Source organism: Oryctolagus cuniculus, chromosome 2, assembly GCF_964237555.1.
Source record: "Oryctolagus cuniculus chromosome 2, mOryCun1.1, whole genome shotgun sequence".
NCBI classification, from domain to species: Eukaryota; Metazoa; Chordata; class Mammalia; order Lagomorpha; family Leporidae; genus Oryctolagus; species Oryctolagus cuniculus.
The window spans coordinates 174,305,391-174,587,587 of NC_091433.1; the positions used below are offsets into that span (position 1 = coordinate 174,305,391).

Here is a 282,197-nt window from a genome sequence, read left to right on the forward strand (position 1 = left end):
CAGGGCACCCCTGGTCCTTTGCCACCTTTGAAATCAAGGCTAGAACTAAACTTCAGGCCAGACTTTGGTTATATTACAAGGTACCCTGGTAGAGAGGGCAGTGGCCTCCCTGGCTGATTTAGGGCTGGGCGTGAGAGGCTGCACTCCCTTTATTCCTGGGCCTGGATGTGCTACCCAAGGTTAGGCCCATCCAAGATGCTAGTATGTTGAGGCTGCACTATCAGCATCTTCCATTGGCCTTGTGGGACAAAACAATTCAACAGTTAATTTTTTTTAAAAGATTTATTTATTTATTTCAAAGGCAGAGTTAGGGAGAGAGAGGTCTTTCATGCACTGGTTAACTCCCCAAATGGTCGCAATGGCTGGAGCTGGGCCAGGCCAAAGCCAGGAGCTTCTTCTAAGTCTGCCATATGGGTGCAGGGGCCCAAGGACTTGGACCATCTTCTGCTTTCCCAGGCCATAGCACAGAGCTGGATCGGAAGTGGAGCAGCTAGGACTAGAACCGGCGTCCATGTGGGATGCGGGCACTGCAGGTAGCAGCTTTACTTGCTACACCAAAATGCTGGCCCCCAGATTTTTTTGTTATTTTAATTATTGGGTATGGTGTGACAGGTCAATATGGGTCAATGTGTGAGGATCACAACAGATTAGTTAACATTTCCCTTTCTTTCTGAGAGGCAGAGAGAGAGCCCTCCCATCTCCTGGTTCACTCTCCAAATGCCCATAGCAGCCAGGACTGAGCCAGGAAGTGTGGAACTTCATCTGGGTCTCCTGTGTTAGGGCAAGGACCCAGGGGCCTGAGCCATCACCTGCTGCCTCCTAGGGTATGCATTAGCAGGAAGTTGGAGTGGAGAGAAGAGCTGGAACTTGAACCTAGGCACTCTGATACAGGATGTGGGTGTCCCAGGTAGCGTCTGAACTTCTAGGCCAAACACTAGTCCCAGCATTTCTCTCACTTCCCAGCATTTCTCTCTCTTAAGTGTTAAAGTTTTTGAATACTTAATAATTGCACAGTGTGATATTTCAATAAATGCCTATAATGTGCATGGATAAAATCAGGGTAGCTAATGTTTCCCTCTCCTTATCATTACTTGGAGGTTTCAAGTTTCCCTCTTCTGTGTATTCATAAAATATATAACAGCTTATCAGGTATTGTATTCCCCGTGGTGCTGGGGAAACCCAGAACATATTCCTTTTGTCTGTGTTTTGTTACCCATTTCCCAAACTTCCTTCATTCTCCTTCCCAGCTTCCAGTACTCAATCTTCTTAGTTCAGATTTATTTTTTTTTTTTAAAAAAACACTTCTACATATTAGACAGAAATGGGTGTCATTTGTCTTTCGGTGTCTGGCTTGTTTCGTGTAACACAGTGACCTCCAGTTACATTCATTTTTCTGCGGATGTCAGGATTTCATTCCTTTTTATTACTGAATAAAATAGCCCCTCGTGTGTATGTGCCAAATTCTCTTTTTCTGTTGATGGACATCGAGGTTGAGTCCACACCTTGGCGGTTGTGGTAGTGCTGCCATGAGTGTGGGAATACACGCATTTCTCTCAATTGCGGATTTCAGTTTCTTTGGATAGGTACCCAGAAGTGGGATCAGTGGGTCGTGTGGTAGATCTAGTTTCAGTTTTTTTGGGGGGAGCCTCCATGCTGTTCTCCATAAGGGCTGTACTAATTTGCATTACCATAGTGAAAAAATGTTCCGTTCCTCCATACCTGTGCCAGTATTTTTTTTTCCAGTCTTTTTTGTAATAGCCATTCTAACTGATGATACTTCATCATGGTTTTGAATTATATTTCCCTAAAGGCTGGTGATATTGAGCATTTTTGCATACTTTGTTGGCCATTTGCATTCCTTTTGAGAAATGTCTATTTAGATCTTTGCCCATTTAACTGTATTTTTTTAAAGATTTATTTATTTATTTGAAAGAGTTACACAGAGAAGGAGAAGCAGAGAGGCAGTGGCGGCAGCGGAGCGGGTGGTGGTGGTGGTCTTCCATCCGCTGGTTCACTCCCCAGTTGGCTGCAATGGCCGGAGCTGTGCTGATCTGAAGCCAGGAGCTTGCATTTCTATGATATTCTGCTTGTTAATCCTTTGTCATACAAATAGCATTCTGTCAGATGTCTTCTTTCTCTGTTGATGGCTTCTTTTGCTATGTGGAGGTTTCGTAGTTGGATGTAATCTCATTTGTCTGGTTGTTTTTGCTTTTGCTGCCTGTACTTTGGGGTCTTAGCCAAAAGATTGTTGCCTATACCAACATCTTGAGGAGTTTCTAGTAGGAAGCTCATAGTTCTCAGTATTCCATGTAGATCTCAAATGCATTTTGAGTTGGTTTTTGTGTAGGGTGAGAGGGAGCAAGTTTCAATCTTTCACTTGTGAATATGCAGTTTTCCTGCACTCCTTCTTGACCAGACTATCCTTTCTCAAGTGTGTGTGTTTTGGTGCCTTTGTCAAAGATCAGTTGGCCGTGGCTGCCTGGATTCCTTATTCTAAGGTCTCTGTTCCATTGATTTGTTGTCTTTTTCTTTTCCATTTCTGTTTCTCTTTCTGATTTTTTTTTAAACAAATTATTGGAAAGGCAGAGTTATACAGAGGGAGGAAGACAGAGATTGGTTTTTCCATCCACTGATTGACTATCCAGAAGGACACAATGGCCAGATCCGGGCCAGGCCAAAGCAGGGAACCTGGAACTCTATTCTTATCTCCCACATAGGTGGTAGGGGCCCAAGCCTGTGGGCTGTCTTCTGCCACTTTTGCCAAGCCCATTAGCAGGGAGTTGGCTTGGAAGTGGAGCAGCTGGGGCTTGAACTGGTGTCCGTATGGAAGGCTGACATTGCAGATGGCTGCCTAACTCTTTGTCACAATGCTGACCCCATGTGTGTCTGTCTTTATGCCAGTACCATGCTGCTTTGCTTAAATGGCTCTGTAATATGTCCTGAAATCTGGTACTGTGATGCCTCCAGCTATAGCCTTTTTGGTCAAGATTGCTTTGGCTATTCAGGGGCTTTTGTGCCTCCATATGAATTTTTGGGTTGTGCCTTCCAGTTCTCTAAAGAATGTCCTTGGTATTTTGGTGGGGATTGTATTGAGTCTGTAAATCACTTTGGGTAGTGTGCACATTTTAATATTTTTCGTATTTTATATTTATGAATGAGGGGGTGCTTCCTTATTTGGTACCTTCTTCCATTTCTTTCATTAATGTCTTTGTCTTTTGTTTTTTTGACAGGCAGAGTTAGACAGTGAGAGAGAGAAAGGTCTTCCTTCCATTGGTTCACCCACCCAAATGGCCGCTACGGCTGGCACGCTGCACCAATCTGAAGCCAGAAGCCAGGTGCTTCCTCCTGGTCTCCCATGCAGGTGCAGGGCCCAAGCACTTGGGCCATCCTCTACTGCCTTCCTGGGCCACAGCAGAGAACTGGACTGGAAGAGGAGCAACCAGGACAGAACTGGGACTAGAACCTGGAGTGCCGGCGCCACAGGCTGAGGATTAGCCTAGTGAGCCACGGCACCAGCCTCATTAATGTCTTGTAATTTACATTGTAGACATCTTCCATATCTTTGTTTAAATCTATTCTAGAGTACTTTTTGTAGCTATCGTGCACAAGGTTGGTCTTATAATTTCTTGTGAGTTCATTCTTGGTGTGTAAAATTGCCACTGATGCTTGTATGTTGATTTGTGTGTGTGTGCTGTTCTTTTTTTTTTTTTTTTAAAGAAGGCTTTTATTTAATGACTACAAATTTCATAGGTACAGCTTTCAGGAATATAGTGGTTCTTCTCCCCCATTCCCACCCTCCCACCCCCTCTCCTATCCCACCTCCTACTCCTCTCCCATCCCATTTTTCATTAAAGTTCATTTTTAATTATCTTTATATACAGAAGACCAACTCTATACTAAGATTGCATGTTTGCACCCACATAGACACACAAAGTATAAAGTACAGTTTGAGGACAAGTTTTACCATTAATTCTCATAGTACAATTCATTAAGGACAGAGGTTCAAATGGGGAGTAAGTGCCCAGTGACTCCAGTTGTTGATTTAACAATTAACGCTCTTATTTTTTATGTCAGTGACCACCCGAGGCTCTTGACAGGAGCTGCCTAGGCTATGGAAGCCTTTTGAGTCCACAGACTCTGTTGGTATTTAGACAAGGCCACAAGCCAAGTGGAAGTTCTCTCCTCCCTTCAGAGAAAGGTACCTCCTTCTTTGATGGCCCCTTCATTCCACTGGGGTCTCACTCAGAGACTGTTCATGCAGAACATTTTTTTTTGCAACAGTGTCATGGCTTTCCATGCCTGAAATGCTCTTATGGGCTTTTCAGCCAGATCCAAATGCCTTAGGGGCTGATTCTGAGGCCAGAGAGCTATTTAGGGTGTTTGTCGTTCTATGAGTCTGCTGTATGAACTGCTCTGACAGCTAGTGATTCTGAGCAATTTTCATGTGTCTGTTGGCCATTTGGATTTCCTCTTTTGAGAAAATTTCTGTTTAAGTCCTTTGTCCATTTCTTGACTGGGTTGTTTTGTTATTGAATTTCTTTTATTTATTATTTGACAGGTAGAGTTATAGACACAGAGAGAGAGAGGTCCTCCATCCGTTGGTTTACTCCCCAAATGGCCGCTATGGCCGGTGCTGTGCCGATCCGAAGCCAGGAGCCAGGTGCTTCCTCCTGGTCTCCCATGTGGGTGCAGGAGCCCAAACACATGGGCCATCCTCCACTGCCCTCCCGGGCCACAGCAGAGCAACCGGGACTAGAACCTGGTGCCCATATGGGATGCTTGCACTGCAGGCAGAGGATTAACCAAGTGAGCCACGGCGCCAGCCCCTATTGAATTTCTTGAGCTCTTCATATACTCTGGTTATTAATCCTTTATCAGTTATATAGTTTGCAAATAATTTCTCCCAATATTTCAGTTGCCTCTTCACTTTCCTGACTGTTTCTTTTGCAGTACAGAAGCTTCTCAATCTGATATAATCTCATTTGTTGATTTTGGCTTTAATGCCTGTGCCTCTGGGGTCTTTTCCAGGAACTCTTTGCCTAAGCCAATGTCTTGCAGGGTTTTCCAAATGCTCTCTAGTAATTTGATGGTATAGGATCACAGATTTAAGTCTTTAATCCATTTTGAATGGATTTTTGTGTAAGGTGTAAGGTAGGGGTCCTGCTTCATACTTCTGCATGTGGAAATCCAGTTTTTTCCGGCACTATTTGTTGAAGAGAGTGTCCTTGTTCCAGGGAATGGTTTTAGCTCCTTGGTCAAATATAAGTTGGTTGTAGATGCTTGGATTGATTTCTGGCATTTCTATTATGTTCCGTTGGTCTAGCCATCTGTTTTTGTATAAGTACCAGGCTGTTTTGATTATAATTGCCTTGTATTATGTCTTGAAATCTGGCATTATGATGCTTCCAGCTTTGTTTTTGTTGTATAAAATTGCTTTAGCTATTCATGGTCTCCTGCGTTTCCAAGTGAATTTAAGCATCATCTTTTTCTAGATCTGAGAAGAATGTCTTTGGTATTTTGATATTGCATTGAATCTGTAAATTACTTTCAGAAGAATGGACAGTTTGATGATAGTGATTCTTACAACCCATGAACATGGAAATTTTTTCTATTTTGTGTTTTCTATTTCTTTAATGTTTTGTAATTATCATAGTAGAGATCTTTGACATACTTGGTTAAATTTATTCCAAGTTGTTGTTGTTGTTGTTTTTTGCTATTGTGAATGGGATTGAGGTTAGAAATTCTTTCTCAGCTGTGGTATTTCCTGTGTATACAAAGGCTGTTGATTTTTGTGTATTGATTTTATATCCTGCTATTTTACCAGTAGTTTCCTAGTAGAGTCTTTTGGGTTCTCTCTATATAGAATTATCATCTGCAAATAGGGATAATTTGACTTCATCTTTACCAATTTGAATCCCTTTTATTTCTGTTTCTTGCTTGATGGCTCTGGCTAAAACTTCTAGGACTATATTGAATAGCAGTGGTGAGAGTGGGCATCCTTGTCTGGTTCTGGATCTCAATGGAAATGCTTCCAACTTTTCCCCATTATTAGACACTGGCCATAGGTTTGTCATATTGCCTTGATTGTGTTGAGGAGTGCTCCTTCTAAACCCAATTTGCTTAGAGTTTTCATCATGAAAGGGTGTTGTATTTTGTCAAATGGTTTCTCTGCATCTATTGAGATAACCATATGGCTTTTGTTCTTCAATTTGTTAATGTGACATTTCACATTGATTTGCAAATGCTGACCCATCTCTGCATACCAGGGATAAATCCCACTTGATCTGGATGGAGGATCTTTCTGATGTGTTGTTGGATGGGATTAGCCCGAATTTTGAGGATTTTTGTGTCTATGTTCATCAGGGAAATTGGTATGTAGTTTTTTCTCTGTTGCATCTTTTCTGGATTTAGGGATTAAGGTGATGCTGGCTATATAGAAAGAATTTGAGGGGATTCACTCCCTTTCAGATACTTTGAATAACTTGAGAAGAATTGGAGTTCTTATTTAAATGTCTGGTAGAACTCACCAGTGAGACTATCTGGTCCTGGGCTTTTCTTTGTTGGGAGGGCATATCCTGATTCAATTTCTGTCTTGGTTATGGGTCTGTTTAGGCTTTCTATTTCTTCATGGCCCAGTTTAGTTAGGTTGTATGTGTCTCGGAATCTATCCATTTCTTCTAGGTTTCCCAGTTTGTTGCCATACAGCTCTTTGTAGTAATTTCTGATGATTCTTTTTATTTCTGTGGTGTCTGTTGTTACATTTCCTTTTTCATCTCTAATTTTATTGATTGGGGTCTTCTCTCTCTCCTCCTTTTGGTTAGTTGAGCCGATTGTGTGTCAATTTTGTTTGTTTTTTTGAAAAAACAGCTATTCATTTTGCTGATCTTTTGTATTTTTTGTTTTAATTTTGTTCTCTAATTTTAATTCTTTGCACCTACTAGTTTTGGGTTTGGTTTGCTGCTGTTTTTCTAGGTCCTTGAGATGCTTTAATAGCTCATCTATTTGGTGCCTTTCCAATTTCTTGGTGAAGGCACCAATAGCTATTAACTTTCCTCCTAACACTGCTTTTGCTATATCCCACAAATTTTGGTATGTTATATTGTCTTCATTTGTTTCCAGAAATTTTTTGATTTTTTTTTCTTCTATGACCCACTGTTCTTTCAGGAACATGTTGTTCATTCTCCATGTGTTTGCATATGATGTAGAGATTCCTAAGTTGTTAATTTCCAGCTTCATTGGATTGTGGTCTGAGAAGATGCATGGTATGATTTCAATTATTTTGAATTTTCTGAGACTTGCTTTATGGCCTAGCATGTGGCCAATCCTAGAGAAAGTTCCATGCACTGGAGAGAAAAATGTGTACTCTGTGGCTGTAGGGATGAAGGTTCTGTAGATATCTGGTCTATTTGGTCTACGGTGTTGATAAATCAATAAGGAAACAGAGTTATTCTGTCTAGTTGATCTGTCCATTGCTAAAAGTGGGATATTAAAATCCCCCATCATTATTGTATTTGAGTCTATATCTCCTTTTAGATCCCTTAACATTTCTTCTAGATAGCCAAGTGCCCTGTAAATAGATACATATACATTTATAAAGTCACTTCTTATTCTTAAATTGATCCTTTAATTATTTTGTAAGTGTCCTTGTCTCTTTAACAGTTTTTGTGTTAAAGTCTATTTTGTCTGAGGTTAGGATGGCCACATCAGCTCATTTTTGGTTTCTGTTAGCATGAACTATCTTTTTCCATCCTTCACTGTAATTCTGCATGCATCTTTGTTGGTAAGATGTCTCTTGTAGGCAGCAAATAGATGTTTTCTTTATTAATCCATTCAGCCAGCTTGTCTCTTAACAGAGAGATGAGACCATTTACATTTACTGTAACTATTGTTAAGTACTGACTTTGCCCTGCCATGTTTCCATAAATAGTCCTGTTGATGTATTTTGGATTTCATTTTTACTTCTGCTCGGTTGTTTCCTGCATTTGTCTACTTTTGTGGTGATGTTCCTGTTTCTGTTTCTGTGTGTAGCACATCCTTGAGCATCTTTTGTAAGGCTGGGTGAGTAGTTAGAAATTTTTTTCAATTTCTGTTTGTTGTGAAAAATCCTTATTTCTCCTTCATTCATAAATGAGAGTTTTGCAGGGTACAGTATTCTGAGTTGACAGGTTTTTTCTCTTAGGACTTAGAATATGTCTCTCCATTCTCTCCTTGCCTGTAGGGTTTGTGATGAGAAGTCTGAATTGAGTCTAAGTGGGTTTCCTCTGAATGTGACTTGTCATTTCTCACCTGCACATTTTAAGATCTTTTCTTTATGTTTTACTGAGGAGAGTTTTGCTACAACATGTTGTGGTGAAGATCTTTTCTGGTCGTGCCTGGTGAGAATTCTGTGCACTTCTATGCTTGGATTTCTCTTTCTCCAGATTGGGGAAGTTCTCTGTTATTATTTCATTAAAAAGGCCTCTAATCCTTTCTCTCTTTCCATACCTTCTGAAATTCCTAGGATCCATATGTTTGTTGGTTGATAGAATCTTGTAGATCTCCAACTGTGTTTTTAATTTTCTAATTTCTTCTTTTATTTAGTCTGACTGTATTATTTCCAGAAATTTGTCTTCTGGTTCTGATATTCTTTCTTTTGTCTCACTCTATTCTATTTTTTTTTTTTTTTTTTTTTTTTTTTACCAGGCAGAGTGGACAGTGAGAGAGAGAGAGAGAGAAAGGTCTTCCTTTGCCGTTGGTTCACCCTCCAATGGCCGCCGCGGCCGGTGTGCTGCGGCCGGCGCACCGCGCTGATCCGATGGCAGGAGCCAGGAGCCAGGTGCTTTTCCTGGTCTCCCATGGGGTGCAGGGCCCAAGCACCTGGGCCATCCTCCACTGCACTCCCTGGCCACAGCAGAGAGCTGGCCTGGAAGAGGGGCAACCGGGACAGAATCCGGCGCCCCGACCAGGACTAGAACCCGGTGTGCCGGCGCCGCTAGCCGGAGGATTAGCCTAGTGAGCCGTGGCGCCGGCCATACTCTATTCTATTGTTAAGGCTTTCCACTGCATTTTTTATTTGATCTATTGAATTCTTCATTTCTAATATTTCATTCTTTTTTTAAAAAAGATTTATTTGAAAGAGTTACACAGAGAGAGGAGAGGCAGGGAGAGAGAGAGACAGAGAAGTCTTCCATCCAATGGTTCATTCCCCAATTGGCTGCAACAGCCAGAGCTGCACCAATCCGAAGCCAGGAGTTTCTTCCAGGTCTCCCACATGGGTACAGGGGCCCAAGCACTGAGGCCATCTTCTACTGCTTTCTCAGGCCATAGCAGAGAGCTGGATTGGAAGTGGAGCAGTCGAGCCTCGAACCGGTGCTCATCTGGGATGCCGGCACTTCAGGCCAGGGCATTAACCCACTGTGCCATAACGCTGGCCCCTAGCATTTCATTCTGACTTCTTTTCAGTATCTTAATTTATTGGGAACACTTTTCATTCATTTATTTTTTTTTTTTTCAAAAGAAGACATTGCAAGAATTTTTTTTTTTTTTGACAGGCAGAGTGGACAGTGAGAGAGAGAGAGAAAGGTCTTCCTTTGCCGTTGGTTAACCCCCCAATGGCCGCTGCCGCCGGCGCACCGCACTGATCCAAAAGCAGGAGCCAGGTACTTATTCTGGTCTCCCACGGGGTGCAGGGCCCAAGCACTTGGGCCATCCTCCACTGCACTCCCTGGCCACAGCAGAGAACTGGCCTGGAAGAGGAGCAACCGGGACAGAACCTGGTGCCCCAACTGGGACTAGAACCCGGGGTGCCGGTGCTGCAAGGCAGAGGATTAGCCTATTGAGCCACAGTGCCGGCTGAGCAAGAATTTTTTTTAAAACACTTATTTAATAAATATAAATTTTGAAAGTACAACTTTTTTCCCCTCCATAACCACACTCCCACCTGCAAACCATCCCATCTCCTACTCCCTCTCCTATCCCATTCTTCCTTAAAATTCATTTTTAATTATCTTTATATACAGAAGATCAACTCAGTATATACTAAGTAAAGATTTCAACAGATTACACCCACACAGACACTCAAAGTATAAAGAACTCTTTGAAGACTAGTTTTACTATTAATTCACACAGTACAACACATTAAGGACAGAGATCCTACATGTGGAATAAGTGCACAGTGACTCCTATTGATTTAACAATTGACACTCTTATTTATGACATAGGTAATCACCCGAGGCTCTTGTCATGAGATGCCAAGGCTATGGAAGCTTCTTGAGTTCACAAACTCCAACCTCATTTAGACAAGGCCATAGTCAAAGTGGAAGTTCTCTCCTCCCTTCAGAGAAAGGTACCTCCTCCTTTGATGGCCCGTTCTTTCCACTGGGATCTCACAGGATTTTTCATTTAGGTCATTTTTTGCCACAGTGTCTTGGCTTTCCATGCCTGAGAAACTCTCCTGGGATTTTTAGCCAGATCTGAATGCCTTACGGGCTGATTCTGAGGCCAGAGTGCTGTTTAGGATATTTTCCATTCTATGAGTATGCTGTGTATCCTGCTTTCCGTGTTGGATTATTCTTTTTAATTCTATCAGTTATTTTTAGCAGACACTGGTCTTATTTATGTGATCCCTTTGACACTTAATCCTATCTTTATGATCAATTATGAACTTAAACTGATCACTTTAACTAGTAAGATGGCATTGGTACCTGCCAATTTAATGGGATTTGGAGTCCCATGGCACGTTTCTAGCTCTACCGTTGGGGTACGTCCGAGTGAGCATGTGCCGAACTATACATCTCCTCCCCCTCTTATTTCCACTCTTATTTTTAATAGGGATCAATTTTCAGTTAAATTTACACACCTAAGACTAATTGTGTGTTAAAGAGTTCAACCAATGGTATTAAACAGAAAAATAAAATCTAAAAAGAATAAAGTAGTAAGCTGTTCCTCAATAGTCAGGACAGGGCTGATTAAGTCATTGTTTCTCATGGTGTCAGTTTCACTTCTACAGTTTTCCTTCTAGGTGCTCAGTTAGTTGTCACAGATCAGAGAGAACATATGGTATTTGTCCCTTTGGGACTGGCTTATTTCACTCAGCATGATGTTTTCCAGATTCCTCCATTTTGTTGCGAATGACCAGATTCCCCCCCCCCTTTTTTTTTAAACCACTGTGTAGTATTCTATAGAATACATATCCCATAATTTCTTTATCCAGTCTTCTTTTGATGGACATTTAGGTTGATTCCATGCCTTAGCTATTGTGAATTGAGCTGCAATAAACATGGAGGTGCAGATAGCTGTTTTATTTGCCAATTTAGTTTCTCTTGAGTAAATTCCAAGGAGTGGGATGGCTGGGTCGTGTGGTAGAGCTATATTCAGGTTTCTGAGGAATCTCCAAACTGACTTCCATAGTGGCTTTACCAGTTTGCATTCCCACCAACAGTGGATTAGTGTGCCTTTTTCCCTATATCCTCGCCAGCATCTGTTGTTAGTTGATTTATGTATGAGGGCCATTCTAATGGGTGAGGTGAAACCTCATTGTGGTTTTGATTTGCGTTTCCCTGATTGCTAGTGATCCTGAACATTTTTTCATGTGTCTGTTGGCCGTTTGATTTTCTTTTGAAAAGTGTCTATTGAGGTCCTTGGCCCATCTCTTAAGTGGGTTGTTTGTTTTGATGTTGTGGAGTTTCTTGATCTCTTTGTAGATTCTGGTTATTAATCCTTTATCAGTTGCATACTGATTTTGTCGGTTGCCTCTTCACTTTCCTGACTGTTTCTTTTGCAGTACAGACACTTATCAATTTGACGTCATCCCAATTGTTAATTTTGGCTTTGACTGCCTGTGCCTCTGGTGTCTTTTCCAAGAAGTCTTTGCCTGTGTCTATATCTTGCAGGGTTTTCCCGATGTTCTCTAATAATTTGATGGTGTCAGGTCATAGATTTAGATCTTTCATCCATGTTGAGTGGATTTCTGTTTAAGGTGTAAGGTAGAGTTCTTGCTTCATACTTCTGCATGTGGAAATCCAGTTTTCCCAGCACCATTTGTTGAATAGACTGTCCTTGCTCCAGGAATTGGTTTTAGCTGTTTGATCAAATATAAGTTGGTTGCACTTTTCGTTTAGATCATGAATCTGATTATTAATTTTCTGAAATCCTTTTCTGGCATATCCTCGATCTCTTCTTCAGCTTCTATTATTGAAGAGTTGATAGTGTTCCTTTGGTGGGTTCATAGTGTCTTCCTTATTCTTATTTAGGATTTTTCCTTTGATTTTTGGCATTTCTGGTTGCTTTTCCTCTTTAATTTGTGTCTTTATGCTTGTGGTGCGATTTCCCTCTGCTGTGTCTGTGCATTGCAAGTGGAAGCCACAGCCCCACCTCCTGGAGTCCTGCTCACTTCTTGATGGTGATGGGGGTGGGTATGAGAGCTCTGGTGCACTAAGCCCCACCTACCGGGGCCAGGCTCCATTCTTACTGGTGTGTGAAACGGACTCAAGTTTTCTATATTTAGGACTTTTCTTGTACAGTTGCATGGTGGGGAGGAAGTTGCTCTGAAATGTTGTGATCCTCATTCCCTGGTGGGTTGTGAAGTGGCCCCCACAATTGATGGGCATGTGCATGGCGGCACATGCGGTAGCCCCTTGCTTCTTTGTAAAAATGTGAACAATCAATTTGGCTTCCCCAGTCAGCTGCAGGTCCAGGTTGGGGAAGGAAGGAGATGTAGATGGACAGGAGCATGCCCAACCTCTCCGTTTGTTCCCTTAAACCTTCTCTCTTCCCAGTTGGAATTTCAAACGCAGTTCACCAGGCTCCTCTGGCTGCTGCTATCTGCAGCTCCATCTCACCTGGTCCTCTGGGGGAAGTGGTGCCAGTCTCCCTGTTTGGCATCTCCACCTTGCCTCCACCAATTTTCTTTTCTGCTCCCTTAGCGTGGACCTGCCCAGTCTCTGTTGGACTCCTTGGCTTCTCTGCATGAATTTCTCATGGCTCTTTCGCTGGCTTGTATCCCCTCTCCTTATTAACCATCTATTTTGCCCCATGTGACTTAGAATATCCTATTGCTATACCACCATCTTGGCCCCTCAAAAATTTTAAATTGCTGATTTAATATCACTGCTCACTATTGGTCTGTTCAGGTTGCCTGTCTTCATGGTTCAATTTTGGTTAGTTATATGGATCCAGAAATTTATCCAATTTGTTGACATGTAGTTGTTCATGATAGTCCCTACTTATCCTTTGTATTTCTTTTTTTTTTAAGATTTATTTATTTATTTGAAAGAGTTAAACAGAGAAGGAGAGGTAGGGAGAGAAGGAGAGAGGGAGGGAGGGAGAGGGAGAGGTAGGAAGGGAGAGGGAGAGGTAGAGAGGGAGAGGGAGGGAGAGGTAGAGAGGGAGAGGGAGGGAGAGGGAGGGAGAGGTGGAGAGGGAGGGAGAGGGAGGGAGAGGGAGGGAGAGGTGGAGAGGGAGAGGGAGGGAGAGGTAGAGAGGGAGAGGGAGAGGGAGGGAGAGAGGGAGAGGGAGAGGGAGGGAGAGGGAGAGAGAATATGAGAATGAGAGTTCCCTAAATGCTGGCAGTGGGACTGGGTGGGATTGGGCAGGACTGGGCTGGGCTGAAGCTGGGAACCAGGAACTCACTGCAGATCTCCTGTGTGAGTGGTGGAAACCCCCTTACTTGAGCTGTCACCATTGCCTCCCAAGGTCTGTATTAGCAGAGAGTTGGAGTCAGGAGTCAGACCTGGGCATTGAACCCAAGCACTCTGATAGGGAGCATGGGTGTCCCAATGGTATCTCAACCACCAGGCAGAGGCTGGTACCTGTGGTCCCTTGTATGTTTATTATATCAATTCTATTCACTTCTTTTTATAATTTTGAGTCCTCTCTGTTTTTCCCTAGAAATCTAGCTAAGGGTTTTTTGATTTTTATCTTTTCAGAAAACTAACTCTTCATAGATGTGTGTGTGTGTGTGTGTGTTTAAAGTTGCTACTTCACTTATTTGTGTTCTGATCTTTTTCTATTTCTATTCCCCTAATAACTTTGGGGCAGATTTGTTCTTGTTTTTCTAGACCCTTGATGTATCGTTTGATTACTTATTTGATATCTTTCTATTTTTGATACAGGTGCTTATTGTAGTAAACTTCTCTTCTAGAACTAAGTTTGCTGCATCCTATATTTTTGTATGTTTCCATTTTCATTAATTTCAAGGATTTAAAAAATTTTGATTTCTTCAATAACCCATTGTTCATTCAGGAGTGTGTTGGTCAATCTCTATTTGTATAATTTTTAGAGTTTTGTTTTTTGTTTTACTACATTATGGGTAGAAATGATCCAAGCTATGATTTCAATTTTTTGAGTTTAAGACTTGCTTCTTGGCCTAAAATATAACATCTCCTAGAGAACATTTCATATGCTGTTGAAAGAAGGTGTGTTTATCAGTCCCATTGAATTTCTAGACATGTCTATTAGGTCCAATTGGCCTTAGTTTAATATAACTTTAATGTTTGATATTTTTGGGGGGTTGGATGATCTGCCCATTGAGAGTAAAGTGTTGAAGTCCCCTGCTATTATTGTATTGGAATGTCTCTCTCTTTAGGTAAAAGAGTATTTTATGAAATTGGGTGCAGATATATTTCCAGTCACCACATCTTTTTGTAGAATTGATCCCTTGATCATTATACAGAGATCTTCATTGTCTCTTCTTAATTTTTGTCTTAAAACTCATTTTGTCTAAATATAGCTATTCTTGCTTCCCTTTGGTTTTAATTTGCATAGAATATCTTTTTCTATCCTTTCACTTTCAGTCTGTGCTGCCTTTACTGGTGAAGTGAGCTTCTGGTATGAGCATATAACAGGACTTTTTTTTTTTTTTAATTTGTTTTCACTTAACCTGTCTATATTTTTTTAAAAGATTTATTTATTTATTTGAAAGTCAGAATTATACAGAGAGAGGAGAGGCAGAGAGAGAGAGAGAGGTCTTCCATCCACTGGTTCACTCCCCAATTGGCCCCAACGAAGGGAGCTGCGCTGATCCAAAGCCAGGAGCCAGGAGCCGGTCTCTCACGTGGGTGCAGGGGTCCAAGGACTTGGGCCATCTTCTACTGCTTTCCCAGGCTATAGCAGAGAGCTGGATTGGAACTGGAGCATCCGGGCCTCAAAATGACACCCATATGGGATGCCAGCGTCCCAGGCCAGGGTGTTAACCTGCTGCACCACAGAGCTGGCCCCCAGTCTATATCTTTTAATTGGGGAAATTTATCCTATTTACATTCAAAGTTATCATTGATAAGTAATGTCTTAGTTTGATTTTTTTGGTAATTTCTTCTGTTTATTGACGATAGCCTTTGTTTTTCTAATATCTTTATGCATTTATGTTTTCATGATGGTAGTTATCCTTTTTGTTTTTGAATGTATAGCAATTTATTTTTTTCATAAATACAACTTTAGGAATATAGTGATTCTACCCATCCTCCCACCCACACTCCCACCAATCTTCCTCCTCCCTTGCCTATTCTCTTTCTTATGTTTTACTAAGATCTATTTTCAACCAACTCAATACACATATGATTAACTCTATACTAAGTAAAGAGTTCCACAAATTGTATGGGGGGGGGGAATATTGTTCCTCAATAGTCAAGTCAAGGGCTCTTCAAAGTCATTGCTTCTCAAAGTGTTAATTTAACTTCTATAGATTTCCTTTCAGGTGCTCTACAATCCACTTTTTCCAGCACCATTTGTTGAAGAGCGTGTCCTTGCTCCAGAGAATGGTTTTAACTCTTTAGTCAAAGATAAGTTGATTGTAGATGCTTGGGTTGACTTCTGGCATTTCTGTTCTGTTCCATGGGTCTACCCATCTATTTTTGTGCCTGCACTGACTGTTTTGATTATAATTGCCCTGTAGTATGTCTTGAAATCTGGTATTGTGATGCCTCTGGCTTTGTTTTTGTTGTATATTATTTGGGGTCTCTTGTGTTTCCATATGAATTTCAGCATCATTTTTTCTAGATCTGAGAAGAAAGTCCTTGGTATTTTGATTGGTATCACGTTGAATCTGTAAATTGCTTTCAGTAGTATGGACATTATGATATGGACTCTTCCAATCCATGAACATGGAATATTTTTCCATTTTTTGTTTCTCCTTCTTTCTCAGCAATGACATTGTCTGTGTAAACAACAGCTGTTGATTTTTGTGTGTTGATTTTATATCTTGCAACTCTACCAAATTCTTCTGAGTTCCAGTAGTCTTAGGGAAGTCTTTTGAATCCCTTATGGATGTAAAGAATCAAGTCATGTGCAAATAGGGATGGTTTGACTTCCTCCTACCCAATTTGTATCCCTTTAATGTCTTTTTCTTGCCTAGTGGCTCTGGCTAAAACTCTCAGGACTACATTGAATAGCAATTGTGAGAGTGAGCATCCTTGTCTGGTTCCAGATATTGGTGGGGATGTTTCCATTTTTTTCCCATTCAATAGGATGCTGGCCATGGGCTTGTCATAAATTGCTTTGTTTGTGTTGAGCAATGTTCCTTCTATACCCAATTTGCCTAAAGTTTTCATTATGGAAGGGTGAGGGTGTTGTATTTTATCAAATGCTTTCTCTGCATCTATTGAGAAAATCATATGGTTTTTGTTCTTCAGTTTGCTAATGTGATGTATCACATTGATTTGTGGATGATGAACCATCTCTGCATACCTGTGGTAATCCCACTTGGTCTGGGTGAATGATCTTTCTGATGTGTTGTTGGATGTGATTGGCTAGGATTTGGTTGAGGATTTTTGCATGTGTCTTCATCAGGGCAATTGGTCTGTAGTTGTCACTCTCCTTTGCTTTTTTTCAGGTTTATGAACTAAGGTGATGCTTGCTTCATAGGAAGAATTTGGGAAGATTCCCTCCCTGTCAATTGTTTTGAATAGCTTGAGCAGAATTAGAGTTCTTGTATAAATGTCTGGTAGAACTCACCAGTGAGGCCATCCTGTCTTGGGCATTTCTTTGCTGGGAGGGTCTTTATTATTGATTCAATTTCTGTCTTAGTTATGGGTTTGCTTAGGTGTTCTATATCTTTATGGCTCCATTTAGTAGGTTTTATGTGTCCAGGAATCTATCCATTTCTTCTAGGTTTCTCAACTGTTGGCTACAGGTCACTGTAGTAATTTCTGATGATTCTTTTTATTTCTGTGGTGTCTGTTACATTTCCTTTTTTAACTCAATTTTATTGATTTGGGTCTTCTCTCTCTCTCTCTCTCTCTCTCTTTTTTTTTTTTTTGTTAGTTGGGCCAATGCTGTGTCAGTTTTGTTTATACTTTCAAAGACAAGCTTTTCATTTTGTGATCTTTGGTATTTTTTGTTTCAATTTTGGTTTTTTTCTAATTTTAACTATTACTCATTTTGGGTTTGGTTTGGTGTTTTCTAGATCTCTGAGATACTTTGATAGCTCATTTACTTGGTGCCTTTCCAAATTCTAGATGTTGGCACCAATTGCTATAAACTTTCCTCTTAACACTGCTTTTGCTGCGTACGATTTGATATGTTGTATTCATTTGTTTCCACAAAATTTATTTCTTTTGATTTCTTCTATGACCTGTTCATTCAGAAGCATGTTGTTTAGTCTCCATATATGTTCTAGAGATTCCTGAGTTGTTGATTTCCAGCTTCATTGCATTGTGGTCTGAGAAGATGCATAGTATGATATTGGATGTTTTTGAATTTGCTGAGACTTGCATTATGGCCTAGCATGTAGTCAATCCTAGAAGAAGTTCTGAGCACTGGTGAGAAGAAGTGTATTCTGCACCTGTAGGATGAAAAGTTCTGTAGATATCTATTAGGTCCATTTGGTCTATAGTGTCTATTACATATGTTATTTCCTTGCTGGTTTTTCTGATTTGTTTGTCCATTGCTGAAAGTGGGTTATTGAAGTCTCCATTACTATTGTATAGGAATCTTTGTCTCCCTTTAGATCTCTTAACATTTCTTTTAAGTAGCCAGGTGCCCTGCATTTAGGTGCGTACACATTTATAATAGTCATGTCTTCCGGCCGGCTCCGCGGCTCACTAGGTTAATCCTCCACCTTGCGGCGCCGGCACACCGGGTTCTAGTCCCGGTCGGGGCGCCGGATTCTGTCCTGGTTGCCCCTCTTCCAGGCCAGCTCTCTGCTGTGGCCAGGGAGTGCAGTGGAGGATGGCCCAGGTGCTTGGGCCCTGCACCCCGTGGGAGACCAGGAGAAGCACCTGGCTCCTGCCATCGGATCAGTGTGGTGCGCCGGCCGCAGCGCGCCGGCCATGGCGGCCATTGGAGGGTGAACCAACGGCAAAGGAAGACCTTTCTCTCTCTCTCTCACTGTCCACTCTGCCTGTAAAAAAAATAAAAAAAAATAGTCATGTCTTCCTGTTGAATTGATCCCTTAGTCATTACATGTGCCCTTCTTTGTCTCTTCAACAGTTTTTGTGTTAAAATCTATTTTATCTGCTATTAGGATGGTTACACCAGCTCTTTTTTGGTTTCTTTTAGCATGGAATATCTTTTTCCATTCTTTCACTTTCAGTCTGCATGTATCTTTGTTGGTGAGATGTGTTTCTTGTAGGCAGCAAATAGATTTTTTTAGTCCACTCAGCCAGTTTGTATCTTTGAACTGGGACATTGAGGCCATTTACTTTTTTTTTTTTTTTTTTTTTTTTTTTTTTTTACAGGCAGAGTGGACAGTGAGAGAGAGAGACAGAGAAAAAGGTCTTCCTTTTGCTGTTGGTTCACCCTCCAATGGCCACCGTGGCCGGCGCACTGAGGCCGGCGCACCGCGCTGATCTGAAGCCAGGAGCCAGGTGCTTCCTCCTGGTCTCCCATGGGGTGCAGGGCCCAAGCACTTGGGCCATCCTCCACTGCACTCTCTAGCCACAGCAGAGAGCTGGCCTGGAAGAGGGGCAACTGGGACAGAATCCGGCGTCCCGACTGGGACTAGAACCCGGTATGCTGGCGCCGCAAGGCGGAGGATTAGTCTATTGAGCTGCGGCACTGGCCGCCATTTACATTTAAGGTGACTATTGATAATTAATGACTTGGCTCTGCCATTTTTCCATAAATATTCCTATTTTTTACTTTGGATTTCTTTGTACTTTTACTGGGAGATTTCTGCCTATACTTCCTTTCATAGTGATAATCATGTTTCTGTGTTTATGCGTATAACACTTCCTTAAGCATCTTCTGTAAGGTTGGATGAGTGTTGACAAATTCTTTCAATTTCCCTTTGTTATGCAAGGTCTTTATTTCACCTTCATCCACAAATGAGCTTTTCAGGTGTACAGATTTCTGGGTTGACAGTTTTTTTCTCTTAAGTCTGGAATATGTCTTGCCATTCTCTCCTAGCCTGTAGGATTTCTGATGAGAAGTCAGCTGTGAGTCTAATTGGAGATGTTTTGATAGTAATCTGGTATTTCTCTCATGCACATTTTAGAATCTGTTTTACTGTGGAGAGTTTTACTGCAATGTGTCATGGTGAAGATTCTCTGGTCATATCTATTAGGAGTTCTAAGTGCTTCATGTACTTGGCTGTCTCTTTCTTTCTCCAAATTAGGTAAGTTTTCTGTAATTATTTCACTGAATAGGCCTTCTAGTCCATTCTCTTTCCATGCCTTCAGGAATTCCTAAGACCCATATGTTGTGTAGTTTGAAAGTATCTCATAGATCTCGAACACTGTTTTTCAGTTTTCTAATTTCTTCTTCTTTGTGGTCTGACTGTAAAACTACCAGAGATTTGTCTTCTAATTCAGATATTCTTTCTTCTGCCTCACTGAGTCTGTTCTTAAAAGGCTTTCCATGGTATTTTTATTTGTTCTATTGAATTCTTCATTTCCAGTATTTCATTTTGATTTCTCTTTAAAATCTCAATTTCATGGGAAAAATTTTCATTCATTTCATGTATGAATTTCTTTAATGAGTTTGCTTCTGATTACTTAGAAGTAATCCTTTTTTTTTTTTAATTCTATTTCTGGCATTTCATTGATCTCTTCATCTTCCAATTCTAGTAATGAAGTATTCTCTCTCTCTTTTTTTTAAAGATTTGTTTATTTATTTGAAAGTCAATTATAAGAGAGAAGGGGAGGCAGGGGGAGGGATGGAGGGAGAGGGATCTTCCATCCACTGGTTCATTCCCCAATTGGCTACAATGGCTGGAGCTGCGCCAATTCGGAGCCAGGAGCCAGGAGCTTTTCTGGATCTTCCCAAGCAGGTGCAGGGGCCCAAGGACTTGGACCATCTCCTGCTACTTTTCCAGGCCATAGTAGAGAGCTGGATGGGAAGTGGAGCAGCTGGGTCTTGAAATGGTGCCCATATGGGATGTCAGCACTGAAGGTGGCAGCTTTACCCACTATGCCAAAGCACCGGCCCTGAAGTATTGTATTCTTTTGAGGGCATCATGTTGTCTTCCTTATTCTTGTTTCTTGAATTGTTGCATTTATTATTAAGCATTTATAGTGACACTTGTTCCCCGCCGCCCCCCCCCCCCCCCCCCCCCCGCCGCCATGATGGCTTTTATTTTTGGACTATACCTCTGTGGCTTAGTGGAGTGTCTGCTCTTTCAGTGAATACCCAGAAGCATGTGCTGGGAGTGTGGAAGGAGCTCTGCTCAGTGCTCCAGGGTGAAGGGAGTGTCCAAGGGGACACCCAAGTTGAGCATGCTAAATCTCCTCTTTTATTATTACTATTTCTTTTAAAGATTTATTTGAAAGTCAGAGTTACAAAGAGAGAAGAGAGGCAGAGAGAGAGGTTTTCCATCCAATGGTTCATTCCCCAGGTGGCCACAATGGCCGGAGCTGTGCCAATCCAAAGCCAAGAGCCAGGAGCTTCTTCTAGGTCTCCCACATGGGTGCAGGGGCCCAAGGACTCGGGCCATCTTCTGCTTTCTCAGGCCATAGCAGAGAACTGGATCATAAGTGGAGCAGCCAGGTCTTGAATTGGTGCTCATATAGGATGCTGGTGCTTCAGGCCAGGGCGTAAACTCTCTGGGCCACAGTGCCAGCCCCTTAATACTATATTTTAATCAGAGGGGAGGTTTGTTCTGCTCTGTTGGCATATTCTTACGCTCACTTCCTCTCCTCAAAGGAGACCAATGCCTGGACACTAGCCCCAGTGGGTATAATTCTCATCTGCACTGCCAGAACCACACAAAAGATCTATGCAGTCCTCAGTGTGAATTCAGATCCTGCAGCAATGACCCTCACCAGGGAATCAGGGAGTCCTGAGCACGTGCAGCTGCCTGCAGTGACTGCCCAAAGTCCCAGCCACATCCTGCGCCCTCCCACACAGCCACAGTGTTTTCATAGTCCCAGCACACAAGGCTCCCACAGTCATGAGCTCCCAGCCCTCTGTCAATTCTCTCAGCCAGACTCGGGTGTCTCCTTTCAGCTGGTTGCTGGGCCCGCAGACAATATCCAAAATGGCTCCCAGCCTCATCTAGTTATAGGATGCTGGTGCCACATGGTCGGGGAGAGAGAAATAGACCCCCTTTTTTCCCTCTAGGTTAGTAGGTACACTTTCCCCCACAGGGCTCCAATCTGGGCCCACGCCAGGCTCATCTCTCAGCTTTATTGCCAGTGGCATGGGCTGCTGCAGCCTGGTCTTGCCTCACTCCAAAACTGGTGCAGAGGCTCTCAGCTGCTGGGGTCCCCATCTGTATACATCCACCCCCTCCACGTAGTTCTGTAGAGGCCCCCAGTTTGTGTGGAGCTTCCTCTGCCATTCTCCCTAACCCTTCCCTGAGATTGCACTCCCCCACTCTTTAATCTTTCCTTCCCTAGACTAGAGCAGTAAGCTCCCTCCCTAAGCCACCATCTTGAACTTCGTTATCCTTTTTAATGAATTTATTTATGTGAACAAGTTACAGAGAAAGGGAGAGACAGAGAAATCTTCCTGCTGGTTCACTCCCCAGATGGCTGCAAGGGCCCAGCACAAGTCAGGAGCTTCATCCGGGACTCCTATATGGGTCAGGGGCCCAATCACGTGGGGCTTTTCTTCTGCTTTTCCTAGTCCACAGCTGGGAGCTGGATTGCAAATGGAGCATCCGGGACACAAACCAATGCCCATTAGGGATGGCAGCATCAAAGGTGGTGGCTTTATCTACTATGTCTCGTCACTGGCTCCTTTAATTTTTAATTTTTTCTTTTTTGCTATCCTTCCTTGTATCTGTATATAGGTCTCCCTTACCTATCTTTCTGGTAAGGCTGGTCTAGTGGTGGTGAATTCCCTGAACTTCTGCTTGTCTTGGAAAACAGTCCTCTGGGCCCTTGCAGGAGAGCAGGACAGACACACACCCAGGCTGCACTAGGGATGGGACTAAGTACCTAGCCCCTGCTCTGGGCCAGACCCCGCAGACATTTTATCATTTAATCCAGGAACAGCCTTTCTGGGTGTAGGGATCGCAGCATTCTGTTGCAAAGAGATGAGATCAGAGATAAGGACACTCCTGATAAGAAGCTGCTTTTTGCTCCCGTGGAATCCCCAACCCCCTACTCCCTGGGGAATGTGGACTCTCCCACCAGGGAGCCTGGTCGTGCTGAGGTTGTAAATGATCTTGAGGAATGGCATTCAGATGCCTAAAGCACTGTCCCTGTGGAATGTACTTAGGGGCCGCCTGCTCCTTCTCTGCTCTCCTCCCTTTTCCCTGCCTGCTCCCCCCGCACTGCTTGAAATTCCTCTGAAAGCAGCACACTTGTTGCTGGATGACACAGCCATGCCCAATAGCGGTGGACCCTGGGCCGGTCCAGCAGGGCGAAGAGGCCCGGGTTCCGGGTTGGCTGCCGTGCCAGCTGACAGAGCAATGGGGCAGGCTAGGGAGAGCCTTGGGAACATGGCACCAAGATGCAGCTGGCCCGCATTTGAGTGGTCTCCATTTGCTGAATTCTGGCAAGCTGAGCCGTTTTTGCTAATAGGTACAAAACTGGGAAATGTCTCATAGGCCATACAACTGTGACCTTGAGGTTATCTTTGTACAAATCAGAAATCCACAAGTCAATATAGTCACTTGGCAGAAATCAAATGATAAAAAGCAAATCAAACAGGTGCATCCTAGGTAGTTATTTCTTAGATGAGCTGGCCAACACCATTGATGGGACATGGAGGCACAATCTGTGCGACTCTGGGATACGTTTCCTGAACAGTACTGGGCGTTTATAAGCTTGTGATGTGGATCGAGTGAGAATGTGTTAAAGTGCTTTGTGAACTGTAAGCTGCCAAATATGTTTCAATTATTATTTTACAAAATCCCCAAACCACACACTGGAATCAATACTAACATGGGAAGGAGGGAGGGAGAGCTAAGTACTGATGATCTCTTTTTAAGCTACTGTTTTGATCTCATTTAATTCATACAAAAAGACCGAAAAGGCAAACTCCACTCCAGTTCTTCCATAAGCTCAGGATGATAATCCTGTCTGCTTCACTGAGCTATCGTTAAAATTCAGGAGTAATGCAGGCTCACTGCCTGGTACACAGCAAGACGTGTGGGTTCTCTAAGTGCCCAACCTGCTGTCGGAACACACTTGCGGAAGCTTATTTTCTTTAATAAGAATGTTTCTCTTTCGAAAAAATATTTATGTATTTGAAAGGTAGAAAGAGAATGAGCGAGAGTGAGCAAACGATATCTTCCATCTAATGGTCCACTCCCCCAAATGGCCAGGTTTAGGTCAGTCTGAAACTAGGCCTCCCCCTGGGTGCAGGGCCTGGGTACTGGGGCCATCTCCTGCTGCCTTCCCAGATGCATTAGCAGGAAGCTGGACCAGAAGTGGAGCGGCTGGGACTTGAACTGGCACCCATATGGGATGCCAGCGTCACAAGTGGCAGCTTAGCCACAGTGCCAGCCCCAGTAATTCAGAATAGGCTTCGTTTCTGGAAGTTCTACTTGGTTCACAGTTCTTTCAACCTCCTCCTTTTAAATAATGTCTTGTTCTTGTCTTGTGTTCTAAGTTCATCTTTAATCTTTCTAAACATATGCGGAGTCTTCAAAGAAAGTTCTTAGAAATGCATATTGTGAGAAATCCATGGATTTCAAAATGTTTTGGCACTGAAATCTTTTAATTCCAGTTCCCCACAAAACTTCTTGAAGTTCCCTTATTTTTACTTATGGTCTTTCTTCATTGCTGCTGTGCAGAATATTACGGGTCTAATTTTGTCAATGGAGATGTCTGATTCTCTCGGATTTTTTTAAATTAAAAGATTAACTGTTGTAACTTCACATTTTCCTATTAGCAAAATATCTTTGTCCCTCCAGTTAACTTTAAAATCACAGATCACTGACTAGCCATGACCAAGATCTTCGGGCCCACGGAAGCAGAGGGATGATGGGACATCTCGTCAGTGTGTGAAGACCGTGTCCCCTTCTCCAGATTTCAATTTCATGCCCCCTTTATGTGCAGTTTGGCCCACCTCATTGCTGGAATCAGTTGTTCTTTTATAATTTTTAGTTACTCCCTACCTTGATACTAGGGGTTATTTTGATCAACCTGCTGTTATGTAATCAAGGTGTCACTCTGAGTGTCACTCTGAGTCTTGGCTCCCCTCTTTGTGCAAAGGGGATGCCAGGGTGCCTGTCCTGGTGCAAGCCTTGTCAACTTGTATCAGTATTTTTCTTCATTCTATTCTTTTCCCAATAATATTTCCAAATCAAAGTAGCCTGAGATGACATCCCAACCATCATAAGCATGGAATCACTGTTAACTCCTTGCTGTTTCTGTAACGTGCCCCTAATGTCTGACCACCCGACTCCTCCATCCTCATTTTTTTCCCCTTTCTTATTGTCCATAGCCCCTACCATGGTCATTCCTCTGTGTGTCTAGGTCGACTTTGACCAAATCACCTCCCCATCTTTGAGAGCTCAGAGAAAGTTCAAGTCCTTTCTGAAGGTGTTGGATCAAGTGCAATGCAGCCTCCGCTGTTTCTGAATCTGAGCAAGTCCTTGTGGGGCGTGGGGCTTCCTCAGGACTTGGTGGCTTTGTTCATGGCATGGCTGCGGCGCCACCCTCATTATGCTGTTTCTCTAGAGGGAGGGAACGTGGCACATATCCAGGGCTGAGTATGCCGTATTGGAAATGCTTGCGATCAGAAGGGTTTTGGACTTCAGATTTTTGGAATGCTTGCATCTACATAACGAGATCTTGAGGGTGGAACTAAAGTCAAACAATTCATTCGTTTCACAAACACCTTACGAAGCTAACCTTATGTCATATGACACAAGAGATCTTCAAACATGGGAAATTCTGAAAAAAAAAATTGCCAGGGTTTCGAAGCTTTTTGCACTTAATTTATCTTTTGATGTCATCAATCTTCCATGAGCTTTTGGAAGCACTTTGGGTTTTTTGTGCACCTGCATCTTGACAGGTCAGGTGTAGATGTTTCCACCGCGTCTCCTGTTGGTGCTGAAAAAGCTTCTGATTGGAGTTTGCAGGTTCAGGATGCTCAACATATATGACACCACCTGTCTCAAGCACATCTCAGCGCTTTTAGCCCTTGGCTCTTTAGTGTTTGTTTGGGATTTTGGGGTCTGGTTCAGGGTCAAGTCCTTCTAGTTAGGATTTCTGTTTCTGCCAAGTGGTCTTTGGTTCATTTCAGCCTGGATCACTTTGGTAGTTGTAAATTCTAACCACCAGCCCAAGGGAGGGGAGGCTGTGGCTATGAACCCCAGGCAGGCGTATTTGAGATGGGAGCTATGGGAAGAATGGAAAGTTGCAGGAGTCGGGACAGGGGACAGGGTGGGGTTTGGAACTCTTGGATTTAGTGGGTTATCGTTGTTGTGCTGCTGTAAACCAGGAGGCCAAGCTGGAATGTGACTTAGTCGCCATGTTTCTCAGCCCCCAGGAGGAAGTGGGAGAAGACGTGCTGTGCTCATAGGACAGGAAACAAGTTTGAAGCCCCGAGGAACACTGGGTCCTCTGGGGAGTCTTCTTTGGCCAGAAAGATGTGATGACGAACCCCCATGAGAGGGGGCAGGCGGTCTTCATCCGAGAATTATGGTCGCATTTCTCCATACCCATCTTTGGGCCGCTCTTCCTCCCCAGCAGCCCGGGCTCTCTCCCAACTCTATTTTTAAAGGCTGATTTATTTGAAAGGCAGAGTTACAGAGGAAGGGACAGAGAAAGGGAGACCTGTCCGCTGGTTCACTCCCCAAATGGCTACAGTGGCCGGGGCTGGGCCAAGCCGAAGCCAGGAACTCCATCCGCCTGTCCCAAGTCTTCATGGAAGACACTCTCATTTGTGCAATATTTTAGAATCACAGAGCACTTATACGCACAGCTTTTTTTTTTTTTTTCCTTTTTAATAGCAGTGCTGTAAGAATGGGTGCTTTCATTGCAGTTTTTCCCAAATAGGGAATCTGAGAAAAGGACCCAGAGCAGGTGTGTGCTCCAGGACCAAGCATGCCGGGGGTGCATGTGGGATTCGAACTCAAGCTCTTAGTCTTCCACGGTTTTGTGGTGGGAGAGATGCTAAGGTGCAGAGGCCCATGTCTGCCTCCTTGATGCGTGTTTGTTACGGGCAGCCTGTGTCCTCAGACCCCTTCCAGTTTCCCTTTACAACCCAGCAATGCAGAAATGGCTGCTCATTCCCAGATCTGGCACCTTGACAAAAGTGCCTCCTGCATCCTCAACCTGCTTATGTCCCCACTGCTTTTTCCAAATGACAATGTCAAAATTCTCCTCTTCCAGGAAACTCTGCCTAAGGAACCCCTGTTTTCTAAGGCAGTCAGATGTATTTAGCTACTGACGCCCAGCACGTCATTCCACAGTGTCGTGTGGCCAGCCAGCTGCACGGCTCCAGCCACCACCTGGCAGCCTTCCCGATCTCCCAGAAAGTGTGGTTTGGGTGAGTGCGGTGCTGAGATGGACCCGCCAGGGCCAGGCTGGGCGCTGGCCCACCATCCCTGAACCTAATAGCCCCTCCCCCCACACATACACCTGCATGTGTAACCACAGACTATGAGTGTCGCAGGCAGGCTCACTCAGGAATAGAACATGTTCGGCTTTTTATTTAAGTTTGCCAATCCCAGGAGCATTGACCTGGGAGAAGCCCAGGCCCCAAGAAGTCCTGACTGTCCCTTTGGCTGCTGTGTCTCAGGTGTAGAAGCAGGTTCTGCCCGTGGTGGCCACAGGTGGCTGAGGTAGAAGGGCCAGGTTGGAGTGTGGCCGGGACCTTCCGGGTGAGGACCACACACATGGGCCTAGAGGCCTGTGCTCAGGCTCAGCGGGGGGTCCTCCCGCGGGCGACAGCGCATGCCTCTCCCTGCCACCATGGCGAGGATGCCGATGAGAAGGCCGGCTCCTGCTGCCACCGGCACTGCCCAGTAGAGCACCGTGGGGTCTGCCTCAGCCTGGTCGGGGAGTAGCCGGCTGTTCCGGAGGGTGTAGAGGTACGGGCTGTCCTGGAGGGCACGAGAGGAGGGTCAGGGGCTCAGGGCCTCCGTCACTGCTCCCCTGCTCGTGCAGCTCCCTCTGTGCCAACCTCTGTGCGAAGACGGTGGCCCCAGCTGGGACCGCCCTTTGGTTTTTTCACTAGCACCCCAACCTGAAGTTGACCTTGACAGTGGCAGCTGACAGTGATCGCTGGAAGAGGGTCCTTGGGAAGCTGGCGGAGCTCCCAGCTGTTTCCTCCAGGTCACTGCTGGTCAACGCTGCCCAGCCTCCCATCCCCCCACTTCCCAGGGCTTCAGGAAAGGCGGGTGTGGAAGGACAGCTAAAGAACTGACAATGACTCGGGGTCTGGCCCCCTCCTCTCTGCTGTCAGTGATCCCTACTGTGTGCCTGCTGCCCCAGGCCCCAGGCTAGGAGCTCTGATGAGGATCTTCTCTTTGCCCAGCAGGGAGATGAGACCATGTGCAGACACAATCGTGTTATAAGGGAGGAAGGGAGGATGGGCCATGACTCGGGAGAGGCTCAGACAGGAGAGCGCCACCCGGGTGTGTCTAAGAGCAGCCAGGACCCTAGGCCAGAGAGGGCGGAGTCTGGGGCTGCAGGGAGGCGACTGTTTTCACTGGCAGAGATGGGGAACGTGGCGTGAACAACAGAGCAGTCAGCCTCCCTCCCGGACTCTGGCTACTGGGCAGTGGGGCCCAGGCCTGGACAAGACTGAGTCACTCCCAGGAGGGCTGAGTGGTATCTGGCAGTGAGTGTAGGAGCGATGGAGGAGAGGAGGGGCCAGGAGGGTACTGGGTATACAAGGGGTCATGGGCTCTGGGAACAGACCCTGCGTCTCATTTCTCTCTGCCTCCCTGTCCCCAGTTCCTGGTATCCTACTCAGAGTCCCCAGAAGCGATGGGTGCCTCGGGTCCTCCAGCCAGCACTTGCTGGTCTTGCCTCCCTGAGCCATTCACACCTGCGGAGGAGCTGTGGGATTCTCCCTGCGCCCTCTGCTTGCCCACACCCCGAGCGGCTGGTGAGGAGCGGTGAGGGGTGATGAGGATGGGAGCGAGTGAAGGTGCCCGTGCTAGCCCCACGGGACTCCCCTGTGCCTCCAGGCAGCAGACAGGCAGGGCATTTACTCACGGGAGAGGGGCACTTGAGTTTGGTTCGGCTGTAGGTGAAGTTGTTGGAGGTTGTCTTGTGGCCCACTGGCTCCAGCTGGAGAGAGAAAGGACACCTTGGTTCTCACCGAAGCTGGGGGGGGGGGGGACTTGACTTTGAGAGGGGCAATTGAACCCAGAGCAGTGAGACCCACGGTCCCAGCCTGGAACTCGCTTCAGAGCAGGACAGGACCCTGAATCTGGCCCTGGATTCACCCAGAAGGATGCCAAGGCCCAGGAGAGCCTGGCCAGTCCCAAGTCCACAGGGTGCAGCAGGGCCGGGGCCGGAGCCTGGATGGGGACAGCTGTGGGTGCAGACGCTGTGTTTCCAACTTTATAAAATGGTGATGATCATACTTACTGGCTCCTCCAAGTGCGTGGGCACAGCCAACCTGACAAACCTTGCAAACACATCAGTCACTATGACGTCATCACTACGCTTGGCTTGGCAACCTTAAGAAATGGGAGTCTGCTTGTTTGGTGCTGCTTTGTGGGTTTTTCACATGGATAGAGCAATGTACTTGAACCCTGATTCATGTGCTGCCAGACACTTTCCATCTTGGGACCGGCAGAGAATGAACTGGAAGCTGCTGCATCTTTAGCCAGTAGCCTGCCCCTGGCCGTGGCCAGAGCCAAGAGGCAGGGGCCCCAGCACTTTCACTGGTAAACATCCCGGCCAGCAGGGACCACCAGGAAGGGCAGTAGCCACTCCCCCCCCCCCCCCGGCCATGGTCTCGCTTTGGTGTCGTGAGGCTTTTACACCCATTTCTTAGGAACACCATGAGAGGAGGAAGGGTGGCCTTGACCCTGTGAGGGACACCATGATGACTGCCACACACGGCACGGCGTGGGCAGGTCGCCGGGGTCCCGGCTCCACCTGTAATGACTGGGCGGTGCTGCGCGGGCCACTGAACTTCCCCAGGGCCAGCTGCTGGTGTAGTGGGTTGTGGCAGGCATCAAATGAGGGAACAGGAGGTGTGTAACACAGGGGTGCTTATATGTGCAAGGTGAGGCATTTCTTGCAGGTCAGAGAGGAGGAAACTTCAGCAGAGAGGAAGGGAGCTAGTTAGTGGCAGAACAGGCGTCACAGTTGGACTCCCAGCGATGGTCCAGGAGCTGAGAGGCACAGGAGGGTCACGGCCACACGTCTCTGTCTGAAGCTCCCTCCCCCGGGCACGCAGCCTGCTGCTCGCTCTCCCTCCAGCCCCACCTGCCCTCTGCTGCCCTGGCTCTGCCTCCCCACAGCTCCTGGGGTCGCCGGGGGTCACGGCTGCACTGCCCATCCCGGCCAGCCTGCAGTTCCATCGCTCGGTGGACGCTCTGGCCAAGACCACCCCTGGGCTCCGCCCAGCCAGACCCAGCGGTCACTCTGTGTCCTGCCTGGCTTCTCTGCAGTGTTGGTCAAAGTCGATGCCTCTCTTGTGACCTGGGCTTCCCTGGCTCCCTGGACACCACGCCCTTCTCCTTTGCTCGTCGTGTGGCCTCAGGAGCCGCGATGAGGGCCCGGAGCGTGGCAGCTGACCGTTCGCTCTTTCCTTCCTACCTGCTCTTGCAGGAGCACTCGGGCCGCGGCGGGGAGGACCATAGCTGCCCCACTCGCATTTCCCGGGTCTCCAGCCTGACCTCTGACCTCTGACCTCCCACTTCTATATTTAACCGCTGATCTGTGCCTCTGGATGCCTGGAAGGCGGCTCACTCACACTTAGCACGTCCGAGAGGGAACTTTTGATTTTCTCTGCCAGCCCCACCCCCCACCCAGTTTCTTAGACCCCATTCCACCCTGGCTTCCTTCCAGGCCACAGCAGGTCCCTCCCCTGCTTACAGCCCTCCATGGACCTGGCCTCGCCCGTCACTTGGACCTTGTCATGCTGACTTTTACTTTCCGATGCTTCAAGCTCCCTCTTGACTGGGGCCCGTGTGGGTCTCTTCCGTGCCTGGAACACTCTGGCCCTGGACCTGACACTCAGTTCTCGAGCCACTGCTTTAGGGAGGCTATTACTCCCATCACCCCTTAAACGAAGCCCTGAATGTGGACAGCCAGGACCTTGTTGACTTATTCGTCTACTTCTTATCTACCTTTTCCTCACTCCCCTGTACGCGCCACAAGAGCAGGGACAGCTTTCTCCCTACAACAGTCCCCAGCACATGGACAGCTGTTGATGAATGGGTGCACGGATCCGGATGGCCAAGACCTAAAGGGAGAAGGCCCGGGGCTGGCACTGTGGATATCAATGAGGTAGCAAATGACAGGACCAGGCAGGGTGCAGTGGAGTGTGGTGGCCCCTGCCTGCCTGGGCTAAGTGGTGAGGGGCAAAGAGGGCAGGGGGCCGTTGGAGATAAGAGGAAGAGCAAGTGCCAGAAACCACAGGACCCACTCGCCGGATTGCAAAGTACATGGAGAGGCGGCCAGAGGGCGACTGGAGGTCCAGTCCCTGCAGGTCTCACGTGCTGGGCATGGGAGTGACAGGGGCACGTGCTTGTTTACACACTGTACGTAGTGGCCCTGAGGCGAACAGACCAAAGCAGTGGTTCCTAAGCCCTGCATAATGAAGTCTTCTGGGAACTAAGAAAACAGCCTGAGTCCAAGTCCCACTCGAGGCCCCTTAAGTGAGAATCTCTGTGGATAAGCCAGCCAGGTACTAGCTTTTTTTTTTTTTTTTTTTTTTTTTGACAGGCAGAGTGGACAGTGAGACAGAGAGAAAGGTCTTCCTTTGCCGTTAGTTCACCCTCCAATGGCCGCCGCAGCAGGCGTGCTGCGCCAATCAATGGCAGGAGCCAGGTACTTCTCCTGGTCTCCCATGGGGTGCAGGGCCCAAACGCTTGGGCCATCCTCCACTGCACTCCCTGGCCACAGCAGAGAGCTGGCCTGGAAGAGGGGCAACCGGGACAGCATCTGGCGCCCCGACTGGGACTAGAACCTGGTGTGCCGGCGCTGCAAGGCAAAGGATTAGCCTAGTGAGCCGCGGCGCCGGCCTAAAGTAGACTTATTTTTAAAAGACATGTTTCTATTTTTTTTAAAAATGGACTTCCTATGACACTTCACTCCCCGAATGTCCACCATGGCCAGGGCTGGGCCAGGCTGCAGCTGGGAACTTCATCCAGGTCTCCCACACGGGTGGCAGGGACCTCACCATTTGAACTGGTGCTTGGGTATGAGTCTGAGCAGGAAGCTGGAATTGGGGGTGGAGCTAGGACTTGCATCCGGGCTCTCCAGTGTGGGACGTGGTGGCCCAGCACCTCTTAAGTAAGCTTAGTGAACTAACACCTGGGGACAAGTCACAGCAGCTGGTGGACCTTGATGACCACATACCCCATCCAGATAGAGAAACGGGGCACCATGCCCCTGAAGCCCCCTTCCCACTTTCCCCAGTACCATCATGCTCCTATTGCTTGCTGTAGAAGTTGCTTTATTCTCACTGAGTAAGGCATGCCCTGGAAAGAACATACCACAGCTTATTCTTGCCACTGTTGGTGGACAGTGGCAGTGCTGCTTTTGGGGCTATTAGGAATGCTGGTATGTGAGAGTGAGGGCGAGGTGTGTGTTGCCCCAGGGTGCCCTGGGAACACTCACCAGGGCCTACAGACGCTGCGTCACAGGACTCTGAATACGAGACAGGAAGTCACGGCTTACACATGTGCTTATCAGGTTGGCAGCAGCGGGGGAGGGTGAGGGTGTGGCCACGGCAGCCAGCGGGACGGGATATGGAGAACGCGGACTTTAGTTCCCATTGTGCTGCTAACCTCTAAGATGCTGGGTCTCGGGTCACAGAAGGTTCTGGCTGCCTACGGTTTACTTTATGTCACTGCAGGGCTAAGACTCCAGTAAGATAATCTGAAATGTTAGCACGAGGCCGGCTACAGCTTTAACTGAAGCAGTGCTGGATGAAACGTTACTGATGTCCCCCAAGTTCCACGGAGCAGGATAAACTCTGTGATTCCAGCTTTGTTACTGGAAATCTGGGGGCTGCTGGGGAGCCGTGGACCGGCCGGCTCCAGCAGCGCTCCCGCCCTTTGTTCCCCCATCTCTGCCCTTCCCTTGCCTTTATGAAGTAAAAGCCTCTCGCTTGGGTGAATGGGAAAAGCCACCGAGCTGTTTGGAAGAAAAGACCAGAACATTGTCAATTCACGCAGAAGGAGACCAACGGGGCGTGTCGGGTGTGAGTCACCCTCATCCCTGCAGGCGCCCGGGAGGTGCCCAGTGGGGAGAAAACACAGCCCGGGCTTGGCTTCCCGGGAGTCTGGGGTGGGAGGTTGGGAAGAGGAGTGGCTACGCAGTCCGGTAAAAGAAATGAAGGCAGGGCACAGTGACCTCTGCGGCGAAATCCACGACTTGCGGGAGTCGCATGGCTCAAACTGATTTAAAAACTTCTGCTGGCAGGGTTGGGGGGTGCGTGCATGTATGAGGGAGGGAGGAGCTCAAAGATGCCTTCAGCGCAGTCCAGAGTCCGGTGGGATGGAAGTGTTAGGAGTGGCCACGTATGTAGTGTCCCTGGGAGGGAATACCCAGGACCCCAAACGCACAGGAAGCTGAGTGAGTGCGAGTCAAGAGGCTGTGGGGGAAAGCCTGCCGTGCAGGAGGAAGGGGCTGGACACATGGGGTGACTGACAGGCATAGGGGTGTCTGTGCCACGGGCCTGGAACTGCAGCCACACAAGGGAGCAGCAGGCATGCGCAGGTTGGGTGGGGACTGGGTCACAGCAGCTGCGTGTAGGGAAGGCACGCGTGCGCTCTGTGCAAGGGGATATAGCCCATGGCAGGTCAGGCTCTGATGGTTGGCGCTGAGTGGCGGGGCACTTGGCCAGGGCTCCCTGGGGCCCCAGGGCTCTCTGCTCATCTCCCTAAGACCCCTTTCCCTTCCGCAGAAAGGGCTGCCATAGGTGGCAGCCTGGGCGAGCGGGCAGTGCTGAGGTTTACTTAGCTGTAAAGAAACAGCAGAGTGCTGGAAGGGGCGTTGAGGGCCAGTTACGTGCCTGGTGCTGTGCACACACTGACGCAAGTTCTGAAATCTGGGTCAGTTTCACTGGTTTGCAAACGATTTTTTTTTTAATGGCTAGTGAGATCATTTGCCCCAGGTCACACAGTAAGGGGTTGAAGCTGTCGTCTGATCCAGTCTGATCCCTTAGGAGCTGCTGGAGAACAAGGTGGGTGGATGGAGGAGGGTGCAGCAAGCAGCTTACAGAGAACAGCAATTAGAAGACAACCTCAGGGCTGGCGTTGGGCACGGCGGTTAAGATGCTGATTGGGAGGCCTGCATCCCTGGGTTCAAGTTCAGGCTCTGCTCAAGTTTCAGCGTCCTGCTAATGCTCACCTGGGGAGGCAGCAGCTGATGGCTCAAGTCGTTGAGTCCCTGACACTTATGTGGGAGACTGGAATTGAGTCTCTCCTGGCCCCAGGAATCTGAGTGAATTAGCAAGTAGTGCTCTTAAAAATTTTTTTTGATAGAGGGAGAGAATGATCTTCAATCTGCTGGCTACTCCCTCAAATGGCCCAGGCCAAAGCCAGGAGCCTGGAACTCCATCCTGGTCTCCCATAGGGGCGTCAGGGCCCTGAGCACTTGGGCCATGTGCTGCTGCTTTCTCAGGTGCATCAGCAGGGAGCGGCACTCTAACATGGGAGGCTAGCATCACAGACATTGGCCTTAACCTGCTACACCACCGTGCTAACCCCCAGGTGACTTTATTTGGTAAAAGCAGTTTTTTCACAATACATTTTCTGTGAACTTTTTGGAGAGCCCTTATCTACCCTCTGTGTGTATGCGCACAGGAAGATGGTATGCTGCCATTTTGAGCTTTGTCGCCATGGGACTCAGCAGCCCTATCCTCGGATCCCCCCATGCCCCAGCCCGCCGGGCTGTCGGCCACTCACCATGTTGTTCCAGAGGGCAATGGCCATCTCGGCATGACCGCGCTCTGAGAAGTGGAAGCAGTCGTCAGAGAAGAAGGTGAGGTCAGTGTCCCCTCTCTGCAAACGAAGGCACGGGGCTCAGCACCCTGGGCCAAGGATGCAGCTACCTGCACCCACCCCACCCCAGCAGGTGCACGGACTTTGCTCTTCTCATCCTCCAACTCCCCGGCACTGGCCTGTGGATTCCCTTCTATCGCCATGAGGCAGCTAGCGGGGCCAGGCCCCGGGGGGGGACTTGGTCACTGCTGAGTCCCTCCTTTTCTTTGCAAGTGCATCTAAGTTCCAATCATGCTTTTGGAAAAAAATAAAACAAAAACACCCTGGGGAGCCCTTTTGGAGAGAGATGCTAAAAAGGCATTTAGAGAAGGAAGCCTCAAAATGTTCATGGAAACACTGAATTAAAAGATAAGTTTATTTTAGTGTGAAATCCAGGCCCTCCCCACCAGTATGCATCTTTTAAACGCTCCATTCCCTGAGCCACCACCCACCCCCCCAGCTCACCCCGTTCAGTGGGACGAGAGTGTTCTGGAAGAAAGGCTGCACAACGACGGCGAAGTCCTCACGCTGCACGTACTGGTGTGAGTAGGAGAGCCTGGAGAGGCCGCTCTGGGGAGGGGAGGAGCTTGCTCAAGCATCTGGGCAGGGCGGGGCGGGGCCGCTCCTGCTGCCTTGTGGGTTGAGATGGAGTCGACCCACATGTGCCTTCGTCCCACACCTCACCGTGAGCAGCTGCGTCTGGAGGCCCTGTGCTGGTTCTCAGGGGCACGGCGGGGCTGGCCCCCGAGACCCTTGGTGGAAGCAACTCCCCACCTGCACGGCTCCTGGACCAAAGGCTGCCCTGTTTCCTCATGGCTTGAAGAGGTCAGGTCAAATCCAGGCTCCAGATCAGCTCCAATGAGGATGACCTCATACACCAGCACCCCAAAGCACCCATGGACTTGGGGGGTGACAGTGCATAGTCACTGGATTTATTAAATGCCAAAAACATGGGCTGTAAAGGGAACCCACTAGAAGTACTTGCACAGAAGAGGAGACAAGATGCAAACGCCCGAGAACCGTCTATGGCCCCCGAGTCCAGTGAGTGCAGACTGACTCTGAGCTGGGAGCTGTCTTGCTTTTTAAGTGAAGATGGGTTCATTCGCAGAGGGACTCGGGTGGACGTGGAGGGATGTGAGTAGCAGAGGGGGGTGGGGAGAGGAAGAAGAACTGGGCTAGAAGTGAGGACAGGGGGGCTGAGCCTTAAAGAGGGAGGCAGAGGAGATGAGGCCAGGGACTGCCACTCCTTTCCCGAGCTGGGGCCCGTAATACAGGGTGCTGGGTGGAGGATGGACTCCAGCCCGCAGTTTCCTCCAGGAGCCAAGTGCTGCTCAGGCTGGGGCTGGAGGGGTGGGGTTCTTCCGACTTCCTCTTTGGGATCTCTCCCTCCCCTCCCTGACCTTGGTTCTCAAGTTGCCTACTTAACCATCCTGGGGGTGGGACCTGTTCTCAGCCAACCCTTGCTAAACTCGTGACTTCTGGGTTCCCACCTGGGGCAGAGAAGGGAGGGCTACAGGGCGTACCTGGAGGTTCCAGTTCACTTTCTTCAGTTCTTGCATCTCCACTGAGCTCTGAGAGTATTTGAAGCAGGTGCAGTGGCTCCTGTGAGACAAGAACTCATGCGTGAGCTTCAGTTCCCTGGGCTTGGTCCTCCCAGGAGGCTGACTCTGCCATACACAGGAAGTGGCCTCCCACAGTGCCCCGCAGTGTGACCCAGAGCAACAGATGGTGGGCATGGTGTCCGCAAGGCACTTGTTCAGAGAGAAGGGAGGAGTCAGTGGTGGATGCCTCGCCCCTGTGGCCTTTCTCTAGAGAAGGAATGGGTAGGGAGGAGGCCAGAGTTGTGGGAAGATGGCAACAATGGCTCTGTCCCCACACTACTGGGACCTCTGAGCTCTGCCAGCGGTTCAGGGCCTTAACGAGGAGGAATGCAGCATCCAGAGTCCAGTCCTTGGCCGGGCCACCTGAGGGCCCAGCGCCTAGCCAAGAGGGGGAACCAGCTGGTCACCTGCACAGCAAACCCATTCACCCCAAACTGGACTCCTCCCCCGGCAGCATCACTCACTCACTCACACACACTCTGAAAGCCCCTCTGGCCTCAGCAGGTGCCAATTTCTAGCCAGGGTCCCACTGAGGTTAAATGAGCTGGGGGTGTCCCAACAGGGCTTCGGCCCCTCGGCACCTGGCCTCCAAGCCCGGATCTGATCAGTAAAGGACAGAATAAAACTAGAGCTTCCTGGGAGGCTGTCCCAGGTGGGCCAGGTGCCCCACGTGCGTTTCCTTTCAACCCCTCGTCTACCTTGCAAGAAAGGTGCGGGTGTTATCCTCACGTTCCAGGACAGGTGTCCCGCACAGCAGGATGGGAGGCTGGATGCAAGCCCACCCCCCTGGACTCCTCAACAGGGAGCAGCTCACTGAGGCTGGGTGTCAGCGGAGCCAGGTCAGGGAGGCCTAAGGGGCCATTTGGTCCTGGTCTCCCTTTATAGGAAAACAAACGGGTGCAGAGCACTGCAGGGACTCCTGTGTAGTAGGTCTGCAAGGATGGACGGGTGCTTCCCTCTGCTCCGGTCTCCTCCTCGGGTGTCTGAGTCCCGCCCTCCCCAGGGTCCACACCCTCGGGACCCTGACCCGTCCACTTACTGAGCTGCCAGCAGTGTGGCACATCTCCCGCCTTGGTCCTGGTGCAGGCCGGCCAGCTCCATGACCTCCACCACATTGACAAAAGTCCTCGGAAGCTGTGGAGAGCCGGGGCAGGGGGGGAGGTGCATGAGTCTCCTGGCACTCTGGTGGGAGACGTGGGCACTGCTGGAAGGGGGGAGCGGGGGGATGTCTGCCCCAGTTTTACCACTGAGGAAACTGAGGCCCAGGACCTCACGGCAGGGTGGTGACTTGTACGATTTCACTAAGCCGTCTTCGGTGCCCACCCCCACCCCACACCATTCAGGTGCCACCCACGGAGCGGGGAGGGCTCTGCTCAGAGTGCAGCCAGGGAGAGCGCCCCCAGTGCGTGGCAGGCAGGCAGGTTGCCTGCAGGCCCCAATCTTTCCTACCTCCTCGTACAGGACGTCCAGGGCCTGCTGGATGTGCTGGACGTACTCCCCCTCGGAGCTGCCCTCCTGAGAAGAGAAAAGCGGCTCTCGCCAGCCCCTGGAGTCCCCCGAGAGAGGAACCCACAGCACAGGAGGGCTCCTGGGGCCCAGGCGGGGAAGCCCAGTCCCGGTTGCTGGTTGGCAGATTCATCCACAGGAAGCCCTGTCGGGACACCTGCCAGACCCCAGGAGTGACCACACCCCTGCTCCAAGGCAGCCTCGGCCACATCCACCACATGGGTCACCATGGCCCTCTGTCCTGCAGGCGTGGGCACGACTTGGAGCTATTTGATTTCCACCATCCCTCATGACCCAGGCCAAGGGGCTCTGACCCAGCCCCCCAGCTGGAGGCAGGCGGGGTGGGGGGTTGAGGTACACAGCAGGTGCTCAGTGAATGCTTGCTGACCGAATCCCGTGCTTGGCTTTATACTGTGAGGAAGGGACTTTGGGATATGACTCCTTAGAAGGTATCAGAATAGGAGACAAACAGAGGGTGGCAATGACTCGAAGCACTCATACTAAACACAGGAACACGTGTGTGGGTGGGCTCACGCTGAACATGGAAGCGGCATTCTCCCTTGGACACGAGTGGAGCTCTAGCAGCCCATGACACCTGCATCCCATAGGGATGCCGGTTCAAGTCCCGGCTGCTCCAGCTCCCAACTAATGGCCTGGGAAAAGCAGTGGAAGACAGCCCAAGTGCTTGGGCCCCTGCACCCATGTGGGAGACCCAGATGGAGCTGTGGGCTCCTGGCTTCGGCCTGGACCAGCCCTGACTTGGCAACCATGTGGAATAATGAACCAGTGGATGGAAGATTTCTCTCCCTGCTTGTCAAATCTCTTCATAACTTAAAGTTACAGGAAAGTTTTTAAAAGTAGTCATGGAAAATATTTTAGATTTTCTGGAAACCCTGATAAGACTTTGACCCTTGCTTGGGAATACAGGAGCCAATGCAGCTGTTCTCCCAGGGACCTCTCTGAGCATGCGTGAACGAGGGGCCGCCTGGGAGACCAGGCAAGTGTGACCCTGGAGAGGGTGGGGAGGCAGGCTCGGGGCCTGCACAAGGATACGACAGAGCTCAGCATCTCTCTCCTCCGGTCCCCTGAGGGCCGGGTCAGGGGCCTACCGGATTCTCGCAGAAGTGACACAGGTCATTGCCCCCCACGAAGAGTGTGACCAGCTTCCAGTCCTTCTCCAGGTCGATCTCCTGAGGGCACAGACATCCCAGGTGAGGCCCACCCTCTGCCTTTCACCCTCTCTTTGGGCCACCCCGCAGGGGGACTGGCTGTATCCGGGCATTTGCTCAGATGTAGGGGAGGGCCCACTTCCCCACTTCCTCAGGCTTGTGGAAGGCTGAGTGGATTAACACTCCGGAAATGTGAGCCGAGGGCCAAAGCTGCAGCTAGAAGCCAAGGCCCAGGGCTGCCCTGGGAAGAACTCCTCGAGCCTCCCTATGGGCAGGGGGCACTGGAGGAAGAGCCCAGTGTGGCCCGAGCGGTCAGGCAGGGGCTGGGAGGCCCTCAGAGGAGCTGCCCCCTGAGCTCCCGCCGTAACAGGAATCCTGCCAGCAGCTGGATTCCAAGGCACAGGCACGCAGTGTTGCAAGCAAAGTGGCGGTTTGAAGTTCTGATGGGGCCGGGGGAGCGAGGAGGAAGGATTGGAATGAGAAGCCTATTTTTAGGACCTTGCGTTTGAATACTGGGGCTCTGGGAAGCCAGCGCTGGGGTAAGGTGGGAGCTGCCCGAGGCCAGGATCTCGGCCAACTCTGCCCCCGGCCCTCCCGCAGCTGCTCCAGGCCGTGCCCGTGGGAAAGCCCGCTTTCGTGGATCCTGCGGCCCCTCTTAAAGACAGGCTGGTAGCAGGAGCCACTGCGGTCCAGAGGGGGTCCTGGAGGGACTGCTGTAACCTCCCCAGCTTTTCTGGCGTAGGCCGGCAGCCTGTACTCACAGGGCTGTTTCTCATTCGCTCCACCAGGTCCCGGGCTTGGGCTGGCATGTCCCTAGGATGGAGAGGAGATAGGGGCATTAGAGTTGCTTAGGAGCAAGGTAGACCTAGGAAGACGAAGGCCAGCCCGGGTTACCATTTCACAACGTAGGAAAAGCCTCCCATTCTTAGCACATCTCAGCCTGGGTATAGTCCAGGAGTTGGCCATGGGCTTCCTCCTTGCCTGGCTGAAGGACACCTTGACCTTGACTTCTAGGCCCCAACCCTGCTCCTTCCACTCTTTACGCTTCCCTTCTCTGTGGTGACCTCCGGCGACTCCACCATCCCTCGTCTCCTTGCAACAACCCAGGATGGGGGAGTTGTACAGGCACGATTATTCTCCTTTAGCCCCGTCTGCCATAAATAAAATGACGAACGACAGGTATCTGGGTCTGTGGTACAGTAGCCAGCAACGAAACGGAGTAGATGCTTGGTAGACCCAACACTGTGGATGAACCTCAGAATTTTGCTGGATAAAAGTTGATCACGTGGGAGACGCAGACGCTGCTCCTGGCTTCGGCTCAGCCCAGCTCTGGCCCTTGTGGCCATTTGGGAGAGCGCACCAGCGCCTGGAAGACCTATTTCCCCTCTCTGTAACTCTGCCTTTCAAATAAATCAAACACACAAAAAGAGGATGTGCTCTGTGCTCTCACTTAAAGTTTTAGAATATTCAAACAAACCTACAGGACGGAAAGTAGGTTAGTGGTTACCTGGAGAGACAGGAAGGGGTGGGAGGGAGAGATGACAACGGGGCAGGAGGCAGCTGTGGGGATGAGCAGGGTTGTCATCTTGACAGTGATGATGGCTTCACAGGTGTATACAGATGACAGAATTTACCAAATCCTATACTTTTGTAAAGTTTATTGCATGTCAATTAGACCTCAGTAAAGTTGTTTCTATAGATGCATAGCGTGTGTGTGTGTGTGTGAGAGAGGGCAGCAAAGGGCACGTAACCAAACTATTGTGCAAGAAGTCACAAAAGCAGCAGCCAGCACCGGCTGGGCCCCTTCCAATCTTTGCCTGTCTGCAGGCAGCTGGGCCCGTGGTCAAGCACACACAGCCCCACCCCTGCCCTTGTACTCATCAAGGTGAATCTACACATCTCGGATCACACCCCTACCTTATAGCTGGTGATGAGCCCATGAGAACGCCAGGAGGAAAGCCTGCCTGGTTAAAGGTGACCACAGACGTGCCCGTCACTTTGACAGGCTCACGATGTGCCCCAGAGGATTCCTGGGTGGTAAGCCCTCACCAGTCGCCGGGGAAGGAAGGCAGGCAGGCCCGCAGCCACCTCCCGCCTCGCTCCAGGCCCGAATCGAGTCAAACCTTTCCTCTGAGCCCGTTCACATCCCCTCTACCTCCTTTTTAACTCCAGGGACCAGGGCTTCCACCTGCAGCTCTGCTGTTAACTTGCTGTGGGCGCTGCTTGCATGAGTGCCTGAATCCCGCTAGGGCCAACTGCATCTCTAAGGGAAGAGGTCGCACTGGAGGATGACGGGGTCTGTGTCTGTGTTTAGAGGGCCCAGCTGCTACTTGATACTGTTCTGTTCCCCTAGCTGCGCTCCACGACCAAGCACAGGAGGCTTCCGGTGGCGAGTCTTCCACACACACAACGCTGTCTTTTTTCCAGAAGCGATTTCCCCATGGCTCACTCTCCTCAACCAGACTGCGAGCTCTCCAGGCACAGGGGACTCGCCTTTTGGGGTCCGCCTCGGGCCCAGTCCTTTGCAGCAACTGAATAAATCCTTGCTCATCGCTGAAGGTTAGACCTGGAATAAAACTTTGATTTCCTAATAACACCAACACTTCTGTGTGCTTGCATATTCTGTGCTGTGCTAAATAGACTATTTAACCTCAGTTCCCCCTATGCCTACACTGAGGGGGTACTTTTGTTATCTCCATCTACAGATGACACAAAGAAGACTCAGGCCAGGAAACTTGCCCACGTTCCCCCAGCTGGCAAGCCTTAGAGCTGGGACGTAGACACAGCCGTTCTAAACCCCTAGACCTCATCATCTTAGGTGCCGGGCTGTGCAGTTTATCTCTGTCCGCAGGTGAACTCGGTCTCATCCACAGTGTTGTGAATGACAGAGTGGTGATAGAGTCCCCGAACAATTCCACAACCTTGCTTCAGTCAAGGGCTCGCTCTCCTTTCGCTAACGCTGGACGTCAGCTGCTGCAGTTCCCAGCTCCTCTGGCAGAGAGGCTCAGCAGCACGAGACAGACAAAACGGAAAGAAAGGGGGAAGGGCTTCAGCGCCCGCAGACCAAGACACAAACCCCTGCTTCTCGAAGCCTGCACTATGGAAATTACAATGACTACAGTGATCTGACGTTGGCACCATGGCTCTGCAAAGCCCAGTATTTTTGCAGAAAAATAACTTCTTCCTGCTTGTGACGTTGAGGAACTGACAATGCTTCCTGTGGCTCAGACTTACAAACCCAGCCAAGGGCCCAGGTGAGGGCTGCTGGGGGGAGCGGGGAGCGGTCCCTGTAAACAGTGAGTCACGCAGCCGCGTTTCCCTGGTGACCTCCACGCAGCAGTCCTCCTACAAAGCAAATACCCAGCACAGCACGCTCCCTGCAGAAAACCAATGAGCTGGGTCAGGCGCCTCGGCTTTTGGCTTTCACGATCTGGATTGTTGTCAACAACAAAAATCCCCTTGAAAACAAACAAGCCCCAGGCTGTCGGAGGGGCCCTGACACCTACTCACCCGCCCGCCCTCCCTCCAGAGTCCAGGCACAAAGGGAGGAGAGGTATGGGGGCCCCTACAGAGCCCAAGCTGAGCTCTGTTCTTGGGTGTAGAGATCCTCCCTGCAGGACTGACCCGAGTCCCTGCAGAGCCCTGGCCGGCAGCGGCAGCACCACGGGCAGTGCAAAGGCCCTAGATGTAGCCAGGATCTGATCCTGGTTCCTGGGTGGCTGTGGCTGTTCAAGAAGCTTTCTGAACCCCTGTCCTCCTCATGGTGCCCACGTCCAAGGCTGGGAGGCTCACAGGAGACAACCCTCACACAGGGTCACATGCAGAAAGTGCTCCATGCACAGCTGTCAAGTCCACCTGGGCCCGGGCTCCCAGACACCATCCATCTCCCACCTCCATCTCCAGGCCCTGCCCTCCCGTCTCCCTCCCCAGGTGGCGTCTACTCACTGAGCTCTGGCCCCTTGCACTGCTACGTTGAGTCCCATGGTTCCCTCCAAGGTTCCAGTAGAAAACCCCAGGATGGAAGGGTTGAACTTCTTCAGAATGTCTGAAGAGAGACAGGGCAGAGCGCCCCCGTGGCACCTGAGCACGGGGTTCAGGTCTTACCAGAATTGGCTGACTTCCTCCCTTGCAGACAACCTCCCCTGCCCCGGGGGAAGGCCATGGCCACAGGGTGGTTCTTCCCCTGCTCCTACTTACTGGGCAGTGTGGTGTGAGTCTCCAAGGCCCCGTCCCCACCAATGCTGGAGAGGAGGAAGGATGTCTGTTAGAATCACTCAGACCTGCTGTTGTATGTACTGTTGCATGGACAGGCCGGAACCGGGAACTCTGAGCCCGGGGCATGGGGTCAGCACTGGGCCGTGGGGTGCAGACCTCATCCTTGTGGCGTGGCGTGGAGAAGCACAGCACGCACGCCTCTTTCGGGAAGAGTTGGCAACAGAATAAGTCAAGCGCATCCTCACCTCCAGGAGAGGCCCCTCCAGAACATGGGTGGGTCACTGGAGTTGCTTGGTCGAGCGCCCATGGCCAGCTGTGAAAGGCAAAGGGGAGGTTCCGGGCCCTGCTCCTCTGAGCGCATCTCTCTCCTCGCCTCCCCTGGCTCTGACCCTTCAGCGAGTCCAAGCCGAGCCCCGCGCCAGGGTTCCAAGCGTAACGCACCCGGCTTCCACACCATCTGTACCTTCCAGCTATACCATCAGGTCTAAGCAAATGGATCCCTCTCGAGTGCCAAAGCACGAGGGTCTTGGGCCAGGCTGTCCCGTTACCCACACCCCATCCCTTCCTGGAACACTGAACTCCCTCCTTCCCAGTTGCTTAAACCCCCAATTCATTCTCCAAGGCCTCATCAGTTCCCATCTCCTGTATAAAATTTTCTCTAATTTCCTGTCTTAGCAAAACAGGGGGAGTGCTGCCTGCAGGGCCAGCATCCCATAGGAGCACCGGTTCAAGTCTTGGCTGCTCTGCTTCCACTCCGACTCCCTGTCAATGGCAGTAGAAGATGGCCCTGCCACCCATATGGGGGACCCAGCTGGAGCTCCTGGCTCCTGGCTTTGGCCTGGCCCAGCCCTGATCAGTGTGGTCATTGGGGAAGTGAACTTTTGGATGGAAGATCTTTAGTTCTCCTCTGTCTGCCACTCTTTCAAATAAATGAAAATAAAAACTTTTTCAAAAAGAATTGTCTCCTTGAAATTTACAAAAGTAACGCATAGCTGTCTCAACTGTTGAAATAACACAAGGACTTTAAACAATGAGTCACATACACACAGCACCAAGGCTAACTCCTGCCTCTCGCCTGGCGTGTGCCCTTCTACAGCTCTGCGTTCAGACCAAGATGAAGACTCATCGCACACCCGGGGTGGTGGTGGTTTCTACAGAAGTGAATACATTCTTCGGAAAGTCCTGGGAGTCACCTGTATCCGTATCCATCTCCTCCCGCGGAACTTGTTTTCCTAGCTGCAGGGCCTCTGGAGGGCCAGGATGGGGTCTCACGCTCTCTCTGGCTCGGCATTGCCCATGCCCATTGCACATGGCGACTGCTAAGCTGTTGGCTGATGCAGTTCATCTGGGGGGACTCTGCTACGTGCAGGGAGTTGGGTTCCCTCTGCCTCAAACAACGGGCCCTTCAGTGGGCAGTGGGTGGAGAAGTCTTTCCTCTCCGGATCTAGGGGGACGGAGAAGAGCTCCCTGACCGTGGAGGCAGACTTGGACAACTTGCCTGGGAACAGTGGGGAAGGGGGGCTACTTCACCCCGGCGCCGGAGGGGCAGCCGCAAGAAGAGGTGATGTCTGAGCTGGACTGGGCGAGACGGAAGGCAGGGCGTATACGGCGTCTGATGTGGGCAGGCGGTCAGTCTGGGGCCCATGTCAAGGAGGAGCCGATCCTGCACAGGCCCTGGCTGCGCACGAGGGGCCCCCCGGCCCCCGGCTCAGTACTCACCGTCAGCGAGTCACCCAGGGCAGCTACGACTTTGATATCTCCTGGTTGGAGCTCATGGACTAGGGGAGACAAGAGATGGCCGTGGTGGGGGTGGGGGACATCGCCTCTTCAAGCAGAAGCATACCAGGGTCTGTGAGTCTGCCCTGGTCCCCCGGTCCCCAAGGCACTCATTTCCAGCCTCAGGCTTTAGCAATTTTGCCTCTTCCATTCATTTGAAGCAACCGAGGCACTGAAGGTTCCAGGCTTAGGGCCGTCGTCCAGCTGAGAGGAGCCCAGTTCTCACGGGGTGGTCCAGAAAAGCCCCCATTACAGACATGCAGGACCCAGCCCTGGGCAGGGAGGCCGGAGGGGCTACCACTGGGACCACAAGGAGACTCGAAGTGTGATTCGGTGGAGGGGACTGTGCCCCTTCACCCCTGGGGGCCCCCCGGGTCCTGGTCTGCATCGCACGGAAACCAGCTAGAATGCAAGCTTCCTGCTCGAAGCTCCGGGGTGCATCTGCAGGGCCTCCCCCAACCCCACTCCACCCCGAGCGGACACTCCGCAAGACTCCTTGCTGCAGCAGGGGATGGTGTTTTCACTCACCTGAGTTCGGAACACCCCTGGAAGCATTCCACGCGGTGCACAGGAAGTCACTGCCCCAGTTCTAAATCAACCAGAGGAGAGACAATGCCAACACTCACTGTGCAGGAAGGTGAGCTTCAGCCCAGGAAGTTTTGGAGGGAGCTAGAGATCTAGGGGACCACGGGAGGGTAGGGCTGCCAGCAGTGGGTGGGCTGCGAGAGAACTCAGAGGGGAGGCCCAGTTGTCTGCCTGCACAATGCACGGTGCACATGCACACGGCATGTCCCATCCCAACTTAGCCACACCCTCGAGTGGAGCCGGCAGCTGCCCCCAAGCAGGGGAGGCTACAAGAACCCATACAACAGGTGGTCTTCCTAAGGAACACAGATTCAGATCCTCGCATAAGAGAGTATAGGTGTGTTTTGGTTGTGTTTAGCAGTGAGCCCAATTGACAGCAATGATAGTGCAAGAGCACAAACAATCATCAAAACACTTTCAGGAAAACATGGAACTTCCAGAGCTGCAAAGCTCCCGGGTTTCCCACGTCCTCCTCCTCCATGATGTTTAGCATGTGCTGTTTAACTGCTGAGCTACCGCGTCCTCGCAGGAGTACACACCAAAGCTTGCCACTCTGGGTTCTTTCAGTCACCTTTCCTTGTCTCTGGAGCACAGAGCACAGTTTCCAGGTGGGGCACAGAGGGCACAGAATGGACTGGTTCTAGAAAGCTGGGGAGGAGGACATCTCTTCCCACAGCCCCAGCTACCCGCCTGCCGGGGGCACAGCCAGGCTCCACCGACTGACTGCCCGGGCTCTGAAGGCCCACCTGCTCTGCCAGTCACATGAAAAGGAAGTCAGACCTCGTCAGAACCTCCTTATGGTGACGGAGCTTTGGCCACACTTCGTCTAAGTAGTGCTGCCTTAACCCAGGGGACTTTACTTGGCTCCAAGGGATGGCGTCACTCCTCACCCCGACAGAGTTATGTTTGGGAAGTTTTACTGAAATCAAGGACATGCTTGTGTGCAGAGGACACAAGTCCTTGGGGGAAAATACAATTTAAAAACCATATTAAAAAACGCGATTAAAAACCTATGCAGCCAGCGCCGCGGCTCAATAGGCTAATCCTCCTTTTGCGGCGCCAGCACACCGGGTTCTAGTCCTGGTCGGGACACCGGATTCTGTCCCGGTTGCCCCTCTTCCAGGCCAGCTCTCTGCTGTGGCCAGGGAGTGCAGTGGAGGATGGCCCAAGTGCTTGGGCCCTGCACCCCATGGGAGACCAGGAGAAGCACCTGGCTCCTGCCTTCGGATCAGCGTGGTGTGCTGACCATGGCGGCCATTGGAGGGTGAACCAACCAATGGCAAAAGGAAGACCTTTCTTTCTCTCTGTCTCTCTCTCACTGTCCACTCTGCCTGTAAAAAAAAAAAAAACAAAAACAAAACGAAACAAAACAAAAACAAACAAAAACAAACCTATGCAGCCCCCTACAGATGACACAGCTCAGGCAGACTGTGAGCTGGAGGCGGCACGTTCGGGGTGCACTGACAGACGCGGCCTGGGACTTGGGCATGCTCATCTCTCACAAGGGAAGACCCACGTGCTGCATTCTACACGGGGACACTGGAGCTCGTTAAACTGCAGTCTGGGGTGGGGCCCAGGACTCTGCATTCTGAGCAAGCTTCCGGGGAGCGTTGATGTAGGCGGAGAGCTGTGGAAACATGCACTCTCCTAGCCCTGGGCTTTCTCAACTCTTCCAACAGCAGAAGCAAAGACTTGTAATCCAAGAGGGCAGGCGCATACCTCTGTCCGCTGCCCCTGCTCCACCTGGGCATCCAATAAAAACGTGGGAAATCAATAAACAAATGCCTGATGGACAAGACGCAGCAGATATTTCTAATAGGATGCAACTTGGTCACCAGGTCAACAGGCACAAGCTTCCACTGGGCTGCCGTGAGCTGAGAGAACCCAGAGTGGAGGGAGACCTGCAGCCCGCAAGTTCTCACCGCTCCTCAGTAATCCCATGGAGGTCTCGACTCCCTGGTGCGCTTACAAAAGGTCTTTCCCCAACCACTCCTGCTGGTCTCCACTCCCCCCACCCCCCACCCCCCAATCTGGGAGATCTTTTCAAGATCTGAGCCCGACCATGTCACCATGCCCTAAAACCACCAAGGCCTTTCCACCTATCTCCACTTGAAATCCAGCCTTCTGACTCAGGGGTTCAGGCTTGGGTGGTCCGGCCCCCAGGAACCCCTCGGACCTCCTCTTCCTTGCTCTCCGTTCTGTTTATGCTCCCCAGCCACTCTGACGTCCTGTCTCTTCCTCCGATTCCATGGACTCAGCCCGAGCCAGAGCCTTTGCATTCCCTGGGACTCTGTTTCTGGCCTCCCATGGGGCTGGCATCTTTCTGTCATGCGTATCTCAGTTCAGGCCTCCCTCAGAGAGGCCTGGCTTGGCCCACACAGCTCTCTCATCCTGTGCTGCTGGCGTTCAGCTACTCACTGGATGCCTCCTGCACAACACTGCAAGCTTCGGAGGCCTGGGACCTCCCTGGTTTCCTCCCCCTCTCCCTGGGACAGTGCCTCGCACATAGTAGATGCGCAGTGAGCAGCCAGGAGTCTAGTAACTCCCCCAGGTGAGAAGCCTGTCTGATACTTCTCAGGACCCCTTCTAGCTCCTAGCATAAGGCTGGACCCAAAATCGGGTCTTTTCCGATTTCAGACCCACCATAGGTGTGAAGCTTAGCTGGGGGTTGAGCCCCTGTCTTGGTGGCCTCCTGCAGGGTTTAACAAGGTCCTGGATTCCACAGGCCATCTTTGGAGCAGCAGTCCCTACAGCCATGGGCTGTGAATCCTCCGAGCTAGAACGGCTAACTCAAGCCCAGCAATGCCCGGGGTGCACAGGGACAAGCCGCAGCTCCCTGTGGGGCCAGCTCCTGGGACTGAGGCTTCTTCACAGCTGGCTTCCACCTTCCAGGGAGCCCACGGCACCTCATACCCACTGCTCCCCTCCTCATCCCTTCCCGAAAGGCTGCGCGACCCCATCAGAAACGGAGGCGGTGAGCATAGGACGCAAAGCTCAGAGAAAACTGGCCCAGGGCACTGCCCCCAACCTGAGAAACTGTTAAGACAGCCCTGGGCTTCCTGCCTGCGTCTTATGTTCCCACCCCCTGTATGTCATAAGGGGTCATCCTGCTGGAGCCTGCACCGCGCCGCAGGCCCCTGGCAGCTGCAGGTGGTGAGCGTTACCTCGACGGCTGGCCTGCTGGGGTAGGTGTAGTCACTGTTCCGGAAGGTTCTCAGGAAAGGCTCGTTCTGAGAGAGAAAAGAAACCATGCGAGGAGGTGAGCTGGCAGCTTGCGCTCCTGCATTTAAACAGGAGGATGATCCAAACCACTTTTCCTTCATTCCTGAGGATTTTTACATAACAGGATTGGCACCGGCTTAAAAGGGATTCCATACATTCTCCAGTCCCGCTAGCTCCCTGCTTGTTTTCACCTTAGCAACGGGAACTCCGCCTCCCCAGTCCAGACCTACACATTCGCTTTGCTTGGCAATGTCTCTAGCAAGGGTTTCACAGTTCAGCATTTTTTTTTTTTTCTCTTCCAAGAAGTGTTCTGGTTCTGAACATATTTGAATATCTGCTATTTATTCTCTTCTCTCTCTTGAACACTATGTCACATCCCCTTTAGTCTGCCTTCCTATATTTTGGTCATTTATGAGTTCTTGGGGCAAGACCTACCTCTACCTCACAACCAGGTTTGCTACAAGCCCAGCCAGGAATCCAAGTCCACCGATTGTCGGTGATGAGTTCATTAAAGAAGGAAGTAGACAAGGGAGAAACAGAGAATAGCAAGTGAACAAGAAACTGTGAAAATGAAAGCAAAACAAGACGCAGTAAGTGAGATGCCAATCAGGAAGCAAGTGGGCCCAGGGCTGGGAAGCCGCTCACAAAACGCGCTCATGGAGGACTTGGGAAAAGGGAATAAGGAAGGAAAACCACCATGCCGAAGAAGGGGAATTAAAGATTCGGGGGCCAGCACTGTGGCATAGCGGGTGAAGACGCCGCCTATGATGCCAGCATCTCATATGGGCACCAATTCGAGTCCCAGCTGCTCCACTTCTGATCCAGCTCCCTGCTAATGTGCCTGAGAAAGCAGGGGAAAACAGCCGCACGGGAGACCTGGAAGCAGCTCCTGGTTCCCAGCTCCTGCCTGGCCCAGCCACAGCCCCGCCATGGCAGCCATCTGGGGAATGAACCGACAGACGGGCGCTCTCTGCCACTCTGACTTTTAAATACTGTTATTAAGTCTTTAAAGACCAGCTCCAGGGTTGGAGATTGACTGCTCACAGCCTGAATCCAGCCAGGAGACGCTTTGTTTTGTTGTTCTTTATTTTGGCCCATCTGGTGGCCCAGCAAGGGAGGAAGAGGCCCTCCAGGCTCTCAGGAGGGCCGTACACGGCTCAGTTCTGGCCGTAACCACTTCCTCTTGTCTCATACTAACCCTGTGCACACATTCAGGCTCCTGTCTGGCGTTGCAGACATCCGACTCTGCAACCCCTAGACCCTCCCGTTTTACAGAGAGCAGGGAAAGGATGGGTTTCAGGTTAGAGAGCAAGCAAGAAGCTCAGAGCTGGGGCCAGACCCAACCTGGCAGGCTCACACCAGGGTCCGGCCCACAAAAGACCCCGCTGGGAGGGCGAGGGGGAAGGGGCTCCCCCGAGGTCTAGGGGGCACAGCCTCACACGTAAACCTCTCAGCCCAGACCCTTTCTCCTGCAAGCCAGTGTTCCTTGCACAGGAAGCAGGCCCTGCACTAACAGCACAAGACAGCGAGAGCTTGGGACGCCTGCCACCGTCGCCAACTGTGCTGGCTCCAACCACAACGGTTTAGCAGGGCCAGAAGGGGCACCCCCACCGAGGGCACGCTGGGAGCAGCCTGACAGTGACCGACCTATGTCTGCTGAGCAGCCCTTGCCTGCAGAGCACTGTTCCAGGAGCCGGCATGAGGGGAGGGCTCCCAGGCTCACCCACAGCCTCGTAGGGGGCAGTTAATTTCTCCCCCCACCTTCAAAGGAGCCCTAACTGGACCTAGGGGTCTAGGGCTGGAGCAAGTCCCAGAGTGATGGGCACAGGAGGAAGCAGAGGACAAGGACTAACCCTACCCTTTCAGGAGCGCTGCCAGGAACACTAGAGTCTATTGGGTCATAGCTCATCATGGAACCCATGGGGGAAGACAGTGCTACAGGGGTCGGGGTCGGGGTCAAGGTCAAGGCCACCTGGAATGTGGTAGAGAGGGCAGGAGCAAGGAGAACAGGCCCCGGGCAGTGAGCCGGGGTGCTCAGGCCTTGCTTTTGTTGACTGTGGCTCTTGCGTGAGTGGCAGTCGTTTGAAGGCCTGGACTCAAACAGGTTTCACGAGAAGAGGAATTTGATCCAGTCCGATTGGCTCTGGGGGCTGGGTTTGGAGCACCCAGAAAGTCAGTCAAAAGTGAAGGCGGCTTGATGGCAGGTGGAGGAGGGTTCCCACCCGGGGCCTGCTGGGGAGGCAGAGCCTGGCCAAGCCCTGATGGGAGCCAGCATCGGGCGAGTCTGCGGGGACTGGGGGCTGGGCCTTCCGGCTGCGTGGCAAGAGTCAGACCTCCCTGGGAAGCAGCAGGGCTTCCTCGGTGCTGGCTGTACCAAGTCGGAGGGTGCGGTCGCCGGCTGGAAGGTGACCACGTTCCAAGGAGAGGGAGCTCCAGGAGCCAGGCTTTGGGCAGCACGATGAAGAAGAGGGGGAGTAAGGAGGGGTCGTAGAAGCAGTCCTTGGAGAGCCCCGTCCTGTCCAGTCTTCTATCCCACCCCATTCCAGCATGCTGGTCCACGCTGATGTCACAGCCTGTTAAAAGGGGGCCACCTGGAGAGCACGCCTGGGGAGGACGTAGGCATTTCAGCACAGGCTAAAGTGACGCCTAGGGGGAGACACGGTGTCATAATCCAGGCAGAGCCTGCATGGGGAGGACTCCAAGGCCCTCCAGTGAGACCCAGGGCCATGGCACCAGTCTCTGTTGTTTGACAGGGCAGCAGGGCAAGCTGACCTCTCGCACATACACCGACCACATCCAAGCTGGTGGCTGTGGACATGGTTGGGGAGGGGGCAGGTGGCGGCACTGGAAGGATCCTATCCCCTAGGGTGCCCAACGTGTCCTGCCCACAGAGCTTGAAAACCCCCGTAACAATGACAGAAACAGGGGCGTCTGGAGGAGCAGAGACTTCCGGAAAACAAATATCTCGCTACTGTCTAGTCGCTCTTGGAGGGGGTGGTGGGCTGGGGGCAGGATGGGGTTTAGAAGCTCTGAGCATTCAGAAGATAACCGTGTCGCTCCTTTGCAAGGCAGGATCGAGGCTCTGCTAAACAGGGAAGAGTGAGGGAATCCCATACACTTTTGCTTTTTCTCTTGATAAAAGGTGAAATAGATGACATTATTCAGCCCCTCTCCCCTGCCTACCCTCCCTCTTCCCTGGCTTCTCTGGTCATATTGAGACAGGAGGCAGAGCTAGCAGTCAGCCACTTGGGTATAGTTCTTATCACCGCAACACCTATGGGATATGGATTTGTTTCCTCTTGTTCTGGAGATACGCACCCCCCTGCCTGGACCACGCTCCTACCAGCTCAGGGGACCAAAGTAACCTACAGCTCATTATATTGGCATGCAAAACGACACACCTACCAGCCACCGTGATAGGAGACATCAGACCATATAAGGAGCCAAAAGGGATGGCAGCTAGATTCCAGGAAGTCTCCACCTACTTCCAGAAAAACTGACTATTCCTACGTTTTATTAGAATGCACCACCCCCGTCATTAAACAACCCGTATACCGTTACACACGGTCCAGAAAACAGCAGGCCCACTTGGACTGTGAAGCATGCATCTTTGCTGCTTGCTATTTGCTATTCTCCTGAATTCCTTCTGGAAGCAAAGACAAGGAACTGGATACAGGGCAGCCCTTGCTGTCCAGTGCCAATATATTTAGCCTGCCTTTTGGGTAACCTTACACCTTATAGGGCATCCAAGGGGAAAGCTATTTTAAGGGTTGGAAACATAGGATTGGAGTTTGAGAAAGAAGAAATGAAGACACCAAATGAAGAATCCAGTGCAAAGACATCTACCAGGAAATCCTGGAGACAGAAAAGCCTCCAAGGGAGGGGATGTGCAGAGAAAGAGACTGGTACATCAGAGTTGGAGAATGGTTGAAGTTGAGAAGGCAAAGGGTCATTAGAAGAGATAAAAGTGGAAGAAAACTGAAAAGTGGACAACTCAAGGCACTTTAGCGTCCACACCCCCAAGGGGCAGGTGGTTAACTTGGACATGTACTTCAGAGAGGTCCCAAAGGAACAAAAGCTGAGGACGCGCACAGCTGCTCTTCCAGGAGGTTCAGCCAGCTGCCCCTGGGTTGGGGAAGGGGTGGGCACTGGCGCCCCCCAAGGAAGGGAGGGAAGAAGAGTCGCGGCCAATCAAAGGTTGGCTGTCAGTAACTTGCCCAAGCTGAGGGCACAACAGATAACCTGTGAACTTGCGCCCCCTGGCTGTGCCAAATATCCCAGCAGCCCGACCGGGGCTGGGGGAGGGGCGGGAAGTGGTGGAGGCCCAGAAACCACCCCCCGACCCCAAACCCCGGGAGGCTTCCACCCAGCTGGGCCTCCTCTCCCAGTGACCTGCCTGTCACCTGTGCTTGCCAGTGGTACAGCTGAGCTGGCTGACAGATGGACCCTTGGGGAACAGGCTCCAGGGGTGCTTAGCAGCAGCCTCTGGGCGCCCGCGGGTTCCAGGAGGCTGGGCTTGCCCTCTGCTCAGCACTGGCTCCGTCGGCTCTGTCCAGCAGGGAGGAGCTGCAGCTGAGCCCGCTGAGCCTGACGTGCTGGGAGGGAAGCACACCAGACTTCGGGGCAGAGATGGGCAGAAGGTGCCTTGAACACTAGCAGCTGGGGGGACTGACAGTCATACCTTATGGCCAGGTGGGTTGTTTGAAACATTGAAATACTCACAGTATTGGTTGATACCCATTGCTCCAAGTCCCCAAATACCCTTTACCACCCAAGTTGCCTGATTGCCCTTCTATTACCCCTGCAGTGCGCTCGGGACCTAGCACTCAGACGGTTACGGCCGGCACAGCAGAGGCCTGGCCCTGGCCCTCTGGCTGGCACTTGGCCCTTTTGCCCTGGAGGCATCCGTGCCACTACCTTCACTTCCCATGCCTCTTCCTGCTGGTCTCATTCTCCTGGTGCGGCTGATGGTACACAAGGCTGAGCCAGGGCCTGGGCAGGGGTGCCCACTCTCGGGAGCCCCAGCAGACACACGGGGGAGCTGCAGGTCCATCCCCGCTGCTGCTTGGCTGGAAGAGGGGGAGAGGGTGGTGCGGCCCCACCCAGGAGCAAGACCCAGCCTCCCAGACTGGGTCAGGCTGTCTGCTTTTATTGCCACTGCGGGCTCTCTGGCCTTGGCCTTATTTGGTTAAAAAGGCAAAAGACAGGCCCTGGAAAGTGGAACTGAAGGCAATGGCAACACGAACCTGCCCCCACCCATAGCCTGAAATCAAGTTTAACAACCACTTACATATTCCTCCTTACAAGGAACCCAGGCTGCTCTCGCCGGCCCTCCCAGCCCCCTGCACACGGCCTCCGGCTCCCCTCTGATCCTCTCCTCGCTGGAAACTCCCAGTCCTGGCTCCGCTCTCCAGCTATCACTCCTGAGCCCGCCTGGACCTCGCTTGGCCCCGCAGCCTGCAGTCAGACCACAAGAGCGCCTGGCCGCACACCAACGACCCTTTCCCCTCTCTCTGCTTGGGCCCAGCCATGTCTCCCACTCCCAGAGAAAAAAACTGCTCTGTGCTCTTGTCCACCCTGTCCATCCTCAGCCTCCAGCTCAGACCCACCCCAGGCCAGGGGAAAGCGGGGCTGGTGGCAGCCAAGCGCCAGGCCCAGGCTAAGCTCTGGTTGCCAAGAGGAGCAAGGCCGGCCCTCTCTGGTTACCTGAGTGGGGCAGGTGAGGGTGATGGCCGCCGTCAGGTCCAGTGCATCCGTTTTCCCTCCCAGGGGCTCCAGCTGATATGGGAAGGAGAGAGAGACACACAGGTGCACTAACCGAATTCTGCAGAAACAAGCCCACCCTGGCGCCTCCTGCAGTGGGGAGAGCTCAGAAGTCAGTTTCAGAGGGCTTGGCTTCCTCTCCTGCCTGGCCAGCTGCCAGCCGTGGGGTCCTGGGCGAGCGGCTTTGCTTTGCTGGGGTTCACTTCCTTAGAAACTCATCAAGTGGTCTCGTGGGGCACCCAGGGCTGCAAAGGGCTCAAACGGGCTGATGCGGCTTAAACTGCCCGGCATGGCTGCGGGCATGTGGAAAACGCCTCATCACAGTCGCCAGAGTGGAGGAGGCGGTGCGGCCAGAGCTGGGCCACGCAGCCCTTTTAGGACCCTGATCTGCAATTTGATGGGTTTCCACCGAGGCGCCCACCCTGCTCTTCTGTCTCTGGCCTGGAGGGAGCCCACGGGCGAGGCGCCACGGTTTCAGGAGGCTGGTGCTTTGCCGTCTCCTGGAACCCAGGGCACCAGGGACGCCTCGCTCTTCTTACCATATTGCGCCAGAGGGCTCTGGAGAGCTGGGAGTGGAACTTCTGATTTGGGTGGACGCAGTCTGGGGCGAAGAAAGACGTGTCCAGGCGCCCGTCCTGGGGGAGATGAGAGACTTCCTCAGGCTCCTGCTGGCCGGCCCTACCCCTGGGACTGACCTGTCACCCCACCCCCACCCCCCGCCCGAGTCACCTTGAGAGGGAGAGCAGAGCACTCTCACAGGTGAACAGCTTTGGGTGAGCGCAGACCCGCCCACTTCCTGCCCCACAATTCCTTATTATTTAGTTTAAAAAATAAAAAGTGCTTTGTCTGTCTGTGGGCTCATTAGTCTATAACCTTAGCATCAGTGGGACCAAGCGCCCAGACTCAGAGGGAGTCGGGCTGCTCAGCCAGCAAATACCACCGCTGACCAGCCCCCCAGATGGGTTTTCACAGTCCTGGGGGGGTGCGCAGAGCCCATGGGGCGGAGTGACTTGATGACAGCTCCTCTGTCTCGGGGCAGCTGGGGTCACAAAGCTGCCCTCCAGTCAGGCCAGGGCCTCAGCACGGACATCCAGGTCCACCCGTCGGCCTCTGAGTGGCAGTGCCCAGCAGATGCACAGGCAGAGTGGAAAGAGGTGACACCCAGAGCCACGTGCAGGAGAGATCACACATGGGGGCTTCGTGCTCTGCAGCAGGTGCCTTCAGATTCTGCCGTGACAAGGACGACTGGGACCTCTCGCGGCGTCTGCAGAGCCGGCGTGCGGGTCCTGCCTGGTGTACGTGCCGTAGAAGCACTTGCTGCTTCTCTCCCAAGTGGCCCCCCGGCTGGCGCAGGGCAGCAGGGACCGTACCTGCAGGACGGGGAGCTGGATGCTGTGGAAGAAGGGCTGCAGCACCACAGAGAAGTCCTCCCGCGTGTCGTAGCGGCCGGACTCCACCAGCTCCCGCAGGCTGCTCTGGGGACACACACACACACACACACACACGGGGCCTCAGCACAGGCCCAGGACTGCCAAGCGCTCAGTGGCGGGAGGGCCGAGGGCCGGCTGTGGGGCCGCGTCCCTGTGCCCATCTCCCTGAGCGTGGGATGGTAAATTTGCAGACAGGTTGGAACGCCCTTTGTTGGGGTTCTAAGTGGACTGAAACCTCTGTGTGCTGGGGAGTCACAGAAGCCTCCTGCCTGCCCCCTCCCTTGTGGCCCGCCTGTGAGGGCAGGTGGGAGGGTGGGGCTTGAGGTTGTCGGGCAGGGGATGGGATGGGGGGCAGCTCTGTGGGAGGGGGGTCTGGCAAGGAAGGAAAAAGTGATCTCGCAGGGCACCCAGGGCTAGTGGCCCAGAGATGGGGGTAAGTCCCCTGGGGGCAGCTCAGCCAGCAATACTGAGTCCTCTCCAACCACCTAAGACCCCAGCCAGGCAGAAGAAGGGCCCCAGGGGAGGCGATGGCTCCACTCAGGCCCCTAGCATTTCTTCCCTGTCCTAGGCACCTGCCCTGGTGGGTCTGAGAGTGGGTGGGGAGAGGACACGAGATGGTGGCCTTCTTGGTCTCACCTGGTAGGCTTGTGCGAGGGCCTCCAACCGGGCCAGCTCATAGGAGTTCTCCCGGGGGCTCAAGACGCAGTTACACAGGGCGCTGCACGGGGAAAGATGACCCAGCGTGAACCCCAGCTCAGGCGTGGGTCCTTGGGGCCTGAGGTGCGCTCGGGGGCAGTTTGAGGCCAGACACAGGTGACAGAAGAAATCCCCTTTGAGACCCTCTCATAAAACAGAGGACACAGAGTGGGCGGCAGGTGCCGGGCCTGCCACAAATCATGCTGAGCAGAGGATACCGTAAAGCAAACACCACATGGGATTAGCAAAACAAAAGGGCTTCCTCGATACCTCCGAGCTGGTACTTGGGGGCCTGATGCCACGGCCTCGGTCACCGCCTGTGATCCCATCAGGGCCGCACATGGATCGCTCGCCCACAGCGTGCACCGAGCACTAAAGGGTTCTCTGCCCAGGGTCCAGAGCCGGGGCTGGTGCACAGTAAGTTCCGAGAGACGCGTGCAATAAATCGGCCCTCGTGGCAGGTTTGCTGAACACGAAACTGCACGCCCACGGGCCTGTCGTCCGCTTTCAGCAACAAAACGCTCCCGCTGTGAACTTGCCCTGCGTCCCCTCCCGGTTTCCTTTGTCCCCAAGAAGGTCATGGAATTCTGAGTCCTTCCCTTGCTTCCTGGTAACGATCTGACCACGTGCACATTGAGGGGCACTTCAAAAAGTTCGTGGAAAAATGGAGTCAAGAGATAAGTTTATTCTAGTGCAAACATTTTAAAAAAATCTATATAATTTTTTCTTGATAATAAGCATTTTTCACAAACTTTCTGAAGGCCTGTTGTTCAAAGACCCTCCCCCCTTTCACACACGCTACCCCCTTCCTCGGTCAAGGTTACGTTGTCATCAGGATTCTAGCTCCTGTGTTTCTCCAGGGTCACCAGCTTAGCACCTTTTTAAAAAGAATTTTGTTTTCATTTCATTCAAAAGCCAGAGACAGAGACAGAGGAGACCTTGGTTCACCTTCCAATGCCCACCATGGCCAGGGCTGAGCCAGGTCAAAACCCAGGAACTTGAAACTCCACCCAGGACTCTCACATGGGTGGCAGGGACCCAAGCACTTGAGCCATCCTCTGCCGCCTCTTAGGGCGCACATCAGCAGGAGGCGGAGGCAAGACTCAAACCCAGGCTTTCCACCGTGTCCTTGGCCAGCCCAGGGTGAAGGTGTCTCCAGCCTGGGGGGAGTCAGCACCTGCCTACCTGGCCTGCTGCACTGGGCACTTGTCGGGGTTCCCCAGGAACACCTGTCGTGTGACACTTGGGTTCATGAAGTCCACGAGGTTGACCAGAGCTCTGGGCACCTAAGGGCAAGGCTGTAGGTGAGTGGGGCTCCAGAGGCTCCTTCCTGGGGGCCCCGAGAAGTGAGAATTGGCCAGACAGTCTCCTTAGAATTGCTGGGATGGCAATTGACCAGATGGGATTGCCAGAGTCCCTTTAGAATTGCGTGGACAGCCCCTGGAGTGGCATCTGGAGAGATCTCTCTAAGGGCAGGTGCACAGGGCCCCAGAGGCCAGGCAGCTCACAACTCCTCCTGGGGTGGGGATGCTGCCCACACAGGCTGTGGCACGGCACCTCTCGGAGGCGGGGTCAGCTCCACTCAGTCATGATTTCATGAGCCCGAATAACTGGCCTCACATTTGGTGAGACTGGACACCTCCTTACCAGGTCCTGAGCCCCGTCCAGTTCCCTCCAGCCTCATCTGCTAATTGCTGGGTGGGTAGGTAGGGGCCGCAGCCGCCCAGCAGGTTACCTGGGGCTCAGAGCACTCTCTCGGGAGCAATCCGCCTGTGCTGCCGACTCGGGCATGCGCCCTGCTGCGTGTGGGCCCTGACTTGCTCTAGGCACACCCTGTAGCTCAGCACACAGTCCTCAGCCTGGGGGCCACCTGGCTGCGGCCAACAGGAATGTCCCAGGTAGTGGTAAGAGGACAAACGGACAGCACATTGCCTTCCCTGCTTCAAACCCAAGACCCTCCAAGGCAGATTCCAAATGGAAAGACTTCCATGGGGACAGACCCCAACCTCTGGGGAGGGAAGGAGACCCTGCCCTTGACCCTGACCTTGAGAGGAGGGGCTCTTCCAGCATTCTTTCCCCCAGCCCACCTGCACCCCAACCAGCTTGTGGCAGCCCCACCTACCTCTCTGTGGAGGGCGTCCAAGGCGTCTCGGAGATGGTCGTAAAAGTTGGCTGCAGAATACAGGTTCTGGGAGAGGAGGAGCTGTGTAAGGTGGGGAGGCAGGGGGGCACAGCAGCATGGTCTCCTGCCGCTGCAGCCCCGAGGGCTTGTGCTCCCTCTGGCCTCGGCTGTGACCAGCTCCTGGTGTCACAGTCTGAGATGAACAGCTGTCACAGGTAGGCCAGCGGGAACCCTGGAGCCTTCGGGCAGGGCTTGAGTCAGGCATAGGCAATAGAAAGGGGTCTGCTTGGCCTCTGGGGCCCTGTGCACCAGCCCTGTCGAGAGACCCCCCACCCCAGATGCCACTGCTTGGGGTCTACGGTCTCTGTTCTTTCTGAATTCTTGGGAGTTACAAGTGAGAGGACTAGAACCACCATGTATCTGCCACCTGCTGTCTCACCATTGTGCATGTGCAGATGGTGCCAGGAACCTGAGGGGCGCAGGGTCGTCAGTGAGGGAGGGAGAGAGGGCAGGGGACACGCCTGTGTGCACACGTAGGTGGTATAGTCAGATAGTCAGGGCTGGCTCTAAGCACTGCTTTTAGGGAGGGTCTCCAAGGTCTACTGGTCAAGGTCAGGGGCCTGGACCCCGCCCCCATTACCGAATCCGTGCAGTAGTCACACAAGTCACTGGCTCCGATCTGCACCGTGATGACCTTCCAATCTTCTTGGAAATTCACTCTCTACACGAAGGGAGGAAAATGTTTGATGATTTCTGAGAAACAAAAAGGCTACAGCTATGTAAACCCACATGACCCCCACAGCCTCCTTGCCCGCGGGTAAGGATCTCCGAGCAGAAGGAATCTTGGAGGTTTATTTATAGCCCACAGAGGTCAGGGTGACCAGCAACACACTTCTCCCCGTTCCCATAATCTCCTCGCCGGGCTGGGCCTCTGGCAGGGGGCTGTCCCAGCACTGCCTGCACGCCTCTAGGGATAGGGCGCTCGCTGCTTCCCTTGGAGACAGTTCCATCTGGGGACAGCTACGCGAGGTTAGACAACGCATGTTTATACAGAACCATCAATCTGACTCACATGGTCGTCCTTCATCCTCTGAACCAGAGTCTGCACTTGGCTCATAAGATCCCTGAGAAAGAGAAAATCAATCGTGGTGAGCAACAGTGCCATACTTTTCCTCCTACAGGACCTGAACTAGAAGTTTCCATGGCCTCCCCTCCCCCCCAATGCATGAGCTGCTGGAGACCCCGAGACTCGGAGGCAAGCAGCGGCTCACCTCTCCTGGAAAGAGAGAGAGAGCAGTCTTTGGAAAGCTCACTACATGCTCATTCCAAAGCTGCCGTCCAAGGTCCCGCCCATCCCACTGGCTGCCCGCTCTCCCCTCTCCAGGACTCATTCAGGATTCCATGCTAGGAAACCACTTGTCTCTCTATTTATTTATTTATTTATGACAGGCAGAGTGGACAATGAGAGAGAGAGACAGAGAGAAAGGTCTTCCTTTGCCGTTGGTTCACCCTCCAATGGCTGCTGCGCTATGGCCGGCGCACAGTGCTGATCCAATGGCAGGAGCCAGGTACTTCTCCTGGTCTCCCATGGGGTGCAGGGCCCAAGCACTTGGGCCATCCTCCACTGCACTCCCTGGCCACAGCAGAGAGCTGGCCTGGAAGAGGGGCAACCGGGACAGAATCCGGCGCCCCGACCAGGACTAGAACCTGGTGTGCCGGCACCACAAGGCAGAGGATTAGCCTAGTGAGCCGCAGCGCCGGCCTCACTTGTCTCTTTTCAAGATGGGCACAGGTCCTGAAATTCGACCTGGCTGCCAGGAAGCTGAAAGTGTGATATTCAAACACAAGTGCCCTACAAACGCTCACATACGCACATCGACTCCTCATCTCCCTCGGCGACCAAGTCTTTTCTTCCCGGTGCACGTGTTACTCTTCCTAAGCTTGTCTACACGCTTATTTCAGAAGGCGGTGAGGAAGAAATTCACCTTCTCTACCTGCCTGGAATAACTCATGGAGGATCGGAGCCTCCAGCACCCAAGCTCTCTGCTTATTCAGCCTGGGGGAGACGGATCCACAGCATGGTGGCCCCCTGCCATGGGAGGGGGAGCAGCTGTCAGAAGCGATGTCTGTTACCAGGAAGTGTCTTCCCTTTGCAGGCTGAGAGGCCTGGTTTGGGGGCCCCACCCAGGAAGGATGGGCATGAGGGTGTGGCCTGAACCTGGAGAGGCAACATGGCAGAAGCTCAGGATGTTGGGCCAGGTGCTGCGTGGAGCATGGTGAGCGCCCCCTTGCGCGACCACCCTGGGAGGCTGGGCAGTTCTGCTTCGGCTGCTTCTGGGATTCTCCATTTCATTTCTCGTGGGCTCCATCTCAGAGCTGGGTGGCAGCAGGACTGGCCGCCCGCACAGCTCCAAGACTGGACGTTGTATCTCGCGCACCCACTTGGCTGGCGCCCCTCATCTTTTTGGGCATTGCCACATGTGACACTCTGGGGAAAGTGGATCCTTCCAGCACCCTTGTGCTAGGGTCAGTTTTAAGAATTGGAGGAGGGGCCGGTGCTGTGGCATAGCGGGTAAAGTTGGTTCAAGTCCCGGCTGCTCCACTTCTAATCCAGCTCTCTGTTATGGCCTCGGAAAGCAGTACAAGGTGGCCCAAGTCCTTGGGCCCCTGCACCCACGTGGGAGTCCCAAAAGAAGCTCCTGGCTTTGGATCAGCCCAGCTCTGGCCATTGCAGCCATTTGGGGAATGAACCAGTAGATGAAAGACCTCTCTCTCTCTGCCTCTGCTTCTAACTATGCCTTTCAAATAAAAAATAAGTAAATCTTTTAAAACAATGTTGGATGAAGGGGGTCAGTAGGTGCAGTTATGAGAACAGGCTGCACACAAGAGCAAGGTCCTGGGGCACTGGCTGTGGGGATGTCGCTGCTCAATGAGGCCCTCCTCTCCCACCCTTCCTGGACCCCCGCTACAGCCTCAGACATGGGGGCAGCCTGAGCCTGCCCAGTCGCTGCCACAGATGGAGAGTGCTAGCTCACACAGGGTCAGTACTGGGGTCTCCAGGGGGACTTTGTGCTCCCGTCCCCTACCCCACAGGCCCACCCACCCCCAGGTGTCGTACCTCGCCTTTGCTCCGGGAACAGCCTGGTTGAAGAAAGCATTGGTGCCACTGGCATCACCAGTGCCCACGGCGAAGCCCATGAGGTTGCTGTTGAACTGCCGGAGGATATCTGGAAGAGGAGGGGAGTGTGGTGGTGCACTCGGGGCGAGGCCAGGCAGGGCGTCTGCTCTGGCACTGCGGGGCCTGGGTCCCCACACTTCCTGCACAGAGCCACGGGGTGTGCCCGGCATCACTGAATTCAGTGACCCCAGGACAGGCCGGGCCAGAACAGCAAGAGCCTCTCACCTAACAAAAATATTTCGATGGGGCTGGTGTTGTGGTGCAGTGAGCTAAGCTTCTGCCTACAACACCAGCAGCCTGTATCGGAACACGGGTTCGAGTCCCAGTTGCTGCTACTGATCCAGCTCCCTGCTAATGTGCCTGAGAGGCAGTGGGAAGATGGCCCAAGTGCTTGGGCCCCTGCTGCCCACGTGGAAGTCCCAGATGGCGTTCCAGGTTCCTAGCCTCCTTCTAGCCCAGCCCTGGCCACTGTGTCCACTTTGGGAGTGAACCAGTGAATAAAGATGTCTCTTTCTATCTCTTAGCTTTCCCCTGTCCCTCTGCCTTTCAAATAAATATAGGAACAACGTATACAATTTGCAGTGAAGAGTCACCATCCAATCTGTCTCTGCACGCCCCAGGCCAGTTGAAAACACCAGAGGTTCAGACTGTTCCCTAACTTGCCCTAGGTCAGCCCACAGGCACAGAGAGGGGCAGGGCTCGAACTCAGGTCTCCAGGCTCCAAATCCAGCATTTAGGGCACAGTCTTCGGCTGCCTGTCCACGGCCTCCCCTCCTATCTCGGTGGTGATCGGGGAGGTTCCTCCATCACCTGGGAGGCACTCTCAAGGGGCCTTGGGCTCAGACAGAATGAGGGATACAGCCAAGTCCCCGAGGGTTACTCACTAGGCAAGGTGGTCACGTTGTCCAGGGAGCCGTCCCCTCCTGAACTGCATGGAGGGAGCGAGAGAGAGACTAAATCAGTACGTACACCTGACACAGGGAGCCCCCCGCCCTTCTTCATGCACATCGGCTCCTGCCAGGTACGCCAGACCCATCTCTGTGTTTGAGGAATCTGAGACGTGTTCAGTTCCCTGGTGGATCTGTTCCCTGAAAATCCAGGATTTGAAGACAGGAGGGAGCCATTTTCTTCACCAGCTCCGGAGGGAGAACACTGAGCTGGGTGCACACGGGGTGCCAGCCGCGCTCCAGGTCTGTCACCTCACGTCTCCCACCACTCTCAGGAGGGCGCTGTGACAATCTCCCCCTTACCAAGTAGGACACAGAGGTACACAGAGGGAACTAAAACCCGGACTGAGCTGGAAACCTGTAGGAAATGTGTGGCTTCTCTCTGCCCAGCAGGCAGGCGAGCTGCACTGGTGGGTTAGGGGCTGCCTCTCACTGCCTTCCAAAGCCCCCATCGGATGTCATCCACTCTGACCTCAGGACACACAGGGGATGCCATGTGCTGAAACCGAGCATGGCTTCGGGAGGCGAGGAGAGAAGCGTCCCCACTTTCACAAAGGCTGTGCCTTGAACAGCACTGACCGTGACCGTCCCTCCGTGCCCCTTCCCTCAATCCCAGCACGTTGGTCCCGGCTGAGAAATTTTAGTAACACGTCCTCGGGAGCAGCCTCTGGCCCAGCGGGCAAGACTCTCGCTAAGATGCCCACGTTCCACAATGGAGCGCCTGGGTTTGATCTCCGGCTCTGGCTCTGGCTCCAGCTTCCTGCTAATGCCGACCCTGGGAGGCAGCAATGATGGCTCAAGTGATTGGATTCCCTGGATTCCGTGGTCTCCCTGGATTGAGCACTTGGATCTGGCACAGCGCAGGGCTGTTCTGAGTACCTGCGGAGTGACACAGCCTATGGGAGCTTTCTCTCACTGCCTCTCAGACTTAAAATCAGAAACACAGACACCATGTAAACACACACACATGTTGCACTGTACTTTCTATGTTAAACATATCTTTGTTCTAAAACCACCATGGCAATTGACCAACAACCTATGGAAATATCTCCCTGACATTTTGGAGCACAAATTTCTGAAAGAGGATTACAGAGATACATATGGAGGAATGAAACTATGCGAGCCTTCATTCTGATCAGGCCAACGTGAAGCACAAAGGACTTAGACCCCGGCCGGACAGCTGGTCTACCTTAGAGCCCTCAATGAATGAGGTTTAGATTTTATCAAGAGCTCAGTGCTTGGGCTTTGTTCATCTGTTGTCATCCAGGGTATACAGATGAATACCCTTGGTGGAAGGAGTTTCTGTAATAAGACATCAAACTCCTCCTAATTAATAAAGAAATGCATTTCTTGGTAAGCCAATTTTATCTGGGTCCCAAACAAGTGATCCCAAACAAGCTCACTTCAATGGAAGCAAAGGCTCTGGAGAGCTGGTTGAGCTGCCGAGGCTGGAACCTGCATCCCACCTGTGACCTCACCGTCAGGGCCCTGGCAGTGCTCACAGCCAAAGCGGCTCAGCAGCTCCTGCCCGCGGTCACTGCCCCCAAGAATTTGGGGGCCCCTGTCCCCCCAACTCCATGATGTTGTCTCCTGCAGGGGGCAGAACCTCAGGCTACATCCTGAATTGACCTAGCCTCAGGAACTGCCCGGGGCTTCTAACCTGAAGGCTCCCACACCTCCAGAAAACTGCTCTGCTCGGATGGCGGTGGTACTACGTGTCACCTCCCGGGGGGTGACAACTGGCATTACAAAGAGCTGTGGGAGGAAGGGAAGCACTGGATTGAACACGATTTAAAGATTTCTGCACTGCACGGCTTCTCAGAGCCTTGCATACGTTCACACGCGTGTCAAGTCCCCAGAGGAAGGACACAGGTGTTCACGTGGCCCCAGAAAGCACAAAGCACGCTCCCTTCTGCTGGAGCTCCTGCTCCAGGGCGCACCCGGAGCAGCTCAGGTGGGGACAACCTGCCCGGTGTCCTGTGGGCTCCCTCACCCTGATCTGGAGAGTCCCGTCTTGGACCCCTGAGCATTTAAGACTTGGGACAGACCAAGGGCATAAAGGGAGAGACGCCATGGGACGTGAAGCCCTGGAGCCTAGCAGACTCCGCCTGGAGAAGACGCAGAGAACGGCTGTGTCTCCATCCACAGAGCCACGCTCTGGCCAGAGGTCGGCCCAGCCGTCAGTCCCAGGGGGGTTGGCCAGCTGAGGCACCTGGAAGTGGACAGACCGCCCTGTGGACCCACGTGGCTCCACCAGGACCACGTTGCGTGGCTTGTCACCTGCACATCCTCTGTCCCTGCACCCTGCAGTGTGGGATCACTGTCTCCCTTGGTGAAGGCCAAGGGCAGCCATCTCCCCTTCCTGCATTTTCTCGCTCAGAGTAAGCTCTGCTGTTTCTCTCCCTCGGGACATTCTCGCAGCCTCAGGGACAGAGTGGTGAGTTAGTGAGGCTCTGCTTCGTCCCACGCAGTCTGTTACAGACTGAGCACACATGGAAACTCGGGGACCGCAGAACCAGGGGGCATTAACCTCTGCTGGGGGAGGGGCTGTGTCCTCCCTGGAGGTGGAGACGCCTCTCTTGCATCCTTAGAAGGGACCCTGCAGGACCCTCCTGGGCCTGCCACAGTCCTGAGCACCAGACCCTGTGCCCTCTCACTTTCTCAGTGCCGTCCAAGGAATTCTGAGTGACGGGCGGGCGGGCGGGCAGGCAGGGAGCGAGCCGGTGGCTCTCGCACTGCGGCTGCCCAGCAGCACTCTGCCCCCTCATGGCTGCCTTCCTTCTGCTTGCTCTCCCAGGCAACGCAGCCCCAGCTCCTTGCCAATCACTTGGAAGCAGAGCCAACCATGAACTTTATTAGGAAAGAAACTTGAGAACACGCCCACCCAGCTGCTCACGGACACAGGAGCTGTTCAAGGCTCAGCTGGGCACCCCCTGTCCGGGAAGCCCTCCCACCCCTGCCGATCGGGCCCTCTTCTCTACCCCGTAGCGCTCAGATGCCTGGTGTTTAAACAGCATCGCCGGTTGAGCACGTGCTTCCCCTCTGCTGCCCTCATCTCCTAACACACAGGGAGAGCCGGGGGACGCCCGCCGGCACGTGGTTTTGTGTCCATCACCTCCTCCCAGGGTATGTGTTGGGTTTCCGAGCTGTCTGCAAACAGGTGTGTGCACACACAGACGTGCAGGCAGAAGACACGAAGACACACAGATGGTAAACAGAGGCACAGGAGCACGGCCAGGGCCCCGGGCCATGCAAGCGGGCAGGTGAAGTCTTAGGGATTTGGTGCTTTTTGAGTGCATTTCGTGCTGGATTTGCTGCCCCGGGAGTCTGAGGAGAACCTTGGTTTACCTTCTCTGCACAATTGAAAAAAAGGGAGGTCAGCAGGAAGATATCCTGTCCACATGCTGCAGAAATGGAGAGGGTTTCCTCCTGCCCCTTCCAGACCTCATCCTTGCTTCTCGGGATGGAAGCACTTGCAGGAGATGGCCCCCAGCCTGCCTCTGGAGGTGAGCCTGTGGGTGACATTACCTATATGACAGTCCCCGATACTGAGTGGTGCCATCTGAGAGGTCATTTGGTTTGGAGCCAATTCCAATGCCAGCCTGTGAAAACATCCGGTCCACAGGAAAATCAGCAAGTTGGAAGAAAGGGAGGCTGTGTTCACAGGGCTTCCCCAGTGCCCTTGATTATGGAGACAGCACAGGGGGCAGAGGGCAGAGCATGGGCCCAGGGCCAGGAGCCGCCTTCCCGGCTGGGTGTGTCTTCTCCACCTCGATTGCCGTCTCCTTGTTGTACCAAGTGCAAGCCCTGCTCTTCTCTTAGGGGGTTGTGGGGGACCAGCTTGGTCCCAGTGGCAAAAACTGTTTCTGAAAACTCTCGAAGGGCTGGCATGGCGGTGCAGAGGGCTAAGCCACCTGCTGCGATACTGGCATCCATGTGGGTACCAGTTTGAATCCCAGCTGCTCTACTTCTACTTCAACTCCCTGCTAATGGCCCGGGAAAGCAGCGGAGGATGGCCCAAGAGCTTGAGCCCCTGCACCCATGTCAGAGATCCGGAAGAAGCTCCTGGCTCCAGCCTGGCCTAAGCCATGGCCGTTGTGGCTGTTTGGAGGGTGAACCAGCAGATGGAAGACCTCTCTATCACTCTGTCTTCCAAGTAAATAAACCTCAAATAAAAAAGGGGACACTATGAAGTTTAAAAAAACCCAAATTCTCGAGTGCTCACGGATGCGAGACTGCTGATAATATCGTGACCAGCATCAGGTCCTCCATTTCTTATGCACACAAAGCAGCTCAGAGATCTGAGCGACTGTGGTGGACAGAGTCCTCACCAAGTTCCCGCCTCTCTTCTCTCCCTGCACGAGGCGTTCGGAAGGTCTGGAAGGTGTGGCCCGAGATTGGTGATGGGGATAGAGAGATAGCCCCCTTTCTTAGGGGTTAGGAGCAGAGCTTTATCTGCAACTAAGGAGCTTATGCCATGCAGGTGCAAAGAGGGAGCAGGTGCGAGGCTCTGAGCTGACTCTAAAGCTTCATCTAAAAGGAAGACAGCACGCACACTGACAGGCTTAGATTTTGAGTCAGATGACGCAGCTTCACACGCGCTCGCTAAGTGCCACTGGGCGGTCACGATCTCCATGATCTGAGACGGTTCAGTTTGCTCTGGGAAAAGAGCTCCTTGGCACACACCTGCTTGGGAATGTGCCGCAAAACCAAATCATTGCCGTGCTCTTGGGTCGGGGAGCTAGGACAGAGGGGCGAGAGAACACGAGGACAGGGGTGCAGGCCCGCGGTCAGGATAGGAATTAGCCCGGCTGTGCCCAACCCACCCGGAGCCCAGGGGTCCTTACAGTTAGAGAATCTCCCAGAGCAGCCACAACTTGGATATCTGCGGGTCTCAGGGCGTGCACTAGAAGACAAGCGGACGTGCTCGAGTCAGGGACAGGGAGCGACCGGCAGAATCTAGCGTTTCTTGCTTCCAGTGAGACCAGAATTAACATGCATGTGTGTTTGGGCCATGCAGGACTGGGAGTGCACAGTGCCACAGGGACACAGGTTATACGAGGAGACTTTAACAAACACACAAACAGAAGAGATGTGTTTATTTCGATGATAAACAAATTGTGAGATCCCTTCCTAGTGTTTGCATTGTCCATGAACTTGGCGAAATTGCTTGCATGAAGACACTTTCCCCATCAGAGGCACGGACGGCAGTCCCGGACTTACAGGGAGAGGAGGAGGAGCAGGAGGAAATGGAGAGAGGGTAGGGGGATCCTGTCAGTCTAGCACAGCGGTCACCCAAGGTGCCATGGCCGGGGCCATCTGGGATGAGGTGCAGGGCCTGACGCTCAGCCCGCTGAGAGCTGGGGTCTGGATTTCTTCCAAGGTCTGAGAAGTAATCCTGTGTTTTTCCCTGCTCCCCAGGTCTCGTCTGAAGATCCCAGGAAAACTTCTAGGCCCTTCTACAGAGATTGTAGAGCCCGGGGCCACCAGAACCCCCCCTCCCCCACATACACACCCAGGAATAGCCTCCTGGGGATCCCCTGGCCTACTGCCCACCTCTGGGCTCCCTGCACCAAGGGCTGTGCCACCCACGCAGGAGCCCACAGGTGCCTTCCCTTGGGCCCCCTCTAGACACTGAAGCAGGAGGTCCTGAAGCAAACAGCTCCTGGGCCCAGATGCCATGGGACCTGCTGGGCCTGACATCACCAGGAGCCAGGGTGGGTCAGAGCAAAGACTGGTCCCAGGTAGCCGCCCAAGAGAGGAAGAAGAGTGGTCAAAACCGTGGTGTGCTGTTGGCCTGAAAAGTCCTGGCAGGGTACTCCCTAGCACAGAAGTCCTTGTTGTGGGGTCTTGGGCTGGGGGCTTACCTGAGGTGGGGGGCGAGGCAGACGGGGATCTGTCTCTGCACGGCAGCCAGGTCCCAAAACCCTAAGGACATAGAATGAATCCCAAGGTCTCAGGGCTGAAAGGGGCCCGAGAGGCTGGCTGGGCACCAGACTCACCGGGGAGCTTTGAGAAACACGGGTTCCTGGGTTCTCCCTGGGGCAGGGCCCCTAGAGGGCATTTGAGGGTGGCTTCCCGGATGGTTGTATCATCCAGGGGTGAGGTCTGTTCATTTCACACAGATCCCTCCTCCATCCAATACTGGACTAGGGGGTCAATAAAGTGGCCCCAACCTGTGCCCATCCCGCCCCAACTCTGCTCCAGCCTCATGAGGATATTAAGTCTACACAGAGCTGTGTGATGCCACGGGATGGAGGGGTGCACGGCCAGCTGCTAGCCATGTGGTTTCCTCTGCCAGCTGCCTCGCCTGAAGGTGTGGACAGGCCAATGATCTTAATAAGAGCGTGAACCCCCTAGGCTGTCCATCCAGAACGCTTGCCCACCAGGCCAATCCCAGCCCAGAAGTCACCCCCCCGACACACACACCACCTGGTGAGCCAAAAGGAAGCAATTGGCAGATACCTGCACGCTGTTCTTGTAGGTACTCAGAAACGGCCAGACCTGGGAGAAGATGGCATGAGCAATGGCAGCAACGTTAGCTCGCTTCTGTGTGGGCCAACCCCCAACAGGTACCCACCTGGGCACCTGCACCTCTGGCCTCTCCTGCTCCTCCCTCCCTAGCCCAGCCCCTCCCTCCCAGGAGTACCTGGGCCTTGGCTGCAACCCAAACCCAGCACCAGAACGCAGGATCAACCCTGAAGGGGCTCCCAGGAGTGCACACGTCCTCCCTCACCGCCCATTCTGCTGGCCACGGAAGGCCATGTGGCCTCTCTCGCCACTCCAGCCCCTCTCGACGGTGTACCTCTTCTCACTAGGAAGAGCCATGTCTGCACCCCTAGGCTCCTCTGCCACCCACGCCCACCCCCTGCAGCTCCCCGAGCGCCTTCCCTGCCCGGGCGAGAAGTCAGACTGTTTTGGTCCTGCCCCTTGTAAGCCTGCACAGTGGCTCCCTTCAGTTCAGGGACAATGGCAGCAGCTGTGAGTTAAAACAAGGTCTTGCCCAGCTTTGCCTTCCTGGTAAATGCCTACTTCCCTCACTCCAGCTTCCGGTTTGCCACAGCATCCTCCACCCAACTCGACACCATCCTTGGTCTCAGTCCCTCACTCGGGAGGCTGCAGCTATGTGAAGACAGTCTCCGCCCGCCCCATCTGCCCTCGGGTTCCCTCCACCCCGAGAGCTGGAGGCGGGCACCATGCTTCTCTTGTTGGCTTGAAAGACCTGTCATGGCTTCCTGCCACAGTGACGGGCAAGTGTGCCAGGGCCTTGGGTCACTGGGGGTCACTGTTCTGTAAGCCTGCCCGATGGTTATGTGGTTAACCTGGCGTATGGAATGGGGCGGGCAGGTGGTCTAGGGTGAAATGAATCAAGATGCCTACTGAAGGGCAGAACCTGAGTCACAGGGCTTTAGACAGAGGCATTGCAAGGCGGCCTTTACACCCTACCTGGTTTGGACACGTAATGTTGACTGCTCCTTCAAAATCATTGTGTGTTGTCTTCTGGCCAACAGGTTCCAGCTAAGCCAAGAAGGAGGACAGGGAGTAAAGTGGCAGTGGGCAGGATGGAAAGGTTGGGGGGAAAGGGAGGGCAGGACTAGGACTCCAGGGGCATCCCACAGCCCTGGGGTGGCCTCGAAGTCCTTGCACATCTCTCACCACCAGGAGGAGGATGGTTCTCCCATCCCAGCCTCTCACCATGTTGTTCCAGAGGGCGCTAGCTGCGTGCGCGTGGGCCTTGCTGCTGAAGTGGAAGCAGTCGGGCGCGAAGAAAGAGTTGTCGGGTAGCCCGTCCTAGCCAGAGACCGGCATGCCCAGTTAGAGGGACGGCGCTCACACGCACACCCCGAAACAGTGGCACGCTGCCGGCACCAGCCCTCCACCCGCCGCCAGCCGCTTGCTCTCCTCACCTGGGTCTTTGGCATGTTCACTTTTTCAAAAAACGGCTGCAAAACCACCGTGAAGTCGTCCCTCGTGTCGTATCGCCCGCTGTCAATCAGCTGCTGGGTCCTCTCCTGCGAGAGGACAAGGGCACAGGCGTCGGGTGGACCTGGTCCTCTCTGCACCTGCGCAGTCCAAGTTCCTTCCCATGCTCGGGCACGGGAGCAAGCGGGGTCTGACTGCTGAGTGAACTCGGCCTTCAGCAAAATTGCAACTGGCCAGGAGCCAGCTGTCACTTCTCAGGTCAGCCGCAGTCTCAACAGCTGGCCCCAACCTCTGCTGCAACCACTCATGCTTGACCCAGGCTGCCACAGAGTGAAGGAAACACCTGACCCTGTCAGCTTGACCCCAGGGTAATGGAGCCATGGCCATCACAGCTTCTGCCACGGTCATTTCCAGAAAAACCAGTTCCCCCGGATCTGGTGCCCACTCTGACCAGGCTGGACCACTTCGCCACTCAGCAGGGTCTCGAGCACTTGGGGCCAGCTCTCTGGCTACAAAGGGAAGTCAGGCATACCCATCGGGGAGCATTAATGGGGCCAGTGCAGAGACACAGACCCTGGCTCTTCCCAGGGTCAGCCAGAAAGAGAGCCCTTCCACCTGGGATGCCTTGTGTGCGGCTGTCCTCGCCGGTCTCCTCCAGGCACAGACAGAGGCCTGAGCAAGGCATGGGGGCAGGGAGGCCAGGGCCTCTCCAAAGAGGAGGGCACAACACTATTAGCTCGCTGTGTGACCGCCAGCAAGCAGTGGCTCTCTCTGGGCAGGGCCTGCATCATGTTGCCAGCCCCTTCCAATGCTCTCAGTTACCTTGGGGTGCAGGGGGGAGCAGCCAGGAGGGCTCGCGGTGGAACCACACACAGTTGAGAGGAGTGGCGAGTGAAGCTGCTGGCTCGTGGTAAGTTCTACATTAACGACTACAGTTATGAACGGGCGGAGCCACCTCTGGGAGAGCGAGGGGAGCCATGGCTTTTGCAGGAAGCAGATGATTCACTGGGGGACATGATGGCCTCACATGGCCACAAGCGAGGGAGTGCCTCCAGGACACCGGATTGGGGCCTCTGTGGTGAGCGAGATTGGGTCTGGGAATGGCTGGTGTGTCTACAGCAGTCCACAAAGGCACTTGGGGGTTGGTGCCAGGATCCCCTGTGCACACCAGGGTCTGTGGGTGCTCGAGTCCCTGACACAAGATGGCATGGCGCCTGCACAGAACCTGTACGCACCTCCTGGACACTTGCAGCCACCTCGCCACCGCCTACAATGCCCAGCAGAGTGCAAACGCCACCGAGGCAGATGTGGCACTGCAGCGTGCGGGAAAAGTCTGCACACGCTCACTACAGGTGCACCCTTTCTTCCTGCGTGTTCCTGACCTACAGATGCTTCCATCCGTGAACATGGAGGTGGACTGTGGCTTCCTTCTCTTTGGCTCCTCAGCCCCTGGATCCACTTCCTGTTTGAAGTCGCCCTATGTATGGGGAGCAGCCTGCGTTCCACGGGAGAAGCTGAGGAGGATGGAGGCTCCGCCCCCGGCTCGTTTGCTGCTAAGGGAGGGTCCCTGACTGAGGGACAGTCTCAGTGCACAACACCGGCTTCCAGCCGCAGTGTGACGGCAGTGTCTGTGATGGCTTGCCTGGACTTGGTCTGCAGCCTGGTATTAACTGATCCTTAGGGCATGGCCCACAGAACGCCATGAACCCTGGTGGCTTGGCCTCTGACCTCAGCTCTACCAGAAATCCCACTTCAAGATATCTTAAGTCTGCTTAGATTAGCCCAAGAGTGCCAGAGCTTTCGTTGTTGTACCCAAGAACCCTCTGGGAAATAGGGCTGCTCTCTTGGCCATACCCTCCGTGCCTTCCCTGTCCTGGGGCGGGGCGTGCACAGACGCACTGCAGCCACTGGTGCCTGCTCAGGACAGAGGTGCAGAGGGGGAGCCCTCTGGGGGACAGGCGGTGGCGATAGGGTCTGCCAAATGCAGCGGCCTCACTCTGAGCCCCTGACATGCCGGCAGGCATGGCTGCCCCCACGGAGTCTACAGGAAGTGGTTCTGCAGCCCTTCAAAGGCGCGTTCACGCTGCTGGCATCCACAGCCCACGCTGGAAGGAAGGCTACCATTGTCCTCGGGATGGGGGACACTAGAGAGGGCTGAGGGAGGCAGCTGAGGCTTGACGGAGAAAGGACTAAAATGAGCAGCCTGTGAAAGAGAGGCCCACTGCTCATGTTCTTTCTCCTCCTGCGCCCTGTGATACCTGTTGCCACGGGCAGGGAGGGTGGAGGAACACAAGTAAGGGAGGGAGCCTCAGCCTCTGTTTCTCACCCAGGAGTCGGGAGCTCTGACAAGTCTCATGGCCCAAGGTCACACGGGAGGTGTGCACTCGTTCTAGACACAGCCACCATGAAGCTTCTTGCCATGATAGACATGGCCAAAGGCCAGGGCTGGGCCAGGCTGGAGCCAGGATCTTCTTTTGGGTCTCCCATGTGGGTGCAGGGGCCCAAGGACTTGGTCTATCCTCTGCTGCTTTCCCAGGTGCATTACCAGGGAGCTGGATTGGAAGTAGAGCAGCCAGGACTCAAACTGATGCCCGTATGGATCCCAGCACTGTAGGTGGCATTTGCTTCTGTGTAAAGGCCAGGAACTGAGAGTAGGCGAGGGGTTCAGGGACTTTGTAGCTTAATTCAGCTACATGAAGCCACACCCCTTGCTGCTTCCTTGGGGTGTCTTTAAATTGGCAACCTAGGGGTGGGCCTTTGGCACAGTGGCTGAGCCACTTGGGATGCCTGCTTTCCACGTCAGGGTGCCTGGCTAGAATATGAGCTACTCTGCTTCTGATCCAGCTTCCTGTTGGGAGGCAGTGGGTGATGGTCCAAGTACTTGGGTCCCTGGCACCCATGTGGCAGAGCTGCATTGAGTTCAGGGATCTTGGCTTCAGCCTGGTCCATGCCTGGGATGTGGACCAGAGATGAAAGCTCTCTCTTTCTCTGTGATGTTTAAATAAAATGAGAATAAATTAAAAGCCAACTTTTTTTTTTTAAACTGGCAAACTATTCAGTGCTGATTGCCTGCCCAGTGGGGGTCAGAACTGCCTCAGTCTGCACACAGGGCAATCACTCCAGACAGCAGCCCCGTGTGGTCGCAGAGCACAGGCCGGCTCACCTGATACTCCTTGATCGTTTCGATGAGGGAGGCAATTTCTGTGGAGTTGTCATCGAACTTCAGGACACAGGGACACAGAGACCTGTGGACGACACCGGGCAGCCCCCGCCCCAAGTCCCCTCCTGAGCGAGCAGGGCAGAGGCCTTGGCTTTGGCCTCGGGATCTGGCCCTTCTAACTCGGAGGGACCCTGAATCTGCGCTGGGGCCAGTGTGGCAGTGCAACGGGTTAGGCTGCCACCTGCCCGTCAGCATCCCACATCAGAGTGTGGCTTTGAGTCCTGGCAGCTCCACTTCCCATCCTGCTCCCTGCTACTGCTCCTGGGAAGGCAGTGGAAGATGGTCCAAGTGTTTGGGCCCCTGTGCCTGGATGGGAGACCCTTGATGAGGTTCCAGGCTCCTGGCTTCAGCCTCATCCAGCCCCTGCTGTTGGGGTCATTTGGGAAGTGAACCAGCAGATGGACGGTCTCTCCTCCTTCTCTCTTACTCTATCACTCTGCCTTTCAAATAAATAAATCTTTAATTTTTTAAAGATTTTAAGATTTTTTTTAAAGATTTATTTATTTGAGAGGCAGAGGCAGAAAGAGAGGTCTTCCATTTGCTGGTTCACTCCCCAGATGGCCACAATGGCTGGAGCTGGGGCAGTCCAAAGCCAGGAGCTTCTTCTGGGTCTCCCACATGGGTGCAGAGGACCAAGCACTTGGCCTATTTTCCACTGCTTTCCCAGGAATAGTAACAGGGAGCAGGATTGGAAGTGGAGCAGCCAGGACTTGAACTGGTACCCACATGGGATGCTGGTACTGTAGGCAGTGGCTTTACCTGCTATGCCACAGTGCTGGCCCTAATAAATAAATCTTAATAAACTAAGATCTGTGCTAATGGAGGACCTGGCTGGCTAACCAGTTCACTGCACCAAATGAAACTGAGACAAGGTTGTAGGCCCGGATTTGCACTTGGGAATGAAATGGGCATTTCTGACATCTGCAGGAGGGGCTTACTGGGCAGTAGCCTGAGGCTGTTGGAAGGCAGAGCGGTGCAGGTGGAGTACAGCTCCTTCTAAATCATAACCACAACCACCACACCGCAAATGGCATTAATGTTACCTGTGCTGAGTGCCGGGATGAGGGCTTTCCAGGTGTTAACCTGTGGGGCCCTCCCGGCCAGTCCAGAAGCTGTGCCATCACGACCTCCATTTTATAGATGAGAACACTGAGGCACCTTCTCAAGGCCACATGGAGGCTGAGTGTGGAGCCAGCGCCCGAACCTGCTCCTGCACAGCCTGTGGCTCTGAGCAGGCTGGACATCTGGCAAATCCGGGCTTCGGGCACGGGGGTGAGGGGATAACAGTGGACGGCTCAGCGGGGACTCAGCACTGCCGTGGAGAGGGAGGGAAGGAGAGGCGGGGAGCGCAGAGCAGCGCAGTGGGGCAGGGCAGGGTGACCCTGACGTTCGGGCACTTGGCCACTTCAGATCCGTGAACGGACCTGGCATAGACCTCCTCTGCCGCTTCCACTTTAAAGGTCTAAGAACCCCCGCTGTGGTCAGCAGCAAAGCCTTTTTGGAGAGGGGCTCTGAGCTGCTGCAGCCTGTACAGCCCAGGACCTGGAGAAGGTGGGGGCTGGGGGCAAGTCAGCGGTTGAAAAATAGCACAGCCGACAGCGGCTGTGTTGACAGACACCTGTCACCCGCAGGCATCCTGTCTGCTCACAGCACCCCAAGGCCTTCTCCAGGGCACCTGGCCAGTCTGGACCCCTCCCTCAGGAAACCTTGGGCATGGATCTTCACGGGGAGCAGCCAGTGTACCCCTTAATTTCATTCTGCAGACAGCTGCTGAGTCCCTGCGTTGTGCCGGCCGTGGCTCAGCACTCACCGGAGGGTGAGGTGGGCAGCAGCACGTAATGACCCCGGGATGTGCTCAGGGCTATGGAGGGGCCGTTCAGAGCCACAGCCTGGGGTGGGGGCGGGGGGGCAGCTGTGAGATGGGTCACAGCAGAGGGGCTCTGAGGGATGAAGCCGCCTCTTGGGGCCTTCTCGGGACCAGGGTCCTCTGTCCTCTGGACTCTGCCGATCCTGATTTGGCCCTCTTTCCCTCTAGCAGGTGACAGTGGCCCTAGATTTGTGAATGTGCAGCCTGGAGCCCCCATGCCAAGCGGGGCCTTCAGGCAGGGGTGGGGACACTCTGGTAGCTGTCCAAGATGTCTCTGTGGTGGCCTGAGCAACCTTTTTTTTTTTTAGACAGGCAGAGTTAGACAGTGAGAGACAGAGAGACAGGTCTTCCTTTTTCTGTTGGTTCACCCCCCAGATGGCCGCTACGGCCGGCACATTGCGCCGATCCGAAGTCAGGAGCCAGGTGCCTCCTCCTGGTCTCCCATGGGGGTGCAGGGTTCAAGCACTTGGGCCATCCTTCACTGCCTTTCCAGGCCACAGCAGAGAGCTGAACTGGAAGAGGAGCAACCGGAACAGAACTGGTGCCCCAGCTGGGACTAGAACCAGGGGTGCCTGTGCCGCAGGCGGAGGATTAGCCAAGTGAGCCGTGGTGCCAGCCCTGAGCAACCCGTGAGCCATCCTCTTCCCTCCTGGAGGACTGAAGGCATCCCATGGCTGCCATGGCAACAGCGGCATGCCAGGGGGGAGCAGCGGAGGTCCACACTGGGGTGGAAACCCTGGGATGTCCCCCTTTAGACCTTTTCAGGCTATAAAATGGGGTGGGGGGACTCCCAGTGCTCCTCACGGCCCTACTCTCTGGTTTCCTTCTTCTAGGAACGGGGGGCAGTGGGGGGCAGTTTCCATCTCACCTGAGGATCATCCTGGGGCAGCTCACTTTAGTCTCCTGGTACAGCTCTCTCAGCTTGGAGATCTCAAGCACCTTCACCAGGTTCACAAAGGCCCGGGGAATCTGCAGAAAGGCCGGGTCTGGGGCTTCTACTCAGGGTCCCCCAGCTGGCCCCAGGCACCTGCTTCACTGCTCTCTCCTCCCCTCCCCTCCCCACCCCACCCCCCGACACCTGTGTGTTCGAGTTGCTCAGGAGCCAGTGAAGGTGCCCCACCAGGGTGAGAGCTGGAGGAGCCGGCGTACCTCGGCGTGGAGGATGTCCAGGGCCGTCCCGATGTTGTCCGTGAAGTTCTGGGGGGAGTACCGCACCTGCAGGGAGAAGGCCATCTCTAGAGCACCACTCACTGCCGCCATCGCTGCATACCCAGCTGTGTTCCCTCCAGGTCAGAGCGGGTGATACGAGATAGGCTTGACCTGGGGTCCCAGACGCGTCCCCTGGGCTTGTCACAGCTGTGACTCTCAGGAAAATATGCTTCCTCTACCCTGGGTCTACTGGGGAGCAGCCAGATGCATGCCTCCCACTGCCACACCCTCTAACGCTGGGGGCTGGAGCAGATGTGGCTAAGCTCTCCTGCGACTTTATCGTCTCTGCTCCCAGGGCCTCGTAGATCCTGCTTGTGGCCTGAACTGTCTGGGGCACCACACCTCCCCCAACCCCCTCAAGGAGGTAATGCAGTGGGGGGAGGAGCATCTTGTGAAGCCCAGCTGCACCCCAAGAGTAAACACATCCTCAGTTATTCCTCCAGATAATATTTTTGGTTTTTAAAGTTTTTTTGTGTGTGAAGCCAGGAGACTCTTTCTCTGAAATGGAACCCAGATCCCTGCTCTACAACAATGAGCAGTGTGGCGTCACTGGGGGGAGCAGGGGGAGGGCCACGGCCCCAGCCCCTCGCCTGCTCCCAGCGGTCCCGAGGCCTCCTGTGGGTCCTTCCCATCCTAGCGCCAGGAGCCCTGACCTTGGGCAGGCCATGAAGGAGCCTGGGGACAGGTCACAACTCCAGCAAGGCCACTTCCTGCCCCTCACTCTGCGGGCCCCCTCCTCCTGAAGAAGGCACTGGTGTTCTAGCCACAGGTAGGAAGTCTCCAGCTCCGCCCCCGCCCCCAGCCCGCTGCACCTGGCTGCACAGTGACTCTGACTTCAGGCTGGCTTCCTGGGGCAGCCCTGGAGCCCGGCCCACACTGCAGCATCTGTGTCTGGGTGGGGGGAGTGGGGGGGTGGGGGCGTTCCTTGAGGACAGAGCCTGCATCTGGGTTGGATACGAGGCAGCATGGCCTGTGGGGTCTTCTTTCAGCTCAGAGACTCGGGGGTTCTGGAGAAGCACAGCCCCCACAGAGCAGCAGCCTTGAACTTATGCTTCCCCTCAGCCCACGGACGCGGTTCTGAACCTGGCCTAAATGCCGTCACAGGAAATCCACTTTCCCCACGAGTCACCCCACAAAGGTGGGCCTGCAAAGGCCAGTGAATACTGGAGAAAGGAGAGACTCTTCCAGGTCCCTGGGATGCTAGCTTGGCTTCCAGAACGATACGATCAGGCTCCCTTCGTAGGAAATGCGGGATCAGTCCTGCTTGTCCTGTTCATGTCCCCCAGCACTGAACGTGCTCTTGGTCTCAGGTTACTCCCAGGCTGGGTCCCAGCAGCCATGGAAAAATCCTTCCCCTGGGGAGGGTCTGGGGCGATGGCCCCAGGGGACGTACCGGGTCATTGCAGAAATCACAGAGGTCGTTGCCTCCAATGAACACGGTTATTATCTTCCAATCCTCCTGAAAATTTATCCTCTGGAACAAACAGGAAACAAACAAGTAAGTGGCTGTCTCAGCTCAAGTCCACGAAAACAGTGTCGAGCGAAGGGCTGGGTCCCCGCACATCCTAGCAGGTGTCTGCGTTTTCTGCTTTGGTTCTGGGGTCCTGAGTCCTAGGTGCTATATGGCGCTCTTCTCTGGGGTGGGGTCACTGGATTCCCACGCAGCTGTGTCCACACACAGTCAACCACAGCTCACACTTTTCATGTGTCCTGGGGTAGCAGGCACAGAATTCTGAGCTTTGGTCCTACATCTGTGTCTAGCATTGCAAGACAGTAGGCGGGGACTAGGGAATCTGGTCCTGGTTGTGGGAAAGGAACGTTTGTTCTAGGATCTTCTAGAAATCTGGAATTCAAATTTCAAGTTAAGGGAGAAAAGATTGTCTCTCATCAAGCAGGAGTTCTCCAAACCCACCTCGCTGCACAAGTCAAAGCTGCACACAGAGCTGCTGAGGCTGGTTAGAGCCAGTGGCAGCCGTCAGCTCAGGCTCTGGCAGGACTGCCTTCTCCAAGAGGGACTGGGAGATGCCTCGGCATTTGGGGTTGTGTGGCTGGGGGGAGGGGGCGGCCACACACATAAACTGTGGCCCCAGGACACCTGGAGTCCTCACAGCCTTTTAAATTGTCCCAGGCCTACGGAGCTTTGCTTTTCTGACCTGTGCTTTCAAAAGGGAGTGGAAGGAGAAATGTGGGGGAAAAATCCAGAAAAGTTCACTGTTCAGTGCAAAAACACCTTAAACACCCGCCCGATAACCGACTTTGGAGTCTGTTAAATTATACATAAAACAACAACTCCAAATCACCCTCTTGGCTATTATCCACCCGGAAACAGCTCCACAAACACCCGCACCTCCGTCTTTCAGAAGGAGGCTCAGCCATCTGCACACACTTGTCCCCAGCAGGTGGCCCGCTCCTTCCCCCAGACCCTACTGTCCCAGACTGACTGCGTTCCCAGCCCCAGGCCGGACTTGGGATAAAAGTGGAATTTGACAGCTGACTGACAGGACGACAGGAATGAGCAGATGGATGGGAAGCCCCTGTTCAGAGGGGCGGAGCTTCAGGCCAGGCTCCCACCCACCACTCACCCTCCCCCCACCGGCCTCCTCTGTGTCTGGATCTCTCTTGCCTACTTCCTGTGCCTGAGCCCCCGCCCCCACCCTGGCACTCACCGTGTCATTCTTCATCAGGGCCACCAGCCGCTGGGCCTGGGGAATTAACCCACTGTGGGAACACACAGGAGGGAGTTGTGTGAGGAGCCAGGATGGGCGAACTTGGAATGGGAATCAGAATCACAACAGGGCAAGGCCCAGGGTGGGCCTCCTGCAGGAAAGCGGGGCTCACGGCGCTGGCCCAGACCCCCTGCCCTGTTCAGGCTCCGCTGGGTGCAAGGGTGGGGAGAGGGGTGGCGCGTGGGAAGGGCAGAGCCTGTTCACCCAAGGGGGTGCCCCACAGGCTAACTGTCCTCCAAGGTGCGTGTCTGGTGATGGACTTTTCATTCTGTCCTGGGGTGGGCTGTGCGGGGCAGACAGAGGGTTGCCTGCTTGTGAGTGTCCGTGTCCTGGGGGGTTAAGCATACGCCCATCTCAGCCCCCTCACTGTCAAGGTGATCTGGTTGAGTCAGAGGCACCTGGGCTGACATTTATGGCCTCTGCTTAATTGTGGGAACATGAAGTAACTTCTTAGTTTAAAAGCCCTGCAAAATAGATACACCCCCATCTCAGAGGGCCACTGGGAGCAGAGACCAAGGTGGGCAGAGCACCCCAGGGGCTACACTGCACCCCTGCTCCTCCCACTCGGCTCTGGGACCTCAGCCAAGCACTTCACCCTGCAAACCTCGTCTTTCCCTCTGTGTAGTGGGGACAGGGAGCAGCGCCTTCTTCACACGGCTGTGGGAGGACTTAACCGAGGAGCCACACTGAGAACTTAGAACAGGGCATGGCCCACGACAAGTTACAGCCACTGAGTGTACCGTCACCTCCTCCATCACCATCAGTGAAGCCCCTGCCCCAGTGTCCAGCAGGAAATCGTAGCTGTCACCCTCTTCCCCTCTGCACTGTCACTCCCGCTGGCCTGGTGTAGTCATCATGCACCCAGCCAGGACAAGCTCTCCTGGGTGGGGGCTGTGGGGAAGGCTCTTCCCGCCCTGAGCCGGTTTTCTCATCTGCAAACCTGCAGCTGTCAGGGCAGGAGCGTCCCCGGCCCTCGGCTGTATCCATCTCAGGGTGATGCATGAACACCGCACCCTGCTGCCCTGTGAGAGGAGCGGAGACCTGGCTTGGAAGAAAGCGCTCAGGGCACAGTGGGCGCAGGCTGTGTGGTCAAGCCGCTGCTCTTGCCCAGGCCCTGCAGCTCTGTCATCCGTGACATGGGAATCGTTATCCATGGCACCCCCCTACCCCATCCCCTGGATTGTGCTGGGATCCCTCGTGTCACAGGGCATCCAGGCCTTGGGCAAAGCAGAGACAGAAATCTGGGGCCAGATCACACACTTCAGGTCACTTTTATGCTTTCAATTCTCCACCTTCATTCTAGCTGTCCCCTGACCTGGTCATGCCTACGACGCCTCTCCAAGCACACAGTCAGCCAGTGCACACGTGGAAAAGGCAAAACCACGGTGCTACTGAACCACACTGACCAGCCCACTCCCGGGGAGCAGCCAATCGGGGCGTATGGACGGAGACATGGTGGTCTCCATGCTCACTGCAGTGGACCACAGAGACCCCCATCTGGACCCCACATGTGTGTTTTCTTTAAAGCTCCCCTGAGCTTACACCTACCACGGTGTCTGTACCTCCCAGCCACCCAATGGGAGAGAGCTAAGGGGGAAGCTGGGACACATAACTGGGACTCGAGGCTCTGGAAGACTACAGAGCCCAAGGGCTGGGAAGGCCACTCGAGGGAGGCGGCACCGTGGGACAACAGCAGGCATCCGGGGGCCCCTCGCCCAGCCCCTGTCTCCCGTGGGTGTGAGATCCACACAGGACTCCCAGGACTCTCTCAAAGCGCCCGTCCAGCATCAGCGTCGCTGTGACTAGTTTCTGCCTGAGCGGGAACAGGTCGACAAAGGACACCCTCGACAGAGCCCAGGCCAAGCTTCAGCCACGAACCCCGGCCTGGGCCAGACCCTCCTCTACTCACTCGGCTCGGGCGCCCGCCACTGCCTGGTTGAAGAAGGCTTGGGAAGTGGTCTCTCTCCCGGTGCCGACGGAGAAGCCCTGCAGGGAAGGGTTGAATTCCCGGAGGATGTCTAGCGAGACAAAAAGGGAGATACTTCGTGACCACCCCGAGTGACTAGTGACGTTTAGGGGACCAAAGGGGGCCGGGGGAAGCAAAGTCGCCCCTCCCCCACTCCCTCACCCCCAGCCCAGATGCAGGAGGTTGAAGCAGGCTGAAGCTTGGCCACAGGTGCAGCATGCACCAGCTACTTAATGAGTGAAGTGTTTCTCCTGCATTTTCCTTTTTTCCAAATATACAAGCAGTCTTCAAAATGTTCATGGAAATGCACATTACGAGAAAAACTACAAGTTTTTTTTGCACTAAAAAAAACTTAGCTTTGAATTCCACTTTCCATGAACTTTTTGAAGTGCCTTTGTACTTATTTTTCCATTCTGCTCTCTTGACAGATAATTCACATACCACACAAGTCGCCAAGGTACAGGTGTGTTCATGGCTTGAGGCGACTCTCACCACAATCGACTCTGAAACATTCGCCCGGCCCCACAGACAGTGCCTGTGCCCCTCAGCCATTCCCACCCCACAAGCACAGCTCCGTCTCTGTAGGCTTCCGTGTTCCAGACACCTCACGTAAGTGAAATCATGCAACACTTTTGTGCCTGGCTTCTTTCACTTAGCCTCCCACATTCACCCACGTGGTGACGTGCGTTAGAACTTCCCCCTTTTCCTCGCTGAATAGTATTCCAGCGTGTGGCTTTACCATACTTCATGTATCCACTCTTCAGCTGTTGCATTGGGGCTGTTTCCACTTTTTGTCTATGGTAAGTAATACTGCAGTGAACATTTGCGTACAAATATTTATGTGGATTTTTCTTGTATATAGCCTTTTTTTTTTTTTGATAGGCAGAGTGGACAGTGAGAGAGAGAGACAGAGAGAAAGGTCTTCCTTTGCCGTTGGTTCACCCTCCAATGGCCGCCGCGGCCAGCGTGCTGCGGCCGGCACACCGCGCTGATCCGATGGCAGGAGCCAGGTGCTTCTCCTGGTCTCCCATGGGGTGCAGGGCCCAAGGACTTGGGCCATCCTCCACTGCACTCCCTGGCCACAGCAGAGAGCTGGCCTGGAAGAGGGGCAACCGGGACAGAATCCGGCGCCCCGACCGGGACTAGAACCCGGGGTGCCGGCGCTGCAAGGTGGAGGATTAGCCTAGTAAGCCGCGGCGCCGGCCTTGTATATAGTCTTAAGAATGGAATTGCTGGGGCTGGCACTGTGGTGTAGCAGGTTAAGCTGCCACTTGCGATGGCTGGCATCCCATAGGGACCGCGGTTTGAGTCCCAGATGTTCCATTTCCCATCCAGCTCCCTGCTAATGCACCTGGGAAATCAGGGTGCTTGGGCCCCTGCACCCACATGGGAGGCATGGAGGAAGTTCCTGGCTTCAGCTTTGCCCAGCCCCTGCCAGCCATAGTGACCATTTGGGGGAGTGAACCAGGTGATGGAAGACACCTCCCTTCCTCCCTCCTTCTCCCTCTGGAACTCTGCCTTTCAAATAAAAAAAAATTAAAATTTTTTAAAAGGTGGAATTTCTGTATCTGTATCGTATGGCAACTCTATTTAACTTTTTGAGGACATGACAGGCCTCTTGCTCAAAAGAAGTGCAGCATTCACATTCCACCCCCAGCGGACTCAGAGCAGGGCTCAGTTCCCCACAGCCTCACCAACGCTACGACCTCATCATCCTGAGGGTGACGGCGGTATCTCACTGTGGTTCTGATCGGCACCGAGAGCTACTGAGGTTGAGCATTTTTTCTTATGGGCCATTTGTTTATCTTCGTTGGAGAAATGACTATTCACATCCTTTGTCCAGTTTTGGTTTTAATTATTGAGTTGTAGAAGTTCTTTCTAATTTCTAGATTCAAGTTTTTATTATGTAAACACTGGCAAGTGTCTTCTCCCACCCTTTGGGTTGTCTTCACTTCCTTGCGAGCATTCTTTGAAACACAAATTTTTCTTTTTTTCCTTTTGCCACTTCTGTTTTCGGTAGCAAATCTAAGGAGACATTAATAACCCCAGGTCATGGAGATCTGCTCCGGTAGTTTCTCCTCAGCGTTAGGCTCAGCTCTTCCGTTTGGGTCGATGATCAGTGTCGAGCGACTCTTGGGAAAGGGTGCGAGGAACGAGTCCAGCTTCCTTCTTGGCATGTGACCACGTGATGGCCCCGGCACCATGTGTCACAAAGATGGTTCATTCTCTGCTGGATGACTTTGGAACCCTTGTTGAAAACGGGTTCAGCACAAATCGGAAGGTCTGTTTCTGACTCTAGGCGCCACAGTTCTCTGTGTCTGTCCTCATGCCAGGACCACGCTGTCCTGATTGCTGGAACTTTCGCCGGAGTTTTGCAAATAAGGAGTAAGAGTCCTCTAAATGTGTTCGTCCTTGACGAGGCTGCCTTGGCTATTTTGGGCCCTTAGGTTTCCACATGCGTTTCAGGATCTGCCTGCCACCTTCTGCCAAGAAGCCAGCTGGAATTTTGATAGGATCACACTGAATCTTTAGATTCATTTAGGCAAGTGTTGCTATCCTAACAAAAGTAAATCGGAGCCACAAATATGGGATGTCTTCATTTTTTTTAAGCATTGCGGGATGATCTTAAAAGTATGAGATACACTTACTTCAGTAAGTTCATTCCCAAGCATTTCATTCTTTTTGGTTCTGCTGTAATTATTTAATTTCATTTTCAGAGTAATTGCTAGTGTACAACACAAATATAATTGCTTTTTGTATATCAACTTTTAGTCTGCAACTTGGCCACATCCATTTATTAATTCTAATAATTGTAATAGATTACTTAGGACTTTTTTTTTAAAGGTTTATTTCAAAGGCAGAGTGATGGGGAGTAGAAGAGGGAGAGGAAGATGTTCTACCTACTGGTTCATGTCTCACATGGCTGCAATAGCCAAGGTCAAAGCCAGGGTCCAGGAACTTCATCCGGATCTTCCATGTGGGTGGCAAGGCCCCAAGCACTCTGGCCATCATTTGCTGCCTTCCCAGGTGCGCTAGCAGATCAGCTAGAACCGGATCAGAAGCAGAGCAGCTAGAACTCAGACTGGTGCTCTGATATGCGACGCTGGCATGGCAAGCGGTAGCTTCAAGCACTGCGACCCAGTGCCGGCTCCCTTAGGGCTTTCTGTGTACCAGGTCGTGTCATCTTCAGAGACACACAGTTTAATTTCATTTCCAATCTTGATGTGTTTTTTCTTTCATTTTCTCGCCCAGCTGCTAGGGCTGGAATCTCTGGTATGCTGCTGAACACAAGCGGCAGAGCAGACAACCTTGTCTCAGCCCCGGGCCTGGGGGCAAGGCGGCAGCCATCTCTGCAGGCCACCAGCTTGTAGGACACACCATCAGGCCAGGCATCCTTCTGCCAGCTTGGTCTGTGTGTTTGTGAGGAAGAGCTGTTGGATTTTGTACAAACGCCTTTTCTCATCCATTCAGATGGCTGTGTGGTTCTTGTACTTTATTGTATTGATATAGTATATTACATTAATTGATTTTAGAAGGTTTTAAATGTTGTTGGATTGGATTTGCTAGTGCTCTGTTGGGAAGTCGTGTCTACATCCATGAGAGATATTGGGCAGCAGTTTTCTTGCCTGTGATGCCTTTACCTTATTTTGGTATCAGAATAAAACGCACAGAGTTTGTTGGGAAGTGTCCCCTCCGCTATTTTTGGGAGGCGTTTGTAAAGAATTGCTGGACTCCGTTACTAATGTTTTATAGAATTCACCAGTGATAGTAGAAAAGCCCCGGCTTTTTATTGGTGGAGTTTTTAAATTTTAAGCTAATTTATCTGCTTGTTATTAAATCTGTTCTGATTTTCTATTCTTCAGTTTGAGTAGCTTGTGACTTTCTAGGAATTTGTCCATTTCTTTTGTAAGTTACCTAATTTACCCACAGGGCTGTTTCTCACAATCATATTTTCACAAGGCCAGTGGTGTCTCCTCCCTTACTCCTGGTTCTGAGCCACCTCCCCTCACCCAGTCCGTCTGAGTTAAGGCTTCGCTAGTTTGCTTGATTTTTTTCCCATCTCATGTGCTTTCATGTCTTTCCTACACTGGATATACATTTGACTTTTCACTTTCCACTTCCCCAAGTTAGCTATGAACTCCAGAAAGCAAAGTCTGTAGGTGCATCAGGGCCTTATAAAACGCTCAATAAATGTTTATGGACTGAATAAAACAAAGTTCAGACAGGTTAGGAAAACCGTTCACAGCCACATAGCCGCCGAGAACGGAAGCCCAGGCTAGAGCACCCGGCGTCTGGCTCCAGCCCCGGGCCTCCCCCGTGCCTGTCTGCTGGGACCCCCGGGAGGAACGAGCCGGGCGGTGGGCAGGACTGCAGGGGTCTCTGTCGTCCATGAGCGCGTTCCCAGACCCCAGCACCGCGGCAGGTCTTCTCCATAGAGCCGCCCTGGACACGCCCTGAGGCTCTGGGGGCACTGGGCCAGCAGAATCACATCACCCCAACAGCAGGAGGGGCTTTGAAATCGGCAGCGCTGTCTGCAAATGGGGCCTCTGGTCCTAGGAGGTGGTGGGCTCCAGCATCGGCCCGCACCGGGCTGGCCGAGAACTTGCCGAGCACGCGGCCGTCTCTGCTGTAGACACTCCATCCTGTTTCCTTGCCTGGTGTCGTCCATTCTTTTCAGAGTAGAATTAGCGGCCTTCTCGTTTCCCCCTAAACTTTGTAAACGGCTGTAACGATCGGTTCACATGTCTGTCTTTAAGGAGACAAATTCCCAAAGAGACGGAGACGTGGTGGTCATCCGCACCTCATTCTATTTCCGCCGTGGAGGCTCTGTTCCGACCTTGTGTTCTAAGCTTTCTAACACATTTTCCTGTGGTTCCCCCACTGCATTATCCAGCCCTACAAACTGTTCTCACATCTTGCTAGGGAAAACCTGATCAACCAACATCCCATTTCCAGGAGTGACCCCCAGGACTCGGCCCCACGGGGCCTCCCAGACCCAGCTCTGCTTCGGGCAAGCAAAGCAGGCAGGCGCTTCCTCCTCCTCCCTTTGGACTTGCACTAGAATTTGGCGCGAGCTCGCTCTTCCTCTCTTCTGTTCTTGGACAAAAGGTAATGTCTTGCCGGCGCCCCTGGACCCTGGCTGAGGCTTCCCGGAGTGCACGGCAGCCTCAGGGCAGCAGCGCCCCCTGCCGCCCAGGGCTGAGCCTCACTGCTCGCGCCTCCCTCCGCCCGCGTCCCCGACGCCTCCAGGGGGCGCGGCGGCAGTGCCCGAGGCGAGGCGTACTCACTGGCCAGGGTGGTGACGGTGCTGATGTTCTGATCGCCCCCGACGCTGCGTGGGAGAGACAGACAAGGTTTCAGAGGCCAGGCCGGCAACCCTCCCGCGTCCACGAAGCAGCAGCCCCGGGGCTCGCAGCGAGCCCTTCCCCCTTGCAGACCCCTCCCCTCGCCCGCGCTCGGGATCGCCCCGACGGAACCCAGACTGGAACCAGCACCGATGCCGATTTTGTTGCGTTCCAGTTAAACCTCGAGCCCCACGTAGGGGTGGACACTTAAATGGACCCTTGCGCGGCCCAGGGAAAGCGGCCGCCCTGGGCGACCCCTGCAGCTGTGCATTGAACGTTATTACTTAAAACACAGAAAAAGAAAAAACCCTGCCCCATCTTTCCCTTCCTGTTGGCCGCAGGAGGGGCATCCTCGGGAGGGTGAGCCGTCTCCCGAGCCAGATCTAAAATTCCGAGCAGATTAAGCGAGACGACATTCCAGAGTGGTCTGGATTCCCCGCTTTGCCAAGCACGCCTGGCAATACCTAACAGGCTCTTGAAACCCTGGGGCCAGGCTGCAGAACCCCCAGATCTGCCCCACCCAGCCTCTCGGGGCCCAGAAGTTGGGTTGGAGCCTTGCTCCTGGAAGCCGGGTCCGGGCAGAGCAGAATGCACCTGTGCCAGGCAGCCCGTGAGGGGACAATGCTGGCTTAGGGGTCACAAAGCACCTGCTGCGATTCTGGCACTGTTCCGGCCCTGGACTGGCTGTTATCTCCCCCACCCCCCAACGCTATGAGGTGAAGAGCCCTTCTAGGAGGCCAGTGAAATTCCCTCTCAGCCTCAAGGTGTTAGTGTCCCTGCATCCTGGCCCAGAGGGGACGCACAGAGCTGGCAGCTGGGCTCCAGGTCCAACTGCAGTGCCTCACAAGGCCACCTTCTCGGATGACATCACAGGGGACACGTGGAAGATGGAGAAGCATTTCCCACCCAGACCCTCATGTGAGCTACTCCCCTGAGCCCTCCGCACCTCGGATCCCGGCTGCTGTTTGGGAGAGCTGACAGATGCCTTCCTCAAACCGAACGCAGAAATCTGTCTTGGAAAAGCACTAGCTGGCCCATCCCCTGCTGGAACAACGGTTTTCTAGAATGTTCCAGGTCACGCCCCCTGCTTACCTCCAGGAGAGGCCTCGGTACTGAGTAAAGACATCCAGGATGTTCCCGGGCTGGGACCCGGCCCCGTTGCCTGCCTGGAAGGGACAAGAAGGGTGAGTTTTCCTGCTTTCCCCTCCCTGGCCCCCTGGCTGCCCACTGCGACAGGGTCTTTGTGTTTATCCTGGCCAGGGCCACCGGGGGGCGAGGTCCCTAGAACCTGGAGTGCAGACAGCGGCAGCTCAGCACGCACCCCTCCTTTCCATGGGGGCACCCACAGTGCTGCCTCCTTCTAAGAAACCTGCCCTGGGGTCCAGTGAGGCCAGCACCAGTGCTCTGGGGCTAGCGTGCCGAGGGACGTGTTTCAGGGTCCTGTCTTCCTGGTTTTGCTTTTTAAGTTGTGAAATGTATCCTAAAACAAAGCAACATAACCCTCTTGTAGCCATACATCTCACACACGTGCCATTTAAACATGAGTAATGACTGAAATCCCACAGGCAAGGGCTACAGCTGGGTAGGAGCAATAATTTCTGTTCTGCGGCACAGAATGGTAATTGTGGTCAACAATAATTAATTGACTGTTTCACATGAGCTAGTAGAGAAGATTCTGAATGTTCCCAACACGAGGAAGTAGTAAATCTCTTAGGCGATAAACATGCCAAATACCCGATTGTTGCAGTATTCACATATTGACATGGATGCCCTGTAATATGTACTAATACCATGTGTCCATTCAAATAAAAAGCAAAACAAAACAGCGCGTGGACTCCCACTTACTACCAGCCAGCTGAAGAGGGAGCAAGGGCTTTAAAACCACCACGTGCACGCACTCCGCAGGTGCACGTTCGCGCCTTGTCTGAAGTGTGTCGTCTCTGGGCAGAGTTGCATGCCGAGGGCAGGCTGGAGGCAGGCCCCCTGGCAGCCGGGCCAAGGCTGACCTCCAAGGACTGCGGTCTCCATGCCCTGGGACCCAATTCCTCTGCCAGCTTTGTCAAATTGCTGCCTCCCCCACGAAGTCCCGAGCTGCTGGGCTGATTCTTGATAGCTCCTTACCCTTAGGACATCTTCAGGCAGAACAGGGGGCTGGGAGGTGGGGTCTGAGACCCCACCGGGCAGGAAAGGATTGGGACGCATGGTGTGTGAAGGTGCTAAGGAGCGTCAGTCCCTGGACGGTTACGAGCAGCAGGGCTCTGGCGTAAGGAGCCACTGAAGCACCGTGGAGAGGGCCACCAGAGGACAGGGTCCCTGCATGGCGGTCCTGGCCCCGGCGCTTACAGCCTGTGTGGCCTGGGCACTCCCTTCTCCTCGCCTGGCCTAACCTTCCTCACGGGTTGCATTTAAGGAAAGCCACAGTGGCCAGGGTTTCGTCATGGGGCGACTGAACAAGATACATTGTGAGAGGCCACAGACGTGCCAGGTGCCAGCTGGTCCCTGGGGGATGTTCAGCTGGAGACTAGGGACCAGCAGCTGAACTCCATTTGGGTCTGGGGACCTCCAGGCTCCCCAAGGCCTGACCCTACTTCTCATGGGTATCTTTGTGGGGTCCGGGGCTTCACTGTGGGGCAGCTGCCATGGTGTCACCTTTGGTACCCCTGCCTCCTCCACTGGCTCCCCTTCTCTCACCCCTCCACCCCTAGCACTTGCTCCCGTCTTGTCCTCTCCACGCCTCGCTCCTTGGTACTTGCCCTTGGCTTTCCTACTGGACCTCTGAAGGTGTTCTAGACCATGCCCAGGAGACCCGGCCCCACCCTGCCCAGTGCTGACAGGCTGTGCGACCTTGGGACAGGTCACTTCTGTCATCCCTGCTCCCTCTGGGCCCCTCCACTTCCTGCTGTCTCCTTCACTCCAGCACTGGGAGAGAGCGGTGGGGAAGGAACGCTGGGGGAGGTGGGGGGGAACAGGAGTTCAGGGCCAGCGCTGGGAGACCTTCTGCACCCACTTCCCCCTCCAGGTCTCAGGTTGGTCATCTCTCTTCTCCCACCCCTTCCTCCCACATCCAGGCAACTCACCGTGAGGGAGTCACCCATGGCGCCTATGACCTTGATGTCGGCGGGCTTCAGCCTGTGAACTGAGCAGACAAGCGAGAGTGAACAGACCAGGAGATTTTCCCAGAAGGCATGGGACCCATCTCCCCTGCAGACAAATGAACACTTTCTGGGAGCCAGGCGAGGAAGCTAGCTTCTGATCGTCACACCCACCCCTTGGACAAAGCATCAGACAAGCCTGGCCTTGAACATGGGGTTGGCAAGACCAGGCACGGAGCCCAGCAGGGGCAGGAGCAGAAAGGGGCACCTGGATTTACAGGGGGACACATCTGCAAGCATTTGGTGAGACCCTGATGCAACGGGGTAAGCAGGCAAGGGCGCAAGGAAGGAGGGGTGGTGGGGACATAATTCACAGGCTACTCAAGGACCCCGGGGATTTGGGACACAAAGAGGGAAATACTGTTATACCACTGAATACTTTTTAAATTGGGGCAAAATTTGCATAATATAAACTTAACTGCCTGGAAATGAGCACTTTGGTGGCATTTAGTGCATTTGCAAAGTCTTGCCATCATCTTCTCCATCTGGTTCCAAAAGATTTTCAGTTCCTCAAAAGGAAGCTCTGTCCCCATTAAGTACCTGCCACTCCCCCACCCCCTCAGTCCCTGGTAACCAGCGATCGGCTTTCTGCTTCTGGATTTACTTAGTCTGTGTTATATACACAGAGCCCTATGCTACGTTGACCACACATTTCTAGTTTCTTCTGCTTTGCTTCCTGTTATCAAGGCTCAACCATGTTGTGGCACATATCACTAATTCACTCCCTTTATATGGTTGAATAATATTCTACCATGCAGAAATATCATAGTTTGTTTATCCACTCATCTGTTGATAGGCATTTGCTGCCATGAACATTTGTATGCATTTGATTGAAGGCTACCTCTTAATTGGGTATATGCCTAGGAATGGAACTGGGGGAGTCATCTGACAGCCCTACGACAACCCCACGTTTAACTTCCTGAGACTCTGTTTTAAAGTTCTTGAGTACAGGTGCAGGCTGTGGTGTGGGGAAGGAGCTACAAGCTCTTGTGACCAGCACACCGAACAGGCAGTGGCTGTTCAGAAACGGAGAACGCCTTCCTGAAGCCGCAGGGCCAAGGAGAAGATGGGAAGCAGCCTAAAAATAATCACTCAAAAGAGAAAGACACGGTAGGAAGTCTCAGATGATACAAAGGTGCATGGGTGCACGGCTGCACGAGGCTCCCCCCGTGGAGCTGTGGCGAGTGTGGGAGCAGGCTCCCTGGGGCGGGGGGCATTTGGATTAAGCCCAGGAAGTGGAAAGATGAGAGAGGTGGGGCGGGGCGGAGAAAAACAAAGGCTGACCCGTGCAGTGGGGAAGCCCTGATGCCTGTCCAGCAGAGCAAGTCCCACATTTGGCTTTCGGGTACGTGAAGGCGACTCTGGAGGTCCCACTGTAAAGGCAGGTTAGGGTGCAAGCCTTCCACGCCCGGCTAGCCAGCGAGGAGGCTAACACGGACGGCTGCTGTCTGAGCATAGGTCATTCCTTGCATACACACCCTGGCACTGCACCCATCTCTTCACACCTGGGAATCTGTATGCCCTAGGCAGGAACTTCAAAAAATTGGAGGAAAAAGTAATGAAAAGGTGAAATTATTTTGATGCAAAAATTTTCAACTCCATGCAGAGTTTTCCATATTATACACTTTTCCTGAACTTTTGGAAGCTCTCTCATATTCATGGATTTCATTTTTTTGTATCAAAGTAAATTTTGTATTTTAATTCCATTTTACACCAACTGTGTGAAGGATCCTTCCATGCGGCTCAGTCCTTCAGGTCACAAGCTGCACCGCCCCCAGTGGTCTCACTCCCAAAGGCGCCCGGACTCAGCCAGGGCTCCAGCTGTGCTCCCAGGTGTGCCTGCTGTCGCCACAGGCAGGGCGATGCTGCCGCTGCACCGCAGTGTGCAAACAGCACTCACGGACCACGGAGAAGCCCCGCTCCTGCAGGCGGCCTTGACAGCCTACAAACCCCGCAGTGAGAGAGGACGAGCTGCTTTCCACACAGCGACTACCTCTGATTTCCAGCGCCCACCAGCGCCCAAAGCCCGACCGTGTAAGGAGCCCCGTGCCGGAAGCCGCGGCAGCGCTCAGCGGGAGGATGCTCAGAGGGGTCGCCGGCTCTCCCTTCCATGGGGTCACCTCTTCCACCTTCTCTGGCCCACCGACGGAGAACTGCCACTCGCTCCGAGGACGCGTTCCCAACAGGGAAGTGCCTGAACCTTTCTATGACAGGGTGCAAACCAACGCATGATCAGTTGTGAACATGTGTACAAACCATAAAAGCGACCAGTCATCAAGCTAGGGCTGGCCTCAGAACCAGCTGGGGCACTTGCTAGCCCACGATGGCTGGGCACCACCCTCCGTCTCCCATTCAGTAGACCTGGACGGGCATTCAGGGCATTCAGTAGACTAAGGATGGGCATTTTCAACACATTCCCATGTAAAGCCGATACTGCCGTGTGCCAGGGTTCCACTCTCTGAGAACTACTAACACACTTCTCTTTTACGATCTTGGCAGCCATCCTCTTCTGCATTTGCAGCTCAAAGGGCAGAACCACTTTTCCTGCACGTACGCAGAAACTTCCTCTTGGCTGTCACTGCTGTTGCAAAGCCGGAAGGCAGTTCTGCAGCTCTGCCGCTTAGTCTCCAGCTCCGCTTCGGAGGCCCCCCCCCCTTCTTGCTCACCATGACGGGAATGCCCCCTTCCCCATGACCACAGCCCGCTCGGCCCTGCCCGTCTTTCCACAGCTATGCCATGCGGTTACAAGAACAATATCAAATCACAAAGCCAGCTGCACACATTAGCACATGTCCACAGGGCTGAGCGTGAGAACTTGAAAATGGCCTCTTCTTTAAGAAATCAGGCTATGGGTAAAAAAGGCTACAGAACAGAAAATAAAACCCCGCCCCTCAACTCTAGAGTGGTTTATTTTTTGCTGCTGCTAATGATCGCCAATCACTACATTCTTGCTGCCATAATGCATAATCGAGTTGAATTCTATGAGCACTAGTTAGCGTGCAAAGGTTAGGAGAAATCTTTGAAGCTGGTAAAATGTGGAAGGGATGGACAGATTTGCTTCAAAAGCTTTATTACTACCTATTGCTAGAGACGCAACTGAAGTGGACTCCATCTTTGAAATGTGTCGTGGGCAGAAAGGAAATACACAAGTGTGTGTGTGTGTGTGTGTGTGTGTGTGTGTGTACGGATGGAGAGAGAGGTGGATCGACTGACTGTTGGAGGAGGGATTCCTCCAATTAATCACTCACAAGGATTCTTAGCAAGAGACAATAAACCAAATGAGTGCAGCAAGCCTCCATGGGGAGAATTGACCTATCTGAGATTTTCTTGTTAAGATAGAGCCCAACTCACTTCACTGGTTTAATATTTTGCAGACCTTGATTTGAGGTTTGTTAATGTCATCATCTACAACAAAAACACAGCCTGGAAATACAGCAAAGCACTTGAGCAATGGTTCTCCTTCGCAAAAAAAAAAAAAAAAAAAAAAAAAAAAATAGAGATAAGATTAAACTTGCGTGGGCCAATTGGCTAAGCATTATCTGGTACAGACTGTCCACCACCTTGAAAGAAATTGATAAACACATCATTAACTCATCACGATTTCTACAGAGCAGCCTCTTATCAAAGGCCATCCAAGCTCTGATTAAGTATCACGATTAGCAAGGAAACTGTCCACTATCCCCAGCACACTGCACTCAGGAGAACGGCTGGGCACACTGGTGCTTGCTCTCACGTAACCCAACAAACTAAACTCCCTGGGACCACGATCTGATAAAACCGGATTTCAGCTGTCAGCTAGGACTTCGCTGCCCATTTGCTCTCTGATCTTAGGGACTGATGCAAACACTTCCGCGATTGGGGCATCCTGCTGGCACGAGACAGGAGCCATGCCTCTGCCCTTGGAGTCTTCGGTATGAACTTTCACGTGTACCGTGCACACAGTAGGAGCTCAAGAAACGTGTTAACTTGAATGAAAGCTCAATGGCTCCAGGACAGCGACTTTACAGCTCTTAAAGCTTTAAAACATGAAGCCCCGTGGTCAGGGAAACATTTACCCGCCGTGGGTCGCAGCTGAATGTGAACATATTCCGTTCACTTGGTCATACCTGTGGCCAAGCAGGCCATCACTCCCTGGAGGACCTCACTGCTTCCTGATTCCAGGCTAGGTCAAGGCACATGCCTCATGAGCAGGTGGTAACCATAGAAACAGCCTCAGGTCACCCAGTGCATGTTGGCTCATAATGAGGTAAAACCTCTGAGGAATATGGCATCTAGTGCTACAATCTGGGAATTTTTAAATACCAGCTTTTGAAGAACTCTTCTCAGCTAAATGGGCCAAACAGATGACCTCACAGGCTTTAAAGGAATCAATGGCTCAGAATCAGTGAATGAACCGTTGTGGCTCACTCCCTCGGTGACAGCAGCATGCAATTAGCTTTGTGGGTTCTCATTTTCAGAGGCTGTGCATGGATCTCAAGCTTGACCTCAAGATGGCCAACTTCAACAGCCAAGTCACCCCCGCCGACTCCTGTTGCCCCTCCATCTGCATAAACTCACTCCCTTTCTCACCGGGAAAACCTGAAGTCCGCTCCTAGGCCTGATACGTGTTTCCTAGGGAGCGGGCCATGGCGTGGCAGACAATGATGCGAGCTGTCCAGCGTGGAGGCGGCAGCACGCAGACTGCACGTGTACACTGATGACCACCAGCTTTTTATAGGGGCTACAAATGCCAATTCCTTATCTCAGGCCAATTCCTTACCTCTTTTTTTGTAGAAAAAAAAAAGATTTGAAAGGCAGAGATACAGAGAGACGGGGCGAGGGGGCTGGGGGAGCTTCTGTCTACTGGTTCACTCCACAATTGGCCGCAATGGCTGGGGCTGGGCCAGGCCAAAGGCAGGGGCCTGAAATACTCTCCAGGTCTCCCACGTGGGTTGGCAGAAGCCCAAGCACTTGGGTCATCTTCAGCTGTGTTCCCAGGCGCATTAGCAGGGAGCTGGATCAGAAATGGAGCAGTCAGGACTCAAACCAGTGCTCATATTGGGATGCCATGTCACAGCTCACCATTCTGGCGCTGACTTCTTGTATCTTTTCCCAAAGTCCCATAGATCAGTGGGTGAGATTCACCAGCCAGGAGCTCCGAGTGCTGTGAGGACCACGGCCTGGTCACATCAGGCGGTACTCGATTGTGAAACCTCACTCTTGTTGATGTCCACATGCATGCATCTTTGTGGACTGAGAGAAACACCGGGAAAGAAGACTACAACAAACTTTTTTTTAAAAATAACTCTGAAAGCAGAATAGTTAAGATAATTTTAGTGAAAACTGATTTTAGTGGAAGATGCTTTGGTCTGGTTAATTTAAAAAATCCTTACCAACCCTGAGAACTGTTGATTTGCTGAGTTAGAAATACTCAGTCATCTAGACTGGTTCAACACTGGGCTCCTGCCGTGGGCAGAGGCATACAGATCAGATGATCCATTCTTACAAGATCGTGCCAGAACGCTGGGCACTGGGACTTGGTGACTTAGACACTTGGAATGCCTGCGTCCCTCCCTGGGCTGTCAGTGCTGCTCCACTTCCTAGCCAGCTTCCTGCTAACGCACCCTGGGAGGCAGCAAACACCAGGTAGCTCAAGTGCACGGGCCCTGGCCTCAGCCTGGTCTAGAGCCAGCTGTTGCAGGTGGGGGAGGAGCGAGCCAGCAGATGGAAGATCTCTCTTCCTCTCTCTCACTCTCTCTCTCTCTCTCTGCCTTTCACATAGATGGAAAATAAATATTTAAAAAACATAGTGTATCAAGGGGCCTTCATTTCCATTAGAAATTGCAAACATGACATCCAGCATGAATGATCCTCCCCCAAGACACAATAATTACCAAGGGCAGGTCCAGTGTGGCTCTGAGCTGTGACATTGCCACACGCGTGGCGAGGATGTGCAATCACCACACAATGGCACAATCACACATGCATTTTCATGACCGTGCAGTCACTTGTGGCCATTTTTCTCAATGAAACGTTCCGGCAGGACCCAGAAGTGCAGGCCAGCACTCACCTAGGCGGCCCCGGGTGGAGAGAGTGAGAGGCTTGGTACAGGTCCCAGGCCTCTATCTATCTGTCTGTGCATGCAAACGACGCCTATCACCACATTATCTCAGGTCGACAGGGCTCCAGATTTCTTGCTTCTACATCTTCAAGCGCTGATAAACACAGGGACAGGAACAAGCAGAGATCCACATTTTATCTGGCTTTTAGCTGTGTTCTAATGGAGGAGTCATCGTTGCCATGATAGCAATGTAATCTAGACAGATTACAAAATGCTTTCTAGGTCATTTTTTTTTTTCCTGAGTGATAAGATTAAAAAGGGATGATTTTTTTTCTCTGTGAAGAGTATGGCTATCAAAACATTCAGATTGATAGCCTCTCTATCTAGACGTACACATATCTGTACTTAAATCTTTGAGTGGGGGTTTTTGTTGTTTGGTTTTTTACTGTAGGAGGGCCTATATATGAAGCTGATCGTCTGGCTAGGAGCAGGTTACCACTCGCAGGGGAAGAAGGGAGAGGCTACCGGTGAGAGTTGTCAGAGCCGCATCGCTGCTCTGGTTTGACAAGGTTTATCCTGCAAAGGCTCCAGTGCTGGAGGCCCGGGCCCCCATGCAATCGTGTTGAGGTGAGAGAACCCTTAAGAGATGTGGCCCAGCCCGAGGTCGCTGGAGGTGCTGCCCCAGGAGGGGCTGATGGTGGTCTCGAGGAGCGAATGAGAACGGGTTGGTATAAGCAAGGCCGCCCCACACACTTGCCCCTGTGCACACACAGTCAGTTCCCTTCCTGCTTTTCCACCACCCTGGGACCCAGCCAAGGAGGACCTCACCACAGCCTGAACAGAAATTGGACTTTCAGCTCCAAAACTGGGAGCCTCATAAACCTCTTTCCTGTGTAAGCCCCGAGCCGCAGGTACTTTGCCGTCACAACAGAAAAGGGACAGTTACAACCACTGATTCCCATTGTTTTGCAACTTGGAACAGGAATCTGTTCTATTTCCAGGTCGTGGCAAGAAGATTTTTAAATTGACGTTGACTTCATTTGAGTGTGCAAAGCTCTGACACATGTGGAAGGCAGGCTAAGTCACAGTATTTATCTGCTCAACTAACAGAAAGAGAGAAAGAGAAAAATCTGACCACAAAGATTTGCATCTCTGGAAGATTCCTTCTAGACACTGTAACGGTTTCACTTAAGGATAACCTTGAAGCCATGAGCAGATCAACTAGAATGTAAACTTCTGGAAGGCTCATCGGAGGCCTCGACAAGGCTCTAATCGATGGATGGACACATCCAGGCACCCTGCTGGACCAATCATGGGACCAACACAAGCACAGGTGGCCCTGGGTCACCACAGGACCCTCCCAGAACTTCCCAAGTTCACGTACACAAAGCTGTCACTCCCAGGCTGCCTCGCCCAGCAGCAGAAGCATAGTCTTTAGATTGTCCCTTTTTTGAGGCTGACTGCTGACAACTGCCTAGAACATTCCATTCTCATTTTCAGGGCCCAGCAACAGATGTTTTAGAAGTGCAAAGAGGCAGGGGAAATGGCACGTGTGTGAGACGGCACGCTTCCCCGTCCCGTGGTGCTCAAACGTAGTCTGCGTTATCCTACAGGGACCGGGGACTGGCCACATTTGCTTTCAGACTGAGGGCAGTTTTGCTTTTCTTTTTTTGCAGAACAAATTCACCCATCGAGGCTTCAAGGGCAGGGACAGTGGCAGGACATCAACGCGTCCGCTAACGCTGGGCCGTTTGCAGAACATGGGCCAGCAGCGGGCCGACGCTCACAAAAGGCTCGCCGACACTGATGCTGTCCTGTTCTCGAAGACACCCAACCACACACAAACACAGTCGCCTGTCGCCCCTGCAACTCGCTTGGGGAAGCCCCTGCGTTCGGAAGGCCTCGAGGCCGTGTGAGCACCACTGGCCCCACACCACATACCTGAGGTGGGAACCGAGTCAGAGGGGTCCTTGTCGGGACAGCGGATTTCCGTCCCTTCTCTCACCTGCAACGAGACACACAGGGCAATGAGAAGAGTGGGTATTGCTACGTGGGGAGGGAGGCTTCACCTTGGGAACATCTCTCTTAAGGTAAAATAAAATCTTGTTGTCTTAGGATTTCTGTTTCCTTCAGCCTGGACACCCACCTGTCCACGCACGATGTTCCCTGGTGCTCGCCAGGCTCCCTCCCTCAGCCTGAGGCCCGACCTTTGTTTCTTGCAGGTGCATTGTGGCCCTGGCTCTCCCCAGCCCCAATCCGTTTCCCCAATCCCTTCCAGGTGCTTTCTCAACACCACCCAGCCCCGGGGCTCCCTGCGCCCCCATCTCAGGGAGGGCCTGGAGTTTGGTCCGCGTCATCCATTTACTGGGTCCCTGGACCCTAGAACTCCGTGTGGCACCACAGATACTCAGCAAACACCTACTGCTTAGATACACAAAGTACCCCGCTGCCTTCAGTTCGGCTTGAGGGCCCTTCTCCCCAGCAGGACGCCCTAAAGTTCCAGTCTTAGGCAAAGTCTCTATACTCTCCCAGGCTCCGAGGTGGGTGGGAGAGATGGATCTCCTGCCCACTGGTACACTTTCTAAACGCCTGAACAGAATCCAAGCCAGGCCTCCCAGTGAGTGGCAGGAACCCGAGCACCGGGGCTGCATCAGCAGGAGCTGGGTCAGACGCAGAGGCAGGGCTCGATCCCAGGGACTCCCATATGCCACACAGGCATCGTGCACCTGCCCTGACTCCATGCCTCGCCTGAGCAGGTGCCTCTCCCCTCCCTAGCCCTGGCCTCCTTGGAAATTTGTCCTCTTTGGAAAGCCTTCTGGAACTTTCTCTCATCTAAGTGTCTCTTCCTCCACTTCAAAAAGTTCGTGGAAACATGGAATGAAAAGATACATCTTGACACAAAAACCTTTGAAATTCATGTTTTTAAATACATATTTGTCATGAAAGTTTAAATGATTCTCTTACATAGAAGGATTTCAAAATTATTGTATCAATAAACTCATATTTAATTCCATTTTCCATAAACTCTTTGAAGAACATTCATAGGTTCCTAGAACACCCCATGAAAGCTTGACTTACAACACTTGCTGCACTGTGCTATAATTTCTGTTTAACTTACCTGTGTCTATACCAGCCTGAGTCCCTTAGCATGATTTATTTATATTTGTAGATCCCATGCCTGGTCTCCCATCTAGCCATCCATTTATTCATTCAACATGTAATTGTTGGGTACCCACCCTCAGTTCCTGCTTTCATTGAACTTGCATGTAGGGGTACACAGCAGGCATTCAATAAGTGCATCCTGAAGGAATGTATCGCTGCCAGACAACAACAATAGCAACAATACAAAATCTGGCATGCTACATCGTGTAGTACTTTATACTTTTTTTTTTTTTTTTTGACAGGCAGAGTGGACAGTGAGAGACAGAGAGAAAGGTCTTCCTTTTGCCGTTGGTTCACTCTCTAATGGCCGCCGCGGCTGGCGCGCTGCGGCCCGCGCAGCGCGCTGATCCGATGGCAGGAGCCAGGAGCCAGGTGCTTTTCCTGGTCTCCCATGGGGTGCAGGGCCCAAGCACCTGGGCCATCCTCCACTGCACTCCCTGGCCACAGCAGAGAGCTGGCCTGGAAGAGGGGCAACCGGGACAGAATCCGGCGCCCCGACCGGGACTAGAACCCGGTGTGCCGGCGCCGCTAGGCGGAGAATTAGCCTAGTGAGCCGCGGCGCCGGCTGTGCTTTATACTTTTTAAGCGACTGTAGTTGAGTAAGTCTATGAGGTCAGCCGACACCGTGGCTCAATAGGCTAATCCTCCGCCTGCAGCGCCGGCACACCGGGTTCTAGTCCCGGTTGGGGCGCCGGGTTCTAGTCCCGGTTGGGGCGCCGGGTTCTGTCCCGGTTGCCCCTCTTCCAGGCCAGCTCTCTGCTGTGCCCAGGGAGTGCAGTGGGCCTTGGGCCCTGCACCTGCATGGGAGACCAGGAGGAAGCACCTGGCTCCTGGCTTCAGATCAGCGCAATGTGTCAGCCACAGCGCGCCAGCCGCAGCAGCCATTGGAGGGTGAACCAACGGCAAAGGAAGACCTTTCTCTCTCTCTCTCTCTCTCACTGTCCACTCTGCCTGTAAAAAAAAAGTCTATGAGGTCAGACTATTACTGTCACTATTTCCCAGAATGAAAGCCAAGGCCCAAGGGGATAGTGTGATGGCTTGTGACACTGACATCGACATCCCACATCCAGCGCCAACTGAAGTCCCAGACGCTCCATTTCTGATCCAGCTTCCTGCTTGTGTGCCTGGGAAAGCAGCAGAATGTGGCCCGAGTATCCGGGTCCCTGCCACCCACATGGGCCACCTGGCTGGAGTTCCTGCCTCCAGGTTTTGGCCTGGCACAGACCTGGTCATTTGGGGAGGGAACCGGTGGATGGAAGAGGGTTTTCTTTCTCTCTGTCACTCTGCCTTTCAAATGAATCAAGCTTAAGTAAACAGACAAAATAAGGTCTAGAGAGGTTAAGCACCTGCTCAATGACTTAGGCAGGGGTGGGGAATGCCCAGGCCACTGGCCCTATAAGGTCAACAAAAATCCTTTGATCCGACCCTGCCAGGGCAACCACAGGTGGGGCTTGAAATTCACTAAATCTGTAGCAGGCTTACTTCGACGCTGATAACTGTGAATGGGCCAAGTGCTAGAGATCCAAATGGTCCTTGGCGGGAAAAAGGTCCCAACCCCCGCCTTGGAGTCAGTCTGAGCCCAGGACCAGTGTCTTCCCGCTGTGCAGTGGAGGAAGGCAGCGTTTTGCATGCCGGGCCGCTCAGCGAGGCATGGCTCGAGAACAAAGGCGTCACCCTCGGTGTTTCTCAGCTCCCCAGAGAAGCCCGGTGTCCCGGTGTCCCGTCTCACCTCCCCGGGAGCGTGGCAAAGGGACTGCAGAGGAGAGCCCCGGGCAGGGAGGTGGAACCTGTGGCGGCCACGCGGCCGGGCTTCAGACTTCGCCACTTTTCTCTGCATTTCCTCTTCGAAGAGGAGCTCAAGTTCAGAGAACTTGTCGAGTTTGGGAAATTACAACAGACTGAGAGCAGGCAGGGCCAGCGCCCCCACGAGGCTGGGGGAGACCGGCTTCGGGCACCACAGGAGCGGACACACACACGATCCTTCCACCTGCCCTGCCGGCCTTGCAGATGTTTGTGGCAGCCTCTGGCACCGGGCAGCCCTCGGGGTACCCAGAGGCAGATGGAGTTCCAGGCCCTAAAGAACCACGCGGAAAGTTCCAAAGGCTCAGCAAGGGGGCCAGGGGCCGCCCTGTTGGCTTGTGGGCTGTCAGTCCCAGAAAACCTCCGCTTACCTCGAGCTTCCCCTGGGGCTGTGACACCCTGGTCAGCTGGCCGCTGTTCTTGTAGGTGAATAGGTAGGGGCTCTCCTGCAGAGAAAGCACATTGTGACAGTGACCCAGGGCTCATTGCCCAGCGATACCTTCGGCCAGTTTGGAATGCTACGGTCACCTTTCGGTGACGGCCAGAGCGTTCACTGGCTCTTTTCTGGACTGCCCATTCATGCTCTGATAGGTCCAATTTGCAAGACCAAGCTCTCTATCCCAGAGGTCTGTGATACTGGGCTGAGTGCACGCATCTCAAGGACAAGAGAATGTAAGCTTCCTGACAGCCAATGCAAAGAGGGAAATGGGATGAATGAAACACTTCTCATTGCCTAGTAACAAAAACCCAACCCACTGAGAAAGTCAAACATTGCCACAGCACAGCGGGGAGGCTGTGGTTCTTAACAAGGGGATTACAAACTGTCTAAGGACGGGGAGAGAAGTGCTGGCAGGTGCCAGACACAAAGGTGAGATAGGAAGTGGAAGGGCCAGTTGTCTGATGTGAGCAGCGTCTGGGCTCAGGCGAGCACCGCGGGTGTGGAGGAGCTCACTTCTGCCCAAAGCGCTCTCGTGGCCCCAGGAGCTGGCCTCTGCACATCCACCCGCACACGCTGTGCTCACGTCCAGGAGGACAGAGCCAAGACTCAGGACAGGGGCCACCGACGGCTCAGTCAGGTAAGACCCCACGGCCCAGCAAAGCCCACCGGCCGTCCCTGCCTTCCTCGTGGTTCCGCAGGAGCCCCTCCCCTCGCGTCGCCCTACCTGTGAGGGGCATCTCAGCGGCTTCCTCTCCTTCTCACTGAACGGCTCTTCTTTGCGCCCTACGGGCTCCATCTGGAGAGGGAGGGGCGCTTTAGAACAGAACAGTCTAGCACAGGGACCAGCCTCTGGGGCTCCTCCGAGGAACTCGGTGGACCAGCACCTCTCAGTGTCGGATGCCCCGGGCCTCACCACCCTTCCCCCGCCCCTCCAACCTCCTTGCAAAACACACAAACTTCCAGGACCTGCTGACTCGGGAACTCTGGGTTGAGACAGCCGCCTGTGTGTCAGCGAGCCCTCCATCCACACCCAGGTTTGGTTTGGGAGCTGCTGCCTGCGAGGACTCCCTGTGCTCCCAGCCCACCTGCTCCCTGACGTTTCACGAGAGAAACCAAATGCCAGAGAGGCCAAGGCGAGTCCAGCTAGCCAGGGCAGCCCCGGGCTCCAGCAGGTGCCAGGCGCCACGGGCACCTTTGTCCCTCACCTCTCCTGCCATGGACTCTGGTAAGGGATGCAGAAGACTGGTGGATGGGGCACCGGCCTGGCTCGGTCCCAGGTTCTCAGTGCTATCTTATCCCAGGATCTGTGCCCCAAGAGGCAAGCAGCCAGGGGAGAACTTTACCCTTCTTGGGCTCTTAACCAAATGGCAGGAGAGCCTGATAAGCAGGTACAATTCGTGTTTGGCAAAGGAATGGCAGGTCTTTAGCATAAGGGCTGGGGAGGAGTGGGCCCTCATGTCTCTCTCAGTTTTGTTCTGGCAGTGGCTGCTCCTAGGGATAGGAGGTTCCACCCCGGACATTCAGGGCTGCTCTCAAAGGCAGGTTCCATGAGCCTGGGTGAGTGGCCAGGTGTGGATCCACTTTGCCTTCTTTCTCTTCCCCCATCTTTAAAGAAATTAATCCGTAATAGAATCAGGAAAGAAACCTTGAGGGAGTAAGGGATTCTGGGGGGATGGACAGCAGAGTCTGTATTTTAAGGATCTCAGAGAATGACAATTCAGAGGTCTTCTCGGTAATCCCACTGTCATGGAGACCTCTGTCCTGGGGGTGGGTGTCTGCACATAGGGTGCTGGGGGGTTCAAGTCCCAGCTCCACCCTGAACTCTGGCTTCCTGCTAACGTGCACCCCGGAGGTAGTTGTAATTGGCTCAAGTACCTGCGTCCCTGCCACCAAGTAGGAGACCTGGATTGAGTTTCTGGCTCTCGGTTTCAGCCTGGCCCAGCCCTGGCCATTGCGGGCACTTGGGCATTGAACAGGTAGATGGGAGATCTCGGTCTCTTAACTAAGTCTTTTTTTAAATTTTGGAAAAGAACTTTTGCCCGTCTCTTGTTGCCACCTGTCTCCTTCTGGCTGCTTCAAACCACACTGCCCAGGGCCCTGTGGTCCCCTGCCCCTGTGCCGGGCACAGAGGCACACACACTGCTGCTTTCTCCAGGGATAAGCAGTGCAGGGCCATGGGTTTACTCCGCTCTCTGATCCGTTCGTTGCTTGCACGTCCTCGGCATTGCTTTCCCACCACCAGGAAATGAACTGAGTGTGGGAGCAATGGGGAATGGCTTTAAAAGCCCCATGAGCAAGTCCTTGGTTCCTCGCAGGGCTTGGCATAAGGAAGGGTTGGTGGGTGGGATCAGTGATGGCTGAAGGGGTCTGGGACCCAAGTTCCCTAGAAATGGTGCCTTCAGCACTCACTCAGAGCATCCCCAGCAGACCGGGCCTTTCCCTTCGCTGGCTCTGGGGATCTGCACCCCGCCTGGGGCTTGGTCAGCAAGGGCAGGGATGGACGTGGCCCAGCACAGCACTTGCAGCTCTGTGGGCTGCAAAGCAGAGTCCCCCGCCCCCTGCTGTGCCCTGGCCCTGATCACAGTGGCGACTCTGCCAGGCCCTCTCTGCTCCCCCATGGGAGAGCAGCCCTCATGTGGGCTGCATATGGCTGAGTGTGGGCATGGGGCAGGCACAGCCAGCTTTTCCATTGGTGACACCCAGCACAGCAGAGAGCCAGGGGACGAGAGGCAGAGACTTGGCCCTCTGTGGACCCCGGGGAGTGAAGGCGCTTGATTGCTTGCGAGCCCTCTGAGCTGGCTGAGGGTCACCATGCCCCTTAGCAAGGTGGAGAAAATGTAGGCCCAGAGACCACAGGACCTGCCTTAGGTAACAACCGAGACAGACTGGAGCCAGAGCCCGGGTGCTCCGACTCCTTATCCAGCACCCTTTGCCCTGCGCTGTTGCGTTGCTAACGTCTCTGGATTGAGCCTGGTCTGTGGGCCCAGCCGCGCACGTGGCCTCTTTGCATGCCTGGGGATATCAGCGTCCCAGGGAAGGTTAGCACCCTGCTGCAGCTGACACCAAGGACAATCAACAGCAAGATGCAAGGAGCAAGGAAAGACCGCAGCCCTGCCCTCTCCACCACTGTTCCAGGGCTCCCCCTGTCCTCGGGCCACCCCATCCCCAGGCTCCTTCCTGTCTCCAGGCCCTCTGCTCACAAAGGCCCTCACCTGCTTGGGAGCACCTTCTCCAGCCTCCTCCAACAGTGCTTCCAAGCCACTCCCAATCCCGGCCATGTGGCCTGTCTGGCCTTGTCGTGCTATTGTGTTTGGGGGCGCAGCCGGGCACACCCCCACCACTCAGGTGCCTGTGTTCTCCTGTCCCTTTGCTCACTTGACCCTCCCCAGCCACACCTCAATTCCCACAAAGAGGCCATACTGGGCACAGACGGGGCATGTGGTAGGGGTGCCCTCTTGTTGGTTGGGAGAGAGAAGGTGGCAGGAGGGGTCAGGCTCCATTCTCTGCCCCACATGGGAGATCAGCAGCAAAGGGGCATGGGGGGAAGAGTCCCAACCAAGATCAGCCCTGTAAAGAAGTCAAAGTCCTTCTCCAAAGGAGAGCGAGACTCCACGGAGAGGGGCTGTCCCCTCCCGCCCCGCTCTGCCTTACACGGGCGGGCTAATTAACGTGGGCCCATGTGCAGCAGCTCGAGGCACTTGGCACAGCACATCAGCCGGGGAGACGGAGAGAGGGTTTGCTAATCCAAAGCAGAGGAAAAGCTCATTTCTGGCACCGGGATTCTAAAAATAGGACTACAGACCACCTGGGAGGGAGAAGCAAACGACCAACAAAGTCCCTGTCTATTGCCCTGAAAAGGCTCCAAAGGCTGGACGTTGCATTCCAGCCACTGACCAACCCCTGCCCCCGACCCCCAGGGGAGTCCTGGGAGCTGGGGAGGGCCTGTCATTACCATGGTGGAACGGGCAGGTGCAGTCGGCACTGTGGCCTGGGGTCAGCAGTTACCATCTGGGTTTGCAGAAAGGGAGTTGAGGCCCTGAATCCACAGAGGAGTGAGAAGTGGGACTAGGACTGGACCCCGACCTGAAGTTCATGTCAGTCCCAGGCACCACCCAGGACTGCAAACCTGCAGACGTCGCCTACATGTGAGTGGAGGCTAGGCAGGGCCGGCCAGGAGCCGGGTGCTGCCCGGGTCAGGAGGCGAGACTCCCAGTGGGAGGGGTGAGAAGCATCTGTTCTCACCCCGGAGCCCCTCCTCAGCGGGCGCAGACCCCCGCACGCCACTCACCATTCTGTTCCAGAGACTCAGGGCCAGTGTGGTGGGGTCCTGGAGTGGGGGCTCCGCCTGGAAGAGAAGCCAGTAAGAAAAGAGCTGCTCTGTGCCCCTACGGATGCAATGGCCCCACCACCGCCGCCGTCCTGGCATGGAGACAGCAGCCCTGATCCGTCCGGACTCTCTCCATCAGTCCCTGCCCCCTACAGCAAGGGCGGGCATTTGCAGGCCTGCTGTCTGGGGTCAGGGCTCTGAGGTCAGGACCAGCCTGGTCCTTCAGGTTGCCAGGGTTCCCTGTAACTGATGTGAGCAGCAGAGGGACCGGCAACAGAGAAGCGATTTGGGTGCAGTCTGAGTAGGCGGAGCTAATATTCCTGCTCCTCTTAAATCATTGCTTTGAACATGGTGTCAGTCCTGGCTGTGCCACAGGGATGCCCACAGGCAGGAGCCGGAGCCCTAAGGGAATAACAGTGCCCAGGCCCTGCCCTGAATGTGGGCTACCCAACATCCCCCACCCCAAACAGTGCTGTCCATCTAGCTAGTCCTTCACCCAGTGACCTGGGGGAGGGGCAGCTCCGACTCTGCCCCCACGCACTCCAGGGATGGATATAGAGGAGCATGGGGCCGGGGAGGGAGTGCAGGGTGACAGCTGGGGGCCCTGGGAATTCTCTCCTGGATAAGCACAGTGGCCAGGAGACACCGCGAGCTTCCTAAGCCCTGCTCTGATCTTACCGGGCACTCGGGCCACACGCCTTGCCCAGGTGGCACAGCCGGGGATCCTGGCTCTGCCCAGCGAGGGGGGACCAGGCTCCCGTGGGAGGAGCGTGGAGCATCTGTGCGGCCCTCACTCACCAACAGCGCCGACAGCGAGCTCTCGTAGAAGAAAGGCTGGAAGACCACCGCGAAGGACTCCTGTGTGTTGTACTTGCTGGACGCCAGGAGGCTGTCCCAGGCTTCCTGCAGGAGGGGGCAGAGGCGAGCACATCAGGCAGCAGCCCCCACCAGGGAGTCCCCAGAGCCCCCTGTCACCGTCACCCATCGCCCTGAGCAAGCGCTCCTCACAAGCTCCTCCGTCTCCCACCCCAGGGCTCTCGGATGAACCCAGCCGAGTTTTCACCTCCAAGGCCCCAGCGTCAGGGAACACCAGAGTAGGCCTCAAGCATACTCTCTGGAAGTCAAAGAGGTGCCAGCCAGCGAGCACGCCACTGGGCCCCAGGTTCCCTCCCGGGCCACGTGCTGCAGAGGCACGTACATGCCATAAACCATGCAAGAAACGTCCTGGGGGCAGGCGTTGGCCTAGGGGTTAGGACACCTGTGTCCCATTGGAGATGCAGCTCCGGCTCCTGCCTCCAGCTTCCCGCAAATGCCCTGGGAGGCAGCTCAAGCGATTGGGGTCCTGCTGCCCTCGTGGGAGACCCGGACTGACTTCCCAGCTTCTAGCCTCTCCTGGCCCAGCCCCGGCCGTTGTAGGCACGTGGGAACTCTCTGCGTCTGTTGATCTCTCTGTACTGCTTTTACTTGTTTACTCGCTGTCACTTCTGGAGTAAGAGGTGTGCCCTTCAACTTGAAATACAGCTTTCTTCTTAGACACGTGTTGGTGGAACTGTGCGCTGAGCTGTTGCCTGAGGAGCACCGGGCCCCTCACGCTTGCCTGGGGCCTCCTCTGGTCAGAACGCACGTCTGCGGGAGCCCTGGCTGACCGTGGGCGGCAGTCTGAGGCACAGGCACAGCTCTGTAGCCACAGAGCCAGCCGCTGATCACAGACCTTCCAGAAGGAATTTGCAAAGTTCTTCACTATCTCCCCACCCACCCTGGCGTCACCCCCACGCTCCCTGACTCCAACTCCCGCGGCCACCCTGCTGGTGTGGCCGACCCCAGGTCACACCCAGGATGGGGCAGTGACCTAGGGTGTTGACTTTAGTCCTCCAGTGCTGAATGCAGCCAGAGAAGCCCCAAGCCAGCAAATGTGACTTGTTGCTCCCATCCCAGCTCCTCCGAGACCACCCGCCCCCAGGGCCCAAAGCCCAGGCTCCCTAGTGGGCTCACCAGGTAGGACCACTGCGTCAGGACCTTGGTCAGCTGGGAGGTTTCCCTTAAGCACCTGCAGGGCTCGGCTGCTGGGCTGCAGGTAGCAACAAAGGGGAAATGAGAGCTGGAGTAGTGGGGGCGGGGCTGCTGCTGGGGCCTGGGGTCACACAAGGAGAGGGGAAGGAGAAGCTGGAGTTTTAGAGGGTGAAGGAGAAGGGGGGGAGGCGGATATCAGGGGGAACAAAGGACAGGGTGCCCTACGGAGCCCCCAGTCCCCAGCTGCCCCTTCTGGTGAGCAGTGAGAGGACACAGGGCTCTTCCCCCCGCTCCATCTCCACCCTCTTTGGTTCCTCTCACTTCCCACTCCTCCTCCCCCTGGCCTTCCCTCCTCTCCCCTTCCTCCCTCTCTCCCTCTCCCCCACCATCTCCTTTCTCTGATTCTCCTTGCCCCAACTCTTCCATGTGAACAACTTCTCTGGCTTCAAAGCCAGAATTTGTAGGATTTGGGTCCAAAAGGTTTAAATTCTCTGAAAATTTTCAGGAACACTTGGATACTAAGTTCCATGAAGTTAAACTTATTTCAACCCCATCCTCTTCTGGCCCCTCTGCAGAAATAACACGTCTTGGCTCAGCGATGCTTTGCCAAGCCTTTCTCATGACTCTCATGTCACCCTGGTGGGGTTAGCGCCTCTGGAGTGACATCGTCCACACTGACTGTTGCTGCACCCTATACGTCAGTCCCCAGAGCAATAGCTGGTGGGGGACCCGCTCCACCGGCGTGTGGGCTCAGACACAGGACCTGGCCCCTCAGCCTCCATCTCTGGGCTCTCTCGTCGGGTGGATGCACCTGCAGTGCCCACCCAGCAGGTGTGGCTCCCTGCCCACCTCCCCTTTACCTGAGCTGAGCCCCCTGACGCCAGCGAGAGAATGCTGCCAACTCCGAGAGATCCACCAGGTTGACGAACGCTTTGGGGACCTAGGGGGACACACAGGGGAAGAAGGTGAGTGTCGGCCGAGTCACTGTGGCTGCCCGGGGAGTCTCTCCGGGGGCCCAGGTTTGGGTCCACTGCAGGTCTAGAGTAGCGGGCTGGGCTTGGTGAATGCAAGCACCAAGCTCTTGGGGGAGATGCTTGGGTGGGGTGGGCCCAAAGCTGCCATCCCAGAAACGTACCCTTAGCCATCTGCTGGTGGCCAGGGCACCTCGCCCCACCAGGCCAGCCGGGGAGCTGCTGCAGGGGAGGCAAGCATCACCAGAGCCCCTCAGGTCTTAGCGCTGGCTCAAGCTAGGGTGCCCCACCCCTCTGGCCCACCACTGTCCAGACTCAGAAAGGGCAGGGCCTCCAAGTGGCCAGGGAGGGGCCGAGCGACTCTGAAGAGGGAGTGTTCTACCAGCTCCTGTGCTGCCGGCTGGCTCTCGGGCAAGAACCCCAGCTCCTCATCCTTGCAGGAGGCCACGCCCCCACCCTGGAGGTAAACCAGGACCCACCCCACAGGTCCTCAGCAGGGCAGCTTCCTGGAGCTGTGGGAGGCCCAGCCGAGGTCTCCCCAGGCCAGCGAGCCCATCTTACCTCCTGCTGCAGGTAGTCCAGGGTCCTTGTCAGCTTGTCCATGCCCCCCAGCACGAGCCCCTTCTGTGAGAAGACAGCTGCGCTGAGCAGGAGTGGTGGGGGGAGGCACCTAGACTCATGTGGGCCAGCCCTGCTCCCCCTACCCCACCCCACTGGGCCTGATCACAGGCACAGGACCCATCCAGACACCATCGCGGAAGTGAGCGTGAATACCCAGAGTACCCCCAACCCAACATCCCCCTGGGGATTCCCCCCACCACCAGGAGTTCTCTATGGAGGGGCAGACTCAGAACTGCAGCAGAGTGAGTGAGACCCCTGCATGTGCTGAGGCTCAGACTGGGAGGCCGCTCCCTCCCCACAGCTGATGGACTCCACCCAGGTCTGCGGGACACGACTGATCCTGGGCTTAAGGCCCCAGATGGCCTGGGGACTTCCACGTGGGGCCACACTAGCTCCAAGGAAGGGAGAGGCCCCTGTCCCCCAAGGGTCCACACATCTCCTACCTGGCACACACCCCACCCCTTCCTGCGGGGAGCGAAAACAAATCCAACATCGACTCTGTCCTACCCTTCCTGTGTGACGAATAAGATGTACAAGACAAGACCCTGCACTGCCTGCAACTGGCTGTCCCCCGAGGGGACGTGGCTTAGACAGGAGGACAAGGCAGGCGGGGGGGGGGGGGCGGTTCTGTTCCCTACAGGGACACAGGCAGCGACTCTGGAGACAGCTGCCAATCACGGGTGCCTGCTGTGGGAGGAATGGCGTGGCTCCGGCTCTCCACTGCCTGTCCCTGCTTTGGCTCAGCCCGGCCCCTGGGAAGCTGGTTCAGCCCGGTCTGTGGCTAGGGCAGCAAGGGCTGCTCTCCGGTTTCCTTCCACTCTCTTTGAGGTGGACGTTAGGTATCACGCATGCCCCTGGTAGGCTCTGTCTGGAACTAGCCCGGCCGCCACCTGCACCACACTCAGGACATGTAATCCTGCAGGAGGCCGGGAGTTCTCCCTGGAGTGTGAACCCCACTTTAGAGACTCGAGGTGCTTGCTTGCAGCTGCCGACGAAACTGGAGCCAGGCCGTCATTCCAGGCTCTGAATGGATGCCACTTGGGCCACCAGCTGGTCCTACTCCTTAGTGGACGCCATCATGTTCCTGTAACAAGTTCCCCTTCTACACAACCTCCATGACAAACTCCTCCCTGAGCCCAAGCCATGAACAACCTTGTTTGTCAAAGGGATAGGTGCTTTTCCACTGATATCTTGCCCCAAGATTCAGAAGAATGTCTGTGGTCAAACACGTGCCGAGAGCAAACTTGACTTTTTCTACTACGTTATTTAAGGGTATTCAATCAGAAGACAGGAACAATTTTGGGTCCCCTGAACCTTGGTCACACTGCAGGTGCACCCTCCAAAATGCTGACACGGCTCTCTAATGGCATTGGCAATGAATAAATATGGATGAGGGACCCCAAAATGTCCAGGGAAAACTAGAACTAAGAGACAAGTTTATTTTGGTGCAAAAATGTTAAAATCCATACAAACTTTTTAAAAATTCCATGTATGTTTTCTCCCTCCTTCTGGTTCCTTTTTAAAGTCTTACTTGCTAATACAATCAGGCTTTAACTCGAGAGCAGCGAACAGCACGCAATTACTAAAAGTACTGTGTTCCTGGAAGAGCTGGGTACCATCGACCTCTGGAGCACTGGTCTTAGAACAGCTAACATCTTAGCATAGCTACAAGGCCACATAACTGCCTAACGCACAGTTCCTGATTTTACTCTTATGGCTTTGGTCTTAAGAAACTGCCGAAGAACAAATGTGGACACAAGCCCTCGTCAGTTTCTCATTAAAGGAATCCAGGTAGTTTAACATCTCCTGTTAACACGGAACATCTTTTGTAGGAATCTTCTGACATGACCGATAAAGGAAGAGCTCTTCTTTGAATCTGGGTGGGGCTTGGAGCCACCTTCTTAGTCTCTGTCCTCAGAGGCACCCCAGTGCCCCCAGAGTGTACTGTGACAACCACTGAGGGGAGCCCATACTGGGACGTGCTTGGAGCAATGGAAAAATGCCATAGAGGGCATTTGTGATGAATGAACACATAGGGATTTCTCAATGGGGAGGTAACGTAAAGAGGGAGGCATGGCTGGAGGTACCACCAGGAAGACTAGGGACAGAGTCCAGGTCTGGTTATAGAAGCGTAGATCAAGGAGCCAACAGGATGGGCCAAGGGGGTCAAGAGAGTCAGACATAGGGCTCATAAAGACCTTGGGGGGTAAATGGGATGGAGTAGGTTTGTTCTAGGATCCAAAAGGAAACTCAAGGGCGAGTGTTTGGCCTAGTGGTTAAGACACGGGTTAGGACATCCACTTCCTTGTTGAAATGGCCCCATCTGATATTCTGCTGCAGCTCCTGACTCTGGCTTCCTGCCAATGCACACCCTGGGAGGCAGAGGGTGATGATCAAGTAGCTGGGTCCCTGCCACCCACATGGGAGACCCGGATTGAGGTCTAGCCCGGTCCCAGCCATTGTGGGCACTCGGAGAGTGAACTAGAGCATGGGAGTGCATGTGTGTTCTAACAAAAAGAAAAAAAAAAAAAAGAGAGAAGCTTAAAAGAAAAGGAAAAGCAAAAAGAAAAATGCAACCAGAGGGTGTCTGGGTGTCTGCTAGCAAGCGTTGCTACACTGAGCTAAATTTATGGAGATTAAGTCAGTGGCTTGCAGCCATTTAAACTAAGAGTGAGGCATGGTTACTTTCGTCACATGTTTGCAACCAATTACAAGTGTGAGGTTCTAAGTGTGAAGAAACTTAATCCTTGGATATCAACATGACGAGATCTTGAGGGAGTTTCACATCTTAACGAAAAGCATTGATTTTTTTTTTTTTTTTTTTTTTTTTTTTTTTTTTTTACAGGCAGAGTGGACAGTGAGAGAGAGAGACAGAGAGAAAGGTCTTCCTTTTTGCCGTTGGTTCACCCTCCAATGGCCGCCGCGGCCGGCACGCTGCAGCCGGCGCACCACACCGATCCGATGGCAGGAGCCAGGTACTTCTCCTGGTCCCATGGGGTGCAGGGCCCAAGCACCTGGGCCATCCTCCACTGCACTCCCTGGCCACAGCAGAGAGCTGGCCTGGAAGAGGGGCAACCAGGACAGAATCCGGCGCCCCGACCGGGACTAGAACCTGGTGTGCCGGCGCCGCTAGGCGGAGGATTAGCCTACTGAGCTGCGGCGCCAGCCGAAAATCATTGATCTTGATGACAACCAATGTCTGAAGCACTATGGGGATAGGGGCTCTCGCCCACTGGTGGGATATAAATGAGTCTAGCTACTGCAGAGGGCACCTGGGCAAACTATTAAGTACACATATCTGAGGCCCAGCAATTCTGTGCTTAAGAACCTGGTGTAGGCATTTTTCTTCACTATCCACAGAACAGAACCAGACATTTTCAAGGGGGCCAGGGTTGTGGTGCAGTGGGTTAAGCTGCAGCCCGAGATGCCAGCATCCCATACTGGAACTCTGGTTCAAGTTCTGGCTGCTCTGCTAATGCACCAAGAAGGCACCAGAAGATGGCGAGAGCGCTAGGGCCCCGGTTGCCTACGTGGAGGACCAGGATGGCTTTCCTGGCTCCTAGCTTCGGTCTAGCCCAGCCTCAGCTCTTGCAGCCATCTGCGGAGTGAACCAGTGATGATAGCCCTTTCCTCTCCTCTCCCTTAGTCACTCTGTCTTTAAAATAAGCAAAGAAAATTCTTAAAACAATTTTTTTCATGAACCACATTTACTTTACTACATACAATGAACTCAAAACCATTGTAGTTTCTTATATTCTAACTTTTGGTTAAGTGCTTCAAGGTGAATCTGTGCACACAGGAATGCATCGTGCATTGACAGAAGAATGCTTGGAGTGAGCATTGATGTAGGCTTGGGACGCCTGTATCCCATACTGAAGTTCAAACCTAGCTCTGCTTTTGATTCCGCCTTCCTGCTAATGCAGATCCTGGGAGGCAGCAGGTGATGGCTCAAGTACTTGGATCTCTACTACCCACATGGGAGACCTAGACTGAGCTCCCAGCTCCTGGTTTCAGCCTGACCCAGCCCTGGCTATGTAGCCATTTGTGGAGTGAACCAGCAGATGGAAGCCCTCTGTCTCAGTCTCTGTATTTCAAATAAAATAGATAAAAATTTTTAAAAATGCTTGAAGAAGTACATGAAATAATCCAAGAATTCATGTGGGAATTCTTGCATACAAGATAGGGTATATGTTGGCTGGCGCCGCAGCTCACTATGCTAATCCTCCGCCTGCGGCGCCGGCACACCGGGTTCTAGTCCCGGTCGGGGCACCGGATTCTGTCCTGGTTGCCCCTCTTCCAGGCCAGCTCTCTGCTGTGGCCCGGGTGTGCAGTGGAGGATGGCCCAAGTGCTTGGGCCCTGCACCCCATGGGAGACCAGGAGGAAATACCTGGCTCCTGGCTTCCGATCGTTGCAGTGTGTCGACTGTAGCAGCCACTTGGTGGGTGAACCAACGAAAAAAGGAAGACCTTTCTCTCTCTCTCTTTCACTGTCTAACTCTGCCTGTCAAAAAAAAAAAAAATATATATATATATATATATATATATATGGTATATGAAAGAAATCATGAATGAGTGTAAGGACCCATGAATGTATAACCATTATTTTAAAATCACAGGGTTGGCTTTGTCATATAGCAGGTGAAGCCGCCACCTGCGATGCCAGCATCCCACATGGGTGCCAATTTGTGTCCTGGCTGCTCCACTTCCAATCCAGCTTCTTGCTGATGGCCTGGGAAAAGCAGTGGAAGATGGCCCAAGTACTTGGCCCTTGCCATCCATATAGGAAACCCAGATGAAACTTCTGGCTTTGGCTTGGCCTAGCCCTGGTCGTTGGGGCCATCTGGGGAGTGAACCAGTGGATGGAGGAGACTCTCCCTCTCTGTAACTCTTTCAAATAAATAAATAAATCTTTAAAAATATATATCAAATGCTAGCATGAACAAACTCAGATACAACAGCATGTCTCTGTAGGTAAGAAGAGAGAATTTATACAGACTATGCTAATTTACAGATGGATGACTCGGTGAGTGGTTATTTAGAGAAACGCAGCAGTGCCTAAGTGCTGGTGTGCATGCATTCCTGAATCAATGTTTGTTTGCATGATGCCTAAAAAGAGGTATGTGGCCAAGAACAAACAGGCCACGTAAATATCACTTGACCTTGAAGAAAAGAGAGCAAACTGGAATAGTAAATCATTTTCTATACACTGTGGCCCAGCAGATCTGCAGGAATAGGGGTCCGTGGAGCTGGGCAGGGAGGGGGTATTTCAACCAGCATCCTCGCAGGACCCAGCACCACTATAGGATGGGGGGTTTTGGTGGTGGGCCAGGAGTCAGGGGGAGCGTAGGGCATTTGAAGGCAGGCAGGAGCCAGGTTTTTGCAGAAGGACATAAAGGGGGACATCAAGAAACAGCCATGCTTCTGCTGCAGCCTGGGGCGGTCCAGGGAGCAGACCACAGGGCTGCCCAAAGCGTCAAGGCCAGCTTGGCAGCAAGCAGGCTTCCCGCTGCTGAAGAAGACCCAGGCGCCACTTCTGTCACTGGGGCTGTGGTTGGCTGGACACTCCCTACAACTTTCAACTGACCCTAACCTGGATGATCTTCAATAAAGCCTCACATCACCACGTCCACGGTCACCTACCTGCCTAAATGATAAAGGGCAGCCCCATGCTTCGTGCTCCGTTCCCAGGAAAGCTGAGGAGCCTGGGACATGCTGTCCACAGTCCCTCAGCTCAGCAGCAACCTCTCCACGACCAGCAGGATGCAGGGGCAAAGGGGTGACCACAGGGCTTGCTTTATTTCCCAAGTTAGAAACTTGCGTGAAATCGAAATTAGAAGAGGCCAAATAATTTTTAACTAGGAAGCCGATTATCCCGGGTTGCATGTCAACCATTGGACTCCGCTTATCTACGCCTCTATTTCTGTTTCCTGAGGTGAGGGATGGGCAGTGATAATCAGCCACTGCCTGTGCCAGCTGACGCACGGCTCCGCGCACGCCATCGTGAGCATGTGTGTCACCACTGGGCTTACACGTACAATGCCGAGAAGACCAGCCTTGCGCCATGTGTACTTAACAACAATAACGGAAGCAGACTATACTAACACCTATCTGCGTTTAAGGGTACTTCAAAAAGCTCATGGAAAGTGGAGTTAAGATTTTTTAAAATTTAAATTCACACATAGCTTTTAAAATAATTTCCGTGAACTTTTTGAAAACCCCTCAGATTTCAATCTTTTTGCACCAATATAAACTATCTTTTATTTCCATTTTCTATGAACTTTTTGAAATAGGCTGTTTCCTTGAGCATCCAGCCACCCATCCATCCACTCATCCCCCCACCCATCCATTTACCCATCCATTCACCCACCCATGCACTCACCCCCACCCACCCACCCAGGCACTCACCCATCTACTCACCCACTATCCATCTACCCACTGGAATTCTGATGGGTGGCATCAGCCCCAATCTGACAAGTGTGGATCTGGCAGGATTTGTTCACACCCCCACCCAAGCATTTGTAAACCTTCCCAGCCTCCCAACGTCCAATTTACCTGTTGAGCAGAGGGACACGGGAAACACTGGCTTGTGTTACTGAAGAACACGTTGATGAGCTTCCAGTCATGTTCAAAGTCAAGTTGCTAAAGAAAAGGACAACAGCATGAAAGAGACAGCAGTAAGATCTGAAGCCAAAAGGACTTCCTCCTTGTCGCGTCTTTTAATCTCACACACCCACCCGCTTAAAATCACATTTATGGGTCTTTTTAATTTTTTTGTCAAAAGGAGTATGTGGTGAGAGTTTAAAGTAGCAGAATTGCTCTAGAAAGCAATTTGGCAAACTATCTAAAAACCAATTTTTATAAAAGGGTTTACTTTTTAATCCAATAATTCTATTTCCCAAAAATGTAGTTTAAGGAAATCATGAAAGATTTAGCTACAGTGATGAAGCCTTGTGCATAAGAATGAAAAACTGGAAACATAAATGCTTAAAACATTAATGTGCAAATCGTGGAACGCTCATGAGATGAGATACTATGCAGTTATTAAAATGAAGCTGAAGTTATTAAATTGTCACAGGAAGTAATATATCCTAAAAAGTAGGTTATCAAATTATCTGTATCCAGGAACATGCCTGCTTTATAAAATACACGCAGATACGCGTGCTTAGAGAAAACACGGCAGAACCACACACCACGTTATTAGCAGTCATCACTGCACAGTGGGTTTAAGGATGCTTTAATATTTGTTCATGTTGCCCGATTTTTCTATAAAAAACATGTGTTACTTGTGTTTCAGAAAACCAAGTTTTTTTTTAAGGAGGCAGCCCGGTGTAGCTGAGGAACTTTGCACTGCTAATGAGGCATTTCAGATTTTAGCTGTAACCAGCCGTGTCGCCCTGGACGGGCCATTTGACTTCTTGAACTTCAGTTGCCTCATCTGTAAGTCTGCTGGGCTGGCTTCAGGACCTCCCAGCTATTTTGCAGAATCACATTATTGCTGTTGTTTCAGAAATTCTGGAAGTCCCCCGTTAGGGGAAACCAACTGTTCCTGGGGCAGCTCCTGTGTGCGTCGGCCCCGGATGATGAGGAAGGACCGTGCTTGCTTCGATCAGCTATTTAATGCCTGTAAGGCTGAGACAGCAGCGTCCCCAGGCCCAGCATGGCGGCCAGCTCGCCTTGGTGGGATGCTCGCCCGGAAGGACGGCACGAAAGGCCAGGGGACGCGTCCGTGACTCCTGAACTGCTAGGAGAGGGAGAGCAGGGCCCCCAGCAGGTGCACTACAGCGGCCCCGCTGAGAGAGGGAAACCGCAGGTGGTCATCGCCAACAGCAGTCATCACCACTCCAACCATCACGATGGCTTTGGTCTGTGAGCCTTGACTCTGCCAGGCAAATTCAACACCTCATTTTAATCCTCCCCCAACCCTACAGTTTGACTCTTGTCACCCCCAGTTCATGACCTGAAGCTTGGGGAGGTTCAGTATCCAACCCAGCATCACACAGCTAACAGGTGGAGGCTCAGGGTTCAAACTCAAACTGCTCCTACTCGGGGACCCAAGCCCTCGGCCTCCCGTCTACATGAGATGTCACGCAGTGCATCTGCCAATGCTCGGTAGGACCACATAGAAATCCATCCTGAATGAAAGGATCAGTCCTTTTTAAACATGACCTCCAGAGGAGCACCACAGGGCACAGATGCAGGGCCCTGGCATTGCTAGTCGCCACATTCACGGCAAGATGGAGCCACGGCCACCCGACCCGGTACGTTTGGCCCTAGCCAATGCCGGCAGCCCAATCGCACCAGCATTACTTGACTTCTTACCGGGTTCTCTCTCATGCTTCTCACCAGCTCTGTAGCCTGCATCCACAAGTCTCTGCAAAAAGGAAAGGAAACAGAAAAATCGGCTCAATATTATTGTGTTGAGGCCGGAAGCGTGGCCCTCAGCCCAGACCAGGAGTCTGGCTCTGGCTCTGAGCCTGAGGCTACACGCGACCAGCCCTGGTTCTAGGGGCAGACAGTGACCTGGATTTTTAAAATTAGACCCATCAGGCCAGCTGACATTAGCATGGGTAGGCATCCTAATGTACACCTCTATTTTTAAGCCTCTGACTTTGCCAGCTCCGGCGAATCCTCCCACGTGCGTGCCCCAGGCCTGCAGGAAAACACACCCGGAGGGAGACAGCAGAGGAACTTACTCAGCACCTCCACGAGGTACAAGTCTTGTCTCAGGACACAGCGGCATCAGAGCAGAAGGACTGAAACGGCCGATGATGTCTGAAAGGACTGGGGAGGGGGCCGGGTTGAGGCCCTGGGCTCAGCATCTGGGCATCCCCTGGGGGGCGGGGGCGGAGACCCCCATTCCACGGCACAACCATCACACCCCGCCCTTGGCCGTGGGCTTAACCTTGAGCATCCATCAAGGGCTCGGCCAGACCACACATGGAGCGCTTTCCTTGCATTTCGCTTACCTCGCCCCCAGGAACGAGCCCCTGGCAGAATGACTTCCTATAACATTAGGGGAAACTGAGGCCGAGAGATGCCCTGCAGGCTGCCCCCGTCACCCAAATGGCACAACTTCTAACTGCCTGGGCTGCTTTCCTGTCCTCCTCTCTCCTCCTGAGAGCGACAGCAGGGCGGGACAGCTCCGGGGAACACACAGAGAACATGTCCCAGAGCTGACAGCCTGGGGACTGCTAAAAATAGTGCTGTCAGCAGCAGTTAAGTGGCATCCTGTTCCTGAGAGAGGAGAGGGCAGAGTGGGGAGGGGGTCACAGGAGGGAGACGCTGCCTCCCTCTCCCCAGCCCCTCTTCCCTCCTACCGCCACCCAGCAGGGCCTCGGGGCCCCCGGGGGCGGGATCTAGAAGGTGGCCTCACACAGGCTCCCGGGGAAGGTTGCCGATACCGTGCAGAGGAAGCAGGCAGGAGAGCTGGGCGCAAGCCAGGAGCTCATTACCTGCCTTTGTGATTTCCAACAGCCACCCAACACGTGTGTGACTCAGTTTCCCCCATCCTTAATCCAAAAGGGCGAGCTTCACTCTCTAACCCCTGACCAGCTGCAGAAGGAATCTGTTTCCCATATGTGATGGGCAAACAGGAAGCTCTGAGCCAAGTCAGAGGTGACAGGGACAGCATGTGTGCGTGCACTGCTGGAGGGGACGGGCCACTGTCCCTGTCACAGGAGCACAAAGCACAGCTCTCCAGCGCTAGGTAGCAGGAAGATATTTGCCTGCCAGGTTAAAGGTATCTGTATTCTAATGTTCCTTTACAATCAAAGACCACCTCAGATCTTTGCACATAAACTTGCCTAACCCTGCGGTGTGCCTGGCTCTGTCCTCACACTGCCCATCTGGGCTCCCTGGAGGCAGCGGGATCAGAACAAAGGGAGCAGGCTGTGGGCTGGACCACACAGGTTCTCACTGCCTCCGTCATTTACTGCCTATGTGACCTTAGAGGTCTGTTTACCCCTCTAACACTCAGTTTTCCTATCTGCAAGCTGGCCACGAGCAAGGCGTGGCTGGTGCTGGAGCTCACCACGTTCGGGTCCTGAAGGCCAGGAGGGCCAGGTCCACCCAGTCCCTGAGACCCCAAAGGGGCCCGCGTATCCCAAGAACACTTTCCTGGGCACCTGCCAGGCACCCAGGTGTGGCACACACTCCCTGCCCCCCTCCCTCTCCAGGCATGCTCTCAGTCATCAGCATCTGCTTCAAGTCCTGCCTCTGATCAGCCCTCCCACTGCCTTCCGCAGCCAGCTGGGGGCCCTGGCCTTGCTGCGCTCGAAGCTGGGTGGCCCGACTCGCTACAGGGCCAGGGAGGGAAGAACGAGGTGCACAGAGGAGTTGGGTGAAGGGGCCGCTGCCACGTGGCTTCAGGACCCAGGCTGCACGGCTCTCCCCAGGTGCCCCCAATATGCTGCTTCATTTTTCTTTTCCTACCTCTTAGAGGTAACCAGGCTCAGGCCCAGCGACCAGGCAGCAGTGGGCTTCCTTGTGGCAAATGCTTTGCCCACCCGTCCCCTCTCGCCTGTCAGTCAGATCCTGGAGGGCGGATCTTGAGTTCTGAAGGCGGCACCAGCGTCCTCTTCATCCCCATCCTCCCTGGGAGCTCAGTGCTCGCAGGCTCTTGGTGTCAACTCGCTGGCTGGATTGACAGGGCCCCAGCTGCGCCCCGGGTGTCAGCCCTGCCGAGCGTTTGCCTCGCAGTCTAAGTCTGCTCGCCTTAATTGTGGAGCCCTAGGCGCTCCCCCGCCCTCCATCCGTGAGCACAGGCATAGGAGACTGCAGCTGGCTGCAGAAGGCGGTGGGAGGGCCGATCAGAGGCAGGACTTGAAGTAGATGCTGATGATGCGAGCGTGCCTGCCTGGGACTAACGGGACTAACTCGGCTGGGGTCATAGGATAACCTAATGGAGGCACGGAGCACCTCCCACGGTAGACGTATTAGCTGCCCGGGTGACAGACGCACAGGCGCATGCGTGGACAGAAAGGCCAGAGCGTTAGCAACAATGACCTCCTAAGAGTGGGGTTACGCTTGACTTTTATTTTCTTCATTTCATTTCCCTGAACCCAAGTGACAGATTTATTTTACAAGCGGGAGAGAGGTGGCCAAGTGAAGTGGGCTGGTCCAGCCCTGGGGTCCTGGCGGTCCAGCTGGCTCCGGACCCCTCTCCTATGTCCCTTAATTTTCACCCACAGCCTCCTGGCTTCTCTCTGCCCAGAAACCGTGGGAGGCGCTCCTCACAGCCTCCAGTCACCCTGGCTCCTTTATGGGTCCCCTCAGAACACCTCCCCTTTTCCCAGGTGCTGGTGACGAGGTAGCTGATCGGCAACAATGTTGCTGTGTCGGGAGGGATGCAAACGCGAAGCATCTGGCCGTGAAAACCGGAAGGCCCTACTCACCGGTCACCACGCCCATGCACGCCTGCTCTGGCCTCTTCTCCGTCCTGCAAGAAGCAGCAAGCACGTGGGTGCCTCCCTGAGCCCGTCCTTGCCAACAGCCCTTTCCCTCGGCCGCTCTGGTCCATTTCACAGAAGCTTTGCCCCAGCCTCACTCTGGGCCTGGGAGGCATCCCTCAGACGGCAACAGCGTGGCTGGAATGGGGCTGACAGCTCCTTCTGGATCTCTTCCCTTTCTTCCCAGCTCTCTGGTCTGGCCCAAAGCCAGAAAGGGCAGCTGGGCCCAGTGCAGAGCGACCCTGGCCTTGCCTCTTTGTGAGCCCCTCAGAGCAGAGGCAGGAGAGCCCGGGGGCAGCAAGCAGGAGCGCCAGCACTCCCCGTCTGCCTTCCCTCCCTGCTCGCTCTGGAGAGCCGCAGGGACTCACGGGCCCTGGGAGTGTCAGGCTGGGAGGCAGGAGGCTGGGTACCGGGTCTTCAGCTCAGCTCCGAGGGTGCCTTGAGCCTACCCCTGTGCCCTTAGCCCTCGGTTTGCCCTGTCAATGAAGCCCAGCGCGTCCCTGCTCCGGGATCCCGGGACGCTTACCCGTCTTGCTCCTCTAGGTCGTCCGCCCCTGAGTCTGGAGCCTGGAAAAGACACAAGGGGTTGACACCAGCATCTCCTGGAGCCCCACACGCCTGTCACAGCTGCCCGTCTTCCCCAGGAGGAGGGAGCCTCTGGGTCCCGGGGAAGGGCAGACCCTCCCACGAGTGCTTTCCCGGGAGGGAAGACATCAGTCACACTGGAGCACGGGAGTGGGAGTGCTCTGCTCGGGGCTTAAACGTTGCCTGGACTCCCAGCAGCTTCTGTGCAGACACGAGAGGCTGCCAACTGTGACCTTCTGGAAGCCAGAACATAGCTTCACCGATCGCTTCCCTGGCTGTCGTGTAGAGGCCACGAGGGAGGGGCTCCGACTGTTCCACCCTCGACTGTGTTCCCTGGGCCTGCGACAGCGCCTGCCGCATTGTCAGTGCAGTCGTCCCTCGAGGTCCACAGGGAGGTGGCCCCAGCACCCTTCAGATACCCGGATGTGGGGGTGCTCTGGCTCCTTATATCAAACAGTGTAGTATTTGCACAGAACCTCCCCCCATCCCCTCGTATTTCAGGTTGCTTACAATACCTGATACAACATACATGTTCTGTAAGCCATGCTTGAAATGCATGTGTCATTTATAATACATCAGCTTGGGAATAAGGAGAAAAAAGTCCATCCAGTTATAGTGCACACACAATGATTTGGTGAATTTTTTCAACAAATCCTGGCACAGAACTGACAGATGCAGGGGACTGACTAATCAACGAATATCTAGTTTTATCTAATATTTAATAATTACATTTATCTTGAAGGAACAAAATAAGCTTCCGAGTTTCCCCTTGGGACAATGCCAGATGACCCCAGGCGCTTCCTGTGGGAGAAGTCCCCTAAGCTCGCTGCTGGTCAGACTTGGGACCTCCCCTCGCCCAGCCCCGGCCTGGGAGTCACATCCTTGGCAACTCCTAGGATGCCTGGATTCACGCCCAGGGCAGGAACCTGCTCAGCAAGCCCAGCTGTGGCTGGCTGCATCGTCTCCAGTTTGACACCAGTGCTTCCCCTTAGAATTCCTAGACGACAGTACGCCCAGGTCTGTGGTGATGGTGGATGGCCCCACGTCGCCTGCCCCCAGCCCACTGCCGCCTAGTGTTAAACAGCCAGGCCGGGGCAGGCTGGCCATGAGAGCCCTCTGACCAGGGACACGCTCCCTTGCACTATGACACTAAACACAAAAGTCCCACCAAGACCCAAGTCAGGGACCACGAACAGTCTAGACGATGAGGGGGAACTGTTTAAAGGGACAGAAACTCAAAGAAAAAGCAGGAGTGTCCGGGGCTTTTTTTCTTCTTGCATTCTGTCTCCCACTGTTTTTCTCTGCTCTGTTTCTGTGATGTGGAAGCCAAGCTGAGTGGACAGTGGCCCTGTCTCTCCAGGCAGGGGCTGGATAGCTACAGGGAGCTGTGCTTTCAGGGCTGACCCTGAAGGCCACGGTGCCCAGCAGTAGGCTGGTAATGACCGTGGGGCTGGAGAGCAGCCTGGGCTGAGCTGTACCCAGTCTCAGGAGGCCATGGGCTCACCCAGGGAGACGGGCAGCTTGGAGGGCAGCAGAACTGTCAGACCCGAGAGCCCTCAGATGAAACCAAAGGCAGAAGTCACAAGCAGGCTTAGCTTTGTTTTTTCCAAAGGTGGCTGGTCTGTCTCTCTTTCTGTCAGCTAGAGAGACAGACATCTTCCATCTGATGGTTCATTCCCCAAATGCCTGCACCAGCTGAGGCTGGGCTGGGCCAAGAACTCAGTCCAGTCCTCCCACATGAGTGGCAGGGACTTGAGCCAACACCTGCTGCCTCCCAAGGAGCACATTAGCAGGAATCAGGGACTCACACCCAGCTACTCCAAGATGGGATGCAGGTGTCCCAAGCAGCGTCTTAAACGCTGCATTAAACCCTAATAGGTTTACCTTTAGAATCCTGACTTTGGGGGTAATTTTCCTGCTTGCAGTGGGCGAATCTGAGCCGGCCGTACCTCCCAGGCCCTGGAGCGTCAGGATCGCTCTGTGTGGGTGCACAGACCCTCAGCAGCGTCAGCCGCTATCGGGGATGCTAGACCTCATCTCTCATTTATTTCCATCTCCCCGGGGCAAACTTCTCCCTGACTCCCATCAACACGGGTATGGTCACACAGGCCTGGATGGAATCGGGCCAGGAGGGGAGTCCCTGCCTGCCAGGTTCCACTGGGTCCCGATCCGCCTCCCAAGGCTACAGCTCTGTGCGGAGGTACAGTAGGGCCCAGGGCATGGCAGAGACCTGGGAAGAAGTGCTCTATTCCTCTGGGACAGCTGGGCCGTGAGCGCTGCCAGGTTCGGTCGAGAGCAGGCAGGCGACGAGGAGAGAGGACGGAGTGGGAGGCTTGCTGCTCTCCGCCTCTTCTCGCCAGGAGCCTCGTTCTCTGCTCACCCCTTTCTTTTCATGTTTTCCTTTTTATGGCTTTCTTTCTCCATTACCTAAGCCCATAAAATATACCCCTTGGGGTAGGGGCTTGGTGTAGCGATTAAGGTGGCTGAGGGGGACCACAGCCCATAGTGGAGTGCCCAGGCTCTGCTGCTGACCCAGCTGCCTGCTGTGGAGTGCCCTGGGAGGCAGCGGGTGAGGGCTCACACAGTGGGGTCCTTGCCGCCCACATGGAGTCCTGCACGGAGTTCCTGGCTCCTGTCTTGGGCCCAGCCTGGCCTAGCCTTGGTCACTGCAGGCATTTGGGGAATAAGACAACAGATGGGACTTGTCTTTGTGTGTGTCTCTCTCTGCCTTTCAAGTAAAACAGATACTTTTAAAAAATGATTAAGATGATACATTTTATACTACAATTAAAAATAATTTTTATATTTGCAAAGCAGATAATTTCTCTTATGTAGAAAGTTTGAAAGATCCCTTTTAAGAATTTTATTGATTTGTCAAGGGATTTATTTATTTATTAATTAGAAACTAGAAAAGTTTTTTCACCCTGATGTAAAGTTAGGCATGCATTTGGTTGGGGAAAAACAGGAAAGGGATGGAGTTGTTGCTGTGGATTCGTTCTGAGAGGAGAAGTGCGGTGGGGGCAAGAGGCACGGAGTCACCACACAGACCCCGGGAGCCAGGTGAAAGCAGGCCAGAGGTGAGCAGCCCACAGACTCATTTATTTCAGTTGGTACAGCAGCTTATATAGCTGAGGCAGCCAATCCACTCAAGGGGCGGTTTATGCCCTAACCAATCACAGCCTGTTGCCAGGCAGTTTCCAAAGCCATCCAATCACAGCCTTCTGTCAGGCAGGCTGCTTTGCCAGAGGCCATCTTGGCATGGCCTTCTCATTCCACCACATGGAGTGATCAGACCCTCAGAGATTTTAGAATTTCTTCAACTCCTATGATGTTGTCTCCTAAAATGAAGCATTGGCCTAGTGACCAGGAGCTCAGCTGGGTGCTCACCAGGGCCAAGCCCTGTCTCCTACCACAGGTTACTTTAAATACTCACAGTTTCCACATTGCCAATGGCTGCAACAAATTTAATGTCAGAAGGCCTCAGAGAGTGAACTGTGAAGACAGGAAACCAGGTAGGAGGTCACATTTACATCCCCACAGTGCAGGCCAAGGTTGTCACATGGGGGACAGACCCCCTCCACCCCCCGAGCAGCGGCTGAGGTCAAGACCATTGGCTATGGGAGCAGGAAGCAGCTTAAGACCACGCACAACAGGAACCCTAGGAATCCTGCTCAAAAGAGGCTCGTTCTCCTGGAGGCCCCCATGCTAGCTGGACTTGGGTGCTCCAAACGCACGTCCCATGGACGATCACTCGGGGCCTGTGTTTTTCTGTCACGCCTGGCCCTCTCTCTGCCTCTTACACCTCCCCCCCCATCCCATGGCTCCACATTACTGGGCCAACGTTAATAAGTAAGAGGGCAACACATTAAGTAAAAATCACTTGGGTACCCAAAGGATATCTTTAGCTTGGAGTTTGCCAGAGAACAGTGAAATCTATGAATGCACACAAACATCAGATGCAAATTACATGCAAATGACACACACGGAAATCTCCCTAGAAACCACCGGCCCTGCTCCACTGGTTATGGTGAAGGGGCCATTTCCTAACAAGTGCATCCATTTCTTTTTCTATCTAAATCCTTATCTAACAGAATTGGAAGCAAAGCATGCTGACCTGGAAACCCTGACCAAATTAGGACCATGCAAATACTAAACTATGAAGCCCAGTTTATAGCACAGCCACTTGATATGCAAAAGCCAGGGAAGATGACCAGCCCAAGAGCAGCTTCATCACATTGAACAAACCTGGCTCATTCATCAGAGGGGAAATGGGGTGCAGTGGCCCCTGTGGCTACATTACAGGAAGAAGGAAGGCACGTGAGCAGCCAGCCCCCAACCCACACCTCCCACAACACTGTCCACCCACAGGGAGGTGAGATGCTGGAGGTCACCCTTGTCCAGGGAAGCCACCTGGGCCAGATGGGTTTTGTTACCAGATGGTGTTGGGCTACATCCCCTCCGTAGAAACCACTGAGGGGCAGAAACAGAGAGGGTGTGAGGGCTGGAGGATGAGGAAGAGGGAGACCCAAATGGCCAAGAGGCCCGGGGGAGCAAGGCTGGAGGCTCTGCTCCAGAGAGAGGGTGCTGGACCTTTCCTGTCCATGGCCTTGAACCACGTACCTGACTCAGAGGGCACGCTCTCTGCTAATGTCTTTGGGTCGCATGGGAATGGAAAAGTCTTCAGGCTCTGGAATCAAAAGCAAACATCAGAAACATCCACTCCTCCTAGGAAAATATCACACACTCTGAAAACTCAGCATGGAAATGGCCGTGTGCTTGTTCTTTCTGGGCTCTAAACCCTGGGGGCAGGGATTGTCCACAGTCACGGGCTCCCAACTTGGCTCCTGACGAAGGGGCACGTGCCTGGGTGTCCATAGCAGGTGGCGAAGCAAGAAGTCTCAGAACAGTGGGATGGAGCAGGGAAATGGTGGAGGAGAATAAAAATCAATTATCTGGGGGCCGGGACTGTTGTGTAGCAGGCTAAGCCTCTGCCTGCGGCATCCCACATGGCCGCTGGTTTGTAATCTGGCTGCTCCACTTCCGATCCAGCTCTCTGCTATGGCCTGGGAAAGCAGTGGAAGATGGTCCAAGTGCTTGAGCCCTGCACACACATGGGAGATCTGGAAGAAGCTCCTGGCTTCAGATCTGCCCAGCTCCAGCAGTTGTGGCCATTTGGGGAGTGAACCAGCAGATGGAAGACCTTTCTCTCTGCCTCTCAAATAGATAAATAAATCATTAAAAAAATCAATTATCTGGATGATGAAAAAGTTCTGGAGATGGACAGTAGTGCAACTTCCACATGTGAACGTAATTCATTCCACTGAGTACACATCGAGCAGTTAAAATGGTAACTCCTATGTTCTGTGTGTTTTACCACAATAAGAAAAGCAATCAAAGAGACCCAGTAGCCTTAGCCTAAAAGAAGCTTAACTCCGTGTTATTTTTATTTGTACTGGCTCTGTTCCTTTTCACCCCAAAAGCAGGCACACTTGGGTACTACATCTATTTGCTGCTGAAAACCAGGTTAACTTAAAACTAGGAGACTCACATCTTCACCTGAGCCCAGATGGTCCGAGAGCAGACGAGGGACACACGGACCCCTGCTCAGGTGCCCAAGACCACTTGGGGTCCCGCGGAGCAACTTTCTCTGTGAATAGCATGGAAGACTGGGAAGAGAGAGCCCGCATCTTCTCTCCAAAATTCAAAGTGGACGGGAAAATGCTACGTGCAGTCAGTGGGGCGCTTGACCACATCCTTGCTCGCAAGACGCAGGTTAATTTCTCTGGAATGTCCGATTACAGTAAGAGATCTGCGTTTACTCTCAACTCTTATCTCGTGGGTGTTCTGGGAAGACTTCACCCGGATGCCTTCAGATAACTCCGAAGGGCAGCTTCAAGGGTCACGCAGATAAATGCATTTGGAACCTGCTCCGGACACTTCTGGGAAACACCCACACAGTCTGCAGGGACCACGCGCCCCAAAGCCCTGGAGACCCAGCTACGCTCTGCCAGCCCGTTTCCCAGGGGGCCTCGGGGAGGGGCGTGCCGACCTCCATCCAAGCTTGGCTTCACCCATTAGAAGACTCCCCCGCTGCTCCCCCTGCCACTCCCACTCGGCAAAGCCCTCACCTCTGGCCAGAGCTGCCCTTCCAATGTGTTCTTTCCAGAAGAGGTTTGGATCTGATCTGCACCTAAAAAAAATAATAATAAATAAATAAAAAGTTCTGATTATTTTGCTGGGATTAACTCCACCCCAAATTTGTGGCCTCACGGCCTCTCCACGTGCCCCGCTCAGTCCTATGCCTCGTGTTAGGAAAGGCCGCATTCCGTTCCTCCGCCCTTCAGGACTCTGCGCTTCCATTAGTGCAGCCCAGTAGGGCAGAATCCCCAGGCTGAACGCAGAAATGTTACCCGAGAGCTATCAGCAATCACGCTTTGCCGTGCACGCGTCTGTTATAGGGTTCACAAAGGGCAGAATCCGCCAGGAAGGTGGGGGGGGGGGTTGGTCAGTTGATGCTGTTTGGGGACCATGACTAAGCAGGGAAGAAGGCAAAGGACATTCCAGAATAGTCTGAAGGGAGCATGACCTTAAGAAAGTTGGGCACGGGGCTCCTAGCAGCCATCACGGTACAAAGTACAGAGTGTGTCCAGGGGCCTCGCCCAGTGGTGGAAAAGGCAGGGACAGAGAAGGCAAAGACACTCCCCTTGTTCCAATTTACTCTGGACCGGTCTTTTACATTTACTTTTTTTCCTTCATGTTTTAGCAGTCAAGTGTTCCCATAAAACATCAAGTTAAAAAATAGTAATAGCAGCAGCACCCTAATAGAGGAAGCAAGCCAACAGTTACCCCCAAGGCTGCTACTTCTACCGTCACATGCGATTTCATTGGCTCACATCCCGGCGCCCACAGTCAGGCTGACTGCCCGTTCTGCTGTAACCGTGTCCCCATATGCGTGTGACTGGGCATCCACCCTGCAGTGTCTCGCCATGAGCTCTCTTCCTGTGTTGTACAATCTGGATCCTTAATTCAGAGGCTCCATGGAGACGTTCACGGACAATGGGATTAAACGGTGTTTATCTTGGTGCAAAATGTTTTAATCCACACCTTGTTTGTTTTCCCCCCTAACAGGCAGTTTTCATGAACTTTCTTGTTTATGATAGTGGTATTTAATCAGAGACATAGGCTCCTTGCTTTCTCTGACTTCTCCCTACCTGGTTCTCTGCCCAGGGTATGCACTCCTGCTGAGAGCAGACAATGCGAGAAGCCCCGGAGTGCATGAGGCCACGCAAGGGGAAGCCTCACTCGAGGGCAAGGCCTCAGTCTCTCTGCCACCCCGGCCTTCCTCTGCAGCTTTCCTTTTAGATCCTGAAAATTGCTGCGCTCAAGATCCACAAGGAGCACCCGTGTCTCTCCACTTCCTGCCCATGGTGAAATCAGGCCCCGAATTCCGTGGTGAGGAACGACGGCTGTAACTTGCCTCCTGATCTGTGACCCTTTCGAAGTTCCCAGAAGCAAGCTTTCTGGGCAGTCACATGATGGGCAGGCGGAGAGGTGTAGACCAGCTCGGAGCGCCGGCGAAGGCTGGGACACGGCATTTGGAACTGGTGGGCAGGGCAGAAGAGGCCACGCGGACTGACAGGAGCCAGGCTCTGCAGCTGCACAGGCCAGGCAGTGGAGGGGTGGACGATGAGCAGGACAGATTTAAGATTGCCTTGGGGGCTGGCGCCGCGGCTCACTAGGCTAATCCTCCGCCTTGCGGTACCGGCACACCGGGTTCAAGTCCTGGTCGGGGCGCCGGATTCTGTCCCGGTTGCCCCTCTTCCAGGCCAGCTCTCTGCTGTGGCCCGGGAGTGCAGTGGAGGATGGCCCAAGTCCTTGGGCCCTGCACCCCATGGGAGACCAGGATAAGTACCTGGCTCCTGCCTTCGGATCAGCGCGGTGTACTGGCCGCAGCGCGCCAGCTGCGGCGGCCATTGGAGAGTGAACCAACAGCAAAGGAAGACCCTTCTCTCTCTCTCACTGTCCACTCTGTCAAAAAAAAAAAAAAGACTGCTTCGGCGGTGTTCACTAAGCAGGGATTGAGGTGGAAAGGGCAGTCAACAGCACTCACAGCTGTTCTCGGCACCTCCACAGATGACTCATTCAGTCCTCGCAGCTCTGACATAAATCACATCATCCCCACTTTACAGACAGGAGAACGAGACAGACACACGGATGCTCCTTGTGAATCTCAAGGGCTGAGTGGCATTTTCAAGGGGACCCAGCTAGCCAAGGGCGACGGCTGGACTCAGAGATAGGTGGTCTGGCTCCTTGGTCTGTGCTTGTGCCAAACAAGCTGAGTGTGCGGTGAGCCACGTGCCAAGATCCAGACCAGGGCCAGCGGACTTCGCTTGCGAAAGGCCCAACGACCCTGTATTTTAGGGTTTGCAGGCTAACGAAGCTCAGTTGTACTGCTCAGTTCTGTGGCCGAGGTGTGAAAGTAGTTGCAGAGGAGTAAACAAGCTATCTTTATTGACACAGGCCAAAATTCAAATTCATGCATTTTCCATGACAAAATATTCCTCTTCTTTTGGTTCTCCCAACTGTCTAGCAATGTGGAAACCCTTGTGTTTATCAACAAGCAGATTCTAAAGTTTGCATGGAGATAAAGGAGCCAGCATAGTCAATACAGTCTCGGAAGAGCAAAGTCAGAGGACTGGCCCTACCTGACTCTAACTCACGACTCAGCTACAGTCCCCACGACAGCGTGCTGTTGGCAACGTGTAGACAAACAGATCAGTGGAACAGAAGAGAGAACCAGGAAATGGGTCCACATACAGGAAGTCAACTAACCTTTGACAAAGAAGCAAATGCAGGCAGCGGGGCAGGGCGTTTGGTCTAGGGGTCAAGACGCCTGCATCCCATATCCAAGTGCCTGGGTTCAAGCCTCAGCTCCTCTCTCAGTTCCACTTTCCCACTAATGCACAGCCCAGGAGGCAGCAGTACCTGGGTCCCTGCCACCTGTCACAGACCCAGATTGAGCTCCTGGCTCCGGCTTGGCCCGGCCTCGCTGCTGTGGGCACTTCGGGGAGTGAACCCGTGGATGGGTTCTCTGTTGCTCTCGCACACTTGACTCTGTCCTCTGTCTCCCTGCCTTTCAAAACAACAAACAAAACAGGCAGCAGGCTGACTTTGGCCCACAGGCTCCAGTTTGCCAACTGACCCCCAGTCCAGACTGGTACCAAGAGACTGTCAAGGTGAATGGGAGAGGGCAGGCAGGGTGGGACAGAGCTGAGGGAGTAAGGAAAGTTAACCCAAAGAAGGCAAGCAAGGCGGGTGAGAGAGCACAGAACGGGTGTGTAAGAGTCAGCTGTCACAATTTTTTTGTTTGACAGACAGTGAGAGAGAGAGACAGAAAGGTCTTCCTTCCGTTGGTTCACCCCCAAAATGGCTGCTACGGCTGGAGCTGTGCCAATCCAAAGCCAGGAGCCAGGAGCCAGGAGCTTCCTCCTGGTCTCCCATGCAGGTGCAGGGGCCCAAGCACTTGGGCCATCCTGCACTCTCCTCCCGGGCCACAGAGAGCTGGACTGGAAGAGGAGCAACCGGGACTGGAACCTGGTGTCCATATGGGATGCTGGTGCCGCAGGCGGAGGATTAACCAAGTGAGCCACAGCGCCAGCCCCAGCTGTCGCATTTAAACACAGAGGGAAGACCAGTACAGAGGGTTTACAAGGACGTCCTTCACTGTCAGAAGTGCTCGAGCCCAGGGCCGCTGGCCCTGTTCCATGTGACCTATACCCAAGACTAGAATGGGGAAGTCGGTGGCCCTTGGGAAAAGAGCTGGCACTACCTAACCAAGAGTGACTGCCCAGGGCACTGGTCCACACAGAGGCTAAGGGTCACGGTGGACTCATACACACACGCCAAGCAGAGATTGAGCGCTGGGTCCCTTGGTCTGCCAGCCTCTCCGAGGCTCCGTGTCCTTGCAAGGTGAAGTTGCTAACACCTGCCTCACACGGTTGCTCTGAGGATTAACTGCATATAAACCTGCAGCAAAGGCTGGTGCTCTGGCACAGCAGGTTAAGGTGCCGCCCGTGCTGCTGGTACCTGATACTGGAGCGCTAGTTCGTGTCTTAGCTGCTCCACTTCTGACCCAGCTCCCTACTAATGCACCTGGGAAAGCAGCAGATATAACCCAAGTACTCGAGCCCCTGTCACCCAAATAGGAGACCTGGATGGATAAAGATCCTGGCTCTGGCCTGGCCCAGCGCTGGCCAATGTGGCTATCTGGGGAGCAAATCAGTAAATGGATGGTCTCTATCTCAATTCTCTGTCACTCTGTTTTTCATATAAATAAATAGATCTTTAAAAATGACAACCAGGGGGTGGTGCTGTGGTATGGTAGGTTAAACCTCTGCCTCCAGCACTGACATCTCATATGGGTGCTGGTTCAAGTCCTGGCTGCTCCACTTCCGATCCAGCTCTCTGCTGGTGGCCTGGGAAAGTAGTAGAAGATGGTTCAAGTGCTTGGGCCCCTGTACCTGCATGGGAGACCCAGAAGGAGCTCCTGGCTTCAGATCGGCCCAGCTCTGTTCATTGCAGCCATTTGAGGAGTGAACTATTGGATGAAAGACCTTTATCTCTACTTCTCAAATCTTTAAAAACAAATAAAAAACAACCAGAAATGCAGCACAATGTCTGATGCGTGGTCAGGGTGTGGGAACCACCGGTCACAATGATGACAGTTTTATTACCAGAGTGATAGATGGCACCGGCTCTCTTTCGGATACTTTCAGTTTCAGTACTCTGGGCTTTCCATATCTACCTAAATGCTTGAGAGTTCATGGTTTTAACTTGATGTGAGTCATTCATGTGCACTGGGGCGTCACACCAAGGGCCGCACCTGGAACCTAAACACTAAGTGTCCACACCCAAGAACCTGACGGACGCACGAGGCCCTGCCATCCTTTGCCCCCTGAGTCTTGGGGGTACCTGGGTCCCACTTCCTGTCTCTGCCTCCTACCAGGTACAGAAAAGAGAAATCTTGGCCCGTTGTTCCTCCCCAAGGCAATGGGCTAAATTGCCAAAGCCCCTGTGGCACCCTTGAACCCCAGTCACAGAATCCCCAGGGAACTTTCCCAGTGGGAAAGCTGGTTGGACAATATCAAGCTCCTGGATCTGTGAAAGGCTTTGAGCTCCCCGAAAAAACTCCCACCTCAGTAAGGTCAGCAAAGGGACAAAAACACGTATTTTCCCACCTTGATGAGACTGAAAGGGAAACAACTTTGCACGCTCACAGCAACAGGTTTGGCCGAGATCAGTCAGCCAAGCTGGACACAGCCACGACCTCGGAGCTCCAGCAGTGACATGCTGTCGGCATACCAGGCCTCGCTGGTTCAGTCCCAGGCTCCCGCCTTCTGGAATCACCTTCTGAGATGCAATCCACCCTCTGCCCCTGGCCCCCACGCGCAGAGTCAGGTTGGAGCTGTGTGGGTGGGGCTGGGGGACACTGGGCGTCAGCAGGTTTTAGAAGCCCCTTGGGTGGTACTCATGTCCTTCCAAGGTTAAGAGGTCAACTCTGCAAGGAAACCCCCAGCGTGTCAGCCCATCAGCTGGCCAGAGGCAGGTGGAGTGATCCCCAAAGCAAAGATGAAACCACGCATGCTCTGGATGTACGGGCCTCTGTGACGCTTGTCCACTTACACTGCATCTGGAGCAGACCCTGCCCCCATCCCCGTCCCTTCCTCGAGGGAAAAACAGCCACTTGGTGGCCTTGATCAAACGTTTAATCTCTGAAACCCGACTTCCTCAACCATAAAATAGGAGTAAGACTCGCTTCCCTACCTTCTTCTTGGGGCTGTCATGTGGATCAAAGAACAGGAGGGGAGGGCGGGGCACTGGCAGACGCCTGCCCGATCTCCCTTACAAAAGGAAGGGGCCTCCTGGTCACGCCTGGGCTTGTGTTACTTCCTCAGGCCCTTTGAAGAGCTGTGTCCTCACAGGAACCCTGGAGGCATTTTTATGGGCTCGGAGAGGCCACAGCTCCTACAGAGCACACGGGCCAGGGGAGGACAGGCCTTGGGTCAGCACTGCCATCCAGCCAGCCAAAGCTATGCTGGAAGGCTGGGGCGGAGCAGGGGTTGGAGCTGGCCGGCGCTGTCCCACGCACCATCTGGGGCTGTGGGCAGGTCTCCGAGCGGCTGTCAGCTGTCCTCTCAGGCAGCACGGAGTCCTACTTGTACCCAGGGCTTGGCAGACACCGCTGTGCACCTGCACGCAGGCATGGTCTGTGGCTGCCTGCGGGAAGCGTCAGAACCGCGAGTCATGCCTGGCTGCTGCTCCAGGCTTGGAGCGCCAGGTCCTCAGAAGGGCACGGGTGTTAGCAGTGTCCTCTGGCCAGCGTGATGCTCGCCACGGCCAGTGGAAGGTGACACCGAGCACCAGAGAGCCTTCTGGCAGCAGCCGTGTTGGCCTCGGGATGTTTGTTGCAGAATTCTAGCGCGGTTGAAATGAGACCACCTCACAAACACAGGAAACGGAGACCCAGGGAGGTTAGAAACCCACCAAAGCAAGCTCGGCGAGTCCTAAGAGGGACGTGGAACTCTGGGCTCTATCGTCAGGGCTGGCACGCTTTCCTGGGAGAAAGTCTGTTTCGGAAGCCCATAATAAATCTGGTCCTGTGTACTGTCTTCTGCCCTGAGCTCCCAGCTATGGAACGTTCTTTTGCTATAGCTACAAGACCAGTTGTTAGCGGACTTGACCCACAGGCCATTTAGGTACACCATGAGGACGGCCACAGGATGCTGTAGGAAGGGCAGATGAACCCCTATCTGACCAGGCTACAGAAGGCACTACAGATGGCTTGAAAAGTCTCAACCACCGCTCCCTGATGGTCACGGGGACACACCAGCAGGGGCGACAGACTGGTGCACCCTCCTGTCTCCAGGCCCTGATGCCTACCCAACACTCATACCCAACACTCATGTCACATACCCTGTGCTGGAAGACAGAAGAGTTTCAGGCTTCAGCCTGGCCCAGCCCTGGCCACGTGGCCATTTGGGGAGAGAATCAGAGAGAACCAGATCTCACTCTCCCAGTCCCTGCCCCTCAATCTGTCTTTCATACAAAATAAATAAGTCTTTAACAAAGAGAGAGAGAGAGGGAGGGAGGGAGGGAGGGAAGGAGGGAAGGAGGGAAGGAGGGAGGGGAAATGATGCCCAAGTCAAGAGCAGGGCTCCCACCGTACCCAGAGCCCTGCCCACCCCTTGGAGGGCCTGTCCCGCCCTGCCCCAGCCAGGAGCCTCGGCCACCTCAGGACCTTTCACATCTGAAGCTGCAGGCTCATCGCACCTCCCGCCCTCCCCACTCCCCACAGCAAATCCAGATGCTGGGCTTGCTGCGTGACTTTGAGCAAGGCATTCAACTTGAGGGGCTCCAGTTTTGTAAACGTAAAAGTCAGAGATTTGGATTCCACCACTTTAGAAGTCTCTTTAAGCCAAATGGCACCGAGATCATCAAAAAAAAAAAAAAAAAAAAAAAAAAAAAAGTCTTCTCCTGGGATTCCCAGGTCCTCTTGTATCCAGTTCTTCCTTCCCCTAACTCCCAGCCCACACCCCTGCTCAGCCCACCCTGCTCCCCATGCCTGGTCCCACGGAGGAAGCCCCCTGCCCCCCAGGGCCCTGCCATGCAGCCCTCTCTGCTTATCTTGGTCCCTCCCTCCTCACAGCAGTCTAGAGCCTCATCTCCCACGGGAGGCGTCTGCAGCCCACGCCCCTCCGAGCTCTCGGAATCCTGGCATTACAGCTACTTGCACCTATGCTGGTGCTTAATTCTTCCCCCCGATTTTATGCAGTCTCTCTCCCTGGAGGGTTCCTTACACTTGGTTTGGTGCAGCCAGCCAGACTCAGCCCACCCTGGCTTCTTGGAAGGCTGCTCAGACAGTTAATTGACAGCAGCAAAAACCTGGGGAAAACGATGATTGACAATGAAGTCCTAAAAACCTGCAAGGCACAGACGACACTCCAAAAGAGTCAAACTCCTGAGCTCCCCCCCTGGAGAAAAATCCCATAGCCGAGCTTGCTGTTCCAAGCAGGCAGGCGGGGGATGGGGCAGGAAACTGAGGGAGCTCGGTGCAGAGGCGACAGTGCGACAGCAGAGTCCCGGATGGCTCCGATCTGCCCTGGCCCCTCCCCCTCCCATCAGCAGTTTGAAGGACTGGGGCCCCCAGATGAGGGTTCCAATGTCTCTTTCCGCTCTTCCTTGGAAAGACAGCTTTTCCAGCAGGCTGGGAGGCACCTCCTCCAGGAAGGACCTGGGGCTCCTGGGAGCTTTGCTGACCGGCTCTCCCCACTCCCACACCTTGTTCCTTTGCTCTCGCAGAGTTCACTCAGCTCTCACCTTTGGCTTTGCACTGACAGGTCTGTCCTGGGTGCGTCACCAAGACGACAGAGGTTTAAGTTCACGGGCATGACAGCCTCCTGGGGAATGTCTGACCCACTGAGAGAAACTGGAATTCCAGCAGATATTGCATCTTATCAGCTACAGGGGTGTCTCGCCGGGTGGCTTTTGCTCGTTGCGATTTTGAGATTGGGATATTTCAGGAGCCTGAATCCACGTGCATCAAGCCCATTTCAAAGACCGAACCAAAACCGGGTTTCGCTCCAGGCTCAGACTCGGCTCTGAATTCAGGCTCCTGACCTTATCGGCAGGGTGGCCTCAGCACATCATTTAACATCTCAGTTTTCTCATCACTAAAATGCAAATGATGACACATGCACAGGCCATCTTAAAGGCCAGCTGTTGTGTATGGTCAGCCCTTGTGCCTGGACTTGGCTGGTGAGTTCAACCAAAACTATGGAGACAAAATTTCTGAAAAAATTTTTACATCTGTAAAAAAGAAGTCCAAACATGCACAGGTGTTTTGAGTCCCAGCTCCACTCCTGATCTAGCTTCCTTCAAATGGGCACCCTTGGGGGCAGCAGGTAATGGGTCAAGTACTTGGGTTCCTGCCACCCGCACGGGAGATTAGTTGGGGTGCTGGGTTCCTGGCTTCGGCCTGGTCCAGCCCCAGCTGATGTGGGTATTCGGGGAGTGAGTCAGCAGATGGAAGATCTGTCTCTCTGACTTAACAAAAAATTCAAGTGTAGGGGAGGTTTTACACAAATACCGTGCCATTTTACGTAAGGGACACGAGCACCTGCAGAGGTTGTATTCGCAGAGGGTGCTGTAACCCATGCACGGCTGCACAGACAGGGTTTAGCAGGGGGCTTGGCTCTTGTAGGGAGACTCTCAATGAATTCAGTTGGAAGGGATCTTGGGGGGTGATGTCGCCAGTGCCTGCAAAAACAAACACTTGTATCTTCTCTAAAAATGTCACCTTCATCCTAGGCTTTAATCAAGATGCTCCAGGATGCAACCTCAAGCGTTTCCGCACACAATAAAAAGATGACCAACTCCACGAGCGAGCAAGGTGCGCGTGGGCAAGAGTCAGCAGAGCAAGCAGAGCAGAAACGGGCCAGAGAAGCTGGATACTGAAACATCCGACGGGAATTACAGAACTGCTACGTTTGGAAAATAAGGCTTGGCCAGCGCCGCTGCTCACTAGGCTAATCCTCCGCCTGCGGCACCAGCACGCCGGGTTCTAGTCCTGGTTGGGGCGTCGGATTCTGTCCCGGTTGTTCCTCTTGCAGTCCAGCTCTCTGCTGTGGCCAGGGAAGGCAGTGGAGGATGGCCCAAGTGCTTGGGCCCTGCACCCCATGGGAGACCAGGAAAAGCACCTGGCTCCTGGCTTCGGATCAGTGTAGCGCGCTGGCCGCAACAACCATTTGGGGGGGGGGGGGGTGGTGAACCAACGGAAGGAAGACCTTTCTCTCTGTCTCTCGCTCAAAAAAAAAAAAAAAAAAAAAAAGGAAGAAAGATAAGAAAAATAAGACAAGGTTTTTATAGGATCCCAAAACTATTTTTTAAAGTTGCAAATTTGGTAAAGAACATAAATTTGAAAAACAAAAGCATTAATTTTTTAAAGTCCTCAGTGACTGGCTATAACAGCAAGGTGGATACTACTGAACAAGGATGAATAAAGGAGATGTGTCATGATTTAGAACGCAGTACAGGAAGAAGACAAAAAGGTGGCAAAGCTGGGAGAGAGACAGAGATGAAGAGATGAGAGATGAAGTGAGAACAGCAAACGAACATCTCTTAGCCGTCCAGAAGACAAATAATGGAGCAGAGGCAACATTGCAACCGACATTGGCTGAGCTTTGATCAATTTAAAAAAATTATCTCAAGCACAGACTCAGGATACACTACAAACACCGTATCAGGTAAGTTCAGGGAAATTAATCAATGAGAAACCAAACACACAGCATAGACTGCGGTGTACTTTTCCCAAAGACAGCCACGGCACGGCCTCCCATCCTGCGTGTCCTTCTCGTAATGACATTCATCACTCCTTCCCCCTTGAATCTAGGCTGGTCCTGACGCCCGCAGGGACCAGCAGAAGCAGCAGAAACAGCTTCCAGCCCTGGGCACCAGAAGGCCTGCAGCTTCCGTTTGTGTTTTGGTGACTTGAGTCATGATGTCAAGTCTCAACTGTTCTACTTCCAATCCAGCTCTCTGCTATGGCCTGGGTAAGAGAAGACTGCCCAAGTCCTTGGGCCCCTGCACCCACCTGGGAGACCCGGAAGAAGCTTCTGGCTCCGGATCGGCTCAGCTCTAGCCGTTGCGGCCATTTGAGGAGTGAAACAGTGGATGGAAGACCTCCCCCCACCTCAAAAACATGAATTCTGAGCTGATATAGTGATATACAACTAAGTAAAAAAAAAAATCAAGATGCAAAAGAAGTATGTAGAAGGTTATCTTTTGTGTATGAAAAAAGAATATAGTTTCCAAAAGACACAGAAAGGATAGGAAGCTAAGGACATCGGTTACCTTCAGGGGTGACAGAAGTGGGTAGGAGGACTAGGAAAATGGAATAGGACTGCCCAGCACATCTTTTTATACAGACATGACTTTTGAACCACGTTAATAATTTCATGTGATCAAAAATAAACAGGAAGAGGAGAAACACCAAACTGAATATAAATGGACAAGCTATTTGTCAAATTGTATAATCACACACACACACACACACACACACACACAAAGATCAATCCAAGTGATTTGGGCATGGTATTTTGATCATACACCCTGAATGTATAAATTCCGCACTTCAGGAGTTAGTGGTGGTGGAGGTGTTGTCACGGCAGTTCCAATACTGTCTCCATTACAGGATCCAGCAGGTAAACTCGTGGATGTACTTGTAACCTGAATTTGGACTGTGGGGGAAGGGCCATGCAAATGTGGAGATGAGAAAGCCCAATTCTAATTAAAGACTGTGTACACATGCGTCTATATGCATACACACATGCAGATGTGATTTGTTTTCTGTAAAGAGCTGTATTTCTGTCACTGACACAGTCGGGCAGCGGCACAGCCGCCAGCACACAGACCCTGGTTTGTAAGTAACGTCCACCAACCATCGGAACCGCAGAGAAACACCAGAGTGGGACCGGGGAAACAGGAGGCCTTCCTAGATATCTGTAGCATGAAGTTTAAAACTGCTTTAAAGTTGATAGGGCTGCAAGAGCCACCACCTTGCAGGGCTGTCACTGGCCAAGTCTGGTCACTGAGGCATCAGGATGAGCAGCGACAGGCCTGGACCACACACACTAAGAGGTTTGATACGTCCATTTTACATGAAGATAAAACATGAATATGGGAGTTCAATTAAAATTGTTTAAAGTGGGGGAGAGGGCCGGCGCTGTGGCATAGCGGGTAAGGCTGCTACCTGCAGTGCTGGCATCCATATGGGCGCCGGTTCAAGTCCTGGCTGCTCCACTTCAATGCAGCTCTCTACTATGGCCTAGGAAAGCCCAAGTCCTTGGGCTCCTGCACCCTCATGGGAGACCTAGAAGAAACTGCTGGCTTCAGATTGGCACAGCTCCGGCAGCTGCAGCCAACTGGGGAGTGAACCAGTGGACAGAAGACCCCTCTCTCTCCCCCTGCCTCTAACTCTGCCTTTCAAATAAATAAATGAATCTTAAAAAAAAAATAAAGTAGGGGAGAGAATATAATCTCTTATGGAGGAAAGTCAAATGACAATAGAAGGTACATGGAATATTAGGGGAAAAAAAATCACTGTTTTATGCCCACCATGGTAGTAATTCAGGTAGAAGCTCAATGGACACTAAACCTGAGAAAAAGGAGTCACATGGTCCCCCTTACTGCTCGAGGCGGTCACCATGACAAGGGAGAAATCTGACAAACGCCACCTTAACCAAGTTATCAAATCTAACATCACCAATTCAGGGATTTGCCAGTATCACTTGTGTTCCCCAATGTGAGGCACCAAGGACACATTTGTGTTGTATTTCTGCCAAAAGGGATTAATCCAGGGCTGGTGCTGTGGCACAGCGGGTTAACGCCCTGGCCTGCAGTGCCTTCATCCCATATGGGCACCGGTTCACGACCCAGCTGCTTCTCTCCTCATCCAGCTCTCTATGGCCTGGGAAAGCAGTAGAAGATGGCCCAAGTCCTTGGTTCCCTGTACCCATGTGGGAGACCCAGAAGAAGCTCCTGGCTCCTGGCTTTGGATCAGTGAAGCTCTGGCCGTTGCAGCCAATTGAGGAGTGAACCAGTGGATGGAAGACCACTGCCTCTCCTTCCCTCTCTGTGTAACTCTAACTTTCAAATAAATAAATAAATCTTAAAAAAATTAAAAGGGGATTAATCCAACTCTAGCTATAAAGAAACCATTTTCCTGAGTCCGAATTGATGTGTGCCTGCACGTGCAGTCACATGCGTGCCTGAATATTTCAAGGACTCGAAATAAAAAGGCTAAAACTGCTCTAGATTAAAGTGACTGGAGAGACAGGACAAATAAACACATCATGCCGTCTTCCATGAAGCCATGAAGTAATGACTGATCAAAGAACACATCAGCAGCTAATTTGCTTCATCAGCAGATTAAAGGAATAAGTCACACAATCTCATCCCAATAAGGGCAGAAAAAGCATTCAGTAAAATTCAACATTCACTCATGATTTTAGAAAAGCTTTTGGCAAATTGGGAATAAGTTAGAATTTTCTTAGTCTCACTATTAAAAAAAAAAAACACCTCTGTAGTAAACACCATCCTTGGCAATCAAAACTTGAAACACTTTCCTTTCGATCTTGGGACTAAGGTAAAGATTCGTCCAGCCAGGTCTGTGAAAATTGCAGTACAAACACCAGGTAGCCATCAGATGAGCAAATGTAGATTGGAAAGGAAGCAATAATGCTGCCACTATTGTTAGAACTGTGCATACACAGAAAATCCAAAGACTTCGGGTAAGTTACTAGCATTTGTAAGAGTTCAGCTGGATTTAAAGTCAACACATAGAGATCAATTTTATTCCTATAAACCAATGAACATTTTCTAATTTTAGAATCCACTCGCTATACAACAAAAATGTCATAACTAGAAATAGATTCAATAAAAATGTGTATGAGACCTCAAAGAAAACTCAGAGATCTCAAAAAAGACCCAAGTTCATGGTCATGGTTTGGAAGACTCATCATTGCAAAGATGTCCCATCCCCCCACTTGAGTGATAGAATTTAAAGCAACCTCTATTGAAATAATGACATATTTTCTTCAGTGTAAATTAACAAGCTAATAGTAAAATTTGTGAGGAATTTCCAAGTCCAGGTGCCTTTTTTTTTTTTTTTTTTTTTTTTTTTGACAGGCAGAGTGGACAGTGAGAGAGAGAGACAGAGAGAAAGGTCTTCCTTTTCCATTGGTTCACCCCACAATGGCCACTGCAGCCGGCAAACCACGCATATCCAAAGACAGGAGCCAGGTGTTTCTCCTGGTCTCCCATGGGGTGCAGGGCCCAAGCACTTGGGCCATCCTCCACTGCACTCCCTGGCCACAGCAGAGAGCTGGACTGGAAGAGGAGCAACCGGGACAGAATCCGGCGCCCCGACCAGGACTAGAACCCAGTGTGCCAGCGCCACAGGCAGAAGATTAGCCTATTGAACCGCGGCATCAGCCTCAGATGCTTCTTAAGAAAGCCGCCTGTACAGCTATAGGATGAAGACAACGTGTTATTCGCACAGTTAGTCTTATGGAGAGTAGAACCAAAGTGGGTTCTCTGGGGAAGACCATCCATGGATCCTCAGCACATGGGCAGAAGTGGGTCTTCAGAGCCATGGGGAAACAGTTGACTTTTCAAAAAAAATGGTGCTGAGCTCACTGGATATCTGCATACTACATGTAATTGGGTCCTGTCCTACACTAGTCACTCAACTCAATCAGAGACGACTGGGATTGACCAAAATGACAAAGCTTGGAGAAGGAAGTGCAGGTCTCTTCATGACCCCAGGGTTGGAGGGGGGTTCTTAAACAAGGCACAAAGGACACAAGTCCTAAAGGAAAAGTGGAGGAACAGAGAACCCAGGTGCCCCCAGATCCATGGGGATATATCTCAAGACCCTCAGTGCATGCCCGACACCATGGCTAGTGCCAAACATTTCATATATGGTGTCCTGTTTCCTCCTCTACCTAAATACCTCTGGTAAAGTTTAGTTCACAAATTCGGAACAGTAAGAGATCAATACTAACTGATAAAATGCAAGTCACAAAGATATACTGCAATAAAAGTTATTAAAACTTATAAATTATTTGTTTCTAGACTTTTCCATGTAGTAATTTTGGACCTTGATCGATTGTGGATAACTGAAACCTCGGAAAAGGGAGCGGTAGATAAGGGGACTCCTGTACAGAGATGGACAGTGGCCAGCCTGCATATGCTGAACTGTGATGCACCGTCTGCAGCGCCCAGCACAGGAAGCCCTACAAGTGCTGTGGCACTCAGCCCAGCCTGGTCAGGAACAGGTTAATCGCATCTTCTCTATTTTATGCCCCTGAGTTGAAAAACTCAGCAGCAACCTGAGAAAGCCAACTATGCTCCCCAAATGAATCACTGAAGATGCCCCAGCCACCCCATGCCAAAAACCTCCAATCTGAGCAGACCCCAAACCTTCCTTTTGTCCTTACAAAGCCTCCCTCTCCCCTGGCTGCCTTTGAGGCTCTGCTCACAGGTTACAGCTCGCCGTCGCCAGCTCTGAACACACAGTCTCCGTTCGTCCTCATCTGGGGGGCTTTCACTTAGGGGGAGTCTTCAAAAAGCTCACGGAATACGAATATTCCAGAAAAAGCATGCCTGATTTCAAATTGTTTTGCCCCAAAATAAACTCACCTTTTAATTCTCTTTTCCATTCCTTTTTGAAATATCCCATATTTCCATGAAATTAAGAATTTTGTTCATCAAAAGTCTCCATAAAGACGAGCTTTGGAGTGAGGAAAGTTATTTGCCATGCATACAAGGAGACGCCAGAAAGCTCATGAAAGAGCAACATAAAAGACAGGCTTATTTTAGCACTAAAAAACCAACCAACCAACCAACCAGATGTGGAAAGTCATGAAGAGAGATCGTCCACACGTTCCTGAAAAATGTGCATTATGAAAAAGCTATGCAGAGCATATACGGGCAACTCCTAAAAGCCAACGGGGAAAAACAAGCGCTTCACAAAACAGAATCTGAGCGATCAGAGTCACGAAAACAACTCGGCCTTATTAGTAATCAGGAAAATGCAGCTGCCCTGTGTGGCAGGCGTAGCAGGTGTTGTCCAGTGCCCGCCATGGCTCAGCGGGTGATTGGCCCCAGGTGAGCACAGGCAGGGCTCAGCCCACCCCTCATTTCCCTGGGGAGACTCCAGGGTCAGTACCTGTGGGCCCCAGGCCCAAGCCCCCAAGCATCTGGAGTCTGCCTTCAGCTCTCGGTCTAAAAGGTCCTGCTTTCCTAAACAAGGGCAGAACGGGGGTGAGGGGACCTGGGGCAGGGAGGGGCTGAGGCAGAGGCCCATCATGGCCACGGTCATCAGCACCAGGGGACTGCAAAGCTGGCGCTGGAAGCCCACTCAGCCCATGCGGCTCAGCAAACAATATGCGGTCCGTGCAGATCCATCAATCTGCCTCCCTCTGTCCTCGCAGCAAAAATCCCAAAACCCATAAATAGTCATAGCGACGGCCAGATGTGCTTAGCCGGAGTAGTATTTCCATCTGAAGGATGAGAAAACTCAGGGTCCAGAGAGGCAGACAGACTTGCCCAAGGCCACAGAGCACAAAGACCGGAATCCAGCTTTGGTGACTCTACACCATGGCTTTCCTCCCCACCGAGGTGCTGCTGCCTGAGGCCACCTTTCCCCTCTCCCAAGAGCGGCCTCAGCCCTCAGCCAGGCTGTGGGCATTTTCTGCTGTCCAGCAGGAGGCAGACCAGCCCTCCCGTGTCTGAGCTGCACCTTCTGGGCTCCATCTCACCAAAAGGACACCTTCTTCTCCCGAGCACCTGGCCCCCGCAACACAGGCAGAGCCAGCGGTCGTCCTCCAAGCAGAGGCCACACTTACCTCGCCCCAGGAGCGGCAGCAGCCCCAGGAGGAAGACGCTCGGCCACAGAGCCATGCCTGGACGCTGCAGGTGCCTCGGGACAACCTCCTGCGCAGACGACGGGCGAGCACGCTTTCTCCTGCTTTTATGCGCCTCTGGGCTGATAGCGTACTTGTCATAAATCTTGCTGTGTTCACCTTTGAAAGGGGGCAGTGGCTGGCTGTAAATGATAAATATTAACATTTAGGCAGAAGAGTTCTTAAGGCAGATGGGTCAACGATGGACAGCATGGCCCGGTCACAGACTCTGGAACGCCAGGACCACACACGGCTGCCTTCTCACAGTCTTCCATGGCGGTGGCGCCTGGAGACTCCAGCTTTCTGGGCAGAGCGCAGGCCTGGGAATCCCAGGTGTGGGGCTCAAATTGCAAACCCACGACAGCTGTGGGAACTTGGGCGCATCCCATCACTCAGCCTCAGCTTTCTCTGCTGGGGGCCAGGAGATTTAAAAACAAAAAAATAGGAAGAAAAGATATTTTGTAATAACTTTAAGCTATGAAGCCACCTCCCCAATGGGGTTCTCTTCTTAGCCTGAAAGACGTCCCCCACCATGTCTCAGGAGCACCAAAGGGGTCCCTGGTGGGCCTGATGCAGACAGGGTTGCTTCTGTCCCCCACCCCCCCTCCAAGCCCATGGTGGCCACAGGTGGGGCTGACGTGCCCACTGCACGTTTTTGATCTTCGTGTCAAATTGAGAGGTGGAAGGCAGAGAGGTGAGCTGGGGAACCAAATGTCTTGGGCAGGATCAGCAATTTCTTTTGAGCAAATGAAGTTGGCAATGCTGGACAAGGCCTCAGCAGGGCAGACAGAGCTGGGATTTAAAATCCAAGTGACAAAATACCCTTGAGGGTAACATTTACATTTTTCTTTCCAATATCAAAAAGCAATTGCTTTGGTTAATACATGCGTACTTCAAAAAGTTCGTGGAAAATGAAATTAAGTTTATTTTGGTGCCACAAAAATTTGAAATCTGCATACATGAGGGGTCTTTAAAAAGTCCATGTAATGGGGGCCAGCACTGTAGCACAACGGGTTAAGCCACCACCTCCAGTGCCGGCATCCCATATGGACAAAATCCTGGCTATTCCTCTTGCAATCCAGCTCCCTGCTAATGTGCTTGGGACAGCAGCAGAGAATGGCCCAAGTGCTTGGGCTCCTGCACCCACGTGGGAGATGGGAAGAAGCTCCTGGCTCCTGGCTTTGGGTTGTTGCAGCCCTAGCCATTGCTGCCATTTGGGGAATGACCCAGCAGAAGGAAGATCTCTTTCTCTTTCACTCTGCTTTTCTAATAAATAAATAAATCTATTTTTTAAAAAAAAGTTCATGTAAGTATATATTATTTTAAAAAAACTGTTTGAATTTCAAATTTTTTGTACCAAAACAAACTCATCTTTCAGTTCCACTTCCATGAGCTTTTAGAAATAGCCTCATTTGGACAAATAAATATATTTAAATGGTCCTAGAATTTGGCCACCCTTTGGACAGCAGAGCCAAGAGTCTGGAGCTCATTTTCACTATCCAGCCTCAGCTCTTGCTCTCCTGGCTGATATGAACATTTTTCTCATATTTTTAACATCACATGGAACCAATATTGTGGCATAGCAGGTCAAGCTATTGCTTGTGATGTGGACATCCCATATTGAGTCCCAACAGCTTCCTGCTAATGAGCCTAGGGGGGCAGAAAAGATGGCCCCAAGTGCTTGGGCCCCGGCCACCCTTGTGGGAGACAAGGATGGAGCTCCTGGCTCCTGGCCTTGGCCTGACCCAGCCCTGGCTGTTGCGGCCATGTGGGGACTGAACCGGTGAATGGCTCATGCTCTTGTTCTTTCTCTCTCTCTTTCTCCATCTCACTCTGCTTTCAAATAAATGAATAAGTCCTTTTTAAAAAAATAAAATAAAATCATAGCTATAGCTTTGCAATCTTGAGTCTAATCTTGAAGACTAAATAGGCTTCCCTTTGTTCCTGGCTCCCTGATTTTGGGGTGTGCCTTCTTTCTCAAAGGCTCAGAAAAATGTGACATGTGGATGACCCCGAGTTAGCAATGCCAAAGGCTTAGCTCAGCACCAGGACTGCACAGGGGCCTTAGGGCACACCTGAAGTGTACAGGCACTGACACACTCACCTCGCCACTGGCCAGAAGAGAGAGGACACACAGCCAAGGAAGGAGACGATATGCCCAAGGCCACGGTCTACAGAGCTGTTTGAGCACAGATGCCCCTGAACATTCATCATCCTCACTGAGCTTCCCCCAAGTTCAATGAGGACCCCAAGGTGCGGGTCCACCGCTGAGGACAGCAGGAGGCCACTGCCCTGCTCTGTGCTCTCGGCATTGTGAAACCTGGTCTCTGCCATGCTCAGCCCAGCTGGAGGTGAGGCATGAGGGTGGCCTGGGTCTACTCTCCAGGTATTCACTCCCACCCTTGTGTCTCTGTACAACCACCATGGCCCAGCTGGGCTGGCCCACACATCCTCCTCGGATGGCTTTTACAGTTAGAAACATTGATAAATGACTTTAGAAATCTCCAATCTCAGGGAGGAATTTGGGTACAGGACAGAATTTCCTCGTAGACTGGAGACGAGTGAGCCCCATCCATGCATCGCGGACTCCTTACAGCTACGAGGCGGAGGGGTCGCAACATTTCCTGGGCACTCGTTCCAAGCACTGTGGTGCCCTCTTCACATGTGTTGGCTTGGCTGGCACCTGCTCTCTGGGCACTGTCTGAACAGCTGTGAAAACAAGGTGGGGGGGGGGTGCTCAGCATCTAAAGACCGAGCAAGCTCCACCGCCCGCTTGTAAACTTTGCTGTCCACTCGTGCGGACGGGACGTGTCTTGGAGGAGGAGGATGCTCCACTTCAGATTTTAGCGACAGTCGGCAGCTGTTCCTTTTGGGACAGGCACAGGCCCATATGTCATATCTGTTAGAGATGATAGCGACACCTTGCTCAAAAAGCTCGGCGACTGAAAAAGCTGAGCATTTGCAACTGTTCAAGAATCCACAAGGGGGTGCTAGACCAAGCCTCGGGCCCAGGGTCCATGCGCACTAAAGCATTCTGGCCTAGCCCTCTGTAAGACCAGGGCATTTACGTACAAGGTGTCCTTCAATGCTTGCTAGTATGGCCAAAATAGGGATTTATTTTGGTCACTCTCACTGGCATGGAATAACCACTCCTTTTCTAGGGTTAGCTACTTCCTTTACTTCTCAAATTCTTTGAACACCTTATAAAAAATGACTAACATGGAGGACCATTGCAATGAAAAAGAGAAAAGGAACTGCTTCTCAATCCCTTTCCCAGTACTTACAACCTTCATTTCTTAATTTCTGGCCTTAATTTCTGGGCTGTAGTGTCGCCCCTGTGGATCTTAAAACTCTTTGCTACCTCCCCGTCGCAGTAATCCAACTGTGACTGACAGCAGCTGCCTTCTTTGGGCCACTGATCAAACTCATACGTAACTAATCCCGCCCAACCTGGGGAGACCAGGCCAGGTCTGCATGGAGCTGGTGAGCTGAGTTTAGCTTTTGTGTGTACACATCAATGATGTGTAACTTCTGCGATATTTATTCTAAATGCATGAAGAAATCCAAGTAAAACTTCCTGAAACAAACAAACAAAATGTATTCAGAAAGTGAGATCATAATTCATTATTATTACATGAACTTATTTGGTAAATAATCAGCCCATTTAAAATGAAATCGAATATAAAATAATTAAAAGCATTGCATATAGTAATGGTAAGTATTGTACTGGGGAAACATGTTTCCATATGTGTAGTGATGTAACTAACATGTGTTTCCTAATGTGAGTCAGAGTTAGTGAAAATTGAGGGACAGATATTTGGTGCCAGGGATAAGATGCAACGTGGGACATCTGCATCCCATATCAGAGTACCTGAGTTTGAGTCCTGGCTCTACTTCCGATTCCAGCTTCCTGCTAATGCACACCCTGGGAGGCATTCCTGTGGGGGAGCCTGGGCCTTTCTCTTCCTGCCATCTCACTGCCCTCAAACCGCTCCCCCTGGAGCAACGGTCCCCGGGCAGCACCCGCTCAGGGAATCTCCTCGCATGGGCTGAGTGTCCCCCAGGGGCACAGAGGCAAGCTAAACTCATCAGGCCTGTGCATTCCATGGCCCGTCCCAGCCACAGCAAAGAGGCTGGCATTGGGCCCTGCTGACCTGGTATGTCATGCAGGTCAGCCAGGCCAGCCAGCTGCCAGCTGCAGCGCACCCCTAGGTTTCCAACACCAGACCTAGATGCACCGGGAGGCAAATGATGCTCAGTGCAGGTAACTGGGCTGACTTAGCTCCCAGGGGCAGAGGCTTTGTTTAAAATCAGGACACCGAAGACACAAAGAACTTAATTAAAGAGTGAAGAAGGAAAAGAGAAAGTGGAGACGAAATCCATTTCTTGGCGGGGGGGTGGTGGTGGTGGTGGTGGTGGTGGCATAAAAACACTTTTCAAACGTCACCATCTTCTTAATGAAAGAGAAAGGCGGACAGGTGCACCCTGGCAGAACATGCACCCCATGCAGAGGGTCTGGCCTGCTGTGTCCTGGGCGAGGGCCCCAACAGTGGGCCCGCACAGGCAGAGCTGGCAGCTCTTACGCGTCAGCCAAAGGAAGAAGTGGACGAGAGTCAGAATGAGAGAGACCAAGACTACTGCAAAGAGATCAGCTCGACGGAAGAGGGTAGTAAAGACCAGAGGGACACAAGCCGTGCCTGAGGACAGAGGACCGAGGCAAGCCCCCGGGCCCTGAAGCATGATGGGAGAAGTGACTTTGAAGTTCAGGGCTCACGGCTCTTGCCCACTGTCGCACTGTTGTTCTCTGCTGAACTGCTTCTCAACCCGGACTGCAAGGGCTTTATTCTGATACCTGGAGACGCCCAAGCGCCAGGCGCCAGGCTGTACAGGCTGAAGTCCCAGGTGTGCCCTGACACCACCACTCCCCACCTGCAGTCGGCTCCTCTTGCCCATGTCTGCTCTCCTCCAGTTCTCCAACATGCAGAGAGCACCACGAGCAGGGGGGAGGGGTGAGAGGAGCCCCCCCACACACTAGTGCCAGCCACTGGCTCAGAGCAGGGCACCTCGCTGGCTGATCACCCTTTACAGAGGCAGGGGCGGAAGGCCCCCACAGCACGAGCCCTGCCTTCTCGCACGGCCCCTCTGCCTGGGGGCGCTTCCTCTCTCCTGTCCCCACTTCTCCAGATTCTGAGGGCCCTTCAGACACCCCGGGAGCCCTGCTGGGGCTGGCTGTGAGTTTTACTAGAGCTGTGCTTTCCAACCTGTCTTCCTGGCAGAACGCGAAGGTGGGGAGAACTGCACAACCCGGGGCGGGGCCACGCAGGGAAGGCTTACCTGAGATGCTCAGCTGGAGGCTTTGCAGAACCCCAAGTGCCCCCTGGTGGCCCTGAAAGTACCCCAGGGGTGCACCTTCATCCAGGTTCAGATTCAAATTGCATCAATTGGGCACCTGCTAGGTGGCAGGAATCTTGTGTATTCGTATTTATTTACTACATTCCGCATGCAGTTAAAAGTCTCCATAAGGTCACCCAACTGGTAAGCTTAAACGAGGCTCTAGCTTCACATCCACTCGCTTCTCCCCAACATGACTTGGAGCTGTGCCTGGTGAGATGGCTTTAACCTGCCCTTCAGGAGGGAAACCCAGGGGTGCACTTGACTCTGAGCTGGTGGGGGGCAGCCCTCGGCTGTGGGGGGGGGGATCCTGGCAGGGGGACCTCCCCCTGGATGCTGAGTCTGAGTGGGCCATTTAGCCCCGACAACACACAGCCCTGGCACTGGGGCACTCACACAGCTGGGAAGGAGGCACCACTTCTCCTGCTGGAATCCCGAGAAACCACTTCCTCATTACTGTCTCACGAGGACCAGAGAACCAAACACGATCCTCTGATGCACGACAGCTGGAGAGGTGCTCAACTCCGTCCCCCTTCCCTCTTCTTGGGGAGAGTCCCAGAAACCCAGCACCAGGAGAGCAGCAGAGGGGCTGGCGCTGTGGTGCAGTGGGTTCAGCCACCGTCTACAATGCTGGCATCCCCTGTGGGCGCCGGTTCACATCCCAGCTGCTCCACTTCCAATCCAGCTCCCTGCTAATGCACCTGGGAAAGCAGCGGAAGATGGCCCAAGTGCTTGGGCCCCTGCCACCCACGGGAGACCTGGCCTTTCCTCATGGGAGACCAGGAAGCTCCTGGCCTCTGGCTTCAGCCTGGCCCAGTCCTGGCTGTTGTGGCAATTTGAGGAGTGGACCCATGGATGGAAGACCTCTTTCTCCTTCTCTCTCTGTAACTCTGACTTTCAAATTCATAAAATAAAATTTTTTAAAGCAACAGAGACTAGATCAGAACTGCTCAGAGAGCACCTGGACCTGAGCAGTCACCTGATCCATCCCCCTGCCCCCTGCCCCCGCCCCCACTGTACGGGGTGGGGGAGGGGAATGGAGGCCAAGAACAAGGCAGGGCTGGTCTGTGACTCAGGGCCTGACCTGCTTTTGAACTCCCTTCCTCAAGTCCAGTGTCTTTTCCAGCTGACCACGCAGGGCCAAGTCACCATGGCCACTTGTGGCGATGGAATGTTTCAGTCATTTTATAGAGAAGAAACTTAAAACTCAGAGAGGATTAGTGACTTACCCAAGGTTGCCTAGCTGCTCAGGGCAGAACTCTTGCATCACCACAACCTGAGAACTGGAGATGAGCGCGGGCTCTGGGCTAGCAGAGAGCACCCACCCCATCTCCATCCCTGGGAGCCGGGCTGGTGCGGCTCGGGGAAGCTCCTCCCTGGAACTGCCCAGGCTGGGGAGGGCCCTGGGGCAGCAGGGATGAGACTCGAGTGCTCAGCCACCAGGCAGCCCTGCAGGAGCTGTGCTTGGCAGCCCATCGTCCCACACTCATCTCTAGTCTGGGGGCTAGGGCCCATCTTTCTGATCCAGCAGGCATAACCAAAGACCCCAGAATGCACTGGGAGGCTCTTGGCTCCCATAGCCCCAAGCACCCTGCCCTGATGCCGGCCTCCCTGGCCTCCTTGCACAGCCGAGCACCTGTCCAAGAAAGCACCTGCCCGGGATAGGCAGAGAAGCTCGCTGGCCCTGGCTGGGGCAGCTTACCCACCGGGACGTCCCTCCGCCTGCAGTGCACGGCTGCTTCCGAGCGTGGCCTCTGGGCCTTTGGCTGTAGGGTAAGTGATTTGTGTTGTATGATGTCATCAGTGTGGTACCAGGGCTGAGCTGCCAACGCCACGGGCGCCGTGGGTGTTAATAACCTTAGCGATGAGATGCGAGCTTGTTTGTGCAGCCAGCTCCCTTGCAGGCCCACTGTTTACCTTTGATGGCACAGAGAGTGGGCGGGGAGAGGGTGAGGTGAGACTGGCCTCCTGTCCCCAGGGCCTTGATGTACAGCAGCCCTGGGACCTGGCCAGGCAGACACAGAGCTGCAGCCACTGGGACATCCCTGCTGGAATGGACACAGCACTGAGCACCTGGCGGCCCCCGGTCCCATTTCTCAGCGAGCGACAGCCACGCCCTCTGCCTCCAGGCCCTGCCGCTGACACCACCCCTTTCTTGTTCACAGACTCGGGAAGGGCCCATTCGCAAGGGGAAGCTTAGCCCCAGAGGAAGTCTGCAGTTTCCTGCTAGAATGTTTCTGAAAAGCCAAGAAATGCTGCAGCCAGATTGCCAATCCTGGCTTCTCTGCCCCAAGGGCCAGGTCTCTTAGCATTACCCCCAGTGCTTCCTCCCTGTGATCACTTGGGTTGACTCCTTAATCAACGCTCGGGGCCTAGGAACACACAGACGGTACTGCATCTGCAGCAACCCTGGGAGCCTCCTAACCCCGCTCGCTGCCTTCTGGGCTTCTGGGACGCAGCCGCCCTCGGCCATCTCCAGTAGGTTCCCCGTGGACACTGAGATCCGGGCTTGCTCGGGATGCTCCAGCCCGGGTGTGTTAATGCCCCATGCCTGGCTTTACTGCCCCATGCCTGGCTTTACTGCCCCACGCCTGGCTTTCCATAACTGCTCTCCCTTGGGCTCTCTCCCCCAACCCCCTACCTTTCACTCGCTTGTCCCTGTCCTCAGTGTGCCTCCCCCTTCCACCACGCCACCAGAATGGCTCTAAGATCCACAGCGTGTCCAACCCTCAGCCCTCGTCTTAGCCGACGTCTCAGCAGCAATCCAGCACTGGCCTCTCCCCCGCCCCTGGCCCCCATGCCTCCGGCTTCCCGGTTTTTTCTCGCTGGCTGCTCCATCTCAGCCTCCTGCACCAGCTCCTCCTGGGCTGCTAGAATTTCTCACGGACTCTGGCCTGGCTCCTCCCCTCTATGCCCATCTCTCAAGGCGCTGGCACACAGCCCACGGCTTCATTAACAATCTGTGCGTCCACCCCAACCCCCAACCCCAAACCCCCACTTCTGCTTCCAGCCCAACCTCTGCTCGGAGTTGCACCCCCCATAAACTCATTCACTGACTCAGCATCTCCACTTTGATGCTTCACGGGCACCGCAGACTCAAGCAGTAGAGACGCCTTCCTTCACGCCTTTGGGTCCCTTTAAGGAAACTGCACGGCAGGTGCAGCCAAGGGCAGGAATGATCTTTGCCAGTTCCCTGTGAGGGTTTCCCAGTGCCATTTGGACAGAGCCCACTGGCTCAGGAGGGCTCACACAGCCTGGTGCCCGCCTCTGCCGCCCCAGGCCTCGCTCTCCCCATCTCCTCCTGCCCCAGGCTTGCTGGAGCTCCCTCTCGCCCCTGCATATAGCGTCCGCTCTGGCCTCTCAGAGCCTTAGCACATGCTGATCCCTCTGCCTGGAACCCTCAGCACACACCGGTTCCCTCCCCACCCCTGGGTCTCCCGAATTCCCCCGGAGGCCCCAGTTCAAGTACTTCTTCCTATAATCGGCCTCTGGGTCCGGTCAAGGAAAGGCTCCCTGTCTCATCGCACCCTCCAAGACCCCCCTCTGACCCTCGGCACACTCGTTCTTGCCTCTTCAAGCTCTGTCCCATTGGCCTCTGAGCTCCGGGAAAGGAAGGACCGTGTTGTTCCCTGCTGGGTCCCCAGCACCTAGCGCAGAGCACGGCCCCAGCAAGGGCTCCCTAACTGCTGCGTCCGTGAGTAAAATCCACACATGCTCCAGGCACTCCAGGGTGTGGGAAACAGGATGTCTGCCTCCCTCCTGCTCTCGCTGCCAGTTTGCTTAGCTCCATTGCATTTTGTTTGCCTCATCAGGGAGCCAAAGATGGCTAACGAGGGCCAAACACTTCTCTGGAAAGGCTGGAGCCCACATTTCATTCATCTTTGCAGCTCCCTGTGCTGTCCCTGACACAGCGGCTCTGCACACAGTAGGGAGCCATGCCCCAGGGACTAAGAGCAGCACCTTGCTATGCAAGGGAAGAGACCCCTCTTGGCTCCTGCCTGGCCCAAACAGCACCCTACCACCCCCAGCGTTAGGGAGTCTCCTGGAGGCTGGTGCCGTGGCACCGCAGGTTAAGCCACCGGAGACGTCAGCATCCTATATGAGCACCGGTTCCGGTTCCGGTCCCAGCTGCTCCACTTCCTACCTAGCTCCTTGCTGATACACATGGGGAAGTAGCAGAAGATGGCCCAAGTGCGTGTGCCCCGGCACCCATACGGAGTACCAGACGGAGTCCAGTTCCAGTCTGTACCAGCCCAGCCATTGAGCCATGTAGGGAGTGAACTAACAGAAGGAAGATCTCTCTCTCTCTCTCTCTCTCTCTCTCTCTCTCTCTCTCTCTCTTCCCTTTTCCCTCCCTTTCTCTAACTCTGACTTTCAAACAAATAAATTTTTAAAAGCAATAAATGCACCTTTTCTTTAGGAAAATAAAACATTCTTCAGGAAAACCGGAAGACTTCCCCAGTCGTGTAAAATACAGATGCCGAGCCAATCAGGAAAGCTAACTGTTCTCGAAGGTCAGCAAGCACCCCCCACCGCCCCAGCTCCCGCCCTCGTCCTGGGTGTGCCAGCCAGAGCCGGTTCAGGTTTTCTCCTTTTCTTCCTCTGTCCTCAGACAGCTCTGAATCCCTGCAGGTGGTTCCCTGGGAGCCACGGTGTATAAATAAACAGCTCTTGCTAATTTTGTCCTGGGCTTGGTTCTTTTTTTGACTATAACCTTGGTGCTCTGACTCAAATCTGGCCTGGCCTGCTTGTCACTTACGGACCCTGGCTCTTGACCAGGTGTAGAGGTCCCAGAGCCCTTGAGCCTCTCTGCTCGTGGAACACCTGCCCATGTCAACAAGCAATTCTGTGTGGGGCCCCAACCCCCACTCTCTTGGCACTGAGTCCTTGGCTATTTTATTTACCTGTTAAATCTGGGTATTTCTATTCGGTTCTTCTAAATCTTGGTATCTCTGTGTCCTGGGTGATTTGCTTCCACCTGTCCTTCCTTCTGCCCTGTGTCCTTAAGTGTTATTTTGCCACGAGGAGAAGGATCATGGAGCAGCACACAGGCATGACCCTGGAAGTCGACTGCCTGCGTGGGCCAGGGGACTGGAGAGCTGTCAGCTCTCTCTCGGCCAGCACCCCCTGAGGACAAGCTTTGCTGGGGGTCGCCCACCAAACCAGACAGGCTCGGCCCCTCCTCCTGGCACTTCGTCCTGACAGCAAGGTTTTGATCTGGAGGCACTGTTCTGTCTGACATAGTCCACCTGCTGGGGACTCTGCTGGCTGGGTCTGTGCTGGGAGGCAGCTGACCACCATTAGCTCAGGAGCCCAGGACACAAAGCTGCACGAGCACCTTCAACTGGCAGTAGCGGGCGCTTTCCCAGCGTAGCCTTCTCCCTGCGTCCTGCAGGCAGTCACATTCCCACTGGAACTCACCTCTCCCTAAAAGGCAGGGTTTCCCTGGAACTACCCTTGGAACACAAACAGAAGAAAATTCTTTGGGCCCAGCGAGCAACATTTTTTTTGGGTGGGTACACTAACAATTCTAAATGCAAACCTAATTCTAAAATTGCTTCTTTAAAGAATTGCTCAGTCAAGGCGGACAAAGAATTTGAAGAGTTGAAGTGTAAAGCTGTCTCTGATAAAAACTTTTCCCCCTGTTAAGTCTGCACCCACCAGGGCCCTTCCTCTTAGTACATCCTGCTCCTCCACGAGAATCTGATCCCAACCCCTCTGTCTCCCACCTGTTCTCTGCCTGTCTGGATCCCTCACCTTTCCATAAGATACTCCAAAATATCAACTTCCTTTACAACGACTCCGTGTTCAACAGCCCTGAACAGACACAACACTCGTATAAAGAAGAACAAAGCCAGAGAACTCGAACTTCCTTATTTCAAAACTTCCTACAAAGCTAAAGTAGTCAAAACAGTGTGGCACTGGTATAAAGTCAGACCTATAGGCCAGTGGACTAGAATAGAGAGCCCAGAAACAAACCCTCACATATATGGTCAAATGGTTTTCAACAAGGGTATCAGGACCGTTCCATTAAATGGGGGGAAAGATAGGCTTTTTGGCAACAGTGCTGAGAATCTGGAAATCCACATGTAAAAGAATGGTGGGGGACCTTACCTAACACCACTGACAAACATGAACTGAAATCAGTCCAAAGCCCGAATGTAAGACCAAAAACTTACAGTTTTAGAAGAAAGAACGTGGTAAAAGCTTTATGACATTAGATCTGGCTGTGAATTCTTGGCTATGACACCCAAGGCATAGCCAACAAGGGAAAATAGACAAATTGGATTGTTGTCATTTAAACATGATGAACTCCAAAGTCTGGGTTGATGGATTAAGGATGGAAGCTGGGTCCAACTATGGTATCTGCAGTTGCGGACCTGGGAAGCCATTGGGTTGGATTAGGTTGTCGGGTACAGCCCCATGACCATGGCTTTATAAGAGACCACACAGATGCAGAAGAACAAGTGTGCTCCCTGCCTCTTCTTTCCTGGCCCAACATCTGATCCTCCCTCCCCAAATGTTTCACCATCCACTTCCGTCTTTAGACACCCAACTAATGGGGCTGTCTAATCTTAGACTGTGAACTGCCAAAACTGTAAGCCCAAATCAACCTTCCTTCATAAGTATCTTCTTTCAGGTGTTAGTTACAACAATGCAAAACTAACCAATACATGGACTTCATTAGAATTAAAAAAAATTTTTGTGCCTCAAGAGATACTATCAACAGAATAAAAAAGCAACCCACAAAATGGGAGAAAATATTTGCAAATCAGCCAGTGCCGCGGCTCACTAGGCTAATCCTCCACCTTGTGGCGCCGGCTCACCGGATTCTAGTCCCGATTGCCCCTCTTCCAGGCCAGCTCTCTGCTGTGGCCAGGGAGTGCAGTGGAGGATGGCCCAAGTACTTGGGCCCTGCACCCATGGGAGACCAGGATAAGTACCTGGCTCCTGCCATCGGATCAGCGCGGTGCGCCAGCCACAGCGTGCCGGCCGCAGCGGCCATTGGAGGGTGAACCAATGGCAAAGGAAGACCTTTCTCTCTGTCTCTCTCTCTCACTGTCCACTCTGCCTGTCAAAAAAATAAAAAAGAAAGAAAGAAAGAAAGAAAGAAAGAAAGAAAGAAAATATTTGCAAATAATATATCTGATAAGAGGTTGATTTCCAGATTATATAGAGATCTCCTAAATCTCACAACAACAAAAAATAAATAATCCAACTAAAAAACGGGCAAAGACTTGAATGGACACTTTTCCAAAGAAAATATACAAATACCAATAAGCATGTGCAAAGAAACTCAGCATCACTAATAATTAGAGAAATACAAGTCAAATTGTAATAAGATACAATCTCATGTCTATTAGGACAGCCACTATCAAAAACATAAAAAATAACAAATGTTGGTGAAAATATGGAGAGATTGGGACCCTTGTGCACTATTGGTAGGAAAGTAAATGGCACAGATCCCATAAGACAGTACAGTAATTCCACAGAAAGTTAAAAATAGAATTATCATGTGATCTAGCAATTCCACTTGTCCCAAAGTATTAGAATCAGGGTCTTAAAGAGATATTTGTACCCCTATGTTCATAGCAGCCTTATTCACAATAGCTAAGAGGTAGAAACCCAAGTGGCCATGGATGGATGAATGGATAAGAAAATGTGGTCCATACATACAATGGAAAATTATTCAGTCTTGAAAGGGAAGGAAATTCTCACATAGGCCACAATATGGATGAAACTTGATGACATTATGTTAAGTGAGACAAGGCAGTCATAAAAGGACAGATACTGCATGATTCCACTTACATGAGGTGCTTAGAGTAGTCAAAATCAGACAGACAGGAAGTAGGACTATGGTTGCCAGGGGCTGGAGGGTGGAAGGAATTGGGGGGGGGGGGTTGTTGTTTGGTGGATGCAGAGTCAGTTTTACAGGATGAAAACCCTTATGGAGGCGGGTGATGGCGACACAACTGATGCACGTATTTAATACCCCTGAACTGCACACTTAAAATTGGCTAAGATGATAGAGTGCATATCGCTTGGATTTTTAACACAACAACAATTTTTAAAATTCCATCTTCTTAGAGAATCAGACAAGCCTCTGCCATAGAGTTTAAGCCCTGGTCCAAGAGTTACAGTTTGTTAAAGACGTCCCCAAACCCTGACAAGCACCTCTTAAATTCAGGTAACTCTTAAATTCAGAATCTCCCAAGGGCCTATCATCCAAGCTAGCCAGATTTCTCCCAACGAGATCACATGTTCACAAGAACACCAAGATGCTAAATTATCAAATTACCAACGGAAAAAGCAGAATAGAGCAATCCAGGGTCAGATTTAAGGGATCCTGGCTTGACTAGAGCCCAGGAAATAGGTCAAAATTTATCAAAACAATTTTCTGAGGCCTTCTCTGTAAAACTGAATTGGACTTTGATTCACTTTTGTAAGCAGAGAAAAAAATGAACCAATAGGAGATTTTAGGAACAGACATTACCTTCCAATTAGACACAGGAGTCTGACTCAGCAACCAAACAGAAGCCCTCCCATGTCACGCGGTAAATGGGGTTCAACCTGAAATTGAGCTCGAGTTGGCAAGCAGAATGTGGAATGGGAGACAGTCCCACAGTCTGAGCCACACCTACAGGAATCTGCACAGGTTGTTGCCAAGTTGATTTGGATGCAAAACTCAAGATAAATGTCTGACTCGGCGGATAAAACAGCATGGTGATCCTAACTCTACTAATCTGCCTATGGGCACAGCTGCCCATAGATATTGTAAAAAGAAGAGACCTTGGGACAAAGACTGGGTTTATGCCACCTTGTCTTGTTTGGGGACATCTCCTTCCTGGTAGCTAATGTGGCTGCCTAGGGGGCAACCTGTCCCCAAGTGACAGCTGCCTACCTTGGATTCTCTGCAGCTCAGCTCAGACGACTTGACCAGAATCTGCCACCCTCTCTTAACGTGTCTGGGGCCAACCATTGCCTAAATTATGAGGAGACCCATCACCCCCCAGAGGCTGGGCCTCACCAGCCCTGCCAATCTCCTGCCACTCTCTTCTGGGCTTGCTACATCCATGACCTGGGCCAAACCACTGTGCCTCCCCAGCTACCCTGCACTGCCCCAGGGAATCATCCTGGCTTGCACCTGAGCCCTTAGGCACACTCCACCTATAAAACCCCCTGCTCAGCATTGGTTGGCCAGTGGTCAGTATGGAAACAGGATGGGCACGGGAAATTAGAGTTACACAGAGCTTAGAGGATCTAGTCTTCTACCCAAAATACGTTTCAGGAGCAGCAACACTGGTATCATCTGGCAGCTTGTTAGAAATGTAGGGTCTCAGGGCTGGCACTGTGGCATCCCATAGGAGCACCAGTTTGATTCCCTGCTGCTCCACTTCTGGTCCAGCCTCCTGCTTATGCACCTGTAAAAGCAACAGAGGATGGCCCAAGAGCTTGGACCCCTGCATCCATGTGGGAGACCTGGAAGAAGCTCCTGGCTCCTGGCTATTGCAATCAGTTGTTTTGAGTGCACACCCAAGTTTGAGAAGTCCTAGCCTGCAACAGCTCACACTAAAATTGCCTGGGGTGCTTTCAAACACTCCTGATCAAAGAGTCCCTATCCCAGCCCCACTGAGTCAGAAACTCTAGGAGAGGGCCCAGGCCCTGGCTTGGTGGTGGCGATTTTTTTGTTTATTCAGAGCGCCCCGGGGAAGTCAGATGAGCACCAGGATGAGAAGAACCATTGACCTCACAACCCCTTTTGCTTCAAAGAAAGAGAAACTGAGGCAAGTGGCTCAGTTTCTGCACCAGCCCACCCAGGGCACCCCCCCAACTTCTCGTGTGGAACCTGCCCCCTCCACCTGATCTTCTCCTCACTCACAGGTACGTCTCCCCAGAGACCCGCTTCTTCACCAGCCCCCCCGCCCAGTGTAGAATCCCGCCACCCCTTTAACAATGCATGTGTTGTCTGAAATACTGGAAATGACTTAGTTGTTCACCCATAAGGATGACCCCGAGTGGATGCCTGAAACCAGAGATAGTACTAAATCCTACAGCTGCTCTGCCTGTTCCCAAGTGTACATGCCTATACTAAAGCATAATTCATAAACTAGGCAAGTAAGAGATGAACAATAGCTGATAATAAAATACAGCAATTATACTATCCACAGGTTAAGGTGTGACAGCAAAACAAGTATAAATATAGTTTTCCTTTCTCACAATTTCACAGACAGACAGTTGTCCTTACCACGGGTCTCAGGAACCTCAGCCTGTGATTTTTTCCTTTCTTTGGAGAACCAAGAACTTTCTCCTTTTCACTTAAAGGGAGCACTTCACGGCCTCTCATGGGGATCTCCAAATTGAAGGATTCCTACTCTTCTGCTTTGGGGGTATTGCTGAGTACAATAAGGGTGCACAAGTGCTGGGATACCGTGACAGCCCATCTGATAAACAAGACGGCTACTGGGGGCTGGCAACCCAGATGGCTACGAAGTAACAAGCAGGCGGGTAGCATTTATGCCATGGATACGCTGGACAGAGGGATAGCTCACATCCTGGACAGGGTGGAGATTCCATCACGCTACTCAGATCGCCAAGCTACTCACAACTTACGAGTTGTTTCTACCTGAAAATTTTCCTTTAATGTTGTCAGACCACTGTTGAGCGTGGGTGACAAGCAAAACCACAGATAATGGTGACTACTGTACACATATATGTAAGTGTGGGCGTGTGTAATAAATACAGAGGAAAAGTCTTAAAAAATCATGTGATGGTTACCAGATTACCCTGCCTGGGGATTGGGGAGTCCCAGGAGTGTTCAGCCTTATCATTAAGGTTTCTTATTTTTAATTGGGAGAACATATTCCAGTATTACTCGTGTAACTAGAGTTTTTTTTTTAAAGGAGGAAAGAGAACAAGAAGGATCTGCTAGGCAGTGTGGTGATATGCTGATTGCCTTGGCTGATACCCAGTTCTGCCACTTACACTGTGAGTCATTTGCCTTGGGGAGCTTCAGTTTTCTCCTAACATGGGACTGACACCCTCCCCCCAGCATCACTGGAACACTCAGGTGATGGTGTGAGACCACCCTCTGCAGGACCAAGGGGCCTGTAAATATCAGGTCGGTGTCCTCCCACGAGCTTCCATCCATTCCTCTTCCCGATTCTGCCTGCTCCCCCGTGCTCTGAATGCTGACCCTGGACTTGCCTTTCTGTCCTGCCCCTTCTCTTCTACACATCCCTGTCTCCTGTGGCATCCCCAAAACAGCAGGATGATGGTACCTCTGGCTGTGTCTTGGCATCTGCGCAGAGCCCCCAGTGGCCTGAAGCAATCCCATAGTTGCCTCCTGCATTGGGGTGCTGGGCCCTGTGCTGTGAGAAGAAGTCCAGCAGCTAATTCTGCAAACTCAGCCAGGTCCTATGGGTCCACCCCCCACCTCCCATTCTTGGGGAGATGACAGTGGCACCTGTGAGGGTTTCTCTGAAGGGAAGTGATTGGTGGACTGTAGGGGATCTCGGAGAATTTGATGGGTAGTCCCAGGAACCGGAGGAGCACGGGAATTGGTGTCCTTCCATCCCTTGCAAAGGAGCTGTGTGCAAGGGACCAGCTGGGTGAGGAGGCCTGTCTTGGGAGAGCTGTCCTGCCAGGGCTGCTGGACCAAGGCTGGGTGTGAGGGCAGTTATGGAGCTGGCAGAAGATGCTGGGGGTGAGCTGAGGACCGGTGGGAGCCTGACATCCTGCAAGGCCAGGCCCAGGAGGCACACATGTGTAAGGCGGGGATCAAAGGACCTGAGATGGGAGAGGAGCCAGAGAAACCGCAGGAGCCCCCCACGAGGCGGGGGGGTGGGGGGCAGAACCTCACTCTGTAATCTGCCGCCCCGAGGGCACTAATGCCAGGGGCAGCAGCACTAAGTCCACCCAGGGGGAAGGGGAGGTGAAGAGAGAGGTGAGAGAAGTCCACCTTTCTCCTCCCTGCCTGCAGCTGTCCCAGTCTGAACCGGGCAGGCGGGTGGAACTTGCAGTTCTCACCTCCTATGGGGCAAGATGTTTTACTACATGGCTCCGACCAGAAAAGCCACGGGGCTGCCTGGGGCCTCACTGCAGGCGAGAACGGACGCAGACGAGGTTTGCTGGTGCGGGAGAACGTGCTGCTGTCTGCTTGCGTCATGTGTGGTTCCTTCGGGCGGGTGGTTACCTGTGTCTTCACCTGCATAGGTGGGTTAGCATCCTACGCTTGGGCAGACATGAGACGAGCCTCTGCCAGGTGCCAAGCCTGGGGCCTCTCTTTATCTCTCTCGGTTTCGTGCTGCAGCCCAGCCTGTCTGATCTGGCACTTTCCCTTGCCCCACTAGAAGATTTGAGAACATAGGGATCACAAAAGCTCTTCCCCAGAGCCCCAAATCAGCCTGGTGCCAGCTCCTATGTGCCAGCCCCACCTAGGAGCCCGGCTAACCTGGAATACCACAGGTGGCTAGAGACCTCCCTTGGGGTCTCCGAGATCCCCCACCCCAGCTGTGCTGTGCCACGTTGGTCCCTCTCAGCTCCTGCCAGCAAGACAGAAAGGCTGTCAGAGAAGCTATGCGTCTCCCTGTCGTCGTCCCGGGAAGTGGGCATCTTGAAAAAGGTGGGGTCCCAAATGCATGGTAGTCACTTAAAGAGAATAGAAGAGCACTGGGGACAGAGCCCCAAGGGCCTCTCCTGCCCCGCATGCCCATCCTTCCTCGTAGAACAGGAAATGAAACAGTTCTCCCCCCAGTGCAAGGCTGGGTCCCCAACACATTGCCTCTCCCCTGCGACCTTCTCCTAGAGCCTTGTGCTCCAGCCCCCCCCCCCCCGCCCCCCGCCCCGGGCCTCTGATGCTGCGCTCCAGGCTCTCTGACCTCACCCAGTGCGCAGGGACAGCCTGTGCCTGCTCTGCACGGCTTTGGTGGCTGAACCCAGAGATGTCCTCCCCGAGAGGGAGGAGCCAGGTGTGGCCCCTGATCTCACGGAACTTCTATCTAAGCAGGGTAGAGAGGCGTTCATTAAACAGTTTCGTGAATGTGAAATGACAGTATACATAGCCTCTCCTGGGCTCAGTTCCCAGCTCTGCGAGGAGCAGGGAAGTCTTGGGGAAAGGCCAGAGGAGACGCAGGCAGGGTGCAGAGAGGCTGAGGCAGGGAGGGCTGGCAGGGGCTCCCCCGGCTTTGGTAGCAGCTGGGCCTAAGAGAAACAAGGAGAAGGGGCCGGCGCTGTGGCACAGCAGGTAAAGCCACCGCCTGCAATGCAGGCATCCCATCAGGGCACTGGTTCGAGTGCCAGCTGCTCTGCTTCCAATCTAGCTCCCTGCTAACGCACCTGGGAAAAGCAGCAGAGGATGGCCCAAGTGCTTGGGTCCCTGCACCCACATGGGAGACCCGGATGAAGCTCCTGGCTCCAGGCTGGCCAGCCCTGGTCATTGCCGCCATTTGGAGAGTGAACTAGAAGATGGAAGATTCTCTCTCTCTACTTCTGCCTTTCAAATAAATGAGAGAGAGAGAGAGAGAGAGAGAGAGATAAAGGCAGTGGGCAAGGGGCAGGACCTGCTTCTTGTCTTTGAAAGCTGCCTGCTGGCTGGGTAGCATGGATGGTGGGGAGGAACGGACAGAAGCCAGGAGCTGTTACCCACAAGCAAGCGGAGGGAAGGAGGGCAGGAGATGTTCGGGAAGAAGACGGATGGATCGATTCTGCGTGGAGGGAGAGGAAGGACTCTGGCCTGGGCGCCAGCACGGCTGGTGGCTCACGCCCTGAGGAGGGGTCACTGAAATGGCGGGGGGTGGGGGGCAGAGTAGAAATTCAGGTTCGGGCTGGCGCCGCGGCTCACTAGGCTAATCCTTCACCTTGCGGCGCCAGTACACGGGGTTCTAGTCCAGGTCGGGGCGCCGGATTCTGTCCCGGTTGCCCCTCTTCCAGGCCAGCTCTCTGCTGTGGCCCAGGAGTGCAGTGGAGGATGGCCCAAGTGCTTGGGCCCTGCACCCCATGGGAGACCAGGAGAAGCACCTGGCTCCTGCCATCGGATCAGCGCGGTGCGCCGGCCGCAGCGCGCCAGCCGCGGCGGCCATTGGAGGGTGAACCAACGGCAAAAAGGAAGACCTTCCTCTCTGTCTCTCTCTCTCACTGTCCACTCTGCCTGTCAAAAAAAAAAAAAAAGAAGAAGAAGAAGAAGAAGAAGAAATTCAGGTTCGGACCCATTGAGTGGGCAGCACCTTTAGAGACGCACTCAAGAGATGTCCCACGGGCATGTGGACATATGGGTCAGGAACTCCGGAAGGTTCTGGGCCAGAGCTCCTTGGTGCTGGGTGCAGTCATGGAAGCTGTGGTGTGGATGCACCTGCCTAAGAAGAGGGAGAGGAGGAGGAGAAGGAAAAAACTTCAACAATTGCAAAGAAACCCCCCACCAAGCAGGCAGCAGGGGAGGGGTGAGCGAAGTCGGAGGTTTGTGCCGGGAGAAAGATGGCTTCCAAAAGGGGGCCACAGCTGAGAAGCCAAGATCTGAAGACTGGGTTTTGCTGACCCGGGTGGGGCTCCCCCACTCACTTGTTCCCCATCTGGGACTTCTGCTTGTCCTCCAGGCTGTCACCACAGTGCTGAGATCAAGGCAGAGATGTGTCCCAGCCCCTGAGCCCTGAGTCGCCCCACACTGGGTGTGTCCCAGAGCACGGAGCCCATGGCGGGGGGGGGGGGGGGGGGGTAGGAGGGAATCCCCTCATCCAACACTCTCGGAGTGCTGGGCCTTCTGCGGGTGGAACCACTTTCAGATGGAAGACAAAGCAACATACAAGACATGGTCCTGACCCCCAAAGACCTTGCCATCTGCCCGCGGAGACAAGATAAACACACAGAAAATCAGAAAGTCAGAACGTGGACGTGCGTCCAGTTCCAAGCGCAGAGCACCCGAGGGAAAGCTGCTGGGAGGAGCGAACTCCGAGCCAAGTTTCCAGGCAGCGAGGTATTCTGCTGGGAGGAGCGTGAGCAGACGTGGATTTCAGCCACGGCAGAGAGATACGGGTTGACCTGGCAGGTCTGACCGGATAGAGATGGAGACTCCCAGAGCTGGGGCCATGTAGGTGAGGCTGCCTCCTTCCGTGCCCAAAGACGAGGGCCAAGAAGACAGCAAGCACCCAAGTCCATCGCCGTATGGGACGGAGATTACTCCGTAGAACTCGTGCCCCCAAGAGGGTCACCTGGGCCCTGGCGAAGACGCACATGCGCACAGCCCGGCTGCGCCTCACAGCCGGGCGCGGACGCCGGTTCTCGGCAGACCTGCGCTCTGCATCTCCTGGTCCACGTGGACAGAGGGCTGCTCCTCACCTTGACCGGCCGTGAGTCCCTCGCTTCCTCTTCCCCGAGACCTCCGAGCTGACCTCGCGCTCTCTTCCTGGGGACCTGCCTGTTGCACCTGCAGCCCAGGACTGGCTTCTCTGGGCGGTTCTCCCTCAAGAATGCACCCACATGAGAGAGGCCCCGCCCTCGCCCTCCACCCATCCCCCCACCCCCACCTCACTTCCCGCATCCTCTCCCTTGGCTTCTTCCCTTCTCTGGCATCCCTGCCACCTCGCTTCAGCTTGGGGTTTCTCCCCAGGGCTGCGAAGTGGGGCCTCTTCCCTCCTTCCATGATACCTGCAGCCTTGGAAGGGGCACAAGGCCCTCCCCCTGACCCCCCGAAGGCCTCCCACAGTGAGCCCCAACTTCCCCTTAGAAGACCCTCACTGAGGCCGGCGCCACGGCTCACTAGGCTAATCCTCTGCCTAGCGGCGCCGGCACACCGGGTTCTAGTCCCGGTCGGGGCGCCAGATTCTGTCCCGGTTGCCCCTCTTCCAGGCCAGCCCTCTGCTGTGGCCAGGGAGTGCAGTGGAGGATGGCCCAGGTGCTTGGGCCCTGCACCCCATGGGAGACCAGGAAAAGCACCTGGCTCCTGGCTCCTGCCATCGGATCAGCACGGTTTGCCGGCCGCAGTGCGCCGGCCGTGGCGGCCATTGGAGGGTGAACCAATGGCAAAAGGAAGACCTTTCTCTCTGTCTCTCTCTCTCACTGTCCACTCTGCCTGTCAAAAGAAAAAAAAAAAAAAAAGAAAAAAAAAAAAAGAAGACCCTCACTGAGCTAACCGCCCAGGTCTGGGACCATCCTGTCTCTGTGTCTCCAGCTGCCACTTCCTCCCGCCCTTCAGGTCACCCCCACCCCTCACCTGTCTCAGGTGGCCACAAAGCAAGGTGAGGTCAAGGACTACTGCAGGCAGTCCCTGCCTGGCCACTTTCCAGTATGCACACCTGGACACATCACTTGCTGTCCGCTGAGCCTGTTTGCCAAATAGAAAGGAGAGAACAAGCCCTACCTCGGGGAGGTGAGGGTAAACTGAGGTCAGGCGTCTGGAGTACTCAGCCTGGCTCTGGCTCCTGGTGGCCTCTGGAACTTCCTGGGGGCCGGGGGGGGGGGCACCGTGGGCCTTGTCTCCAGCCGCCTCTCACCAACAGGAGTATGCGCTCCTTGGAAGCTTGGGGAAGGCTTGGACCTGGGGCGGCCCCAACATGGGCCATCTGTCAGAAGCAGCGGAGCCCTCCCAAGCAGGGACTGACTGTGCTCAAACGCTGGCCCTGCACGGAAGGTACCTGTTGAATGGAAAGGAGGAGTGCCCTGTATCAGGAAGAACAGACACCTGCCCTGTGCCTGGAGACGCTCCCAAGCCAGCACCTGACGTCCGGCCAAGACCTTGCCCTGTCCTCGTGCCTCTGCGTTCCACCACTGCGACCTCTTCCTGGCTCCTCCTGCCCCTCCAGCACAACGCCCTTGGTGTGGATGCGCCTGGCTGGGCAGAGAGGACCCCTAACAATGGCCAAAGCAGCAGCCATGTGCCACATAACCAGTAAGTCAGGCCTCACCGGCTCAGCCCCGCCACCTGCCCAAGCCCGTGTGCCGTGAACTTTAAATAGTGCCCGAAGCCCATGGGGCAGACGGACACACACGGCGACAGGCCAGGGAGCCTAAGTGTCCACGGCCGAGATCGTGAGCCTGTCTGTAAGTGATGAACAGCAAAACGAAACCCACCCTACCCAAGTGCTGTCTGTATTTCTTCACACACAGAGCAAACCTCTGCAAGGTTCTCCTCCCACTGCTAACGCGGCTATCCCCGAAAGCAGGAACGAGGAGAGCCAAGGGGGTACTTTTTCTTGCTTTCTAGAATCCTGCGTTATTTACATTTTTTCAAAGGGATGTAATGTGTTTTGAAAAAAATGTAAAGAAAAAAAAACACAAAGAGTCAATAAAGAAACCAGTGGCTTTAGCTTAGACTCTGTATGAATTTGCTCCTCCATGAACCCAGCCTCCCCCTTGGGACACAATATAAAGGGTCCACAGTCATCATCCCACATGGGCACCGGTTCGAGTCTCAGCTGCTCCACTTCCGATCCAGCTCTTTGCTATGGCCTGGGAAAGCAGTGAAGGATGGCCCAAATCCTTGGGCCATGTGGGCTCCCACATGGGAGACCCGGAGAAAACTCCTGGCTCCTGGCTCCTGGCTTTGGATCGGCGCAGCTCCAGCCATTGTGGCCATCTGGGGAGTGAACCAGCAGATGGAAGACCTCTCTCTCTCTCCTCCCAGCCCCACCTCTGCCTCTGTGTAACTTTGCCTTTCAAATAAATGAAAATAAGTATAAAAAAAGAACAAAGAACACTGGATGGTGGGTCCCTGGGAGGAGCTGTGAAGTCAGACTCGGGGCCATCCCTGCTGCCTCCTGTCCTCATGACCACACCTGCTGTCTGCCCGGCTGCCACCCCCTCCCCCACAAAGACCAAGAAGGAAGAGGAGCCCTGGCCTCCAGCACACTTGGTCACCCTGAGCCTGGGCCGTGCCAAGGGCCCTGCGTCAGCCCCTCCCACGCTCAGCTGCCTTGCGAGGGCCCCTGCCGTCCCCTCCCACCCACTGAGCTCAGATGCGGCTGCCTCCACCCATTCCACACGCTAGCATACGTGGTTTCTGAGGAGCAGACGAGGGGCTCGAAGGCAGCTCAGGGCCACCGTGCGGCTGTCAGCTCTGCCTACGAAGGCTCATATGAGGAGGACGGTCCCCAGGGGGCTCGCCACACCTGTCCTTCCCCTATGAAAGCTGGGGTCTATCACAGGTGTCCACACAACTCACAGCAAAAAGAACCTGCTCAACGTGGTGAGCGGTCTCCCCGACCCAGGCCCTCCCTGTAGGCTGAGAGACTCCAATGCGGGGAGTGACCAGGTGTCATCCACACACCATGGTCAGGGTGAGCCCCCCCCCCAGGGGACAGGGCCCTCGTGGAAGCTCAGCGGCTGGGGGCAGGGGTGGGGTTACATTTGTCCAGCAGCCTCCGCAAGCTAGAGGAGTCCCCAAAGCCCCGAGACAGATGCAAAGGACGTCCCAAGCCTCACCTGCCAGCCCCCCTTGTGCCCATCACCCCTATGGCACCCCAGTGCTACCAAATACTCCAAGCGTTCTCATTTGTGAGCCCCATCAGACACCGCCCCCTTCCTCCCTCCCTCCCTCCCCACCTGGAAAATACCTCGTGGGATGTTTTCCCAGCAGACACCTGCCCCTCCTCCCTCCCTCCCCACCTGGGTAACACTGAGTGGGGTGTTCCCCAGCAGATGCCTGTCCCTCCTCCCTCCCTCCCCACCTGGGTAACACTGAGTGGGGTGTTCCTCCAGCAGATGCCTTTCCCTCCTCCCTCCCTCCCCACCTGGGTAACACTGAGTGGGGTATTCCCCCAGCAGATGCCTGTCCCTCCTCCCTCCCTCCCCACATGGGTAACACTGAGTGGGGTGTTCCCCAGCAGACACCTGCCCCTCCCCCCTCCCTCCCAACCTGGGTAACACTGAGTGGGGTATTCCCCCAGCAGATGCCTGCCCCTCCTCCCTCCCTCCCCACATGGGTAACACTGAGTGGGGTGTTCCCCAGCAGACATCTCCCCCATCCCTCCCTCCCTCCCCACCTGGGTAACACTGAGTGGGGTGTTCCCCAGCAGACACCTGCCCCTCCTCCCTCCCTCCCCACCTGGGTAACACTGAGTGGGGTATTCCCCCAGCAGATGCCTGTCCCTCCTCCCTCCCTCCCCACCTGGGTAACACTGAGTGGGGTGTTCCTCCAGCAGACACCTGCCCCTCCTCCCTCCCTCCCCATCTGGGTAACACTGAGTGGGGTGTTCCCCCAGCAGACATCTCCCCCATCCCTCCCTTCCTCCCCACCTGGGTAACACTGAGTGGGGTAGTCCCCCAGCAGATGCCTCTCCCCACCTTCCTCACCCGGATAATGCCTGCTTCATCTTCAAGTGGCAGGCCGCACCCCTGAGAAAGCACCTGCCACTTCCCCACCCTCCTGCACCCCTCACCCTCAGAACAGCCAGCACTCCTCTCTGGTCTTTGATCACAGGCCTGACTCAGCACAGACAGAGCTCACCAAGGTCTTTGCCCCGTGGTGGCCCATTGCCAGCACATCCTGGCACATAGTAGGTGCTCGGTAAGACTATGCTGCAGGAAACAAAGTCATGGGCCGTGATTTGAATACGGTTTGGTCCCTACCACTCGGCCCCAAACTCATGGAACAGCTGGATCTTCAAAACCCTCTGGAGAGGCGTGAAGAGGGTGGAAAGTTGATCCACCATGGCATTTCGAGGTGGGGCCGTGGGGAGTGATAAGGATCAGATGAGGTTGTCTGATGACTCCCGGTGGCTTTATAAGGTGGGAGAGAGAAACTACAGATACAGTCACGTGTGCTCCCCTGTCCCTTGCCATGTGATGCTTGGGGCCACCACCTTAGGACTTTGCCCAGCAAAAGGCCACAACCAGATGAGATCCTTTGCAGCTGCAGAACTGTGCACCCAAACAAACCCCTTTGCTTTAAAGCAGCCCGCCTCAGGCACTTCATTATGGCACCAGCACAGACAAGTAGAATGCAGTTTGAGACCCAGAGCTGAGACTGCCCCTCGGGGAGAGGAAGAAGGCAGCAGCTTCCTCTCCCAAATCCGTCTGAGAGTCTCGGTTCTCATTTTCCGGGCCCCACGTCTCCATCGCCTGGCTCCTCCCCTTCCTGCCCTTCTCCTCCAGAGAGCTGTTCTGAGCTGCAGACCCTTATTGCCTGTGCCCTCCCCCTGCACTTGATCGGTCCTGCTTTAGTTCCCAGCTATGAGTCCTCTCTCCATCCGGGACCGTGCACTCCAAAAAGCAGCCCGCCCGGGCCTGGCTCCCTTGCATCTGGCAAGGAAGAGGTGCAGGGTGTGTGCCGAAGTAAATGAAGAGGAGGAAGGAGATGACTGACTGTGGCTTCATTTCCCAGCAGGGCTCCGTGGGCTCCAGCGGGCCCCTCGTACCTCCTCCAGGCAGGTGGCACATGTGAGAGCCTCCCCACTCCCTCAGCGTGCACTGGGCCCTGGGTGCCCCACTTCCTCACGCCTTCCGAGCGCCCACGGCTCCCGCTCCAGGTACCCTTGTTTTTGTCACGTCCCCAGCGTAGGAGACAGAACTTAGGAGCCGAGCGTGGGAGCCCAATGTGACAACAGCTCTGGCGTCCACTTGCTGGGAGGCCTGGCTAAATATGCCCCGCCTTTCTGTGCTGACGTGGTTTCTCCTTCTTTGTCCCTTTATCGTTACCATAAAACACAGGTGTCCGCCCAGCATATAAAAGGTATTCTCTATGGTCTCTGCTTTCCCTCGTAGTTACAAAATGGCTGCCAAGCATCCGCTGTGATCTAACAGTGACAACAGTGTCCAAAATCAGGGAGAAAATACAGGCCCCCCCCCCCATATCTTTCTCTTTTTGGCAGAAAAGAAATCTTTCCTGGAAGTGGACTTCCCCTCAGATCTCATTGGGCAGAACTGAATCACATGACTACTCCTTAACCAATCACTGGCAAAGGAGGTGGGATTTCCTTCAGTCCCTTAGATGCCTGGGTGGGCCCCTCCTGCCCTGAGCACACCGCTGAGTGACAGCTGAACACCCTTGGGATCTACTTACCAGGCAGAAAGACGCAATGGCTGATGGCAAGGCAGCCAGCCGGGTCTCCCCCACGTTTCACCTCTCGTGCCAGACAGACTTCATCCGACTCAGAGGAGAATAAACCCTGCTCAGTGGGGACCAGGCAGCGTGAGAGATGCATTCTGTAAACCTTGTCCATTTTAAAGTGCCCATAACTGAAGATGACCCTGACAGTGTCTGATGGTGCTTTCTGATATACATCTGAAGTTGTTTCGCCAAGCTCCAATAACGTGGACTGCTTGTAGTTCATCCGGCATGCCAGATTTTAAATTATGCAATTTGTAAAGAATTTCTACCACTTATGGGGACTTATGTCAGTTCACCTGGTGCCCATAATTGAGGCTTCATTCATATTTTGAAACAAAACCATATTTTAAAAATTATTAGTAGTTTATGGGAATCTTCTAATGTGCTCACGGGAGAGTAGGTGGGAGGCGGTGAGGGGCGGTTGTGACTGATTTTGCCAACGCACTGGGCAAATCACCTGAATTAGTAGAGAAGCCAGTAAAGCAGTGGAGAAAAATGCAAATTACCCTCTGCCTCAGTTTACCTCCTTTGTCCAGCTTGCTGGACGGGAGTCTGCAGTCACTTAGGGAGCTGGAGGCTGGGGAGAGACACAGCTCCCTCCTCATCCTCCCAGCAGGTGGACTCCCTCCAGAGCCGACTCCCATGCAGTAGTCCGGCTCCAGTGGCTCTGTGCACCTGCCAGGAGAGCACAGTGTGAGACGCAGGCAGCATCCCCCTGGCTCTTCAGACAACGTAGCTGGTCCCCAGATTTGGCTCTGGCTGCCACAGTGATCAGACACCTGAGTAAAAGCAGGGTGCGCTGTCACAGGTGCCACCCAGACGGGCCTCCCAGCTCTGCAGGGACAGAGCAGAGCCCTCAAAGGAGATCTTAGCGTCGCTGCATTTTCCTTTAGCCTGGACGCTGGACCCACATGATGTTTCGAGAAAGCTGTGAATTAGTTGGCATTTTTTATTTATTTGAAAGGCAGAGTCACAGAGGAGAGAGAGAGGCAGAGAGAAACAGAGATCCTGCATCTGATGGTTCACTCCCCAGGTGGCCACAGCAGCCAGGTCTGGGCCAGGCCAAAAGCAGGAGTCAGGAACTCCATCCAAGTCTCCCACGTGGGTGGCAGGGGCCCCAGCACTTGGGCCATCCTCTGCTGCTTTGCCAGGTGCATTAGCAGGGAGCTGGATCAGAAGTGGAGCAGCCGGGACTAGAACCGCGCTCATGTGGGACAGCGGCATTGCAAGCAGCTTTGTAAACCTGTTGCGCCACACACCAGCTCCTACGGCATTTCTAAATGGGATTATTCTGTATTTTAAAATGTAGGCTTCTGGCTTCTTTCAAAAATGTGGACAAACTAGAAATAGCGCTTGGCTATGATGGGCTGGAGCAGAGTAAATGGTCCTCCCCTTAGGTGGAGGAGGCTCTGCCCGAGCCCGCCACAGGCCCCACCTCTCCCTCTTGTCTCCCGGATAGCGATGCTGAGGGTTTCCCAGCCCCTGCAGCTTTCACAACTGAGACTCCCCGGTACAGCCAGGGGGTGTTCGGCTGCCTGCACTCTCCCTCCTTCTGCAGGCCCGACTTCTTCCTGAAAGCGTGTGGCGTTCCCCGGGGAGTGCGTTCCGCAGTGGCAACGCTGCCACTGCCCCTTGCCTCCCTCTGCCTGCTCTGACGGGGCCCATTCATAACCCCGGGCAGGGGTCTGAGCTGCCCGGCACCCGGCACCCGGCACCCGGCACCCGGCACCCGGCTCCCGGCGGGTGACAGTCTCCCCGACTCTGCTCTCGCGGGCAGAGACTGGACACCACAGAGGCACAGCTAAGGGGGCGGTCCTGTCAAGTGATCCTTAGGCCTCACTCACTCGCCCGCCCATGACACACCGTGGCCCAAAGAGCTTAACTTCAGGGGCCTCCCGCCGGGACGGAGTGTGGGTAGAGTCAGGCAGGGCGCCCTACAGCTCCTGCCTGCGCCTCCCTGGGGACAGACGCCCTGGGGTCCTCAGCTGTGGGAGAGGCTCCTGCGGCCCCCTGCTGCTCACTGCCCCAGGAGAGTGAGACCAACCGACTGGGGCTAATCGGCTTACCTGGAGAGAGTGGGGTTTTTCAAACAGGTTAGAACCCATTAGGGGGTGATGTCATCAGTTTACCTGGTTGTAACTAGCATTAAAAAAAAAAAAAAAAGAAACTATCAGAACACATCACAGGTAATTAAAGCACAAATTGCTTCATTATGCTTTATATTAATGCGGCGTGGCTGTAAAAAAGGTCATCAAAAGGTTCACGAAAATGTGAATTATGAATGAACTGCGCATGCCTTTTGAAATTATTTTGCACCAAAATCAGCTTATCTTTTCATTTTGTTTTTCCACAAACTTTTGCCAGGGCCGTCATACCCATCGTATTTGTGCGTGCACTGAGCCGTGACAACACACTGGGGAAAAGAACGTTTGAAAGCGGCCGGATCAGAGACGTGGGGGGAGGAGCCTGCTGTGTGGGTCAAGTCCTGGCCTGGGGCAGCCTCTGGTGGGCTCTGTTCCCAGGTGGAGGAGGCACAGGAAGACCCCATCGATCCTGGCTGTGATGTGCAAGGCGTGTCCCCCGGGGCCACAGCTCCGGGATGATGGCTGCCACCCTGACCCCTCGGTACTGAGCACGTTCACCAAGGGGAATCAGAGGTTGCTGTGCGCCCAGGTCTGTCCCCTGGATCCTCTGTCTCAGCCCGAGGACCTCTCCCCGGGCCTCGCCTGGGGGCCGGGGGACGGCAGGAGAGGAGGGCAGAGCCCCTCCAGACTCCCCTGGCACAGGATCCTTGAGCAGGATCTGCCGACCACAGGGACTGACGGAATCGGCGCAGCAGCTGGGGTGAGGGAGGAGCTGAGGCTCCCTCTGTCCTGGGCCAGGCTCCTGGCCTGCCCCCGTCTGGACCCCTCACTCATTCTCCCTCAGGTGCCCCCTCCTCTGAAATATGGTGTGACTTCTCCCAGTGTCAAACCCCGAGGTTTCTCTTGCCTTCCCATCCCTATCCAGCTCCAACCCCACTTTTCAACAAGAGTAGTGCAGGCCACCTGCTGTGGTGCAGCAGGTAAAGCCGCCACCTGCAGTGCCAGCATCCCATATGGGCGCTGGTTTGAGCCCCAGCTGCTCCTCTTCCCATCCAGCTCTCTGCTATGGCCTGGGAAAGCAGTGGAAGGTGGCCCAAGTCCTGGGGCCCCTGCACCTGCGTGGAAGACCCAGAAGAAGTTCCTGGCTCCTGGCTTTGGATCGGCACAGCTTGGGCCATTGCAGCCATCTGGGGAGTGAACCAGCAGATGGAAGACCGACTGATCGATTAATCGATCTATCTAAAATCTATCTATCTATCTATCTGCCTCTGTCTCTCTGTAACTCTGCCTTTCAAATAAATAAATAAATCTTTAAAATTCTTTGAAAGATTTCTCCATACTCCTGGACTCGATTCTACTCAGTTCTACGTCCAGGGCACCACATAAGCTCCTCCTTGTAGGACCCCTGCAGATGACAGCTATAGAGAGCAGGAGGAGACAGTCTCCTGGGGGAACTCACCACTGGGACAGATGGAATGCACGGAATGAGCTCCTTGTTTTTTTAATGGCTGCTAGCCTGCAGGCAGGCCACGCTGGGGTCACCCGGGGCAGATGCCATGAGGAGGGACACCTGCAGTCCCAGGCTGAAGGATCAAAGGACAAGCTCTGAGACAGACACAGCCAGCCATTGCCACGTAGGGGGCGGGGTTGGGAGTCCCTGAAAATCAAGACCCAGAAAAGAGGAACCACAGGTTCTGTGCATAGACGCAAGCCCACGCTTGGGGCCGGTTCCCGGGCCATGCCGATAAGAACAAACAAACTGAGCTGTGATGGGAGCTGTTGCCTAAGAGACGGTTTACAGTTTGATCCTACCAAGTTAATTGCCTGCTACCGCAAAACACAACAAGAAATTTTGGCAGCATTTTGAGGGAGCTGCCTCACGGCACCCAGAGTGACCGCAATGCAGCTGCAGCCATGATGTTTGAAGTGTGAACCATTCCCAAGAGAAAAGACAAGCAGGAGAGAGTCCAGAGACGGTCCAGGAGTGGGACCGGGTGGGTCAGCATCTGAAAGAGGAGGTAGTCGCATGCTCTAGCAAATGGAGAGATAGGCAAACTCAGCGGGGAAACCAACTCCAGCTGATAGAAATAGAAGTTCTAGAAAAAAAATGTACGACTTGAAATAAAAAAAATTCACCATATTGGCTTCAGAATAGAGGGAGGAAATGGCAGGAAGAGCCAGTGACCCTGGATTAGACCCACACAGAGGATTCTATCTGGAGAAGAGAGGGAGAAAAGACAGAGAGAAATGGATTGGAGCCTCAGACGCCTGAAAAACCGCGTCAAAATGTCGAGCACCTGTGATTGTAATCCCAGAAGAAAGGGGAGAAAGCTCAGGACAGGCAAAACAATATTTGGAGAAATAATGTTGAGAATTTTCCCTAATTTAATGAAAGACATACATTTACAGATTCAAGAAAGGTAGTGGGACTGGCACTGTGGCGTAGCAGGTTAAGCCGCTGCCGGCATCCCATACAGGTGCCAGTTCAAGTCCCGGTTGCTCTGCTTCTGATCCAGCTCTCTGCTATGGCCTGGGAAAGCAGAAGAAGATGGCCCAAGTCCTTGGGCCCCTGCACCTGCATGGGAGACCTGGAAGAAGCTCCTGGCTCAGATCCAGCCGTTGTGGTCATTTGGGGAGTGAACCAGTGGATGGAGGTCTCTCTCTCTCTCTCTCTCTCTCTCTCTCTCTCTCCATAGCTCTGCCTTCCAAATAAAGAAATAAATCTTAAAAAAAAAAAAAAAAGAAATGTAGTATGCCCCAAGCAGGGTGAATTCAAAGAAAACTTTCCTTAGCCACATCAAAATCAGATTGGTGAGAAGCGAGGATGAAGATGAAGAGAGAAAACACATAGAATACAGGGGCGAAGCAGGTGAATCACAGGCCACTTCTCATCCAAAACAGTGCAGGCCACAGCCAGGATCCAGGACTTCAAAGAACGCAAGGTCCAGGATCCTACAGCCGGCAAAAATCCCCCCAGAAACGAAGGCGGAATGAAGACATCCAGAGAAAAACAGGGAACTGAAAGCAGAGCTGCACTAAAGGAAAGCTAAAGACGATCCTCGGGCTGAGAGACACTTGTGCGGGAGAATAGGATTGTAAAACTGAATAAAGTGCAGGGAAATGGGAAATGGTGAAGTAAAAACAAAACCAAACACTGATGGCCACCGACACCTGCTTTCCTCCTAGGCGCCTTATCTCCCTGATGGAAACGCCGTCCTCACGTCGCCCACGCAGGGAGCCACGCATTCATTCGCCCCCTCTCACACCCAGCCAGGATCTTTGGCTCTGCCTTCAAATCAAAACACTTCTCTCTACCTCCATCTGCCTTCCTGGTGCACGCCCAGCTTCCTGCAGTTGCCTATTAACCCATCGGCTTACCTCCACCGTGGATTTTTCCACGCAGCTCGAAGGGAACTTCCACTAACCTGCGTTGAGTCCTGTCACTCTCCTGCCCAATGTTACACATCCCCAGTCTGGCTTCAGTTTCCTTCCTGACATTCACTGCTTTTCTATTGAACTACATCTTTGTTGAATGAATGAATGACACCCGTATCTACAATGCAGTGCTCCAAGTTCAGGTAGCTGGAGAGAAGGAGTCTATTCCCTGATGGGCAGTCCCCATCCCCCTGTGCGGTTGCCCATGTCGTATTATTCCATCTGCATTGCCATCCTGTTGAGTAATTCATTGCCATTCATTATAAGGAGATGCTTACGTAGTTTGCCAAGCTCACGTAACTAGTAAATGACGGCGGCGGAATTCAGACATTGACTTAGCAGTTCCATTTCCATATTCATTGCATCACACTGCATCCACGACTCCACCTGGCTCAGGTGAGGGATGAAAGGGGGGTATCTGGGAAGACTTTCTGGAGAAGGTGGTGTTTGTAGTTCCCAACAAATAAGATGTAAAGCTGGAGTCATTGTAATCTCTGACTTCAAAACATACTACAAAGCTATAGAAATCAAAACAGCATGAGGGAGTGGGGGCAAGGGGATGATGCTGTGGCACAGTGGGTTAAAGCCTTGGCCTTCAGCACCAGAGTCCCATATGGGCTCTGGTTAGAGTTCTGGCTGCTCCACTTCCAATCCAGCTCCCTGCTAATGTGCCTGGGAAAGCAGCGGAGGGTGGCCCAACTCCTTGGGCCCCTGTGCCCATGTGGGAGACACAGAAGAAGCTCCTGGCTCTGGATCAGCTCAGCTTTGGTTGTTACAGCCATTTGGGGACTAAACCAGCGGATGGAAGACCTCTCTCTTTGTCTCTACCTCTCTCTGTAACTCTGTCTTCCAAATAAATAAAATAAATATTTAAAAAAAAAGAACAGCATTGGACTGGCATAAAAACAGACATATGGGCCAATGGGACAAAATAGAAAATCTAGAAATTGATTCATATATTTAAAATCAGCAGCTTTTTGATGAAGGTACCAAGAACCTGCATTCTCTTCAACGAATGCTGCTGGAGAAACGGGGTACACACACGCAGAATGAGCCTAGAACCCTCCCACCACCACCTCCTCTCACCATATATAAAAGTCAACTCAAAATGGATCAAGGGCCTAAATATAAGACCTGAGAATACGGAACCACTAGAGGAAACCATAGGAGAAATACTTTCAGATATTAGGACAGGGGCTGGCACTATGGCATAGCAAGTAAAGTCCCTGCCTGAGATGCTGGTATCCCACATGGGCGCTGGTTTTAGTACTGGCTGCTCCGGTTCTGACCCAGCTCCCTGCTAATGGCCTGGAAAAAGCAGAGGAAAATAGTCCAAGTGTTTGGGTCCCTGCCACCCACGAGGAGGACCTGGAAGAAGCTCTTGGCTCCGGGCTTCAGCCTGGCCCAGCCCCAGCCGTTGTTGCTATCTGTGGAGTGAACCAGCAGATGGAAGATTTCTCTCTCTCTCTCTCTCTCTCTCTCTCTCTCCCCTAAATTTCATTTTCAAATAAATAAATAAATCTTTTTTAAAAACTATATTAAAGGGCTGGTGCTGTGTCACAGCAGGTTAACGCCCTGGCCTAAAGGGCCAGCATCCCATATGGGTGCCAGTTCAAGACCCAGTTGCTCTGCTTCCAATCCAGCTCTCTGCTATGGCCTGGGAAAGCAGTAGAAGGTGACCCAAGTCCTTGGGCCCCTGCACCCACATGGGAGACCCAGAAGAAGCTCCTGGCTCCTGGCTTTGGATCGGCATAGCTCCGGCCATTGCAGCCATTTGGGGAGTGAACCGTCAGATGGAAGACCTCTCTCTCTCTCTCTCTGCCTCTCCTTCTCTCTGTGTGTAACTCTGCCTTTCAAATAAATCTTTAAAAAATTATATTAAGACAACAAAAGCTAAACTAGACAAGTAGGATTACATCAAGCTAAGAAAATTCTGCTCAGCAAAGGAAACAATAAATACAAGAGACATCCTACAGGGCAGAAGAAAATTTTTGTAAACTATGCATCAGACAAGGGGTTAATATCAGGAACATAAAGGAACTCGAACAACTTAACACCAAAAACCACAAATAATCCCATTTTGAAATGAACAAATGACCTGAATGGGCATTTCTCAAAAGAAGATATATAAATGGCCAACAGGTATATGAGATAATGTTGGCTGTCACTCATTGCCAGATAAGTGCCAATCAAAACTACAATGAGGTACCATCTCATTCCAGTGAGAATGGCTGTTATCTCGACAGGAAATGGCAAAGATACAGAGCTAGGGGGTCCTTTCTCATGGCTGGAGTGACGTCAGTTAGTACAGAGATTATGGAAAACAGTGTGAAGATTCCTTAAAAGGCTGGAAATAGAACTATCACGTGATTGAGCAAGATGTACAAGATGTACAAGATGTACAAGACATCTTCAAAAAACTCATGGGAATGTGCTCCACTTCTGATCCAGCTCTCGGCTAATGTCCTGGGAAGGCAGTGGAGGATGGCCCAAGTCCTTGGGCCCCTGCACCCACGTGGGAGACCCGGAAGAAGCTCCTGGCTCCTGGCTTCGGATCAGTGCAGCTACAGCCGTTGCAGCCAATTGGGGAGTGAACCAGCAGATGGAAGACCCCTCTCTCTCTCTCCCTCTCTCTCTTTCTCTCTCTGCCTCTCCTCTCTGTGTAACTCTTTCAAATAAATAAATCTTTAAAAACAATTTTAAAAAGATCATTCTCTCTTTTATAAAAAAAAAAAAAAAAAAACAAGCCAGACACAGACGGACAAATGCAGCACGTGGCCACTCATGTGCTGCTAAAAACGTTGATCACAGGGAAGTCAAGGGTGGAACAGAGGCTGGGACAGAAGGAACAGAACAAGAGATAGAGGGAGGCTGGCTGATGGTTATCAACACGCAGCTGAAGGGGGCAAGCAGTTTTCACGCTCTATAGCTCCACAGCGCGACTCTGGTCTACAGCAATGGATCACACGTTTGTGAAGTAGAAGGGAGAGTTGGGAGGTTCCAGACTGATTAGAAGCGGTAACATTTAAGATGGAAATGCTGATTTTGTACATTTCATTGTTGCAGAGTATGCTTGTATCAAATGACAATACGGTGCCCCATAAATAAGTCCAAATGTCGTACGTCGTGTTGTAAACAGATATGGGCAGGAGGTTAACACTGGCCAAGACAACAAGGGGTTGGGATGAAGTATGGAGTTGCTAAAAAGAGGGGGACACACCAAGATATACAAAGGGACTTCAAAAAATCTGTGGAAAATGGCATTAAGATATTTAATTGGCACAAAAAATTTGGAAACTCATCCACAGCATTTTCATAATAGGCATTTTTCATGACCTTTTAAGTTTATTTATTTATTTGAGAGACAGAAAAAGAGAGAAACAAAGAGCGGTATCCGACCCACCGGTTCACTCCCCAGATGCCCCCAGCAGCAGCCAAACTGAGATGCCAGGAACTGGGTTCAGATCTCCCACGTGGGTGGTAGGAACCCAACCACCTGAGCCACTGCTGCTGGCTCTCAGGGTCAGGGTGCACATTGGCAGGAGCCTGGAATGTGGAGTAGGCCTGGACTTGAACCCAGGCACCCAGACCGGGGGGCATGGGCGTGAGCGCCGTGAACTTGTAAGAGGAGAGATGACACCAAGAACAACCTTTGGCACTTCACAGTTCTGCCCGAACTTGTCAACAATGTGAACTGGCCCCAAGTGCAGTGAGTGACCTGGGGAGGCAACAAGAATGATAAATAGTGATGGCCTCTTATCTGTGCTGTGTGCACAGGCTTACAAAGCGCTCTCACATGCTTATCTCATGGATAAGGTAATTGTTCTTCCCCCATTTTCCGTATCAGTCATCAGGTGCCAAGACAGGTCCTCCCACTTGAAGGTCAGTGTCATTTCAAGGCATGAGCTCTCCAGCCACGAAGGGCTTGGTGACAGCTCCAAGGCAGGCTGGCGGCAAGAGACAGCATGGGGTCTGTGGACTTCATCATTCTGGCTTGACCTCTTTAAAAATATTTTTACTGTAGTCAAATATACACACCATAAAACTTACTGTTTTAGCCATTAAATTGTTAAAATTTATGTATTTGTAGGAGAGAGAGAGAGGTGAGGGGAGGGAGAGGGAGAGGGAGAGGGAGAGGGAGAGGGAGAGGGAGAGGGAGAGGGAGAGAGGGCTCCCACCCACTGGTTCCACCCCCAAATGCCTGCAGTGGATGGGACTGGGCCAAGGCTAACGCCAGGAGCGAGGTACTTAATCTAGGTCTCTCGTGTGGGTAGCAGGGACCGAGTTACCTGAGCCATCACCACGGCTTCCTGTCATCTGCATTGGCAGGATGATGGTCAGCACCTGGAACTGGGAGTCGAACCCAGGCACTTGACGTGGGACAGGGGCGTATTAGCCACCAGGCTAAATACCATTTCTAAGAGGCGTGAAATGCACGCACAGAGTTGTACAACCATCACCACCCCCACCCCCTCGGAACTTCCCAAACCAAACCAAAACCCTGCAGCAGCTGAGCACTGACTCCCATTCCCGTCTCTTCCCAGTCCCGGCGACACTTATCCCACAGACAGCCCTGACTCATCCCTGATGACGGCTCCACTTCCAAGGTTTCGATTCAGCGATGGTGCACCAGCAGTGCGGGTTCAGTGGAAACTGCACTAGGAGTTTGGAGTGTTGGTCTTTTCCAGGGCTAGTGATGTGGAGTGCAATGCCCTCTGTGATGCTGGGTGGCAGTAGTGAGCCACAGCTCCGGGTTCTCAGGTCAGCCCCAGGAAAGAAGCCTGGGCCGGGCAGGTGGATGGGGTGCACTTTTGACCTAGGCTGTTCTCAAGTTAGGATGAGTTTGTCAGGGGTTGCCCCCAGGTAAGGTGAAGGCTATCTACAGTTTTGGTTTATATACACAAACTTGATATCCTAGCATTTCATATAATGGAGCCATATCATATTTGTCTTTTTGTGACTTGTTTATTTTCCACAGTAGAAGGTCCTCCAGGTGGATACATTGTAGCATGTGTCAGAATATTATTTCTTTTTTAGGATGTATAATATTCCATTGTATGGATAGACCACATTGGTTTATCCATCTGTCACTATGGTTCAGTCCTTTTTTTTTTTTTTAAAGATTTATTTATTCATTTGAGAGGTAGAATTACAGACAGAGAGAGGGAGAGACAGAGAGAGAGGGAGGTCTTCCATCTGCTGGTTCACTCCCCAAATGGCCACAAACCGGGCTAATCTGAAGCCATGAGCCGGGAGCTTCTTCTGGGTCTCCCGCACGGGTGCAGTGGCCCAAGCACTCGGGCCATCCTTCACTGTTTTCCCAGAATGCAGCAGAGAGCTGGACTGGAAGAGGAGCAGCCAGGATGGGGACCGGTGCCCATATGGGATGCAGGTGCCGCGGGTGGAGGCTTAGCCTGCTGTACCACAGTGCCCTGCGGTTCAGTCTCGCTGATAAAAGGCAACAGCCTCCTTTACCAGAGCCACGTCTCCCTTTAGGCCGCCTGCCCCAGGGCCGGGACACCCAGCACCTTTCTCCTGTTTTCCTACTTGACAGCAGCTTCCTTCTAGTCTTCTAGGGGACAACACCGTGGGAGAGGGGCCAGCGCTGCGGCACAGCAAGTAAAGCCACTGCTTGTGATGCCGGCAAGCCTTTGTGAATGTGAGTCAAGTTCCGCACGCTCCACTTCTGATCCAGCTCCCTGCTAGTGCACCTGGGAAAGCAGCGGGGGATGGGCCAAGTGTTTGAGCCCCTGCACCCACGTGCGAGATCTGCATGCAGTTCTGGCTCCTGACTTTGGCCTGGCCCAGCCCTAGCCATTGCAATCAATTGCAAAATGAACCAGTGGATGAAAGATCAATCTCTCTGTCTCTCATCCTGTCTCTTAACTCTGCCTTTCAAATAAACAAATCTTTTAAAAACTTATCATACCATCCATGAAAAATATGTACGATTATTAAAAAACAAACCCTGTATGAGAGCCAGGCCCTGGAGCTCCTCTTTGCTTGAAGAGAGGAATCATAAAGGTCCCTCGTGGCTCAGCTGCCCCCAGGCCTGGGGGAAGGCGAGAGAGAAGAGTCCTGCGGGGAGCAGCTCCACTTCCGGCTTCCTGTTCTTAGTGCCCCAAGGGCCCCATGGGTCACCCAGCCAGGGCCTGTAAAAGCAGAACAAGGTGTTGTGGCCACCTGTTGGGAACCTGGGGTAGTGCAGCCTGAGGCCTCCCACCAGCCAGCCACACCTGCCCCTCCCCACCTTGGGGAACAAAGAGGCAGACAAGCGAGAGAAAAGCCAATCGCTCACTCAGTCACTCAATCAATGAAAAGCAAAAGAAAACACAAGGATCCTCTCTGCACGGGCACTTGGTGCTACTCGGGACACCCACAACCCACGTCGGCGTGCCTGGATTTGAGCCCAACCCCGGGTTCCTGCTAACGCACGCCCTGGGAGGCAGCCGGTGATGGCTCAAGTGGTTGGGTCCCTGTCACCCATGACGGAGACCTGTACGGATTTCCTGGCTCCTGACTTTGGCCTGGGCCAGCCCTGTCTGTTGTGGGCAGCCAGGGAGTAAACCAGAGGCAGATTTAACCTTTAACCTCTCTCCCTTTAACCTCCCCAGTGAGAAGCAGCCCTACCCTTGAGCTGTGGCTTGGATACAGTTTATCCCCCACAGGCCGTGTACTGGGACTGTCCCCAGGGTGGGGCTTTTAAGGGGCGGGGCTGGTGCAAGCTGACTGGGGGGTTGGGGGTGCCGCCTTGCAAAGGAGCTCTAGGGGACCCCGCTGGTTCTTGTGAGAGCGGGATGTTCTAGAATGAGACCACTCCACACACACGGCCCCTTCTGTGCACAGTCGGCTCCCTCTCTGCTTCTCCCCTGTGTGGTGAGGCAGCCGGGAGCCCTGGCCAGGGCGCTGGCACCGTGCTACCTGGTCCTCCAGGCAGCAGAACATAAGCCAAATCAACCTCTCTGTTAGGTCCCCAGCCTCAGAGGTGGTGTGAGAGCCCCAGAAAACAGACTGCGGCTCCCAGTGGAGTTTTAGACACGGCAGAACCTTGAGGGAAAGGAGCCAGCTGCAAAGACTATGTTTGTGGGTGTTCTGGAAAAGACAAAGCTATGGAGAGCACGGTCGCCAGGGCCCAGGTGTGGGCGGGGTGAATGGACAGGGGACCAAGGATCTTTAGGGCAGTGAAACTCCCGACACCACCACGGTGGACGCCAGTCAGCACGCTTCTGTTAAACCCCATGGAACACATGGTGGGCGGGCGGTGGGGGGGGACCCCTCTGTGAACTACAGATGCACCAGTGTTGGTTCATCGGCTGTGACCAATGCACCACGCATGGGCAGAAGCTGCACGGGGCCACAGCATTTGGTGCTTGATTTTGTTATGAAGCTAAAACTGCCCCTAAAAATAAAGAGGAATTCCTTGTGCCTCGCTGCGGCTTAACGTTGCAGGCTTGGGTTTGCAGCCGCAAGGGCCAGGGCCAGGGCAGACTGCGTGCTGCGGAGACTGGCCCTTAGAGGAGAGCCTCCCCCCAGACACCCCCCCAGAGAGTGCCCCAGCCCCTCCCAGAAAGCCCCCCTGCCCCAAAAGGTCTGCCCCCCCGAGGGCAGTGATCTCGTGCGCTGTCGCTTTCTAGGGCCCGGGTGACTAGAACAGTGCCTGGTGCACGGGAGCCTCAATAAACAGCTACGGGGCGAGTTGGAGGAGCAGCGCATGCGCAGCGCTTGGCACACGTGCGCATCCATTCCTGGCTAAGTGCCCTGTGGTGTGAAAACCGCGGTAATGGCCCCTGCGCTGGGGAGCCCTGTGCAAGGTGTCTGTCCTTGCATCATCCCATCTGATGCTCATGACAACCCCATGAGATAAGTCCCATTAAGTGCTATTATCCCCAATTTACAGATGAGATAACCGGGGCTGCCCGAGGTCACAGAGCTGGGAAATGGTGGGGCCCCATCTCAAACCCAGGCCTTTTCCACCGCAGACCTGGTGTGTGTGAGAGAGAGACAGAGACAGAGACGGTTGCTGGCTGTGGAGAGCTCTGAGCGTGAGCAGGAGCCGGAGCCTCAGGTTAGAGCCAGGGTCTATGTACGACGGCCGCTCCCTGCGCTCGGGGCAGCAGGAGCTGAGTGAGAGGCCAAGCCAGATCCCCTCTGCCCCAGCCGTGCCCGGGTGACCCCGCGGGAGGAGCCTTGGCAAGACTGCACGCGCTCACGCAGGCGCCGCCCCCTCAGGCCCAGACACGCACGGCTCCAAGCGGGTCCTTCACGGGGCACCGATGCCAAGGGTGTAGCCAAACTGGTTTGAGAAACACAAAACACCACTCACTCAAAGCCTTCTCCACTTTCCTGGCCCGGGCGCGGGTCCTGCTACCAGCAGGGTCCTTCCAAATGGTGTGCGCCCGGCGCCCAAGACTCTCGTCACTCGTGTCCTTACCCACACACGCAGACGCCCCCCACAGCACCCCGCCCCGGACTCCTCCCCACGCGGGCCAGCCCTGCACCGCCCCCTGCAGGCTCCGCTTTCTGCACCCGCGGCCTGTCCTGCACCCTGACTCTGGCCACTGCCCACTTCCGCCAGATCCATCTGCAAGTGGGCCGGCTCCCCCGCAGCTGCCACCTCTCCAAGGATAGAGCTCAAGTCCCCAGGCCGGGCCCACCCAGAGCAGGCAGAGGTCACAGGCACTGGCCACCCCTCAGGGACCAGTGCGTCAGAGAGCCCCAGGGGGTCAGCCGTAAGGGCGGGGAGGAGGAAATGCAGGGCCGAGTGGGGGCTGAGGCCAGGACAGGTGGCGGCCCCCGCACTCGCGTGTCAGGCACTGGGGCGCCAGCGGAGCCCGGGGCATCCCTGCAGAGTGCAGGGTCCCGGGCAAAGGCACAGGGTCGTCGCATTGGCGGTTACCACCATGCCGACCGAGCTAGCAGCGGTTGATCCACACAGAGTCCTTGGCCATCTGCGCTCCCGGGCCCCTGCGGAGCCCGTCCCGTGTGTCATCACATTCACTGCCCACGGTGAGGGGAGGTCGCGTCCTCATGGGCAAGGAGGAACACGAACCCCGGCTTCCCTGGGGACAATCCCTGTAATGTCTGTGGTCCCCGCAGCATTGCCAGGAGCGCCCCCTGGTGCTCAGGTGTGTCCTGGTTTGTCCTGGCTCAAGGAGGGCCCTGGGAGGGCAATTGGGCTGTGAGATGTGGACACTAGAGGGCGCCAGTGAGCTGCACCTCGCTGACTCTGCAGCAGGGGTAGTGCCCGTGATACCAGCTGCAGCAGGAGGCAGGTGTAGACAGCGTTCACAGAGTTCTGGCTGAGCCCCATCCCAACTGAGACTCGGCTCTGGCCACCTCCTCTCACCTGGCTCATCTACCCAGCAGAGAGGGCCTGGCCAGGTATGGGTTGAAGGGGCCTTACCAGCCCTTCCCAGCCCTTCCCTCTCCTACATGTCAGCCGTACACAGCCCCTGCCAATCTCGGCCCTGGGCTCTCCCGTGGGGCACTGTGGGGTGCGGCTCAGCTGCAGGCGGCTGCATGACCGTGGGCATTTACCTCTCAAAACTTCAGAGGGGCTCATCTGGAAATTAGAGAATAATGAGTGTGGACATCACAGGGATGGCGTGAGGACCAACTGCCATGAAGCACAGCCCAGGCGAGCAGCTGTCAGGGAGCAGGGTCCCAGCCCCACCTCTCCCTCCACGTGGGAGGCCCTGTCTGCAAGACCCGAATACAGATAGGTGCTGCAAGGCAACCAGGGCAGCACCAAAGGCACAGGTGACCCTTCTGCCTGGCAGTGACCCACAGATGCAGGAAACCAGGGATGCCTCAGCGCCACCAACCCAGCGGGTTAGGGAGCACTCATTCATTCATTCACTCATTCGATTGTCCAGCGGTCCCCCTTGCCTAGGATGGGCAGCAGGGAGGGTTCCAGAGCACAGATGTGGTCCTCATGTCCTCACTCCCAGCCTCCCTACACATTGTGTGTCCCAGCTGGGATAGTAAAGCATGCAGTCACCTCCCTCCTGGGCACCTACCACTGCCAGGCCCCATTGCAAGACAGATGTCACCCAGCCCTCCCCTCCAGCTCCCACCGTCCAGGGAGGGGATGGCTGACATGCGGTGGGAGGAGGTGGGCTGGACACATCTCTGCGTGGCCCTCGAGTGCCCCCTGCCCCTCGAGAACCTCCGAGGGACACCCTTCAGTTGATCTGCCCTTCTGGGGTTTGTTGACTTGTATTTATTTGCAAAACAACTTTTCCGTGTTAGCGCACCATGCATCCCCCACCTGCTGCATCCTGCACTGGAACATGTTTGCTGCCTCAGATGCTACCTTTTCTTCAGAGAGTGTGATATTTCTTCAAGAACCACACACATCCCACCTGTTCTCATCACAATCTTAGAAATGTCAATTTTCCAGAGGCAGCATCCCAGTGTAGGTCTCCGTTCCCAGGGGAAGTGCAGGGCATGAAATGGCACGGATGGAGAAACCCCTCTGGCCGGGCCAGGAGAGGAGGCACTCGGGGAGGGGACGAGGCGAGGGAGGCAGCGGTGCCTCTGGGGCAGGCTGGGCCATGGCGGTTAGGTTGGGAGAGGAAGGGGCCGTCCCAGGGGAGAGCCAAGTTGGGGCAGGAACCGCCCTCCCCACCGAAGCCAGAAGCAGGGATGCCTGGGAGGTGCAGGCTGGGAGAGACCGGGTCTTCACCACATCCCACATCCCGCACCTGCTGTCCTCAGTCCAGGCCTCCTCGGTCAGACACCTACCTCCTCCCTCAGCCGCATCCTGCCAGGTCCCGACTCGGTTAACTCAGAGCATCTGGGACAGCAGAGTCTGGGGTCCGACCCAAAAGGCCCCGTGGGAGTCCCCCGTGGGGACCCAGCTCCTGGTCCTGAGTCACCACGTGAGCCCCCACCACCCCCCAGCACATGGGGACCTCGCCTTACTTAGATATGCAGCGGGGAGAAAAGGGGGGGTTAAGCAGAAGGCAGGGGCAAAAGGAGAAGGAAGGAGGCTGGGGCGATTCTGAGAATCAGGGGTGACCATGACCTCATCACGGGGAGGGCTCCACGTGGGTCAGTGGGTGGGGGCGGGGCCCGAGGCTCATTCTGGGAGCAGGGCCTGCGTGCAGGCACCCAGGAGGCGGCGGCCATTTAGTGAGCAGCAATGGCCCCACCACTCGTGTGTGTAGCTGCTGTTATGTTCAGACCCCCGCCCAGGTCTCCTGGAGACCGAGACCACTGCCAGGGCTTGGGAGTTCCTGGCCCACGGCAAAAGATCGTGGTGTGTGTGGGCAGGGGACAGAGAGGTGTGACAGAGGCCCACGCATGGTGCACAGACAGGCAGGCTCGGTGGCGAGGCAGTGGCCAGGAGCGACTCCCCTGGGAGGGGTGGGCGGGAGCCAGACCTGGGTGGTGGTAAGGAGAGCCGCGCGTGCCTGAGGGCACGGAGCTGGCAGGCAGCTTTGGGGAAGTGGAAGTTGTCCCTGAGGTTGGGGGAGGGAGATGGGGGCGATGAAAAGGGACGTGGAAGAGGCAAGGAGGTCCCGGGGGAGGCGAGAGCTGTGCTCCATCCAACCCAAGCCTGCGCTGCATCCTGTCCTCCACACATGGAACCCGAGTGAGGATGGGCAAGCTGGACACAGATGGCCGGGCCAGGCTCGCCCCGTGGGACGCAGGGCCGGCTTGTGCTAGCTGCCTCATCACGCTTCACCTCACCCCACCCCCACCCACCCACCCTCTCACCCATGCCCCGTCTGATCCTATCACAGCTCTCAAGTCAGGGGCTTGGGGTGGGGGGCCCACCGTGGGATCCCCACACTCTTTACCTCTCCCAAACTTCCATGTCTCCAAAAAAGCTACTGGGCACCTACTAGGACAGCTCCTGCTGATCAGAGCAGCCCAGGATGGCGAGGGCTCTGCGAAGGACCCTCACCCCAGAATTCTCTTTTTCAAACAAGAGCTCCAAGTGAGAATCAGGAGGACGGGCACTGATGTCAAGAGGTTACTCCTGCATGGACAAGAGTGTGACCATCACCCAGGCCCTCCCCGCACCCCCCCCCCCCGCCCCGCGCACACGGACAGAGGAGAGACCACTTCCACCTGGCCTCGGGGGCCCACATGGCCCGCACGTCTTTTCTAGTGATAAATTCCCCGACGTATTTTGGCTTCTCCCTCTCACGTCTAACCTTGGGTCTATTTCAAGGGAAACGCGAGTCTGCTTGCTTCTGATTCACACCCGCTGAGCTCATCAAAACCAGAATGATTTGGTAATCGCTGCTGGGTTTACTGGATGCCCTCTGGGATCAGTAAAAATCTGTGTTCCGCAGAAACAGGAAGTTTCAACAAGAGGGAGGAGGCTGGTTGCAAAAATCAAAATTCAAATCTTCTCTGCCTATCTGAGAGCCCTTCCCAGGCACGTCTTTTCCTCAGCCAGCCAACGATTTGGATTCGGCTCGGAGCGATTCTTACAGGGGACCTGTAGCAATTGCCTAGGGCTGGCATCACACGGTTCTGTGCACAGGGTGGCTTCGACACAGCAATTTATTTGCTGATAGTTCTGGAGGCTGGAAGTCTGAGAGGTGTCAGCAGAATGGCCACCATCTCCCTACACCTGCACACGCCCCACCCCCACCGCAGGTCTGTGTCCAGATTGCTCCCTTTTGCAAGGATGCCAGTCCCGTTGCTTCAGAACCCACCCCAGCAACCTCCAGTTAACTTAGTCACCTCTTGAGCCACCCTGTCTCCAAATGCAGTCACATTCTTAACTACTGCGGCTTGGGGCCTCAACGTGCGAACTGGGGGGAGGGGCTACAGGGGGCACCGTTCAGCCCATCGCACACGGCCTCTGGTCTCAGAAGTCATTGTCTCTGCCCTGCTTTGTTGCTGGTCACCACCTAGGCCAGCGCCTGGGATGAGATGGTCTAGGGAGCTTCTCCTGGGCTGTGGGAGACTCTCCAAGGCAGGGTGGATCCATGAAGCTGACCGCCACACATCTCGGTCTGGATTCGCACTCCGCTCCCTGCCCTCGCCAGCCTGGGGAAGCAGCCCAAGCCACACAGCCCCTGGAGCCTCACCATCCTACACACCAACCACATCTGCCTCACAGGGAAGTCCTGTGAAGACCACAGACGCGCTCCGGGGCAGACACGTGGTACGGCGGTGAAGTGGCTGCTCTCGACGCCGGCATCCCGTAACGCAGGGCCAGGTTCCGGTCCCAGCACCTCTGCTCCTGAGCCAGTTTCCAGCTGAGGCACCTGGGAGGCAGCAGGTGACCCTCAAGTGCTTGGGCCCCTGCCACCCATGTGGGAGACCCAGATGGAGTTCAGGGCTCCTGGCTGTCATGGCCCTTTGTGGGATGTGCCAGCAGGTGGAAGGTCTCTCTGTGTCCTCTCCCTCTTCCTGCCATTCAAATAAAAACTTGAAAATAAAATAATTTAAAATGGTTTAACCAGACCAGCACCATGGCTCAATAGGCTAATCCTCCGCCTTGCAGCGCTGGCACACGGGGTTCTAGTCCCGGTTGGGGCGCCGGATTCTGTCCCGGTTCCCCCTCTTCCAGGCCAGCTCTCTGCTGTGGCCAGGGAGTGCAGTGGAGGATGGCCCAAGTGCTTGGGCCCTGCACCCCATTGGAGACCAGGAGAAGCACCTGGCTCCTGGCTTCAGATCAGTGCAATGCGCCAGCCGCAGCCGGCCATTAGAGGGTGAACCAACAGCAAAAGGAAGACCTTTCTCTCTATCTCTCTCTCTCTCACTGTCCACTCTGCCTATAAAAAATAAAAAAAAATTAAAATGGCTTAACCAGTAAAAATGCAAGAATTAAAATTTTAAAAAGAAAAGAAAAAGGAAACTCGTGTCCAGTGCACCACCTTGCTAGGCCCAGAGATATTTCCTGAGATGGGCGTGCCTCTCCCAGCTCTGCTCCCTCTGGGGCTTCCTTGTCCAGGGCACTAAGGGTGCTCTCAGTGGGTTTCTGGTGAGGAGGGGGCTGGGAGACAAAGGAAGGCGCCCAGTTAAGATGCCAGGGCCCTCGGCCAATCCACTGCTGCAATGCCTGACCCACTGGGCTTGGGCCGGCAGGATGGCTGGTCCCTGCTCTCGGTCCCCCACAGCCTCTCACTGCCTCCCCTCTCTGCTCTCAGCCCTCCTGGCTTTGCCACCTCACCTCCCACTGCCTTGTCAAAGGGTCTGGCCTGACGGCAGCCAGAGCTCCTGGGCAGGAGGAAGGGACAATGACCCAGCACTGCCCCTGAGCCAGGGTCCCCGCCACTGAGACCCTGGGAAGGTGTGCTGTGGATAATTGCAGGGCCTGGGCTGCGCGCAGCTGTGGAACCTCATCTAGGGGAGAAAAGGAGACCAAGGGCCAGCAGCGCTGTGCTTCCAGGGGCGCTCACGGCCCAGAGCTGCAGGTGCACTGTTTCCTAGTGAGGGGGCACCAGGGCACCAGCCAGCCAGGCTACAAAGCTGAGACAGCACCTCTGACCTGCTCCCTGGCGGGGTCAGCCAGAATAAGGTGGGAGATAAATGTGTGGTTTGCTTCATTACAAGTCACAAAGGTGCCCCGTGGGCCTCCCTCCTCAGAGCCAGCCCAATTTCCCAACCACCTGTGGGTGAGTGACAGGAGGGCTCCTTGTTGCTCTGGCTTGCAATGTCCTTAACTGCCAGCATCACATTCATACACACACTCACACACACACTCACACACACACACACACACACTCTCCTACCCACCCCACCCCCCCAGCCCCCAACTGGAATCCCCTCCCCTCCCCCGCCCTCCCTGAATTAGTCACTCCTGGAAACGCGACTGATGACTTCGGGGTGAGTAAGAGGCCCGTGCGCGTCACAGCCTGACTGCCGAGGGTGACCGGGTTCAGGGCTCCTTGGAGCAAGGCCACGTGGGCCTGCACCAGGAGTCGGGGCCACAGGACCCAGTGGGGAGCGAGGCTTTGTTTTCAAAATGGATTGCAAGTTCTGACCTCTTCCTCCCAGCTCCCGCACCCCCCCCCCAGGGGGGAAGGTGGTTTTCCCAGGGAGGAGCCACAGCCCCCGCACCTGCCTGGGGGAACACGGGAGCTCACTGAGCTCTGGGTGACCGTGCTCCTCTGACCCAGGCACCCCTGGCCTCAGCCCAGCCCAGCCTTGGCTGCTGTGGAAGGGCCCAATCCTGGGGCTCGCCCTACAGAGTGTGTGCACAGTGGGGGGTGGTAATGCTCTCACATCCCATGGCGCCAGGCAGGCAAACATTTTTGGTCTGTTTTCCCTTTTCCGTGTGGCTGTGAGATCACAGCCCAGGCATATGTCATCGCAATGCATTTTGAAACGTCGCTCTTTTACATTCTTGGAGTTACGGTGCAGACTGCACATGCTAATCTAAGCAAAACAACACGCACAAGAGACTTTCCTGGCACTTGGTAAACAGGGCTGCAGCCTCAGCTTCCCCATACCTGGCATGGGCGTAGGCAGGACACGGCACAGCATGGAAAATAACCCCGGGACCGTGAACACGAGCAGCCCCACCCCCACGTTCTCTGCAGCGAGCCTGAGCCGGCGTCAGCTATGGGAAACGGGGCTCACCCCCCACCCCCAGAGCTCTCCTCCTGAGACCTCAGCTGCTCAGCACAGGGCAGCGTGCAGACTGGAAGGACTCCGTTCAGGTATTTCAGGACAGAGGAACACGAGTAAGGACGAGCGAGCGGTTGGCTAGCGTTTGCTATCCCACACACGGGGCTGGACGCTGTGTGAGGCAGGCAAGCCTGCTCCCGCGTGGGGCTGTCCCGATTGCTCCCCTCCCGTCAGAAGGCATGGGTGCTGCACCACATGCTAATGCTCACCATGAGCCTTAGCTTAATCACGTAAAAATGGTTCCTTAGAAGTTCCATATAAAATGAGGAGAAACCTCAGCAACTAACCAGCTGTTCAAGAGAAATGACTTTCTTTCCAGTGCCGTAGCTCGGTTGTCACGCCTCGCTGCCCAGCTGGTGGGAAGTTAAAGGGGCCACTCAGGAGCCCCTGTCTTTTCTGGTGTTAGCACAATTTTCTAGAAGGTTCGCAGAGAGCCTGGGCATCGGGTAGACTTCTGTTGGGATGGCCACTGTCCTGTCCATGGTCCTGTCAGGGCCACGCGGGGGCCCTCCACAGACAGCGGAGCTCTGCCAGCCTGCTCCAGCCCCTCCCTGGGGAACCGCTGCTTCCCGAGACCCCCAACCCAACATAAAGCGGGGTACAGCTGCTCCCCGATTTCTCCCAGATCCTCTCTTGCTGCTCAGGTAGGGGACTTTTCTCTGGTCGTAGAAGGATTGTTGGCCAGAGGCGGGAGGGGCAGCTGCTCTCTACCACGTTGTCCCCCAAACTTCGCATTTCTGCTCCCCTAAGCACTTGGGCTTTCAGAACCAAAGCCAGGAAGGCCCCCATTCTGTGCTGCCCTGCATCCCACTGCCTGAGGGGAGGAAAGGACAGAGTGAACATGGTAGAAACAGAGTTGGGTTCAAAGGTACGTGACCTGTTGGAGGATTTGGGACTTGCTGCAAAGCTATCGAACCATGGCAACACGCTACTGATGTAAGAAGAGACATGGGGATCCAGGTAACAGAACATTCTAGAAGTTGACCCAAACACATGCCCGCACTTGATCCTCATCAAAGGCACCAAGGTGTCTCAACAGAGAAAGAAAATCTTGATGAAATTTAAATGGTGTTAGAACAACTGGATATTTAAAAATGAACATGGGCCCTTACTCTACCTCATACTCAAAAGTTATTTGTAGACAGATTAGAGACCTAAACCATAAACCTGAAACTCTAAAGCTTCTACAGGCAATGCAGGGGAGAAGCCTCATACTTTTGCTGAAGGCAAAGGTTTTTTAAATAGGTCAGGAAAAAAGAAAATCACAAACCATTACAAAACAGAATTGATACATTGGATTTTGATGTTTTTCTTAATCAAATGGGATTGTTAAGAAAATAGGCAAAGGACCGGTGCTATGGCATGTAGTGGTTAAACCACCACCTGCAGTGCCAACATCCCACATGGGTGCCGCTTCAAGTCCTGGCTGCTCCACTTCTCATCCAGCTCCCTGCTAATGTGCCTGGGAAAAGCAGTGGAAGATGGCCCAAGTGCTTGGGCCCCTGTACCCACAAGGGAGACCAGAAGAAAACAGGCAAGACAGTTTGCAAATAATAATATTCACAACACATATATCTGGCAAAGTTCTCATATCCAGAATATATAAACACTAACAAAGTGATAATAAGAAAAAACCCAGGGGGAGGCATTGTGGTGTGGCAGGTTAAGCTACCACCCGCAGCGCTGGCATCTCATAAAGGCACTGGCTCGGGTCCTGGCTACTCCACTTCCAACCCAGCTCCCTGCTAATGCATCTGGGAAAAGCAGTGGAAGACGGCCCAGGTGCTTGGGCCCCTGAACCCACTTGTGAGACCTAGAAGAAGCTCCTGGCTCCTGGCTTTAGCCTGGCCCAGCTCCAGTTGTTGCGGCCATTTGGGAAGTAAACCAGTGGATGGAAGACCTCTCTCTCTCTGTCTCTCCATCTCTCTCTCTGTAAGATCTACCTCTCAAATGATTAAAACAAATTTAATAAAAAAGAAAAAGCCCAATGAACAAGAGAGCAAGAGACTTGAACAGACATGTCACAAAAGATTACAAATGGCCATAAACAAATGAAAATTGCCCAACCTCATTACGTTAATCAGCAGATGCAAATTAAAACCACAGTGCAATAACATGTCACACCCACTAGAATGGCTGAACTTAAAAAAGACTAACAATATCAACTGCTGGTGAGGACATGGAACAACTGTAACTCATCTGTTGCTGGTGGGGGTGTGACACAGGACACCCATTTTGGGAAACTGGCAATTTCTTCTACAGTTAAACAGATGTCTACCCCTTGATTTGCCAGTTCCACTCCTAAGTATTTATCCAAGAGAAATGAAAACACGTTTTACAAAAAATTAACTGTCTAAAGATATCCATAGCATTTTTATTGGTAATAGCAAACTACTGGAAACAATTCGCCAGTAGATGAATACATTGTAGTATCTTCCTCAACAGAATGAAACTAGCAATAAAAATAAAGAAGCAGCTGAGAGATACGACAGGAACTCAGTGTTACCTGGAAGCCAAGAGGCCAGCCCAGAAGAGTACTAGGACACGACTCTGTTTCTGTGAAATTCTGGAGCAGGCAAAACCCATCTGCAGTGATAGAAATCAGAACATTGCTTGCCTTGGAGTGCGGCTGCTGGTTGATGGAGGGAGAAAGGCAACTTTGCAGGCTCTTGGGACCAGGCAAGGTCGCCTGGAGCTGTGGTTACCCAGTGCGTGTACTGGCCAAAACTCATCGAATTTGACACTCAAGGCCTTCATACCTCCCGGTGTGTAGATTAGACCTTAATAAAAAACAAAAACAGTTGCAGAGGGCTGGGGAGAGGGAAGAGCTTCAGTTATGCAAGAAGCTATACAAACTCGCCGGCGCTTACTGCACAACAATGTAAATATACTGAAGAGCTTCCATTTTAGGTTATATGTATCTTACCACAATTTTCTAAAATGGTAAGAAACAAAATAGGCTACCACATAAAACCTAACAAATCTTCATGGCTATTCAAAACACAAGCAACTGGATTTCGTAATACAAGATTGACGTAGTTTCTGCAAAGAGGCAAGGCAAGTGTTATACTGTTCCATGATAAAGAAACACAAAGGAAACCTGTGTTCCCACCTCTCTAGCACCTGTGCCCTGGCTCTATCCTCACTGCTGGCACTTAGGGTCCCCCACACGGCACCATCACGCGTTTTGTAGAGGGGCAGTGGTCCAATGCCTGCCTCCTTGTGCTACTTAGCGGAAGAAAGAAGTTGATCATTGGGGCTGGCACTGTGACACAGAGGGTTAGGCTGCAGTCTGCAGTGCTGACATCCCATATGGGCACCAGTTTGAGTCTCTGCTGCTCCGCTTCCGATCCAGCTCCCTGCTAATGCACCTGGGAAAGCAGTGGAAGATGGCCCAAGTGCTTGGGCCCCTGCATCCATTGGGAGATTTGGAAGAAGCTCCTGGCCCAACCCTGGCTGTGCCGGCCATTTGGGGAACAAACCAGCAGATGGAAGATCTGTCTCTCCCCCTCTCTGTATAATTCTTTCAAATAAATAAATCTTTCTTAAAAAAAAAAGTTGATGATGAATCCCGCCCCCTCCCCACCAAGAGCCCAGTTTCCTGTTTCTCCACATTGGCTTGTTTGCATCCTGGCCCACCCCTATTCCCAACCAATAGACCCCGTGACTCACACACCACGCTGGAGGTAACAGGTGCTTACTGAGGTGATGGGGCCCTGGGCCCTGCTAAGTGACCCCTGAAGCAGTGTGGCCCTGCTTGCCTGGTTACAAAGTCCTCGGGTGTGGGCCATCTCCTTTGTGTCCCAGGCAGAGAACAAGGCCTACTGTGCACCAGCTACAGTGCCCAGCATCCTGCACACGGTGCAGCCCACTCAGAAGAAAGAGGAATTGAAGGAGGGACTAGGGGTAGGATGAGGGTGGAGGCGGCATGCGCTCTCTACTTGAGTTGCTGCCTCCTGTGCACTCAGCCTGCCCCTGCCCCACCCCATAGCACCCCCAGCCACTGTCCCGACAATGACTTATTAAGCAGTGGGGATGGAGGATGGTGTTGGTGGCGGTGGAGAAGTGAGAGCTGACATGGCCGTGGCATAGCCCTGGCCTCTTCATAGGGCTGCCTGGTTCTTGGGGTGACAAACACGGTCCCCGTGAGCTTTCAACAGTCTCCGCCCACCCTAGCTTTCCCATAGAAGCTGGAAGCTTCAGGAGCCCTCACTCATGAACCTGTGTTCTGAGAACCTGGCCCCACGCAAGCCCCGCAGTGCCTGGGAGGTGTGTAGCACAGGGAGGAGCCCTCCCTGCTACCCCAGGGGCTCTGCCCAGGGTGGGCGCTGGACTTCGGGGAGGAGGGAGCAAGGGCAAGAAGCAGGGGGGAGGGGAGCATGGTGAGAAGGGCACCGGCCCCAGCCCCAGGGGCCTCAGCCCACCAGCTGGACTCCCACAGGACCTGCTGTAGCCCTGGCCAAGCCTGTCATCCACTACACCGACACGGGGCTGGGGGAGTGGCTGGCTCAGGGTTCTCTGAGTGCCTCAGTCCTCCTTGTCCCCACTGGCTCTGCCCATCCAGGACCCACAGGTGGACCTCAAGGTGTGACCCGCAGCAGCGGGTGATGTAGGTGGTGGGATGTGGGCGGCAGCTGATGGCCATGGTACTGATAGTTTATTAACACCAGTCTACACACACACACACACACACACACACGTGTGCGCGTGCGCCCGGCCCCCTCTGAGCAGTCCACCACCTCCCTGTGGGTCCCAGGAGTGCCAGAGGGAAGTCAATGCTAGGGGCACACACACTGTCTCACGGACAAGGGAAGAACAGTGACACAGATGAAGCATCTCCCGTGCATCCCGTCTTCCTGGTGCCCTGAGAAGCGGGGCTCATTATTCCCATTTTGTAGATGGAGAAGTTAAGGTTTAGAACAGGGAGTGCCGGGACTGGCATTGTGGTATAGTGGGTTAAGCCGCCGCTTGCGACACCAGCATCCCCTAGGAGAGCAGCGGTTCAAGATGTGGCTGCTCCACCTCCCATCCAGCTCCCTGCTAGTGCACCTGGAAAGGCAGTGGAAGATGGCCCAAGACCTGGATGGAGTTCCTGGCTGTTGGCTTCTGCCTGGCCCTGTCCAGCTGTTGTGGCCACCTGGGGAGTGAAGCAACAGATCCTTCTGTCTCTCCTCTCTCTGCTGCTCTGCCTTTCAAATATATCATCTTAAAAAGAATGGCGAGTGGACTTGTGCAAGTTCTCACACTGAGTGAGGCACAGTCTCGGCTCTCTACTTTCACTGCCTCCATCACCACACGCCATCCGCTCACTTGCAAGACCCAACTGATGTTTGGATTTGCTGCTCTGACCCCTGCCTTAACAACACTCCCTCCAGCTCCCTCCAACACCCCGGCACTGAGTCAGACTTCAAGGGCACAGCAGAAGAATGTTCTCCAGAAGGGGGAAGGTAGGATTCCAATCATCCTGGAATCCACTGGCGAAATGCGGACAAGAATGGCGGACAGTGCATGGCAGAAGCAGCTGGATGAAGGCCCGAGAGCGTGGCGGGGGCTCTTGGGTCTGGGGCTTGGGGGTGGGGGCAGTGAAGAGGTGTGCTTTCCCTCCCAGCATCTCTCCAGTAAGAAGGTGCTAGCACTGCTGCCCTGCAGACTGGACTGGGGGTGCCCGCTGGGCAGAGCCTGGGGCTCTGGGGAGAGATCCCGCAGCAGGCCTGGTCCTTAGCTACCCACTGAGTCTCCTATAGGGAACTCAAGCCGGCGATGGAGGCAATGACCATGTGGGTTTTAGCAGATGTCCGCCCTGTGGCCTGAGTGACGGTGACCACCCCAGCCCAGGTCCCTCTCCATGCTGCAGGCCGGCTCTCCCAAACCCTCACTCTACGGTGCTAGCCCTGACAGTGGGAATGCTTTTTCTTTTCTTTTCTTTCTTTCTTTCTTTCTTTTTTTTTTTTTTTTTTTTTTTTTGACAGGCAGAGTGGACAGTGAGAGAGAGAGAAAGGTCTTTCTTTTGCCGTTGGTTCACCCTCCAATGGCCACTGCGGCCGGCGCATCGCACTGATCCGAAGCCAGGAGCCAGGTGCTTCTCCTGGTCTCCCATGTGGGTGCAGGGCCCAAGGACTTGGGCCATCCTCCACTGCACTTCCTGGCCACGGGAATGCTTTCTCAACCTCAGCTTCCCTCTCAGGCCTACCTGCCCACAGCTGTCCCATCTCGGCCTCGGACGACCATAAGCTGACGTGTCTACACTGGCAGCCTCAGGCTGACCACAAGGCCCCAGGGACACACGGCACCGTACTGGGACTGGCTCACTCCCAAGTGCCAGCCACAGTAAGTCTGCAGCAGGGCAGGAGACCAGCTACGGAGACACGGCCCGCCCAAGGTTCACCCCAGCACACGCACAATACCTGTAGTACGTGGACGACTACTCGGCTCCAAACTCCATGATTTCTGGAGACCTCGGATAACCTTGCTACGTATAAAACCACGCAGGCCGGAGCCCCAATCTCCAGCCAACAAGCCCAGGAAAGAGCCCAGGTGGCTGAGCTGCTGTTATGTTTACCTGTAGCACACCTGTGAGAGAGCGAGCGTGCAAGCAGACAGCTCCTCCTCACCAGAAACAAGGCTTGGAGGGCCACTAAGGACACAGAGCCAGGTGACCCCCGTCCCCCGCCCCCCGAGAGACTGCAGAAGTTTTTTCTTTTGGCAAATCACGAGCCAGGGGTTAGCAGAGGCAGGAAGAAGGTGGCCATGTTTGGGGCATTGTGCCTTCTTGGTAACTGGTGGAAATCCTACAGACAGACATCAGCTTCCCGTATAGATGTGCGGCTAACAATACTGCCAACACACCTTTTAAATATTTAGAAATAACTCCCCCCTCCCCCGCCACCGAAGTTGAACATTTGTTTTTAAAAAACAAGCACAAGGTGAGCGTGCCCTCGCGCACAGGTGAGTGTTGTGCAAGCCGCCCGCCCACCCGCGGGGGTGGGACCTGCCCACAGCTGTCACCCCACTCCTAACGACTCCTCAGGACACACCCTGCTCGTTAGCCCTGGCCACGCCCAGCCGCCCAGACTCCTGGTTTAGCCAGGATGCCAGGGGCAGGCGGCGGCACCTTGAACCCCAGAACAATGGGCTATGGAGGAGTTAACCCAGGCCCAGGGCCTCAGAGCCAGCCTCACCAGGATGGGCCTGTGAGCCCCGCAGAAGGCCTGGCTCCCGCCTGTGATCCAGGGGCCCCGGGATAGCAAGGAGCCCCAGAGGGAGCGGGGCGGAGCTCCAGGCAGTCAAAACAGAGTCTGTCTCCCTGGTGGAGGGCCCAGCAAGCGGCAGACATGAGCTCACTCCTGCTCAATGTCCCCCCAGGCAGGGAAGGGACAGGACTCGCTCCTGCTTCACAGCTGGAGAGAGCGAGCAGACAGAGAGGAGGCCCCGGGCACAGGCCCACACCTGCGCCAACACCCAAGTGGCCTCTGCTGCTGACCCCCCTGCAAGGCAGCGCTGCCACTGCGGGACAGGAGCGTGCCTGCCTGGGCCCCTCCCCACCCCTGAACATGCGGGCCGGGCTCCCCTCCCCGTTCCAAGGCCATCTGGGCAGGGTCCCTCCCCCGCCTCCCCCGTTTGCAGCACCACCACCCTCAGGGCACCCTGTGGCATGAGGCAGGTCGGCTTCCCGCCCAGCGTGGCCTCACCTGGGAGGGACCTCTCGGGCGCTTCTGCTAACTCAGGATAAACCGGATTGGGGTGCGGTGGGCGGTGACATTTGCTATTTGTGGAGGCTCCTGGCCTTTCTGCTCCCGTGACACTGGAAGGGTGAGGGCAGCAGCCACCTCCACCCAGCCAGGGGGCTGCGGCCTGTCCAGAGAGCCAAGATGGCTTGGGGGCCCCGCCTGCACAGAAATCTGCGGAGGGGCAGCCAGGAGCCTCCAGGGCAGCCAGCTGGGGCCAGCTCTGAGCCACAGTGAGACCTTCCCATGGCCAGTAGGCTGGGCCCCCCAATTCCAATCCCTTCGTGCTCCTCAATAAAATCCATTCTAATTAGGGGATTACAATGAACTTTCGTCTGAATTAAAAGCTGGGCAGAGAGTGGTGGTGCACTGGGACCAGCGGAAGCTGGACTGGAGCAGCCATAGGGGTACAGACCTGAGGCCCCCCAAAAAGGAGAGGCCACATCTCACACCTAGCACCCAGCCCAGTCCCCAGCCCGACCTGTGTGCCTCGCCCCATTCTCCCAGGTTGCCAGAGGCAAAGCACTTGGGCCAGGGTCTCCTCCTGCAGACATAGCCAGAGAGGCCCTGAAGGGGTCATGGGAGAGGGAGCTGGGGGGAGCCCCAGGGTGCCAGGGAGCAGCCCTGGGGCTTCACGGGGAGTCCAAATCCTCTTCAAACCAACTCTGTTAGTAGACGTTGAGCAGGAAGAGGTTCAAACTGCACAGCGCCTGTACATACCATTTGGATTGGTTAATCATTGGTGCAGTGTGTTCAACTTTACAAAGCGTTTCCCCACACGTGACGTCATTCACTCTTCAAACAACACAATAAGCTATTTCCCCATTTCATAGCCGAGAAAACTAAAGCTCAGAGAGTTTGAGCAACTTGCTTAAGGGAACCCAAGCAGGAAGTGGTAAAGCCGGGCCTGGAAGCCTGGTGGTCACACCTCAAGGACAGCACACTCGGAAGGACAACGCGTCCCTCTCGAGGGTCTAGAGACCCAGAGACATTCTCCCAGGACTGGACAGTGGCTTGAGGCCCTGCCAGCAAGGCTCTGTAGTCTGCTGTCAGAAGGACCCCAGGCCCCAGGCGTAGTGCGCCTCGCACTCAGGGCAAGGCTTTCCTAGTGGGAGCAGTGCTCCTAGGACATCCGGGTACCCAGGTCTGGAATTCCAGAGAAGAAGCGTGACTGTCGTGTGCCGGCGCTGTCTGTGGGGGCACTCCAAGCTGGGAAGGGATGAAAGGACTGGGTTCCTCTTTGCAAAACCCTACAATGTTCCTGTACGGAGGAAGACAGCCGTTAGCTGCTTCCAGTCTGCAGAAACCGAGAGGAACAGGGTTAGACTTGCCCAGAGTGGGAACCTGGCAGGTGTCAGGATGAACTCTCCAGCCACAACAACTGTCTTGAAACCAGAGCTCTTCCAGCTCCTACCGGACTCCTGATGTCCCTCTACAGGTGCCATATTGGGTCAAGATAGAGTTGTGACTGAACACCTACCTCTTGGTAGGGGACAAGAAGCAGGGCGTGTGTGTGTGTGTGTGTGTGTGCGCACGCACTGGACCACAGCAAGCTGGAGGTCTGACACAAGAAGACGTTTCTGGAGCTCCAAGCCCTGAGGCCCAAGTGCTTTGAGGCCATAATCGCTATCATCCTTGAAAGGTAACCAGGGCACTGCCTCTGATGTGGTAGCCCCATGGGCAGCTGTTCCCTTTGCCACAGTAACCAAATCAAGTTGTCAGTCTGGGTGGAGGCAAGCCCCACCTTGGCTGTGGGCGCCAGCCAGCCACCTGCGTCAGGAGACAGCTGGCCAAGTCACTGGCCAGTGACCTGCTCTGCAACTGACCTGGGCACATCCTTCTTATTGGGACATCTGAGTCCCTGGAACCTGGAGTTCTGGGTGGAAGGATGTGACAATGGCACCCGGCGCTGGCCGTGGGGCCCTCCAAGCTACAAAACTGTTGGTTAGGAGAAGGCGGACCAGATCAGATCATCCCCTCCTCAGAAGGCCCCTGGGGGGTGCTCAGTTGGTGCACAGAGGGGACAGTGCCCTTCCTCCCAGGTCTTCAACCGAGGGCAGCCCCCATCACGGCCAGCCCAGCCCGCTCCTTCCAGGAGAAGGAGCCGCTTCCAGCCGTTCCTTCAGTGACTTCTGGCTGAGAATCCATGCACCCTGCACACCGCAAGGAACAGACAAGGATAGGAGCAGGCGATTCCCAGACCTGTCTGGGCCACTGCTTCCACAGCGGTGAGACTTGGATTTCTGTTACGCCAGCAGGCGTGGCGGCCTGAGCGCTCCCAGGGCAGTCTGCGTGCAGTACGCAGCCAGCGTGCCAACTGCGACCGTGAGCACTGCTGTGTATCTCAGCGCTGCGGCGCCGTGCGGGCTTCCTGCTGCCACATCTCACAGGCTTGTGACAGCCAGCACACACTTACCCCTCGCAGGCCTGTGGCCCACAGGTCCTCCACCTCCCCAGGCTAGACATCGAGGGGCCACGGGGCCACGCTCCTTCTGCAGGCTCTAGGCAGAGTCCATGTCCCGGCCTTTTCCGGCTTCCAGAAGGTGCCTGCATTCATTGGCACCCAGTCCTTCTTTCATGTTCACCTCTCTCTGTCTCACACTACTGGCTCCCTCGTACACTGGGGGCGCACCTCTTGCCTGGGGACCCTAGCAGGCTTTGCGGGGGAGGGGACGCTTCTGCTGACACCTCTCTCTCTCTCTCTCTCTCTCTCTCTCTCCCTCTCTGAGAGACAGCTCCCATCTGCTGGTTACTCCCTAAATGCCTACAACAGCTGGGGCTGAGCCCTAGAAGCCAGAAATTCAATCAAGATCTCCCATGTGGGTGGCAGGGACCCAATCAACTGGGCCAAACTGCTGCCTCCCAAGGTGTGCATCGGCAAGAAGCTAGAGCCAGGCTGGCGCCGCGGCTCACTAGGCTAATCCTCCGCCTTGTGGCGCCGGCACACTGGGTTCTAGTCCCGATCGGGGCGCCAGATTCTGTCCCGGTTGCCCCTCTTCCAGCCCAGCTCTCTGCTGTGGCCAGGGAGTGCAGTGGAGGATGGCCCAAATGCCTGGGCCCTGCACCCCATGGGAGACCAGAAGCACCTGGCTCCTGGCTCCTGCCGGATCAGCGCGGTGCGCTGGCTGCAGCGCACCAACCGCGGCGGCCATTGGAGGGTGAACCAAAGGCAAAGGAAGACCTTTCTCTCTGTCTCTGTCTCTCTCTCTCTCTCTCTCACTGTCCACCCTGCCTGTCAAAAAAAAAAAAAAAAAAAAAGCTAGAGCCAGGAGCCAGAAGCAGGAACCAAACCCAGGCACGTGGGTGCCTTAACCAGGGTCTTAACAGCGACACCAAACACCCACATCTCGGCTGAGTTCTCCGGGACAGAAGTTTCCCGGGCAGGGAGAAGGGGGAAGGTATTGCAGGTGACAAGAGGGAGGCCCAGAGCAGCCCCCCTACCCGTCACGTAGGTGCTGTGGAGTGCAGGCTGGGGCCCGGAACAGCAGCGTAGCTGAGCCCCATGGAGGGACGGCAGCGGGAGGGAGGGAAGCTCACACCTGTTGAGCTGCTGCCTGCCAGGCTTCTCTTCATCAGACGTAAGTGAACTGAGCTGGGTGTTTGCCTGGCCAGAGAGAAGGCTGGCCTGGCTGAGACAGGGCGTGAGAGAGGGGCCCGGGGCTGGGCAGGATCACTCCTAGGGGAGCAGCCGGTGCAGACAGGAAGAGGGTGAGCCGAGGAAGGAAGCAGGATAGGCTGGAGTCCTGGGCAAACCCTGGGCTCTGTGGTCCCATCTGCCAGTTCAGCCCCAGGGTGGGTCCAAGTGGCAGGAAGGACTCAGCCAGCCTGCTGGTCGTAGGGCCCAGGGAGCGTCCAGGTGGTCTGACCCTAGACCTGGTGCCCAAGGGCTGACAAATGGTTGCCAAGGGCTGTCCGGGGCAGCTGGCCACAGCCCCAGTCCGGGTCATCCTGGCAGCAAGGTGAGGCCCCTAAACCTTGAAGGGTCCCCAAGCCAGCAGGGCTGAGCCTGCAGGTGAACAGGGAAGGGGACTTGAACCTGTGGCTGTCTGCCTCCCTGACAAATAGAACATAGCTGCAGACATAGCAGAAGGCACCTGTCGGTGGCAGAGGGTGGGCCGAGTGGGATGAGACTAGACGGTGGAAGCCCCACTGTTCAGCTTCATGCTGGTGCAGGCGATGGACTCAACTCTCTGGCCTGCCGCTTTATTTTTTTTTTAATTATTTATTTATTTGAAAGTCAGAGTTACACAGAGAGAGAATGTGGGGAAGAGAAAGAGAGAGAGAGAGAGAGGTCTTCCATCTGCTGGTTCACTCCTCAACTGGCTGCAATGGCCGGATCTGTGCTGATCTGTGCCTGGAATCAGGAACTTCTTCCGAGTCTCCCACATGGGTGCAGGGGCCCAAGCACGTGGGCCATCTTCTACTGCTTTCCCAGGCCACAGCAGAGAGCTGGATCAGAAGTGGAGCAGCCGAACTTGAACAGGAGCCCATATGGGATGCCGGCACTGCAGGAGGCGGCCTTACTTGCTATACCACAGTGCCAGCCCCTGGCCTGCCACTTTCAAGCTGTGTGACCTTGGACAAGTTGTGTGGCCTCTCTGTGTGTCTGGATGACAGTACCATGGCTCCTGGCCTGGAAGGAAGGGACAGGGAGGAGCAGAGGTGCCAGAGCAGGCGGATCTGCCCCAGGCTGAGAGCTGGGCACACCTTTGGTCACTAAGAGCCTGGTGTGGGGCACCAGAGACTATTTTATGTGTGTGTGTGTGTGTGTGGGTACGCAGAGCTCCTCGGCTCCGTGTCACAGTGCTGAGGGGTCTGAGTGATCTCAGGGGCTGCTGTAGACAGATCTGTGTCCCAGAGGAAGGGACAGTTGCCGCAAAGTCAGAGAAAAACTGATGGTCGCAGGGAGGGAAGGCAGGAGGGCGCAGGACACGTGCACACTGATCCTGGCTGCTGGACAAGCGGCCCAGGTTCCTGGACATGGTCACACGGCTCATGCAGAGGCAGAGGCAGAGGCAGGCTGCTCCGTCCAGGAGCACAGCGACCTCCCACACGGAGGCCCCTCTCTCCCCCGTCAGACCCACCTTGCACAGGGCAGATGCGCCGGCCCGCTGGGGAAGAGTGGCAGTCATAGTTTTCTGGTGCAGTTGTGGAGGGTGTAGGGAGGCAGCCGACTGGGGTGTGTGGCCTAGGCTATCACCTCGTCTGATCTGTTAGAGGTTCCTAGAAACGGCCTAGAGGAAACCCAGCCCTACCCACCGCCTTGGACAAGCAGCTCCAGCAATCTGGGCTCCGCCTCCTTCACGTGATGAGGAGCAAGCGTGGCCGGATAAGGACAGCATTCACTATCATTCATCATCACGCAGCGTTTAGAACAGTGGAGCCACGTAACACATCGTCTCACGTCATCCTCGTGGCAACCCGCAAAGCAGACACAAGAGCCCTTATCCCACACGTGAGAAAACGGGAAGCTCAAGTTTTAGTCCAAGGTCCCCCAAGCAGGGATGTATGCCTATCCGTCAGCTGCAAAGCGCTGGCTAGCTCTCGGCTGGCATGCCCGCGTGCTGCTCTACACCCTGTCCCCAGCAGGAAAAATCGGGCAGAGCTTCCTGGGTTCCCCTGGGTTCCATCTCTGCTGTTTGCACACCAGGCCATGAGCTAGCTGTGCAGGTGGTGGGTGGCAACGCCTCTGGCCCACCACCAGGACCCTGATGTACACGGTGAGGTGAGGGCTCCGCCCACCACTGGCACCATCCACGCCATCTGCTGCTCTTGCAGGCCTCAGCGGTCTTTGAGTTGCCTGAGAAAAGTTGCAACGTGGCCTATTTTTCTCCCACCACAGCAGCAGGCAGCCTTGGGTGTACCCTGGTGTACCCTGGCCTCTTTGCAAGCAAGAGCAAAGAGACTCCCTGATTCTTCCATTCAATAAAACCGTCACTTCCATGCAAACCTCCGCCTGGGAGCTTCCCCAGCCTCGCTTAGAGCTCGCAAGCTCCTAGACAGGGGCTAGCACACAGCCAGCACTGACAGCAGAGAGGTGGCCGGGAGCTGCCCCTGCCGTCTCTGTGGCTCCTCCGCGAGCAGGGGGAGGCAGTTGATAAGTCGCCCGTCCACAGGAGCCCGAGTTTTCTCATCCGCAACCTGAGGACAGCCTGAGGATGAAATGTGCAGTACAGAGGAAGGCCTGGCACGGGCTGCAGCAGGGCACGTGCCCTCCAACTGGAGCTCTTGTTTTCAAATATTTTCCAGGTCCAGAATTTTAGTAGACTTTATTATTACTATTATTATTTAACAGCAGTTTGGGGTTCACAGCAAAATTGAGCAGTTTCAGGGACATACAGTCGTGGAGGGGCAGGCATTGGGAGCAGAGGTTAGGACGCCCCGCTTGGGGTGCCCACAGGTGCCCATGGGGAGGTGCCTGCCTGCGAGGCCTGGCTCCACTTCCACTTCCAGATCCTGCTACTACACAGCCTGGGAGGCGGCAGGTTGGTACCGCAAGTGGCTGGGTTCCTGTCACCCACGGGGAGAGCCGGATGGAGTCCGTAGTTCCTGGCTTCAGATTGACCCAGTCGTGGCTGCGGTGGGCATTTAGAGAGTGAACTAGCAAAAAAGAAGGTGTCTGCCTGTCTCTCTGCCTTTCAAATACATAAATAAATACATATATAAAACTTAAAAAGGATTCGTGGGGTCCGGGCCTTGTGGCACAGCAGGCAAAGCCACTGCCTGCGATGTTGATTCCATAGGGGCACTGGCTCATGTCCCGCCTGCTTCACTTCCCATTCAGCTCCCTGCTGCTGGCCTGTGAACAGCAGTGGGAGATGGCCCAAGTGCATGGTCCCTGCCACCCCCTTGGGAGACCTGCCTTCAGATCTGGCCCAGCCCTGGCCATTGCAGTTATATCAGAGTGAACCATAGATGGAGCATCTCTGTGTGTGTCTCTCCCTCCCTCTCTCTCTGTAACTCTGACTTTCAAATAAATAAATAAATCTTTTTAAAAAGGGGGTTTGTGGAAAATGGAATTACACAGTAAGTTTATTTTGGTAGAAAAAAATTTTAAATCTATGTGTAATTTTCTCATACATTTTTCTGGAACTTTTTGAAAACTCATATGAGTATGGATTTTAAAACTGTTTGCAAAAAAACCATAAATTTATGTTTTCATTCATTTTCCTGAACTTGAAGTATCATCCTACTCCTGGCCCCCATCCGTGCGGAGTCTCCCTCTGTCAACATCCCCGGCCAGACTAGGACACTTTTCAGAACTGGTGAGCCTAGATCGATGAACTTGATTCATTGTTATCACCCAAGTCCACAGCGCACATTCGGGCTCACGCCTGCAGCTGAGCATTCCCTGGGCTTTGCCAAGCATCTAACGACACATCTCCAGTGCAGCACCATCCCCAGGGGTCGCCCCGCCCCGGAAGTCCTCCAAGCTCTCGCTCCGTCCCTCTCTCCCCTCTAGACCCTGCAAGCTGCTCGTCTCTTCTCTCCACAGATGGTTCCCTTTCCGGTGAGTCCCGAGGTTGTAACCACACAGCATGTACCCTTTCCAAATTGGCTTCTTTGACTTCGTATATACATGTAAGATTCCTCCATGGCTTTTCGTGCTTGATAGCTAACTTTTAAGTTATTTTTATTTGGACATATATAAGGCAGGTAGAGACCTCTCACCTGCTGCTTCATGCCCCAAATGCCTGGGAGCCAGGAGCCTAACCAGGTCTCCACGTGGGGGTCGGGACCTGAGTACCTGAGCCATCATTTGCCACTCCCCAAGGCGAGTGCTGGCAGGAAGCCGGAATCAGGAGCAGAGCCAGGGCTTGGGTGCAGGAGCTCCAATACAGGGTGCAGGTGCGTTGAGCAACACGTTAACGGCCGACCAAGTGCCCATCCCTGCTCCCTGCTGCTTGCTGATCGACACGGTATTTCTGGATGCATGCAGTTGATTTGTTCATTATCTCCTGAAGGGCATCTTGGTTGCTTCCAAGTTTTGGCTATGATGAATAAAGCCTCCGTAACATTTGCCTACAGGGTTTTCTGTGGACGTAAATTTTCAGCTCCTTTGGGCACATATCAAGGAGTAGGATTTCTGGATCATACGGTAAGAGGATGCTTAGTTTGATAAGAAAGTAGTTGTACCATTTTGCATACTCATCAACAATGAATGAGATTTTAAATTTTCTTTTAAAATGAGATTTAAATTTCCTCTCACATAGAGAGAGATCTTCCATCTGCTAGTTACTCCCCAAATGACTACAAAGGCCAGGGCTGGGCCAAGCCAAATCCAAGAGGCAGGGACTTCATACAAGTGTCCTGCATGGGTGGCAGGGGCTCAAGGACTTGGGCCATCGTCTGCTGCTTTCCCAAGCACCTTAGCTGGGAGCTGGATTGGAAGTGAAGCAGCCGGGATTTGAACAGGTGTTTTGATAAGAGATGCCAGCATTGCAAGCAATGGCTTAATCCATGGCACTACAATACTGGCCAAGAGATTTAAAAAAAAAAAAAAAAAAGATTTATTTATTTACTTGAAAGAGTTACAGAGGGGGGTGGGCAGAGAGAGAGAGAGATTGATCTTCCATCTGCTGATTCACTCTCCAGATGGCCAAACATCCAGGGCTTGGCCACACTGGAGCCAGGAGCCAGGAGCTTCTTCCAGGTCTCCCACATGGGTGGCAGGGGCCCAAACACTTGGAGCCGTCTTCTGCTTCTTTTCCCAATAACAGGGAGCTGGCATTTTATCTGCTATACTACAATGCCAGCACCAAGAGAATTTATTTTTAATCAGAGATGCAAAATGTCTTGCTTAAAATCACACAGCTATTAGTTGGCAAAGCCAGGACCCACTGGCACCTTCTCTGGTTGTAGACTTTGGGTGGGTTCTGCTTAACCACACTGCCCCCTTGGCGAGATAAGCCAGCTTCCTGCCCTCACAAACACACTCCTTCTTATCCCCCCTGCTTAGAGACCCACTGCTCGGGTGCAGACGCTGCCCACTGTGGGCCTCTTTGCCCCTCTCCCAGGGAAGCCCACCCTCCCATGCAGTCCATGCACCTGGGAGGCGTGCAGTGCTCCTGCAAGTGTTCTGGCAGAAGAAGGGGCCAGTGCCCCAGCATCCATGGTTGCCCATATCCAGAGAAGAGCCAGGTGGCCCTGCGAGGCCCTAACAGAGCAGACTCAGCCAGCCGCAGTCCGACGCTCACTGGGATGTCATCAGGGCTGGTGGAGGCAAAGGAAAGACCCTGTGACCCTCCCCCCCAGCCCCCTCTCCAACTCCACATTTGTTCATCCTTCCCGAAGTGAAATTCACGTGACATAAACTGAACCATTTTAAAGAAAACAATTCAGCAGCATTTAGTATGTGAACAGGGCTGTGCACCTCCACCTCCAATTCCAAAATATTTCCATGATCCTGAAGGAATACCCTGTACCCATCGAGCAGTCACCACCTCTTCCCAGCCCATGGCAAGCACCGATCTGCCTTCTCTCTTTTGGGTTTGCCTGTTCTGGTCATGGAATAAATGGAAACAGATAATAGGGGGCATTTTGTGTTCATTCCCAAGTACTTTTCTTAGGCCAAACTTTCTGTGGCTTCCTGAGGAGTGAGAGGGACAGAGACCCCCCTCCTGTCTCTGTCTGCTTCCCTGTCCCTAGTCCTGCTTGCTCTGGGCCCCCTGCCCAGGGCACCTGTGGCCTTGCTCATCGAGTCTAAGCCCTTTCCCTCTCAAAGAGAACTTTGAAAGTTCATAGATTCACTCACCAAACAGCTCCCAGGATGGCAACAGAGAGAATCGGCTCATTAGACCTGTAGTAAGGCAACACCGTGGGTTTTACAGAGAGCCAGGGGAGCCCAGAGGAGAGGCACCTAAGTTGGCCTCCAGGGGAGGAAGGTCAGGGAGATGACGTGGGGGACCTAGGGGCTCACTCTGTCTGCTCAGCACCTAGCGTGGTTCTTGGCGCCTAGGACAGAGACACATGAACAAACCAAGCAAGCAGGCTGGCAACCCGTCTCTCAGAGAACAGCTGAAGACGAATCCAACCGGTCTCTACCAGAAAATAGGGAGAGCAAATCTGGGACTTCAGGCAAGAGGGTAGCCCCTTTAGCACACTGAGAGACGTTTCAGTCTTCACGGAGGTCGGAGGAGGAGACACACAGTCACACGGGGCCTTGGAAGCTACACAGAGGAGCTTGACTTGAACTTGAACGAGAAGGGAATCACTGCAGAGCTGCAAACAGGCTCACGCATTAGAACTCCTCTTTCTAACCCACAGTAGAGATCAGGTGACCTAAGAAAGCGCCGGAACAGACGTTGGTCATGCGTTCCTGCAGGGGATGACCCACAGGGGAACACAGGTGCTTCGCATGGCGTTGGAAGGAAGGAATTCCAAGATCACAGGGGTGCAAGGTGCTCTGAGGAATGTGCTGGCTGGGGAAGCCCTCCCCCAAGACAAGGAGTGAGCTTTAAATCAAAACCCAGAGCCGGCGCCGTGGCTCAATAGGCTAATCCTCCACCTTGCGGCGCCGGCACACCGGGTTCTAGTCCCGGTTGGGGCGCCGGATTCTGTCCCGGTTGCCCCTCTTCCAGGCCAGCTCTCTGCTATGGCCAGGGAGTGCAGTGGAGGATGGCCCAGGTGCTTGGGCCCTGCACCCCATGGGAGACCAGGAAAAGCACCTGGCTCCTGGCTCCTGCCAGGATCAGCGCGGTGCGCCGGCTGCAGCGGCGGCCATTGGAGGGTGAACCAACGGCAAAGGAAGACCTTTCTCTCTCTGTCTCTCTCTCTCTCACTGTCCACTCTGCCTGTCAAAAAAAAAAAAAAAAAAAAAAAAAAAAAAAAAAAAAAAAAAAAATCAAAACCCAAGCAGTGAATAGGAGTCGGTCGGTGGAAGAGACGGAGAGCGTCGCCAACTGCACTCAGGTTTTCAGGGAGGTTCTGAGTAAAGTGTGTTGAAGGAAGTGAGAAGAGTCTGGGTGGTGGGGGCTGGGGGTGGTTGTGAAAACCATGAGGCTGGGAGCTGGGGGGAGAAGCAGGGGTCAGGCCCAGAGGACACTCTTACACATCCTGGATTTACCCTAAGCAAAATGGGAAGTCCTTAATGATGTAAACAGGATCCCGTTTTGAAAAACAAGATTAATTGTCTTTCTCTTTTGAATTTCTGTCCATGTGACCTGGTTCCTGCTCAGCTAGAACACCTACCTGCCCGGAGAGTGGAGTTGGGATTATCAAAGACAAAAATACCAAGACATAATTAATACCTGAGACATCCAAAAGAAGATCTTTCAGTTAGACGCCAGTCTTGAAAGGCAGCCTTTGGTAGGAAAAAGATGTTCTGGGTGTCTGCGATACCCTCGCTGAGATAGGAAAGAAGAGACCCAGCAGACTTGACGGAGGAACTTGACCTCAAGAGGAGAATACAGGAAACCACCCTGGCCTTGGCCCAAAGGGTGGTGGTCAGGGGGAGGCCAGGGAGGAAGCAGGCAGGTGAGAGGCAGGCAGGTGTGGCTCCTCTTCCCCCGTCTCCCAGTCCTGGAGAGCAGGGCTGCACAGCGTGACAGTGGGCGGGAAGGCAACCCTCCCAGGGCCCTAGGAGGAGAGTCCCTGAGTCTCTCTCCAGAGATCTTCACTTCCAAGCAAACACGGCGGTTTGGTGTGGCTGAGCACAGCGAGGGCTTGACCTGAAGCCTCTCAAGCCACCATGGGTCCCTGTGGTGTTTAAATGATGTCTACAGCCAGATCTCTAACTGTGCAGGTCACATAAGAAACTAACTGGAGTAGGTAGATTGAAAGCCTACCAAGCTTTTCTGGAAAATATATTGGGGAAAAAAAATGATCACAGCCTGAATCTTCACAGGTAAATACTGAACAAGCCCCCGAGCCCCCAGCTCACCAGTGTCTGTTTGAAAGGTGGCTGTGGAGCTTAGTGGGCCAGGAGGAACCTTGCAGAAGGAAAAATCCAGAGCCATAGACAACAAGCAGAGGGAATCATCCCAGAGAGCAGTAGAGAGGTTGCCCTCAACCCCTGGCTCCAGACTTTTATAGCAGAGAATAAAGCCATGTACGTTCAGGGTTCTACTTATTTGGGTTCTGCATCTTGGCCATAATCCCCACTGATGCCCCTCTACGACGGGCTCTGAGCGGGAGAGGTAACAATCAGTTTGGTTTTAGGGACACAGAAACAGGTGTGACCTCCTATCAACGGTGTTCTGGCAGCAGATGGGGACCGGAACAGCCCAGATGAGCGAGGAGCAAGGACAGGCTCTGTACCCGGATGGTCTGTGCCAGTGTGGGACTGGAGGGAGCATTCACATTTGAAACAGCCAGGACTTGGTGGTGGAAGGCCCTGATGTGGGGACTGACAGGGAAGGAAGAGGAAGGAAGAGAGTGGCACGTCCCAGAAGCGGTGCTCAGGAGTGGTGGCTGCTGTGCGTCGGTCAAGGCTGAGACGAGTGTAGGATTTGGTTGCAAGGAAGTAGGGTCTTGGGGGCAGTGGGTGGGGAAGCCAGACTCGCGTGGGTGGAAAGTAGAGGGGGAGGTGAGGAAGTGGGCCCAGCAGGGAAGACAGCCCTTTCAAGAGTCACGGTGAAGTTCCCCTGCTTGCTGCTGACCGGAGGGGCCCTCGGAGAGGTAGAGGCCAATGTCAGACAAGCAGAAGAGGAAACCGATTGAAAAGTGTCCCAAAAAGAGGGAAGGTGGAGGACAATGGGGAAGGAGGGAGGGCAGGAGGCCACGGATAGGTCTGCAGACTTGGTGATGGGAGGCCGAGTTTGCCTCTGACATCCTCTGCCTTCTTCCACGTGGGAGCTGATATCACCTGTGGAAAGCAGGGGGGGGGGGGACTGGCGGAGGGGGTTTGAGAAGGGCGGAGGCACCTTGTAGCTCCTTCTGGGGAACACATCGGGCGGAGGCCTGGGGCCAACAGGCACCGAGAATGGGTGGTGGCGCCCACTCGGTCAGGTGGTGTGACTCCTAGCTGGGTCTCCCGCCTGCCCTCGCTCCAGGCCAGCGTTGCCCTGCAGGCCCGGGGAGCCCTGTGTATCCTGCAGCTCCTCGAAGAACCACGCCTAAAACGGAACTCAAGGTGAGGCCTCCCCACCCCCACCCAGCTCCGGCCTTGCCTCCCAGTTTCTATTCCTGGAACCAGACGGCTGGGACTCTGCCCCTGAGAACCCTGACGCCAGGCCACTGCTGACTCTCACACCCCTGCCTCCCCACACCCCGCCCCCTCTGTCCTGTACATCTGCTGTTTCCATCTTTCAGGAGCCGCTGTGGCTGTGGCACCCCCTACTCAGCTGCCCCCTTGGCATCTCCCAATTCCTAGAAATAAAGCTCTCATTTCTGCTTATTTGGGGTCTCAGTTTCAATGCTTCTAGTTCTGGGAAGCCCGCCCCAGTCTCTCCCTCCACCACCCCCCAGATTAGGGAAAGTCCCAGTGGTACCTGCGCCCACAACACTGGCACATCTGTGAGATTCTTGGTGAACTTGCAATTAGTTATCCTCCCCCAGGAGACTGGGGCTGGCAGGGATGAGGGGTGGGGGGGAGGATCACCCAGTCTCCCTCATCCCCTCTGCCTCCCCAGTGCCAAGGCCAGGGTCTGACACAAACAGGCACTTAATACTCAACCTTGTCATTCCAGAACCTCAAGATCCTGACTTAAATTCCCATCACGCCCCACATCCACCCATGCTCGGGGCACCCAAGCCTCCTTCCCAACCCCCAAAACCATCCCACACTTTCACTCCTGCCTGCAGCCCCCACCCCCGCCATCTTTGCTCAGATGGTTCCTTCCATCTGAGCCCTAATTCTCCCAGCCACCCTCCCAGCTGCCCACTCAGGGCCTGTCCTCCACAGAGCCCCGTGTGTCACAGCCGCAAATGTCCGTGCCTCTGCCCTTTCTCGGTAAGCTGAGGGCAGTTTCCAGTTTGTAGTCTGTCGCTGATTCCAAGGACAGCATTTGAGTGTGGAGCACCCCCCCCCATATGACACCTGTGCAGCGTCTTACACAGCTGTGTCCCAGGGAGCACCTGCCGTGGTTTCACGCACATAGTAGAGACGCAAGCACATGTCTGAGTATTTTCTCCCTCACACCTGTAAGAGTGACCGTGCTCACCTGAGTGCCAATCCTTCAGCTGTGGGGGAGGCAGCTGTTTTCATTCACCTGGGAACAAGTCTGCCGTTCCAGATTGAGCTCATCCTCTCTAGATCAAGGTCATGCCAGCCTCGGCCAGGCCAGCAGACATGCTTCCACCCGAGAGAAGAGGAATTTCTCCTGGAGCAGTTTGCGACACGTCCAGCCACCCTGCTTTTGGGCTGTGTACATGATGACACACGAGAACAGATGGACGACCAGAACAAGGAGGAAGCCGCGCCTCGAAGAGCCAGGGCCTGTTTTCCAGGCTAGGCATCAGGATGGGTTTTTTACTGCAGAAAACAGAATCGCTGGGACTTTCAAAAATACTGCCTGCAGAGGCGCACAGGGTGCGAGAGCAGGCTGGTGCTGTTGGGGCTGGGGCAAGGCTCTCACGCTGATGCAAGCATGTCGGAGTGAGGCAGAGGTGGTGGTTGTGCTGTGCTGACGAGGGACTCACTGCCCCTGAATGACTCACTTAAAGTGATTAATTGTATGTTAAATTCGCGGCTCACTAGGCTAATCCTCCGCCTGCAGTGCTGACATCCAGGGTTCTAGTCCCGGTCAGGGTGCCGGATTCTATCCTGGTTGCCCCTCTTCCAGGCCAGCTCTCTGCTGTGGCCCGGGAGTGCAGTGGAGGATGGCCCAAGTGCTTGGGCCCTGCACCCCATGGGAGACCAGGAGAAGCACCTGGCTCCTGGCTTCAGATCAGCGCAGCGCCGGCCCTAGAGGCCATTTGGGGAGTGAACCAATGGAAGGAAGACCTTTCTCTCTCTCTCTCTCTCTAACTCTGCCTGTCAAAAAAAAAAAAAAAAAAAAAAAAAAAAAAAATCCGTCTCACCTAACAATGCAGTGTGGTGCTCCATAAAGCCCAGCTCCCGCGTCCCCACATGGCCCACGCTTGTCCCTGGGGAAGGTCTGGGGTCCCCAGCAGCGCAGCGTGCTCACTCACGGACACCCTGACAAACCACCCCCACCGCTGCGTTGCGGTCATCTTCCCCTTCGGCTTACGTAAGGACTAAGTCCAGTTCCACAGGTGGAGCCTGAAGCAGGGTTTTATTTATTTCTTTAAGTGAGTGGAACTTTCCAGAGACGCCAACTCACAGACCATGGCTAGAACAGCATAGGCTTTACTGTGGCACCTGCGCACCGGGAAGAGGAGGGAGGTGGCTCACGCCCCGGGGGGCAGGGTCACGCACACAGTCCTGCTGTGGTCTCGCCGGCAAGAGCAGGGGCAGGTGCGAGAGCAGCGCCCGGCTCGGGTGCACAGCCCGCCCGGGAGGCCATCATGCTGAGGCCGGCTGTGTGGGGGCTGGCAGGGCCCTGCGACCCGCGGGGCCTGGGCCAGAGGAAGATCACAGCCTCCATTTCACCCACGGCCCTGGAGCCCCGAGCCCAGCGCTGCACCCTAATCGAGAAGCACCAGTCCACCCAGGCAGCAAGGCCGGCGGGTTTTAATGACTGTAGCACTCCGTTCCGCAAATATCGGCTGCGGGAGAAATTCCTTCTCCCTCACACAGTGGCGAGTCTAATGAACAGACAAGGCCTGGAGACAAAGCTGGATTCGCTTGGAGGACTTGGGGTCCAGCAGAGGAGGACGGTCCACCTGGGCATCTCTCCGGGGAGGACCCTGGGCATCCCACAATCACTCGGGTCCGCTCTCAGCCCGGATCCCTGAGCTGGTTTGTACCAACACAGGCTCAGCCTGCGGGTGGCTGCCGCCCTCCTCCGCCGGCCCCTCGGGGTCACTACCCCCCACTGCTCTCCTCAGGAACAGACTCAAAGGCTGTCTGGATGCTTTTAAGGCATTTACAGCCGCACAAAGCAGCTTGTACCTCCCAGGAGCAAGGGCCGCACCCGCGTGGAACCCTCCAATTGCCACATGGGTGAGGAGGTGGGAATGGAAGCACAGTGGATTTGGATGATGAAAAATATGGAAGCCCCCGGGCATGAGAGGCAAGCCTGGGAACGCGATCCCCTGTTTCTCTCCAGACAGCCCAAGCCCCGCAGCCCAGAGAAGCAGGGGCTGGAGTGGGGCCCGAGCAGTCCGGCACCTGCCTCCTTGACGTTTGCACCACAAGGAAACACTTCAAGAAAGGGCGGGCGCCATTGCAACACGGAGGGCAAAGAGGCCAGTCTGAGACCCAACGGGGCCCACTCAGCAGGGAAGGGGGCACTATTGTTATCTCCCCCTTCGTGGGTGTTCTTGTGAGGCTCTCATCACGCTGCCTCTTTACAGGGGAGGAAACCAGGGCTCAGAGCTGAAAATGCTTTTCCCAAGCTTCAACAGCTGGTGAGTAGTGGAGGCGAGCCCAGAGTCAGGGCTCCTCTCACTCCCAAGCCAATGCTCTTGGTTCCTCCAAAGAGCAGGGCCTGCACCTGCGCTGACCTAAAGCGCGTTAGAGCAAGGGGTCTCATTTCCAGGACGAGTCCTCGTCCTGCAGGCATTTACTGACCCCCTGCCATTTACACTATGAGGAAAGGACACCCCGGGAGAGACGTCCCCCAGGCTTCCTGGCCTATAGGACAAGGGGGCCTGTGCCGACACTTCTGAGAGTTCTTCGCCTGACAATCCCAGGAGTGTGGAGCTGCGAAGCCCCTGCTCCCATGCCTGCCTCGGTGTGTCCAGAGCCCCCTCCTGACCACCATGGTGGCCTTCATGACCCATTTCATCATGGGTTCTTTGAAGATGTCAGGGTTTGTAAAGTCAACCTGTTCAAACAAAAGACAACCAGGAAGGGACAGCACCTTCAACTTTTATAGCTCACGCCCTGGCAGTAGTTGACAGCTGGCTGTGAATTAGGCCCTGAGAAGTAGGGGACAGAGACAAAGAGGGAGGTGGGGGCAGGTGCTCCCCTGCGCCGGCCGCAGCCCTTGTCTCGTGCAGAAAGAGGTTCCGGGCGAGCCCTCCCCTGAACCCACCCCCAGGTCCCAGCGGAAGAAACCAGCTGTACTCACCAAGACCAGACGGGAAGAAAGGATGGAATAAACCAACCACGAGAGACTCTTCCATCTTAATTCATTTTATTCTACAAAATGCTACTCAACAGAAAGTGGAAAAGCTAACAACAACAACAAACAAACAAACAAACAAAAAACGCAAGGGGGAAAAAAAGTTTAATATGTTCTTTCTTCCATAGCAGCAAGCTTTTGCTAACAAGCTTTCTTTAGTGCAAATACTGTAGGCTTGTATTACATACAGTAAAACGACAGAACAAAACAACAACGAAACACTGCGGAGATGCTTCCGAGAGAGCTACTCTTCAATTTGCAAAACTATACAAAGATTTTGAGCTCATGTCCTGTCTGGAGAGCTCTGTTTAGGAGACTCCACGATGGGACCATTTCACCATTACTTAAAAAAAAAAAAATAGGAAAAAGGTGCCCAGAAAGGTAATTAAATTCCCCCCATAGAGTTATAGGAACCTTGTACAACTCGCTTGCCTCCAGGGTCTCATAGCAGACTTCACGTCATTGACATATCTCAAATACAGGTGCACAAAGCTTATCATTGTCCACTATATACCAAAATACTATATATACATCTCCCACTGCAGAAAACACCCTGATACCTAGTCTTTATACAACGTCAACTATTTTCTTCCTCAAACTCAACTGACTGCAAACTAAAATTAATGGAATAAACCTTGAATCACACAGAGAAAATCCATTTTGAGGAATAGAACAGGATCTTGCCTGGTGTTTACTAACAATGTAGATTTCTCAGCGACCACTGTCCCCAGAGGAATGACAAACTGTCTTTCAAAACAGAACTTTTTTATACAGTTTATACAGCACAACTCACAAATCACTGTAGAAACAAAAAAGCATCATTATCCTAAATTAAAAAAAAAAAAAAACAAGGAAGTGAAAGAGAGAGATAAGAATGGAGTATTTTAATGCTATATGTTTCTATTCAGGCTTGGAACAACATAAAGATGTAAACATTTAAAATAAATAATAAATGTCAATTTCTTCTCCCCTCCCTCTCCATGCCCCCCCTCAAAATTTGACCCAGCCCCTCTTGAACATGTTGTCAGCGTTGGAAAGTTAAAACCCTTTGTTGATGTATGGCCGAAACATCAGACACACGAGAAGATGAGAGATTAGTAGTGGGATGACTGGGTTTCCTTTTAAAAAACTTCAGGAGATTGCAGGCACACCTGGAAATACACACACATGCACACGCGCACACACACGCGCGCGCACACACACACGCACACACACTCCACCTTGCCAATAAATAGTGAGATGCTGGCTTTTAAGATGAAGGCCAAGATGACTGAACAAGCAGAACGCAGCAAGACCCTTTACTTAAGTGTTAAGAAGAAAGGTACACAACACCACATATCCTATTGGTCCACAAAGTCTCTAAGGACACAGCGCACCCCTCCACCAGTCCAAGGGGTGTGGAGGAGCACAGGGGGACAAGGTCGGAGGTGGCGGTGGCGGGGGGGGGGGGGGGGGGCTTTGACAGCAAACATCAGACCGAAGGCAGTCTTACCTCGAACCTTGGAAGGAAGAGCTTCTTGCCTCCAAGTGCTTTGCTTTTCCATTGCTCGGGGCCTAAGGGGTATCTCCTCCCTCCCTCCCCTCCTGGGGTAGAGTGTAGAAAAGTGCCTAACCTAGTGCCTGTGGGAGGTGCGTACTCTTCTCCTTCCTAGAGGGCCACGCACATCTGACGGGGAGAAAGGTGAGACTACAAGGGGCACTGCAGGCCATCAGGGGGACAGAAGAGTCTCAGCGTTCGGGACAGTCAACCGCCTCGCCCTCCCCGACCCCGGGAGTGCAGTGGGAGCTGAGACTCCTCCCTGCAAAGCCTGAGAAAGCAGCAGCCGCCCCACGGCCCTTGGCTTTGGGATGCTCGGGACTGGTCCTAGTAGACACACCTGGCCTCCCGCCCGCCCCGCTCCGCACTTGGAGTTGGCTCAGGCCACTTCCTAAGCTTCACCTGGAATCACCTGCCTCTCCTGCGCCAGAACTTGTCCGTCTGCCGAGCCAGAGGTTCCAGGTGGCCCAGAGCACTGTGCCATTCACACCAGCCGGTCAAGGAGCCCTGCCCTCTGTCGTCCCAGAGCTGCCCGCAGCCCATCGGGAGTCTGCACCAGCTGCCCCGGGGCTGGGGACCCGGGGAAGCAGAGCAGTCCCTCGGCCCAGCACCCCAGAGCGGCAGCCCTGGAGGAGGGAGCGGCAGGCTGGGGCCTGGTGACTCTGGAGCGAGTGGCTGCGGGAGGGAGAACTCGGGGAGCAAGCCAGGAAGAAGGAAACTGAGGCGCTCTCTCTGAATATTCAGCCTTCCCCACATAACCTCTTGCTTCGGGAAAGCCAAACAGCTTCCAGAGACAAAGCCGGGGGTATTGAAAGGGAGCGCAGCTGGGAAGCCGCGTGGATTGGCCGGGTTTGGCCTCCTGCTGGTCCCAGGGCTAACACAGCCTGAGATCTGAACTCTCAGGAATGTCCCGCCTGACCCCGAGTCACAGACCATAGCCCACACTGGGATCCGGGCGGCACCAAACGGGACATAAAGGGGCTTTTGGAAATGACAGACTAGGAAGCAGCTTCATTTAAGAAATATCTACATGCGCAAGAAAGCGAAGAGCTCGCACTTGGCTACAAGCAGCCCCGGAGAGGGGTAAACCTCTCAGAGCCGAGTGCACCCCGTTTTCTTTGCCTGCCTGTCTCCTGCTACTCCTGGCTGCCTTGTGCTTCTTCGATTCATCTGAAGCCAGAAACCCAATGGCCCAGTCCTTTTAGGAGCACCCCTTTGCAGAGCGGCTGGGAGACCCCGAGGGTGGTACCACCACCAAGGAATGTCACGCAGCACATTTTTAAGTATTCTGAACAAACCCCCTCATCATCTCTCCTCTCTGCATGGCTGATCCTTGCAGACCTACCGGGCTGTGGGGCAGGGGTTTGATTGTCCATGCTGTGTGTCTGGGGCATGGAAGCAGGCAATGGAATTAAACAGTGAATAGCACACGTGGCCTCAGTGTGCAAAAAAGGGAACAAGTGTGTGAAGGTGTCCCTGCTTTGCTCCAGAAAACTGGGGGATTCTACCCTGACTGGGTTTGGTTTCCATGACATGGATGTCTCATTTTAGATGGCAGACACAGTCACCACGGGCAGAGTGCCCCCTCATAGTGTGGCCCTGCAGAGGCCACAGCTAACCAGAGCCACAGCCCAGGCCATGTGTCACTGCCCTGACAGGATGCTCCCCGGGAGCCATGCCCTGGGGAGCAAAGGCTCGGGGTGGGGGGTGAGAAGACCCCACGGAGCTGTGCTCTTGCTAGAAGTTGGGGTGGGGGCCCTCCCGGGCCTCCTACACCTGTGGGAAGGGGCGGCTGTCCCCCCGTGGGAAGCAATACCTCCCAGCTCCAACTGCAGCAGCCGGGAAGATCTGCCAGCCAACCAGGAATGGCACCTAAGCCATAACCCAGGCGATGGCTGCTCTCAGCTTGCTGCCTGGGCCAGAAGCATGCGCTGGGGTGGGGGGCAGGGGGTGTGCAGAGAGAAAGCACTTGGTCCATAGGTGACAGAAGACAGCAGAGGGCAGAAGAGGCCAATGCCTTGCTGAGGGGCCAAGCGGGCCTGGGGCTGCGGCTGTAGGTGCACCCCAGTGGCGGCCTCCCAGCTCACCTGGTCTTTCCATCCACTGTGCCTGCAGGGGCTCCTCCTCCATGAGGCCTGGGGAGGAGTGGCCCAGCCGCAGTCTGGGGAGGGTCCAGGCCACGCTCATTAAGTCTCCGTGGGTGGCGTCACCCTGAGGAGAAGGGCGGAGGCACGCAGGGACTTGGAGTGCTGTGCCGTGCCTAGGCAGGGACGAGGGTCCAGGGGCAGAGTGGCGAGGCAGTAATTACAGGGGACACCCTGCTCAAGACACAGGGGAGGGGAAGCTGGCTAGGACACCCGGGTGGCTTTGTTGGCACTATTCCTGGCCTGGTAATTAGGCGCTTGGCAAACCCAACCTGTGTCCCGGCTGTCTCTCTCACACCCTGTCTTCCGGCTGTGCCGCTGCTCCGAGGGCCAGGAGGTTGCCAGTGAAGGAAGGGGGCTCCCCCTCGCGAGCCCAGGGAGCCCCACCGCTGGTTTCGGAGATGCCGGCGCGCCTGGGAGCGTCGGGGGACCGAGGGTTCCGTATTGCACTTGACCGTCCCCTTCTGCACAGTCCGCCCCAGCGCAGGAGTCATTTGCTGCCCCATGTCCAGAAACAAGAGTCACTACTCAGACCACCCGGATGAAATGTCGTGGCAAACTCGATTAAAAAAAAAATAAAACCAGGAGGGAGCGAAATTGACACGGAGGTGGGGGAAGGAGGACCCAAAAGGCACTGCGCATGCTTGGCAGGGCGGGAAGCGCAGCGTGGTTTCAAGGGGACAGCTTCAGGCTCCTCGGAAGCCGGTGTCGCCCAGTCCGCAGGCCAGGTTCTCCGAGGCCTTTCAAGAAACAGGATTTGCTTGCAAGACGCAGGACAGGGAGGCCCCGTGGCCTCCCAGAGACTGACCACGTCCCCACCTCCGCCCCGTGCCGCCCCAGCCGGGGTCCCAGCTGTCCAGCAGAGCCGGGCAGCTCCCCAGCAGAGCCCACTCTGGTCCTCGCGGCCCCAGAGGCTTCAAGGTGCTGGTCCCTGGGGAGGCGGTGGTGCTGAGGGCCCCTCTGGAGCTGGCGGGAGAGGCGGCTGGGTTACAGGGCCAGCAGAGTCGGGGAGTTCAAGGAGTCCGAGGACTGGTCCCCGCTACTACTGCTCCTGCGGTGCGCCTTGGAGCAGGACTCGGAGGGCGATGCGGGCGACTCCTGCTCCAGGACGCTGGGGTAGGTGAAGACGAGGTTCGAAGTGCCCGGGGTGATGGCGGGAGTGGAGGTCACCACGATGGGGGTGTGCAGGGGCTCCTCGCCGTAGAAGCCCCCCGCGATGCTGATGGGCTTGATGACCGAGCGCTGGGCCTTGTCCAGCCCCGCCGCAGACGACGAGGGGCTGTCCTCTTCCAGGGGCTCTTGCTTCACCACCACGGCGCCCACCGCGCCGCCCCCACTGCGCATGGGCGGCAGTGCGGTGGCGGGGGGCGAGCGGCGCTCCTCCGGGCTCACCTTGCACACCGGGCCGTGGGCCACCAACATGAACTCCAGCCTCTCTTTCTCCTTCTGCAGCTCGGCGATCTCTTTCTGCAGGCCTGACTTCTCCTCCTCCAACTCCTCTGTCTCCTGGGGGTGGGGGAGGGAGAGAGAGAGGTGAGAGACAGCACCCTAGGGCCCCGGGGGCTGGGGGGGCCACGGAGGGAAACCCAGCCAGCTCACACCTCTGGCCACAGACCCCACTGGTTGTGAGTCACGTGGAGGCTCAGATTCCCTTTAATTCCGCAGGAGCAAAGCCTGCTGGGAGGAGGGGTGAACCTACAGTTGTGGCTGTTGTCACGGCATCAGGCACAGCATTGAGCATTTCAGGGAGTTTCATCCAGTGCTCCCGTAGTCTTTGGAAGTTCGTGTTATCATCAACCCATTTCACAGAGGGGAACACCGAGGCTCAGGGAGGTTTAGTGATCTACCCAAGGTAGCAGGCAGGGCAGCCCAGATCTGAGTCCCAGTGTCTGAGCCCAGGGTCCATGCAGGAAGGAAGCCAGCATTCAGCCCTGCCTGTCTCCTCTACGGCTGCCTCGAGCCCATGCCCGCTCACCAGGGACACACTCAGCGGCATGGGGGAGCGGGCGTCATCCTGCCTACTCCTGTCCCACAGAGCCTAGGCAGTGCCCGGCTTCTGAGAACTGCTCAGCCAGGGCCAGCATCGTGGCCCCGCAGGTTAAGCCACTGCCTGCGATGCCAGCATCCCCCACCAGAGCACTGGTTCAAGTCCCCGGCTGCTCTGCTTCCACTCCGGCTCCCTGTTAATGCGCCTGGGAAAGCAGCAGAAGATGGCCCAAGTGCTTGGGCCCCTGCACTCACGTGGGAGACCCAGATGGGAATTCCAGGCTCCTGGCTTTGGACTAGCGCAGCCCCAGCCACTGTGGCCATTTGGGGAATGAACCAGTGGAAGGACGACCTCAATTTCTTTCAAATAAATAAGCAATTATAAAAGGAGGGGGCTCAGCCAGTGCCTGGGGGAATCTGTACATCCCCTCCTCTATTTTTGCTGTAGCTTCCGACAGGCTTCGAGGGACTGTGAGGATGCCAGAGTCACGGCCAGGACTCCAGCCCCCTTCTTTCACACAAACCAGGGAAGCAGACGCCAGCCAGTGCACGTGGCGGGCGGCGGTGGGAGGGGAGCAGGTGTGTGTCCCCGGCCTCCTGCCCACTTTTTCCCTAGCGTGGATTCCTGCTCACAGATGAGGCGGCGCGGGCAAGAGCTCCGCGAGCCAGAGCACAGCATATTCCGGAGTGAAAAAAAAAGTTTCCATTGGTCTCAAGGGTCTGACAAATGTCATGTGCCGCTGAGAGGCTTCCTGTGGAGGATGTGGCTCAGGGGCCTAGGTGGCTGGGGCAGGGCGTGGAGGGGGGGGGGGCGTGGGGAGGGGAGGGTGTGTGGCTCCCAGGAGGAGGGGAGGGTGCAGGAGAGGGCCCTGGGCAGCGGAGGGGGCAGGACTCATCTGGAGCTGGTGGTCCGAAGAGCCCTCGCGGACACACGGGGCCGGGGGAAGGTCAGGGGCATGGGGAGGGCTTCGCCTGTGCAGAGCGAATCCCGGGGCGGGGGGTGGACACCTGTCCTGGGGACAGAGCACAGAGCTCACAGAGCTCACACAGCACACAGCCAACACCCAGGGGCCAGGCTGCAGGATGGACAGGGAAGTGCCGGCAGTGAGGTCTCCCTGGCCCTATCCTGGCCGGTCACCGGGAGGGAGGACACAGGCTGACTGCCTCTCTCAGCTCCTCCCCAGGTCCAGGCAGTTGGGCAGCAGGGGTGACTCACAAGGGCAGAATGAAGTACCAAGGGCATTGCTCCAGCTTCATTCATGAAAGAGGCGGACATGGGAAAACCCTAAGAAAATACAACTTGGCCGCCACAGGTTCCATCAATGGCGTCCACCCCCACCTAAACCAGAGGGCTTGAGCCAGAGTGTGCCACCCTTGCTGGCAACAGGTACTGGGGTGGCTGGGGCCTTGGGAAGTAGCCCTGGAGGGGGCAGGCCTGGACTTGCCCTGGCTCCCAGGGACTGGTGATACCAGCACCCTCTGCCATGCCCTTCCCAGAAGCCCCTGCAGTTCTGGGAGCAGGAGACCTCAGGCCTCAGTGGAGAAGGTGTGAGCCCAGGAAGGCTGTCCAGTTCTCTCGAGGCCCAACCACTGGCCAAGACCAGATTTCTGTTCAATCAGCCCAGCACTGACCCATGTGCTCAAAGGAAGGAATGTTCTATCTCCAGTGAGTCATCCGTGGGGCACTTGTGTGCAAGGAGAGGGCTGGGAGGCCGGCACCCTGGGGCTCCAGCCCACCCAAGGTGCTCCCACCCCACCCCCCAGAGCTCCTCACCGCCTGCAGCTTCTCTGTCAGCTCCCGGCGTCGGTTCCGGCACTTAGCTGCGGCCAACTTGTTCCTCTCCCTGCGGATCCGACGCTTCTCTTCCTCTTCAGGGGACAGCTAGAGGCCAAGGTCAAGGACCACGATTAGAGTGGGATAAATGTTCCATGGTATTTAAAAAAACAGAACCGTACCTGGGTCTATTGTGGAAAAACCACGCATGGATTTCAGAGTTATTTGCACCCAAACAAACCTATGTTTTCATTTCATTTTTCCACGAACTTTTTGAAATCCCCTTATAGTTTTAAGTCAGGCAAGAAGCCCTTCCAGAACTTCGGAGGGCAGAAAGAGGGTGCCAGGCTCACAGGTCCTGCAGTCTGGCTGCCTGGGGCTGGGGTGGGGGTGGGGAGGGGGTCCGTGACCAGAATCTGCCCAGGAGGGTGATGGGCCGTGTTTTAAGGGGGGACAGGGCAGCAATAGGGGGGTCAGGGACTCACAGGCCCAGACAGAATGGCAGCAGGTGTCACGCCAGCCTTGATCCTGAGACAAGGAGCCAGAATGCTTCCCTGGGTCCCCTCCAGCTCTCCCAGCTGCCCCCCACCCCGCCCCAGCACGCAGCTTTATCCAAACCCAGCTAATTACTCCTCCGCAGCACTCCGCCTGCTCTGGGAAGCCTCATTATCCCCATTTGGTTAAAGAGCTGGGCCCCAGAGTCCCCACACAGGTAAGAGCTGCCGGGGCGGGGGGGGGGGGTGGCGTACTGCTCCAACTCTCGACTTCCTCTGCCAGCCCTGGGGTGCCAGCTGCTCTCCATTCACCCTCGGACCCCTGGGTGTACCTGGCACAGTGTTAGGCTGGACAGGATGTGCAAGAGAGGGAGGATCCCCCAAGTGTTAAATCGTGCTGCCACCACATCCATTCATGCAACAGACACAGTTCTAGGGGCTGGGAATTTACGTTTGAACCAAAGCAAGATTCGCTAACAGCTTTGGGCCAGCTCCTTGCAAGGAGGCCGGTTAGGGGACTCCAAACTCAGCCCCCAAGGCAAGAGCTCAGAGGGGTGCTTCTAGAGCTGTGACCTCAAAGTCCCCGGCAGGCAGAGGTGACACAAGGAAATGGCTGTGGGCCTAAGCAGAAAGCCAGGCCAAAGGAAAGAGCACCCCGTGTAGTCACCAGACACTGACCGCACACCTACTTTGTGCTGTAGGGGGAGCTTAGATCCCAGGAGGAGTAAGACCTGGGTCCCACCTCAAAGGACAACGGGGGGAAAGCTAGAGGCACTGTCATGGCTGGGCCCAGGCCCAAGTGCCCGCTCCCTGCAGCTCTGCAGTCTGTGGCTGCCATGCCCTGAATAGCAGAGCAGGGCCCAGCTGAGGTCACGGGGCCACTTGGCCAGGCCCTGAACACTTGCTGAGCCTAAACCTGTCCAACGGGCGCCCACAGGAGTCACCGGCAGAGCCGAGTGGCCTTGCAGAGGGCTGGGTGGGGGGCCCCCGCAGGCCCAGGCAGCCCTGCAGAGCCCTGACTCAGGAGCAGAAAAGAAGGGCCGGCCCTGGTCCACCTGCAGCCCTCCTTCCCCCGGGGCTGCGTCCGGACAGCTCTGCCCAGCGCCCACCTGGCCTGGAGGTGTCTCCCCAGTGACATAGGAAAGAGGGGGGGCAGCGAGATCAGCGTGGCTGCAGCCCGAGTGTGTCAGCACCGCTGCAGACCCACCCACAAACCACACACGCCCTCCTCTCCCAGCCCTGGGAGGCCCCGCCCCAGGGCGAGGTAGGGAAGGAGGAAGTTGCAGAGAAAGGACCTGAGGGCCAGGACCCGAGTCCCCAAGGCTCTGGGACGCCACGCTAGGCGTCCTTAAAGCTTCCGGGTGATCGTCCCAACTCCTAGTGGATGGGGATAAAATGCCCTCTCCCTCCCTCCCAAGAAAGGAAGGAAACTCTCCAGACAGATTGTATTAGGGCACGCCTCAGCGGTGTGGTAGGGAAACCACGGGGCTGGAAGACAGAAGAGGTGGATTCCAGTCCTGTCGCAGCTGCCAGCTCACCGTGCCACTCTGGACAGGACCCTGCTGCTTCGGGGGCCTCAGTGTCCATATCTACACAATGGGTGCAGGGAGGAAAATTACAGGAGATGGGCTCCAAGTCCCTTCCAAATCCAAATTTCCAAAGAGAAGGCAGAGGGTTCGGGGCCTCCTGCTAGCTCACAAGAGGCCCTCAGAAGCCTGGCTCTACCTCCGGCGGAGTCACTAGAAAGCTTCGCACCTGGAGGAAGCATATTTATAAGGGCACCACGGTCACTGCTCCTGCAGTATTTGTCACTGCGATTTCAGAAGGCGACAGTGAGGGGTCTGCTAGACTCTCCCTGGGCAGGAACAGAGCAAGCCCACGTGCAGTGGACACAAGGCCCAGCTTAGTCCTGGGAGGAGCAGGGCTGGCAGAGCGCCCGGTTCCTGGCAGCAGCCGTCCCTGTAACTCTAGGTTTCCTGGACACTACTGGCTCTGGCGCTCCCATTGTCCACCGGGAGCCCAGGGTGGAGATGGACAGGGGTTGAAACAGTAGGGGCTTCTGCGGTGATTCTCGAGGGCCAATCACGTTTCATTTCAAGGGGGATCCCACTGCTAAAATATGTTCCCTTCCCTGAGCCCACGTGGTACGGCCTTGCAGGGAGAGCACTGCACAGGGAGTCCTGGGAACCAGGTTTCCCTCCAGACTCCCACACTTGTTGGTCAGCGGAGTGCAAGCAGCTACGGGCCTGAGCCTGGGCTGCATCGTTTATGAAGGGGACAGCCAGGGGCCTTAAAGGCCTCGCTCCCTCCTTGGCGGAGTCACACACAAGTCTGGCTGCAGTTTCTGGGGCCCAGAGGCCCGGCTGCTATGGATCCCCGTGGAGACAGACAGCCCGTTGCCTTCTGAGTGATGGTGGGTGCTGTCGAAAGGGCAGAGGCCCCGCCATGCTCTGGCTTCCCTCCCAGCCAGATTAACTCCTTGTCCAAGCTAAGCCCCTCTGGAAAAGGAAGGGCTGCCATCCGACCCCTCCCTTCCCCTCGCCTGCCAGCTAGAGCAGCTGGATGGATTCCTACGGCCCCAGAGGCCATGGATTTCAGTCCCCGAATTCCAGACACTTGAAAGGGGCTCCTGCTTCAAGTCACAAGCCTGGGACCCTGAGGAAGAACATGGGAGCCTGGGAGCCTGGGAGCAGAACCAGCCCAGGGTCTGACCCCGTGAGTCTGTGGGGTGGCTCGCCTGCGCCAGACGCCAGAGGCAGCTGAGGGCCAGTCCAGAAGTGCCCCAGCCAGGGTTCACGGGCTGCTTCCAGCACGGCCCCTCTGCCAAGGACCAGCGACATTCTCACTGCGGGACACCTTACACGTGCAACGTGCTCATGGTCACACGGGAGCAGCAGGGACCCGGAACCCACTTTTTCAGGGAAGGAAATGCAGACTCAGAGACTCAAAGGGACACGGGTGAGATGACAGGGCAGGCCCGACTCCCGGGCCTCCAGATCCGACTGCAAGGACGATCCTCATCCCCTGGGCTGCCTGGTGCTTCCAGAACTTTCACCCCGCTACCACCCATCTGCAGAAGAACATTCCGCATTCATGAGCCCCCTCCTGCCTGCCGGCGAAGCTGTACCTGCTCATCTCTCCTCCTGCGGCCCACGGTGGTGCCAATGGTCTTGATCACGCCGGGTCTCGGGAGGGCCATGTGTCCGGGGACCGAGGCCAAGCCCGGCAGGGGGCTGTAGGGGTGCGAGCGAGGGTAGGGGTTGGACATGGAGGTGATCACCGTGGGCTGCACCATCCACTGCAGGTCCTGGCTGGTGGTGATGGCGTTGATGGTGGGGATGAAGGCACTGCCCGAGCCAGGCATATCTACCCGGAACTTCTGCAACAGGAACAAAAAAATAGGATTGAGCCACCAGATACTGAGCAGGCCAGGAGAAGAAAAGCCCACAGGAAGCATGGTCAGTGCCGAGTGGGCAAGGCCAGGAGCCCAGGGAGCTTCCCTGGACAAGTCCTGCATCAGTCTGGCACGTCCACGAGTCAAGGGGACCTTAACGGTTCCTGGCACCTCCTGTCCGATCCTCTCCTGGACCACAGTCCTGTGGACGCTGTTGCCAGGTGGCTCAGTGAGGATGCCACCGTACCGCGGCTGACTTCTGGGACACATCGCTCCCTAGCCGCTTGCCCCCAGCAGGCCCTCTCGAAGCCCACCAGAATGTACACCTGCAAAATGAGGCCCTTGGGCCTGAGTCACCTGCCCACTGGTCCCAGGACACCGGCTCAGGACACCTTGAGATTCTCACACTGGCTACTGAGGAGCAACCAAGTTCACCAAGGAGCAAACCAGCTGCTTTTGTCCCCTTTGAAAGGGTCAAGGAGGGGCTATGGCCCCTTGTGGGCAAGGCGGAGTCTGTGAAAAGGTACCCTCTATCCGACGAGACTAGAAGGTACTGGCATTGGCAGGCTGGCGCTGCCCCTTCACTGGCGCCTCGCCTGGGGCAGCCGGGCTGCGTCTGTCTCACCACCTCTCTGCAGCTCTGTCTGTCCGCACTCCCAGATGTGGCTGTGGGAAACTGCGGTGCTGCGAGTCCAGAACTTTCTCCCTGTCCCTTAATTCCTGCTCAGACCACGCTGCAGAGCTCTGTGGAGCACACACAGGGCAGGAAGCAATCTATTTAAAATATAAGATGATGACAGAGTACAAAACTAAAACGGGCCGTGCTCCTCGGCACTGGGCTTGACCTTTCTCCGAGGCAGCTACCGGAAAGTGAGAAGGGGGCAGAAGGGAAGCCCCCCTCCCGCCCAGCTCTTCAGGGGGAAGCCCCCTAGGAAGCCAGGTGAGCCCTCCTCCTCCGATGATTCCTTTGTTACTGGCTAACCTGGATTATCTCACTAATTCTCCCTCTGAGGTAAGAACTATCACTATCTCCATTTTAGAGGCTGAAATTGAGGCTTAGATTAAGTAACTTATCAAGGCCACACTGCGAATAAGCACGGGGCTCAGGACTCAAACCCAGTTCATCCTGACAAAGGGCAAGCACGGAGCGACAGGTCGCCCCTGCCAAGGGGGCCCCACGGGCTGCCCCCAGTGGAAGCCCCCGGTCATCGGCAGGAATGCCACAGTGCCCCTCCCCCATTCAGGTGTAGCAACCACAGCTGCCGCCGCCACTGGCGTCACCTCTGGTGACAGCGTCTGTGTTCCTGCCGTGTGACTAAAGTGAACCCGGACCACCTCACAGAGGCGGACAGAGCTGGGGACCCTTCCCCACTCATCCCCTGCCTCCCACCTAACTCCACTCTGGGCAGTGGGAGGTGGCTGCCTCACCTCCCAGAATGCTGTGGGGCCTCCAGTCAGGGGCATTCAGTGGAAAGAGCTGACAGGCACCATGAATTCTGGGATTCCAGGAGGAAAGTTATCCCAGACAATAGATTCTGGGAATTCCGTGAGGAGAGCTGCCCAGAGCAATGGCTTCTGGGATTCTGTGAAGGAGGTTACCCAGGGCAATGGATTCTGGGATTCTATAGGGAGACCTAGTTGCTCAGAGCAATGGATTCTGGGATTCCATGAGGAAGGTTACCTACTGCAATGGATTCTGGGATTCTCTGAAGGAGGTTAGCCAGGGCACTGGATTCTGGGGTTCTGCGAGGAGCACTGCCCCTCTGAATGCCAAGACAGCCGGGCTTTTTCCCAGGAGCTGACTGAAAGGTGGCAGCCGGGCATGGGCCTGAGCACGTGAAGGGGGGTAGGCTGCTGCAGACAAGGAAGGGCCCGAGCGGGAAACAACCTTCCCGGAGAAGCGCAAGAGCGAGCCTGGGCGGTGAGGGGGCTGGGGCGCGCAGAGCAGCCAGGAGCCGGCACCGCCCTGCAGCCAGGAGGCTGGGTCTGAGCCTGGTCTGGCTTAGCCATCAACTGCTTCGCCCTGGGCAAACCACTGAAGACTCCATTTCGGGATGGCAGGGGCGGTCCTAACTGGGAGCTGTCAGCACGCTGCGTTGAGGATTAAATGAGCAGCTACTTGTAATCACAGGCCCGGGAGCGCACAGGTGGGTGTCGCCCTGGCAGTGCCCTAAACTGTTCCCAGGAGCTTGTTAAAAAAAACAAACAAAAAAAAAAAAAAAAAAACCATGTTGGAGCTTTGCCATTACAATTCCAAGATAACCCATTTGGGACAGCGTTCGGATCAAGGTATTTTTAAAAACTCACAGGGAGATTCTAATGGCCAGCCAGGGTGGAGAAGGCGGCACCGCCACCGTCATCATCGCCACTAGCAGCGGCCCGGCCTCGTCATTACACGTCCTGCCTATGCAGTGTGGGTGGCACAGGGACACTCACCAGCCTCCCACTCCTGGGGCGCTCCAGCTCCTTCACCCCGCTTCTCTCCAGCCCAAGCCAGGGTCTGATTCGGAGTACACCACAGCTACCCAGCACAATGGCGTCGTGGGACTCCACCACCATGGGGCTGCTGACAGCTGCACCTGGGGAAATGCACCCCTCATTCCAACTAATAAACTAACAACTTCCCATGGCAGCTTGGAGAAGCAAGCAAAAAACCTGGGGCGAAGCTGGGAGGTTGAAACCCTTTGGGGCTAAGTGGGTGCCCCTTGGCCCACAACGTGCTCCGCAGCACACACCAGCCAGGTTCCTTGCAGCCATGGCTTGGTCTAGACAAAACAAGACAGCAATAAAAACAAGGCAGGAGGTAATGACTGCCTCGGAAACCTGCACGCAGGCACGCACACCTTGTTTCAGACAGGAGGTAAAGCCATCTGGATAATGCAGCCACTCCATGCTGCAAGGAAAACAATGGCCCAGCCGCAGAGGGGCCTGGGGCTCTGATAAAGGAGGCTTTTGTCTCTGAGAGGAGCCTGCCAAGTCCCAGTTACATCAGGTGGTGGGTCTTGCCCGCACCCAGAAGGTATCCAGAGCGCCACACCGGGGTAGGAGAGAAGAGGTGGGGCTAGGAGTCTGGGGTCCCAGCAGTGAGCCTGGCCTCCTGCCACACCAACAGGCCCAGGAACCAGCCACAGGTCCTCACTGCCTTTTTAGGAACCAGAGACCACCAAGCAGTAGGCAAGAGACAGCGGCCCAGCTGCGGGCAGTAGGGCTGTGTGTTTTAACACCGCCGCTGCAGTGCCAGGGGTGTGTTGGGAGTGAGGGGGCATGCGGAGGTAACCCAGGACCTGCCTGGCTTCCCTCTGGCTTCTGGGTGGCCTTGCAGCCCGGCAGCTTCTGTGAGCTTTTGTTTCGCTGTGTCACCCTGGTGACTTCTGGGTGGGCAAGAATGCCTGTAAAAGGACAAAGTGGCCCCCACGGGCCTTCCAGAGCAGAGTTTGTCAAACATGTGCTAGAAAGGGCCAGACAGCAAATATTTTAGGCTCTGGGGGTCTCTGTCGCAACTCAGCTCTGCTGGTGGAATGTGAAAGCCGCCCCAGAGGGGAGGGAAGCGGTGGGCGTGCCTGGGAGCTGTGACACACTCCAAAAACGCCCCAGTCTGCCGACCCCTGACCTTAAGCAGCAGTCAACTCCAGTGCTCAGGTTGCAGGGGACGGGATCGGAGAGAAAAGAAGAAAGGCAAAACTCAGACCGGAGACAGTCTCCGTGCCCGGGGCCAAGGGAAGCGGCTCTCACGCGTCAGCTTGGGTCTCTGAACCCTGAGCTGAAGGTCAAGCCCATGCGAGCCTTGCCGTGGGTCTTTGGGAACCCGGGATCTCCCTAAGGTGCCGTGGAGCTGTCCTGTCAGCGCCTGGTTGCTCTCATCCGTGGCCCCGGAGATAGACGGCCAGGGACAGAGGACCGACTGCAGCACGCCAGCCAGAGCCCGTGGCCCAGCAGTTGCTGATGGCAGAAAAGATTCTTTCAAGACAAGTGCAGGGCCCTGGATTTAGAAATGAGGCTCTCGCCTGGGCCTCCGGCCACAGGGTGTCAGACAGAGGGTCCGTGCCCCCACCTCCCACAAGGCCACAGGGCAGACAGCTGCTCCAGAGGCTGTCGAGCTGAGTTGGAGGTGACGGCTGGCGGTCCCGGCCCGCCCCTCTGCCGGGCACTTCTCCACCGCAGTGATGCCTGCAAGCCAGGAGTCCCGGAGGACTCTGGGCCCCGCCTCACCAGGCAAGCAGGTCTGCCTGTGCGTGTCCAGGGAAGCACTGGCAGCTTTTTCAGAACCCCTGCTTTCGAGTCCCATGATGGGAAAAGGAAAATTCCAACAGCAACCCAGACGATGACCTCGGGGGAAGACACAAGGCCAGGGTCAAGGCTGCCTCCGCCCATGACCTCCCCGCGGAGGTGCAGTGAGGGCTCCCTCCACTCGTCTGATGAACAGGGGCCACTGTGGCCCAAAGCCCTCATCAGGCAAGCCAACCAGTCCTCACGGACTGCCCCGGACGGCCCTCGGCTCCTCTCCGAGGGAACGCCACGCCCGTCGGGGTGGAAACGTGGCTGCGCACCCAACCGTTCCCCAGAGCTCGCAGCATTACAAGCACCACAGCGGGTGCCCTGCCTCCCCCAGCCTCTTCTCAACGACACCAGCCTCCCTCTCTCGTGGGCTGCAGGAAAGCAGGGGAGACGAGACAGACCCAGGAGAAGATTTTGTGTCTTCTCTCTGGGGCCCAGGGGGCCAGGGTGGGGGTGGCACAGGCAGCTTCGCTTCAGTCGGGGCCGCTGCCAGTATTTTGAAACGTGGTGGCCACCAAAGTTATCACACACAGCTCGGGAGAGACCTGCCCGCACTGCTTCTCCCTTTTTCTTATGTTTCATAAGCCAGGGTGTGAGCGTTCTCAAAACCAGCATCTTTATTTCTGTTTTCACAGACAGAAAAAGAATCCGAGGCATAGGTATGTGCTGGCCCCGAAGGTGGCAGCTATGGGGCGCTCTGTCCCGGGGGACATTCTCCCGGCAGACTCCAGGACTCCGAGTCACATAGCTACCTTGGATCCAGCCTGACCACCCAGACTTTGTATGTCATGGCTTCCAAAGAGCTTTTGGTGAGGTCCAAATATCAAACTCACCCTTCAGAGGACAAAGATTCCTCACGAGGAAGATTTTCAGAAGAAATTCTAGAGAGCCATTCAACGAGAAGCCTCGCGGAGCCTCCCGGACCTGACCCACGGCCGCGGCCGCGTAGGCTTTGTCAGGGCCAGCAGTGATTAGGATGTGTTAGTTCCAGGGCGCTGCTATGACAGTGGAGAGGAAGAGGCAGACACCCCAGCTTCCCAGCCAGTCACCCTGAAGAATGAGACGGGCAGGAATACTCACACAGGAGTGGAAATGCATGCGGGGCCCGGCATAGGAACATTCAGCGGCCACTCAGACAATACTTGACTGCTGTTTCACCCCATTCACTTTGATGAAAAAGTGGAGCTGACTTCCACCACCAAGAATCAGCGGAACAGACAAATTCCTGGGATAACATTTTGTTTGATCCTAATCTACAACATCTGTCAGATCAAGGCAAAAGAAAAGAAAGCACCCAGACCCTTACTCTACACCCCCACCTCCCCTCCAGCTCTATATGACACCCCCTCCCCAACACAAACACATCAAGAAAACAAGCCTTGGGAATTTGAAAACATCGTGCTGGCATCCTAGGGAACACACAGACACCAATGGAGGGAAAGAAAAAAAGCACTCCTGTTTCAATCTGGTTTTATTTAGAGCAAAACAAAACAAAACAAGAAACTCATTTTGGAGTCATGAAGTTCCTAGTTGGCCACTGTTCCATAGATGGCATTTATTTGTCCCTAATTGAAAAGAAAAAAAAATATCCTAAGAATTCTGAAAACGAACCAAGTGAACACTCTGGGGCTGGAAAAATACATCCCCGAGAGAGTGCTTCTGAAAACCTCCTGTAGGGGGCACTAGAGAGGTGTGAGTGAGGCTGGCTTGGGAATGGCAGTCATTTCTGGTAAAAGTTCTTTGATGTGAGGAATGTCCCAGCCTGGTACAGTTGGCAAAAGTTCACTCCGGGGAATTTTGTGTGTGTGTGCGCGTGTGTGTGTGTGCGTGTGTGTCTGTCTTGGGAAAGGGTGGTTAAGGAAGAGAGTAGTCTGCTATTCCTTGGTTCCAAAAAGGAAACAGCACCCTCTTTCCTCCTTGATTTATTTTCGCAAGTTATCTGAGAAACAGACAAATAGCAGCCTTGGAAAAGTTCTGGGTCTTGTTTTTGTTTTGCTTTTTCATTAAGAGGGGGCCCAGCTGATGAAAACACGTTATGAAATGACCTGTGTTTGTGTAACCGGCTGGATTGCGTAATGCCCAGGCCCTGACTCCACAACCGTCCAGCAGCTGAGCAGGGCATATATCTGGGAGGTGTTTTCCTAGGAAAGTTAGGAGCGAGACAACAACAACAAAAAGAAAAAGGCCGGGAGGGGGAGGTGTGTGCCACCAGGACCGACAGAACAAAATCACCAATGACCACGCTTTGAGATTAAAACTACAACTGGAACAGGAAATATTTTTCATGCTTTAAGTTCCTGCCATCTACAAGAACAGAAGCTTTAACAAAGAGTTGTCTGCTCCCTCCCACCCTGCCCCCAACCCCACTGGCTTTGGAAGTCACGGCCATGTGTGAAGATCCAGCCTTGGGTAGCTACGGGGGAGAGGGAAGCAACAGACTTATGGGGAAGACTGCAGCCCTCCCAGAGAGACACCTGGGGAAAAACAATATGCACTTGTTCAAGGAGAAAAACCAGAGCAGTGTCTTGGGCTGACTGGTCCCTGGTGATGCCATAAAGCAGCAAGGCCCATCTACTGCCAGAAAGTCTCCCAGTAAAGGAAGCTGAGAGAAATAAAGTGATTATAGGTTTTATCTGGTGTATAATAAAGTTACCTGGAGCCTGGGATCGGGTGGGGTCATGGTACAGACCTGCTAAGTAACAAAGGCCTCTGAGGTCAGCCCTTGGGACCACAGAATTCTGTTCAAAGTGGGGCGACCATGGAAAAGTCCTCCCCTGCCCACAACCGCCAAGCGCCAAGGAGCGGCGGACTGAGAAACTCAGCCGAAGCAGCATTCCCTTGCCAAGGCTCTGGTCTGAAACACGCCTCGCTCCCGCTGCCGGGCCCATCGGGCAGGCGTCTGAGAACCCCGTGCACTGGTTGTTGCTAATTGCAAAATCCTCATGTGTTACAGCATGCCAGGAATTAGCCAACAGCTGCTTTTTGCTTCGGTAATGAGGCCCCATTACACTGCTGGACGGACTTCTCTTCCTTCTTCCTAGCACTGGTTTCCTGTCTGATTTTCTTCCAAAACAGGGAATCGCCTCGGCTCACATCCTGGGCTCGAAGCCCTAGTGACACAGATTACTCAGTTGGGGCACTGATGTCCGGTCTGACTTCCCATCCAGGCCCCGGGGTCTGAGCGAGGCCAGGCAGCGAGACAGGCTGTAATATTTCAATGATCGCTGGCACCCATGTGTTGGCCAAAGGGACAGAGAAGCAACCTGAAGACCTCTTCCTGATTCGGGGAGCGGGAGGTGAGGAGGGGGCTGTTGGGGGTCCTGTTGACCGGGAGTGAGGGACTGGGCATATAAATGGCCCCAGTCCCTAATGATATTTGAACTCAACAACAACCCAGGGAGTTGGGAAGCAAACTTAACCAACAATCTTTCAGATAAAATGTTCCATGAATTACCTTGGTGTACCCTCAATGATTATGGGTGCCTATGGGGAACCTGGAAAGAACCCAGAAAAGCCATTTGGGGGACTCAGCAGGTCTGAGGAATCGCTTTGGGACGAGGGAGCCCTCCTCTGATCCAGAAGAGAGCCCTGTTCCCACTCTACCTTCCCCGCTCCGCTCCCCCCTCCCTGCACACCCACAGCAGCCCCTCCTGTCTGGCTGGCTTCAGAGGCGGAGGCCAATGCCCCGGCCTTACCCAGCGACTCCTGCTGCAGCCAACTTGGCTAGGGACTCCACAGACGCCGACCAAAGTGGCTTCAAGTGGCAGTGGGCCTGGGAGGGGGCGTTCACCCAGCTCCCCCAAGGGACAGAGCCGGCGAGGGGGGGGGGCTGCTGCTGAGGGCAGGCTCCCCACAGGCACCCTTCTGGTATTTATAGGCACAGAACAGACACAAACCCTCCGGTGCAAACCAGTCCGGCTGCTTTAGAAACAAGTTGTTTTTCTGCTTCCCGAACCACCCAGGGTCCTAAGTGATGTCTCTTTCCCCCATCCCTCTCCACTGGCCACCTGGCTCCAGGTACCCCCAGAACCTCAAGGTGCTCCTTCCTCCCCACGGGGCACACTTCCAATCAAAGGCGGCCTCTTCCTTCCTGATTCCCAGCGCAAACCCTCGCCTCTTGAAGGAACCCAACAACCATGTTTCTGAGTCCCCGACCTCTTGGAGAAAGGAGCTAAGTCGGATGCAGAACGGAAGACGGGAGGGAGAGGGGTTCCCCACGGGACTAGGGTCCCCGGGCGCCGCGAGCGGCCGGCGGGTGCCAAGATCTTTTCGTGGGTCCACCCTGGAGACAGAAGGGGGAAGGGGACCGGGTGTTCTTGGAAGGAGGTAACAGGTTCCCCGGGCGTGGGGGCTGCCATTCCAGGAGCCCGTCTGCGTAGCATGTGCGGTGAATGAAAGCGTTTCAAGTCCAATCTCCGCTCCAGTTTAAAATGGGGGGAGGGGGATAGGACAGGACGAAAATCCAGAACTTACAACAGTGGCCCGCACAGGTTATTTTCTCACCAAGCCGAGAAAGGGGAAAGCGAGCAACAAGGAGGCACTGGTGGTGAGAAGAGGGCGGGGGTCCGCCCGCGCCGCCAGGTGCACCCGGGGCCCGCACCTACCTGCTGGCCGCCACCGCCGCTGGAGTAGGACTCGGCGTGCGCAGGAGAGCCGCTGCTGCCCCGGGACGAGGTGTCAAAGTTCCCGGGATAATCCTGGTACATGATCCGCGGTGGGGGCCGGAGAGGAAACAGGGTGCTCTTCTTCCCCCGCCCTCGCCGCGGCCGCGCACCGGCTGCTGCGCGCTCGCTCGTCCGCCGGCCGCGCCGCGGGCTCCGCTCTCGGCTCCCGGGCTTTCAGCCCCGGCGGCGGGCGCGGACGGGGAGGCGGCGACACGCCGGGAACCGCGTCCCCCGAGCGCTTCGTACCGCACTTCTTCCCTGCTCCGAGAGCGCCGCGAGACCAGTTGTCCACACGGTCCCTCCCTCTAAAAAGTCGGCGCCGCTCTCGGTCCCTCCCCTGCGCGCGCCCTCCCGCCCCCGCGCGCAGCCGGAGCCGGGTCGGGACCCACGGCTCGCGGCAGAATCGGAAACGAACAAAGACTCGGAGCCGGGCGAGCCTCGCCTGCGGGCTCTGGGGACCTCCCCTCGATGGCAGGCAGGGCCAAAAAGACGAAAAGAAAGGCTGCCCGCCTGGAGAAACTTCTATTTCCTCCTTTGAGAGAAGGGGCCCGAGAATAAACTTCCTGTGGCCCACTTGCCGCCGGAGTTCCCGAGCGGCTCGGACACTTGACTAGCAGGAGGCGGCGTGCGCCCGTCCTGCCGCCCCGAGCGCGCCCGCGGGACAGCGGCCCGCAGGGTTCCAGGTGAGCCCGGGCCGAGAGGGACGCGGCCCCGCTCCCCCGCGCAGCCGCTCCGGCGCCCGCACCCCTGCCCCGGCGCCCGCTCCGGGACGGGCCCGCCTCGCCCGTCCGCGCCTCGCCCTCTCTCTGTCCCCGCCGAGGAGCGCCGCTCGCTCGCTCGCTCGCTCACTCGCTGGTTCGCTCGGAGCCCCTGCGCTCTGCCCGAGATGAGTCACTACAATGGCACGAGTTCAACTCCACACTCTTTATTCTCCAGCCCCTGTACCATGTGGATTCACTCACGTCAACCTTGCAGGGAGGAGCGCGCGAGGAGGCGGGGTGGGGAGGAGGCCCCCGGAGGAGGAGGCGGCGCGGGAGGGGAGAGGAGGCGGGCGCAGCGCTCCCCTCCCTGCCCCGGCTCGCGGCCGCGCTGACGCCAGCCGCACGCCCCGCGCGAGGAAGGAAGACGGTGGCGAGCGTGGGTGCGGACGGCCCGCGCGGTCTGGGGGAGCCGGGCGGCCCTGGCCTTCCCCACCCACGCCCACCCCCGGGCCCAGCGCCCTTGGACTGTTCCATTGGCGCACGTTGCCAAAGATGGTCATTTGCGTTAGAGGACGCGAGTGCGGGGTTCCTCGCTTTCGGGTGACGTGGAGGGAGAGGGATTCCCTCGCCCGCTCCCGAGCGCGCCACGGCCTCCCCCCGCCCTCCCCCACCACACCGCCCGCCCCGGGAAGGGGCGCGGGGCGGGGCCCCGGGAGCGGCCGCGCGGGACTCGGCTTCGCGTTTTGGAAAATAATCACAGCCCTGAAGACGAGACGGGCGGCTCAGTGCGGCGCCGCCGGCAGGCCGGGAGCCGGGCGCGCAGAGCCGCTCGCAGGGAGGGCGCGGTCGCGCGCGGTCGCCGGCGCCCTCCGCGGCGCCGCCCGGTGCAGCAGCCGCCCCGGGCGCGTGGGGTCCCCGCGCCGCCGGGCAGCCGGGCCTTGGCGGGGCGCGGCGCCGCCGGGCGGGGCTGGCCTGCCTGTTTTTCCCCTCGGTGGCGGGCTGCCCACTGCTTCCCTTTTTGTGCGTGTGTGCGTGTGTGTGTGTGTGTGTGTTTATTGTTTTGGTCCTACAGTGAATTTGTTAGGAGTAACCTTGAAGACGAAGTTAACCAGTCAAGACATTCCGGCCGCCTTCCGTGCCAGGCAATTAAAATGTATCTGGCTGGAGCGATCGGTCGTTAGAGACAAACTCCAGACTGTTAGGAATTAAAAAAAAAAAAAGAAGAAGAAGAAAGAAAACAGGAGAAAAGGGAGTCCAGGGAGAGGGTGTGCCCCAACGCTGTCTTCAGCTGTTTTGGAGCGAAGTTCAGGGCGCGGGTGGCCGAGCTCCCGAGTCTTCCCGCCTCGCTGGGCGGGGCGGGGCGGGGCGCAGGGTAAAGAGCGCAGGCCTCGGAGCACGCACACCCGGGTGGTGCTAGTTACAAGCTGTGAGGTCCTGGGCGAGGCCTTAACCTCTGTGGGCCTCAGTTTCCCCCTGTAAAAGGAAGGGCTTGGGGCTGATGACCCTCCCACCCCGAGCCCTGGGGTGCTGGGGAGCGCACAGCTTTCTGCAGAGACCATGCGGCGTCCCCGGAGGAGCACCGCGTTAGCCAAGAACCTGAGATTCCGGCCTAGGAAATCCACCTTTACCTCGGTTTACCCAACTCACAAGTCAGCGCCATCTGCAACCCCCGGGGTCTTCATCAGAACCAAATGGGATTATACCGAGGGTCCCCTGTGGGCTGGGAGTGGCGGCCCAGAGGCGGGCAGAGAGGCCACGGCCCTTGCCTGCTGGGAAGCGCCCTGTACCGACAACAGCACAGCTCCAGTCCTCTGCGTCCTCCTCTTCTGTAAAGTGGGAGTGGGCGAGAAAAACAGAGCCGGTTACGCCAAGCTTCCCCGGGGCTCTCTATATAAAGCGCCAGCGTTTCCGGGACGGCTGGCGGCATCTGGCCGCCCCAAGGGCCCCAAGATACGGTAATCCCGAACAATACTCGGGGTCATTGTTTACAGCTATAAGACACATTTTGTCCCGAGCTCCATCCCCAAGGACACGCGCGCGCGGCGAGGCGAGGCGGGCCTGAAGCCTCGCGCCCGGCTCAGTTCCCGAGCCCGCGGGTCCCGGAGAGGGGTGTGGGGCGGGCGGATATGCACCCCGGCCGTGGGTGCTTGCTTTTTTTTTTTTTTTTTTTTTATCCCTGCGTCCTGGCCTGCCGGGGTGTTTACGCGCCTCTCCCAGCAGGACTGAGTAAATGCCGTCCTTTGACGCAAAACGGATCAGCCCTTCCCCAGCGGCAGCGGCAAAACCCAGAAAACTGGGGGTGGGGACGGGAGCAGAGCGCAGAAGAAATCGTGACACTTTCGCAGCCGCCTCTCAGTCCCCTTCCCGCGCCAGAGCCAGGTCCTGGGGGCCTGCGAGGAGGGGGCGCGGCCGGGCCGCCCGCCCCCCACCCTGGGCAACCGCATGTCGGCGCGGCGCGAACAGAAGCACTTTTGGTTTTCCTTTGGGCCACGGCTGCTGCCCGGCCCTCCCCCCAACCCTGCGCTCGAAAATCCGGGTGCTTCTGGGTCTCTCCCACACAGTCCTTCCAGTAACGCGGGGGGCGGGGGCGGGGCGAGGGGAGCGGGAGCTTCCTCCGCGGCCTCTGCCGTCCCGGGCGCGCCCAGCCCCGGGCAGGCGCCGCCGGAGCGCACTGGCAGGCGAGTGCACCCTTGCGCCCTGCGCCGCCCCCGCCCCGTCAGCTCCCCCGCTCCTTTCCTTTCTTGTGGGTTCCCGTAAAGCCCCGCAGCCCCCAGACGTCTGCAGAGCATCACGGAATCTGTGCTGATGCAAGTCGCAAGCCTCCCCTCGGTGCGCCCTGGCCTGCCTCCGAGCGCTTTGATCCCGGCCTCCCCCTGCTCCAGCACTCGTGCGGGCTCCCTCTGCCCGCCCGGAGGCCTGTGTGCCGCGGTGCGCCCTCACCTTTCCGTTCTCCCAGCGCCGGACGCCCAGACCTGCGCCCTGGCGCTGCTGCTGCTGAACTCCCCGGAGCCGGCGGTGCCCTGGCCCCCACTGCGCCCAAGCCCAGTTCCGTGTCCCATCCGTGAAAACCATTCCCGGGTCACCCAGTTAGAAAAGGCCCTGTGGCTCGCCGGAAGGGAGGGGACCCTTTATTGTGCGCCCAACCAGACGGGGCCACGCTGAGTGCCTGTATGTCTCCTGGAAGCCTCAGCTCCAGGCTGCAGACGAAACATGAACTCGCGGCGCGGGCTGGGGTGAGGGGATCACTGGGTGGGTTAGAGACCTGTTGGGAGTGCCCGCGGGGTTTCTTCACCTGACATCCCCTGAGGCAGGAGTGGCAGCACGAGCTTGGTCTGGTGCTGCTGTATCCCACTCTCTGAAAGTCTGTAACTTCAGCACCATCACCCAGCTTAGGGGAAAGGCCACCCCAGACAGAGAAGGAGAAGGTGTGGGCTTGGGTGCAGAGAAAAGTGGGGGTGGGATGAGGCTGCCTTTTCATTCACCGCCCTCTGGGTCTCTGCCCCGCCTTTGCCAGTTTGCTGGGTCATCCATCTTGCCCAATGGCCATCTCGGGAGAGGACTGGAATCCAAGAATGGCTGCTCGCCTGGGCTGCACTGTCGCACACACGTGAGCACTGGCCATGTGTGAAGCCCTCACACATACCTGGCCTCACTTGTCCTTGCACAGAGCACAGGGCAGGGGTGTGGCCAGCAGCCACCGGGGCCTGGACTGAGCCACAGCCTCTCCGAGGTTTCCCAGCCCGTGGTTGCTGGAGCCTGGACTCGAAGCCATCTCCCTTGACCTTAACTCCAGGGCTCTGCCGGTTCCCACACTTTCAGCCTTGAAAAGTTAGGAGCAAACTCCACTGGGAATGAGAAGCCATCCGCTCTGCATTGTGCCTGAACGAAGTTGCCAGGCACGAATGCAGCTCCGCACCATTGAGCGCGATTTAACATGCAAGTGTTTCTGTTTGCCCAAGGAACTATGGCTGTGTTAGGGGTCCACCAGCAAACAGACCGGAGGCCTCAAGGGGGATGCTCCTTAGAAAGGTGTGGGCAGGGCTGTGAGAGCAACATGGGGGCTGGACGCTCCTGGAGCCTAAGAAACAGTCCGGTGCTGTTGTAGCCTAGTGAGTGCTGGGATGAGGGCAGAGAATGTTCTGGAAAGGCGGGGAGGGGGTCGGTGTGTGTGTGGGGGGAGAATGCAGACCCAGCTCCCCCTATCACCTGCCCCATCTCTGGGCAGAGGGTGGGTCCTGATCAATGCCAGCCCCTGAGATTGGGCTCTCAGGGCCCACAGTACATCTGGTGGGGGAGGGGCACTCACCCATTGGGGCAGTAACCAGCACAGGTGCTGCCAAGTCCTGGAAGTGTCTGACCGCGCGTGGCATTTCAGAACAGTGGAAACAACAGGTTAGACTCCCCTTTAAACTGCATGAATGGATGTACTGAGCCATTGATGCTACAGGCACAGATGGGGTGGGGGGAAGGAACTGAATGACCAAGGGTGACTTCCTTAGCCAGCTAAGACAGCTGAGAGCCCATCATTTACAAAGGAAAGAGGTCCACTGTGGCTCAGGGTAGCCCATGGTGCTGGCAGGAGGTGGAAGGGTGAGAAAGAGCTAGAATGAACCCACTCCTAGGAGACAGGTGTTGATCCCTCCTGCCAATCCAGCCGCCTCTTAAAGGAGCCGCCACCATGGAACTCCGATTCCAACCCGAGTTTCATCTGGGACCCTCCAGCTTTAAGTTTTCTGGGAGGTGACACGAATGGCACATAGGCCACCACCCAACATGACTCCCATTTCACCTGTGGGTTACACACCTGTGAGAAGACACGAAGATAAAGACTTCAAGAGGCATCATCGCAGTAACACTGGAATTGAATATTGCCCACCAGGCCTGGGCTCCATGGCTTACATCTGAAAGAAATTTGCAAGCTCCAGCTTTACGATTATGGCATTTTATTCACTTTATATGACCCTCAATTTAAAAAAAAAAAAGCAAGCAAACATCAACAGCACAGTCTTTTTGTTGCCTTAGACCACATTTAGAGTTACCCTGAAGTTTGTGCAAGACTTTTCAGGAGGCCTATGCAAATGAGGCCTTCCAGCCACTCCCACAGGGCCGCTGGGAGCCGCCTAGGAGGGTGACAGCCCTGGAAGGCAGGAAGAGGGTACTTCCCCACCACCAGGTTTTTCTGTATTTTTTTTAAAGCCGGATACATTCCAGAGATAAAATGACCAGTGCGGTCATTTAGAAATATCTTTATGAGTCAGGCAGAAGTCACCCTGAGGAATGTTGGTCAGGTCCAGAGAGGAAGAACAGAACCACTTGCCTCACCTTTCCGTCTGGTTCTGAGACCCGCGCAAGGAGTTGGCCCTGGGAGATGGGCTCCGGGGACACAGCGGCCGTGGCCGGCTGTGTGACCTGGGCCAGGCCCCTGACCTCTCCAGTCGCTGGCCTCCTCATCTGCATTCGGGCCCTGCTGTGGGGCGCCGGCGGTGCTGAAGGCCTACAGGAGTCAGGCTCTGCCCACACCAGGTCTGGGCCATCTCTTGCCTCCTCCAGGCCCCTCCTGTTCTGAGAATCCGGAAGCCAACAGGGAAGGAGCTGTTCAGGCTCCACCCAGCTTCGCTGAACCCTCCCCGTGCCCAGGCCAGCGGCTTAGGCCAGCTCTGGCCACTTCTAACACGGTACGGGGCCCAGGACCCTGCAGGATCACAGCCGCCTACCAGCCCGGGTGCAGGCACCTGCTGGGCCCTTACTGGGGAGGGGGCACAAGAGAAGCCGGAAGCCGGAGTCTCCCTGCCCTCAGGCAGCTGACAGCCTAGCTAAGAACAAAGAGTAACACACAAAATTGTGAGGATGTGAGGCGATAACAATGGTGACACCTGTAAAACCTTTTTATAGGCTCACCTTGTCCCAGACATTACTGTAATTGGGTCATATATATTAACTCAGTTAATATTTGCAACAACCCCATGAAGTAGTTACAATTATTGTCCTCATTCAACAGTGAGGAAAACCAAAGTCAAGAGAGGTAAATTCCAACAGCAGCCATTTAGCCTCGTGGTTAAGATGCCTGCATCCCATGTCAGAGCGCCTGGATTTGAGTCCTGGCTCTGTTCTCAACCCCAGCTGCCTACCATGCACACCCTGGGTGGCAGCAAATGATGGCTCAAGTCGTTGTGTCCCTGCCACCCATGGGGGAGAGCGGCTTTGAGTTCCTGGCTCCCAACTCCAGACCCTGGCCTCACCTCTCTCTCCCTCCGTCCCAAATAAATAAAATTTTAAAAGGGAGACAGGTAACCTCACCCAAGTTTCTAGAGCTAAAAAGCAGCAGAGCTGGGATTTCAATACAGGTGCAGCGCTGTTCCCCAGTGTTCCTGGACTCCCACATTCTCACAGCATTGGAGCACTCCAAAGAATCCATCTCTCCACACAGGTGGGTCACCTGTGATCTCTCAACAGCCTATGCAGTAGACAGGGCCCACCTTACTGACTCCTTTCTTTCAGATAAAGAAACTGAGGTTCAGTTAAGGTAGGTGTCAGGCTCCAGGAATACAAGAGAAACTCAGAGAAAGGCCTGGAGCAAGGGAGCCAGCTGCTTGTCCCAGGGCTCCTCCATTTCTGTTGAACTCTAACAAAGGCTGGGCCAGCATCCACGTCTCCCTCCTCCGGCGAAAGCGCCTTGATTTTGCTTTGGGGAACCCCCACTTCCTCCTCCCATGTGTGTGGGTTTGCTGTAGGGGTGGACGCATGGACCCTCGGTCCACTCCTGACCAGCCAGAACATCCCACTGCCCGCGCTACAGACACTGATTGCATCAGGGCTGCACGCAACCCACAACCGGCATATGAGAATCAGGCCTTTCAGCTCTGGCTGGAGCCCTTGGAGAAGAAGCACACTCTTTTGACTGGTCCTTGGGGACAAGCTGCCCAGAGGGAAGCGAGCTGAGCAGTGGACATTGCTGGGGCACCTGAACGCATCGTGCCTCTAGTCTTTGTCATCCTGGACTTACACGTTATGTGTTGAGGGATTTCCCTCGTGTGAAGCCAGTTGAGTGTCTACCACTTGGAACTGCAAGGGACCTACTATGGGCACCCACTGTTCACGTAAAAATCTCCAGGAAAACAAAGACGGGCCAGAAAGTGTTGGTCTGCAGAGAACATGGAATCTAAGGAGGGATGAGAAATATTCCCAAATAACTTCTCAACAAGGCAGAAAATGGCCGACACCACAAGGCAGCCACGCCAGGCTTCTCTGGTGAAGGTTGGGGGGGGGGGGGCGGGGAAGCTTCCAGAAGGGACTCATCAGAAAAGGCCTCCTGGAGGTGGGAGCAGTGAGCGTGGCCTCTGGGATCAGACAGGACGTTGACAGCAGAAGGTGGGAGGGTGCTGGGCAGACAGCACCAGGAAGGACCCGGGTTCAAGAATGCACGCATATGCAGGGCGAGAGTCTTAAAGGAATTGCCTGAGGCCAGAGAAAGGTACAAAATGCAGTGTCTTGGGGAGCTGGGGCGGGGTGGGAAGAGGATGGCTCTGAGGTGCCTCTCGATTTCTGAGGATGTTCGCTGTAGAAAAATCACCAGCTTTGTTTAAAACGATCCCAGAGGGCAAAGCCGAGGCTGAGAGGAGCTGTTGGTGTTGGGAGAGCTTTAGGGAAGGGCACGGCCTGAAAACATGGCAGGACGATTGGGGGCAGGTGCTCGGAGAGAAGCCGGAGCTGTGAGGGGAACTCTGAGCCCAGGTGGGCGTGACTCTGGGCATTCAGGGGCAGAGTTGGGACTCTGCTGTGGACGCCCTTCGAGGGATGAGGGATGTGGCCTTGTGGGGTCTGGGTAGGGCAGAGGCGGGAGGGACCGGGTTCTGTTTCTTGGCTGAGTGGTGTGTGCACTGGTGTGTTCACTTTGTAACTCTCATGGAGCTGTCCGTGTGATTTGCACACCTTGTGCACGTTTGCTAGCTCAACACATGTGCCAGCCCCTGCACACGCATCTGAAGCCAATGGGACTCCTCCATGGGTATTTTCTTGACAAGTGGGGAGAATGCCCGGCCTGGCTGTGCTTTAGCCCAAGTTTTCCAAACAAGTTGGAGTGCTACCTTCTGCAGTAGGGGTGGGGACATTGTTTTATTCATGGCCCAAGGGATACACAAGCGCAGTTGGAGGCCTAAAAACCCCAGCTGTCAGTCAGTCCCCTTAGTGGTGGGTAGAGGTTGGAAGGGTGCAGGAAGAACTCAGAGAGGAGAGTGCAGTCCAGGAGAGATGTAGGGAGGGACTGCCACGCGCCAGGCGATGGCAAGACAGGTACAGTCTAGAGGAAGGCCAAGTTCAGTGCCCCACCTGGGCAGGTCCCACTTCTACAGCTTTCTGGGTCATGGGCAGTACAGACTTACCCAGACTCAGCAAGACACCCTGCATACAACACACAGCAAGAGGGGGCAGCTACTGCTGGGGTCCCTACTGAGAGCCCCCACAGCCCTCGCTGGCAGCCCTGGGTCAGCTGCTGTCGGGCCCTGGGCACATGCACTGACATATGGGCCCGTGCCTCACCCCTCGGGGGACACACGGGGCCTGGCAAAGCAGTGGCTGTGTTATCTGCACTATGAGCACGTCACGCGGTTTCCTGTCTGGGACACGTGAGCACTTGAGAGGGGAGGGGACATTCCTGGAAAGAAGGAAACGAGAGAGGAAGGAAGGAAGGAAGGAAGGAACCCCACTGGCTTTTCTCTTGAGGCAGCTGTGATGAGTCCAGAGGCAGCCCTAGGTTTGTAGGCACAAGATGCAGTTGGGGGAGGGGTGGGGCTCTGCCACCTGAGCTTGCGTAACCGTGACAACATCACTGCATCGCTACACCCAAGTCAGTCGTTTGCAGAGTGGGCTGCAGAGTGTGGTTTCTGTGCTTCGCTCAAAGCCACAAAGAGGGCCGTGAACGTAGGTCAAAGAAGCCTGTGTCGGAATCGCGGTCCCGCTGCCTGATGGGGGTGGGGTACAGAGCAGCTACCAGACCCCTCTGAGCCTGCTCTTCTCCCCTTGACATTCACTGAACTGTCTGCCCTCGGCCCGCTTAGCCCCGTGAGACAGGCCGGGAAGGCGCTGGCATGCGGCGGTGCCCGTGGCCTTGCATTCCTTGCTCTGTGCATCTCTGACAGCGGTGGCCACGTGGGGAATTCCACATACAAGACCACTGGAGAAAGAGGGAAAGAAGGAGAGGGAAGCTGAGGCACAAAGGGATGCCCAGTCCCCTACAGAGAAAAAGACTGGGTGCTTGGAGCTCTGAGGTCTTCGCCCACCTGCTATGGGCCCCTGTGCCATGGCACCGGGCGCTTACAGCAATGCCAGGTGGAGCCGGGTCTCCGGGGCCCTGTAGTATCAGAGCTGGAAGGAATCTGAGCGTTCATGAGTACACCTCTCCTCCTGTTACAAAACACGAAGACTGAGGCCTCAGGGGGAAATGGGCTTGCCTGAGGTCGCCCAGGTTGGCCAGGGCAGAGTTGGGAACCGAGAGCAGGCGCCACTTACCTGCCAGGTGCACCCAGGAGCCCGGGGCTCTCCCCTCACCAACCCGGAAGCAGGTATTGCAGGAGCCTTGCCTCCCAGGGTGGATTCTGGGAGGAAAGTCTCGGCCCCATCCCGGTGGCCCATGTCCCTGCAGCCCCGCCCTGGTTGGTGTGCCCAGGGGCTCCTGCATGGTGACTGTAACCCACAGCCAAGAGCAAACAGAGCTGTATTGTTAGGGACACCAATTACTGCTTTCCGTGATGGGTTGGGCATTTATTTATTATCACGTCTATTTCTTTTCATTAACAGAAAGCAAACATTCCCTGCCCTGGAACGGAAGGCTCCTTACACCTGTCCCAGAGGCTGGGCGATGCTCCCCACCCCCACCCCGCACCGAGGCTGGCTGGGGAGCAGGACCCATCGATGGACACTGTCCGACTATAGGATCCCACTCAGAGGAGGACAGAAGAGAGCCAGGCACATGTGGGGAGAATGTCACAGCCTGTGAGGATCCAGAGGCTCTGACGCTAAATAATGTGCGAAGCGGAGGCGTGAGCTCAGGAGCCGGACAGGTCTGACTGTTCCGCGCTGCGCCTCCTGAATTTTGAGAAGACACTAAACCTTGCTGAGCCTCAGTGCCTCTGTGCACTCTTAGAGGTTGCCAGGATCAAATACTGGATGTGTGAAAGCAGTGCCTGAGCAGTGTGAAACAGTCCCAAAGCTGCGCTGGGCTCTGCAGATGAGCTAGTGGGCAGCAGGTGCTCCAAGATGGTGGAGCATCTTAAATAAGACAGGAAAGGTAGCAGCCCAGGGTGGTCTCCGTCTGTCCTCCTGGGTCAGCTGTCATTGCAGTGTTTCCATCTGTCTTAGGCCCAGGGTTAGAGCCCCCAGTCCCACCCATCCCATCGTGAATAAATCCCAGCCTCTGCTTCCGTCTGGTCCTCTGGATCCTTCTCCATCACCAGCAGCGTCTCACCCGCAGGCGGTCTAGGTGCTCTTGTTCCCATCTCACAAGATCCGGCTTCTTTGAGTCCCCCCCTCGCCCCAGCAAAGGCAGAAGGGTTTGGCTGAGATTTTCAACAGAAGCTTCCAGAAGACCCAGGGTCAGAGGCAGCACTCCCTAAGGAGGGAGGGCCGGGCAGCGCTGAGTGTGAGGCCGAGGTGAGGTCTGGGTCCCCAGGGGCAGGGCTGCGGAAATGCTGGCTTCCTCCCTGGCTTCCTCCCGCAGGACCTGTGTCCCTGCGGTGCCAGGCAGGGGCGGGAGAGGCCATGGCTCACAGCCTCGCCCTGGCTGGCTGTGGCTTGGGGAAGGGGCTCCTGATGCTCCAGATACTTGAATCCCCTTTTCTGATGCGAAGTTTGTTGCCTCCAGCCAGAGGCTGAGCAGCAGTGCTGGGGAGGAAAACCAAGGACAGTGAACACCTCTGGGTCTGACCTGATCCAGTTGTGAAAGCTGGCAAAGCCCCCGGGGAGCCCTGATGCCAACATTTCCCATGGTGGTGAGGAGGTTTTGCAGGGTGGACAAAGATGGAAGCCGATAAAGGAATTTCTGTTTCACAAGGAAGTACCGAAGATACTGGACTCGATGGGTTTCCTCCCCCAGGACTGCTCAGCGCCTTCGACGTGCATCGAGAACCGTGACTCTCCGGGAGCCCTGTCCCCAGAGCAGCGCATGCAACAGTGATTCAGATGCCCTGGGTTCCTGGCGAGGGAACGGAGGCCAACCAAGTTCCCAGAGGCGGAGCCACCTCACCTCGTTGTCCTGGGCTCTGCACTTTCCCTGATGTCAAGGCTAAGCCCCTTCAGCCTTGTTCAGATTTCGTTTTCTCCTGCGGATCAGAGGCTGAGGTAGTGGGAGTGCAGGCTTCATGTTTAGGAGGAGTCTCTGATCTGAGGGGCAGAACCAGGGCCGGTGGGTAGAGGACCTACCGAGGAGGATTTTACCTGCACTCAAGTGAGAACTTTCAAACAAGCAGGCTGGTTAAGAGCCAGTGCATGAGGGGTCCGAGCTGCAGTGAGTGCCACTGAGGGGGTACAGCGGGCTACATGGTGGGCCCCCCCAAAAGATCTGCCCACGTCTGATTTCCTGGAACCTGCAAATGTAGCTTTGGGAAAAGGCTGCACCTTCTTGGCAGATGTAACCAAGTTAAGGACCTGGGGTTCACCTGGCTGGATCCCGAATCTGGAAAATGAGGCTGAGGATGAGGCCGGCGCCGCGGCTCACTAGGCTAATCCTCCGCCTAGCGGCGCCGGCACACCGGGTTCTAGTCCCTGTCGGGCGCCAGATTCTGTCCCGGTTGCCCCTCTTCCAGGCCAGCCCTCTGCTGTGGCCCGGGAGTGCAGTGGAGGATGGCCCAAGTGCTTGGGCCCTGCACCCCATGGGAGACCAGGAAAAGCACCTGGCTCCTGGCTCCTGCCATCGGATCAGCGCGGTGCGCCGGCCGCAGTGCGACGGCCGTGGCGGCCATTGGAGGGTGAACCAACGGCAAAGGAAGACCTTTCTCTCTGTCTCTCTCTCACTGTCCACTCTGCCTGTCAAAAAAAAAAAAAAAAAAAAAAACTCAAAAAAAAAAAAAAATGAGGCTGAGGATGTTACACACACAGAGCAGAAGATGGACACAGAAGCATCTACTAACTGCGGCTGCCTGCAGACCCCCCACCCCGGAGCTGGAAGGCCAGAAATGTGGCCCCCAGAGCCTGCAGAGGGTGTCCGGCCGGCCAATGCCTCGCTTTTGGACTTCAGGTCTCCAGAGCCGTAAGGGAAGCCACTTCTGCTGGTTCAGCCCCCAAGCGTGTTTCCTGATGGTGGCCACAGGAGACAGAGAGAAGAGGGGTGCTGTCGGGGTGTGGGGGAGGGGCAGGCCATGCTGAGCCTCCCTGGGGCCCTCCCAGCCTTCTGCCCTCTATTGGACACCTTTACTCACTCCCCGGCTGTCCCAGAAAGGGGACACTCTAGGGGTATGGGAACAAGTCAGGAAAAGCAAGAGGACCCCCTGAGGGGCCAAGCTCCGGCTGCTGCTTCTACGGCTACAGCCACAGCACCCTCTTGGGCCTCCCTAGTAGGCAGCCCCCAAGAGGCAAAGGGCCTGCACCTGCTTCAACTATCTTCACTAAGTGGCTGTCCAGCCGGGGCAAAGAGTGGGCATGACAGCTGCTGTCAGGCCGCTGACACTGGAGGCCACTGAGCTCCACGGAGCCACACAGGGTCCTGCTGGGGCTGCTGTCTGCCTCAGGCCCCTGCCTTGGAGCCAGAGTTAGCCCGATGACCCCTACCCAGATGGACACACACACGCGCGCACACGCACACGCACACACACACACACGCACACAGAGGGGAAGAGGGCCGGGCACACCGCACCCCACCCCACCCCTGGCAGCCTGTTCTGTGCCCCTGTTCCACGCGAGCACTTTTACACGCACTTGGGAGCTCTGTTGCAACAGCCTGCGTGCCCGGAGACAAGCGATAACACGCCCGCCTGCCCGCCTCATCTTGCCTTTAGTCCCTGGCAAATGAAGACCAAACCCAGGTTGCAGGGCAAATGAGGATCGGTTAGCAGGTGAGAGAGGAGGCTGTGGTTTGAGAGTCTCAGCCGCAGTGTGGAGGGACCTGGGGACAGGAGCCAGCCAGATGCCTGCCGCTGCTGGGACTACCAGTCTCGGTGGCTTCGTCCCTAAAGCCAGGAGCCCGGCTCCTTGCTCCAACCACGCCTGGCTGCTGCCTTCCTCCCGGGCTACAGAAGGAGCTTTGCTTACCAGGGAGAGCACAGCTGGGTGCGCTGGGCAGGGGCTCCGACCCTGGCACACCAATGTACTCCTGCCTGCCGTGCCTCCCAGTGCCAGTCACAGCAGGACCCGCACCAGAGCCCTGGAGACCTGGGAGCCCCTGTGCACGGTTCTGGGGGTGGGGAGGGAGGGAGAAACTTTGCTTCCTGGTCTCCCTCCCCCATCCTCTGAATTGCGCACAGACGCCAGTGCCCACCCCAGACCTGAGCTGAACATGGCCTTCTCCCCTTTCTAGGTCAGAAGTGTTTTGTGGCCAGGCCCTGGGGCTCTGTCAGTGTTTGCTTGCGGTACTGTTTGGCTCAGCTGGGCAGGGCTGGGCCAAAGCCCCCCATCCCTACCCCCTCCCCTCATTTCACCACCCTAATTTCAGGCTCAACTGTGCACATTTGGGGCTTAATTAAACTCTTGTCTTGCTTTCAGAAGAGACATTTTCTGCCCCAGGGAATCGCTACCGAGCTTTGTGGGGAGGGCAGGTCTGAGCAGGCTCTCCGGTGAGGAGCTGCTGGGAAGAGAACAGGAACATGCCTTCTGGAAGCTGCCAGAGCAGTGGCAGGAGGGGGCCAGCAGGGCAGGAGGCATAGAGTCTCCCACTTAGGTGAGGGCCCCCCAGGCACAAAGGGGCCTCCCCACCTCTGCTGCGGCCACCGCCGCTGCCACTGTCACCGTCACCCCCCCCACCACCGCGTGCGGTGCTCAATGATCACAGGTCGTGCCGGTCAGGTCACTCTGTTCTCAGTGCCCCACCCCGCCCTGCCCCGCCCAGCCCAGCCAGTGAGCAGCAGCCTCCAGTGGCTCCCGCCCACTGCTGGCCGCACCCTGGCCTCCCCATCCAGAGAGTCCTCACCCCAGCAACCTCGCCCACCTGTGGGGGCCCTCAAAGGGGAGGATGGGTGCATGGGGACCACAATCCCAACCCCTAGAATGGGCTGGTTCCAGGAGGGACTTTGGGGTACAGAACTTTCTAGAAAAGCATGCCTCAGAGAGACCTGGGTTGGAGGTTTGGGGTTGCCCCTTACTGCCTGTGTGTCTTCCAGCAGGTGAGTTCATCCTCCTGAGCCTCAGTTTCCCTGTCTGTAGTATACCTCCCCTGCAGGTGTGCAGGGAGGTTGAGAGACAGAACGTAGGTGAGGACACATTTAATTAGATTAATTAGATTAAAGGCTACACAAATACTAGGGAATACTTCTTTCAAGGAGGACTAGGCTGTGAGCAAAACTGCTAATGGAGATTTTAGCATTTTCCCCGAAAGATGCCCACCCCGTATTCCGCACCCCACCCCTTCTGTTCCGTCCATACTGAGCTCTCTGCACGCCCTCCACCCGGTCAGACGGAAGCAGATCTTGCCACTCCCTGCCTTTCCTTCCTGGTGTTCCCACTTCTGTTTTCACCAACAGGGAAATCGAGGCAAGACCAGGAAAGCCCCTGTCCAAACCACACAGCATGTTTGGGAGGTGGCCAGGGCCAGGGCCAGATCTCCCGACACCCTGCCCAGGCCCCAGGGTCCTGCTGCTGCCCTTGGGATGAATCTGCTTTTGACAAGGTCTTTAAGCTCGTGCAGGGGCAATCATTAGAAACACAGTGCATCTGGGGTACTGTGCCTCTAAGTTAGGGGGCTGGGGAGCTAGCCAGGACCTCAGAGGCCTCTTAGGACAACCCCCCTGGAACACAAGGAGGTGAGTAGCTGCCCAGACCCACAGCCCTGGCCTCAGAGCCTCCCTGCCTGGTCCAGTCCGGGAGGCGGGATTCACCCCTCCGTCCCAGGAACCCCGGTCCTCCCCAGAGGGGTCCCGAGGCAGCACACAGGACGCTGCCCTGGAGGCCTGGGGCAGAGGTGGCCCACAGAGCTGCCGCCCCAGGTGAGCCCCGGCCATCCCACTCTACTGAGAACCTCCCTGTGGGCTGACTCCAAGCCCAGGACACAGGCGTCTCACCCCAGGACACAGGCGTCTCACCTATCCTGGGAGGACCCGAGCACTTCAAAGCCCTGCCTGCATGATCTTATGTGGCCTTGCCTGCCCACGTGGAGGGGTGGGGAGAGGTGCTTGAAAAGCCTCGAGCAGGTCAGGTTTTCTCTGTGTGCCTCGGTTTCTCCATCTCCATCACAGGGCTGGTAATACCTAACGCTACCTGGATGGCTTGTAGAGGCACGCATCTTGGTGACAATGACAGCAAAAAGCAAGCAGCTTGTTCCACGATGGTGAGAGTGAATGGTCCCCCATAAATGCTATTTCTCTCCCCAGATCACCAGCCAGACCAGCAAAGCACCCCCGCCTTGCCTGTGGGCCTCCTCCAAGTTTCCCACGTCTCTCCAGAGCTCAGCGGCCCAGACTCCCGTTGGCAGCCCCTCCAGGGGCCCCCGCAGGCCGGGTGGTGCCAACTGCTGGGCTGGGTGGAAACCTCCAGAGCCTGAGCCCTTCCCAGGGCCGGGGGCTGTGAGTTCCAACCCTCACGGGTCTGCCAACTGATTGTGTGGCCTCAAGCCAGTCTCCTGGCTTCTCTCAGTTTCCCCACCAGTAAAATGGGGCTAATGACCAGCAGCCTCCTGCACCGGGGTGTTGTGAGAATTAATTAAGGTTTGTAAAAGGCTTTGAGCGCCTCGGATGAAAGGCCTTGGAGAAGGACAGAGTGTCATTATCCATTATTAGTACTGTTATGTTCCAGCCGAGGAGCTCAAAGCCTCTGACAGGCAGTAATTAGTACCTTGCAGGGGTGTTTTGAGGGTGATTAGCTCCATTTCACACATGGGAAAACCAAGGCACAGAGAGAAGTTGTCAGGGGAGAGGGGTGAGAGCCTGCGCGGTGTTCCTAGAATTAATGCTGCCCAAACCCCGAGGGTATACTTGACACAGTGTTGGACAGTTGGCTGGGGGCCACAGGGACTGGCTGGTGAGAGAGGCTCAGAGCAGACGCCTGGCCACCTGTGTCCTGCTCTTCCCTGCCCCCCAGCCCAGGGTGCACTGGGGAAGCGGAAGCCGGAGCTGGGGGGCCTGCGGGGGGTGCCTGCAGGAGATGGCCACACAGGGTGTGAGGGGCAGAGTCAGGACCCGGAGCACCACACTGCTCCGTGGTTCTGGGCCCATGCAGGTCCTCCTTTCCGTCTTCACTCCCCAGACTCCTCTGGTCCCCTCCTCTCACCAGGCCTCAGGTGAAGCACGGCCAGCCGGTAGTGGCGCTTACAAGGGCATCCAAGAGTGGGCAGAAACGGGAGGCTGCCAGCTGCCGAGAGGAGGTGGGGCCGGGTTTCTGGCCCCTTTGAGGGCTCTGTGGCCAGGAGAATCCGAGCCCCTTACCTGGAGGAGGCCCCTCTGCTTCCTGGAGGCCAACGCGAGCTCCTGGCACCAGCAGTTGGCTTCATGACAGCCTGCCATGTGGGTACCGCGGGTTTTTTAAAATTAATGTATGTTTATTTCTTTTTTAAAAAAGATTTATTTATTTGAGAGGTGGAGTTACAGAGAGACAAGGAGAGAGCTTCCATCTGCTGGTTCACTCCCCAAATGGCTACAAAGCCAGGAGCCAGGAGTTCCATCGGGGTCTCCTACGTGGGTGCAGGGGCCCAAGCACTTGGGCGTCTTCCTCTGCTTTCCCAGGCTCCTTAGCAGGGAGCTGGATCAGAAGTAGAGCAGCCAGGACTTGAATCGCTGTTCAAATGGGATGCTGATGTTACGGGCGGAGGCTTATCCCGCAGTACCATAACGCCCAACCCTCCAGTTCCTTTTAACAGTACAATTGCCAAGTATTAACACAGCACACACACACACACACACACACACACACACACACGATTCACAACAAGGAACATCACGGAGGGATTTCAGAATGCGGACAGAGAGGAGCAACTTGCGCTTCCAGAGTAGACAGGAGCAGGAATCAGAAACAAATGACGACGTCTCAACAGCAAGCATTGAGGACAGGAAAACAGCAGAGTTATGTTTTTACAACTGTGACAGAAAAATGATCTTCCACCTATACTCAGTCAAACAGATAGCTAGGAGAGATAGGAAGACGGATGCAAAGTCTTCAGACGTCAAAAATCCATAACCATTTACTGCCAATGCCTCCTTCCACTGGAAACTGCCCTTTGATGTGCCTCACCAAAATAAGGGCGAAGAGAGAAAGATCTAGAAGACCAGGAATCTGCACTGGGGAGTGGAGAAGGGAAGTCTTGGATGGCAGCTGTGTCACACTCACAGAGAGCAACCCATTCAGCCTGCAGCCGGAAGGTGGGGGGTCCCCAGCAGGGTGGCCTGTGGGTTAAAGGTCATGCACCTGACCGGGAAGCAGTAGACCCAACTGAGCGGGACTCGCCCTCCCCCAAAGGTCAGACGGAATGAATCATCCTGCAGTGTTGGGAACGAACGCTCAGGGTGGATGTGGGGCCACGTGGGGTGGGGGGTGGCGACTTCAGGGTGACCTCTACTTTCCCTGACCGCAAGGTGGGGAAGAGAGAGGCAGTGGGGGCCCAGAGGGAAGACTTCGGACACCCTGTCTCAGGAATGCAAGACGCAGCTGACCAGAAGTGAAAGGACTCCAGCCCAGTGCAGCTCTGGGCACCACACAGCCGCTGAGCTGTGAGAAAGCCATGTGCAGGTCCCCGGGGTGCAGGGTGACCCACTAGCAATTGATTCTGAAATAACTTCAAACGGACAGAAACATTTCAGGAACAGCACAGAAAACGGCACTTCTTCACCCTCTTCCCCCAGCTTCTCTTGTTAACACGGGCCACTGCTGTGCCATCTGTCTGTCTCTCTCTGTCTGCTTATCTCTCTCTATAACTGTACATAGTGGTATATGAAGGGTATTCAAAAAGTCCCTGGAAAATGCATATTATGAAAAAAAGTATGCATGGATTTCAAAAATATTTTTGCACCAATATAAACATTTGAATTCCATTTTCCATTAACTTTTTGAAGTCCAGTTTTATATATATATACATATGTATATGCACACACATATACACACATATATAAGCACACACGCACATATGTAGGGAGAGAGGGAGAGCAAGACAGAGTTCTTTTTTCTGAACCATTGAGAATTCAGAACAAGTTGTAGACACGAGGCACTATGACCTGTAATACTGAACATCCTCGTTACTAATTCAGCTCTCCAAATTAGGAAGGCAAAATTAATGTAACACTATCATCCACCATGAAACCCGTATGAGGTTCGCCAACTGTCCCAACCATGCTGCATTGGCTTTGCGGTCCAGGATCCAGATCAAGGTTCCGAGTCGTACTCAGCTGTCATGCCTGATTGGTTTCCTTCAGTCTGACCGTGACAGTCTTAAGGGTTCATTCTGTAGGATTCCCCAAGCCACACCTGGCCATTGTTCCCTCAAGTCCACTCTCGGGCTACGCATTCTTGGCAAGTTCAGCACAAATGGCTCTCCTGTTGACCTGTCCCACCAAGGCTGGCGCTCATCTCGACGCCAAGTCAAGCTGGCGCTTGCCAGGTTTCTCCTTCAGACCTTTGTCCCACCATTGCCTTTGCATCTGACGGCATGTGGTGGGAGATACTGCAAGACCACATCACTATTCGGTTCTCATCAACTCTCCGCCCACTCGTGGCATCGTCTGATGCCTCAGCCTTAGTCAGCCACCACTAGGGTAGCCGCGGAGGGGCGGCCATCTCCTCCCATCACAGCCAGGAGCTGACCTCCTACTGCCAGGAAGAGCCCCTTCCTCGTTTCTTCACTCACTCACTCATTCATATCAAAATGACTAATGGATTCCTATTTTAGCCAAAGATGATTCGGCTCAATAATTATTCAAGTAGCCGCCCTGACTGTCCCAGAGTTAGCCAACAGGAGCCCCTTCAGGCAGGTTCCTGGGTCATTGGGACACACCTCCATTATTCTTTGAGCATTTTCTCATTTTATGGGACAAAAAAGATGTGTCAGTCTCATCTTATAGTTTCCCTGTTCCAGCCCCGGAATCAGCCGTTTCTCCCAGGAGCTCTGGTCCCTTGTTTTGGAGAATGGCATTGAAAGCTGTAATCTGAGCACTTGGCTGCATGTTGCTTCCAGGGTATCGCTGCCTCAAGACAGTCACCTGGAACCCACGCGAGCAGTGGCTGTCAGCTACAGGACAAAATGAAACAGCACCAGCAAATCCTGGCGTGGGACTTTAAAGCAGTGTCCCAGCGTTGGAGCACACACACGGCGCTGCCTATCGATATGACACAGAGATTTTTTAATCACATTAAAGAAGCATCTTTCTATTCCAATTTCACTGAGATTAAAGAAATAGGTTTATATGTGGATTTGATAAGTACATTTTGGGGCATCTATGTAGAGAGTCACATTGCTTTTCGTCTTTTGACTTACTAATATGTACAATAGTACAAAGCTCAGCAGCGTTGGGCCATACTCGACTTGCCCTGAATGAAGTCTACTTAACAGCATGTATTTTTAAATCGAATGCTTGCTTGGATGGGCAATGCCCTCTTTCCTCCTGGTGAGATGCTTGGATTGAAGGGATACATGCAGGGTGCAGCTGTGTGTGTGTGTGTGTGTGTGTGTGTGTGTGTGTCCGAGTAAGGGGGCCTGGGCCACAGAGCGATGAAGGGAAGACACAGGGGGTCCCTAAAGCCTAAGGGAAAGGCGCAGTGGGGAAGGGGTGAGGTCAGGGTCAGAGGCCAGCCAGGGACTGGCAGAGGTCAGGACGCCGTGAGGCAAAGGTGCTGGACGGCTCGCCCACCTGGGTGTCGAAACCTCCCCAGGTGGAGGAGAGCAGCCGGCTGAGTCAGTGCAGGGTGAGAGGGGTCATGGCTGGAGGAGAAGGCGGCTCAGCTGGCCAAGCAATCGCCAAGGGGGCAGCGTGAGGGCAGGGCAGGGGGTTCCTGTGATCCAGGGTGAAGCAGTCTGACCCAGACCAGGGCCCAGCTGGGAGGGGCTGCCCTGTTCTCCCTTACTCAGGTGTGCACACGAATGCGGGGAGCCCCTGGGGGTGGGGACCGGCAGGACGGAAGCCACGGGGACACCGCCCTTGGGGTGGCCGGGACTGCCTCTGAGAGGGAGGCGGCAAGCCGGGGCCGATTGGATGCAGTGAGTTCATAGACATGAAACATGGAGTGTTGTGCCCAGTGTCAGCTCCGTGTAAGCGCCGTTGTCCTTGCCATTTGTGGGAGGAATGAAGTGTTCCTACATTGACTTCAAACGGCAGTTCCAGACCCAGACCCAGAAAAGGACCGGCTCACTCCGCTCCCAGACGGGGCCTGGCATCACTTCTCCCTCCCTGCCTCTCGCTCTCCCTGTCCAGATCCATCGGGCAACCCGAGGTCAGCCAGCCCCCGGCTCCACTCTGGGCAGCCCCACTGCACAGCTGCATGGGCAAGCTTGGGCCTCATCCGTAAAATGAGTAATGACGCCTCCTGGAGTTGGAAAGAGGCAGCAATGCTACGACCAGGGCTACCTGAGAGCTGCCAGGGTGTGGAGCCCAGGTCTACCCAGTGTCGCAGGGCGGGTGGCTGCTCAGAGGCCAAGTAGATCCCAGGGACAGAAAGTGGAAGAGACGGGACCCCGGCCTGGAGAGCCGGCACAGAAGGGGCCAGGGAGCGGGTCTCCCAGTCCACGCACGCGGAACCCTGGCGGTCAGCTGCGCCTTAATCCAGGAGTGCCATAGCAGACGCTGGGAATTCCGAGCAGAGGCGCCCAGAGGGGCTGTGGCCCCTGCCTGTGGTCAGATGCGTGGTCTCTGCAGTTTCCCATTTTAACTGGGAACTAAGCAACCAGCCGCCACCACATGCCTCCATCCGACCCATTTCCGGCCATGGTCCTGGTCCCAAAGGCCCTCTCAGGGCGCTGTGTGGTCACCGGCCCTTCCCAGGGTCTCTGCTGGAGTTCCCCCTCCCCTGGGTAGGACCCTCAAGGTGAACTTGTCTCAGAGCTGGGGAAGGAGGGGTGGGGGTGGGAAGGGTGCGGGACTCCCTCCACACAACCAGCCGTGCCCCGGGGGGCTTCCATCCCAGGCTCTGGCCATCGAGTCATGCTGACCCGGCCTTGACATTCACGCAGCGTCTAGCATAGCCCCTTGGGCAGACAAGGAAACGAAAGCTCAGAGTTCAGCTTCCCTAAAGTGGCAGAGTTGGTGAGGGTCTGTGCAGGCTTTGAGCCCGTCTATGGAGTCCGGTGCCTGTGCTGTGCTTCCCCACATGCCAGGCACAAGCATTCGCTGAGGGTCTAGAGCGAGCCCGGTACTCACCAGGGGCCGAGGGCAAGACAGGCAAAAACAGGGGGGCAAGTACCCAGGGGCACAGACCAGGCTCTCCTACCCCAGCTCCACCCGAGCAGTCCGGGGCCTCATGCCAGTCACTTGCCCACTCTGGGTAAATGGGGCGATGCGGAAGGGAAAAAGGGGACAGTGCTTGGTACCCCAGGTTTCTGCAGGACCCCCAGCAAGATTAGCGGGAAACCCCACGCCTCTGCAGACACACACAGGCCCCAGGACTGCGGCAGGTGGGCTTGCGCCCTGGGGTCCCTTCCTCCGCTGCCGCGCCTGGACGTGAGAGCCATGAGAGCAGGTGGAGTCCAGGCGAGGACAGAGAAGCCCTGCCCAGGGCATTATGCAGGCTCTCAGGTGCCTGCAGCCGCTTCCCTGCTGGGGAATTTCCACCTGCCTGCCCCTGCCCAGCCCCGCAGCTTCCGCCTCCCCCTGCCTCTCCTCTCCCCTCCTCACCCCGGCCTCACTGTTGGGCTCTCCCAGACCCCCCCCCCTTCTGCCAGGGAACCCACCTGGCGTCTGCTTCTCCTTTAGACCCTGCAGGTAACCCAGCCCGCTGCAGGCAGAGCAAAAGGCCCTGTGCATGAGCGGCCTTGGTTATGAAAATGAGGTGCAGGGCCCCCATGAAGTGACCTGTCCTCCCCCTCTACCAGCACCCCTGCCTGCTAGCGACCAACCCATCCTTAAGAAGTTCAAGGTTCCAGCCGGCGCGGCGGCACACCAGGTTCTAGTCCCGGTCGGGGCACCGGATTCTGTCCCGGTTGCTCCTTTTCCAGCACTCCTCTGCTGTGGCCAGGGAGTGCAGTGGAGGATGGCCCAAGTGCTTGGGCCCTGCACCCCATGGGAGACCAGGAGAAGCACCTGGCTCCTGTCATTGGATCAGCGTGTTGCGCTGGCCGCAGCGCACCAGCCGCGGCGGCCATTGGAGGGTGCACCAATGGCAAAGGAAGACCTTTCTCTCTGTCTCTCTCTCTCACTGTCCACTCTGCCTGTCAAAAAAAAAAAAAAAAAAAAAAAAAAAGAAGTTCAAGGTTCCGTCAGCGGTGCAGCAAAACCAACCCGGTGCTGCATTTACCAACCACTGGTAAATAAGTCACAAAGACAATGGCTCTGCCAGGGCTCCATGTAAACTCAGAGGGGCGCAGGAGGGACAACAGGACAACTGACCTGGGCGCCATCCCCACGGTCGGCTCCTGTGTGCCCTCTCACCTTGGGCGCTTTGACTCCATTCACCTGCGCGGGGAGGACAGGGGTGGGGTGGGGTCCAGTGGCACAGGTGAGGCTGCTGCTGCCTCCAGCACTTGGTGCGGGAGGCCTGGGAGGGGCGATGAGCCAAGTCACTGCCCTAACCCCGGAGGCGCTGGCAGACCTGTTGGGGGAGGGGAGCAGCCTGGGCACGAAGCCAAGTGCAGGCAGGGGTGCTGGGGCCCTCGTCAGGCAGAGGAGCCTGGCTCCTGCTGCAGGGCCCTGCTGCACCCAGAGGAGGCTGAGCAAGGAGAAGTGGGTCCTACTTCCTGGCTCGACCTCTGAACAGCCAGCTTCCTCTTTCTGACTCTTGGTTTCTCAACTGATAAGAGGGGTATGCTGGGCTCCGGGTAGTGGTTGGCCTAGAGTCAGGACTGGCATAGACCCCCGGGCCCAGCCAGACTCAGAGGAACAGGGACAGGAGGCCCCTATTCGGGCCTGGGATATGGCAGGGGCACCAGAGCTGGTGGGAGAGCTGCCGGGGGAGGCAGAGGAGAGACTCAAGAAAGGAACCTGGGCAGGATTGGGCAGCCTCCGAACTCTACCCACCAGGCACAGACATCAACAAAAAAGGTAGTGGTAGAAAAAGTGCATGGCCCCAGGAGCCCATTTTAAAGGGAGGTGTAGGAATGGTGGCCCACAGCCCCCTGGTCAGCTACTGGCGTATGCAGCAAACACCCCCTGGCAGTTGTCAGAGCAGGCCTTGGGCAAGGTCACACCCCCACCAAGGTCACTCTCAACCACCCTGTGGAGGTGCTCCCCTCACACTCTGACCCAGGCCAGGCCATCACTCCTGGAGGCCTCCGTCACCTCGGATCTCCTGGCCCCCACCCACCACGGGCTTGAATGAATGAATGAATGAATGGATGGTTTCCACGGCCTGTTTTGTTAGGCGTCAGGCTATGAGGTAAGCACGGGGCGTCGTGGGCACTGCCATGGCCTCCCCAGGTCTCCCTTCAGTGAAGGATTCCTTGCCCCAGCTTCTGGGAGTGTGGCCCCGGCTGTCTGCTCCTTCAGGGACAGCTCAGCAGGCCCTGGCACTCACCTCTGCCCGGGGCCACCCAGGTTCAAGGGTAACAGATGTGCAGGCCCGGTGACCTTGGGTCACCATAGGAGGACTCCACAGAGCAGGGCCGGCTCCAGGACTCAGGGCCATCCCAGCTCCCCTCCCTCCTCTGTTCTTTCTTCCTTGTCCACAGGGGCTGATCCTAGGGCCTTTCCCCCTTAGAACCTGGTTCACACAGTCTAGCTGGGAACAAGTATAGCAACAACGGGCAAGAATGCTACCCACTCTTCATAGAGGGCTTTGTACGCGCCATGCAGTCTAGGCCGCAAGCGTCAGGCCTGTCTCAGCTGAAACAGCTTAAGTGGTTCTATTAACAGAAGCCTGGTAGGGCTCTCGCTTCAGTTGCTAGGGTGTCCAAGTGTTGTCACAGGGTCAGGCATCCCTGTCTCCCACTGCGCAGCTCTGGTTGCACAGGGCTGGCTTCCGTCTCAGACCCCACCTCTGCTAGTTTCCCACGGCTGCTGCAACAGCTCATCCCAGACCTGGGTGGCCTGACACAACAGGACATTGTTCTCTGGTGTGACCGACATCTGGGTGCTGGCAGGGATGGCTGCTTCTGGAGGCCCTGGGGCCACACCTCTGGGCTCGCCCCTGGGGACGCTTCCTTGGTGGTATTGGGCTTTGCGGCCGTGTCCCACCGCTCTGTGCTGCTGCTGTCACGTGGCCTTTCCCCGCTGTAGCCCTGCCGCTGCTGGAATGTCCACTCCACAGCTCCTGTTGAGCTTAATCACCGCGGTGCCCATGTTGGCAGGTGAGACCTTCGAGAGGTGACCAGGTGGAGTGGGCCACACCCTCCCCAGGGGTTAATGCTGCTATCTTGAGGCTGGGTCAGTTATCGCAGGAGTGGCTTTGTTATAAAAGTGAGCTCTCAGGCCGGCGCCGCGGCTCACTAGGCTAATCCTCCGCCTAGCGGCGCCGGCACACCGGGTTCTAGTCCCGGTCGGGGCGCCGGATTCTGTCCCGGTTGCCCCTCTTCCAGGCCAGCCCTCTGCTGTGGCCAGGGAGTGCAGTGGAGGATGGCCCAGGTGCTTGGGCCCTGCACCCCATGGGAGACCAGGAAAAGCACCTGGCTCCTGGCTCCTGCCATCGGATCAGCGCGGTGCGCCGGCCGCAGCGCGCCGGCCGCGGCGGCCATTGGAGGGTGAACCAACGGCAAAGGAAGACCTTTCTCTCTGTCTCTCTCACTGTCCACTCTGCCTGTCAAAAAAAAAAAAAAAAAAAAAAAAAAAAAAAAAAAAAAAAAGTGAGCTCTCTCCCTCCCCGCGGTATGACATAGCAAGAAGGCCCTCACCTGACGCCAGCACCTAACGCTGGACCTCCTAGTCCCCAGAACTGTCAATCAGATAAATCCCGGTTCTCCATGAATCACCTGGTCTGTAGCACACTGTTACAGCAGCAGCACTGGCTCCGTGTCTGCGCCTCCAGAGAGACACCGGCCCAGCCCAGTAATCCAGGATGGCTTTATCTTCACTTGCCTATGTCTACAAAGATCCTTCTTCCAAATTAGGTCACAGTCCAAGGAAGCTGGGTTCAGGACTTGAGCAATTGAGGACACAATTCAACCCCCACTCGTGCTAAAGGCCGCAGCGTTCCTTCTCTCGGCAGAAAGGGAGTCCCGGCAGCTCCAGCTGGAGTCCCGGTTAGGATGCCCTGGCCTGATTTGAGGCCCCTGTCCATCCCTACAGACCCATCCCCGCAGCTAGGACGATGGGATATTCTCACTCACCTAGCCTGCGTCATTTGCTCACATGAGAACCAGGGAGTGAGGCCCTACACGGACCGCACATGCAACAGAATGCTCAGGTGGTATCAACCGAAAGAAAGGCCAAGGTCACAGGTACTGCCCACCCTCAGCACTCCTGGGTACCCTGTGGGGTGGGCCTTATCCCCATCTACTGAACAAAGCCCAGAAAAGTTTGGGGACTTGCTGCTGGTTAATGGGATTAGAACTGAGCCGAGACACGAACCCGAGTCTCTCAGGCTCCCAAACTGGGATCTTTCCAGAACCGATGAGTGCCAAGAGGCCAGAGGATGCCTTCCCTTGCAGTGGGATGATCAGGGAGGAGGGGCTTAGCATCAGCCCACCCTCAAGGGAGGAGGGGCCGGGCCACTGGTTTGAGGCAGAGGGTACTCCTGGGGGAGGGGCCAGAGGGAGGCACACTGTGCAAGGCTGTGGGGGTCTTCAGTTTCCCGTGTGCAGAGGGGAGTCACTGAAGACTTGGGAGCCAGGGTGAGGCGTGGTGGGGGATGTGTCACAGTGCAGGCTTAAGTGTCCTTCAGGGGCCACGGTGACTGTGGAGGGTGGACTGGGGGGCAGCGAGGCGGGCAGCAGAGAAGATAAATGGGTCTGGTAACTCTGCCCACCTGCGACCCATGAGTCCCAGCCCCCTGCCCAGATCTAACCACGCCCCAGCCCTGCTGATGCCGGTCTGAGGACAGCTGGGACTTCCCTGGCATGCCTGTCCAGTGCTGCCCCTCAAAAACCCCTCTGGGCAAATGGTTCTCATGACTTGAGTATGAGCCAGCCTGGGTGCGGCACGTCATTGTGCCTGGCCAGTCGCATTTGCCACTCACCAAAAGGTTTTTCCCTAAGCCAGAGGGGGAGCCAGGCTGGCTGCTGGGCCAGCTTCCCTGGGGCCTGCGGCAGATTTGGGGAACAGGGAAGAGGGCTGGGATCCTGGGGGTTGGTGGCCCAGGACTGGGCTCCTCTGCTTGCTGATTGCAGTGGTGAATGCAATCAGAGGAAACATCCCAGGATGTTTGGGGTCTGGGGAGGGGAAAAGGGTGGGGGTACCCCCATCTGAGCCTGGGTTGGAACCCCAGCCAAGAAGCAGGTGGGAACTGGGGGCTTCACGGGTCTCTGTGGATGAGCAGAGACTCAGGGCAGGAAGTTAAGACCCCTATCCCCAAGAGCGCTTGTGCTCTGGGGTGTATGGGGGGCAGAGTGGGGCTCACGTACGGTGGGAGGGGGCTTCGAAGGCTCCCGTTTCTGATGACACCTGTGTCTATGGAATGGTCCCGGGCCCCACACAGGAGCCCCCAGGCGCAGGGGTGCAGGAGGAGAAGTGGCGCCCTCCCCGCCAGGTCCCCATCTTCCATGACTCACCGTGGAGCCCCTTGCTCACCTTTCCCCCGCCCGCTGCCTTAGAGAGAAGGGGAAGCCCGGGAGGGAAGTGTGCGGGCAGCTCTGGCATTTCTCAGTGACCATTCCCTGTCCCCCCGGCCTGGGGCACTTGCTGGTCTGGCCTCTGGGAAGCAGCGCCCAGGGAAGGGCTCCCCCTGCCTCCAAGGGAAGACCCTGCTGGTCTCAGGCCCTTGGCTTTTTCCCAGTAGTTTCCACTGCTGCCCAAAGCTCTCAATTCTAGCGCCCTCCACCCCACTCCCTGTCTCCCCAGCACCCTTCTCCTGGGACCCTCGAAGGCTCCCATTTGTGGGCAGCAGTTCCCAGCACCCCTCAGTTCCCCAGGCTTCCTTGGGGTCCAGAAGTGGGGAGTGGAATGAAGACACCTCAGATTTCTCAGAGGGACTTGGGGGGGCATGGGGTGTGAGCAGGGGAGACTCTGCACATTGCATTGTCGACGTCACCCACAAGGCTCGGCCCACAAAACCGTCTCCCCTTCTAGAAGCCGCCTGCTGCCTCCTCTCTGAGAAGCGGAATGCGATACCGACAGCCTTGACCTTTGAACCAGCCTGCAGGGTATTTTGCTCAGGAGCACGAGCTCGCTCAGGTCCCAGGGTTCTGGGACAGCTCTTGCCTCTTCAGTCCTACCTGGTGTTCTTTCAGCCTCCCTTTAAAGGCCCGTTACAGGGGCCGGCGCTGTGGCAAAGCAGGTAAAACTGCCAGCTGCAGTGCCGGCATCCCACATGGGCACTGGTTCATGTCCCAGCTGCTCCACTGCCAATCCACTGCCAATCCAGCTCCCCGCTAATGCACCTGGGAAAGCCCAGAAGATGGCCCAAGTGCTTGGGCCCCTGCACCCACGTGGGAGACCCGGAAGAAGATCCTGGCTCCTGGCTTTGGATCAGCCCAGCTCTGGCCATTGCGGCCATTTGGGGAGTGAACCAGTGGATGGAAGGCCTTTCTCTCTTTCAAATAAAATTTTTAAGGCCTGTTATATTTGTGCTTCCATTGTGAGTCATCTTGGACCTTTTTGGAAAGAGGCAGGATAGAATAAATGAATGAACCAATGACAGCCTTCGCCGAGGGCTCCTGCCCCGTTCTGAGCACTGGGCAGGACTGACGTGTCTAAGCCTCCCAACAGCCCCATGAGGGAGGTCCTGTTCATGTATCCATCTCAAAGTGAGACTGAAGCTTACTCACCCAGGGCCACGCAGCCTGGACACGGTGGAGCGGGCCGCCTGGCTCCCGTGCCCACGCTCTCGGCCCAGCACGGCTGCTCTAGGGTGAAGACCGGAGAGGAGGCGGCAGACACACTGCAGGTGTTGGACAAGCAGGGGCCCTGAGGCGGGCCGGCGAGGCGTCCTCCACAGCCGGCCACAGCCAGCTCTCGGCTCAAGGGGGTCCTTTCCCAGGGCAAACAAGAGGCAGCTGAGGCTGTGGGCGGGGCTCCAACTCCAGGCCTTTGGGCAGGCTCCTAGCCTTCTCTGGGCCTCGGCCGCGCTCCGCTCACTGGGTGGGATTCAGAGAGCTGGGAAACTTTAGACCCCCCCATTTCTTATCAAATGAAAGGCAGAGGCTGCGCTTGGGGTCAGAGAGGCAGGACACAGCGCCAGCAGGAGGGGTGAGGGTGGGGTGGCAGGGCGGCTGGGAGAGGGTGCCCAGCCCACACCCACACTGAGATCAGCCAGGGCAGAACCTGGCTCTCAGAGCCAGGAAGAAGGCCAGACACCTGACCTAGCTTTCCTGGGACACTGAGACATGGGAAGGGGAGATGGCCAGGCCTAGGCCGGGGTCTGCCTCCTGGCCAGGCTTGCCATCACCCCCTGCTCTTTTTTGAAGACACCAGCTGCCAGGCAAGGAGACGGGGACCTCCCCTGGTCCCTGGTTCCCAGGGGATCCTCCCCTGGCTCCCCCACTCCCGTCGGCCTCCTCTGCATGCAGCTGGTGGCGTCTGGGACAGAGATGGGGCGGGTGACTCTTTATGATGAGGCTGTGGCTCGGGAGGGCTTGTCTCCTCCACAACTCGTGTTGAAGTCTAGTCCCCATTAGGAGGCATTAGGAGGTGGCCGGAGCTCTCCCCGTGGATGGATTCGCAGGACGGATGCATCGGTGGATGACCCGGTTCCTGGACTATCTCAGAGCAGGTCTGCTACACAAGTCAGTTTGGCCAGGTCTCGTGCCATGCCATGCCACGCCACGCCACGCCACGCCACGCCACGCCACGCCATGCCACACCACGCCACACTCTGTGCCGCCAGGGCACTCTGCCAGTAGGAAAGCCCTCGCCACGTGTGGCCCCTCCACCTTAGCCCGTGACACAAAATAAACCTGTTTTCTTTGTGGCTTACCCAGTGTGGGGTGTTGTGCCCTTGGCCGTGGGAGCTGGACTACTACAGGTGATACCAGCTGTGACAGGGAGGAGAACCCCACAGGGAAAGCCAGGAGCCTGGGGCTCCAGCTCCTGGCTGGCTTAGCCCACCGTGTGGTCCCATACAAGACCTTTCCTTCTCCGGTCTCAGCTTCCTCCTCTGTAAAACAAGGGGCTTGGGCTGGGGTCGCGAGATCCTCCTGTGCTCTAACATTGGCGGTTTACAGGGGCCAGGACCCCGACGAAGGCATGTGGAGTGCCCGCTCCGAGGAGGGCTGAGCCTGGGGCTGCTGGCCCCTGCAGGCCCTCAGAGCAGCCGGGCTGCAGCTGTGGCCAACCCCAAGGCGTGGGCCGGCAGGGTGCGTGGCCAGGCCTGGCTGGGGGAGCCAGGTGGTCACCACACCTGCCCTGAGGCTCCCACTCAGACACGCACGGAGCTTCCTTTAGGCACCGCCCCCAGCTCCTCTCAAGCTGCCCATGCGCCTGCAACACAGAGGGTGCTCCCGCCTCCACCCACTCCCACCAGGCAGAGCCCCTGCCCCAGCCAGCCCACCAGGGCCAGGGCCGGGGCCGGGGCCGGGGCCGGGGCCTACTCTTTGGAGCGGTTTATCCAGAGAAAGCTCCTTGAAGCTCTGACGAGAGGAACAACACAGCAAGGACAAGGAAGGGTCATCTCACGGAGCCTCCTGCCTCAGGCACGGTGGCTGACATGCGAGGAAAGCAAGATTTGCAGGGGCAGGGGCCTTCCCTGGGGTCACAGGGAGTGGGTGGGAGTCGGGGCCTGAGCCACGGAGCCGTTCACAACGGCCCGCCCAGCCAGCCGCCCAGCCAGCCGCCACCCTTGAGTAAAGGTTGCAGGTACAGACTCAAGAGTGTGGGGTTCGTGCCCACCCCATGGGTCCCGTCCCGGGGGTCTTGTTGAGGAGGGGGTGTGGTACCAGAGACACCTGACCAGGAAGTGTTCCATTCGTGTCACCCTCATTGTACCCGCCACGGCAAATGCGGTCTCGCCACACCCAAGACCGCAAGAGCAGCTGGCAGAGCCGGCCCCGCCCAGTAGGTGAGCTCCCAGGTGAAGGCCGAGTGGGCACGGCAGCCAGGGGGCCGCCCGGCCAGCTCTGGCAGCCCTCGGCTTCTTGTGGCTCCAGGTTGAAATTCCCCTGTCTTCCCCACCGGCCCCGGGCTCCCTGGCCCCGCGTGCGCACGAGTGACTTGCTGGAAAGCAGACATCACTGGGGCACCCGACTCGTGGCTCAGGGCTCTGTGGTTGACCTCATGACGTCACTTTCCTTCCTGCAGATAAACCAGCAGAGACTTGACAGCTCCAAGTGGCAGCAGCGCCCAGGGAAAGGGTACCCGCCCGATGCCCTGAAGGTTCTGGGAGGCGATCCCACCGAGGGAGGGGTCCCCAGACTTGGTCGAATTTTGGGGACAGCTGGGGTGGCTGCAGGGGGGTTTCTGGCACCAGGGCATTGTTAGCACAGGGCCCTCTGAATGGAGGCATCGGGCACCAGCCAGGGGCTTCCGGAATTTCCCCCTGTCCTGCTACCCCTGCCCACCAACCTGCGGTGCCCTGGTGGCAGAGGGCCAGAACCTGAGCTTGTGTCTCCAACGCCAGCCCAAGTCTGGGGAGACCCCCTTCCCTGGATGGGTATTCCCCCACCCCAGACTTTGCTGCCCTCCAGCTGAGGAACGGGGTGAGCAGGGACAGGGGCTCTCGGGGAGCACCCAGCTCACCCCGGCTGTGGCTTCGTCATCTTGCTGCCAGGCCAGCCTCTGACGGAGTGCTTAGTTTCCCCGACAGACCCAAGGGGGGCTTGCCTAAGGCCTAAGGCATGCAGGTGGTGCCCAGAAAGGAAGCAGGACGCTGGCCTTCCCCCTTCAGTCCTCGCTAAACACACCTGTGAGTGGCCATGCACAGTCCCATTTTATAGATGTGATCCAGAGCTCCGGGCCCCCAGCCAGGGCGGGGCGGCGCTGCAGACTGCTGGGGTCCTATTGCAGTGCACCAGGGACTGGGACCTGAGGCCGAAGTTTGCATGTTCCAGAAAGACGTGCTGTCAGGGCCCCGGTGAAAGGCCTGGGCCTTGAGGGCAGGCAGGGTGTAGACTGTCAGGGAGGAGGTACAGGGCAGTCCCAGCCCAGCGCGGTCCAGGGGCAGCAATCAGGGGCCCACGAAACACTTTGAAGGAGAGAGTGCCCAGGGCCTAGAAATGCAGATCAAGGCCAGACCAAGGCGGAGTGAGTGCCAGAGCCAGTCCCCCCACAGTCCCTGGCCCCGCCTCAGCCCCAGCCTCCTCCCAGTGACCTGTGTCCTCAGGGCCAAAGGTCGGCCCAGGTGGGCACTGCCCTGACACGGTACCATCCTCTTCCCCTCCAAGCCAACCTCCCATGTCTCCCCCCGGGGCTCAGAGCTCAATCACAGTCAGCCGTCGGGGCCTAGCAGACCCAGCAGGGAGAGTGCAAGCAGCTCCCAGACAGTCGGGCTTGAGGGCCGAGCTGCAGATCTGGGGAATAATCCAGGCTGATAGAGCCCACGTGGGTGGTCTCTGGGAGCGCCTGGCAGGGAACCAGGCAGGGCCGGCTCTTTCTCTGGCCGAGCTCCGAGCTCCGGAGCTCAGCTGGGGACGGGCTCATCCATGCTGCAGGCTGGGCTGACGGTGGGGCCTCCAGACACCCCTACCCCCACCCCCAGCCCTGACATGGCCTCCCAGTCATCAGTCATTGTCAAGAGCCACACCTCAGTCTCCACAGCGCCCGCACAGAGCCCTGGCATCCCTCTCGTGTCACCAGCCAGCCCCTGCTCCCCAGCATCGGTGGAGGCAGGCAGGATCCTGAGTGGGGTGCCAGGCACAAGTGTGACTTGGTGGTGGCGCGGAGGCACGGCCCGGGGCGCCGAGCCCTGAGCCAGAGGCGCTGGGGCTGGCTGGGATCTGAAGCGGCCCCCCTCGCTGACCCCCCAGCGGGGAGCAGGCTCAGAGCTGGCCCAGAGGCCGATGCGTGCCTGAGAGGCTGCCTCCTGGCCCTGCTCTGGGTGGGAGGGGCCTGGGAAAGCGAGGCTGCTGGGCCCATCCCGGCTGTGGGAGGCCGACGGGGAGGCACGGAAAAGCCTTGCTCTGCATTACGCCTCCGGGTGGAGGTGGCAGGACCGCAGCCTTGCCTTTCCCGTTATCCGGGCTTGGACTGGCCGCTGGGCTCCGGGGACGCAGGGTCGCTCCTGCCAGGCGACGAACCTGCTTTGAGACTATTCTGGAAGGGAGGCGTTGGTGTCTTCCTGCTGCCCAGCCGCCGTTCCCAGCTCTGGAACCTGAGGAGCCACCGTCCCCCGGAAACCCCTGCCACCGCTGCAGGGGGCCGGGCCCGGTCGCAGGCCAGCCTTGGGTGACACAGGGACCAGAGACGCAGCTCCCAAAGACTCCTGGGCCACCTGCTCTGCTGCGGCCTGGGCAGCGCGGGTCAGCCACCGCTACCCGGCCTTGACGGCCTGGCCGCCGCCTGGCCCAGCTCCAGGCTGCAGCTGCTCAAGGCCTGCTCTCCAGGCTCACGGCGCCCAGGCGCCTGCTCTCTGCTTCAGCACCCCGGTCTGGGAGCCCCAGGGGCTGGGGCTGCCCTGTCCACGCAGTCTACCCCAGAGTGGGCTCCCTGTCCATCTGTTGTCCTCAATGTCCTGTGTGCTAAGTGTCCGCTCCACAGTGGACTAGAGCAAGGCGGGAAGTGCCCGATGACTGATGGGGCTGGGGTGGCCTGGGGCAGCCCCAGCGGCTGCTGGAGCCGTCGGAGTGAGAGACGAGAGACGGGGGAAGTGTGAACAAGGGGCCAGGCAGAGAAGAGGGGGCGAGGCGTGGATTTGAGGGACTGGGCACCGGTTGGGGGCGGGGACGGGAGAGTCAGACATTCTCTTGTGGAAGACCTGGGCCGCCGTGGTCTAAGCCAGAGACCTGAGGCCCTGACCTGCTGTGCGGCCTGCCGTGACCTCCGGCCCCTGTGAGCCTGTCACGTACCGACTCCAGGGAGCCCTGGAAACTCACAGGTCTGTGTCTAAAATCATGTGCAAGTTCAAACCCACGTGGAAGAGGACAAGGGGACCCTCAGACTCTGCTTTTTCTCATGTCACAACCCATCTTGTGTTTATGGTTTTAAGATTTATTATTTATTTGAAAGGTGGAGTTGCACAGAGAAAGGAACACACACACACACACACGCAGGGAGAGAGGAGAAAGGTCTTCCATCTGCTGGTTCATTCCCCAGATGGCCACAATGGCTAGGACTGGGCCAGGCCAAAGCCAGGAGCCAGAAGCTTCTTCTGGGTCTCCCACATGGGTGTAGGGGTCCAAGGACTTGGACTATCTTCCGCTGCTTTCCCAGACACATTAGCAGGGAGCTGGAATGGAAGTGGAGCAGCCAGGACTCGAACCAGCACTCATATGGGATGCTGGCATTGCAGGCAGTGGCTTAACCCACTATGCCGCAACACCAGCCCTTGTTTTCTGCTGTTTCCAAAACAGTCCCAGGCATCATATTCTCATATCCATAGATACTTGAGTTTTTATCTCCAACAGAATGAGGGGTTTTGGTGTTTCCTTTTTTAACATCGTTGCAACGCCAAATCTTAGCAATTGTTCATAAAATCAGCATGACTTCACTTCTCAACACCAAAGAAGACCCAGTTCAGGCTCACTTATCCCTGGTGCTCGTCCTTCTGGGCGCGACAGTGGACTTGACTGTGCCAGGGGAACTGGTGCCAGCGGATCCGTGCCAGTGATCCCCAGGGATCAGCTCAGCCATATCTTCCCGGGGGGTCTGGCCCTTGTTGGGGGCTGGGCTGAACAGCTCCTGTCCACCCACACTGACACTGAAAGTGTTCAGGTCACAGCCGCAGCAAAGAAAGGGTTTTCCTGGACCGATGTGGTGTCCAGGAAGACACACAATGTCCCCGCCTGCCCCACACCCTCAGGATGAGCCCCGTGGGGCCGTGAGTTCCTTTTCTGGGGGCCCACACCTATCCCAGTCCCTTTCTCCCCTTTCGCCCTCTCTCTGCCCCGTGCACCAGCCAGCTGGAGGGGACAGGCCTGGCCACTGGCCCGGGGCACCCTTCCCTGCCCTGCCTCCCGGGTCCTGCTCAAAACCTCAAGTGCAAAGCCTGTGCTGAGTGGCCAGTGTGGCCGGCGCACTCTCAGTGTGAGAGCAGTGACGACTGTTCCGTGTGGCCAGGGTTGGGGTCCAAAGGCAGGACAGCGTCTAATGCATCCTGGTGGCCCTAAGCTCATCACAGTCCTCCATGGGAGAATGTGACACCCGGCAGATACTACGTCAACACCCCGCATCCATCTCTAGACGGGCAAACAGGTGGAGCCAGTGCAAGTGTCGGAACCGCTTCTCCCCCATGAGGGAGACGACGCCTGTCCGTCCCGGGCCCTGTGTCCTGGGCTCCCTTCCCCACTGGCCTCTGCACCCCCATGGCAGTTCCATCCCGGGAGCAGACTGGGAACAGCACGGGGCCCCTAGCTCCGGCCAGACCCTGCGCCTGCTGGTGCGGGCTGTTCGCACAGGGTCATCTGGTTTCAATCCAGTGAAATCTTAAAACTTTCCATGGGAACTTCTTCTATTTTGAGCTCCTCCCGGATGGGCTGGCCAGCTCAGCCCAAGCAGGCTATGCAATGCTGGGCTGCTCCTGGGGAGGGGGAGGGGAGACTTGCAGGCAGCAGCAGGCATGGCCTGGGGGCTCCCGGACTTGTCCAGCTCCACCTCGACTCCTGGAAGACCTGAAGCAAGTCCCTTCTCCTCTGCATAGGGTGGGGGTGGGGGGCGGTAACCCATATCCGGGAACTGGACCTCCTGGTGTCAGCCGGGCAGCACCCCTTAGTGGGATACGCAGCCTCCCTCGATTTTCTCATCGACAGCGTGGGGATACACTGAGTGGTTGGGGTGACATGAGCTGACGCCTGTGAAGCATTCTGCCCAGGGCCTGCGATTTGGCCAGAGCTGTCCCACTCAGGGCTGCCGGCTACACAGCCACCGTTTCCGGTTGGAAACCCCCAGGCATATGTGCTTCTGACGTGCGGCTTTCTGGATTCTCGCACAGGTGATGTTACGCGCACCCCAGCGCCTGGTAGAACGCAGACAGCTTCCCGTGGCCACACACGGCGGTGTCCGCCCCATGGGACGGGCGACTATTCACCCTGAGTGGGAGCCGTGCCGCCCGCAAAGCTGCCCTACGTAAGTCCTGACAGAGAGCTCTGGCTTTGCAGAGCCGTGCGGAGCTCGGAGCTGGGGACTGTGTTGTCACAGTTATTCTTGTGGGCGGGAGGGTGCTGTCCCCCCGCTCCCAGACAGCAGTCTGTGCAGACAGAGGCTCTGCTTCCTCCAGACGGCAGCTCCATCCACAGCCACACCGCCCAACAGGGCAGCCCTGACGTCACCCTGCCCCCGTACACCCCTAGGGCTCACCCTGCGTCGGGGGCCCGAGGTTACACAGCAGCTCCCTCCAGGCCGGCTGTCAAGGGCTCCCTGGGCCATGCTTTCTGATCCGTCTCTCCTTCCCCACTCCATCCTAGCCCTCCACTGGGGAGGAGGGAAGAGCTCCTCTCACTGTAGGTTCAGGATCAAGGGCACAGTCTGGGCTGGCTGTCCCCAGGGGGTCGCCTCGCTCCCCATCCGCCCCTCCATCCCACAGAGCCTGCCCAGAAGCATGGAGTTTCAGTGTCTGTGGGACACGCCCCAGACTCCGATTCCTCCCAGTGGCAAACCCTCCTCCCAACTTGCAGGGGGTGAGCTTGGTCAGGGGGGTGCAGCTGCATTTGGTGGCACCGGGCGTCCCGCCTGCAGGCTTAGCACTCTGCCCTCCACCCTTTGCAGCTCGTCCCAGGATGCCAAGGGTGCTGGCAGCCAAAGCCCAGCCAGAGGCGGGTTAGGGGTTGGGTGCAAGTGTGGGCTGGGAGCTGGCGCTCAGGTCCCCGCTGCTGGGTGCCGGAGGGTGATCCACAGCACCTGCACTATGACAGAACACGAGGCGCAAACAGGAGGAAAGCAGCGGATGCCTAGGAAAGTGCTCTGAGCCCCTGGGAGAAAGGAGGCACCAGACACAGGCTTCCGACACTGGGCAGCCAAGACGGCAGTGAGCCTCCATGTGGAGGAGCAAGAGAACATGAGGAGGAGGAAGGATGAGGAGCAGGCCTGGAACGAACAGTGGGGTCGGCCACAGGTGATTCTAGGGTGGCCAGGGTTCTCCCAGTCGCAGGAGGTCAAGGCCACTGCCCCCCCCCCCCCCCCCCCCCGCACTCAGAAAAATACTCCCCTCCCTGAGGGCCCTTTGGAGTCAGCCAAGGTGGTACAAGGCATGAGCTTGGCGTGGAGGGTGGAGGCCACGCCCATGGCCTGAGGCAGGAAGGTGGTGGGGGTCAAGAGCCCTGGGTCACACAAGGTAGATGGCAGCCCTGGCTCTCCAGCCCTTGCTGGCCTCGGGCCTGGGGTGCACTGCACACACAGTGTGGGTGAGGAGGCCACCAGGCCGGCGTCCCCAGGAGCTGAGCCCTGATCCACTGAGACAACCCGCCCCATACAGGTTCAGGGCAGTCAGCGAGGCTCTGTGTGGGACAGGGGCCAGGGGCAGATGGAGAAGGAGCCAAGAGCAGGTGCCAGGGCCCTCACAGGGACAGACACAACGCGAGGAAAGAGGCCTGGGGCCAAGGCAGCCTCTGGGAACAGCAGAATCACAGCAGGCCCCAGGGGGCCAGGGGCTCTACCTCAGTCCCCCTGCCGCCGCCACCCTGGCCAGCCACAGGCCTGTTCCAAGATGAGGCAGGCGATGAGAGTCAGGGCTGTGCGCAGCCGCCACAGGCTTGTTAGGGAACGGTGCAGCCCGGGTGGCTGCGGTCCCAGCCCCAGCCTGTGGAGGGACCACCCTGCTGGGTCCCCGCCACAGTCCAGGCCGAGTCGCCACTGAACTAGAAGACCTGGGTCTCAGTCGCCCTTCTGTGTCAGCGTTAGACCGGGCCTCGAGGCTCCATCGGCGAGCGGGTCACTGCTAAGCGCCAGACCAAGAGCTACCAGGCAGGGGGGCGGGGCAGCCAGGAGGCAGATGTTCATAAAGGGCCCCAGCAGCGTAGCCGACACCCTGGCTTGGGGAGGTCTGACCCAGGCCTTCCTCAGCCTGCGGAGGGGTGCTGGGCCCCACACGCTGGGGGTTGGGGCCGACAGACCTGAGGGCCAGGAGTGCCCTCGTGAACCACGTGGCCACTCCTTTGAGACCCTATGTCCTTGTCCAGAAAGTGGAGATAAAAATTCTTCCTTAGGGTCATGGTGAGTGCAAGAGATGGTGTGGGTGAGGGCTCTGAAGCTGTGGCTGGCACAGGCCGTTAGTCAACGAAGAGCCATCACCACCATCACCACACCTTCATCCGTCCTCTGGGCCTTCAGGTGCCTCCCCGCTCCTGCTAGTCAGAGCCCGTGGGTCTCTGGACACCCAGCGGCAGTTCTGTCCCTTTTTCTGGTCACCCGCCTGGGATCTATCTCTGGATAGATACCCACCCTTCTCTTCCGGAACTGCCCTGCCTACAGCCTGCCCAGAGAGCTTCTAGAATATGGCCTGGAAGGCCCTTCGGTCCTGTGCAGCAGGCACCTGCTGAGGCCTGTGGCCGGCGCCTTCCCAAGGGAGCGCATAGCATCCTGGAGGGAGCCAGGCCGGCACCAGGGCCCCTGCAGCCTCCGAGCCTGGTCAGGATGGCTGGGCTGCAGTGGGCAGGGGGCTCCCACCCCCAGATGCCGATCACATCCCACGCAGGCTCTCTCCACCACCTTCCCTGTCAGCACAACCAGCCCATTAGGTCTGGGCCACTGCCCGTCCTGTTTCATCCACACAGTTATCAGGGGTGACCGCCAGGTAGCCGGTGAGTAGCTTCGCGAGAATTTTCATCTCTCTGGCTGCAGACCTGGGCTGGTCACCCTGCCTGCTTGCTGCCTTCCCTCCAGCCTGGGCAGGGGGTGGGGGGACCGTGCTGTGCTCAGGGGAGCACCCCCCACATCCTCCAAGGCTCTCCCCATCCACACTCCTGGTGGAGTCCCCTCCCCCTCCAAGGCTGACCCCCATGTCAAATCCCCAGGCTGCCCCCAGCCCCAGGGCTGGAAGTTAGAGGGTGAAGCTCAGAGCAGCTCAGGCTCCCTGTGCGTGGGCATCCATTCCCCAGCAGAGCCAGCCCCACCTGGTGCTCCCTGCACCCCTGGGTCAAAGCTGGGAGGGGGTTCTAAAAGGTTCCATCGCCTCCTGCTCACGCCCCCCCCCCCCCCCCCGCTCCCTGCTGGCCTCCCAGACCTTGCAGGCAGGGCTTCCTCTCTCCTTCCCAGCGGCCCCTGCAGCAGCGTGCTGCACTTTGGCCCTGCCCCTCCCCTGCTCATGAGCCTTCAGGGCTCCCCATTTCCTCCCACGCGGGCCCCTTCAGCTGGCTGAGAGAGCCAGAAGCCGAGCTTCGGTGACCGGTGGCTCCCGGCCCTTCCTTCCCACCCCTGGCCCAGCCCAGAGGCTGAACACCCTCTTGTTCTCTCACCAAAGGCATCTAGCTCGGGGCTTCCTCCTCGTCCACCCCGCCAGACTCTTCCAGAACATTCTCGCGCTTCTGGCTGCTCTGCAGTGTTTGAGGTGGGAACCGGCGCCACCATCACACTCGCTGTCCCGTTGCTTGCAACCTGGTGGCCTTCGTCTGGCCCAAGTGCCTGTGCTACCATCAATTCCAGGTGTTTGTGGGGTATATTTTAGGAGGGAAAAGTCAAGGGAGAATTCGAATGGCCAGAAGGAAGGGAGGTAGCCAGAGCTGTGGAGGAAGGTGAGGTAGACCAGATACTCCAAAGCTGGTGCGAGGCCTGCAGCTGTGCCACATGGCACATACGCAGGAAGCAACGGCCCCAAAGCGGTGCATGCTGGTTTAAACACGTAAGACGAGGAAAAGACTGGGAGGAAGGGCGCATACCCCTTTGGCCTCTGCAGGGAGGTCGCGTCTTGCTCCCACGTAAGAACGAACTAAACGCTGAAGCCGCGGAGCACCTACACGCTGAACGTGGTTACGTCGGAGGATGGAGTTCCGGGGACTTCTGTTCTCTGCTCCTGTCTGCGTGCTGACGCTCTCGCTGGGCGGGGCATGAGAGGGCGGGAGGCGCGCGGCTGTGACACCCAGGAGCCCCGCCCCCGGGGAAGCGCCCTTGCTGGCCGACGCAGAACCTCTTGCGCATCCTGCCCCTCTCAGCCCGCTTGGTCCTCCGGGGCTGAGCGAGAGAGATGCGTGGCCAACCGCGGGGGCACCTGCCACTCCGCCGAAGTGGGCGGAGGCGGGGAGTGTGGGCCGGGTGGGCAGAGGCACCCATTTCCTTTGCAGCTCAAGGTGCTTTCGGCGCTTGCGCAACCTGGCAGCATGGTCCCCAGAGCACACCGACCAGCGCAGCGGGCCCAGCGGTTCTCTGGTGGCCTAGGGACCGGAGGCTTGGACGGGCACGGTGGGTGGGGTTAGAGAGCGCCCAGCCAGGACGCGGTGCCATCCCCTGCCCCCTGCCCGGCTGCCCTTGCTGGTCACTGCTGGGTGTTCCGGATGCAGGGACAGCTCCGCTGGGTGGTTCCCAGGGGGGCCAGAGCAAGCCCACCTCTCCCGTGTGCCTCGGCCACGCTGTCTCCCAGGGAGAGAAGGGAGGCCGCATGAGGGCAGGGCCCTCCGGCTTTGGTCATGGCTGCGTCTCCGATGACAGTGGCAGCCCGGGGCGGCTGTGAGTGCAAAACGAGGCCACTTAGCCCAGGGGCGCTCCCCAGGGAGCTGAACTACCGCAGAGAGGCCAAGAGGTCCGAGGCTCTCCCCTCGCGGCTGATCCCACGGGACCCTGCCCGTGGTCGTGGCAGGGGCCTGTACCTGCCATCTCTGCCTCCAGGTGCGGGGCTGGTCTTGTCATCCAAGAACCCAGTGCCAGCAATGGAGTGGCTATTTGACAGCTGTCTGTCAGAGGCACCCTTGGGATTCAGTTCCTGCTTCTCTGGGGGAAGCTGCCCTCACTTCCGGCACAGGCACTTGGTGGGCATGTGTGGGATGGAACGGTGGCAGCCTGGCCTGGCAGCTCGCAGCTGGGCCCACCTGTCTCCTTGGTGCCTGTGTCCTGCTCACACCACGCCCATCTTGGTCAAGGCCGTTTGGCTCCAGGGTGCTCCAGTACCTCTTCCTCCAGCCCCTGCAGGCCAGGCCACCCTGCCATGGGTATGGGAGACGCTCCAAGGTCTCGGGACAACCCCAGCCTCCCACCCCAGCTCTGGGCTGCCCGCTGAGACCAGGGCACTCACGGAGAGTGAGAGGGCACTGCTGGGGAGGGCGCCCCCTGTCCTCCAGCAGCGTTGCAGGCACCCCTGGCCCCGGGCAGGGCAGGATGGGTCTGGAGGCAGTAATGGCGGTGAGGGCAGGGGATGCTTCAGAGAAGCCTAACATGAGAGCAGCGAGACGGAAGCCCTGGCTGATGACATATTTCTCGATTTGACAGGAAACATGGCACTCACGGGGACAAGGGCTGGGCGCCGGTGGGTGGGGGTGGGCTAGCACTCCCTGGAACCCCAGCAGGCAAGTAGGAGTCACCTGTTGGAAAGGGAAGAAATAAATGATCTCTTAAACGGAGCGTAATAAACTCACCTTTTGGGAACAGGGGTCTTAGGAGTTTGACCGGTGCAGAGCTGGGGCCTCCAGCACCAGGGGACCCCCGAGGACAGGAGAGGGCCATGTGGGTGCTGGGACAGCCCTGGGCAGGGGGTGGGGGCCAGCTGGCAGCAGGAGAACCTGAGATGCTGGAGGGGGGAGTGGCGCCTCCGTGAGCATGAAAGTCCGGAGAGGGAAAAAGGACGCCTGGTTTCGGGTTTGGTTTTGAGGCTTCCGGGGCTGGCTGGGTTTTGCCGGGTACGTTTCAGGGCCGCGATGTGGAAAGGAAGAGGCAATAAGGGGACAAGGTCATCTCGGGCAAAACCTAAAGGGCAACCACAGTGCAGCCATACAGGCCTTAAAAATAGGTACTTATTGGAAAGGCAGAGTTACACACACACACACACACCACACACACACACACGAGGGAGATCTTCCATCCCCTGGTTCTCTCTCCAAATGACAGCAACGGCCGCAGCTGGGCCAGGCAGGGGCTCAAGTACTTGGGCCACCTGCTGCTGCTTTCCCAGGTGTGCTAGCGGGGAGCTGGGTTGAAGTGGAGCAGCCAGGACTGGTGTTCCTAGGGGATGCCACGCTGCACCACAGCGCGGGTCCCACACAGGGTCTTTGAGGGCAGGCATCCCTGTGTTCTTTCTTTCTGTGTCTGCGGCTTCAGCCAAGCCCAGCGCAAACATCCTTGGAGGAAAACTGCACCCGTGCTGGACGTGTAGGGTCGTCCTTGTCCTGTTCCCTAAACCACACAGCGTAACTCCCATTGGCAGTGTCTAAGTCGTCTGAGGCGGCAATAGTGTAGACGTGGTTCGCGGTATCCAGGAGGATGTGCGCAGGCTCCATGCAGACGCCGCACCACTTTGCAGAAGGGATTGAGTACCCGTGGGTTGTGGTATCCCGGGTGTCCCGGAAGCAGAGGGGCGGGCATACTCCCTCGGCAAACCTTTCCATGTTTCCCTCTTCCCCTCCCCTTCCCCTCCCCCTCCCACTTTGCAGAGGAAGGAATGGAGGTCAAGTGGCTTGCTCAAGTTCACGACTCAGCCAGGACTTGACTCAGGCAGGCTGGCTCCACAGGCCACAGGCCTCCGTCCTAAGAGCAGACCAATTAGCCAAGGGGCTGGTTTCCCTGAAGCGAGGCTGAAGCCTGGAGCTGGTTTTGTGAAGAGACCGATCCCTGGGAGCCGCCAGCCAGAGTGGGCAAGGCTGGAGGGTCCCTGGGCCCGGATGGCTGGAGTGGAAGCAGGTGAGGCAGAGGAGGTGCCCCAGGGGCCGGGGTGCTGGTGCCGGGGGAGAGGCAGGAGACAAGCAGAGGCCGCTGCCTGGGTTGGGCAATCCTCAGTGCCAAGAGCCCTGGCGTGGAGTTGTGACGGGGAATCTTCCCCTCAGTGTGTGCTTGAGTCCCTGGAGGAGCCGCCGAAGCAGAGTCGGGGGATCGGCCTCCTCTGAGGCCCCACTGTGCGTGTGTATGCGTGTGCGCGCGTGCAGGTGTGTGCACGTTCATGGAGAAGCAGAGAGCCGGGGAGGTGCCTCTCCTGGGGCCACCTGCCAGGGAGGCTGACCCTTGCCCCAGGCCTGACATCAGCCCCCAGCTGTGCTATGAAACGAGTCGAGGTCAAAACCCTCCACAAACCTACTTGGACTTGTGCTGCCTGAATGACCGGCCAAGCTGACCTGGCTGAGTGACCTCACTTCCGTAAGCACAGCTCATGCAAATGAAATGACTTTTGGCCTTTCCAGGGATTGCCGATGCCCTGTTCTGGCTCTCGCCAGGGGTGTCCTGCCCCATTTCTTCTGTAGGGTCAGAGGTTCAGGAAGGTGAGGAGTGCAAACTGCCAGCCACAGGGCCCGCCCTCCATGCACCGGGCTCGAGGGGAGCAGGCAGCTGTCACTGGCGACACCCACCCACCACCTTATTGCTAGATGGCACCTGGCACCCTGCTAACTTCTGTTCTCTCGGCACCTGCACAAGCCGCCAAAGGTCACGGAGAGCCGGGGAGTTTTGTTCTGGGACAGAAGCGAGAGCGTGGAGTGCACACGGACAGGCTTTCTTGGGTGGTTCCTAAGGCGGCTCCAAGGCCAGGTTCCTAAGAGAAGTGCTGGCGCGCGGAGACCTCCACGGTGGGCCCTGCTCCCTGGGGATCCGGAAGAGGGGGCGGTGGGCCGTCTTGGTCCTGGAGGAACATGTTTGCGACATCCTCCAGCTGGCCGAGGGCAGGGCGGGGGTTCTGCTCATTGCTGGCGGCTTGTGGGCTCCTTTTACTGCCGTGATTAGCCGTGACTTACCGTGACCCCAAGCATAACCTCTCGGGCTTGTAAAGTGTGGTTCTTTCAAAGAGATCAGAGAATGGTGAGGTGCACATGCCAGCACCCCGAGGGAGGAACCCTGTTGTTAGGCCTCCCGGAGCTATTTTGTACGTAATCTAGAATCAGTTCATGGGCCCTGCGGTCTTGGGCAATACTTGGCCGATGTTCCTTAATTAAAAATTTTTAAAAATTTGCTTGAAAGGCAGGAGATATGGAGAGAGACAGATGGTGGGAAGGGAGGGAGAGAGACAGAGACAGAGAACACCCAGTCCCACCCATGGGTTCACCCCCCAAATACCCACAGCGGCAGGGGTAGTGGCAGGAACCCAACGACTCGAGGCACCACCACTGCCCTCCGGAGTCTGCATTACAGGGAGGTGGGGTCAGGAGTGGGAGCCGGATGTGAGACGCAGGCACCGCGCCATCGTAACTGGCGTCTCAACCACTCGGCCAAATGGCTACCTCTTCCTTATCAATTTTAGCAGCTATTCATTTTCCTCTTTTTCCTTTCATCTGTTGGGTCATTATTGTGACCCAGTGTATTGGATGTGAACCTGAAAATGCAGCACAGACTTTGAAGTCTGATTTTTTTTTTTTTCCAAACTGCCTGGGCTTGATTCAACCACCTGAAAATAAGCTGGTGTTTATATGTACGTAGGCCTAGGTACCTATCCACCTATACAAGGACAGCTTCAAAGTAAGGACCCAGAGGTACCTATCCGCCTGTACAAGGACCGCTTCAGCGTTAGCTTAGTGCTGGGTGCGTGTAGACACACAGCGTTCCCTGTGCTCGTGCGGCCTCGGAAGCAGCACCCCGGGCCTGACCCCGGCTCCTGGCCATCTCCGCAGGGCCCCTGCTCCAGCTGCTCTCCTCGTGTAGGAAGCTTGTGCACAGTGGCCACGTAACAAAACCCTGGCCTCTGGGTTAGCTGGGTACCAGGAGTGGAAAGTGGGAGATGGGGTTCACTTCCTCATATGATATGGAAGAGAGAGGGTGGAGGGATGGAGGGAGAGGTGGGGAGGGGCGAGCATGCGTGGCAGCTGAACAGGCAAAACACGGGCTTCAGGCCCTTGGGTGGGTTCCTGGACCTGGGCAAGGCCGATCTAGAACAGCTGCCTCCCGTAGCCATTTGGGGGGTTAAAGGAGGCAGTGCACCCAGCAGCACCGCAGTGCCGGAGCGCGGCTGGGCCACCTCCCTAGCCTGCCCTTGGCTGACTGCACCTGGGCACCGGAGACACAAGAACAAAAGGTGTTGCTGCTTGTTTTCATTTCCACAAACATGGCTGGATGAGTTACGATGCCCTGACTAGCGTGAGCGGGCAGCTTGCCATGCGGTGATGGAGCGCTGGGGCAGGCCTGTCCCCGCGAACTGGGGCACGTGCTATTTATAGGCCTCGGCGAGAGGCAAACAGGCAAGGCCGCGACTCCAGAGCTCGAGCCCATGGCTGTCAGGAACCGAAACTGAGTCAGAGGCAGACTCGAGCTACACAGCTCTGATGCCCTCACCTGTGGGGAAGCCGGGGCCAGCGCGCAAAGCGGGTCACTGGGTCGCTGGTTCTCCAGGGCTGCGGCGACAGTGATGGGAGGGCGGCAGAGT

The 282,197-nt window shown here is 55.1% G+C and overlaps 2 protein-coding genes across 7 annotated transcripts; both read right to left on the reverse strand.

Moving 5' to 3' along the window:
* Positions 1-26,945: 26,945 nt before the first annotated feature.
* On the reverse strand, positions 26,946-164,814 carry PLB1 (phospholipase B1). 5 transcript variants are annotated; one of them, XM_070067898.1, is made up of 59 exons: positions 164,697-164,814; positions 143,922-144,121; positions 127,584-127,645; positions 126,076-126,142; positions 124,889-124,947; positions 121,397-121,437; positions 120,817-120,860; positions 118,117-118,204; positions 117,743-117,794; positions 115,976-116,062; positions 109,364-109,426; positions 108,692-108,771; positions 107,814-107,889; positions 106,620-106,724; positions 105,783-105,839; positions 102,219-102,290; positions 101,427-101,501; positions 98,035-98,098; positions 89,979-90,037; positions 87,994-88,067; positions 86,845-86,888; positions 81,500-81,608; positions 79,531-79,582; positions 78,258-78,338; positions 76,805-76,870; positions 76,524-76,624; positions 73,732-73,813; positions 70,553-70,657; positions 70,341-70,436; positions 70,092-70,163; positions 69,111-69,149; positions 68,513-68,573; positions 67,493-67,551; positions 66,174-66,247; positions 62,583-62,626; positions 61,639-61,747; positions 59,593-59,644; positions 59,161-59,241; positions 58,521-58,586; positions 57,584-57,684; positions 56,339-56,420; positions 55,643-55,747; positions 54,812-54,907; positions 54,216-54,287; positions 48,452-48,517; positions 45,231-45,291; positions 44,646-44,704; positions 43,172-43,239; positions 42,909-42,952; positions 42,657-42,756; positions 39,473-39,524; positions 38,652-38,732; positions 37,486-37,551; positions 37,076-37,170; positions 35,959-36,037; positions 34,901-35,005; positions 34,361-34,456; positions 28,479-28,553; positions 26,946-27,358 (listed from the first exon to the last, which is right to left on the reverse strand). In XM_070067898.1, exons 2-59 carry the CDS (start codon positions 143,974-143,976, stop codon positions 27,158-27,160), a joined length of 4,377 nt encoding a protein of 1,458 aa, XP_069923999.1. In that variant the 5' UTR covers positions 143,977-144,121; positions 164,697-164,814; the 3' UTR covers positions 26,946-27,157.
* Positions 164,815-216,376: 51,562 nt separating this feature from the next.
* Positions 216,377-240,437, reverse strand: FOSL2 (FOS like 2, AP-1 transcription factor subunit). 2 transcript variants are annotated; one of them, XM_051843056.2, is made up of 4 exons: positions 240,291-240,437; positions 227,444-227,695; positions 223,823-223,930; positions 216,377-221,568 (listed from the first exon to the last, which is right to left on the reverse strand). In XM_051843056.2, exons 1-4 carry the CDS (start codon positions 240,420-240,422, stop codon positions 221,050-221,052), a joined length of 1,011 nt encoding a protein of 336 aa, XP_051699016.1. In that variant the 5' UTR covers positions 240,423-240,437; the 3' UTR covers positions 216,377-221,049. The 2 variants fall into 2 exon arrangements, with proteins under 2 accessions (XP_051699016.1, XP_002709989.1); XM_002709943.5 differs by lacking the exon at positions 240,291-240,437 and adding an exon at positions 236,590-237,553.
* Between the last annotated feature and the right edge of the window lie 41,760 nt (positions 240,438-282,197).

Coding starts and splice junctions, on each gene's coding strand:
- FOSL2 (XM_051843056.2), bottom strand. CDS start 240,422: ATGGTTTTCACGGATGGGACACGGAACTGGGCTTGGGCGCAGTGGGGG. Junction 223,931..227,443: donor GCAGGAGGAGAGATGAGCAG/GTACAGCTTCGC, acceptor CTTGGCCTCTAG/CTGTCCCCTGAAGAGGAAGA. Junction 221,569..223,822: donor TGACAGAGAAGCTGCAGGCG/GTGAGGAGCTCT, acceptor CCCCACCCCCAG/GAGACAGAGGAGTTGGAGGA.
- PLB1 (XM_051828739.2), bottom strand. CDS start 150,705: ATGGAGATGGGGTGGGTGCTCTCTGCTAGCCCAGAGCCCGCGCTCATC. Junction 70,658..73,731: donor AAACGATCAAGGAGTATCAG/GTGAGCCGGCCT, acceptor GTCCTCTCGCAG/GAGAGGACCCAGCAGCTGAT. Junction 44,705..45,230: donor CAGGGGTGTTCCGAACTCAG/GTGAGTGAAAAC, acceptor TGTCTCCCCTAG/TCCATGAGCTCCAACCAGGA.